Here is a 288,358-nt window from a genome sequence, read left to right on the forward strand (position 1 = left end):
CTTCGATTGTTCTATCGCACTATTTGCGCTAAAATCCTTTGACTTCAATATTCGAAGTCGAAGGATTTTAATTCCCAGTCGAATATCGAGGGTTAATTAACCCTCGATATTCGACCCTTTGTGAATCGGCCCCTTATTCTTCTGATTTGTGCTACTTGTCTTTTTCTACTTAAGCCTTTCTGAACTGTCACCCACTCTAGTGCTGAGGCCACTGACTGTTGCTAGGATGAGTGCGACCGTTGAAAAATGACCGTTGGCAAATGACCGTTGGCATTTACAGCCAAAAAATTGTCTAATGCTTCAAATGCCACAACAAGTAAACCAAACACCCAGTGCCTTAGAACTATACGTTTTTATGGTCTCACTCCCATAAGAGATGCCATATGGGGAGATTTTAGGCACTTTGACACCCACATGTGTTAGTTGATTGGAGGTCAGGGCTGCCATCAGAAACCCATTTTCAGGTGATACCCTGTATAAGTGTAATATCTAGGTATCTGTATCCAATTAATACTGAGTTTATTTGAATATATGTTCAGTGCCTCTCAACAGGCTGCAGTCCCCGTGTACAATTGCAGAAATTTCAGATGTTTAGAAATTAATACTCAGAGAGCACAATGTATCTTATACAATCATAGTGTATTTATTGCAGGAATGTAATGCCAAGTTGCCTTAAATTACCCCCCCCCATTCCTTCTTGTCACACAGATGCCATTTGGAACAGTTTCATGACAAGCAGCTCCCCAAGCAATTAGATTGGTAGGCAGTGGGGCAATTTTGGGAGCGATGGCCCCACTACCCAAGCTACTATAAATGATGAGTGACAAAACACCCGAAATTGCCCTTTGTATCATCTAAATATGCCCCCCTGTTCCCCGTGTATGGATCTGCTGCACTTACCTCTGAATCCAGAAATGAAATAACAGTCATCTGTCCCTGAGCCGTTAAGTCACCTTCCTTGGAGCTTTCAGCCAATCAGAGTTGAGCTGGGAGTGATGTCACCGAGATAAGGCATGATATCCCAGTAACTGACAGCCAATCGCATACATATCAAACTTGCACATTCTGAAACAACACTAATAAACTATAAACATAAGCAGCTTTAGAACCAGAGCCCCCATCAGATCTCCTGGGACCCCTGACTGGACCCCCCCTGTCCCCATTTAATGACGGCCCTGCTTAGATCTCTGTCTGTAACTGAACTACAGCTCAGCTACTAGTTATCACGGGGACAGCTGGGTAGCAATGGCTAGAGATATACAGAGATCTCTGAGGCAGTAACGGGGGCCCCCACTGAGGGGGTACAGGGGGTTCTGAATTTAGCGTAGGAAGTGTAACTTTAGTACCAAATGTCACATATAAAACAGAAAGTTTGATCCTGCTGTGGCACTTCCACATATTCCTGCACTAGCAGGGAGGATGCTGGTAGTTGTATGCTCCAGGATCTGAAATAACATGTTTTCTATCATATTCTTGCATACCAGCTTAGTTATTACCACATTTGACGTTACATGTCTTGCGGCAGGCTGTGCCCTTACATATGTTGTCAGGGTCGGGCTGGGGATCCGGGGCCCACTGGGATTACTGTCTCAGGGCCCTGTCCCTGCTGTACCCCCCCCCCAGTGTTAGCAGCTGTCAGTGAGCTTTTGAGAGACACATAGGTACAGAGGTTTTTCTGCTCACAGTGAAAGCTGCAGGGTTCAGCTCTGAAGCACTCGCTGAAGCACTTAGTTACCCATGTCCAGAGAGCGTCGCTGACTTAAGGTGGCCATACACTATTAGAGGTCGCCAAAAGAGTGAATCTTAACCCGATATGCCCACTAACGGCTGGGCGATATCAGGTTAATCTGAACATTCGGCCCTGGGGCCAAACGAGCAGATTACAATGCTGTGAACGGGCGCCGACGGGTCACAGGACTGCATCAACTAGCCGATGCGATCCTGGATTACGAAAAAAAATCAAACTTGCTCGATCTATATTTGCCCGATTTTTGACCTGATATCGATTGGGGGGACCCTTGGCAGTCCCCACACACGGACAAATAAGATGCCGAATCGGTCTAAGGGCTCTTACACATGGGCGTTCCGACCTGCGCTCCCCTGCGTTCCGTTTTTTGGCGTTCAGCCGCAGGGGAGCGCAGGAATAGACGCAAGTCATTATTTGAAATGGGGCTGTACTCACTCAGGCGCGTGTAGGCGCCGAACGCAGGTTCAGACGCAACATGCTGCATTTTTCCTGCGTTCGGCGCCTACACGCGCCTGAGTGAGTACAGCCCCATTTCAAATAATGACTTGCGTCTATTCCTGCGCTCCCCTGCGGCTGAACGCCAAAAAACGGAACGCAGGGGAGCGCAGGTCGGAACGCCCGTGTGTAAGAGCCCTTAAGGACCCATATCAGCAGCTTTAATCTGCCCATGTTTGGCCACCTTTACTCAGAGTTGGAGAGCTGAAAAGCAGGAAGTTGGGTTCTGTTCTATTCTGTTCGACATCCAATCACTCTAGCCTTTATACATTACATTTTTGGCTAACTATATTGAAAACATTTTTGAATTTTGCACAGTCTATCTATTTACCCAGTGTTTTAATTTTACACTGAACTGTTCCTTTAATATATATGCTCACAATATTACCCCCAAAGCTGTCTGAAGGAAAAGAAACAGACATTTGAACTGCAGATGCTTAAAAAAAAAAAGCTTATGAGCTTTAGGTGATCCGCGTGAAGCTGACTTTTGGTTCAGCACACAGAGGAATTCAAGCGGCCGTCACCTTTTCACATTCTGTTATGAAGCACTTTGGAAGTCAGATTGAAGCTCAAGATTTAAAAAGAAAACCAAAGGGGAGAGTAAGCCTGACTTATATAGAAGTTTGGGGGGAATTAAGTGTTAAGATAACTTGGTGTTACTGGTTTAGGCGCAATGATCCTCTCCTTAAATAGAAGTCCCTCTCATGACCGTTATCCCATGTTCTATTACTTGACTGGATGCTCCACATTTTCCATCAGCTCATGAAACACCAAGGCAACAGTTTCTATACAATGTATTGTTCCCAAGTTGTCCATTACATTATTCTCCATTAAGGGAGACTCTGATCCCTTCAATCCCTACATACATCCACACTGCCCCAAAACCTGAGGTAGAGGTTACAAGCTGTACTAAACCTACAATACAAGTTGGCAACCCTGGGAATTTAGTTGTAGGTCCTGTCAAGAGTCGGCAGCCACCCACTAGAACCCATTACCACTTTCCCATGTTTGAATTTGCTGCTCACGAATAGGTAAGCCGCAGTGGAGCGGTCACATGGTAGGATCACATGACCGTGACGTCAGGTCCTTTCCTAGGATAGGAACTAGCCGCTACTATATAAACTAACCCGATATATAATTTATATATGTAATATTCACTGTTCCAGATTTTGTTAGAAATTGTTTAAAAGACGGTAATTATATTAGAACACAGTAAATACAAGTCGCTGCTGCTGGATAACACCACACCTGCCTTATTTTGAGAACGAATTCTCTAATTATAGCTGTGTTAGGCTTCCGATGCCATAGAAACGGAAATTGGGGTGGGGCCGCGCTCGGCGCTTGCTACTGAAACAGAATTCATAGCGACGTGCGCGTGCCCGATGCTATCTGTTGCTCTGTAGAGCGAGCTGCGCGTAATCATTCTGCTTCTGTATTTGTGCCTCGGCCTTGAGTGGTACCTCTCTTGCCCTGTCATCCAGAGCCCGTTGCGGTCCTTGTTGCCTTCTGTCTTCGAATCCCGCAGTGCCTGGCCTGGTTGGTAATAAGGAGACATGGGTTGTTTCTTCTCCAAGAAAGCGAAGAAGAAGAGGAACAGCGAAGAGGCGAAAGCAGGGGAGCAGCCCCAGCAAGATGGGGAAGAGCCCAAGCAGTATAGTTGGGACAAGAGGGAGAAGGTAATAAGCCGTGTGTAGTCAGTGCTATAGACATACACTGCTCATTGACATGCACGTGCCCGCTATGGGCATTACTTTAGCTGAACACTGATAGTAGCACACAGGGCATGACGGGTGACATGTACTGTATATATGAACTCACCCACTCGCCTGTATTATTTCCCTGACCAGCGCATTCTACACTACTGCTCAGTAATTGGCTCGGATGCATGACGCAGGCTGCACTGGTTTCTAAGCCATCATTAATTAGCAACTGGTCAGCATTCAGCATGTTGTTTTTACATGTAGACTTTCTTTCTTTTTTTTAAATGAACGATCTATCATTTATATAGGTGTTGTGTGATATATGTTTGTGGGCAGCAAGAGAAAATCTACCTGCCTTGATAAATTCTATATTTTAATATAAAAGATGACTCTGGTATCCATGCTTCAGCCTCTCAACCATTGTTTCATTACAACTGCCAGGGAAAAGGAGTTGCTGGGCTTTGTATCCCTGGTGTATTGCAGTCCTGCCTGGCACTGACAGTGTGCACCTCCCCAGAGTTACACAAGCTAATATCCATATATGGTTTTCATTGCTCTCAGCTATAAGGAAATATCTTCTGAAATAACTGTTGTTTTTTTGTGTATGTCAGATGTCTGATGTATACGACACTTGCTACTTGTGTGTGTCTGAGACATAAAAACATTAACCTGGCATGGAAGGCATTCTGCACTCACCACATCCACATGCTAACTACTAAAGTTTCAGTGCTATGAACCTCCACAGTCAGTCAAATCAAACTTCAAATACTCACAAAACAGTGAACGCCAGTCCTCATTTATGGGTGTCTCCATTGTTTTTAAAGGGAGATGAAAGGCAAACTTTAACCAGGGGCCCTTGCCTTCGTTTTCCACCCTTTTTCCCAGCAATAGCATGAATGGCCCAGAACAGCCATGCAGAATGGAGAACAGCATCCACATGACTGACCAGAAGCATGGTATAAAGAAAAAAGGGCAGAGACCAGTCTTCCAGGCAGGCTTGTCAAATCATTCAGTAGTTTATTTCAGTACACAAGTATACAGCCTTACGCGTTTCATATCACTCCGAAACGTAATCATAGGCTGACTTGACTGACCAGAAGCATGCACACTCGTTTTTAGATTTGGTTGCCAGGGGCCCACCAGCAACTTTCTATGCTAACCTTTTTATTCTCCTAGTCTCTTTCCTATACACTTATTTTTCCATCTATGTGGTGTCTTTGTTCCCATACAGAAATAGGGAATGGCCATGAAACTGGAAGATTGGTTAGAAGCAGGAGGGCCCATCAGAGGACCCCCTTGTTAAAGCTTGCCCTTTCTTCTCCTTTAATATAAAATAACGGCATACAGTGAAACCTTCATTTTAAGTACCTTGATTTTAAGTTTTCCTGCATTTTACATTTTTTATTTATGGTCCCACCAATTTATAATGCATTTCAATGGGTGCATTTCCCTGATTTTAAGTAATGTTTTCCAGGATTTTACATCAAAATTTTGTCCTGATGTACACAAAAATTGCTTTTTTCCTATATGAATATTATTATTTGTGAAATAAAGAGGTTTAAAATACTAACAAAGTGTTTATTTTGCCATGATTCTGCCTGTAAATGTTAAATTCCAATTAGTGTGCCCCTTATACAGTCATGCACAATTACTTATTGCTTTAGGTTGTGTATGTGAGTGATAGCGAGGCCTTGCACATGCCCCCCATAGTGTAACATTAATGCTGCAATGTTTAACCCTTGTTATTAATGCAGTAAATATTGTATCTCAAAGTAAAACAGACTCCTGTGCTTATATCCTTTCAATACTTAAAGAAAAATCTACTTTAACACATTTCCCTGATTTTTACATTTTCCTGGATTTTATTTTCTCCTTGTCCCCTGAAAAACATAAAATTGGGGTTCTACTGTATTAAACAAACTGCATATTGTCCAAATAGTGCTGGTGTGTCGATTGTTTTGGTGGTGGGGGCACTGTCTTCCTTCGGGTTGTAAAGATGCATGGTGTGCAATCAACCACTATTTGCACAATATGCACTTTGTGTAGCATGTAATTATTTTATATTAAAAAAGTTGTATATTCCTGAATGTCTATTTAAGTGCCTGGGTTGTTTTGCAAGCATCTGAAGCATGGCCTTTGTGATGCTATTTTTACCTGTATAGAGAGACCTCACTGAATGACAGTTTACAGAGAATATTTGACAGTGGTAAATAATCTAATTGAGTTAAGGTTCTAAGGGGTATGCAAAAGGTTGTGTACTAAATGCATTTGACGTAATCTGTTTAGTGATGGACATACGTCTAAGATGTCTGTTTTTTAATAACACAAACCTAAGTAGAGCAATTAAATCAACGAAGGATGGATCATACTTGCAGATTGAGCTGTACAAAATGGTGATCTAATTATCTGACAGTGTTGTCCAACATTTGCTATGTAGTGAATTGGTTATTCTCAATCTTACATAAGTAAAACAAACAACTGCACTCAGAAATACTGATAATGGGGGAGTATGCTTCTAATTATTCCAACTCCCCAACCAAAACATTAACACTGATGAGCACTTTTGAATAAATGGGTAAACTACTCATGTTTACAAGTATTTGTGAATTCTATCAGGGGGATTAGCTGTGCAATCTTAATAACTACCTTATAATGAACAAACAGGGAGTAGTTTCAATGTCCCTGCTTAGTTTAAGAAATTACAAATAACATCACAAATAGATTTTTTGTGATTAAAACAAAAGTTATCTTCAGGACAAGGCCTATTCATTGCACTCTTGTTAAAAAGGTGGTATACTTATATGCCCTTTAACATTAAACAGTACAGTGACATTGACATGAGTCCAGGGGACCAATCAACGCTGCAATATTGTTCACAAAAAGAATTGTAGCTGTGAACTTTTTAAATTGCTGTTCATCTTTAAAGGGGAACTATCGCGAACATGATTAATTTAATATAAGCTTCCTCATACTGAAGTAAGAAACTTTGTAAATACAATCAATTAAAAATCACAAAGTGGTAGGCCGAGGGCCAAAAAATCCTTTAGAGGGCCACACTCACAAAATCTTATGTTGACGTTTGGTTAATAAAGTTAATACATTTTAAAAAGAGAAAAGTGTAGAAATAATTGTGGTCTAACTAGGGTCAACTTAAACTATTTGTACATGGTTAAGGAAATGGCTAAAATATTGTGTACATACTGTAGCTGTCAACTATACATTCTGAACTAGAATACTAAGTGGCATTCCAAAGTATTCTGTACTATGCCCTCTTTTATTTAGTTTAGTCATTAATGACTTGTAGGAAGCACTGAAAGCAGTGTATCTGTGTTTACCAAAAATACAAAACTATGCAGACCACTGCAGTCCACAGGTTGTGACATCCATGCAGGGGGATCTGGACAAACTGCAAATGTTGATGGCTAAGTTGCAGTTAAGATTCAGTTTTGATAAATGTATGGTTATGAACTTTGTTATCTTAATGGAATCAAATTAAGCAAAGAGTTGATGGAGAAGTATTTGGGAGAATTTAAAGGTCTGGCCACACGAGCAGATTCGTGGAGATTAGTCGCCCCAGCAACAAATCTCCTCCTCTTGTTCAGGGCGACAATCTCCCCGAACTGCCATCCCCCGCCCTCCTCCGGTTTAAATTCATTATTAATAATTATTTTTTGTTTTCTTGGTATTAGCAATTTTTAAAATGCTAATGTTAATGTGTAACACAAGTGTCTCCCGCTGTTCTGGCCAGGATGGAGGCTAGACATAAATCCCGAAGTTTACTGTAACTTACTGATGCAGTAAGCATCTTCTGACCTTTCTCTGTTCAGTTTTTTGTCCCTGTGTTACATTGAGAGATAGAACTAAATAGAGAAACACTGGATGATGAATCCTGAATATTGTCTGGCTGTTGTCTGAACAGAAAAACAGAGGGTGCTCCTGTTACACATTAATCACAAAAAACTGTGAATATCATGAACATGAAAAGCAAGCACTCTAAACTATTTTACATTATGTTATGTGGGTGGGTATATGTCTCCTTAAAGGAGAAGGAAAGCTACAAGACCGTTTATTGCCAACAGATTAGCCACAATAGTGCAAGCTAGAACGCTATATTTATTCTGCGGAATGCTTTATCATACCTGAGTAAACAGCTCTAGACACTGTCTCTGTTTGTTAAGGATAGAGGCTGCCATATAAGCTTGGTGTGACATTACTTCCTGCCTGAGTCTCTCCCAGCTCTGAGCTCAGATTTCAGCAGAGATGGGAGGAGGGAGGGGGAGAGGAGCAAAGTGAGCATGCTCAAGCCCTGCCCTGGAGGTTTATGCTGAAAACAGGAAGTCTGATATAGAAGCCCATGTGTACACAAAAAAGCAAAGAAATGCTGTGTTTCTTTTGACAGAGGACTCAGAGCAGCATCACTTTGAAGGTTTACTGGTGTATTTATATAGACCTTTCTGATAAAGCTTACTTAATTTTAGCCTTTCCTTCTCCTTTAATGACAAGATATCTTGTGAAATCCTTGTAGGATGTCTAAAAAAAAAAAATATGTACTTTCCTACACCCATTTTATTGCGAAAAACGAAGTATCAAAAAAGGAAATAAGTACTAGTTTCTGAACTAGTCACTTCTCTTGTAGAGACACACCTAACTGCAAAGAATATAGTTCTTGAATTCTGGCATAGAGAACAGAATAGAGTATACCGTCTTATCTTAAACTGTTACTGCACTGCACCATAGCAATTTACAATATATATTTACAATATATTAGCTCTTTTGGCGTAGGGCTTGTATGTAATTCAGCCAAATGCAATATTCACATATTGTGCCTGAGAATTAGTAAGCGTTCTGGCAGACAATTGGTTAGGCATAGTTTAAACTGAGACATAATAAGCAATGAATTGATTCATGTGTGGATGAAGAATGCGCATAAGTATGAATGAATAACTGTTTGACTTCCATGCCTCAGCTTCCTGTTCTGTCTACTAGGTTTGGGTTTCCCATAAGGGCAAAGGTTAAGCAATGACTAACTGGCGTTAATGTCACTTGGAGGAAAATAAGGCTGCCTACACACACAAGTCCTTTACATAGAGGGTGCTGCACATAAAAATTACAGCTCCCTTGTTCAGGCTGCAGACATTACATCTTATTTTAAATGGCTCTGTAGACCTTTGTTGCATTCATAATATGTCTTATGTGTGTGTGTTTAAGATAAGGAAGATGGTACAGAGTAGATTACTGTAAACAGTATGCCTTTTAATGTATTAAACACATCAGCAGACAATATGCCTCGTGTGCCACAGTTTCTTGCATAGAATAAGCGATCATTTCCCTTAGATGGATAGCATTACATTTTTTGCATAATGAATGAAAATGTCATTCTTAGCCACTTTCTCGTATAAATTATGTAAATATTTTCAATGGTTTAAAAAGGTATTTGTATATATAATTGCTATGGAAAGTAGTATCTATTACTATACTCTCTCAACGACTTGTTTTGACTACTCATGCCATTGAAACACTATACTATTATATTCTCCAGCTAAGACTCCAGTATGCTTTGTGTTCCTTGAGTTCGTTCTGAGAAGGAGGAGAATAACAGAAGAGGAAGGCATTGTCATAATTGGAGTCTTGACTGGTGGAAAGCTGACACAGTGCTTTTTCCTTAAAACTTTGTTGGCAAACAAATGTCGAAATGAGATATCCTGCACAGCTCCAGCATCCTGTTGTTGCAATTATCAGTAACCGGAAGCCCCACACTTTATTACAAAGAAGTGTTGACCTATACACATACATTTAAAGGAAAACTATACCTTCTGGGAAAAACATAACCAATAGATAATTTATATCCTAGTAAGTGACCTTTCAAATAATCTTATTAGATTACACTTTTCAATATAGGATTATCCAATGGCACATATTTTTAGAAAAATATAGTTTTCATGAAAAGGCTTTATATGAAACAGTTGTTAAAATATGGAATGTTGTATGTAATCAATTTTTATAATGAATTTAATAGTATAGTTTTCCCCTAAGAGCTCTCATAAGGCTTTTGTTGAATATGCATGGAGCATGTTTTATTTTTATTTTAACATTTTAATCCCCTCTCCCATACACAATAGAGGATTTTATAATGAACCCTATTGATTGTTTTTTTTGTTTTTTTTTAAATATTCTTATTAGGTTGACCCAAAGGATTATATGTTTACTGGACTAAAGGACCAAACTGTAGGCAAGCTGCCAGATAAAATTGCAGGACAACAATTTGTTATCCAGGAGTGTGAAAATTGCAACATCTACATCTTTGACCACTCTGCGACCATCACTATTGATGATTGTACAAACTGTCGCATATTCCTAGGGCCTGTAAAGGGCAGTGTGTTTTTCCGTGACTGTAAAGACTGCAAATGTGTGGTGGCCTGCCAACAATTCCGCACTAGGGACTGCAGGAGAATGGATGTGTTCCTTTGCTGCTCCACCCAGCCTATTATAGAGTCATCTACAAGCATGAAGTTTGGGTGCTTTCAGTACTATTACCCAGAGCTGGCATTGCAGTTCAAGGAAGCTGGATTGAGTATTTTCAACAATACATGGAGCAACATCCATGACTTTACACCTGTAGCTGGAGAAACAAACTGGTCCCTTCTTCCACCTGATGCTGTAATCCAAGATTTTATACCCCTGCCTGATTCAGAAGAACTGAAATGTGTTCGGGTTTCTGCAGATGTTCATAAGAGCATAATACCAGTGACTTGGGGCCAGCGACTGAAGAAAAGCGATGAATCCTGCTTAGTGGTTTTCTTTGCAGGAGATTACACCACAGCAAATGCTAGAAAAATGATTGATGAGGTAATAGAATTGACAGTGTTTTATTGCACATCACTAGGGTTTCTATATACGCACAATACATTATGGGGCAGATTTATTAAGGGTCGAATTTAAAATTCGATTTTTTTTTATGGTCTTAACTGTCAAATTTGACTAGTGAATTATCCAAACTCGATTCAAATTTTTTTAAAAAATTTGATTTACAAGATTTATCAAACTCTGGCCCTTTAAGAATTTGAATTTGACTATTTGCCACCTAAAACCTGCCGAATGGTCCAGTGACCATTTGAAGATATTTGTAGCCTTCCTGACATTCAAGTATTTTTGGAGAAAAAACTTGATTGAGTTTGGTTAAATTTTGGTTAAATTCGATTCCAGTTTTCCGGTTGGTAAAATTAGTCCGAGTTTAAGATATTCCATTTTTTTAATAAATAACCCCCAATCGAATTTTGAGTAAAACTAGCATGAATCAGAAATTCGACCCTTGATAAATCTGCGGTTTCTAGTGTAAAAGCTGAATTTCCAAGAATTGGGGGATGAGGCCCAGCATTGCTCTTAAACATCTTCATAGATGGAAAACCTTATAAATGAAGTTTTCCTACTGGGTTTTAGTTAGCTAGCGTTTCATGCTGATCAGTCTTCCAATTGCAGACCAGTTATGTCCTTTTTGGGGCACTTCAGTACATAGCATAGTTTTCCAATAAGCATATGTAGGGCTAGGAAAGTGGCTGAGGAGAGACTGTCCTCATTTGTATGTAAAGCACAAAGAATTTTGTGAATATGGGCAAATATCGCTCCCAGAAATTTGCATTCCTAGCTAAATTTCACCCACTGTGTTCCCACTTCAGACTGGTTTTGCCCTTGGGCTCATCAGTACAGTGCAGGGTTTTTGGAAACACGGCTAATACTTATTTTGTGACCTATATACCTAAACACAGGACAGAGCTTTCTATACATGTGTGTTATTAATAGATGCACCAAAAGTAGTAATTATAACAGAAATTATAATTCAGTGCCCTAGTCTTGGTGATTTACTATCAACATTTTGAGTAGATTTGTTGTCCTCTGTAGCGCAAATTTACTGTGTGTGGTTTTTTTGTTGTTTTTTTTTTTTGTTTGGTTCTAAATAAAGAGAAAATATATCAGATCCTGTATTTCCACCATGTTGTGGATAACCCTCATTTTCACTTTAATGCAGATGGTTGGCAAAGAGTTATCTCTTATCCAGACTAAAGAAGTTGCAATGAAAATAGAAGATGCAAAAAGAGTATTTCAGGACAATGTCACAGATTTAATCTCTCTGTTGGAGAACGGTATGACCTTTTTATATTTTTTATTTTGTACAGTATTTCATCACCTGTAACCCTGCACTTGTAATGCAGTCATAGGATACCAAAACAAAACTGTGCTGACTCATAATTGCTATATTATTATAATGAAGTATCAGAATTCGATTTACCTTGTAACTCATTTTAATACATATCTTGACCTTGAACTAAGGAATAGGCCACCTCTTACCATTAGATAACTGTGCAGATAAAAATCCACATATAGTTGATTTACTCAATATCACGGAGCAAATCATTATTATTGAACCATTTGGGCCTTAGACTGATAATCAGTACTTGCGTATGGGCCCATACAGTGTGGCTGGCTGCAGTTTAAATGGTTTTATATGATCCTTAACCATATTTTCAATCTGGCCCATTAATTATATGAACTGGCCCAGCCGATATCCACTCGGATAAGTGATCCTTACAGATATTGATTTTTTATGGCTGGTCTTTATAGCTTTAGATTTTTGTATTATTTAAAATGCTTTCAGGTACTTATTCTTTTATTTAGATACAGTTCCCTGTAACCATATGCACTGTGCAAATGGTGACTTCGAATTCAATACAATTCACACTGTAGCAAATATAACTCGTTTATAACTAATATTTCTGGGGTCTGGGCAGATTATCCATGCAATAACAATCAATATGGGAGCTCTTATAAATTTAAATATGAAAGGAAATCATACTTATTTAAAATGAAACAATCTATGCCATCTAATTTGTCTTAAGGTTCTGTAGTTGCCCTGGAATTTAATGGAGATGGAGCAGTAGACAGTTGTCAGTCTGTGATCAGCAACACCTTCAGTGGCACAAAGGTGAGTGGTTTTATATATCTGCTTGACCAAAGCAAAGACGTTTAGCAGACCACCAACAGCCCAACTATGGGTTTATCAGCCAACCTGAAAGCGTTTTGGGCAGCTTTTCGGTGTAATTATCGTTTAATTTTTAGCTCTACACAGTAGCGATCTTTATTTCTATGACCGGATTATAAAGGGGAAAGAGAAATTAAAAAATAATTATCGCTTTCAATGTGTGTGGTTGACAGTAGAAATAATCAGGGGAGCTAGGGAGGACAGATTGTAGAGTTGTGTGGGACTTCATCTTGCTGGGTACCATGTATTTGAGATGGCGATAGACCTGGAAAAAAAGTAATTGTTTACATATAGGTACAAAGCAGTTGAGGCTGAAAAAGACATTGATCAAATTCCGATTTTTTCCTAAAGAATTCCTACCTAACTACTACATGATCCGGAAAAAAACAAGTTGTTATAGCCAGGTAAACCAAGCTATAACTGCTAGGTTTGTCATGAAAATTCTGGTCACATTAACCTTGCTGTTTCATAGCCGTCCTATGGACTTTTTATTTTACCTCAGTAGTGGAAGCTGTGTGGCAGCATACTCTAGATTTTCTGTGCAGAATGACATTAATAGTGAACCAAACAAAACATTAATTTTCAAATTTCGGATGCTGAAGCTTACTTTATCGCTACTCTCTCCTTCCAGGTGTTTGTATCAGAGAGTAAGGAATCTGCTTCTCGTGATGTGGACAACTTCTACAACTTTGCCGACATGCAAATGGGAATGTAATATTATTGCGCGATCTCTTTCAGCCTTTGTTCCTTATGTTTACATGCAGCAGACCTCTAATTCCAAAACTGCTTCCTGTATGCCAATATCATTTCCCCTTCTAAAAAATCCTATAGAAACCCAAGTCATTTGTGTGAAAGAGAGGTGTAAACTTTTTGACAAAAGGGTATTTGCAGCTGTCTATTTGAAATAGCATTCCTGGTGCTGTATAAATAAATGATCATGATGGCATTGATTTCTAAGCACACATCTTTGTGCTTTGAATGTGAGCTAAATGCTTATTTACACACAGTCCTTATTTGACTTGGGGAAGGGAGGGGTTTTTTCTCTTCTAAACCCCTCCCCCCACATCATTGTTTATTCTGAGTAATCCAACTTTTCATACTCATAGTTTTGAATAAACCCTTTGCACCAGGTGTAAATGTAGAATGTTTGTTTACAGTTGTTTTGTAAATTAAATAATTGCTGCATAAACAACATTTTATTAGGAATGTACATTTGGTATAAAACTGGAATTTTACTGCATTTAAAAAAGTGTCAATTTTTACAATTGTGTAGGAATACAATTTAATATTATGGCATTCCAAAAATGCAGGGTACCTGAGGAAGATTGTAAGCAAATTAAAATATTTTTCAAGAATATTTATTTTACCATTTTATAGCTAATTGTCTGCATCTTACATTGTGATCATGTCCATTATGTTTATGAATTGCACTCTCAGATCAACTTTTTTATACTGTAAATGTGTGATTTTATTTTTCTGAGCTTATAATGCTTTTGTATTTTTGAGGATCGTTTCATAATGAAGACATTTACCTAATGTTCATTGTATCTGTGTAAAGTTTAAGGGTGAGTAAACTATCTAGATATTAGCTACATGCTCCTCTTGCCACAATTGCTCCTAAGAAGAGGAAAGTTGCACTGTAGAGCAGAATTGGCAAACAACATCTATGTTTCATTAAAACAATGGGCAAAAGGTATATTTATCACAAGTCATATGCATGTTGATCATTCTGCACTGTAGGTATAAAATAGTATATATTCCCATGTGATTTAGCTGTAGAAGCAAATAATCTTCTTTTTTTGATGTTTGCATTTATACATATCAGTGACACTTGCCGTATTGCTCTGCTCTGTTGAAGTAAAAAGGAAATCCTCCATAAACAATACAGATACTGTATCACAATACATTAATGATAAATTAGAATGCTGTTGCTATTATAGGGAAAGTAATCCGATAGAGCCAGGGTTTGTTACTTACTTATGTACTTATGTATATTTAAGTGTGGTCACTCTGCTGGGACCAAGAACCAATATGTGATTTATTTTCTGCTTATTTATCAGCTGTTTGCATTTGTACCCCCCACCCCCTCTTTTTAGTAGAACTTTTTGAATTGTGCTGGGTCATTGTTCTCTTTTATGCTATCAGATATAATTGTAGGGGTTAATATGGTAATGGCTGTGGTCCACTGGCCATTTAGATTACCTTTTTTAGCTCTGGCCTTCTTTGAGCACTTGGAACTAATGTAAACGGAGCATTTCAGACCATACATGGGCCTAAGCAAGAGATGTCTGACACAAATGGATTGCTAAATGCTAGGTTGGTGGAACAAATTACCCATCAACGACTGGGTGGCTTTTGGAATTTTTGGCTTGACTGCAAACATAGTACAATGCAGTATACGGTACCTGGTTATTAGTAGGCCTAATTTTCCATTATATCTAGTCAGATTTGGTGTAATCCCATGAGAGGTTGATCAGTCTCATCAGGCATTTTTAGAGGCACAGATAATCATGCATCTCAGTTGATATGTCATTGCAACGCAATGTACAAAACGGTACTGCATCACACAATAAATGTTGCTGGTACCCATAAATAAAATTTTTAGTTGTTTTTAGTTAGGGGGGAACCATTTATTGTATTTATTTTTTGGGACTAAAGGTGTCAAGGTGTAGCTGAATTTCTTGCCAAAGGATTGGCTGTTGATCATCAGGCATTTTTAAAGGCAAGCAGCTCAGTTGATATGTCATTAGTAATATAGCTGAAATTGTAACGCAATGTACAAAACGGTTATAAATACAGTAGAACCCCCATTTTACGTTTTCCAGGGGACCAGAAAAAAGGTGGAAAATGTAAAATCAGGGAAATTTATTATGTATAATATATAGGTGGGACCACAAAACAACAATGTAAATTGAGGGAAAACTTAAAATAAGGAGAAGTAAAATGGGGGTTCTACTGCACACACAATAAATGTTGCTAGTACCCATAAATTACATTTTTAGTTGTTTTTAGTCAGCGGGGGGAACCATTTATTGTATTTGTTTTTTGTGACTAAAGGTGTCAAAGTGTAGCTTTCTTGCTAAGGGATTGGCTGTTGCTGGAACATGTGACTATACTGTGAAACTCCTCCAAATGAATCAAATGTTATAAATTGAACTTGTTATCCTGCTTATACATGAACTTTGCTTACATAGGTATGCAATATGACCTCAAATGTATATCCACAAGAGCCTTGAATAATTTGCAAAATATATCCTTATTAACCGTGTTTAGTGATCTTGCTTGTGGTACACGACTCTCTAAAAGTCATTTAAAAAAACCAAAAAAAAACCTGTTGCAAAATATTTGTATATAAGAAGTCACATTGGAGTTCCTAGCCTGTATAATAGTACCTTGCCTGCAGCCCTTCTAAATGATTATGGAACTCCCCAGTAGCTTGTAATATACTTAGATTTTAAAACAGGGGGTATGTTGTTCCCTATATTAGTATACAAAACCAAAATTACCAGTATTACTGTGTGCTAAACCTATATAGTGGGCTATTATCAGAGTAACAAACACAAATATGGATGCTGTTGTCGTATGATATCATACAAGCTGTTGTACATATGTTGTGTTCTCATAAGGGATAGGGGACCATAAAAATATCTTTATCCTGTTCATGTTTGAGATCCCTAAAGAGGAGATGTTATTCAAATTCTATAATTGTGTAAGTCCTTCCTGCTGCATAAGATCATTTTGTATGAATTTTTAATGTTCACTTCAGCTATAGCCATCAGTCTTGCACTTTTCTACTTTTAATTGTGACATATTCAGTCATCATTAATGTAATCGTAAAAAAAACAATCCAAGGGGCTTTGGCTGTGCCCTTTATTATTGTTCATAACAATGTTGAATCTAACATCCCACTTCCTCTATCTGAAGCTATTGTTATCACAATGAAATTTATGTCTTGTGAAACTTGGATTTCATGTGCGGAATCCACCATCATAACTGTAGTTATATTTGTTAAGTTTAAAATACAACATGGGCAACATGTTATATGCTGATAAATTGTCTGTTTGATGTCTCATTTGCTTTTGTACAATTTTTATGCATTTTTGTATGTATTTCGAAATTATACGATCTGCTCTTTAATAAACATAGAAAATGCGGAATATGATGTTGACTTGGAGTGTTTTAAAAACAATTACCTTTAAAACGTGTCATAATGAGTGTAAAGTTTAAAAGTATACTAACCAATTACAGATATGACAAACCATACACATCTTAGTAAAGCAAAGGTACTCCCATGGTTGCTGATTTATCTCAGGTAAGCAGGTTTGAATGAGAAATTATAAACTGACCCATTTATAACATATGCATCAATAAGGTAATTTGCTGTTGGCCATCATAAATAAAAAAAAAATTCAAATGGTCTTCATATTTTATCTTTTCATTATTTCTCTTCCCTTCTGCCTCATATCAATTTCCACTTTAAAATGCTATCTGGTTGTTTCGGGGTCACCGAGTCACATAACCAAAAATAAACTATTGCTTTCTGAGGCTACAATTTTCTAGTTTTTGTTCATTTTCACGATATATCTGTTATAGTTTTGTTTCCGTTTGCCTTTCAAAAAAATACCTGGTTGACTCTAGCAACCAGGCAGATGCTAAAATTCCTAAACAATTCCAAACTGCTGAAAGACCAGCCCTAAATGTCTCTGTATAGGGGTAGTTGGTCTGCCCCTGTAGTTATAGTATATTTACTGCATTTCTGACCAGTAATACTGTTGTCCAGCATATACATTATTTAAAGCTATGATACGATGAGCAAGTGATTTATTTTCAACCTATATTCATCTATATTATCTAGAATGGTATCTGACCTAGAGCTACAGATATTAACTAACTGGTACTGATTACGATGACTGTTTAGTTCTGAATAATTGTTTTACGTGCCAAAGAAAAATGGGAAACCTACTGGTGGTATATTTGCTCTGTACTCTCTACACTATATAATAAGTAAATATTTTTTTATACTCTCTTTAAACTTACTGCAGACCCCATGCCATCCTCAAATGTGTTTATTGTACATACATAAACTGAACAGAAAATACATTTGTTCTTTGGAAACATCTGTAGGTTTGAATGCAGTGTAAAAATGAAGGGCAGAGTGAATGCCCTACACTCTGGTTAATAAATACCTGAATAATTGTGGTTATTCGAGTATGCTGTCTGCTTCGTTTTTTTCTTCAGTGCTTTAAGAGGAGTGCTAAATAAAACTGCATAGTCACGTTCAGTTCATGTGGCTTCCTGCTCACAAGATTTTCCTTCTTCAATCAAACAGAAGAACCAGAGGGGTTAAGGTGAGAAGGGATAAGAGGAAACGAAAAGCTTTTCTGTTGCACAATATATGTAGGGAACGTTTTTCGCTCTAACTTAGAGGAGCAGTAATACCTGGGCTTGCGATGAACACACTTTTTATTGTTTGCTAAACAAAAATCTATGCTTTTTATTATTTCTTGAGCTACACAGGAAAAAGAACTAGATTAAAGATACTCCATTTTTAATTCTTGCAAAGTTGATAATGTAATGTACATACTCCTATAATTTTACTCTTGCTAACAAAACAGTGACAAAAAGGGAGAAGAGATGGGGGTTGTATACTGGTCATCTACCTATCTACCTCGGATGGACCAAATGTGGAGTAGCTTCAGTTTTCCTGTTTAACAACAACACGATTAATTTTTTTTCCCTGGTGCCAATTATCATCCACAACTGATGACTGGTGATGTAGAGTTGAAATTCATAACCAAAACTCCAATGTCATCAGTGCAAGATACTGGAACATAGCTTGTGGTGGGTAGGACTTGGAAAGTAATCATAATAACCAAACAGAAGAAACAGGTTAGTATCAGGCGGACTACCTTTTATGTTTAAAGGTATACTATTAGAAATGTAATACCCTGTTATAAAAGGCTTTCACTGCACAATGGAAAAGATTTTTGGCTCTGTAGAGCCCTCCTCACTCTTTCTGGTTCTTCATTCAAAATCTTAGCTAGGTTCTGATATACTGTAGCTTGCTGTTTGCAAGGTCAAAACAGGATGCCTGGAAGCTTCTCTGAATCTTAACACTGGATCTGTGCTAGTAAACAAGCAGTTCTGGATGCATCTTTGGCCACAAGGACAAAAAGTAATAATTTCCATGTTTACAGAATTTGCTGAAAATTACTTAATTCAGTTAATTTCATTTACTTAGTCAAGATTGGAAAACGCTCATGAAATTTGGTCTTCATAATAGCAATTTTTTTATTGTAATTTCTATGAAATGTTAAGTATAATTATACAATGGCGAGACTAAACTATCTCAAATCTGATAAAGAATTAGTTATAATGTTATAACTAATGCCATTTTGGAGTCAGGAAAGAATCTTTTCCCCCTCTGAGGCAAATTTTGCCGTCCTTTGGATCAACTAGCAGTTAGGCAGGTTGAAATAGTTCAAGTAAAGAAGAATGCCAATACCTGTGCTTGCAGCAAACGGGGTGATCCCAAATTTATTCACTGGTGCTTCATGACACTTAAACGATCAAACGTTTCGGGACCGCATGGCCCTTCCTCAGTGAATGGAAGGAAGGGCCATGCGGTCCCGAAACGTTTGATCGTTTGTTAAGTGTCATGAAGCACCATTGAATAAATTTGGGATCACCCCGTATGCTGCAAGCACAGGTATTGGCATTCTACTTTACTTGGATTTACTACTGGCGAGTGGCTAGGCCAGTGCCATATATACCTGTATCCCCCGTATTGACTTTGAGGTTGAAATAGTTGAAAGGTTGAACTTAATGGACAAGTGTCTTTTTTTCAACCTAACTTACTATGTAGTACAGAATACGCAACTTATACTCCATCCTAGTAACCAATAGCATCCAAGTGGCAGTGTTTTTTACTGGCCTTCTGTTTTTAATCAGAGCTTCACTAAACCTGGAAAAATCTTTGGGACATTTATTTTGTAGCACAGTATGTAGGAAACAATGCTGCTTACCCCATAAAAAACAAAAGTAGCTTGAGTGGAAAATATCTGATGTAAGAACACACAGAATTAGCATGTTATAGGATAGTGTCCGTCCCTGCATTATCTTCTTCCTATGTATACCTTTTACATATGTTATTGGTGTCCAGTTTTGAAGGGATGTTCTGACACAAGTTATGTTAAACGTGAAATCTTATGACATTTAAAGTAACACCTACAGTATACAACGACTTATCTGGGAATTTTTTAGAAGTGCCTTCTGTAGGAAAGCACTTGTAAGGTGCCAAGATTTTGGAATACTGGCAAACATTACACGGTAGGTGCTAAAAAGCGTGATCTGACGCAATGCGACAAAAATAAGGTAAGTGAATGCAATGTTGGATGAAGTCGCAGCCTTGATCCGACACGACTGGCAGATGCTGCACGCTGCGTCTGCATCCGACCGTTGGATCAGTGCTGTGACTTCATCTGACAATGCATTCACTTACCTTATTTTTGTCGCATGCGTTTTGTCGGATCGCAACGAAAAAATCCATGTAGTCCTAACCTTACCCTAAATATAATTAAAAAAACACTAGCCTTCCAAAGGATCATAAGCCTGGTGCTCAAGGGATTGGCAACTATTGCAGGGAAGAAAACCTTGCATGTTTATTATGCCAAATCTGTGTGTTGCCGTGTATACTATTACCCCAAATGTAATTTAGAGTAAGGTTTTACCAGTTTAATTCATTTAATTAACAAAAGAATATTTGCATTTAATAAGGTGACTATACACACACAGAGTGATAAATGCTTGAGACTTTGCAGCATTTTGATCCAGAGATGAAGGATGCCAATGGCCTGCTAACTGGTATCTGACCAAAACCAAGCTGCCTGCCAAGCTGTTGATGTGCTCCCCTGCCATTATTTTTACATAGGCCAACTCAACCAGAGCAAAACAAGTTAGATCTTAATTCAATGAACCTTTTAATGCATATTTTTTAGAGCACAGTCTTTACTGTGCTCTTATTCCCACCAGAAAAAACTGCTGCTATTTCCATGAAGTAAAAGATAAGTTACCACTAATGATAAGGATTATTCTACTTCGCCTGAGGCTTACACAGTGAAGAGGCTTCTATTCCCCTGCAATGGATTTTTTTTTACCAGCCACTAGCAAAAGGGAATATTCCAGGAAGAATATTACACACAGTATGGTGTCCTGCAATACCATGCAGTGTTTGTTTCCTTTTATATGTCATTTATCTAATCAAACCAGTAGGGTTGTTTTAGGTGTTCTGGTTGGAAAGTGACTGTTCCTATTCACAGAGAAACTCCAGCAGATGTATAATATTGCCTTAATAGTGTAGGGGGTGAGTAGTTCAGTGTTATATCACAGATTTAACTAATGTTATGATAAATGGGATGCAATAATACATCCTATACCGTGAGGCTCATAATATTATAGGTCATCAGTTCACTATTGACTCACAGATTTAATCTTCACAAAGGGATCATCCCTTATTACATCCCAGATGTAATAATAATACCTGCTTTATTGTGGGCCTCACATAGGGTTGCCACCTGGCCGGTAAACGTTATGGTTGATCCCAATGTTACTAATAGGCAAAAAAGAGAAATATATAGGAAGGCCGGTATTTTTTTTCCAGAAAAGGTGGCAACCCTAGCCTCACAATATTATTGGTCACTGGTTTACTATTACCTCACAGATTTACCTATTTTGACAAAGGGATGAAATAATACTTTGTTGTGGGGCTCACAATTTGTTAGTCACTATTATATGCCAAGGTGATGCTTTGGTTTAATAAGGCGTCAGTAACACTTATGTCTGGATTTAGATTCAAAACAGACCAATAGATACAACTCCCAGAATCCAATAACTGGAACACGCTGGGAGTCGTATGCCCCTGACATCTCCACCACTGCCCTACTCAGAGGGGGAATCCATACGATACGACTATGAGAAAAAGCAAGTGGCTTTGAGTTGCTGACCCTCCGAACGCTCTGCAGCCAAGCGGGGAGGGCAAGGAGGAAAGGGAAGAGGAGGAGCGTGGGAAGGCAGCTAGCGGTGTCAATACAATAGGCTCGTTGTATGTGTGGATGTGCGCGCCTGCTGGGAGTCTGCAGACAGAGAGGAAAGGCACAGGCGCTGAACGGACACAGCGGCCTCCCTCTCTCCGCTAGGCTTCAACCCGGCCATGCTTGCTCTCTGAGCGGGGAAAGCCAGCGATCTGCAACGGAAAGGTAAGCGGTGCCTGATGGAGGCCAAGGATGTTACTGGTACAGAGTTGCACACAATGCCAGTGAACATAGAGATGGGCCTGTTATGTGGCTGCTCAGTACAGTGTGTGCGCGTGACTGACTCCCCCCTGGCTTTTGGTTGTGCGTGACCCTTTGCCGGCCTAGCAAGGGAGAATGACCTGAGCTGCACTTTCTATTGCATATCACAGGGGGTGTCTTTTTTTAGAAACAATGTGGAAACGTCTCTACTGTATCTGTGTCCAGCCCAGGGCTCCTCTCACGTCACTGCTTGTAAGGACAGCCCGCCAAGGAGGGAACTTTCAACCGGGGCGCCCCTTCGGCATCACCTTGGCATGCTGGGAAATACACTTTATTGCCAAAGCAGGGCTTGCTGGTAGGGGCACACAGTGGCGTGGCCTCACTTCATTTACTATTTGTGATAAATGAAAAGGAACAATATTGCTTGACTTTTTACCCATTCATTTTTAGAGAAGGAAAAAGCTACATGAGGAAACTGTAGTGTACATGTGTTTTGTTACTAGGGAAGCTAAAGAGTAAACGTGTGTGTGTGTGTATATATATATACATACATACATACATACACCCAGTTCCAAGCGCTTGCACTCAAAGCCAGTCTTTATTCATTCTCTGGGGTGCTAGGGTAAATGTGTATACATATTGTTCTTCAAGACCCGCACTCCGATTTCTTGAATACGGTATATATCAAATTTTATTCATACTTGTGTACCCAAATACACAAGTATGAATAAAATGTGATATATATTCAAGAAATCAGAGTGCGGGTCTTTTGAAGAACAATATATAGTGAATAAAGTACCCCCTTTTGTAAAATATAAGGATATTATAAGTTACCGAGGAGTTTCATGACCATATAAAAACACGAGGCCGAAGGCCGAGTGTTTTTATACAGGTCATGGAACTCCAAGGTAACGTCTAATATCCTCATATTTTGCAACTGGGGGTACTTTATTTATTATAATACACAAATTTCAGTGAGTCATGTGACAGAAATGACATCAGAACTCACCGTTTATAACTGATGACATCAGAACTCACCGTTTATAAGGATATAATTTACAAGATATTCATGGCTTTTGTGTATTATATATACATACACTCATTGACAGTAGAACCATTTCTTCTTTATCCTGCTACCCCTTCATACAGCCAGGTTAAATCCTTGCAGTCCAGTTGCAAGCATGTCCAAAGTCAGGCCCTGGGGCCAATTGCAGCCTGTTTTCAAACTGATACCAACCCACAGCTTCCTTCATGAAATGAATAATAATTCAGTCTGCCAGCACAGTGCAAGAGTGGTGCATCACTACGTGCCAGTACGTGTCTGTTACTAACACCTTCAGCACACAGTCAGCAGTATAGACCAAGCGGCTGATCATTTCACTAATTTGCCCAAATATTACTGCTACTGATACGCTGTTCCTTGTTTAAATGAGGTAAATGATGTTAATGGTTAAAAGAATGTCAGGCTGAATGGTTGGCCCTCACACATTTTCACGTCACCAAATCTGGCCCTCGTTGCAAAAAGTTTGGACACCCCTGAAACTCTCATAACAGCTTGAACTTGCCACCTTTGACCTTTGTTTAAAGCAGTTGCTGTATGAAGGGAGCACTAGACTTACATTTGCTTAGGAACCTGTGTGATTGGCAAAATATCTATGCGGTAAAACCAATGCCAACAAACCAAGCCACTAGTACACAAATTGTTAGTTGACATGTCTTTACTTATCACTCAACCTGTTTCCCAGTGTCTAAAACTTAGAGCCTTTCACTAGATATTTAGTCGCACCACCCTGATTTAAATGGGATTTTACAAGATGCTGACAGATCAAATAGACAATCTTGCTGGGGGATACACACTGACTCCATAATGGGGCTTACCATTACAAAAACGATAGAGGGATAATTCCCCTTAGGCTAGTGGCACACGTGAGCTGAAATCAGTCCTGTGTAGCACTAGCCTTAAATTTAATAATTGTATTACTTTTAAGGGATATTTCACATTTGTGAAATATACAATAATGTGACTGCTCTCTAACCTAAAGGAGCAGTAACACATAAAATTAAAGCACTGTAAAGTAATTAACAAATTATATACTATTATCATGCACTGGTAAAACTGGAGTTTTTGCTTCAGAAAGACTACTACAGTTTATATCAATAATCTGCTGTGTAGCCATGGGGGCAGCCATCCAAGCTGGAAAAAAAGGAGAAAAAGTTACATAGTACATAACAGATAAGCCCTGTGCAATAAAATGTTGTTTTTTTCTATTATCTGCTATGTAACCTTTGCCTTTCTCCCTTTTTCCAGCTTGAATGGCTGCCCCCATGGCTACACAGCAGCTTGTTTATATAAACTACAGTAGCCTTTCTGAAGCAAAGCACAACTTTTACCAGTACAGAGCAACAACAGTACATTATATTTTAATTACTTTGATACACTTTCAGTTTTTGGTGTTACTGTTCCTTTAAACCTTATACAGTAAGTCTGTTACAGAGCACTGTTCAATATTTTAGTTGCTAGTGATGTGTGGGTCCAGATTTTTAGGACCTGCGCCCAACCCTAACCCACCCTGACCCAACCCGTCCCCTGCCTGCAGGGCCGGAACTAGGGGTAGGCAGAAGAGGCACTTGCCTAGGGCACGTACCTCTTCTGACGCCTTCCCCTAGCTCTGACCGCTATGTTCAGAAGCTGTGGCTGAAGTTCTACGTAGAGTATGGTTTTCTGCGCAGGCGCACTCGCGCGGATTCTGCGCATGCGTACTCGCGCTTCCTTGCCGCTCGCACACTTCTGCGCATGCGTGAGCGAAGTACTTGGCCGGGTTGCCTAGGGCGCCTGACTGAGTAGGCCCGGCACTGCCTGCCTGACTCCTTTATTTAAAGGCCCACCCTGCAGTGATGTCACGAAAGGGGCTGGGCAGGCACAAATCTATAAATGAAGAAGCAGGAAACCGGCAGTGTTGGGTAGCGACCTGAAGATTTGATGCAGCAGCTGGCCCTAACACACCCTACCCACGGATTTCGGTCTGGGCGCACATCACTATTTGTTGCTGGCATTCCTAAACTGTGGCAACTATTGTGTACAACTGTAACAATTCTGATAAGATGTGCCTGGGCTTACAGAGCGGCTTGTGGGGTTCTATAATGATTTTAGAAACAGGAGATTGTGGAAACATGCATTTTTCTTGTAAATTTTAAAAACGCAAAGTTTTGTGAAGATAAACTCTCTCTTTAACCTGGTTAAGTAACTCTTCTGTGCAGTTTTAGTAAGAATATTTACCTGTACAGTCTATTTCATTAAACATATTGTGGGATAAGCTACACTGCTAACCAAATGTCACCATGGACAATTTCCCTTTATTAAAAGGATATGCAAACGCCCCTAAAAGATAGTACCTGTCAACCCTGCCGCACAATTCTCCATTAGCAGGTCAGGTAAAACTCAACTGGCACCCTACCCTAACTCGCAAAACCTTAACACTGCACTTTACCCTAATCCACAAAATGTTGCCATTGTAGGACCCGCAACCCAACTCGTCCCCACGTCTTCTCTATCTACTTTTGTGTGTGCATCTTTTTAAAAGACAGGGAATCTTCTGGAGTAGTGGAGGGGTGTACTTCCCCAGCCCAAAGAGGCCAACCAATGGTTAACCTGCAAGTCAAGCAGCACCTCACTAGAACACACAAAAGGGCAATTTTGACTGTAATGTGTTGATGGGGATTGGCTGATGGTTGAATTCTCTTTAAAATAGGTGTGTCTACCTTGAGGAGCATTCTATATAGTTTTATCCTAGGTGGGAGAGGGAATTGAATGAACAATAGGATCTGAGTTGTATTCTGAAACACAAAACCACCATTGGAAACAGTGTTTGTTGTTATCTGGCTTTTACTATATATGACTCCAAGTTTGGGACTCTTAAGGTGGCCATACACGAGCCGATAAAAGCTGCCAACAAACAGTCGCCAGCTTATTGGCCCATGTATGGTGTCACTTGTCACTGTTTTTTTATTCCTAATTTGTCTTAAAATATCTATATATTAATGTGATTTAAAATAATATTTTTACATTGTCATGGACTGCCGGCAGTTAGATCTGATCTTTCACTTTGGTGCCCTTCTACTTGTGGGAAATCACCCAATCTTCCCAAAAATGTAACCAAAGAGAAAGGGCAATATCAGATCTAATAGCCAGCAGTCTAGTAGAGATACTGTAGACAAAACCGAAGGGGAAAAAGTCAGAACATTTTCACAGATCATTGCAATCGCCTGGATGTCTGAACAGTGATTCCTTTTTATGTGCTTGTCTGTAAATCTAGCACATGTTGAATGGCTGCTGTTTGCTTTGCTCTGCAGTACCAGCTGCAGTAAAAAGTGGCAAAACAAATTCATCTCTTGATTCCTAAATAAACGAAATGAATCGTTTTGATATAGCAAGCTGCTCATCATTACATGGTATATTTTTTAACGAAAACTCCTCCCACACTAAGAAAACCAGGTTATATAGAGTTATTTTAGCTATCCAGTTAATGTCCATTTATTTTTCCTGTTATTTTCTATTGGGGTAGGTTTAAAAAACAAAACAAAATACCTCTCTCCAAAGTTATAGTAGATGATTTATATTAACACCCACACCCCAAGCAACAAGAAAATGGATTGTGAAGCTCGATTTTATTATAGTTTTTAATAAATAATCTTTTTGTTGGGAGCCAGCAACCAAGTTATATTTTGGATTCCACACTTGGGATGTGCAGAAGGTAAATACTGGTTTGAGCCACCTATTCTGCTGTGTGGATAGAAAGAAAGCATGCACTATTTCTGCTAATAGCTTAGGGAATCTGTGTTTTAGTGAGCTGTTAATGAGAAGAGGTTTACTAAGAACCAACTGTCTTATATTGACGTCGCCTTGCCTTAGTGTGCAGAGGTTAGCTTTTTCCATTCCAGCTAATAAAATGACTTTCTGTAGGCAATCCAGATGATCTTCATAGGTGATGTAAATGTGCTTTGGCAATGCTGGGGCTCAGGATTTATCTATAATATTTAATTTAGTTGGCTGATGGATTCATTTAAGATTTTTATAGTAAAGAGAAATAATTTTTAGTTCATTTGCAGCCAGATCCGCCTACAAGCATTTTTAATTTTAATCAAGGCAACTTGAGTGAGGCATGCGTGCTGATTTTTAACACAGATGTCCGTTTCTGATAAACACAGGAGCTAACTGCTCAAACCAGGAAACTGAGCTGGCAGATTAGTTGATCCTGCACAAGGGTGTCATCAGCCGACCCAGAAATGCACAGGCCTACAGGCAATCTGACTGGTAGGACCCATCTGACCTGTCGCATTTCACGCATCTAAAACTCGTTTCTCTAGTGCTGACTCTCTTTCATTCACTTTAAATCTGAAACAATTTAATGAGACTTTTCTAGAACGATGGTGCTTTTAGCAAACCCTGAACTGTGTTCACAGTGGTACATATTGATTTTGTAGTTCTTGGTCAAGCAAAAATTGTTGTAGTTTTTGTGTTACTGTTGTATTGGGGCGGTAATATATGTAAGTTGCCAGTGCAGGCAACACTACATTATAATTTAATTATCAATCATCTTCCAATCTAGGAGTTGCTACCTCGCTTCAATAAATGTGTTTTGATGGATCTACTGTAAGTTTCATCATTATAACCTGTATACGAGGATCATATATTATTGTATAGTACAAATGTGTTTTCTGTTATTTTACAGTTTCATATTTAAAAGTGGAGAAAAGGGAACCGCTTCAAAAACTAACGCTACAGTTTCAATTTAAGTTGCTCTGCTGTTTCAGTTTATTTTGAGCGTCTTGTTATTCGGTTGCATAGCTTCAGTTTTGAGTTATAGAGAATCATTTCTGAGTACAGTATTTTTTTTTTATAATCACCTGCTATATAAGCAAATTAATTAGTTATTTGTAAAGGGAATATAAAGTCAAAGTCTTTTAGTCTTTGGAAGAAGAATCCATTTTCCACTATATTGCAGCCCTATGTAGGAAATCTAAACCGCAGCTGCTGTCCTCACTGTTTTCTCAGCAAATCAGAAAAGAGTATGCATGGCACCTTAAAGTGACCGGGGCAATTTCTTAAATAGGAAAACTGGAACACATCTTTTTAAGAAAACTTGATTTATTTTAAGGGATTCTAATAAGATACCTTAGCTTTATGGGATGACTTTGCATCCTCTTTTTAAGACTATATTGTCCAAGTATTGGGTGATTTTTCTACTAGAGAAAGATACCCGCTCCGCTTATCATAAATTATTTGTAAAATAAATTGTGGAACTCGGCATGGCAGCAATAATAACACCATGGAGGGCGGCAATAAGCCTGCTGGGACCAAGTCAGCAGTTATGATGTCAGGAAAAACTGAACCTGCACCCCCGACCCTGACCCGCAAAACCTTATGCCACACCCGACCCTAACCTGCAAAATGTTTCCATTGTAGGACCATGCCCAACCTGTAACACGTCTTCGTCCTTGCTATTTCTGTGTTTGCCTCTGGTTAAAGACCAGGAATCTTCTGGAGTAGATGAGAAGCGTACCACCCTAGTTTGACCCACACCCAACCCTAACCCACAATTATTGGCCAATATTCAACCCAAAACCACCCAACTGGTGGTAGATCAGCAGGTTCCCAGTCATCCTACACATCACTACTGCAAAAAAAAAAAAAAAAAAAAGTACAAAACACATAAACTATAGGCAATATTGTCGCAACCTTGACAAATATTCTGGTATACACAGGAAGAAGAATGCAGGGAAAAATCGGAAATTGTGAGAAAAACCTTGAGGTTTGTGCATGAGCAAATAATAGTAAAAATTATAGTACGTGTTTAAAAATGTAATGTCTGGGGAAAAAAGGAGTCAATTGCTTGATATGACTTAAAAGGGTTGCACAACCCATTTATGTACCGTAAGGCACCAGTGCACCTGTGTAATACTCTGTAGCCTGTGTAGTGTTGGTGCATATGAACATGACTGATAAATCACTGGGGTGCTTGCTCATCTCAGAAGGGTGCTGCATCTTCTGAAAGCTGTAAGAGTAAAAACAAGGCAACACATTTTATTACAGTTCAGATTTTTACAGCTGTCCGCAGTTCCCCTCTGCTCCCCCAGCAACAGCACATAAACCATTCTGTGGAAGAGAGGGGAGTCCTAAGTGGACAGGGACATTGTTATCTCGGCAAGATGTTCTGACCTTGCACGGAAAACTGGAAACTTCACCTGCAAGTGCTGAGGAAGGTGTTTTATATGGTGTTCCATTTAAGCAGTCCCACCTGGTTTCTTCTCTTTCTCAAAATAAAAATATTGGATGGATAGTGTTACAAACACGTAGAAGGACAAATGAAAAATATCTGCTAATCCCTGGTGTGATAGGAATACTGTTTTACAGATGGTAATTCCTGGTTTGCTAAAAGCACATTTTTGTTAGTATTCTTGATCCTATTTTATAAAGCATATATATATTTTTTTTATGATTGGTAACTTTTGTTACTGGCGCAGCATCATAAATGTGCCTCATAGTAGTGTCTTTATAGCATATACAACTGATTTGTATGTCAATTGAACATCTTCCAAATATAGTTAATAGCTAAAGGTTCCAGATGGTGCTGCAGTGCTAGACTTTTGATTCAGAGCATTTTTCAAACACCAAATTTGAGTGGTCAAAAGTAAACCTATTTATTTAGCAATGAAAACTGCCAACAATCTGTTTTAAGGCATTTATGAATTTTTTTTTGTAACTTTTAAGTTGCAAACAGTTGTCCTTATATTTTGTATAAATCTATCTAGACTTTATAAAATGCACATTTCACTGAAATAATGAACACCTTTAAATTAACTTTTAATACGACGTGTAGCGACAATTTCCAGTTGGTTTTCAGTTGTTTGTGGTTTTTGAGTTATTTAGCTTTTTATTCAGCAGTTCTCCAGTATGCAATTTCAACAATAGGGTTGCTGGGGTCCAAATGTTCTTAGCAACTGTGCATTGATTTGAATACGAGACTAAAATATGAATAGGAAAGGGCCTGAACAAAAAGAGATTACTAAAAAGTGGCAGATAATACTAAATTTAGCCTTTAGGTGGGGTCAGTGACTCCTCCTTTTGAAAGCTGTAGTCAAAAGAAGAAGGTAAATACTTAAAAAGCTCTAGAAAAGAAAAAAATGGAGGCCATTTAAAAAGTTGCTTATAATTAGCCATTCTATAACGTAGTAAAAGCTGAACCACCCTTTTAAGAGCAAGATAAACACTTCAGTTTGCTCATAAGTACAATTGAAAACACTGTGCCTCCACTTTGTTTCTCACCCACTTATGACAGTTTGGGCACATTGTAGCCTTTTGCTATAAATACTATAAATTTGCTATTCGATGCACCTCTGCAGTGCCTCCTGTTGGCCATACTTCAATTAGAGGATTGAGGAATGTCCAAAAATTACAACTATCAATGCAGTTTCCTTATTTAAATCCAGTCTGCATTTCCTTACTTGAAAAGTCATTCAGATAAGCAAACATAGCATCTCATTCTAGTGTTAATGTGTTACTAGGTTGTATAACTACTCATATGAAATCTGTATGTATTACACTTTACTGTTTAAAAGAGGAACACCATCCCACCCACTACCAAGGTTCTTTATCATGGATTTCACTAGATTTCAAAAGACACACAACCATAACTAACTGTTGCATGCTGTTACGCCTTTCATCATATGAGGGAGTTTCCCCTAATACGTGTTTCTCTAACCTTTACGTTGGAATCTCAAGGGTGCTCTTTGCTTTTACTGGGTTGATGGCCTGTTGTCCGTTATTCTCCAGCCGTTTTTTTCTTATCTATTTATATTTTCTTTTCTTTATCATGGGAAGATATATATGTCATTTAAATAGTATGCAGAGTGTCTATAATATCAAAAAAAATACTTTTAATTAGTGATATATGAAAAATGTATTTTCAGGGGATCTCGGCCTGCAGTGCAGGCTCGGAATCTGCACCTACACTTCTTGATATGATACACCCCTGCAGGTTAGTTGTAGGAATGTCGGATGTAGTCGCAACGTGCATCCAACACGGCACGACTGTCGGATGCAAACGATGCATGCAGCGTCTGCATCTGACAGTCGTGTCGTGATGGATGCACGCTGTGACTTCATTAATCATTTCTATTTCTTATCTTATTTCTGGCGCATCAAACTTGACGCCAGTGTTTCGTGGTGTTGGATCAGACCTAAATCGCCCATGTAGTTCTACCCTAAGACAAGGCAGCTGATTAACAGACTTGTCTTTGCTGGAGAACTAAGACTTTTGCAACATTGTTTAAAAACTGACAAACAGGAGTTAAGCAAATGCAGCTTTCAAGAGCAATTGGTTTTACTAATTTTAATATTTTTTTTTTACATTTAATAAATGTATATTGGAAGTTTCTTAAAATTATCTATTAGCTGACACCTGCTGCATATGTTAGTAATACATACTAACTGCATGTTGTTAAGTATGAGCATGCTGCAGATGATATTTGGGCTCTGAAACATGTTTGCATTATAGATAGCAGGTGGATGTGTAGTGCTTTGGCTCCATCCATGCTGTATCTATTTACTGCTGCAAAAAGAGCAGCATGTAGCTAAACCATCTCTATGGTGTGCAGAGAAACCGCTTTTAATAAACATTCACACCATTTTATTACACTTCTGTGCCATCCATGTGTCCTGTAAAATCAGTAGATGAATTTAACCATGATATTACCTAGTTGTTTTGGTTACTAGTTCTTACAGCATTTTAGTATTGCAAGGATGTATCTTTTAAATTGCCTTTTGTAAACTTTTTTTTTTTTAAAGATAAGAATAGAAAGGCTGATGGGCTCTTCGTTTTACTTCAATCGCCATTAAACATGAAATGCTTCTTTTCTTTATAATGTCCAGGATGCGTCAGGATGAAACGCCTCAGGAACCTCAGCAGCAGCAGCAGCGACAGCTCAGACAATGAGAGTGAGTATAATGTTGGAATTTTTTGAAAACAAAAAATTCTATTTATTTTTAACCAATGTATTTTTTTCTCTGGAGGACCATTAGTCCCCAACAAAACAGAAGAGTTAAAAGGAATGGTCCTTTGTTAGTTCCTCCTCTTATTCATCATTTGTCTTTTTTCTTTTAAAGGCTAGAAATGTTGTACATAATATTTTGGGCTTATTTACCAGCCCAAGGCAACCACATCCCTTTAGCAGTAATATGTGCCTCCAAAGATGCCCCAGTAGCTCCCTAGCTTCTTTTCTGCTGATTCACTGCGCATACTTTGTTGTTATTTACTGAGCTTAGGGACAAACTCAAAATATACAGAACACATAGAATAGAAATGTCACAATATAAGGCTGATTAGTAATTAATACAGATAATTACTAATGGCAGCTCAGAAACCAGTGTATCTAGCATCAGTATGTAATGATCAGCCCTGTAGTATCATCTTATATTACAGGCCAACCTTATTTTTTGATGATCAGAGCCCACTGAGCATGTGAATGTCAGTTGTACTATGTGGTCAGCCTATGACTAAATGTCCCCTGGTGACACAAAATACGTTAGATCTTTTGTTTTAATTGTTATGGAAAATAAACTTGTACCCTTTTAAATGTTAATATTTTGACTCCTGGTTTTCAACTATATTTGGTCTGGTACGTGGCAGCTTGCATTGAGGTTTACCAGAGCTAAAAGGAAGTCTGATAAAGACCAATACAGATAAGTCTGATACAGATGCAGGTCATGTATGTTAGCATTAAACATAGATAATAGGTTAGCTGACCATATATGTTTTAAAACAATCTTTAGATCAATCCCCTTCTTTTGTCTTCAGGAAGGGTAAATCTCTAGCCTCCCGTTTGTCTCCTAGCTTATATAGATCAAAAGGAACTAACCCTGAACCTACTTGGTTGAGGTATAAAGGTACATATAAATGTGGCCTCACTAGATGTAAAGCCTGTGCGGTAACTTAATATTTCCACCATTTTTTCAAGTACACACACAGGGGAGACTTTTGTTATGAAACAATATTTTAATTGCTGTTCCAAGGGAATCATCTACTTGGCCGTATGTGGGCAAAACCACTCGTGCTGCAGGAGTCAGGTTCCTGGAACATCTATCGGCTGCCGAGAGAGGTGATAAAAAATCGGCTATTGCCAAACATATTGTAGAATAGCATGATGGTGATTCTAGAACAACTTTTCAGATAATTGATAAACTCAAATATAATGCGAGACAAGGAGACCAAGATAAAATCCTGTCCAGGATGGAGGTGTACTGGATGTATCAACTTAAAACAATAGACACTTATGGTGGACTCAATAGCGAATGTGAACTGACTGATGTTTTTATTAATCTTAACATCATATGAAGTTGCCAGCAGAGGTTATTACATGTACCAGTAAATCAAGTACATGAGTATGGAAACAAACAAATAAGGACTTTCTTTTGGGATATGATGGATGAATTTATTAGATATTTGAATTCCTTATGCCTAATTGTATTTAATTATTTAATTTAAATATTTTTCACTCGGTTCTTGCCCCTCTATTTTTCTTAATTTATTATTTTTCCCTTTATATATTATGTCCATGAACTTTACTAATTTATTATTTATCAATGAACTTATGGAGATTTCTACTGATATGACACCCGAATTAAATGGTAGTCTGAAGCATATATGATAGTGTAAAGCAGTGCTGTCCAACTTCTATGGTACCGAGGGCCGGAACCAGTGTTAGCCACTCCCTGTTTTTAGACCACACCAACGGTAAACCACACCCATGTTACCGCAAGACCATGTCCATATTAATAGCACACCAAAAAACCAAATGGTTCGTGCTCACTGCAGGGATCAGGGCCGGAACTAGGGGCAGGCAGAGTAGGCAGCTGTCTAAGGCGCCATTATTGAGCAGCGCACTTTTAAGGGGATTTATTTTAGTTTTTTAATGTTTTTGTTTTTTTCAAGCGTTTATTTAGTAATTTGTTTCAGTAATCATGGTCACCCAGTTGGGTGGAATCCATCTCCTTCACCTTCTCCCTCTTGCTGGCAAGTAATAGCTCCTTCTGTGTGGTGCAGCGCGATGTGCAAACACGCGTCAATGACGTCACTGATGTGATGACAGAGAGAGGCAGAGAGCTGGGGGGCTGCTTGGTGTGGCTCTCGCTGCTCTCAGCCTTGCACAGCTGCACTGAACTGAAGACATTCTTTCTATTACTGTAAAGTGTGAAGCTTCCTACTCGCACAGCCAGGTACACATTTGGGGACCATGTGTTTGCTGTTGCTGCTGGGCTGGGCACTGGCACAGGTACATAAATACTTGGGGGCAATATGATGTGATCAGATTTATTTTTGGCTGCTGCTGACACAGGAAAAGATTGGGGGCAATATGATGGCTGCAGAAGGGCTGTATGATGAATGGCTGCTGAGCTTGCTTGCACAGGTACGGGTGGGGTGTATTATGGATGGCTGCTGGGCTTACTGGAACAGGTATAGGGAGCAGTAATATAAATGAAAAAATGTTGTACATTTTCTCGCTCTCTTTATTTAAAAACCATCATGGTAAGGAGGGAAATGGTAATGCAGGACAGGGGGCACTGATTGAAGCTCTTGCCTGGGGTGCTGAACTACCTTGTGCCTGCCCTGGCAAAGATGTCACTCATATGTGAAAAAAGTCATACCCATAAATCCATATGCCTTCTCCTCCCCTGTGTATAATACAGTACCCCAGCATATGATTAAACACCTTAGGGGCCACTAACAATAATTTTCAAATGCTAACAAACCCCCAGAACAAATACCAAAGTATGACACACACAGGGAGCATAGGGAAGACGGAACAGAGCAGGAGACAGGAATCAGGAGAAGTCTAATATGTACTACATACAGTGCTGGTGCCCCATTAGCATTTTGTATAAGGTGTGAACAGGTGAACAATGTGGGCAGTTTTAGTCTGGATCTCAGGTGTGAACAGTACAGGCCTTTAGGATGTGAACAATAGAGGTGTCACAAGTGTGAACAATACAGGGGGATCATAGCTGTGAACAATACAGGGGATTACAGTGTGAATTTGAGGTTTTAACAATGTAGGGGCCAGTCAATCTCTGTAGTGATACCTTTTAAAATTTACATATGGTAAACAGACACTGCAGGCAGACTTTGATATGGAGGGCCATATAAAGGGGGGTCGCGGGCCTCATGCGGCCCGCAGGCAGCCAGTTGGACAGCCCTGGTGTAAAGGATAATATGAATAGTATGGTTAATATGACTAAGCCCCTTTTCTCTTGTCATAGTATGTATTCACAAGCTTCTATGTGTTCTAAGGATTAGCAATGTAGGGGTTAATGTTTTTAAGGGGGTGTGGTGTTACCGTTTTAAATGTTCACCTGGACAGTCTGAGCATAGCTTTTGAGAAAGTGGCTTATTCCACGAAACGCGTCAAGCGTCCTGCTTGTCTTTTTAATGAAGAATCAATAAAATATGTATTTTAATGACTGCTGGTGCTGCATGTTCAATATATCCACTTGATAGCTGACCATATATACCTGATACCTGATGTCGGGCAGATTCTTCCAAGGGCCCCATGCACAGACCAATGAGCTGCTGACTCAGTCTGGAAGGACTAAGTTTGCAGCTTTGATCAGCCGTGTATACCTTTACTGTTCCTATTATATTTTTTAACATTGTCATCATGTCTGAGGCTTACTTTATTTCGGATCAGACTGGGCAATGTAACACCTTGGACAGTTAAGGTGGACATACACTATAAGATGTCTCCAAACGAGCGGAACTAACGGCAGGGCTATAATGGGGGTAATCTGAACAATCGGCCCTATGGCCGAACGATCGGATTACGACGAACGCAATGGGCTCAGACGGGTCGGTCAGGAGAAAAAACAAACCTTCCTGATCAATATCATGTCCAGATATCGATCGGAAAACCCGTCGGAAGCCTCCATACACGGGCAAATTAGCTGTCAAATTGGAATAAAACGACCGATATCGGCAGCATGATCTGCCCATGTATGGCCAATTCTGCTGCACTACAGTAATTATACATCATTCATATAAGTCCCCATGGCATAAACACATACCGGGGTTAACTTCACGCAGTGCAGATTGGTTCGTACAGTGAATATATCTGCCCTGCACATGGTTATATTTATAAAGCTGAATAAGAGAAATTTTTTCACACTGCAAGTGTAAGAGCTTTTTAAATATGGCACAAAAAAAACTTTTGCGAATATTATGTGCACACTCTGCGTTTTAATTACTCCACAACTTTGGTGCCGGAGAAAATATTTGTAAAATAGTTTTGCAAATTGCGAATTTGTTACTGTCAACGCAATTTTCTTGCAAAACAACCTTACACAGTAGGCTCACTCACTCTCATTTGCGAGCCATTTGCGAAAATGTATTCTCAATGCTAATTCGCAAATACTGGAAAGGCGGGCACAGCAGTGCAATATTTTAGCGTTCAGGAAAAAACATGGGCAATACAACCATTTGTGAATAAATATGCGCAGCGCGAACTTTATAAATGACCCCCACTATGTTCAGTTTTATCAGGAGCCAGTGATCCTGTCTGTATATTTTATGAGTGTTTGAGGAAACGCATACACATACACATTTTACTGTATTAACCTATTCAAAATTCTCTTATGTTTTGAAGCATGAAGTGTTCATATTTCTTATCTAGTGAAAATCCCCTAGCTGGGGATCTTAACAGTTGCATGTATAAACAGCAATCATATTGAGAGGAGCTTTACATAGGTTTGTCTTTACTCATGCACTGTCACATAACACCGTTTATTGCAGAGATCTCCAGACCCAACTCTATAAACCACAGCCCAACCAGGCTTCAAAACAGTTACTGTAGATCTATTTTGGCCCCTTCTATGGACTCTGTTTAGGGAATGCCTGTGGCAGCCTCTGAATAATCCTAGGATCTGCTTTCAGAAGCAGAACTATGGCGGAGGTGGTAGCTGATGATATACTGTATATAATTATGGCATTTGATATGTTTGCCTTAATCCTTAATTCTACCTTTTTTGCCATATACTGAACCAGATGGCTTCTAATGTAGCAGTGTGTTCAGAATTGCTCCTTTTTATTGTGGTTAAATAAAAATTTAACAGCGCTTCCCAATTTTTTTGCAAGTGTGCAGCTAGAGCAGAGTAATTGAAGTGTGAGTCCTAATGTATAAAATAAACTTGCTGGCCAAGTCCATTTGAATTAGGGTTGCACCGAATCCACTATTTTGGATTCGGCCGAACCCCCGAATCCTTTGCGAAACATTCGGCCGAATACCGAACCGAATCTGAATCCTAATGTGCAAATTAGGGGTGGCAAGGGGAAACCAATACTTCCTTGTTTTGTGACAAAAAGCCACGTGATTTCAAATTTGGTTCGGCCAGGCAGAAGGATTTGGCCGAATCCAGATCCTGCTGAAAAAGGCCGAATCCTGGATTCGGTGCATCCCTAAATTGAATGCAAATAAAACCTATTAATGATTTACATTTTTGTATTGACCTTCGGTTGTCTTGTTGTCTGTCAATAGTATGCTATGGTGAGCAGTAAACTATATTCTTTCTGTTAATACAGTTTTTTTTCTTTCTTTAAATTAGGTCCTTCGACTTCATTTTCCTCCTGCTTTCAGCATAAGGGTAAAGGCAAATTTACAGCTGATGGAGGAAAGAAATCTGCCGAGGTATGTGAGACTTCTCACTGATGCTTCTCTGATCTCTGTAGACAGTCGGCTGTAAAATGTTAATTTATGGTTACCAGATCACTTGAAAATTCATGGATCAATTTTTTTTCTTATATTCGCAGTTTACACTGCTGATATCATACATTTGACACAGAAACGCAACCTGCTGTTTTGTTCAGCTGGCAACTTATTAAGTGGACTTTGTTGTATGTAGAATTAGTATTTCAAAAATCTATGTTGCTGTGGCAGAGAAAGGTCCACTTCCTTCAGGATGTAATTCCATGCCAAATGCATGGGACTAATTCATTGTTAGTTACTAACTCGGCGAGGTTTTGGCCACGAGTCGGGAGCAGCTGCTGGACTAAAGGGGCATCGCTGATAAAAAAGAAAACTGGTCTCATATTTAGTCTGCAATCTACTATGGCAAGAGCAGTTGGAAGTGAGAATTGTACTTTTTCTGCTAAGGAGATTCCTGCCGGGACAGATACATTTTTCAAGCAGGTTTTTGCGCATGGCTATAGACTTTTGTATAAGCATTGCAATCTTACAATTCCTTGAGTACTTTAAGGATTGCATTTCAGTTGCCGCCAGAGTAGTATATAATCTTTGGCCGGTTAGGTACATCCAAAAGAATATCTGGCAAATTAGTTGACGGTAGGGATTTAAATAATTTCAATGACAATTAGGTGGGTACAGAGGGGATATTTAGCCAAAGGAAGAGCAATTTCCATCGCTGTGTCCACCGTGCTGAAATTCAATGGAGTTTATTAAGAAGCCCCCCTTCTACCTTGCTATGTTGTCTTCTGTGTAATGAAGCACTTTAATAAAAACAGCAAGCCTTGCTGAGGTCTAGTATCCCATAGCAACATCAATCAGATGTTGACTAGTAAATGTTATTTGCTCCCATGCATTACTTTTTACGCAATAACTTTCGTTTGATAGCAGATACTTGCGCCCCTTGTAAGTACTCTTCTCTTGGACAGTGATCTCCAGGTTGTGATGGTCCCAATTTCTGTGCATGTAGTTTTTAGAAATGTTTGTTGTTTGTGTGTAAACATCTTGTTAAAAGCATATTGTTAAATGGTCTGGAAATGTTTCGCTTTATGGCAGAATCTTGTCACAGAATCCATATGATTATCTTAGGTATTCCGGAAAGATCTTATTAGTGCTATGAAGATCCCAGACTCCCAACATGTCAACCCAGAGGAGTATTACCATTTTGCAGACACCTGGAAGCAGGAATGGGAGAAGGGTGTACAGGTGCCAGCCAATCCTGATAACATCCTACAGCCTTCTCTAAGGTGAGGGACCTCTGTCCATATTGTGTCTTTCAAAAAAATTCATGCGGGGGGGGGGGGGTATTATAGAATGTAATGTGATATGTTAGGGCTAGGCTGAATGTAGGATATAGTTGAGAATTAACCCCTTTTCCTACATACATTTTTCTAAATATTTTAATTTTAAACTTACAAAAAAATGACAACATGTGTGTGTTACAGATGTCACTTACATATATGGTCTTATTGTTAAGTATGCTGTTATGCATATTAGTAGCCTATGGGTAAGAAAGGAGATGAGCTAGGGGAGAAAAAGGAAAGGGTAGGAGGCTCAATGTAAAAAAAGTTGACTGCTTTTATAGCTTTCCAATGCAAACTTTTAATTCAGCCAAAATGAAAACTTTATTCTTCTAGCCCTTACAAAAGAAGACCATACATTACATTATTGATAAAAGAAGCAAGAATTCAGGCTTGAGTATTTGGACAGATATTTTATGGGACATTTGATATTTGCCTGGAAATAGGGTCAGCTTTTTTTCTAAATGCTCAGTTATAGCAAATAAATTATTATTTTGCATGCAGAAAGTTGGTTCCTAAATTAATCAAGATTTATCTACACGGGTACAAATGTGTGCTATGCATGGATGCCTATTTACTGATGTACTTATTTTGCCTGTTGTCCTTGTTTTCAGGGTCATTACAGAAAAAGCAAAAGAGCTGCTATTTACACGCCCAAGAAAGTACATTCATTGCTCCAGCCAAGAGCCTGCAGAGCCTGGATACATCAACATCCTGGAATTGGCAGAGAGCATGTGCCGATATGACCTTGATGATCTGGACCTGTACTGGCTAGGGGAATGCAACCTCGAACTTGCAGACATGGGTAAGCAACAGAGCACAGAAGGAGGCAGCAGTTGTCATGTTGTCTTACTTTTGGTGGGGGGAGCATGCTTCTGGCATGTGCATGTTGAATGTCAGAATAACTCTTTTAAATCTCACTTAAATGAAAACTAAACCCTAAAAATGAATATGGCTAAAAAGGTCATATTTTATATAGTGAACTTATTGCACCAGCCTAAAATTTCAGCATCTCAATAGCAGCAATGATCCAGGACTTCAAACTTGTCACAGGGGGTCACCATCTTGGAAAGTGTATGTGACACTCGCATGCTCAGTGGGCTCTGAGCAGCTGTAGAGAAGCTAAGCTTAGGGGTTGCCGCAAATTATCAAGCAGAAAGTTAGGTTGGCCTGAAGTATAAGCTGATACTATAAGGCTAATTTATTTAATGCTAATGCTAGTTGCACTGGTTTCTATGCTACTATGTAGAAATTATCTGTATTAATTACTAATCAGTCTTATATTGTGCCATTTTTATTCTATTTGTTTCTGTATATTTTGAGTTAGCCCCTAACCTTAGTAAGTGACAGCAGCACAGGGCATGTACAGTAAATCAGTAGAAAAGAAGATGGGGAGCTACTGGGACATCTTTGGAGACACCGATCTTTACTGCTAAATGACTGTGGTTGCCTTGGGCTGGTACAGAAGCTCAAAACATAATGCGCCACATTTCTAGCTTTAATATCTGCTGTTATTTTCAGGATGTGCTCCTGTTGATGAAAGCACAATGGAGAAAACACTGGAGGTTTTGGAACGACAGTGCCATGAAAACATGAACCATGCCATAGAGACGGAGGAGGGCCTGGGGATAGAGTATGATGAGGATGTCATCTGTGATGTGTGCCGTTCCCCAGACAGTGAGGAGGGCAACGATATGGTATTCTGCGACAGGTGCAATATTTGTGTGCATCAGGTAGGTTCTATGTCACAATGCCAGTGTGGGACTGGGTTTTATACAGTCATCCACTTTCAAATGGTTAATGGTGGGCTCTATGTAAAGTGCTTAATAGCATTCACAGAGGGTGTTGAAAGAGACTAAAATATACCGCATTATCAGTGTATCAATATCTGCATTCTTTGGTTCATTCTGTGTAATGGGCAAATAATTTCAGTATATGGAAGATAGGTGTAACAGACCCTGTAGCTAATAGGACAATATTTTTTTAAAACTGTTCATCTTTGCTGAGAATTATTGGGCCATAAATACCAAAAAAGGGTTAGACAGTATATTAAAAACAAAAATCTCTAACACAACATCTCAAACGCCTTACACCAGGAGCACTTAGTCTTGACTAAATTTGATAGACAGGAAGTAGCTATTTATGAATATAGCATAAAATTCTACATGCAGCTATTTATATATACTTCTAGATTTCTTTTATGGTACTTTTATGATTTTTATGTACTTTTTTACATGTATTATTACATGAACTGATGTTTGTATATTCGACAAATATAAAAAAAAATGTAAGCACTGCACTGTTTATGTAAGGAACATTTATAAGATTAAAATACCTGTACACTGAAGCATTAATTTAGATTCCTCTCTCTGATTTGGCAGGCTTGTTATGGCATTTTAAAGGTCCCTGAAGGCAGTTGGCTCTGTCGAACTTGTGTTTTGGGGTTGCACCCACAATGCATCTTGTGCCCAAAGACAGGAGGAGCTATGAAAGCCACAAGGACTGGTACCAAGTGGGCACATGTGAGCTGTGCCCTCTGGATCCCAGAGGTAAATGTATCTGAGCTTATCAAGGGCTGTCTCGCTAGTACAGATAATTACATGTTTTTCATCAGCTATTGCTAGCTATCAGAAATGTATTTATTATTAGTTGTACAGGTATAGGATCTATTATCCAAAATACTTTGGACCTGGGATTTTCTAGATAAGGGATTTTTTTCCCAGTATTGAATCTCCATACCTTAAATCTGCTAACACAATTTAAACATTAAATAATCCTGATATGATTGTTTTGCCACCAATATGGATTCATGCAGCTTAGTTGGGATCAAGTACAAGGTTTTGTTTTATTATTACAGAGAAAAATGAATTTTTTTCTTCTTCTTGTAATTGGAGCTTTTTCGATAACGAGTTTTCTGATAAGGGATCCCATAAATGACCATTAAAACTGGTGCAGCATTCTGTGTGCACTAGCCTCCATATGTTGGGTTGTGGTGGTTTTAAGTATAGGTTTTGACAGTGCTATAATTGACACATCCCCCTTTCAAATTGTCAATCTTCCTCCTACATTAGTGTATTTTTTTCACTATATTATATATATATATATGTAAATATACGTTTCTCTTTAAAGGGACATCACCTCCCTCGCAAAACAGCAGTACACTTTGCGGCAGTGGATTAGTTTAACAGATTATTAAGACAAAAGTGGTCTAATGTTCTTTCTGAAAACCATTATATATAACCTGTTTACTGGAATTGTTTTACTGTGTATCTAATGTTTTAACATTTTGTATGTGTTCAGGTGAGCATTGCCTGCCCAGAGCGGATGGAGCCAATTACGAAAGTTTCACACATTCCTCCTAGCCGGTGGGCATTAGTTTGCAGTCTCTGCAAGCTGAAGACAGGTGCCTGTATACAGGTAAATTCACTATTTCTCCAGTATGGGAATTGCCTGCTCAGCTGTTGTCCTGCACAATATAGTTTTATAAACAGGGTACATAGATTTTTCGTGGGGATTTTCTACAGTGTATTTTTTTTTTTTTTTTTTTTTTGAGCAGTGGCACTCTTTTTCCGAGTTGTATAGCATGTTCTATAACAGAGTGTGTTTGAAAGCTTAGGTCTATGCAGGGCTATCTTAAAGGGATACTGTCATGGGAAAACATGTTTTTTTTTTTTTTTCAAAACGCATCAGTTAATAGTGGTATTTCAGCAGAATTCTGCACTGAAATCCGTTTCTCTTTACTGCTACACTGCAAGTTGAAGCGATATCACCCCTCTCCCTTCTACCCCCCCCCAGCAGCCAAACAAAAGAACAATGGCAAGTTAACCAGATAACAGCTCCCTAAAGCTGGCCATAGATTTTTTTTTTTTAAAAGATCCAATCATTACCGTAAGACCACGAATATTTCGAAACAATCATTTAAATGTACAATGTGTCCATCAACTAAAAAGACCATTTCAGCCGATATTGCCAGCAAAACTGAAGGGTAGCTGACTGCTTGGCAAATGGAAAGCAAATGGGCTGGCTCTAGTCCTGCTCACAATTAAATGAAAAAACTCAAGCACAAAACTGCTATATACATTTGTAGAACTATAGCTCACCCAAGGGGCAAAGTGACCTGGGTGTAAAGACCAGCTGCCTGCTTGGCCCTGAAAACAGACAGATTGCACTGGGGCCGATAAAGATTTTTAAACCTGGCAGATTAATTTTTAAACCTGGCCCGAAAATATCGTAACATGTATGATCGTTTGAATCCCACTAACCACACAATAATTTTGAAGGATTGGTCGGACTTCGCTAAAATCGGTTGTTCGGCAAGAAAAATCTTTGCGTCTACGGGGAGCTTTACACAAGATAACAGCTGCCTGGTAGATCTAAAAACAAGACTCAATAGTAAAAGGCAAGTCCCACTGAGACTGATTCAGTTACATTAAGTAGGACAAATAACATCCTGCCAGAAAGTAGTTCCATCCTAAAGTGCAGGCACAAGTCATATGACTGGGGCAGCTGGGAAACTGACAATATGTCTAGCCCCATGTCAGATTTCAGAATTGAATATAAAACAATCTGTTTGCTCTTTTTTGAGAATTGGATTTCAGTGCAGAATTCTGCTGGAGCAGCACTATTAACTGATGCGTTTTGAAAAAAAAAAACATGTTTTCCCATGACCATATCCCTTTAATTAAAAAAACAAAAACTTCTGGTCACAACTTAACCTCCCACAGAGTAAGGTTTATAGATTATGCCGAGTTGGTTGAGCTTCCGGTTTTATGTGTAAGAAGTGATAATTTGTGGAGAAACTTTTTTTCCCATTATACACGGTGAAGGAATATAGCCACTCCCACCTAAAAAAATCACTGCTTCTCTGTAAAGCAGATCTAATAATTAGAATGAGGCTGGCTAAATAGCTGGTATAAAGAGCATAATTCTGCTTGCTGCACCTGCCAACTCTACCTTTACTTGTGCTGCCTCTTTATCAATTGACCGAAGGCATATATGTCTTATTGCCATTTTTTTTGGAGATACTGCAAACCTCTGTTTCATTTGCATAAATGTTGCCATGTATGTGCAAGGCTGACCGTATTTTCTTCTGAGCCCTAAAAATGCCTTGATCAGTGCAGGTGTAGTGCTTTACTAATTAAGCTCATCATAAGAGAGCAAGAGTTCTTGCTGTACTGACAAATTTACTGTCTCTGTTGTAATCTGTGTTTCCTGTTGTTTTTGGCTTTGCTGTTTGATTCGCTTTCAATCAAGTGCTCAGTTAAAAGCTGTATCACTGCTTTTCACGTAACGTGCGCCTTTGAACACAGCCTGGAAATGAAGACTATACTGGATGAAGGGGATGAAGTCAAGTTCAAGTCGTACTGCTTAAAGCACAGCAAGAGCAAGCATGGGCTGATAACAGAACAGGAAGAGCCTCACAAAATACACAGCGACAACAGGCCAACAGAGAGCGAGAGAACAAGCTTGCGCGCCCAGAAGCTGAAAGAATTGGAGGAGGATTTTTACACATTGGTAAAAGTGGAGGATGTTGCGGCAGAACTTGGCCTGCCCATGCTAACTGTAGACTTCATTTATTCATTCTGGAAGTTGAAAAGGAAAAGCAATTTTAACAAACCTTTGTTGCCACCTAAAGAGGATGAGCAGAATGGTCTGGTCCAACCCAAGGAAGACAGCATTCATACTCGAATGAGGATGTTCATGCATCTCCGGCAAGACCTGGAACGAGTAAGTGCAGAGCTTAAACAACCAATAGGTATATGGTACTGATACGAGATTCATTGCCCAGAAATCTTTACTTTGAAGGCCACATCCCATAGAGTCCATTTTCAGTAAATGTTTTTTTTTTTTTTTTTTTAAAAAAGTGAAGACTGATGGATATCAATTGGCAGCTTTATGAAACCTGTTGGTTGAGGAGCACATTGGCATGTGGTTGCAGTCCTTGTCCAGCTGGTCTCTGTAGGCCCAATGGTACATATATTTTAAAGTAACAGGTGATTTTAGTTATAAATGTATGATCTTAAATTTAATAAGCCACCATCCCACATTGTCATGTCCATAAAGTGGTCCTAACTCTTTACATCTGGCCATGTTTTTCATTGGCTGCCACCATCTCTGAGGGTCGCATCTCCTGACCAATAGCATTGGTCGCACTATAACATTTGGTATATATACATATAGTCCCATCCACCTAGCATAGGCCTTATGAACAGTTATCAGCAGTCTAAGGTTATTGATATAAACGAGAGGTTTACATAACACAGTCACAAGTATTGGCATTTTGGAGTGATAATTTTCTCTGAAGGATTTCTACTCAGCTTAGATATTGCCGTTGGCACTGACCATGCATATTTTAATTTTATCTTTCAACAGGTGAGGAATCTGTGTTATATGGTAAACAGGAGAGAGAAGCTGAAATTGTCCCACAGCAAGATCCACGAGCAGATCTTTAATTTGCAAGTACAGCTTGTCAATCAGGAGGTGGCAGCAGGTAATATAATTTATTTTATATAATATACAATTTTTAAACTTTTTAATTAGTAAGGGACCAGTTATATAACTTTGCTGTGACGTGTTAGGAGAGAGGTTGGTGTGGTGAAGTTTTATTTTCAAAATATGGCATGCAATAAACTTACATCAAGCAACATTGCACCACATGTGCTATTTTTTTTCAAATTTTCCTAATACAGACAATATACAGACACTATATTAAAATTTAAAGTGTAAGGAGACAACATTGTTTCAGCCCATCCTTTGAATTTGAGCCTAGATTTTGACTCTGCATGCAGCTAATCTTAATTTTTTTATTTCCTATACTAAATAGTTAAATAAAATTAAATTTCCAATCCCATATAAACTATTCAAAGTTTATGTATTAAAAAATCGGATCCTAGCAACTAGATAGATTCTACAGTTCTAGCAACCAGATACATTCTACAATTTCACACTGGAGAGTTTAAGTAGATATTTTGAACGTTCTGTAAAATAGAAGAAATGCATTTTAAAAAGTTTTGCATAAGGAAAGCAATTTTCCTTATGTCTGTCTGTCCTTTGCAATTCTCTTTACTGTTGCTTCTGCCTACTACGTACCATCTAAACAATGATGTAATAGTCAAGCTACCTACTAGTTAAGACTCCCAATATGCACAGTGCTTTGCATGTTCTGTGATTATCAGACCTGTAAAAAAGGAGACTTCTTGGACAGCTGACCTTTATGTTGTTTAAGTGGTACATGTAGTCCGAACAGGTAGTACTACTTTAGTTGTACGTTGTAAATGCAGATACAAATAACTTAAAGCCCATTTAAATGTTACTAATTAATTTAGTTTGCATTTAATTGCTTTCGTTTAACCTTCTATGAAGATTTTCTTTCATCCTGGTCATGGTATATAGTATCTAGTAGAAATAAGTCTAAAGCAACCGGGCTTTTCTGAATTTCTCTTGAAAACCATTCACCACTCATCTGATCGGCTTCTTCAGTTCATTGAGCCACATTTAAAATTTTATCACTTTAAGGTATCTGCAAGGGTTAAATGGTATGTGCTATAAACTGCATTATAGATATTCCATCCCCCATAAGCTGAGGCCAGGTGGTCTCAAGGGTTGCAGCAGTAGCCGTGACTTGGCTTGAACACAGAGAGTTCTCTGTCACAGTGCTTGAAGTGTATGGAAACCAGTTGAAATTCCAACCACGGCTGCAACTGAGCATTCAGCTGTTCTCTATCAAAGAGAAGCTTTGGTTCATGAACTTGTTCTTACAGTTATATTTTGGTATACTTCATTTATATATATATATATATATATATATATATATATATATATATATATATATATATATATATATATATATATATATATATATATATATATATATATATATATATATATATATATATATATATATATATATTTTCTTCCCCCCAAACCATACACATAACAAACATTCATAAAAATGCCTCTGCTGCTACTCAACATTTTTGTTCATGGATTTTTTCAGGTTTTATTTCAGTGTAATTTTGCAAATTAAGATTTGGTGTTAGTCTAAATAAGGGGTCCCCAACATTTTTTTTTACTAGTGAGCCACATTCAAATTCGAAAAGAGTTGGAGAGCAACATAAGCATGAAACCCATTCCTGGAGGTGCCAGGTTTGTGATTGGCTATTGGTAGCCCCTATGTGGACTGGCAGCCTACAGGAGACTCCGTTTGACCGTACACCTGGTTTTTATACAACTAAAACTTGCCTCCAAGCCTAGAATTAAAAAAATAAGCAGCTGCTTTGCGGCCACTGGGAGCAACGTACAAGGGGTTGGTGAGCATCATGTTGCTCGCGAGCCACTGACTGGGGTCTAAATCCTTGGTGGAAATTTGGTATTTGTCTGAATAAAAAAAAAATAGGAATTTGATGCATCTATAGTTCTAAGTGCAGTTTGCCTGTAAAAAATATATTTCCATCCAAACACTGTAATACTCTTTCTTTTCTTTTTAGGGCAACCATTATCAAGCGCACTAGAAAATACACTGTTCTACCCTCCTCCCAGGATTACGTTGAAGCTCAAAATGCCAAAACCCAGAACTAGAGACTGCAGAATGAGTTCTGTGAAAGCAGGATCCATGTCAAGAACAGATAATCAAAACAGCAGCACTTACCTTGGGATGGGGAATGAAGTCCACAAAGAAACTTCTGAACATACCAAACTCTACTCAACTTATGCCTCTGAACAGAGAAACAACGGTTTGTTTGGAGGAATAACAAGGTTACACAAAGAATTTCAGAGTGCAGGCTGTCAACCGTCCTCTCGGTTTCGTTCATCAGGGAAACCTATGTTGCTACAAGCTGTCATCCATGGGCACTCTTCAAATGGCAGTGGGAAGGTACAGCGTGATCGTGTGCGTTTGGCAAGGGCTAATGGCGTACTTAGTTGCAGTGGGGACAGAACTCAGAGGGATAGCTCAAGCCAAACATCTCCTGGGCAGGACTCTGAGATTATATGTCATATTGCAGGTCAGAGCACCTTTAGGAAAACCAACATGGAACAATTCAGCAGGTCATTCAAAGAGGCGACCAATAATTTAGTTAGAACCACAGAAGACCTAAGAAGTTCTGAAAAGCCTCAGTGGCGTCCGTCTGTAAAAGAACGTTTGTGGAGCAAACAGCCAGCTGATACTCAAACCTCTAGTACCCCATACCAAGACAATGATGGCTACTGCCCTGACCTGGAGCTAAGTGACTCTGAAGCTGAAAGTGATGAGAACAAGGACCATGTGCTGTTACGGCGAAACAGTCGGGAAAGTCCAAAGAGGGAATCGAGTAGAAACAGTCGCATTAAAAGGAAAATAATTGCTCACAGTTCAGTGCAGAGGTGATAAACACCTTTCCCTCCTGAACATTTGTTTTTCTGCTAGAGGGTATTTAAATGCCAAAATTTGGGCAATGAACCTCCAAAACATAATACAGTCAATTGTTAGATTTGATTGAGTGCAGGAGTTTGCTGAGGATAGCAGGAGTCATTCAGATTTCTGTGTGAAATTGTAACAGAATGGGCAGCTCAGCCAGGCTAGTTCCTACACACAAGGAAATCTTTTAATTAATGAAAGGGGTTTTAATGTTTTCTGTGTCAGATAATATGGTGATCCTATGTGGATACATTTGTACGATAATCCAAGGCTATAGTTTTATTTTGTACATTATTAGAATCTGAAATTCTAAAACACCACAGCCTTCAGTTTGCAGGCTTATTTCTGACCGTTGCATGGTCAGACAAACATCTACACAAAATCCGTACCAAACTTGAAGCATATTAAGAATGGTTTGCGCAGGATATATTTTAAACTAGATAAATGGTGAATTAGGCCGCATGGAGTGTCCTCACCCAACTTAGAAAAGTAAATATAAATATTAGAAAAATGGGACTTCAACTCCAAATGACCAATTCACCATTACAATATTAATTTGGATATGGAATTACAAAATATTCTGAGAGTAAAAATAAAAGGCAATATTTATTTGTTTACCACCATGCCGTGAACTGGTTAAAAACATTTAAAAACCAAGGAAACAGCGCTGCATAAGGACTGAGGGATCCCTCTCCACTGACAAACATACAATGATAAATTAAAAGTTTGTAAAGTGGAACTGAGCCACTCAAAATAGGTAGCTGAGAAAAGCCATCCTGGGTGGCTTAATTGTTTGCAATCAATGAAATGGGTGCACCTGGAACAAGGTCCAATGCTGGATAGTATTGTATCAGTTGTTACAAAGTTGGGAAGAGTTTGCTGGAATAATTATTATTGAGCCATAACACTCCGATGAGGTGTGGGCTAATCAGCGCCCTAGCTGTGTAGCCAAGTCGGTATGGGGCTGTTGTGTTAGACTGCAGTCTGTGAGTCAGAATGACGCTGCATTGGCGTGTAGTAAAATGTATAATCCAAATGCTGGTTACAGTTTCAATAGTATAGTCACTCTGGCCACAATAAAAGTTGCTGTCCTATTGGACGTAATAACCCAAAGGGGGCCCCGGGTATCACCAATTCCAGCCCCAAACACAGTGAACTTTACCGACTGTAGCATTCTAACCGATCTGGCTCCAGACTCCTTCCTCCAATCCAATGCGATCAGTGCATGTACTTGCGCAGGGTGCATTCCAGGGTCCCACAGATAACAGTGGAGGACGGGACCTCAGCTCAACTTGAAGCATAACTCTATCTCTGCCATATGTGCTGCCATTTTATCTATGCTGGCTATAAATACACATCCTAATGTGATCTCCCTGCTTGTGGTCCAATACATACTTTTCCCAGTGAAGTACCAGCTGCCAACTTGTGAATCCTATTTACAGTAATGGTAGGACTAAATGCTATACAGATTTTTCAGCTATACTCTGCTTTCCGTGACTGAAGCACAGCAAACGAGCTGAAGGAAAATACTGTGCATTTCTATTGGTGACCATGATACTGTCAGCATTTTGCACTGTTGGAATATCCTACATCCTTACACACTAGGGATGCCCTGAATCCACTATTTTGGATTCGGCCAAACCCATGAATCCTTTCTGAAAGATTTGGCCGAATATCGAACCCGAATCCTAATTTGCATATGGAAATTAGTGGCGGGAAGGGGAAAACATTTTTTACTTCCTTGTTCTGTGACAAAAAGTGAATGCAAATTCGGATTTGGTTCGGCCGGGCAGAAGGATTCGGCCGAACCCAAATCCTGCTGAAAGTTCAGACTCCCGAATCAAATCCTAGTTTCGGTGCATCCCTTTTACACACTACAATAGGCATATCCATTTGCTTTGCGGAGGGTGACATGATTTTAGATTTTATAGCAGAGATGCTAATATGGTATTACTCTAATAAGAAGAGTAGAATCTGGGTAATTCCGTGGAAAGAGAGAATTTTCTCTTACCGGCACCTGACTGATTGGCCGTGCAAGACTCTTGTGTTGGTTCTTCTGACCTGGGTGTCATTACTACTACTAGTAACGGAGTATTTCTACTGGAATTTCATCAAGTTCCCAACAGTTTTGTATCTCTTAGCTAAGATCAAGTATATTCTATACCCAATTTGAATGCCTTTATATCCATCTCCAAATAACATTTTTCTTTAGATAAATATCAAACTGCCAGCCTTCTAGCTACAGTAAAAACTGCAAGTCTTTTGAAGTAAGGGGGAAGTTGAAATTGACAGCAGCTGGACCGCTACACAAATTACATCAAGGAGATGAACTGTTACACTATAATGGGGTTTATTAAAGGGATACTGGCATGGGAAAATGTTTTTTTTTCCCCTCAAAACGCATCAGTTAATAGTGCTGCTCCAGAAGAATTCTGCACTGAAATCTGTTTTTCAAAAGAGCAAAGAGATTTTTTTTATATTTAATTTTGAAATCTGAAATGGGGCTATAAATTCAGTTTCCCAGCTGCCTCCAGTCATGTGACTTGTGCTCTGATAAACTTCAGTCACTCTTTACTGCTACACTGCAAGTTGAAGTGATATCACCACAGCAGCCTAACAGAAAAATGGGAAGGTAACCAGATAACAACTCCCTAACACAAAATAACAGCTGCCTGGTAGATCTAAGAACAACACTCAATAGTAAAATCCAGGTCCCACTGCGACACATTCAGTTACATTGAGTAGGAGAACCAATAGCCTGTCAGAAAGCAGTTCCATCCTAAAGTGGTGGGTCTCTCTGAAAGCACATGACCAGGCAAAATGACCTGAGATGGCTGCTTACACACCAATATTACAACTACAAAATTACACTTATTGGTTCAGGAATTTAATTTTATATTATAAAGTGAATTATTTGCAGTGTTAACTGTAATTTAGAAATAAAAAGGACATAGTAAAAATCATGACGAATCCCTTTAAAGGGATACTGTCATGGAAAAACATGTTTTTTTCAAAATGAATCAGTTAATAGTGCTGCTCCAGCAGAATTCTGCACTGAAATCCATTTTTCAAAAGAGCAAACAGATTTTTTTTATATTCAATGTTGAAATCTGACATGGGGCTAGACATATTGTCAGTTTCCCAGCTGCCCCCCAGTCATGTGATGTGCTCTGATAAACTTTAGTCACTCTTTATTGCTGTACTGCAAGTTGGAGTGATATCGATATCGATAAAATTGAATATGAAAAATCTCTTTGCTCTTTTGAGAATTAGATTTCAGTGCAGAAGTCTGCTGGAGTAGCACTATTAACTGATGCGTTTTGAAAAAAACACGGTTTCCCATGACCGTATCCCTTTAAGCAAATATAATTTGGTTGGTAACCAAAGAGGCAGCCAGATCCTGGAAGCCATCTGAAGGCTGTTTAGGTCTAGAGATGTGCCTACATCATTACAGAGAGAAAAAATATGCCTTATTCATAATCATAATGAAATGGGCCATAAATATTACCAGAATAGGTGCCTGGGATATCCTCGATCTACATTGTTGCTTTAATTCAGATCAGAAGGAACCCCTTATTTCCTTATTTGAGGCACTCTCCATTGACCACACCTTATATGAACAATATTGTGATGTTTTCATTTCAGCATGGGGAGATGCTGTATCTTATAATGCACTATACACAGGCTACCTTTTAATATCCAGTCAATCCATCAGGAACAATCAGATATGCATGTTGACTGTTTGGGCCTTGTTTTTCCCTATAGATGTGCCACATCCTGGTTAACCTTGCTGTCTGGTTTGGCAAATCAGATCAGTTTGCTCAACCGAAACTGATCAGAAGTCTCAAAATTAGTGGGGCTTATTTATAAACACTGGGCAAATTTGCCCATGGGCAAGGACTCCAAGCAACCAATCAGTGCATAACCCCAAGCAACCAATTAGTGATTAGCTTTTTTTTCTGCAAGCTGCTGGTTTAACAATGAATTCAAGAGTCTGATTGGTTGCCACAGGTTACTGCACATGGGCACATTTGTGCCGTATTTATAAATAAACACCAGTGACTGCTAATTAGCAACTTAGTGAGGTTGTGAGTAACCAAACTGTGTGAAACATATGGTATGTAGAGAGCTTATCTGAACTCAGGCAAGCAATCTAGCAGCTCTTAGTAAGATTATGTATTAAGGAAGCCCCATACTTTTACAAATTCAGACTGCTGTAGTTCATTAATCGTTGTTTTTTTCCATACAATATTTGAGCTTTTATTTATGCATTCATTCATTCAGATATTTCAGTGAAATCCTTCACCTCCCCAGGGCTTTGAGTATATTAAAATATTCTACAATTAACCTGCACTTGTTAAAAAAAAAAATGGTGTTTGATTCAGAAGCTCTATTTTTGATTATATAAATAACATACTGTATAGGAAGAAAACTGTTCTCATACAGAATAAGAAGGTAGCTGCCAATAAATACTGTAGTTGCAGGTCTGATCTATATCTATGTATAATACAGGTATGGGACCTCTTATCCAGAATGCTTGGGACCTGGGGTTTTCCAGATAAGGGATGTTTCCATAATTTGCATCTCCATGATTTAAGAATGCTAATAATAATTTAAACATTAAATAAACCCAATAGAGTAAGTTTGCCTCCAATATGGATTCATGCAGCTTGCCATCAGATATTTATTGCAGATAAAATCTGAATTATGTACATAAAGGAACAATAATACCAAAAAATGAAAGTGCTTTAAAGTAATGAAAATATAATGTACTCTTGCCCTACACTTTTTTTTTTTTAAACACTACTGTAGTTAATATAAACAAGCTGCTGTGTAGCAATGAGGACAGCCATTCAAAGCACATGATACATAGCATCTGTAGAATCCCACTGTATTCTATTACATAGCATATCTGCTAAGTAACCTGTACCTTCCTATTTACATAAACATAACGTTTACCAGTGCATAGCAGCAGTACATTATATTTTAATTTTTTGATTTGGCCCCATTAGTTGAATATATTTATATATATCTATATATATATGTGTATGTATGTATTCCAGCAGTATTTGGCATTTGGTAACCAGTTCTACATAATCCTTAACCGACTCTAACATGGAACTATGCCATATAACCAACAATGAGAAGGTCACACCTCTTAAGCAAAAAATACATTGGATTCAGTTCAGTTTTCCTGTCGTATCATTGGAATTGTCTTGCTGCACTAATGAAGGAGCGCTACTAAATTTATAAAAAGTCCATCTAACTCCGTGGTGAATTTTATTTTAATGTATTGGCTTGCGAGATTCATTTTTGTGCTATTTTTTTATCTATATAAATATGTGTAAATATATACAGTATATATATATATATAATTTTCAAAAACAGACTGAGCCTTTTTTCCAATGTCTTTGTTTTACTAGTACTTTTTCATTAAATTATGTAACTGGCAATCTGATCTTTTTGAGTTTGGAATATTTATTCAAGTAATTTTGTGCCTATGCTACACGTACACAATAGCCTCTGATAGCTTTACTAGTTAAAGGGGATTTGTTCACCTTTAAATTTGCTTTTAGTATGATGTAGAGAGTGATATTCTGAGACAATGTGCAGTTGGTTTTCATTTTCTATTATTTGTACTCGAGTTATTTTGCTGTATCAGCAATCTGGTTGCTAGGGTCCAAATTATCTTAGCAACCATGCATTCAATTAATTAGGAGAGGGTCTAAATAGAAAGACGAGTAATCAAAAGTAGCAATAACAATACATTTGTAGCCTTACAGAACATTTGTTTTTAGATGGGGTCAGTGACCCCCATTTGAAAGAGGGAAAAGACCAAGGTAAGTAACTCAACAACAATAAAATCTAAATGATGAAGACCAATTGCAAACTTGCAAGGAAATGGACATTCTATAACTAAAAGTTACGTCAAAAGTGAACCACTCCTTTAAAGCCAATCTTTCTGAACACTGAGCCTCAATACATCTCTGTTTGACTGCACGCAATGACATCCGTGTATTCTTGTTCTAAAAACCTTAAAGAAGAAGGAAAGTCTGTTCGCACTTGGGGTACCAATTATTAGGCACCCCCAAGTGATTGTATTTACTTACCTGAAACCCTGGGTCGGTGCTCCTATCAGCAGAAAACTGCACCGGCCCAGGGTTCTTCTAGCGAGCAACACTGAGCGATCCTCTTCCGGCTTCTTCTTTCTTCAAATTTCCCCGGGGCGAACGCATGCGCAGTTCGCTTCTCGTTCTACTGTGCATGTGCAGTCGCATGAAGAAGGAGGAAGACGGAAGAAGATCACTCTGTGGTGGTCACTGGTATAACCCCGGGCCAGTGCAGTTTTCTGCTGATAGGAGCACCGGCCTTTGGTTTCAGGTAAGTCAATACAATCATTTGGGGGTGCCTAACATTTGGCACCCCCAATTGGTAAACGACTTTCCTTCTCCTTTAAAGGGGACCTGTTGCCCAGATATATGTATAATTAAAGTCCTTTTCAAATTCAACTTGAAACCCCAATTATTTTTATTGAAATATCCATACTAACTATATAAACTCATTTAAAAGTCTCAGCTGTCAATCCTATATTGCTTGCCCCACCTCTCTGCCTTAGGCAATTCCTTTCACTTTCCATTCTGCATTTCCTACATGTCACTGCATTGTGAATTACAAGACTTTAAAAAAAAAAAGATTTCATTATTTTTTAGTATAAGTGAAGTTGATTTGGAATAATTTCTTAAAGGAGAACTAAACCCTAAAGTTAAAAAAAACCCCTACCCTACATAGACTCCCCAGCCTAGCTGCCTAAGTCTTTACTACCCCTCTATACAGATTCTGTCCAGCAGAGTTCACAGGCTACTTCTTCAGCTGCTTCGGTAATCTTCGGAATGAGACCAGCGTAGGGGCGCATGCGCAGTTGGAGCAATTTTCTGTTTCGTGACATCTGCTCATGTGCCGAAACTCACAACAATTGTGGAAATGCTGCTCTCATTCTGAAGATTACCGAATCGGCTGAAGATGGCTCTGTGAACTCCGCTGAACAGAATCTGCACAGAGGGGTAAGTAAAGACTTAAGCTGGCCATAGATGTAAAGATTTTTTAAAAGATCCGATAGTCATCGTGAGACCACATTATCTCGAAACGATCGTACGAATTGTCCATCAACTAAAAAGACCATTTCAGGTGATATTGCCAGGAAAACAAAAGGTAGCTGCCTGCTTGGCCCTGCAAACATAGATAGATTGCACTGGGACTGATAAAGATTTTTTAACTTGGCCGATCAATTTTCTGACAGATGTCGGCCAAAAAATCGTCTGCACGATAATTTCGAAGGATTGGTCGGACTTTTGTAAAATTGGTCGTTCGGCGAGAAAAATCTTTGCGTCTATGGGGACCTTTAGGGGCATTTGCTCAGGTAGCAGCTAGGAAGGGGGGGGGGAGGAGGAACGGAGGAGTATGTAGTGTTTTTTTTTTTTTAACTTTAGGGTTTAGTTCTCCTTTAAGGCCACAGGTCCCCTTTAACCATAATAACCAACATGAAAACACAATGATAAAGGATAAAGATGTAGGAAGTCTGTGTGTGCTTTTGGCTGCACGCCAGGTTATAGTGTTTAAATGCTTTGGTTTGTAGTCATGGGTGGAATGGCAAATCCAGGCCACTTTCCCACATTTGGGGCCAAACAGCCTGAATGTCTGACACAGGATTCATTGGACTGGACAACCATATAAATTACATGTGTATGAGAACGTAGCAATGTAAATGAAGAAGTATTCTGCTATCCTGCTGCTGCAGCGCTGCAAGACAGATTTGGATACACTAGGGTTACATTCATTGTTGCCTACATTCCCATTGAGCTCACATGTTAATTCCATATATTATAATCTCACTGTTGGGAGAATATACAATTTCTGTGTCTGGTGCAGACATACTGTTTTATCAGTGCTAGCAGCGTGCTTGTATTGCTCTGCACAAACTACAGCACATCATGGTCCCTGGCTGCTCAGCACAGTTTAAACACAAATCTAGTAAATACCACTTCACTGTTGCTATGAGAAAAAGTAGTGTGCACTGTGTTCTCCTGCTCCTCCCGTAGGCATACCATTACACATTAGGGGGTTATTTATTAAACCTTGAACTTTTCTGGTAATGCTTTTTGGGGGGAAACCTGAATTTTTTGAGGAAAAAAAAAACCTTGATTTTTTCTAGATTTATTATACCCCAATGCTGCAACAAGCCAGAATCCAAAAATCCATCTCAATTTTTTTAACTGGTAAGGGGGCCCTGGCGCTAAGGTTTTTTTAAAAAAATATTCTTGGGCCCCAATTTTTTTAACTTGTAAGGGGGCCCTGGCGCCAAGGTTTTTTTAAAACAAATATTCTTTGGGCCCTGGCACCAATGTTTTTGTAAAAAAAAAACTTTTATGGGGGACCTGGTGCCAATGTTTTTTTTTTTAACTTGTAGGGGGGCCCTGGCCACCAATTTTTTTAAAAATAACTTTTATGGAGGGCCCTGGCACCACAGTTTTTTTTTTACTCATAAGGGGGCCCTGACCATCAATAGCTTTTTATAACTTGTGTGTGTGTGTGGGGGGGTTACCTATTTTAGCGCTGATGTCTGTGTGGTCTTTTAACTGTGGTGTGGAGTGGGTGGGATCTGGGGTGGGGCCTGGGTGGGCAGGCCCAGGGGGCCCCAAAAATTTTGTTGTACGGGGCCCTGTGATTTCTAATGGCGGCCCTGCACACAGATTATATATTCAGCCTTTACATTTCTAGTGCACCTCCACTTTCTGAACCGTAAATTTAAATTGTTCTACAAATTCTTGATGGAATAGAGGTGAGAGCTCTGACAGGGCCACTTTCGGACATTGATATTTTTGTTCTCTATCCATTCCAGTGTGGATTTGGCTGTCGCAACAAGTTTCCCTCAGTTCTAAAAGCCTGCTCTAAACAAATACACATTTGTGCCATTATTTCTCCTGTTGATTTAAACAGTGCCCCAAGTCATAGTAATAGCTTATATATAGAGAGAGAGAGAGCGTGATATATAATTACAAACCGACTATTGCATTAAAAAATGAAAATATCTATTCTGTGAAATGGCAATGGGGAATATTATTTCAGATTAACAATGGCAACAATGGCAAAGGACGGATCACCAATTCTGTAGAGTTCCATAAAAAACAGCAGTGCCAGCCTAATTGCACAAGCAGAAAGGTTAAACTCGTTCAGTTAAACATTGTTCTCTAGCTGGGCAAAGTGTAACCTCTGAACAGGAGCTTGTCCTTATATAAAGATAAAGGCACTGTGCTTATACAATTATGCGTACAACTAAGACAATGCATTTTAACATATCAACAGCCAGATGTGTCAGCTGCGGCACCTTTTTATTTAAACACACTGTGCCCTAATATTAATGGATCCCGACTACTTTCTCTGACTTTTGTTTCTGTTTTTAGAAAGTGCACTTTTCTTTGTTTTGGTAAGTTTATTGAACAAATACAAAAGCTCACAGTGCAAACATTGGACATGTCAGGCTATTATACACAAGCATTGTAGAAACAGCATATTCACACAATACATAATTGCCACTGTAGGGAATGCCTACTGGGAGTTCTCAGGACTTACTGACACCAGAAATTAAACTCTTTTTTATATCTATCATAATAATGCCTTTTAAAGCTACTTATAACTTTGCCATAAAGTATTTACAGATGATTTTACATTACCTGTCTTACCCCCATGCTCCTGTATGAGACTGCTGCCATATTTGTGCAGCAGGAGTCCGTTAGCATTAGAAACTTTAATTGACAGGCTGAGATGGGACAGTCAAGTTGGCAAAACCATCAGGTTTAAAAACTTCATTCCAATTTCTCGCTTGCACAGGCGCTGATCCAAGAGGGGAGACTCCAATAATATCAATAAGGCTTTATTGTAAGTACACACATGTTCAATTACAGCAGTGGGGTGCGCAGTTTTTGAGCACCCCACTGCTGTAATTGAACATGTGTGTACTTACAATAAAGCCTTATTGATATTATTGGAGTCTCCCCTCTTGGATCAGCGCCTGTGCAAGCGAGATATTGGAAGTGCAGTGCAAGCCGGCAAGGAGATACCGGGATCTCGCGCGAGCTGCGACCAGAGAGGAGCCGTCAACCAGGGTGAGCTCCGCCATGTAACACGCCAGTATTTGAGTTAGGTTTAGAAACTTCAACTAACAATTGCTTACAAAAACAAACCTCTTCACAAAAAAATGATCAACATGAGCTACAGGTAACATTTAATGTACATTCATATTTTAAAAATTAGTTTTTTTAGCATCAGTATCGCTTTAAGGGTTGCCGAAGAGGATATTTCCTAAGCCAAGGTCCCTATAGCCTTTGGAATTTGCTTTAGTAAAGCCCAAACATGTAGGCTTCTAACCCTCAATTGGAAGAACCACCTGACGTTGCCCATTGGGTTACAGAAAGTGCACTTTAGTTTAGTTGTCTTACTACACATAGTAACATAGTAAGTTAGGTTGAAAAAAGACACACGTCCATCAAGTTCAACCTTTTTACTTTTTTTAACCTGCCTAACTGCCAGTTGAGGAAGGCAAAAAAAATCTGAAGTCTCTCCAATTTGTCTCAGAGGGGGAAAGAAAATTCCTTCCTGACTCCAAAATGGACTAGTCCCTGGATCAACTTGTACTATGAGTTATCTCCCATAACCCTGTATTCCTTCACTTGCTAAAAAGCCATCCAACCCCTTCTTAAAGTTATCTAATGTATCAGCCTGTACAACTGATTCAGGGAGAGAATTCCACATCTTCACAGCTCTCACTGTAAATAAATCCTTCAGAATATTTAGGCAGAACCTCTTTTCTTCTAATCTAATCTTCACATTAAATAAAGATTTGTTGGCCAGTCATCTTAATGGTAACAAGGGAAAGCATCAATGGCGTGTATATTGCCAAAAGCCAATGGGGTACATTTATCAAAGAATGAAGTTAGAGATCACCATCTGCTAGAATGAAATTCCTCCACTCTCCAATCATTTCTATGAGATTTTTAAAAGAGTATTTATCAGTGGGTGCAAGTGAAAGTTCATCCTTTGATAAATATGCCTTTCAAAATCCCATAGAAATGAATGGAGAGTGGTGGAATTTCACTCTAGCAGATCTCTAACTTCACTCTTTGATAAATATACCCCAGTTGTGTTCTCTTGAAAAATGAATATGGTACATGTTATGCAGAATCCTTGTGACCAGGGGCTTTCAGCGTAAAGAATCTTTCTGTAATTTTAATGTCCATGCCTTAAAGCAGTGATCCCCAACCAGTGGATCGTAAGCAATATGTTGCTCTCCAACCCCTTGGATGTTGCTCCCAGTGGCCTCAAAGCAGGTGCTTATTTTTTAATTCTTGGCTTGCAGGCAAGTCTAGGTTACAAAAAAAAACAACAGATTTTCTGCCAAACAGACACTCCTGTAGGTTGCCAGTCCACATAGGGGCTACCAATAGCCAATCACAGCCCTCATTTGGCACCCTCAGGATTTTTTTTCACTGGTGTGTTTGATGCACATCAGTTAACGGATTCCATCATATATATATATATATATATATATATATATATATATATATATATATATATATATATATACAGGGCCGACATCAGGGGGGTACAAGTGTACCATGTCTGGGCATGAAGGGGGGCTGGCAGTGCTGAACTTTTCAAAAGAGCTGGGCCCCCCATGACGGCACCAAACCTGCGCTGCCTCCTTTCCGAAGTCCCGAAAAGCCGAAATGCGGAAGTGCCGAACAGCCAAAGTCCCGAAGCGACGAAAAAGACCCCGTGATTTCTAACGACGGCCATGTATCTATAATCCAACATTTCGTCCCACACAGTGAATTGGAGAGGCAGGAGGGAACAGAGGTTAAATGGATGGCATGTAGGGAGCAGAGGTGGAATAGAAGGGAGAATGTGTGGAAGAGAAAGAAGGAAAAGGCAGGGTTTGTTTAGATGCTGGAGCAAGAACACAGACAGTGGTGTAACTAAATGGATTTGGGCCTCACAGCAAATTCAATTTAGGGTCCCAAAATATAGGTAAATTAGCCTATTCTACCAAGATATATTGAAATTTCTCTTTAAAGGGATACTGTCATGGGAAAAAACATTTTTTTCAAAATGAATCAGTTAAAAGTGCTGATCCAGCAGAATTCTGCACTGAAATCCATTTCTCAAAAGAGCAAACAGATTTCAGTAATCTGACATGGGGCGAGACATATTGTCAGTTTCCCAGCTGCCCCCAGTCATGTGACTTGTGCTCTGATACTGATACTCTTTACTGCTGCACTGCAAGTTGGAGTGATATCACCCCCCCAGCGGCCTAACAACAGAACAGAACTTGTGCTCTGATATACTTCAATCACTCTTTACTGCTGTACTGCGAATTTGGACTGATATCACCCCCCTACCTTTTCCCCTCCAGCAGCGAAACAAAAGAACAATGGGAAGGTAACCAGATAACAGCTCCCTAACACAAGATAACAGCTGCCTGGTAGATCTAAGAACAATACTCAATAGTAAAAACCCATGTCCCACTGAGACTCCTTTAGTTACATTGAGAAGGAAAAACAGCAGCTTGCCAGAAAGCATTTCTCTCCTAAAGTGCAGGCACAAGTCACATGACCAGGGGCAGCTGGGAAATTGACAAAATGTCTAGCCCCATGTCAGATTTCAAAATTGAATATAAAAATCTGTTTGCTCTTTTGAGAAATGGATTTCAGTGCAGAATTCTGCTGGAGCAGCACTATTAACTGATGTGTTTTGAAAAAAACATGTTTTCCTATGACAGGATCCCTTTAAGAAGGTCCTCACTGGGTTCTGTTTCCTCTGTAACCATCCCCCTGTGCAGAGCTCCCTGAAGACAAACACTACACAACAGAACATTTAGCTGTAGATTGTAATGAATAATGTACCTCTTACTAAAACGTTTAAATCTTAGATGTCATCTTGGAGTAACGTGACCTGTATAAAGGCACAAGGCTGCATGGTGACTTCTAATATCTTTAGCATTAACAGTAGGGGTACATTTAAAACACAAAAGCTTTGAATGATCCTTATATAATAAGGGGTATATAATTTTGTAGTTAAAGGAGAACTAAACCCTAAAAATTAATGTGGTTAAAAATGGCATATTTTATTTACTTAACTTATTGCACCAGCCTAAAGTTTCAGCTTTTCAATAGCAGCAATGATCCAGGACTTCAAACTTGTCACAGGGGGTCACCATCTTGGAAAGTGTCTGCGACACTCACATGCTCAGATGCTAAGCTAACCTTAGGGGTCGTCATAAATTTATCAAACAGAAAATGAGGTTGGTCTGTAATATAAGCTGATGTTAAAGCGCTGATTATTAAATTCTGATGCTAGTTGCACTGGTTTCTGTGCTGCCATGTAGTAATTATCTATATTAATTACTAATCAGCTTTATATTGTGACATTTATATTCTATGTGTACTGTATATTGTGAGTCAGTCCCTAAGCTCAGTAAGTGACAGCAGCACAGAGAATGTGCAGTGAATCAGCAGAAAAGAAGATGGGGAGCTACTGGGGCATCTTTGGAGGCACAGATCTTAACTGCTAAAGGGCTGTGGTTGCCTTGGGCTGGAATAGAATCCTCAAACATAATGTATAACATTTCTAGACTACTTCTTTAGTTCTCTTTTAAATATTGTTGGACAATTTTTGCTGTGCTAGCCTAGTGACTGCATTACTTGTCCCTTTCTTGGCGCTTCATCAAAAATCGCTGAAGAATGGCTTTCAGTAGAGACAGATTTTTGTTCATTAGCCAAAATGTTTCAAAGCTGCATTAACCACTAGTTAAAAATTAATAGGTCTAATAAATATAAGCCTGGGTGCATCCAGTCCAGCTGACAAGCCAGCAGACAAGACCTGTAGAACACTTCAGTGGGTATTGTATTCTCTACACTGATGCTATAAATATATGTGTAATATAATGTATGTATATCTATGTAGCCCTTATGTTCCTAAACCTCCACCAACAAAGCAGGATTGTGCATAGCCTCACTGTAGCATTACTCAGCTGACCCGCTTGTGCTCCTGTAACAAAATCTAGAAAGAAGGCACAGCTGGTAGGAACTAAGGATAGGTTTACCATGAGTAGCACAGCCCAATATCAGATGCACTGCTTTATTATCCCTTTTCTAGGGGGGATTTAAGGTTTAACATTTTAAAGGGGCTGTTTGGGGAATGCAATGTAAATGTTGGGCCTGCTGTTCAGATTAAAATTGAAATGTGTTAACTTTTTTTATAGGACTTCATAGACATACACAGGCTTATAATTCTTTATGCAACTAGGACCAAATTATGCAAATCCTCATAGTGGTCACAAACCCCACCGTAACACCGAATCTGCTAGAAATGGCTCCTTCCTGCTCCTAATGTGCCCCACTTCAGCTGACCCCCTCCCCACTGTCCCATGTATTTATGCCAGTGCTCCCAACATGTTTCATATCACCACCAGAGATTTAGGGGGTTATTTACTAAAATCTGAATTTATCTCAAATTATTAATTAAAAAAACTTTTTTATTCATTAAAAACCGCGATAAAATAGAGCGAAAACCTGAATTGTCCGACCTTTTCCCCGAATCACTCGTTTATTTCTGGTGTTCTCCCAAAAACCCCAATTTTTCTGATTTTTGAGCTAAACCCAGCGCAAACCACAATACTTTAAATTGAGATTGGTGCCTCTCCCTTTGACTTATGCATGACCTCAACAGGTCTGAGATTGCGGATTTTTGGCTTTTTGTAGCATCAAGGTATAATAAATCTCAACAATTTTTTTTCTCCACAAAAATCGAGTTTTCGACAAAAAATAGTAAATAACCCCCTTAAAGGAAAACTATACCCCCAAAATGAACACTTAAGCAACAGATAGTTCATATCATATTAAGTGGCATATTAAAGAATCTTACCAAACTGGAATATATATTTAAGTAAATATTGCCCTTTTACATCTCTTGCCTTGAGCCACCATTTCGTGATGGTCTGTGCTGTCTCAGAGATCACCTGACCAGAAATACTACAACTCTAACTGTAACAGGAAGAAGTGTTGAAGCAAAAGACAGAACTCTGTCTGTTAATTGGCTCATGTGACCTAACATGTATGGTTTGTTGGTATGTTTGTGAGTACAGTGAATCCTAGGATCCCAGGGGGCGGCCTTTATATTTAAAATGGCAATTTTCTATTTATGATTACCCAATGGCACATACTACTAGAAAAGTATATTAATATGAAAATGGTTTATTAACATGAAGCAGGATTTTACATATGAGCTGTTTTATGCAATATCTTTTTATAGAGACCTACATTGTTTGGGGGGTATAGTTTTCCTTTAATCTGAGGTTCTCTGTTCACTCATCCCTCAACCTTGTGTGTATAACTGTGAATTAGTGACAACAGGAAAAAATAAATCCTTTCCACCCCTATGGCCCCAATGTACTCACATGTAGTTGTGCCCCCCATATATAACAAGGTACCCCAAAAGCTTTCTGGTCACTGTGTCACTGCACTGTGTAAAGCTCCACCCTTGCTCAAACACCCGTTGAGTACTAGGAAATATGGCCTAAAGCTAAAGACTTAGTGGGGAATTCACAAGTGTCAAAAACTGAAATTGAAGTAAGAAATATTATTGGAGAAAAAGTGAAGTTAAAAGTCAGATTCACAAAAGTCTTAATCCGTGAATTGAATACAGCAAATATTAAGTTTACTTGTCATCAGACAAAGTCACTTTAGTGAATACAGAGTACCAAATTTTACCAGCCACATTTTGGAGCACAAGTTGAAGTTAGAGTAAGTTTTATGGAGTTAGTAACTCAGAAAGATGGAGTTAAACTAACAGTTCATCTGTGGTTTAACGGGGGGGGGGGTGAGAGGACTGTAGAGGGTACTGGGATTTTTGGCTTTCATTTAATTTCTTTTTAAGGTGGCTATAGACGCAAAGATCCGCTAGTTTGGCGACATCGCCATATGACCGAACTATCCGACAACGATGCGCAATGGGCTTCGGCGGGATCGGTCGGGTCAAAATCAAACCTGTCCGATCGACCAAATGACCAATCTCCGCCGGACGAAAGATGTCATCATACGAATCCTCGATTCGTACGATAGGATCTGTGCATCTATGGCTAGCTTAAAATTGGCTATTTGAACCAATTAAAAAAATTACTTGTATAAGCAAATTTGATAAAGGGGATTCAGCTAAGCGTTTTGTTGTCTTATTTGCTGAATCAGATTGAGTGTGTGGGTTTTTTTTCAGTTCTTCCTGTACTGGAACACTAATCATTTGATTCTGCCATTCAGCAAAAGAACCTAAAGGACTTGGGGTAAAGTTCATGCAGGATCTGCCATGTAAAGCGTGTGTTGCATGTAGCTTTTAGGAATGTGACAAACAGGATTTCCACAAAACAAAAGGCTCCCTGTGCAAAGCCTAGCACTACAGCCCCGCTGCTCTTATCACAGGAGAAGCTATAGGCTCCATTACCAGAAAAAGTGGTGAGTATAAGGATATGAAGGAGTGTAGAGGGAGCAGTCAGAGGGCGGACAATATAATACAGAATAGGAACAGATCCTCATGTGCCAGCAGGTTGCACTATGGTGATTACAGGCTTCACTTCTTGCAACTCCCAACAACACAAACTACTGGATCCTTAGATAAGAATGCACACACTTATGGCTGCAACCTGTGGAGGCACCTGGCTGCAAAGTTTCCTGAATTCTCTAAATAAACAGGAGCTGATTTTACATAGTCGACATTCATATGTTAATCTTCCCAGCAAGCAGTGGAGCAGTTACTTCTTAAATACACAGTGTGTTGTTCCATGTTATTGTTACAAGCGAATGTAGCATTTGTTTAAAAACAGAGAAAAGTGCACACTTCTCTGGAGTTTCATCTCCTTTTGTAATTTGTTTTGTGTGTAATCAACTTTGACTTGGGTGGAGCTACATTCAGTCTGCAATAAATATAGGTGGTATACAGCCTGCTGCCAGTAAGAGCATTCATTATGAGAGAGCTAGAACAACCTGTAGACAGTTACAGCATATGATTTTCAGATTTGACGCTACAGGTATGGGAACTGTTATCCGGAATGATTGAGGCCTGGGGTTTTCTGGATAAGGTGTCTTTCCAAAATTTGGATCCCCATACCTTACAGGGATTCTGTCATTATTTCTAAATTACACTGTTTACACTGCATATTATAATTCACTCTACAATATAAAATGTCATTCCTGAACCAACAAGTGTATTTTTTTAGCTGCAGTTTCTCCTACTCAATGTAACTAAATGTGTCTCAGTGGTACTTGGCTTTTTACTATTGAGTGCTATTCTTATATCTACCAGGGAGCTTTTATCTTGTGTTAGGGAGCTGCTATCTGGTTACCTTCCCATTGTTCTGTTGTTAGGCTGCTGGGGGGGAGTGATATCACTCCAATTTGCAGTGTAGCACTAAAGAGCATCAGTATCAGAGCACAAGTCACATGACTGGGGGCAGCTGGGATACTTTGGTGGTTCCTGCTGAAATGGTACATGTATGATATTATCACATTGGGCTGGTGCAAGACAAAGTTGCTCTTTACCTATAGTGCTGAGATGATGCCAGGTTGTATGTTGGAGGGCAACAAATGTTTCGATATACAAATGCATTAGCACAAGAACAGTCACACCTAGGCAGGTCCAGACTGGCAATCTGTGGATTCTGGCAAATGCCAGAGGGGCTGCTATAAGGTGCCATAGAAAGTCAGTATTTAGTGGGCTGGTGATGATTGTTTGGGCCTCTGCGTGGGCTGATTGGGCCTCTGTGTACCTGAAATGCCAGGGCCTATTTTAATTCTCAGTCCGGACCTGCACCCAGGGGCACCCAGTGAAACAAATGGCAGTTGCTGAACAACAGCAAATCACTGCAGGTCAGACAGCTCCGTAACATATGCAAGGAATTTATGTACATTTTTCAAGTGACACTATCACCCCCCCCAAAAAAAAAAAAAAGATTTTGCTTGCAATTAAAAACAAACTGTAATAGTTAGTTAATGTTAAAAGTTGTGTTTTCTGTTGGTTTCTACAGAGATGCAAATTTTCATTTTTATTTTACATGCAGGATGTGAATGGGATCAGATGGACAGACAATTCATAAAAAAGAAAATGGCTACTTTATTGCAAAAAAAACCAGAGGGATTTCAGACTAGGATCTTAATTTAGGGATGTAACAGAGATTAAATCACATGACTGAAACAAAATGGACAGGCCCAGGTGTGCCAGGGATATGCAAGCAGAATAGTAGTGATAACTATTTTCAAATGCTACTGTTGTGCACTAAACCATGAAAATTGGTACAGAGGGGAGATAAAGGGGCAGAGGTGGAGATTAGGGATGGGCAGAATGACAGGTGATTGCAAATACATTGCCCGTAAAAAATAATAAAAAAATAATACAAGTCCTGGCCTTGGTTGGTATTTTTAAAGGCTATGCCAGTGAGACACAAGCCAGATGGCAACCCTATTTCTAATTTTATAACAAGACCAACTGAATCACTGTCCTGTCATCAGCCCTAAAATCTTATCCTGTTCCATTTATTTATCTGCAGGGGTGATTTTTTTAGATTCTGACTACTTTCCTCAGCTGTCGTCCTGTTAACAAAAAATAATGTGCTGATTTACAATGTCTCTCATACCAGGACATGTCTTCCATCAAGATAGAATGTGTAGTCAGTGAGACGTACAAGATTGGAGAGTCCCCAGTGTGGGAGGAGAAGGAAGGAACGCTACTGTTTGTGGATATTACAGGCCAAAAGGTTTGTCGGTGGGACCCCAGTACTAAGAAAGTGCAGAGTGTATCAGTAGGTAAGGAGGAACCAATGCCTGTTTACATAAGCCATTCAATTCTCAGAACAGCATTACAGGATAATAAATACAATTTAGCAATTGCCATTTCAAAGATCAAGGACTGGTAGGCTGGAAAATGATTTTGTGCACTTGCCAACTTTTTAAATAATCATCAGTTTGTCCTGCCCCACACAGGACCTGACCAGAGGAGTGCAGACCCAGCCAAACATTCTTTGTTCTTCACTGTAGCAAGACTGGCTTAATAAAGACACTATAACAGTTTTAAAGGGGCTGTTAACCTTTGAATTAACAGTTTTAAAGGGGCTGTTCACCTTTGAATTAACTTACTATGATGTAAAGAGTGATATTCTGCGAGAATTTTTAATTGGTTTTCATTTTTTTATTATTTGTGGTTGTATAGTTATTTAGCTTTTTATTCAGTAGCACTCAAGTATGCAATTTGGTTGCTAAGGTCCCAATTACCTTAGCAACCATGCAGGGGCGTAACAACAGAGGAAGCAAACCCTGTGACTGCAGGGGGGCCCAGGAGGTATAGGGGGCCCCATAAGGCCCAAATAATTAATGATTTCAACATTTATTGGTAAAACAGGACAATCTCTGGATCTGTTGGGGGCCCTAAAATTTATTTGCTGTTTGACCTGGTAACATCTAATTATTCCACTGCAACCATGCATTGATTTGAATAAGAGATAGGAATATGAATAGGAGAGGCCTGAATAGAAAGAGGAGTAATAAAAACTAGCAATAATGATAAAGTTGTAGCCTTATACAGCATTTGTTTCCAGATGGGGGTCAGTGAACCGCATTTGAAAGCTGGAAAAAGTCAGAAGAAGATGGAAAATAATTCAAAAACTATAAAAAAAATAATGAAGACCAAATGAAAAGTTGCTTAGAATTAATTATTCTATGACATACTAAAGGTTAACTTAAAGGTGAACCACCCCTTTCAGCTTTATTTGTTTTGGCTGTACATGCAGATACAGTGCCAGTGCCACCAGAGCAGGCTGTGCATTATCTGCATTGTTTGTGTTTTTATAAGCAATGGCTACCTGCTGGGCACCTGTTTGCCATTTTTGGTTACTTTATCCATCCATTCAATTATGGAAATCCCTACAGTGGCAATAAAGTGTCTTCTGTTAAGGCAGAATGACACATACACAATCCATAGGTTTATTTGTGAGAATATTTTTGTTTATCTGCTTAGTATAGAGAGTTGTATTAGAAGAATGCTGTCAGTGCTCCTGATTAAGATTCTCTGTAACGTTTGGACTCTTTTAGAAGCCCCAATAGGATCTGTGGCCCTTCGGAAATCAGGAGGTTATGTTTTGGCCATGGGCAACACTTTTTCAGCTCTGAACTGGGAGGACCAGTCTGTTACCACTCTTGCACGTGTAGATGAGGACAAGCCAAACAACAGGTTTAATGATGGCAAGGTTGATCCTGAAGGAAGATTTCTTGCAGGTATGATTTTAGTTATCTAGCAATACTTATTGTAAATGTGCTACCAATGGCCCTTCTGAAATGTGTTAGTTAATAAAATAAAGTAAACACCATATATGTGATTTTCAAAATCCATTACTGACCAGTATATTAACTGCACTACAATCAAATGATTTTGTTTTTATTGATGATGTTCCAAATAGGTACCATGTCGCAAGAAATTCGCCCTGCAGTAGTGGAGAGGAACCAGGGTTCTTTGTTCACCCTCTACCCTGACCATTCTGTCGTGAAACACTTTGACATGGTTGATATCTCTAATGGATTAGACTGGTCTCTGGATCACAAAACTCTCTATTACATAGACAGTCTGTCCTTTAAAGTTGATGCCTTAGACTATGATATGAAAACTGGCAAAAGCTGTAAGTACCATTATTTCTACCATTATATTTGAAAATATGGACTGCTTTTAATTTGTCTAACCTGAAAAGCAATTTTCAATTACATGCACTCATACACCATTGTGAAAATAGGGTACTTTGTATTTCTATACAGAAATGCATCAAGGTCAGAGCACTTGAGATTATCAATATTAGGATATTACAAGTCACCTTGGTGCTCAATGATAATATAAAAATACAAGACTGAAGACATTGTGCTTTTATACAGGTCTTAGAACTCCAACGTGATTTATAGTAACTTCATATTTTGTAAGTATACAGGCACAATTCTACTTTAAACAAAACAAATACAGCCCAAAGAAGAAATATAACTCACCACACTCCAGTAACAGCCCTCTTCCAAACAGAATCTCACTTGCAGGGTTGCCACTTGACTGGTAGAAATGAGGATAAAGGTCAATTATACTAATAGTGAAGAAAGCTAAACCTAAAGGAAGGCCAGTATTTATGTAAAAAATAGGTGTCAACACTATTCCTTTGGTAAATTCTGATATAAATTACAGTAGCCCCACACCGTATTCTCTGTATTAAAGGGGCAGTATATACCTTTTTTTCAACATAAACTCAATGAATTTAATAATCTTATTAAAAGACTGTTTATAGGGGAGAAACACAAAAACAGTTTCCATTAATATATGTCCTTAATATATAGAGACTCATGTACCTTATATTGTAAAATATAAGGATATTATTAGTCACTAAGGAGCTCCATGACCAAATAAAGGTATGAGGCTGAAGGCTTTTATCAAGGTCACGAAACTCCATTTCATGGCATCACTGAGCACTAATGATGACATCACTAAGCACTGTTTATAAAGATATAATTTACAGGATATTCAGTATATAGTTATATATTTCATATATATGCTTGTGTGTGTGTGTGTGTATATATATATATATATATATATATAAAGAAATGAAGAAGCTCGCACTCACAGGACTTATCAAGTCAAAAAAGGTGTTTATTTGGATCAAAAATCGACTAACGTTTCGGCTTGCACTCAAGCCTTTCTCTGTGAGAGTGCAAGCCGAAACGTTACTCGATTTTTGATCCAAATAAACACCTTTTTTGACTTGATAAGTCCTGTGAGTGTGAGCTTCTTCATTTCTTTACTTAATTTTTGGGCTTTTCGCACCCAGGCAACTTTTACCTGTAGACGTGAAGTGCCGGCTTCCAGACTACTACTAATGTATATATATATATATATATATATATATATATATATATATATATATATATATATATATATATATATATATATATGTTCTGAAAGTACCCGCACCCCTTCCTTCTCAATCAGAGATGGGTGCTTGGTCAATTATGGCATATAATCTTCAAAGCGGACCAGCACTCAAATCAAAAAAGATTTTTATTCAAACATTTTCAACGTTTCAGCCCACATTAGGGCCTTTATCGAGGATAAGTGCAAGTGGTTATGTGATTACTTAAATACTTAAAAAAAGTGGGCGTCGAGATGACGTCATTAACAACCAATCAACGCAAATGAGTGCAATTATGTATTCAAACAACCGCTACGTGTCAATTTAGAATTTTACCTCAAGGTGTCACTATTGTTACATTTGTTTATATATGATAATGTCTGTGATCTCCATCTTTGTGAGAAATTTTCTCAATCATGTGTAATCATCTGTGATTTAAAAAATGCAATGTGTATAAAAGAGTTTAAAAAACAATAATACATTTTTATGGGAGTGCTGATCCTGGAATAAATTATTCAAAAATCAAATATATATATAATATATACACTTAGTCCATGTGAGTTCAGCACACCATATGGTAGAAAATGACCCAGGTGCTACTCTCATTAGCAGTATACAAATAACAAAAAAGCGAGGTGCACACCAGGAACCTTTAGAAAGTTAAAAAAATCTCTTTCTTTATTTAGTACATCTTTAAAAACAGGTCAACGTTTCGGTCTTTGCCTAAGACCTTTCTCAAGACCATACATACAGCATATATATATATATATATATATATATATATATATATATATATATATATATATATATATATATATATATGCAATTTTTTTAATAAAAAAATTGTCCACTGACTATAGCAGAGGTTTCAGCTTTTGCACAGGGTAGGACTGGCCCTGACTTATTTTATACCAATTGTATGTCCTTTGCTCTAGCTCTTAGAAAGCCTTTAGAAAGCTACAATAATCTTAACAAATAAAAATTCTTCTGCAGTTTTGAATCATGCTTAGACAGGCCATTTTCACATCTGGTAATTACCTAGTAATAATTTAGTTCAAACCCTGCATTCCTGTTGGAATTAAATTATCAGTACACTTTAGATTACAGATTGTTACAAACAATGTTACATTGTTCCTAGTATGCATAGCTATTACCTTTGGCATTAGAACAGTGGTTTTGTATGTAAAGAATCCAGCACTGCAATACTTTAAGGGGAAATTACTCCCATTTTTAAAATGCACTTGTTATGTTCCGTTTTCTCAATAAGAGAACTGCTCGTATTTCAGTCAGTTATTAACCAGGCAGGCCCACCAGCTTGCCACATAATGGGCCCATAAACTGCAGACTTGGCACACAAAGAACTGAATACGTTTGCTTACATCAAGTATAAAGAACTGGCCTGTGGCAACTTACAGCAGCCCTCTGGCTTCATCTAGAATATCTATATAATACACAAAAGCCATGAATATCCTGTAAATTATATCCTTATAAACGGTGAGTTTATGGTCATAAAACTCCTCGGTAACTTATAATATCCTTATATTTTACAAGAGGGGGTACTTTATTCACTATATAATACACAAGAGCCATGAATATCCTGTAAATTATATCCTTATAAACGGTGAGTTCTGATGTCATCAGTTATAAACGGTGAGTTCTGATGTCATTTCTGTCACATGACTCCCTAAAACTTGTGTATTATAATAAATAAAGTACCCCCAGTTGCAAAATATGAGGATATTAGAAGTTACCTCGGAGTTCCATGACCTGTATAAAAACACTCGGCCTTCGGCCTCGTGTTTTTATATGGTCATGAAACTCCTCGGTAACTTATAATATCCTTATATTTTACAAAAGGGGGTACTTTATTCACTATATATATCAGGCCTTGGGCTCTGAGGCTCATGTCCCCTAAATAAAATGCACGACTGCAAAAAGAGTCCTGAGTTATGACTCCCCCACCCCCACCCTCACACACACACATGAGAGGTCCTCAGCTAAAATTTTTAGAAACTATCACAAGAAAAGAGTTTTTTGTTGAAGGCGGGGTGATTCTCTACCCCTGGATCCTACAATCCTGCCACCCTCACTCCCCGGCGCTTACCTTTTCTATGCAGGAGCAGGTCCAGGGGGGCTATAAGACTAGTGCAGAGAGTGGAATTGTGCTATCTGTATTAGAAGAGCAAAATTTCCTGTTTAATAACTAAATAATGTTATTGGGAGCAGCTTTTTTCTGCCCCATGTAACTTTTCCCGCCTTATGGCAGCAGCACCCCTAGATAAAGGGGTTGTTCATCTGCCAAACACTTTTTTTCAGTTCAGTTATTTTCAGATTGTTCAGCAGAAGAAAATACTTTTTTTCAGTTGCTTTCCTTTTTTTATTTTAGTTTTTCCAAAATTTAAGTTTATAGTTTAATGTTCCTGTCTCTGGTGTTTCGGTCTGTCAGCTCAGTAATGCAGTTACAGATTCTAAACTGTTACAATTAGCTATATTAGTTGATACATTTCTCAGCAGTATCTGTGGAGTATTAGCAACTATTGTATCAATTCTAACAGCTGCCTTTAATGAAACTCAGGGATTCTGCTCAGCAGGGCCAAAGATAAAAAATGTATCAACTAATGTATCCATTTAGAAGAGGTTACATAGTCGGATCTTGGTGACCCCCCCGGAGCTGCTTTAGAAAGACATAAGAAGATGAAAAATACAATTTTGAACTTCAATATAAGAAAAATACGGTCACAGATAGAATGCAATTGAAAAAGTCTTTATTTCTGGTGAACTATCTGAAACCAACTGAAAGTGTTGGGAGGTCAACAACCCCTTTAACTTTATGGCCACCATTTAGAATTGTGTAGAGTGTAAAGACTGGTTAAAATCTGAATGGCTACCTAATATGATGTGATGATGATATGAGTGCCCACCTCTCAAGTGAAGTCTTAACCCTGCTGGTGAGTGAATCACTTTTGATGCATTTTTTTGTGAAGCTGCTGAAGTAAAGAATTCATTTTAAAAAGGAACAGTTCTTTTTTCCAGCCTGAAATCAGGTAGCATATATTATTCATCATTGCCTGCATAATGAGTCGTGTTTGAGATTATTTTTTTGTATGAAGTATAAATGCATAAAATTGCCAGATGGGTATTTTCAGTTTCTTATTGTTCTTGTTAACAAACTTTTCTACTGCTCCTCTACGTCAGCAAATCGAAGGACTCTGTACAAATTACAGCAGGATGAAGGGATCCCAGATGGCATGTGCATAGATGCAGAAGGGAAACTCTGGGTGGCCTGTTATAATGGAGGAAGAGTGATCCGCATAGATCCTGAAACAGGTGAAATATTACTATTAAAGCCTTTTGCATTAAATGTATGGAATCTATTGCCTGGAACCTGAGGTTCTCCACATAAATATTTTTTATGTAATTTGGCTCACCATAGCTAAAGTCTACTAAAACACTTTAATAAACCCAGTAGGATTGTTTTGCCACCAATATGGATTTATGCAGCTTGGTTTCTATCAAGTACAATATATATATATATATATATATATATATATATATATATTACTTTATTACAGAGCAAAAAAAACATTAATTGATTAAAAATAGGAGATGATCAGAGCTCAGGTTTCCATAATCACACAATTTTTGATAGTATCCTATTCCATCACCTGTGGGAAGGTCTCTTTTCTGTCTGTATCTAATTATATGAGCAGTAGGGGTGGTTAGAAGGGTAACAATAAGGGGCCTATTTATTATGCTTTGTAAAACAAAATTTGCTGAAAAAACAGTGTAAAAAAACGGTGTAAAATAAATGGTGAATTTATCAAGCTGTGTTGTATTTTACGCCATGTGAACTCCAGATTTTACACCACTAATTTACACTGCCGCAGACCTTTAGAAGTTGCTCCAAGAAAAAGCTCGTAAAAAAATTACGCAGTTTTTACACAGCGATGCGTGGTGAATTATTCGGATGTTTTTTACACCGCATAATAAATATGCTCCTTAATGTACACAACTAAAAAAAAAGCAACATATGCTATTAGGTATGAAATCTGCCACTTTTTTTACATAATGCTTCTACTTGTATATTCTCTTTAGTTTTTCTTTCCATTATTGGCCTTTTTATTTATTGCGTAATACAAAGTACTTTTGCCAAATGACCTTCTCTGTGTGTGTGTTCGATTTGCAAAAAATAATGAAAAGTAAATTTCTTTGTCAATAATTCCATTCCATTACTTTTGTGGTTTATAAAACTCTACATGCTCACATAATCCATCATCCCAAATGAGGAGTTTCCCACCCTCAGGACAAACATGAAATGAAATCTTAAGTATGCACCGGATACTTTGACATCACTATTCTTTGTCATTAGCTTGCACATAATCAGTAGGGTGTTTGCCTGGAAGGTGCAAGTGTAACTGCAGAGGTCAGGTTCTAGTCTGCACCCTAAAACACAGGTGAACCTACTTAAGATAATTCAATGTGGGGAAGAAATTGTATGATTATTTAAATAGGCAACAGTGGTGGCCATTACATTACACAGTTGACCACAAAAAAAAACACCCTGGATAAACATGCAGAATACAGACTGAAATAAACAACTAGGTCCCTGTAAACCAACATTTTCCAAACTCTTCCTTGTTGTATTTGACTATTATTTGATTGTTTACTCTTCATTAATGCATCATGAATTATGAAATAGTGCACTCCAGTCCAAGTATATGAAGCCTTACACTTGTTCCTGGATCCACCAAATAGTAGACGGCAGATGGTATTCACTTTAGGGTCTTTAAGGCATCCCTGCTGTTTGTAGGGAGAGATTGGGTCCAGAAAAAGTATGATCCCACTGGATGCCAGAAGGGTGGATGTGGGATGGTCCACCCAAGTAAGTGTTTATCTAAGCCAGGGACAACCAACCTTTCTTACCCATGAGCCACATTCAAATGAAAAAAGTTCCTGGAGGTGCCAAATATCAGCTATGACTGGCTATTTGGTAGTCCCTATTTGGACTGGCAGCCCATAGGAAGCTCTGTTTGGCAGTACTCCTCGTTTTTATACAACCAAAACTTGCCTCCAAGCCTGGAATTCAAAAATAAGCACCTGCTTTGAGGCCACTGGTAGCAACATCCAAGGGGTTGGTGAGCAAAATGTTGCTCATGTGCTACAAGTTGGGGATAACTGATCTAAGCATTTAAATTTGCATGCAACATCCTAAGTATAAGTCATATTTCACTGGTGCTGCAAATACACTAGGCATGTGCTCCCTAGCTTTAGGATCAGTTCTAACAGTCCAATATCCAGATTTGGTAACTGATGACAGAGCAATAAAACCTAAGGTTCCTTACTATTCAATGTCTTTCAATCATAGGGAAGCAAATTCAGACTGTAAAGTTACCTATCGATAAGACAACTTCCTGCTGCTTTGGAGGCCCGGATTACTCAGAGATGTATGTGACTTCTGCTTGTGATGGGATGGACGAAGACTGGAAGAAACGCCAGCCTCAATCTGGAGGGATATACAAAGTAATTAATTTGTCTGATATACACACAGTATATACAAGGGCAATATTTTAATAACATAGACTTGCATTAAATACAGGACACAGTTTTAGTGATATATATGCATTTAAGTATGTATTTATGTTCTTAAGATGAAGCAAAAGTGGGAAGCAGACCTATGTACTATGCCACTGGATGTACTAAGTGTGCCCCTTAATTCTCATACAAATATAACTTGTGTCTAAGGTCTGGCTGTAATATGAACCTAATGTTGCATTAAAGAGGTTGTTCCACTTTAAGTTAACTTTTAGTATATTATACAATGGCCAATTCTAAACAGCTTTTCAATTGGCCTTCAATATTCATTTTTTTTTATAGTTTTTAATTATTATAGTATGTTAGTTATTTAATTTTCTTTCCAGCTTTCAAATGGGGGGGAGGGGGGAATCCATCTAAAAAACAAATACTCTGTAAAGCCACACATTTTTGTTATTACTACTTTTTGTTACTTATCTTTGTATTTAGGTCCTTTACTATTCTTAGGACAGTCTCTCATTCAGATTAATTCATGGTTGCTAGTAGGGATGCACTGAATCCAGGATCCTTCTGCCCAGCCAAACCGAATCCAAATCCTAATTTTCATATGCAAAATAGGGACAGGGAGGGAAATCGTGTGACTTTTTGTCACAAAACAAGGAAGTAAAAATGTTTTCCCCTTCCCACCCCTAATTTGCATATGCAAATGAGTATACGGCTCAGTATTCGGGCAAATCTTTCACAAAGGATTCTGGGGTTTGGCCAGATCTAAAATAGTGGATTCGGTGCATCCCTAGTTGCTAGGGTAATTTGGACCCTAGCAACCAGGTTGCGGAAATTCCAAACTGGAGATCTGCTGGATAAAAAGCTAAACCAATCTGGCATGTCTAAATGATGCTCAAGTTATGGGATGGGTAGAGGGCACATGTCTTTTGTCTTTCTTCTTATATACTATAACCCTGGTAACTATAATGACTTTGTTTTTTGCAGATTACTGGACTTGGAGTAAAAGGAATCGCACCAACTGCATTTGCTGGTTAATTAAGAGCTCTCAGTGTTCCAGGCAACATCGGAGAATGTAGAAATTCTATTAGCTTTATCTACAGACCTCCCATGTTAGTGCTGACTCTTCTGACCTCAAATATATAGCACATCTCTTACATCTCTTAATAAAACCATCTGGTTTTTTTTTACTTCTAATGTGTAAAGCATTTTTTTATTTCCCTGTTTCACCTTAGTGTGTCTGGGCTGTGTGTGTGCACCTTTGCCAGTATTTTTGTGCAGTTGCCAAATGCTTTACTCACTATACCAGAAATACTGCCTTAGCCACTTGTAATAAAAGTTTCTTACAAACCTACTCATTTCCCTGCAAACTGACACTGGCAATTTAAAGGAAGAATTCAGTGTGAAAATAAAAACTGGGTAAATAGATAGGCTGTGCAAAATAAAAAAATGTTTCTAATATAGTTAGTTAGGCAAAAATGTAATGTATAAAGGGTGGAGTGACTGGACGCCTAACATAATAGCCAGAACACTACTTCCTGCTTTTCAGCTCTCTAACTCTGAGTTAGTCAGTGACTTGAAGGGGGGCTACATGGTACATATCTGTTCAGTGAGTTTGTAATTGACCCTCAGCATTCAGCTCAGATTCAAAAGCAACAGATATGGCCCATGTGGCCTCCCCTCAAGTCTCTGATTGGTTACTTAACCAGGGTAACCAGTCAGTGTAAACCAAGAGAGCTGAAAAGCAGGAAGTAGTGTTCTGGCTATTAGGTTAGACATCCAGTCACTCCAGCCTTTATACATTACATTTTTGCCTAGCTAACTATATTGGAAACATTTTTTTATTTTGCACAGCCTATCCATTTACCCAGTTTTTATTTTTACACTGAACAATTCCTTTCACAAAGAACACCAATATTTATACAGGTATATCATCTGTTATCCAGTAATTATGTTTTAAAAACTCTCAATTTCAGAAAACCCCTAAATTATATGAAAGAAAGTTTCATTGCTTTTTATACATCTGTTCATCTGTACATCTGCCCATAGAAATTATTTTAGCAACAATCAAAGCATAAGTGTTCTTCAAGGAAATCCTGAAATGTAAATACTGTACAAAGCAAACGTTTGTACACTCCTGTCATTGCCAAATGACATCTTCAGTTGATTTTGTAAGATAAATAATGAACCACCTATTAGTGAGTTAAACAACAATTTGCAAATGTTAATGCACAGTTACACTGTGTTTCAAAACTCAGCAACAAAGAGTAGTAATTGTGACATACAAAAGTTTGAAGACCATAGTAAGTCAGCTAAGGGTTAATTCTTGTTGTAGAGATTTTTGCCTTTGAGGTCAAAGATAAGGGTTCTTACTGGTGACTATTCCATGCAGATCATGGTTGTGCAAGTAATGCTGTACCGTGCAACTACATTACTCTTTATCAGTGACGGGGCCCGGGTGCAGGACATGCAGCCAGGCCGCTAGTCCTGTCCCCCCTCCAGACACTCTTCACTTCACATTCACACGTGTAAGGCTCCAGAGGTGCCTGAGAAGGTGCAGGCCTGGGTGCATTCGTTCCCCATACAATTCCGCCACTCTTGTGTCAGCCAAGATATTCTCCAGGTCCTTTTTAGTCATATGCGGCTTTGCCTTTGCTTTACTTGCCAGCAGTTATTTTCTGAAAGCTTTCTTAGTCATCCAGATCTTGCCTTGACTTGCACAGTTTTTCCAGAAAAGGTGGCTCCATACATTGTATAAGTATAAAATCTATTCCTATTCCTATGCCCTACATGTATGTAAGTGCCAATTAATAAACATTTAAGTGAAAACAAAACAGACATGAGGTACCAGAACTGTATCTCTGTGCATATCAGTCTTTAGCTTATATGTATTATAGTCTTCCTGTAAGGACTTTTTTTTTCTTTTGTATATTCTAAAAACAATGTTTTAATTTAGGAGTCAGGCAACGGTGTGGTGACTGGGCATTATGGATCCAACATAGTTTAAAACTGTGGGGGTGTTAGGTCCTTAAAAGTGTATTATATTAATAGTTTCAATTATGTTATGGGTAACACATTTTCTACAGAAGACAGTATTTGCCTGTGAATGCAATTGTCAATTCTGACTCCTGAAAAATATAGCAAGGCACTTCAACAGTCCTGTGGTGAAAAAGCATGGAAGTCTCTGTGAACTAACAATGCAGGTAAGTACCCGCAACTTCCCCACAGGGAATGCAGAAAAATGCAGGGAATGCAGAAAAGTCACGTGACATATGAAGACGACGTCACGGTTTCAGGGAGCTGACCACTAGCAAGAGACCTCAGCCGGGCAGCCAATGAGCGCAGAATCTGACAGGCTGGCACTCGGACAGGGGACGTTGTGAAGCGCAGAGGATGGCATCCCAGGGGCAGCATATGAGCTCCTCTGTGGGCAGCCGCAATCCACCGGCACATGTACTGTGACACTGCGGGGAGGACAAGGCTGCCACTTTATGTAGGTGAGCGGGGGTGGGGAACGCAATGGAAAATAGTAATAATAGTATAGTAGTGAAGGCTACTGCAAGATAAAATAAGTAAGAGCAGCAATGATGGGGTCACACACACACACACTCTCTCTCTCTCTTAATAAATAATGTATCAGCACTTGCTTTCTCTGCCATTATTGAGCCTAGTAAGTATAATACAAGAGGGATCAGCATAAACACCCTGTGCCATACATATATATATATTGCAAGAGAGAGAATATACCCCTAACATATATATATATCTGAATGAAAGTGCACAGGTGTCACAGGGAATATCAGAATAGTATGTGGGAGCTGTACACACTATTTCTGGTAAAAATAATGCCACTATTATATTTGTTATCTGTCTTTTTGGCTTAAAATACAATTTTTACCAGCCATATGGAAACCTAACTTACAGCACTGATCACTCCTCTATTATTTATAAGTGGCTATAACGTGATGCTGCAATACGTAACTGTGCAACATCTAAAGGGATGCACTTTTACTGCACCTGCTGCGGGACAAACATGAATGCACACTATTCATAAACCCCTTGCAAAATTCTGCCACTGAGCAGAGTCAGATCACTTGATCAAACAGGGACAGTTCTAGTGCAAATTCCTGGACTGCAGTAAATACCAACAGCAATTATAGTACTGCCCTAGAACTGCAGATTTTACAACCATCTCCATGATCCTGTGTGAGTGGAGTTTGTCTGAGGTATTCCTGTTTGCTTCCACATTTTAAAAATCGTAAAGGCAAGTGTGGTGGATTGTGAGAAAATGGACGCTTGTGTGTATTTTATTTTGATTGTAAACTTCCTTGTTATGACCCAGTTGTACCACATTCCAGGGCTTTGTTAAAAAGTCAAATCCCAGCTATGAGTCTTCTCACATTGCAAGGCTTATACAGTATTATTGACTAGTCTCATAGGAAATCAGATCCAAAGACTGCAATGAGTTAATCAGTAACACTCACCCTTTGTTCGGTGCAGAATATGATTACTGAGAGATTTATAGAATTGAATTGGTGTAGTTAATAATTATGAGAGTGCAGTAGGCCTCACAGGGAAACATAGGGCACAAAATGTCAAATTTGACAAACCTTCACCAAAAATGAAAATTTGCCAAAACACTGGCAATTTACAAAAAGATTATAGTGTATTTACCTTGGTTGTTTTGCTAGGTGCAATAGCACTACTTGAAAATATGCCAAAATATCAACAATGTATTTTTTTCTGCAAAAGTCATTTTGGCAGGTCCAGGCTGCAAACTACCATTATAGAGATGCAGTGGCCACTTTAGTATCTCATTATCTGCTTCATATCTTTCAAATTAATAATAATCATACATCATTGCTTTATGGTGTTAATGCACTGGCATATTTTGCCCATCACTGTCTGATTGAGGGGGGGATACACTTGCATAGCTATTTAAAGTATTTATGCTCACAATGGCACAATTATGATTTTCAATGAATATGTGATGTCACCATGAAGAAACGTCTGACAAATTCATACAGACATTTTCATAGTTATAGAAGGAGAAAATCACACTTAACTACTGTATATACAGTATGCCCTATGGTCAGAAGTAAATGGGCTTCTAGCTCACCATAGATTGCATAGATTACACTTTCCATGCCAGAAATACTGAGAATTCTCAGCTGCTTCTTATTTTTAACCATTTATTACCTTATGGTGTTTAATTTGATACATTAACTCCCAACCATTAACTCCCCAACCAGTAGCTCGTGAGCAACATGTTGCTCTCCAACCCCTTGGATGTTGCTCCCAGTTGCCTCAAAATGTATTAGCTTCAGGTGCTTATTTATGAATTCCAGGCTTGGAGGCAAGTTTTGGTTGTATAAAACGAGGTGTACTGTCAAACAGAGTCTCAATGGAGGTGGACAATCCACATTGAGACTATCAAATGGCCAATCACAGCACTTATTTGGCAGCCCAAGAACATTTTTCATGTAAGTGTTGCTCCCCAACTCCTTTTACTTCTGAATGTTGCTCACGGGTTCAAAAGGTTGGGGATCCCTGCATTAACTGATACATTATTTATTAAATGTCTGTGATATAGTTGCATGTTTACTGCGCAATAAAATGAAGAGTCGACTATTTTGGGAGGAGCTTTTCACTGCATTTCAATGTAACATTTGTAGTGTGGTCTGACCTTTACATGTCAAAAAGTCTGCTCAGTTGTGTTCTATGGAAAGATATATTACCTGACTCCTTGATCCATTTCCATGGCTTTAACAGTGCCTCCTGGCAAAATCTGGCATGATAAAGCAAGTGAAACAACTTTAGAAAACAAAACCATTATAACAACATTTTACCTTATTTTTTCAGGCTTTCATGAAATAATTATTCATTAACCCTTTAAGTGCCACAGAACGTAGAATCTACGTTCTGTGGATCAAAGGACCAAAGTGCCACAGATCGTAGATTCTACGTTCTGCAGCACTTCCGGGTTTGCGAGCGGAGGAGCGGCTGTTAGAGCCGCTCGCTCCGTTCCTTCACGATCCCCTGCCCCTAGACAACGAGCAGAGCAGGGGATCGTGTGGCCCCTGGGGCGCGATCGCCCAGGGGCCCCAAAGCAGCAGCAGGGACGCGTTTCCTATGCGTCCTGCTGCTGCCTGCACTGCACTTCCGCCCAGCTCCGCCCCCCCATGGCTGCTGACCGTTGGAGCTGGAGATCTGCTGCGTGGGACCCTTTATCAACGATCTGAAGCATCTACCCCAGGTAAGTGTAACATTTACACACACAAAAACACACAAACACACCAACACACACTTATTACAGTAATATACACTTACATTCACACTTACACACACTCACACATAGATTTTTGGGGATTGGGGGGGTCACACACACTCACAGCACCCATGTACACTTGCACACGCGCACACGTGCAAATAACATGCAATTTACCCGTTGTGCACACGCATATGTACATATATGGCTTTGTGGCTTTTTTTTTTTCTTATCGCATCGTCTCTTTTTGGGCTAAAAAAAATGTTTTATTGCCGTTCCGAATAGCGTATTCGCTAACCGTACTGTGCAATAGCTTTTGTATGTTATTTTGGTGGTTATATTGCAATTTTGGGTATTTTGGTGCATTTTTAGCCATTTTATTGAATTTTTAGCCATTTTATTGCATTTTCAGCTGTGCATTTGTGTTGTTCACTTGTTTCTGTCCGTATAATCGATTTGGCCCAGCTAAAATATTCAAACGGTAATTCTGGTGGCCGATTACACTAGTGTGAAAAAAAAAAGCATTGATTTTTGTGGTTTTATTAGTTTTTGGTGATTTATTTGCATTTCACACTGTTCTGTGTTAGTTTGTTTTGCCTATGTAAATTTTATCTACTATATATCCATTTGTGGGTCTCTGTGCGCCACATAGTTTGGTATATCTATGCATATTGGGCATCAAAGTGTTCAGTAGACCCCTGTCGTTCATATTTAGGATGTTTTATGCTGATACGTTACAAAATGTGGGGCACATAATGGGGTAAAATTCAAGCTTTGTGACGATTTTCAGAAATTTGATAAAAACCGTTACGTTCAGCATTGCTTTGCAGTTTGACAGTTTGCAGTAGGAACACATATTTACCCATATTGGATTCGTCAGAATGTGTACTTTCTGAAAATATATGGTTTTCTGGGGTCTCTGTACTGTTAGGGGGGTCTAATGTCGCATAATACAAACACCAGGTGCTTATATTGCAGCAGCAGCCAGCGCGTCAGCTGTGAAAATGTCTATACATATTGACATTTGGGGGTCTCTGTGTGCCACATACTTTGGTATATCTATGCATATTGGGCATCAAAGTGTTTAGTAGACCCCTGGCGTTCATATTCAGGATGTTTTATGCTGATAAGTTACGAAATGTGGGGCATATAATGGGGTAAAATTCAAGCTTTGTGACGATTTTCAGAAATTTGATAAAAACCGTTATGTTCAGCATTGCTTTGCAGTTTGGCAGTTTGCAGTAGAAACACTTATTTACCCATATTGGATTCGTCAGAATGTGTACTTTCTGAAAATATATGGTTTTCTGGGGTCTCTGTACTGTTAGGTGGTCTAATGTCGCATAATACACACACCGGGTGGTTATATTGCTGCAGCCAGCGCGTCAGCCGTGAAAATGTCTATACATATTGTCGTTTGGGGGTCTCTGTGCGCCACATAGTTTGGTATATCTATGCATATTGGGCATCAAAGTGTTCAGTAGACCCCTGGCGCTCATATTTAGGATGTTTTTTGCTGATAAGTTACGAAATGTGGGGCATATAATGGGGTAAAATTCAAGCTTTGTGACGATTTTCAGAAATTTGATAAAAACCGTTACGTTCAGCATTGCTTTGCAGTTTGGCAGTTTGCAGTAGGAACACATATTTACCCATATTGGATTCGTCAGAATGTGTACTTTCTGAAAATATATGGTTTTCTGGGGTCTCTGTACTGTTAGGGGGGTCTAATGTCGCATATTACACACACCGGGTGCTTATATTGCAGCAGCCAGCGCGCGTCAGCCGTGAAAATGTATATACACTATTGTCATTTGGGGGTCTCTGTGCGCCACATAGTTTGGTATATCTATGCATATTGGGCATCAAAGTGTTTAGTAGACCCCTGGCGTTCATATTTAGGATGTTTTATGCTGATAAGTTATGAAATGTGGGGCATATAATGGGGTAAAATTCAAGCTTTGTGACGATTTTCAGAAATTTGATAAAAACCGTTACGTTCAGCATTGCTTTGCAGTTTGGCAGTTTGCAGTAGGAACACATATTTACCCATATTGGATTCATCAGAATGTGTACTTTCTGAAAATATATGGTTTTCTGGGGTCTCTGTACTGTTAGGTGGTCTAATGTCGCATAATACACACACCGGGTGGTTATATTGCAGCAGCCAGCGCGTCAGCCGTGAAAATGTCTATACATATTGTCATTTGGGGGTCTCTGTGCACCACATAGTTTGGTATATCTATGCACATTGGGCATCAAACTGTTTAGTAGACCCCTATGTTTATATTTAGGATGCTTTATGCTGGTAATGATACATGGACAATACGATGCTGGAAAGTTGAAGCTTTGAGGCAATTTTCAGAATATTTTACCAAAACCGCCAAATTTGGCAAAGCCTTGCGACTCAGTAGTTTGGGGCAGAAAGGCATGGGTACCCATTTTAGATTCTGTTTAATGTGTACTTTCCAAAAATATATGGGTTTGGGGGGTAAACATATATTTCTGTGATTTTACCCCACAAAAATGCAGTCAATGTGTTGATTTTTCATTAGCTGAAGTTACCCACAGGACTATTTGTATGCGCTAACTTCATTTTGGGGCCTCTAAATGCCATATACTTTGGTAAACCTATGCACAGTGGGCACCAAACTGTTTGGAGGACCCCTGGCAATCACAATTTGGGTGCTTTTTTGTGATACATAATGATACATGGGCGATATGATGCTGGAAAGTTGAAGCATTGAGGCAATTTTCAGATATTTCACAAAAACCATCAATTTTGGGAAAGCCTTGCGACTCAGTAGTTTGGAGCAATAAGGCATGGGTACCCATTTTAGATTCTGTAGAATGTGTACTTTCCAAAAATGTATGGGTTTGGGGGGTAAACATATATTTCTGTGTTTTTACCCCACAAAAATGCAGTCAATGTGTTGATCTTTCATTAGCTGAAGTTACCCACAGGACTATTTGTATGCGCTAACTTCATTTTGGGGCCTCTAACTGCCAGATACTTTGGTACACCTATGAACAATGGCCACCAAACTGTTCGGAGGAACCCTGGCAATCAGGGCTGGTCCTATCAAATGTGGGGCCCAATTGGGACCATGTTGGGGGGCCCCTAGACAAAGTTTTGCTTGCTCCCGACACACCAAGTATTTAGGAAAATAAGGGCATACAGGCACAAAATAGAAAGGAAAGGGGCAGACAAGGTAAGAGAGTGAGAGGAGTTGGGGGCAGGCCAGGCAGCATCATGTGCTGGGGAAAATATTACCTGTGCTGCCCTCTGGTGCGGGGCCCCCAGAGGCGCGGGGCCCAATTGGGCCCAATTGGTCCAATAGGCCTAAGGCCGGCCCTGCTGGCAATCATATTTAGGGTGCTTTTTTTTGGTGCGTAACGATACATGGGTGATATGGTGCTGAGAAGTTGAAGCTTTGAGGCAATTTTCAGATATTTCACCAAAACCGACAATTGTGGGAAAGCCTTGCGACTCAGTAGTTTGGAGCAGAAAGGCATGGGTACCCATTTTAGATTCGGTAGAATGTGTACTTTCCAAAAATATATGGGTTTGGGGGGTAAACATATATTTCTGTGTTTTTACCCCACAAAAATGCAGTCAATGTGTTGATTTTTCATTAGATGAAGTTACCCACAGGACTATTTGTATGCGCTAACTTCATTTTGAGGCCTCTAAATGCCAGATACTTTGGTAAACCTATGAACAATGGCCACCAAACTGTTTGGAGGAACCCTGGCAATCATATTTAGGGTGCTTTTTCTTGGTGCGTAACGATACATGGGTGATATGGTGCTGAGAAGTTGAAGCTTGGAGGCAATTTTCAGATATTTCACCAAAACCGACAATTGTGGGAAAGCCTTGCGACTCAGTAGTTTGGAGCAGAAAGGCATGGGTACCCATTTTAGATCCGGTAGAATGTGTACTTTCCAAAAATATATGGGTTTTGGGGGGTAAACATATATTTCTGTGTTTTTACCCCACAAAAATGCAGTCAATGTGTTGATTTTTCATTAGCTGAAGTTACCCACTGGACTGTTTGTATGTGCTAACTTCATTTTGGGGCCTCTAAATGCCAGATACTTTGGTAAACCTATGAACAATGGCCACCAAACTGTTCAGAGGAACCCTGGCAATCATATTTAGGGTGCTTTTTCTTGGTGCATAACGATACATGGGTGATATGGTGCTGAGAAGTTGAAGCTTTGAGGCAATTTTCAGATATTTCACCAAAACCGACAATTGTGGGAAAGCCTTGCGACTCAGTAGTTTGGAGCAGAAAAGCATGGGTACCCATTTTAGATTCTGTAGAATGTGTACTTTCCAAAAATATATGGGTTTTGGGGGGTAAACATATATTTCTGTGTTTTTACCCCACAAAAATGCAGTCAATGTGTTGATTTTTCATTAGATGAAGTTACCCACAGGACAATTTGTATGCGCTAACTTCATTTTGGGGCCTCTAAATGCCAGATACTTTGGTAAACCTATGCACAGTGGGCACCAAACTGTTTGGAGGACCCCTGGCAATCACAATTTGGGTGCTTTTTTGTGATACATAATGATACATGGGTGATATGGTGCTGGGAAGTTGAAGGTTTGAGGCAATTTTCAGATGTTTCACCAAAACCGACAATTTTGGGAAAGCCTTGCGACTCAGTAGTTTGGAGCAGAAAGGTATGGGTACCCATTTTAGATTCAGTAGAATGTGTACTTTCCAAAAATGTATGGGTTTGGGGGGTAAACATATATTTCTGTGTTTTTACCCCACAAAAATGCAGTCAATGTGTTGATTTCTCATTAGATGAAGTTACCCACAGGACTATTTGTATGCGCTAACTTCATTTTGAGGCCTCTAACTGCCAGATACTTTGGTAAACCTATGAACAATGGCCACCAAACTGTTTGGAGGAACCCTGGCAATCATATTTAGGGTGTTTTTTCTTGGTGCGTAACGATACATGGGTGATATGGTGCTGAGAAGTTGAAGCTTTGAGGCAATTTTCAGATATTTCACCAAAACCGACAATTGTGGGAAAGCCTTGCGACTCAGTAGTTTGGACCAGAAAGGCATGGGTACCCATTTTAGATTCGGTAGAATGTGTACTTTCCAAAAATATATGGGTTTTGGGGGGTAAACATATATTTCTGTGTTTTTACCCCACAAAAATGCAGTCAATGTGTTGATTTTTCATTAGCTGAAGTTACCCACGGGACTGTTTGTATGCGCTAACTTCATTTTGGGGCCTCTAAATGCCAGATACTTTGGTAAACTTATGAACAATGGCCACCAAAATGTTTAGAGGAACCCTGGCAATCATATTTAGGGTGCTTTTTCTTAGTACGTAATGATACATGGGTGATATGGTGCTGGGAAGTTGAAGGTTTGAGGAAATTTTCAGATATTTCACCAAAACCGACAATTTTGGGAAAGCCTTGCGACTCAGTAGTTTGGAGCAGAAAGGCATGGGTACCCATTTTAGATTCTGTAGAATGTGTACTTTCCAAAAATATATGGGTTTGGGGGGTAAATATATATTTCTGTGTTTTTACCCCACAAAAAATGCAGTCAATGTGTTGATTTCTCAGTAGCTGAAGTAAAGTCCTGAACAATTTGGATGTGCTAACTTCATATTGGTGTCTCTAAATGCCAGATACTTTGGTAAACCTATGCATAATGGGTATCAAACTGTTCAGTGGACCCCTGGCAATCATATTGCAGGTGCTTTTTCTTGGTACCTAATATAGTTTGGGATATGAGGAGCAGCAAAATAAAACCTTTGAAATGATTTTTCAAAATTTTGAATTTTATTTTGAAAAACCGCTATGTTCAGACAAGCTTTTCTGTTTGGTAGTTGGGAGTAGAGAGACATAGTTACCCATTTTGTAATCGGCAGAATGTGTACTTTTCAAAAATGTATGGTTTTCTGGGGTAAACCTATGGTTTCAGGATTTTTTGCCTTGGAAACTAAAGCATGCCGTTTTCTGCCTTAGTGCTTTCAAAATTCAGTAATATACTGCCGGGAGTTTTTGCTGTACAGAAGTCCTAAATCTCCATAAAACTATACATATCTGGTATTGGCACGTTTGAGAGACATAAGGCTTTCCAAATCAGTTGGATTTTCATCTGTAAAATGAAATATTTTTCTGGTATAAATTGATATACGATGAAAAATGGTAATTTTTCATTTTTTTTTGGTATTTAGCACTATAAATTTTTTTGCACAGGTGGAAATACATGAAAACTCAGGCAGATTTAGAAAGCTCAGTTTCTACCGAAAAAAACAATGTATAGTTTTCCTAGGTAAACTATAGGTTTCCCCTCAGAAAATGCCCCTAAAGTGAGAGAGCACAAAATGCTTAAAAACGGCTGGCATTTCGCGTAACCAAAATGTGAAATTCTGCTGGCACTTAAAGTGTTTAAGGGGAACTATCATGAAAATGAAAATTTATTATTAGCTTAAGCATACTGAAATAAGAAACTTTTTAAATACAATTAATGAAAAATTCTGTACCGTTTCTGAAATTATCAAGTTTATCTTCACTATTCCTCTCTCTTCATTCTGTCTTCATGCAGGCGTTTGGTGTCAGATATTCATTGACAGTTAGATCCAATATATCTTAAAGGGGTGCTCCTTTTGCCTAGAAGATGTATTAGAGCTCATTCTATTAAAATCACCAGACATCATGTCTCTCTTTGTGCAATTTGTGCAAAAGACAGTTATTTTGTTAGATTTTGTTTGTACTGGAATCAGTTATTTGAGTGAGCTCTAATTCATCTGATAGGAAAGGGAGCCCCCCTATAAGATCTAACTGTCAGTGGCTGACACCCAACTGCTGCATGAAGAGAGAACAAAGAGAAACAGATGCTGAGAGAGGAATAGTGACTATAAACTTGATTATTTCAGGAACAATGCAGAATTTTTAATTGATTGTATTTGGAAAGTATAAGGAAGCTTATATTAAATTTTAATTTTCATGATAGTTCCCCTTTAAGAAAAGGTTCACAGATCATGCCTGGGAATGGTAGGAGACGGGGGAAATACAGTATATAACCTTACATATTTACATTGGGTAGATTCATGTTAATATCAATAATATAATAGTCTTAGATATCCAAAGGATGAAGCCAGAGGTGCACGATCCAAAATAGGATAATATATGAACAGAAGATCAGCACTCTCTGTAGTTTGGTGAAACTGTGTTGATTTATTTTTCAGAATATCACATCTTATCCGACGTTTTGGTCCTTCCATGTGGGACTGGTCGGATAAGATGGGATGTTCTGAAAAATAAATCAACATAGTTTCACCAAATTACAGAGAGTGCTGATCTTCTGTTCATATATATATCTATCTATATATATATATATATATATATATATATATATATATATATATATATATATATATATATATATATATATATATATATATATAGTCCTCCAAGAAGCCAGCACTCTCGATACATAGTTTCAAACGCCTGGGTGCAGTATCAAAAATTCCAATCTGTAAATGCACAAAAAAGATCCGCACTCACAGGTCTTGTGAAAATTTTAGAACATTTATTACACGAGTCTAACGTTTCGGCCTCCTCCGAGGCCTTTTTCAAAGTAACAAATACATAAACAAAAATGCTTTAAATACCTAGATTGGCGGGAAAAATTTGGCCAATTGGAGATGACGTATCCACCTCATCATAAAAGCACGACTACTATAACAATCCCAGATAAAAAACTCGTTAACACATAAGAATAAAACTAGACATAACTAAAAATTACATATCACGTATATCTATACATTTACAAATACAGATTAAAAACATGTTAAAACCAAATCTATAGTAACATTGTAATTCATTTCTCAGTTTGTTTCCATAGTTATTAGTAGATTTGTTACATGTTACAAAAAATAAGCATTTGAATAAGGGTGGAAGGTCTGCAGAGGGGTGTTCTCTACATGTATATCTCTTTTCATGGTTACTATATAGAGGTTCTCTCTAAATGTATATCTTTTTATGGTTACTAACATAATCTCCGGAACTGTGTGACATCTCAATGGTTCTGTGGAAGGAGCATTCACTTGGCAATCAAACTGGCCCTCATTCTACTTTGTAATATCATTATATGTCCCCCCCCCCATCGATCTTTTACTTTGATATTTATTTATATTTATTTTTATTTTAGTAAATGTGCACATTATAGATATACTCATTATTGAAATACTCGTTACTAGCCGCTACAAGGTCCGCACAAGAACGGACAGTGAATGCACATTAATCCCCAATAAAAAATATCCATATAACCTGATAATCAGGTGTGTGTGGACTATACACGTGTGTTTTACCAAATCTCATACCAGATCATCCGTGCAAATGTACTCCAATTAAAAAACATAATGAAATTACAACACCCTCATAAGTGTTAATGTCCCGAATGGTGTAATGGCTATCAATCAAATACATTAAAAATGTGTCTAAGCATCAAGTGAAAATGAAAAGTAAAAGATAAAAAATAAATAAAGAGAAAATAGATAAATATACTTGAGGTTCCCCTCGTGTCAAGAAATCATAGTCCCAATTTCGATGTGTCAATCACTGTTCATTAACCCAATATAGGCCAGAAGAATGAATCAATGAGATCAAATCAGAGTCATTACTAATTCAAAAGCGGAATGTCCTCGGCTTGGCGTTGACCTCCAGCGGATGTGTAAGGCCTCTGTGGGTGTTCATTTCTATCAACCCGGCAAGTCCACACAGCACATCCACACGGCGGATCCACAAAGAGGGAAGAAGAAAGCCGCTCCTATCTCTGCAGGCTGAAGTCTCCAAGGAGACGCGGCAGCACGGCAGGATTACATGCAAGCTGAGGGCCATCACATTAGATCAGATCATCGCGAGTAAATCCCCAGCACTGGCCGCTGCCCGTCAACCGGAACGGATCGCTGGTAGATGCTCCTGCCTTTAAACAACTTTATTTTACAGGTCTGTCAGTCCGGAACGCCCCTTCAATTGCGAGTAGTAGGTATAGCAAACCATGGGGAAACTCACAGGCTGTTCCCAATAACGGATTCCACGCCACTTTCCAGACCATTAGAGACCTCTGGGGGAAATCTAGAAGAGTCAGCCCAAATTGTGTAAACCAAACAAATCCAAGTATTGGCATTTTGGTAAATTCATTGGTTTTCATATTTCAAAACTCACGGGTGCCAGGCTTAAAATCATCCAATACAGTCCTCCAAGAAGCCAGCACTCTCGATACATAGTTTCAAACGCCTGGGTGCAGTATCAAAAATTCCAATCTGTAAATGCACAAAAAAGATCCGCACTCACAGGTCTTATGAAAATTTTAGAACATTTATTACACGAGTCTAACGTTTCGGCCTCCTCCGAGGCCTTTTTCAAAGTAACAAATACATAAACAAAAATGCTTTAAATACCTAGATTGGCGGGAAAAATTTGGCCAATTGGAGATGACGTATCCACCTCATCATAAAAGCACGACTACTATAACAATCCCAGATAAAAAACTCGTTAACACATAAGAATAAAACTAGACATAACTAAAAATTACATATCACGTATATCTATACATTTACAAATACAGATTAAAAACATGTTAAAACCAAATCTATAGTAACATTGTAATTCATTTCTCAGTTTGTTTCCATAGTTATTAGCAGGGCAGCCATCAGGGGGGGACAGGGGGGAGAGTTGTAGGGGGCCCCGAGGGTAAGGGGGGCCCCGGCCATGCCACACTTACTTGATTAACCGGCCCCCCATCTTTCTGAGAGCTGCTGACTTTGGGAAGGCATGGACATTTAAGGGGCCCTGGCCACCAATTTTCTTATAATGTGAGGTGGGGTCTGGCCACCAATTTTTTTTTCTCATGTGGGGTCCTAGCCACCAATATTTTTTAATAGGGGGCCCTGGCCACAAATGTTTTTTTGTATGGGGGGCCCTGACGACCAATATCTTTTTATCTTTTATTAACATGTGGGAACCCTAGCCACCAATATTTTTTTTGTTTATTGACTGTGTGGTGGGCGGACCTGTGGGGTGGGGATGGTGGACCTGTAGGTGGGGCTTGTGGTGGGCGCAGCCCAGGGGGCCCAGGAAATGTTGTTGTATGGGGCCCTGTGATTTCTGATGGCGGTCCTGGTTATTAGTAGATTTGTTACATGTTACAAAAAATAAGCATTTGAATAAGGGTGGAAGGTTAATATTAGATTATGTTAGTAACCATAAAAAGATATACATTTAGAGAGAACCTCTATATAGTAACCATGAAAAGAGATATACATGTAGAGAACACCCCTCTGCAGACCTTCCACCCTTATTCAAATGCTTATTTTTTAACATGTAACAAATCTACTAATAACTATGGAAACAAACTGAGAAATGAATTACAATGTTACTATAGATTTGGTTTTAACATGTTTTTAATCTGTATTTGTAAATGTATAGATATACGTGATATGTAATTTTTAGTTATGTCTAGTTTTATTCTTATGTGTTAACGAGTTTTTTATCTGGGATTGTTAGAGTAGTCGTGCTTTTATGATGAGGTGGATACGTCATCTCCAATTGGCCAAATTTTTCCCGCCAATCTAGGTATTTAAAGCATTTTTGTTTATGTATTTGTTACTTTGAAAAAAGCCTCGGAGGAGGCCGAAACGTTAGACTCGTGTAATAAATGTTCTAAAATTTTCATAAGACCTGTGAGTGCGGATCTTTTTTGTGCATTTACAGATTGGAATTTTTGATACTGCACCCAGGCGTTTGAAACTATGTATCGAGAGTGCTGGCTTCTTGGAGGACTGTATTGGATGATTTTAAGCCTGGCACCCGTGAGTTTTGAAATATGAAAACCAATGAATTTACCAAAATGCCAATACTTGGATTTGTTTGGTTTACACAATTTGGGCTGACTCTTCGAGATTTCCCCCAGAGGTCTCTAATGGTCTGGAAAGTGGCGTGGAATCCGTTATTGGGAACAGCCTGTGAGTTTCCCCATGGTTTGCTATACCTACTACTCGCAATTGAAGGGGCGTTCCGGACTGACAGACCTGTAAAATAAAGTTGTTTAAAGGCAGGAGCATCTACCAGCGATCCGTTCCGGTTGACGGGCAGCGGCCAGTGCTGGGGATTTACTCGCGATGATCTGATCTAATGTGATGGCCCTCAGCTTGCATGTAATCCTGCCGTGCTGCCGCGTCTCCTTGGAGACTTCAGCCTGCAGAGATAGGAGCGGCTTTCTTCTTCCCTCTTTGTGGATCCGCCGTGTGGATGTGCTGTGTGGACTTGCCGGGTTGATAGAAATGAACACCCACAGAGGCCTTACACATCCGCTGGAGGTCAACGCCAAGCCGAGGACATTCCGCTTTTGAATTAGTAATGACTGATTTGATCTCATTGATTCATTCTTCTGGCCTATATTGGGTTAATGAACAGTGATTGACACATCGAAATTGGGACTATGATTTCTTGACACGAGGGGAACCTCAAGTATATTTATCTATTTTCTCTTTATTTATTTTTTATCTTTTACTTTTCATTTTCACTTGATGCTTAGACACATTTTTAATGTATTTGATTGATAGCCATTACACCATTCGGGACATTAACACTTATGAGGGTGTTGTAATTTCATTATGTTTTTTAATTGGAGTACATTTGCACGGATGATCTGGTATGAGATTTGGTAAAACACACGTGTATAGTCCACACACACCTGATTATCAGGTTATATGGATATTTTTTATTGGGGATTAATGTGCATTCACTGTCCGTTCTTGTGCGGACCTTGTAGCGGCTAGTAACGAGTATTTCAATAATGAGTATATCTATAATGTGCACATTTACTAAAATAAAAATAAATATAAATAAATATCAAAGTAAAAGATCGATGGGGGGGGGGACATATAATGATATTACAAAGTAGAATGAGGGCCAGTTTGATTGCCAAGTGAATGCTCCTTCCACAGAACCATTGAGATGTCACACAGTTCCGGAGATTATGTTAGTAACCATAAAAAGATATACATTTAGAGAGAACCTCTATATAGTAACCATGAAAAGAGATATACATGTAGAGAACACCCCTCTGCAGACCTTCCACCCTTATTCAAATGCTTATTTTTTGTAACATGTAACAAATCTACTAATAACTATGGAAACAAACTGAGAAATGAATTACAATGTTACTATAGATTTGGTTTTAACATGTTTTTAATCTGTATTTGTAAATGTATAGATATACGTGATATGTAATTTTTAGTTATGTCTAGTTTTATTCTTATGTGTTAACGAGTTTTTTATCTGGGATTGTTATAGTAGTCGTGCTTTTATGATGAGGTGGATACGTCATCTCCAATTGGCCAAATTTTTCCCGCCAATCTAGGTATTTAAAGCATTTTTGTTTATGTATTTGTTACTTTGAAAAAGGCCTCGGAGGAGGCCGAAACGTTAGACTCGTGTAATAAATGTTCTAAAATTTTCATAAGACCTGTGAGTGCGGATCTTTTTTGTGCATATATATATATATATATATATATATATATATATATTGTGTGTGTATATACATTTTTTTTTTCTCGGATGATAGTGATAACATAACAATACAATGTTAGTTCCTACTTATGCAATAATAATGGATAAGAGGCTGCAACTTAATTTTTCTTATGTTCCAGAGAACAAAGACACAAGGAAAAACCTTTAAATGGAACCGTTAAAAAATAAATCTAACAATCCACTGGATGAAAACAAGCAATGGATGTCACGACTGCCTGAAAACCTGTGGGACATTCCCCTGTACAACATTTCAATTCCAGGCAATACACCTTTATTTTTAGCAGGTCCTATTGTTACACCCTCTAGTGAATATAGTCACTAACATATGACTCTGAGGTGGTGCTCCTTCTCTCTAATGGAGTCTATGGGAAACGGCCTTCTGGTAATGCAGAGCTTTCTGAATAACGGGTTTCTATATAATGGATCCCATACCTGTACTATACATACCTTTGTAGTATAGGAGGGGTATAAGAATTAGGCAGCCATAAGGATATGCACTGAGTAGGTCCATGACTATAGTATATTTCATTATACTACTTATCACACCGACTCAAGGTCATACAAAATATAAAGTGGAAGCCACTTTTCATTCATAAGATACAATTGTTTACGTTTCCTCTGATATATTATTTCCTCACTACATCTAAAGGTGTAATGAGGATAGAGAAGAGAATTTTACCTGCAGTAATTATTCATAGATAAGTGTAATCTTAGTTTGCAAGCTATATTGAGCAGGGCCCTACCTTCTGAGTATGATAATGTATGTATACACATTAAACTCACACCTTGTTCCTACCCAGGAAGTCATGACTCTATGAGTTATTGTTTGGACAAAACATCTCCACTAGAACCCGAGTTACCCGTATTGCTCTCGGTCTTGGATAAGTTTGTGCCATGCTTTGCACGTGCCATTATTTTAAGATGGGCCAAGACACAGGTAATTTTATATTTAAAATACAAGGGCAAATACTGATAAGTGGTTTTGTGTCCATGGGCAAAGATGTATCCAGCACACAGCACCTATAGGAGTTCTATACTAAACTGAGCTAACCACAGCATTGACGTGTCAGACAGACAGTAGAAAATATCTAATAAACTAGACCTAAAACATGAAAGTATGGTCTTTATTATTTATTTTTTATACCTTTGTAATTATTTGCCTTTTTCTCTGACTCTTTCCAGCTTTCAAATTGGGGTCACTGAGCCCATCTAAAAACAAATGCTCCGTAAGGCTACAAATGTATTATTATTGTTACGTTTTAGTTCTCATCTCTCTATTCAGGCCCTCTCCTATTCATATTCCAAGATATGCTAGGATAATTGGGACCCTAGCAACCAGACTGCTGAAATTGCAAACTAGAGAATAACTGGAAATTACTCAAAAACCACAAATAATAAAAAATGAAAACCAATTGCACATTGTCTCAGAATAGCACTCTAAATCTACTTTATACTTAGGGGCAAATTCATCAAGGGTCGAATTTCTAGGGGTTAAATCCCTCGAAATTCGACTGGGGAATAGAATCGAATAGACAATTCAGGCGAATTTACGCGCTGGCGAATAGTCGAATTGGCGGATATTAGCCAGGCGAATAGGCGCTCGATCAAATATTCGCTCGAAGGATTTTCATTCGATCGAATGCCTTTTTATTCAATCAAAAACTTGGAAAACAAGCCTATGGGACTTTCCCATAGGCTTTTAAAGCAATTCGGTAGGTTTTAGGTGGTGAAGTAGGCAGTCGAAGTATTTTTAAAAGAGACAGTACTTCGACTATCGAATGGGCGAATAGTCGCAGCGTTTTTGCGCTCGATCCAGTACTCCGACTATTGAATGGCGAATAGTCGCAGCGTTTTTGCGCTCTATTCGAATCATTCTACTCAGGCGAATTTACGCCAATTCGATAGTCGAGGAGCACAAAAATTCGAAATTTTTTTACTTCGAATCCTTCACTCGAAGTTAGTGAATCGGCCCCTTAAAGTTAAATAGAAGGTGAACAACGCGTTTAAGCTTATGGATCTGTTTTACTATTCAGCAGTTAAGACTGCACTCGCATGTAGATCATAGACCCACAGATGGCATGTAAACGTTTAGGTCAGGGCTTACCTATATACAGTTACTGGCATGTTTTAGTTCTCGTTGATTATATATTTCTCCCAGTAGCATAGCAGTGTACTAAATGACTGAACAGAAGTTGTATCTCATACATTTAATTTTCCCCATTCATTTGCTAGGCTTTAAGTGTTACCCAGCAGCTGAATGCTGGAGTTAGGTACCTTGATCTCCGGATAGCTCATAGACCTGATGATCCATCTCCAGTTCTGTACTTTGCACATGGGCTCTTCACCCACATCACTGTAAAGGTAAGCTATTTTTTTCTGTTTATACTGAATAATACAGCAGAACACGGAATGCCCTTTTTGAAACAAATTCACCTGGACATTTTTATGTATTAGTTAAATTCCCAATAGCTAAGCTAGCAAAAAGGATGCTTATGCCATAATCACTGATTATTGTTATGGCTAATATGTTTGATACCGAACTTTTTTATTTTAATAGGAGGCATTTTTAGAAATCCTTGCTTGGTTACTCGCTAATCCTACAGAAGTAGTGATGCTAGCATGCAGAAGAGTGCAAGACTTCACTCCGGAACATCACCTGCATCTTATTTCCTCCTTACATTCTGTTTTTGGTCCTAAGCTGTGTCCCAAACATGTACGTATTGGCAAAGTACTCGTGTTGCTAATGTTTGATACTTTTTAAAGCATTTTCTTCATATACTTTAAAGGGGTCGTTTAGCTTTTTATTCAGCAGCTATCTTTTAAAAGTTCAATCTGGTTGCTAGGGTCCAAATTACCCTAGCAACCATGCGTTGATTTGTATAAGAGACTGGAACGTGAATAGGAGAGGGCCTGAATAGAAAGATGAATAATAAAAAGCAGCGATAACAATATATTTGTAGCTGGATCAGTGACCCCCCCCCCCCACTTGAAAGCTGGAAAGAGACAGAAGGCAGCAGCAAACAATAGAAAAACTATAATGAATCAGAAATAGAGGCTAAATTGAAAAGTTGTTTAGAATTATTCATTCTATAACATACTAAAAGTTAATGTAAAGGTGAACCACCCCTTTAAATTAATTCTGTTCAACACTGAAAGAGATTTCCCAGTACCATAGAAGAGCAGTGCCATTCTCCCTAAACTGTATAGAAACCAATTTTCCTTCCAGACCCATAGGTTACAGCCCCCTGCTCTACAGTCACCAACAGGGCCGCTATCAGGTGTGGAGTGTTGTACCGGGCCTGGCAGTGCTGCACTTACTTGATTAGCCGCCCCCCCTGCTTTCAGAGCTGCTGACTTTGGAAGGCAGAGCTGGAGCACAGGTAGTGACGCCAAAGTATAATTATAGCATGCCTTTCATTTATAGGGGTGACTGTAGTCAGAGCAGGCTCATGCCTTCTGTGGCAATGTATAATGGCAATGGCCACTCCCATTCAACTATATGAGGCTGCAAATATCTTTTTTAGGGAGGCCCCTTTATGAAATGTTCACTTTTCATATGGGTGGAAGGTATGGAGTAAAGCTTAAGAGACAAGTTTAGTACTCTTATGTAGTGTATGAGATTATTTGCATCTATGTTTGAAACAGTTGAATTTACTATACCCAACATTAATTATATTTATGTAGTTAACACCCCCCTTAGAGTAACAGCACATAGGCAATTTAGTTACCGGTACTCATGATAATTACAGCTCAGCAGGTGGGTGACAAAATGCTCGGCGTCCCCTGTCATTCATTTCAATGTCAACTTGTAGTCAGGCAGTGTCACATGTAAATGGCGAGTTCTGAATTTTAAAGCAATAGTCGTCTGACCAACAAGAGTTCCTATGAGTCCATGGGCAATTCAGAGTATTTTGTTGCCTGTGCAAATACCAAACACCCCAAATTTTTCTTGTGTAAGTACTTCAGGCCTCAAAGCAGAACTTTGTTTAATTAGACTTTTTGATGTTGATTAGGAAACGCCCACACTGCGGGTAATGTGGAAGATGGGTTATCAAGTGATCCTCTCATATGATGATGTAATAGCCCAATTTTATGACTTTCTCTGGCCTTCTGTTCCATACTGGTGGGCAAATACCACTAGTGTAAATAAACTAATCCATTATCTGGAAGAAAGAAAACAGGAAGGGCGTCCAGGTAATATCAAGCACTACTTCTGCTATTTTAGAACTAATGATGTATTCTCAAACGTTCATTCAGATTGCCTTTAGGACATAAACCCATTATATAAAAATGTTAAATTGTGCACTTCTGTTAAAAATTTATTTCAATATTTTGGCAGTTTTGGTACTGCTAATATCATGAATGTGTAATGGAGCTCCCTATGCTGTTCTGTCCAGGCAATGACCAGACAGGATGGAAGAACTTTGTTTAAATAACCGATGCAGATAGAGTTTCCTGACACTATTCTAGTCACAATGACTGAGCAGAGAATAATCAAATACTGCACATCATAAGTACATAGTTACATAGTACATAGTTAAATTGGGTTGAAAAAAGACAAAGTCCATCAAGTTCAACCCCTCCAAATGAAAACCCAGCATCCATACACATACCCCTCCCTACTTTTAATTAAATTCTATATACCCATATCTATACTAACTATAGAGTTTAGTATCACAATAGCCAGTGATATTATGTCTGTCCAAAAAATCATCCAAGCCATTCTTAAAGGCATTAACTGAATCAGCCATCACAACATCACCCGGCAGTGCATTCCACAATCTCACTGTCCTGACTGTGAAGAACCCCCTACGCTGCTTCAAATGAAAGTTCTTTTTTTCTAGTCTAAAGGGGTGGCCTCTGGTACGGTGATCCACTTTATGGGTAAAAAGGTCCCCTGCTATTTGTCTATATTGTCCTCTAATGTACTTGTAAAGTGTAATCATGTCCCCTCGCAAGCGCCTTTTTTCCAGAGAAAACAAGTAAGATAAGTTTTTGCTGTTCTGTCCAGGGGCGGGATGCAGAGGGTGCTCCTGTTACACAATAGTGAAATTAGTAGTGTAAAACAGCTGATACCACGAAAAAGATTATTTAAAAGGCAGAATTTGACACTATGTTATATGGGTTGGTATATGTTCCCTTGTGGTCAGGGCACACACTCAGACTGGGGGAGATTAGTCGCCCGGCGTTCCCTTGGGGTCAGGGCACACACTAGGAGCACTTCGATTTCCAAAGTCACCCGAAGTTTCCTCATGAGGAAAACGAAGCACTCCGAGTGCCATCCTGCCGGCGATTTACATTCTAGCCTGCAGGAGGTAGTTCTGAGAGAGATAAATCGGCCAAAGAAGAGGAGATTTGTCGCCAGGCGACTAATCTTCCCGAATCTGAGCATGTGCCCAACTATTTTGGATTCGGCCGAACCCCCGAATCCTTCGTGAAGTATTTGGTTGAATACCGAACCGAATCCTAATTTGCATATGCAAATTAAGGATAGGAAGGGGAAAATATTTTTTAGTTCCCTGTTTTGTGACAAAAAGTCAAGCAATTTCCCTCCCCACCCTAAATATGCATATGCAAAGTAGGATCCAGATTTGGTTCGACCAGGCAGAAAGATTCAGCCAAATCCTGCTGAAAAAGGTAGAATCCTGGCCAAATCCGAACCAAATCCTGGATTTGGTGCATCCCTAGCCCTGACCGTTAAACTTAAAAACATAAATAATTGCAGATTTATCAAAATGTGAGTTTAAAGCTTAATAAATATAAACTCATCCACATTCTTGGTGAGTTCTAACTTTCACCCATTGATAAATACAATTCTAAAATTCCCATTGGAATGATTAGAACGTGGGTGAGTTTTTCATTATTAAGCTCTAAACTCCCATTTTAATAAATCTGCCCCATAGCGTCACCATTAGCTAACTCACTCCAGTAGAAAGGAGAGGTTGTACTGTTGGTAAAACAACATTTTATGTTATACTTTAAAAAAAGTTTTGGGGGGGGGGCTACACTAAAGGAAAAGTCAGAACATATCTTTTTTGTTACTATAAAACTATAATTTTTTTGTTAGCAGGTGGTTTCTTTGTGGCTGGCCTGAACCTGACAGAGGACTTTTGGTATATTGTTACTCATCTGTTTGGATCAATGAAAAAAATGACAATCCCTAAACTTCCAGTCATGTACTTATGGGTTCAGACACAACACCCAGGAAAATCAGGGGATGCAACCAACATTATTGCAGAAGACTTAATTGGGTCAGATCGCTTTGTTTCTGCAGTCATTAATCTGAACAGCAAACTGATCTTGGAGAAAAACCCATCTCCACATTGACTGCTACACTCACTTGGGTCAGTTTATACTAGTATCTCCAAAATTTACCCTTGCAATCCTCATCGCTAATTCTGTTTTGAAATAACAGGAAAATCATATTACATTATAAAGATCCTCTTTCAGTTCATTTGAGAACTTCTCTCCCAGGAGTACAAGCTGAAATGAGCAGTGGGTGTGTCTGAAGCAGCTTTAGCAGGAAGCAGCCATCATTGGTGATTGACAAGTGATCTTTTGAAGGACATGTTTGACAATTTAGATGCATCATCATTTCTACTCATCTTTATGTTATGGATTTAAAACTGCCTTTCCACATTTTATTTTTCTTAAAGCGTGCACTTAATTTCTCCCCTGACTTCTCCTTATGTTACTTTTGTCCTTCTGCATCATTATTGTACTCCCTGTGCCTCAGCCTGAACCAGAAAATCAAGCACTTATGTCATTACTTTAAACAGTGGGAGCAATCATTAGAATTTGAGAACTATTAAGTATAATTATTGTATTAGTAATATAGTGTATTAATTTGGGATGCACCAAATCCACTATATCTGCTCTCCATGCAGGTGAAACAAGCCATCCTTAAACTGCAAAACCAGAAAAAAACCCATCCGAGAAATTGCTACAATATTAGGAGTGGCAAAATCTATAGTTTGGTACATCCTGAGAAAGAAAGAAAGCACTGGTGAACTCAGCAACGCAGAAATACCTGGAAGTCCAGTTTATCATCTCCATATAAACTTTATAATCGATTAGATTCTGGTCCAGATTACGCTAGCAACATTTAATTGATTTGAATAAGAGACTGGAATATGAATAGGAGAGGGCCTGAATAGGAAGATGAGTAATAAAAACAGCAATAACAATACATTTGTAGCTTTACAGAGTGTTTGTTTTGTAGTTGGGGTCAGTGACCCTCATTTAAAAGCTGGAAAGAGTCAGAAGAAGAAGGCAAATCATTGAAAAACGATAAAAAACGAAGACCAACTGAAAAGTTGCTTAGAATTGGCCATTCTATAACATACTAAGAGTTAACACAATAATGGTTCACATTTCAACTTCAGAAGCCATAAGCTGTAGAAAAAGGGTAAATAATATCTATCTCTTCTATATCAATAATTAAATCATACTGATTTTATAACTTCATACATTTTGTTCTTTAAAGACAGACTAATGCTAATACACAACCTTATTCAAAACAACCTACATCTGGGTACGGCATAAACTTGGAATATTGGGAATGTGCATTTTGTTGTAGTCTGTGGGACTCAATTTTCACTTGCCACTTCCTATTGTGCCTTACCACAGAATAGCCTGTTGTCTAAAATATATGAAATGGGCAGGAAAAATTGATAACTTAGCCTGGTCAAAAACAGTATATTTAATCACTATGTGAACTTCTGAATTAAAAAAAAAGATATTTAAAAAACTCTTTCCTATTTGACAGTATGTTTCTGGCTTGAAGAAGGAACACTAAATTACAGGCACACATTATAAATGTGAATATTACATTACAGTTTTGTATAATTTTTGTATTTAAGTCCATTACCGAATGGACCACATTCTCTAGAGTTGCAAAGAAGGACTCGATGAGATTGTGGGGATGCTGTGACAAAAATCCAATTGTGTCAACATAAATGACTGGCATGCGACAGGGGAGTAAACCTGCATGCGACCGAACATGAAGAGTGGCAAAGTGTTAGTCGCATGGAGATCTTCATCAAATCAAAGACTTAATCAAAGTTGTTTTGCCTAAAGATAAGACATTGTCATAAGGGGAAAACACCAACAGAGTAATGGAGACAGATTAGTGGGCATATTTAGCAAAATTTGTTTTTGTGTAATGTCAGTTGTTCTTTTCTACTTTGAATAAACACTAATTAAAAAAAAATTGAATGCTTGCTTAGTTATTCTAAAGTTTGGGAGAAAAATTGAAATAGGTCAGATTTTTACTCGCCATAAAATTGCCATAGACTGCTCCCATTGACTTCAACATGAGCTTGGCACCTTTTCAATGGCGAAGATGTACATTTCAGATTTACTTATTTTTTGCACTTACTGTACATACCATTTTTAGCACAATTTAACGCAAAAAAATTTACTCTGAAACAATTTAAATTCGACATTGATAAATTATCCCTTTGGTGTTCCTTTTTTTTTTTTTACTAAGAAGCATTGATATGATAAAAACTATTACAAAGGTTAAAACAACATTTGAAAGCTGTAAGACAAAAGCTTTTTTTGTGCAGTTGGTACAGCTGAAGTAGTTTATTGAGCACACACACAATCATGCAATTTATTACATATGATACATTTACATTGTGTGCAGCAGGACAGCTGTTTTACTACCACCAATGAATGTGGGGAAACTGTGGCTTGATACTGAGATTTTGTATGCCTAGACCCAGATGTTGTTAGGGAATAAGGCATTTGGACAATTCTGCAAAAACAGGCATTATGTTTTGGGCTTCTGTACCAGCCCAAGGCAACAACAGGCCTTTAGCAGGGAAGATCTGTACCTCCAAAGATGCTCCAGTAGCTCCCCATCTTCTTTGCTGCTGATTTACTGCACATGCTCTGTGCTGCTGTCACTTACTGAGCTTAGAGACCCACTCAAAATATACAGTACACATAGAATAGAAATGTCATACTATAAGGCTGATTAATAATTAATACAGAATGACAGCACAAAACCAGTGCAACTTACATAGTAACATAATAAGTTAGGCTGAAAAAAGACACACGTCCATCAAGTTCAACCTTTTTACTTTTTTTAACCTGCCTATCTGCCAGCTGATCCAGAGGAAGGCAAAAAAACCCATCTGAAACCTCTCCAATTTGCCTCAGAGGGGGAAAAATTCCTTCCTGACAAAATGGCAATCAGACTAATACCTGGATTAACTTGTACTATGAGCTATCTTACATAACCCTGTATTCCTTCACTTGCTAAAAAGCCATTCAACCCCTTCTTAAAGCTATCTAATACAACTGGTTCAGGGAGAGAATTCCACATCTTCACAGCTCTCACTGTAAAAAAAACCCTTCCGAATATTTAGGCGGAACCTCTTTTCTTCTAATCGGAATGGGTGACCTTGTGCAGCTGGAAAGACCCACTGGTAAATAAAGCATTACAGAGATTATTATATGATCCCCTTATATATTTATACATAGTTATCATATCTCCCCTTAAGCGCCTCTTCTCCAGCGTGAACATCCCCAATTTGGCCAGTCTTTCCTCATAGCTAAGATTTTCCATACTTTTTAACAGCTTAGTTGTCCTTCTCTGTACCCTCTCTAAAACAATAATGTCCTGTTTGAGTGATGGGGACCAAAACTGTACGGCATATTCTAGATGGGGCCTTGAAAGTGCTCTATAAAGTGGAAGAATGACCCCCTCCTACTTATTAATTTTAATACAGCTCAAGACCTTATTTGCCCTTGATGCTGCTGACTGGCATTGCTTGCTACAGCCAAATTTATCATCTACAAGGACTCCAAGGTCCTTTTCCATAATGGATTTGTCTAGTGCTTTCCCATTAAGGGTATAAGTGGCTTGGATATTTTTACATCCCAGGTGCATGACTTTATATTTATCAACATTGAATCTCATTTGCCACTTTGCTGCCCAGATTGCCAGTCAAGATCCTGTTGCAATGATGACACATCCTGGATGGAATTTATTGGGCTGAAGTCATTAATGAACAAGTTAAATAAAAGTGGACTCAATACCAAGCCCTGAGGGACCCCACTAAGAACCTTACTCCAAGCAGAGAATGTACCATTGACAACCACCCTCTGTACCCGATCTTGTAGCCAGTTTCCTATCCATGTGCAAATGGCTTCATTAAGCCCAACAGACCTTAGTTTAGAAAGCAGTCGTTTGTGGGGCACGGTATCAAACGCTTTGGCAAAATCCAAATAGATCACATCTACTGCCCTCCCACTGTCCAGCATCTTACTTACCTTGTCATAAAAAGCAAACAAATTTGTCTGACATGACCTATCCTTCATAAAGGTGGAAAGGTGGTAAAGAGAAACTTTTGGATTTCCTTAATTATCTTAATAGGGTGCATAGCACTATTAAATTTACTTAAGAATACCACTCCTCCAATATACATTTTCTTGATGTCGATATTCATCGTTCAGACACAGGGTTCTGAACATCAGTTTTTACAAAGTCCACAGACCATAATAATCTTTTAAGCCTCACATATTTCCATGCCCCAGGCCTGTTCAGTGGTTTACCAAAAAGCCAACTAATGAGAGTTAGGAGAATCACTTCTGATGATACCCTATACGCCCAAGAATCAGAAAAAATGGTTAATAAATTTGCAGTAAAGGGTTACGATAAAAACATGCTTTTAAAAATTCGTGACGAGGTGGGAAAGATTCTGCGAGCCAATCTTCTCACAAAAAAGAATGTTACAGCCAAACAGAAAAGGATCCCTTTTGTTTCAACTTATGACACGAATGCTAAGTACATAAGAAAAACAATTCTTAAACACTGGAAAGTTTTAAAATCTGATATTAAACATGGAAATCTTTTCACTTTGCCACCAATTTTTTCATATAAAAGAGGAAGGAATGTTGGAGATCTGGTTAAAAAGAGAATTGGTTCCGTTGTGAATACTAATAAAAAGAATAGTAGCAGGGTTGGCACTTTCCCTTGCCTCAACTGCGGCCACTGTACGGGCATTACCAAAGGCGATTATGTGATTCATCCACAAAAAGGCACAAAGCATTTTACAAAGGGCTTTCATACATGTGATTCTAAGGGCGTAATTTATTGCCTAAAATGTCCGTGTGGTTTAGCCTATATTGGGCAAACAAGTAGACCTGTTAAAATACGCCTAAATGAACATAAAGCGGCCATTCGAAACTACAAACCACCCCTAAAAGAAACAAACAAAGAAACTGACAAGAAAAAGAATAAACAAGAAACCTTTCTATACAAACATTTTTTTGATAAAGGCCATAGAACCTCCCTGTTAAGGTGGCAGATACTGGAAAAGGTAATAACTACTGATTATAATTTAAAATTAAAATTAAGCCAGCGGGAAAGTTACTGGATATGGTTGTTACAAACACAGACCCCAAGAGGGTTAAATGAGGAATTCAGTTTGACTAGCTACTTGTAACAGTATCCAAATTCCATGTGTCTAACTTGTTTCCTTATTCTTTACAGATTCTCCTAATTGTATCGATTAGAATCTAGTAGCAGGGGAAGGTATGGCTAAATTTACTTCCTTTTTTCAAATAAGGCCTTGACAGTCTAATGTATTTGCTGAACTATAAATCACTGCTTTGTAATTTGACCATTTTGAGTTACTATTTTTTTCAGTATTCAATGTTCATACCACACGGATTTTAAGCCTGGACTTTAAAAACAAACTTTTTGCATTTTTTGGACTTATGTTCTAATTATGTTACTAATTGTATATCTACATAATTGGAGGGGTGGTTACCTGCAATTAACGAATTTAAGGAAGGTGGTGGGTGGTTTTGAGCACCTGATGAAGGGGCACGCCCCCAAAACGTTGTATTGTTGGATTGACATTAAACACGGGAGCAATCCCTTGAGCATGTTACGTGTGCTGGAGTTACTTTCTATCCTTCATAAAGCCATGCTGATTGCTGCTCATAATGCCATTCACCAGGACAACATTTTGAATGTGATCCCTTAACAAGCATTCAAATAATTTGCCCACCACCGATGTCAAATTTACTGGCCTATAATTGCCAGGCTGAGATCGTAATCCCTTTTTAAATATTGGAATGACATCAGCTTTTCTCAAATCCACAGGTACCATACCAGATGAAAGCGAATCTGAGAAATAGGGGCTGGTCTAACACTGAACTAAACTCTCTTAGAACCTGGGGGTGTATGCCATCAGGCCCCGGAGCCTTATTTAGATTCATTTTTCTTAAAGCTTTATGGATCATATCCTGAGTCAGCCACTGACTAGATTGAGCTGAGCCACCTGTGCAGCTATGAAGTAAGCCTGTGAATTCAGACTCCTCTATTGTATACACTGAAGAAAAGAACTGATTTAGAACATTTGCCTTTTCTGTATCTGTTACAACCATACTGGTACCATATATTTTAATGCAACACTCTCTACCTTCATCTTTTTACTATTAATATATGTAAAAAACTTCTTGGGGTTAGTCTTAGCCAATTTGTCTTCCGGGTTGCTGATTTACAAAATGTATTATAGTGTTTATATTCATTAAATGCAGCTTCTGTCCCAACAGATTTGTAGTTTTTAAATGCCTTTCTCTTCTTCCCTATTAACTTCTTTACTTCTATATTAAGCCACATAGGGTGATTCTTAGAACTTCTACATTTACTCCTTAAGACAGGGGTCCCCAACCTTTTTCACACGTGAGCAACATTTAGATGTAAAAAAGATTTGGGGAGCAACACAAGCATGAAAAATGTTCCTAGGGGTGCCAATAAGGGTGACCCCCTGTGACAAGTTTGAAGTCCAGGATAATTGCTGCTATTGAGAAGCTGAAACGTTCCCTTGGTGCAATAAGTTCAGTCTACAAAATATGGCATTTTTAGCCATATTGATTTCTATGGTTTAATTCTCCTTTAAAAGTCATGCATAGCTCCCTGTGGACATCGGAAGGCAAATTTGTAAATTCTTGTGGTTGTGTAAGTTTGGGGTTTCTAGAAAACTTTACTTGAAGATATTTCAAACATGAAAATGCCCTCCTCCTTTTTGGTCTCCACCCAATAGCATTTTTTTTTTTGCATGATGAATGAAAATAAGATTCTAAGCAAGTTTCCAATATACATTAATTAGCATCTTTGGTTTAAGGTTAATTGTAAACGTAATTGCTATTGAAAACTGCTGTTTATATTCTCTGCACTATTAGTTCTGATTCTCCAAACAATGTAGTCGATGTATGGGGGTCATCATGAAAGAAAAACTAATAAGAAACTTTCCAATATGCACTGCCTAGACCCTTGTACAAGGGAATCTGTGTGAGGAGACAAGTCCAGATCATCGACTTCCTCATCTTCCTTTTCCACCCAATAATAATCACTGGCTGTCACATCCCCCCGTGCTTCTTTGCCTTTCAAAACGGTGAGCCACTAAAGAAACAGCGTAAACCGGACCATGGGGAATAGAGGCGCCCATTACTGGGAACTTTGTGGGGAGAGTAAGGATAATAGCGTGCAGGGAGGCGTAAAGCGAATTACGCCAGTAACCACGGCAACCGCGCACTGCTCTCAGCCCCCTGAGGGCCAACAAGAGCAACGTTTCCTGGTCGGGAGATCACATGACACGTAACGTGAGCACTAGCAATTGCGCATGCTCAGTCTTCTTGCAGGGAGGGGAAGGGTGCAGCGATGCCTGGTGTATTCACAGTGACAGCTCCTGCGTTGGCAATGACAGTGTTTTTAGGGAGGGGTGTGGGCCTTTTGTATTCTCCACTGTAAATGCCGGTACCAACTCCCTCCCTCACTAAACGTGTGGTTTAAAAACAGCCATAATAATGGTACAATTAAAGCGATAGTTCTGATACATTACCCCCTTGTTTGTATAAAAGATCACACGTTGGTTGGTGCAGGAAACGGTTCTATATGGATTACCAACCTATACATCTAATGTTGGACTGCAACCAGAATCTTTCTGGGGATTGTGGGATTTGTAGGCAAGCTGTGTCATGGTTCTGTCAGTGCTATTCACAGTCTCAGCATAGATGGTCGTCCTCCCACCTCCAGTCACTTTACAGCGTTAACTGCTGATAGGGAATGTCACATGTGTACTGCCATAGATCAGTTGTTATACATTTCCTTTGACAAATGGAAGAGACCAGAAAGGTCTAATACAGTGCCAGTAAAATGTACAGTATTAGTTCACTGTTCAGGGAATTCTATAGCCATAGCAGAGGGATCCCAGTTAAGGATCTAGGACTAGGAATCAATACTACAAGAATGAAATCATTGTAATATTACATAACAGCTATATAAGTTTCTCCCTCTTTAAGGCACCAGGGAAGGATTGCATAGAGCATGCCTTGTTCTGCGCATCCTTTTATGAAGTCAGCAGCTATTGGTTGGCTCTAGTTCTGCATCATGCTCACTTACTAGAGCATCCTCACAAGCAGAAATAAATCTGGTATCGTTCCTTCTGGGCTGCCTACATACCCTGGAGCTGATGGCAAAATATTCCTTGTCGTCGTAGTGTGTGTGGACGTCTAAGGATGGCAGCTGTAAGCCAATCCCAGCCTGTGCGCCAGCCCTGCATCTACCATTCATGCTATAAAGGTAGTGATCAGTGTCTGTTTATTGTATCTTACACAGTGTAGCTCATCCTCTTCTGTATGATTTGTGCGTGTATCACTTCATCAAAATGCAGTGTAGTGCATATGTATGCATAGCTCTATGAATGAAACAGATTGTTTGGTTTGGCTCTGCAATGATTCATTAGGTAGGAAGATAGGCAGCCAGGCAGTGTTCCTCCTTTTTGCCCATGTGTGCACTTTTATAACCGTGTTCACAGCTTCTCTGTGCATATATTATATTTACTTTTGCACTAAATTGATTGTGCGCACTACAATTTGTTGTGTGCACTGGCCTTAAAAATTTGTGTGTGTGCACAACAAGCACATGGCTCGGAGGCAACAGAAGACTGCAGTCAGAGGAATAAGCATGCATACAAACCGTGGCATAACTACACCTGCAGCAAAATCATTTTATGACCCCCATAAAGTTTGGAAATAATCTATTTTCATAAACAAATAAACACACAGTCAGTTCCCCATTTGGACAATTGCCTATTGGTCAATACTTGGTGAAAGAACGCAGGGAAATGTTTTGTGTTTTTTTTTTTTTGGTAAGAACATTTGATAAAGGTTGACAAATACTATTGATTTTGATAAATCTACCTTCTGGTTTCTCTTGTGTTTATGTTTTATTCCTGTTTTTTCAGTGGTTATCAACTTAAAGAAACCATTGCAACCAATCCAAATGAACAGCAAGCAGGTGGCACTGGAAATGTTTTCACTGTGTTCACAGCTAGATGTTCTCATCAAAGGAGAAGTAAAACAAGTAAGTGCATTTTTATAACATGTTGCAGTGTGTATGACTAGAACTGCTTAATTTTTATACTTAACTTACTGCATCACAAAACCATTGCTTTTAAAATTGTTTACATCATCTCTCCATTTTACATCCTATTAGGGCTTATTTTGAATGTCATTCATTTAGCATATGCTTACTGTACTCTGGTTTGTTAAAGGAAAACTATACCCTCTTTTTAATTTCTTTTTCATACTGTTCTGGAACTTCACATAACAGTTCACAGGATTGTCAAGATAGTAATGCAATTATTTGGATATCTTGAACCAAACAAATAGAACATAATAGAGAATAGTGACTTCATGAGAGAGGGAGGGGATGCATTACACTTTGAGCCTAAGGAGGGTGGGAAACTCCACACAGGCAGACAATAATAGTTTTTTTCAGGTAAGTCTGGGGAAAAAAAAAAATATGTATATATTTCTGACAGTTCAGATTATGATGTTTATACACCTTTTCTACAGCCCCATTAGAATGAGCTCATCAAAAAGTGGGATATTTTGTCAGTTGATGATGCTAGGGGTCATGAAAACTTTAAGCGAAAGTTAAGTTGAAGATACAGGGCTGACACAGAATGCACTGGTTTTGTCATGTGAATTTGCATTAATTACTAATTAGCTAGACCCTAAGATGAGGAAATTGATATCAGCGCATACTTCCAGATCATGTCTTGTGAATCAGCAAAGAACAAGAGAGCACCATCAGAAACACTGATCTTCACAGCTGTAGTGACTCTTGGCTCATACAGAAGCCCTAAACAGCATTCATATTGTAGGGAAAAGCTTCTATCCAAGGGGCTTGGCCTGCATGTGTTCCGGATAGCACACAGTTAGCAGAGCTCCGTACCAAATACCCTGTATTTTACCCTGTTGGTGAGCCTTTCTACGCTAATTCTTTTATCTGGGGATTATAATCCTAACCAGACATACCCAAAGGCGTGATGCGCAGAAACAAAGGCAATACAGTGCAGCCGAGGATGTCGGATCAAGAAAGCCCCGACTCCCAAGATGGCATCGACACAGGAGCCGCAATATTGAAGCAGAGCGGAAAGGGGCAGCCAGACAAACAGAAACCGGGACAGGCGACATAGGCTAAATTGAGTATGTTTGCTAGACAGGTGCACTCACCGGGCGCGGCCAAAATGTCCCCTCTGCACGGCACGGCATCACAAGAGCCGGTAACAGTACAGGCCCCTACGCCATCAGCCCACACAGCAGAGCCGATTCTATCTGAGATAGTTTACATGGTGTCCCAAAATCACGCTATTCTAGTGCAAAAACTAGAGGAACTGGGGGCTAGTTTTACTATCCAAAACAAGATATGCAAAACTTGAGGGAAAGCACTAACGAAACAGAACTGCATATCTCAGTCTTGGAGGACACGGTACACCCTCTCCCTAAGAGACTGGAGCAAGTGTACCGCCAGACCCATGCAATAGAAGCTCGGGCAGATAACTTAGAAAATCGCCTAAGGCAAAACAATATTCGGATAATCGGCATGCCAGAAAGAATAGATGGGACACAGATGGAAATGTTTATTGAAAAATGTCTGATCACAGAATATGGGCGCAAAACTTTCTCATCATCCTTTGTGGAAAGGGCACACCGCGTCCAGGGTCGAGCCCCACTCCCTGGAGCACCTCCCAGGCCCATAGTGGCAAGACTCTTAAACTACAGGGACAGAGATGCGTCACTGGCGGCTACCCGTAAAGCCGGAAAGATTATGCTGGAAAATCATTGTGTTTCCATATACCCGGATTTTTCACTGGAGGTGCGTAAACAGCAGCAAAAGAAGCACTTCGCAAAAAACGAATTACATATGCTGTGATTTTTCCGGCTAAATTACGGGTAGTCAAAGGCAACCAAGTTAACTTCTTTAACAAGCTGGAGGAAGTGCACGCATGTTTGGAAACTGCATCTACTTCATCTTCATTGCCCAAACAGCATGGTTCACCGCAAAGGCATGAGCCGCGTGACCATCCAGAAGAAGATACTTGAACTGTACATCAAGCGCTGACAGGCTCACCAAATGCAACATGCTCAGGAGCAAAAGCAGCTGGATTTATTACATATTGTATCAGGACTTTGAAGTAGTCCGAACCGTGACAGTACAATCTAGGGGACTTATACAGACTCTTGATCCTATGCTTCAGTTACAAATTCAGTTATTGTTTAAGGGATCATACCTGCCCACAATTGGGGTGGACAGGCGGGGAGGGGTAGGGGAGTATTTGAAGTTAATTTACAGATCACAGTTTGAACCGAGAGGATCAGCTAATGGTGAAATCTGCAACCCATTCTCTAGGAGCTTTCTTTGGTCAGTCTACAGCACACAGCCTTATTTCGATGTCACAAATAGATTTAGCTTTTGGTAATCCTGAATGGGTTAGCCAACTAGATACAGCCGAGATACTATCTTAGAACATGCCGCACTTACTTTACAAATAACGGTATTGACTACCCGAATACATAGACTCTGGAGGGTTAGTCAATTTTGGACAAAACAACTCAAAATAACTGAACCGATACATGAAGATCTTAAACTATTTATTGAAACTAATAATGGCACGTCCTCAGATAGTGTTGGACTCTCTTAAGACATATTCTAGAGGTCAATATATTTCTAGCATTAAGAAATATAACCTGGAAGCGCAAACTAAAATAGTAACACTACAGAGTCAAGTATCTGAGGCAGAAAAAATATTAATTCAAAACCCGACAGAAATATCAAAGCAGGAATTTCAGGCAGCAATGCATAACCTTACCCTTGCTCAAACTGCAAAAGTGGATAAGCGATTTTTGTATCACCGTGCTACAGGAGAAAAGAATAGTAAACTATTAGCAGTGCTAACGAAAATGGATAGGGCCAATGTTAATATTCCAGCAATTATGGATGAGAAGGGAGAAGTGTCTACTTCTCCAGAAGTTATTAATGGAATATTTGCATCTTATTATAACTGTATGCCTCCAAACTCACAGTTAGCAACCAAGAAATCTTAGAGTATGTACAAAGCATACCTTTATCACAATTAGAACCTCAGGAAAGGGAATTATTGAACCAAAGTATTACTGATCAGGAAATATTAGATGCCATAGCGGCTCTCCCGCCGGGGAAACTCCCGGGTTGGACGGCCTCCCGTCAGAATGGTACGGTGTGCATGGTTCAGTATTAATGCCTAGGCTAAAGGAATTGTATAATGCGATACTTCGGGGGGAGGCCCTGCCGAGTTCCATGGAAGAAACATTAATTACGCTACTCCTTAAAAGACCCACTACAATGCTCTTCGTTCAGACACATTTCCCTAATAAATGTGGATGCCAAGATCTTGGCAAAGATTTTATCCAAACGCCTTAATCAAGTGATACGTAAACTAATCTCCCCTGATCAAACTGGATTCATAAAGGGCTGCTCCACTGATATCAACTTCAGACGCCTCTATATTTACATCACGGCAAAGCACTCTAACTCGGGCACCCGTGTGGTGGCAGCTCTAGATAATGAAAAGGCGTTTGATTCAGTGGAGTGGAATATTTATGGGCAGTGATCAAGCAAATGGGCATTGGACAAAACTTTCTAAAATGGGTACAAGCCCTTTATTGCAACCCTTGGGCTAAAGTCAAAACAAATCAAAATGTGTCTTCATCTTTTAAAATAGTCTGGGGCACTCGGCAGGGCTGCCCCCTCTCATCACTGTTATTCACTCTAGCGATGGAGCCACTGGCAATACGGGTCAAAGAGAATTTTGATATAGTTGGGCTGCATGTTGGTCACCATGTGGAAAAAATTGCAATGTATGCGGACGATACTCTGCTGTTTCTGGAAAATCCGTATAAGGCCATAGACACAATAAATGAACACTGTCTTTTCAGGTCTTAAAATAAATTGGGCTAAGCCTAATATTTTCCTGATAGATCAATTCACCCCGGACCAATCCCGAATTCAGACCAATATCACCTGGGTTACTGAATTTAAGTATCTGGGCATTAAAATACATAGGGATTTGGATACATTTATAGAGCTAAATTTAACCTCTGTCCTCACCAATCTTGAAGCTAAAACCAAAGCTTTGTCTCAACTACAACTAACGGTCCTAAGGAAAATAAACTTATTTAAAATGTTGCTCCTGCCGAAATTTAATTATATATTTCGTCAATCACCAATTTCTATTCTGAACACTCTCTTTAAAAAGATAGATTCATTACTTACATCTCTCTATTGGACGAATACCCGACCCAGAGTTTCCCTAGATACCCTCCAATTGCCTGTGGACGCTGGGGGGCTGGCTGACCCTAGTATATATACAGTATATACAGATACTACTTATCAGCCAAATTGGTCACTATTTGGTGGTGGACCTACCCAACAGCTTCTAACTCAGCCACCATACTGGAATCTCACATAGTCGGATCTTCTGAGGCATTAAAAAATGTACTATATAGAGGAATAGGAGTCAACAAAAATCTTATGGAAATAATAAAAGCTACTGTGACTGATTGGAGGAAGGCCCAGAAATATGCAATCAGAGACCCAAACTACTGTTCTTCTTTTTCTCCTCTATGGTTTAACCCTAAACTCCCACATATTAAAACTATCCCTGATCCTCAGCTCTGGGCACACTATCACATAAAATATATCGGGGATGTGATTGATCAGGGCAAGATCCTGACATTCGAGGACATCAAGCTCAAATTTAGCCTCCCAAACAAAATTCTATTTCGCTACCTTCAACTACGGCATGCCATTACTGCCCAATTCCCATATGCTAGCATTGATATGAGTCCTACACGACTAGAAGAGTTTATCCACACCTTTGGTTTAGTGAAGCCCTTATCTCAGTTCTACAAACTAATTAGTCTACCTGCATCACCAATACTGCCCAAGTAATATGTCAAATGGGTTCAGGATATTCCAACTCTAACAATTCAAATATGGGAGGAGGTTTTAGAATCAATTTATGAGTCTCTAATTAACGTACGAGATAAAATGGTACAATTCAGGTACCTTCACAGGACATATCTTACCCTACATAGGCTACATGTAATAACACACACTATTCCAGATGTATGTCCTAAATGTAGTTATTCCCCGCTACCTTTATACACATGGGATGGTCCTGTCAGCATATACAAAACTTCTGGAAAGAGGTCCTAGAGGAATGCTCGGATGTATCCTCCACTCATATTCCAATGGAACCACTACCTATTCTTCTCAACCAGGTGGAAATGATATCTCCTCCTCGTAAAATCAGAAGTCTTATAACGGCTTTACTGATTTATGCAAGAAAAATTATAGCAATTAGCTGGAAATCGTCACTAGCACCAACAAAAGGACAGTGGGTTAATATGGTAAACAACAATGTTCCACTATACAGGCTGACATATTTACAAAGGGGATGCCCAAACAAATTTGACTCTATATGGGAAACATGGTTGGATACATTTTTACCATCCAGAAAGCAGGATGTAAGTACTTAAGGCAAAAGGATTAGCATAATAAGGTACACAAAGTGAACTAAGGTTAGCAGATAAAAGAAAGTATTCTTCAAATTAGAAGAACTCTCGGGTAATCACTTAGTTATTTAAGTTAGATCACTGGACAATTTTAAAGATGTGCATAACCAGGGCCGGACTGGGAGTAAAAAGCAGCCCTGGCAAAAAAAATCAAAGCAGCCCACAAATGCGTGCTAGTCTTTTACCTATACACACACACATATATATATATAATATCCTTATCATTTACAGTCGGGGGTACATTATCCCTTATAATACATGAGTAATACTCAGAGTTCCCTGTTTAACTCAGCCTGCAGCCTTGTGCCTTTATACGGTCACAGAACAACCCCTCAGTGACTTCTAATATCCTTATCATTTACAGTAGGGGGTACATTATCCCTTATAATACATGAGTGATACTCAGAATTCCCTGTATAACTCAGCCTGCAGCCTTGTGCCTTTATATGGTCACAGAACAACCCCTCAGTGACTTCTAATATCCTTATATATACCTCCCATCCCCCATATACACTCTGTGCTGCACTTACCTACACTATCCCCTGATATTTACCTCCCATATACACCCACATATACAGCAAGCAATAGGACAGTTTCCTGCCTCAATACCCTGTAATGTGACAGTTAATTTTAAAACAGCAGAATAGGGAACAATGCTATTGTCTTCTGTCTCTACTCCCCTGAAACAGTTAATTATAAACAGCAGCAAGCATAACCAACAATACCATCTGTCCTGTGTCCTTAAAGCCCCCCCCTTTCCAGCAGCCAGTATGCCTAGAGAATTTACGATCCTTCTTGTGACCCACGTTAACTTTAAACAGCAGCCTTCCAATAAGAGTGTGCACTTCTCCAGAGCAGCAGAGAACAGGCGCTCAGTGCAGGCCAATCCTCCCACATTCTTTTATTGAGAGACGTGCACACTCTTACCTGTCCCGTGCTGTTTAAAGTTAAATGGTACAGCAGACCAAAGCCACAAGACGGATCATAATGTATTGCTGATTAAAAGATTCATGCTATTAGAATGAAGTTTAGGTCAGCGCTGCTGCACTGCTCCTACATGAATATGTTTACCTTTGAAGAGTAGAGCGCTGCTCGCTCAAACACAAGCAGGTCATCAATCTGGTAGGAGGTGGGCTGGGCTAATTGCAAGGGCAGGCATCAGGAGAATGCACGCTCCTGCGTGCACTCTTAGCATATAATCAGAAGAGGCTGCCCACAGATCTTCTTCCAGTCTCCGCCCTCGTGGCTCAGCCCTCCCCCTGTCCTAAAATGCTTGCCGTAAACCTAAAGTAGACGGCAGGCATTTTTTCTAAAGTAAGCACCGCATCTAATAAGGAAGAGTGTGGCCCACTTCAACACAGAATAGAGCGGCCCCTCGGGCATTTGCCCGAATTGATACATTACCAGTCCGGGCCTGTGCATAACAGTAAGGGCTCTTAAATATCACAGGGACTAGCAACCTGGTTTAAATGTATACTTGTCTGACAATATGACGCTACTGTATAAAGGAATACAAAGGACAATGCTTAGATTGTTAAGACTTGATTATATACAACTGTATGCACATTTGAAATTCAATAAAAAACAATTGTTAAAAAAAAACAAAAAAAAAACTTCTATCCAAAAGGTCAAAGTTACAATTAGTAACTGAATTTACAAGGATGTTAGCCTTTGTCAAAAGCAATTATTTTCTAATTGAACTTCTTCAAAATGAGAGAAAATGCTGTTATACACGGACACATTAAGACTTATGCAGTCATACCACAAACCAGTATTTGGCAGCTGGTGTAATGGCTGTATCAAAGTTGTATGATTAAATCAAGATCTACCAGTCACACACAGATTTAATCGTCCACTGTAAGGTCATGAAATTCTGTGTATTGGCTCATGGCAAACTGCTCCTATATCAAAGGCCAAGCTATGACACACATCAGTAAATATGTTTCACAGTTGCAAACCATGAGCACTCTGGTATGGAGGTATGTAGCAGCTTTCCATTACTACTTCTTTCATCTAAAAGGATTGAGAAGGAACACTTTGCTACAACTTTGGCTACATACCACAACAAGAAAACTTGGGAAGCCCAGTGTCCAGGCCTAGTGCATTTGTTAAGGTTGCAAGTATGGTAGTTCCACTCGGATATACAGTAAATGTTGCAGATCGTGCGATATATAGAAGTACAGCAAAAAAGAGAGCTATTGTTCCATAACAATATCTATAGAAATAAGTGATGTTTGAAGCACAGCAATTGCAATGTTAGTATTCATTGTTTATATGGGTGAGGCCTGGGTGAGAATCATTGCTCAAGCTGTGTATGTACCATGTTGTAGTATAGTCTCCCAGATCAAATAAATTATAGTAAATGAGACTACGTACTTTTCCCAGCTAATTTTGACAGAATTGAACCTCCTTGAGGGGGTGACCTATGAATGACAGGGAAAGACACACATCTCACAGTGATTCCAAGTGTTGTCTGGACCTTGTTTTTATTTTAGAATTGATTATAATATAGTGTATAATTATAATATAGTGGTGCTGTCTTTTTACATGTTACTAAATTACTCAAAAACCACATATAATAAAAAATGGAGGATGGGGGAAATGGCACTTTATATCACTGTTCTACAGGAGCTGTTGTTGAAGTACAACTCCTTAGAAGTTGAGCAATAGCTGAAGGGCCATAGGCTTGACAGTTCCAAATTATATAAAGGGCATGGATTGTGTATCAGTGTGTCTGTGCATTTCTCTTTCAGCACTCTATACTTTATTTTTAGATACAGGAGCAGTTTGCAGATGACGTGAGTCATGACGTGAGCCTTGGGGAGTATGCTACATTGCACACACTGGGTGAGCTTTTTGTGTGTCACTCCTATTATTCTGGTTGTTACTTATCTGATCAACATCAGCCATGAAATATTTGCCCTGACTCCATATATTGCAATATATGTGTGTGTGTGTGGGGGGGGGGGCGGGGGGTTGGTCTGCCTATGGCCCTTCAGCATGTTGTTGAACTAGAAACCCCTGGCTCCCACTAAAAATAAAAACTGGCTTACAATGGAACCTGGCCTTCCTGCTTGGCTAGTGGATCCTCTGTACTTTTGGCCTTGGTATGAAGGCATTTGGACTTGAAAAGAAATGTCTTGAAAAGAAATGTCACCAATGATTGCTAGCACAACCAATGTAAATGTGTTAAATAATTTGTCAGTGTTTACATTTAAATGTAGCGATGTATAAAAAATTATTATTTGACATTGTGTATTCTTGCTGGTACTGGTACAACTCTAAAAAAAGTGTGATTATTTTCCTTGTAGGGACAGAGATTGTGGAAAGAATGAAAGAATGTTTAGCAAATTTACCAGAACCAATTCCATGCTTAGAGGTAAAAAAAAATATATACTTTTTTTTTTTTTTTTTTAAAAAATACTTGATTTCTGTTTGTCTTTTTAACATTTATCACTTAAAGGGGACCTATCACCCGAAAAACATATTCCAAATCCTATTTAATCAAGTAATAAAAGATACAGTTTTGGCTTTTGAACTGTTCAGATGCCTACAGATGATTACAAAATGTTGTAAATCCCCTGAGCAGGTACCTTGTATTGTAAAATACCTGTCAAAGGCACACATATGCTAAATTTCATTACATCTAACATTAATGTTAGTAAATTAATATTTTGAATATCAGCAATACCCTTCAATAAAAATGTGTTTTTGTATTTGATTTCTTTCATGTTATTAAAGACTGAATATCATTTCTATATGTATAAAATTTACAGGACTATCTTGATACTTCAGGCTTATCAATGCTTTTTCCAAGGGTTGAAATATACATCATACATGAAAGGCCAGTTGATATGTTGGAAAAACCTCCAATGGATGGTAAGAGGAAGACCACTTGGTATGTAAAAAAAATATGCTCAGGCAGAGAACGTTATATATCACTCTGCCCTGGAATAATAATTCAGAAGGTTTAAACTGAAAAGTTATAATTTAGAAGGTTTACAGTAAAATAATTTATAGAATAATGAATTATAATGCAGTTCTGTTTCTGTTCTTTTTTTACACTGTAGAGCTTTCATGGCTGAAATTTAGGAAAGCATAGCAGCTCTTGATGCATAGAGGGAAACTAAAAAATATATCTGCAGAGGAATTATAGACACAAGTATATTTTTTGTATAGTTGTGGAAAAAAGTTTGTAAAACCTGTAGAATTAACTATATTATCTATACCCTTTAAATGAGACATATAGGATAAATGAAAAAACCCTAATTTTGTAGGCAGTTGTGTATATGATATTTTGTTGGTTTTATATTGTGCTAAAAAGTAATATTATCTTTAAAAATGGCCCTTTATTTGAGCTCCCTATAAATGATCACTGGTCCCAGGTCCCAGTTTCAAATGAGGGATGGACAAGTCCTAACGGTCCCTGCCAGAAGCACAGTAGTTGGGGACAGCTAATCACAGCCCTGCAGTCACACAAGCAAAGACAGGCTTCAGTTCCCCATCAGGTTAGCCTAGCAAATAATTGGTTCCTATCCTACAGTGCACTATGGTGAGTGCCACCGGCTCCCCTGCACAGCCAGACAATTCAATGGACAGGAAGTGGAACAGATAGGACTAGTACGGTTTTTGCAGAAATTTATCAAAAAAGAAACCAGAAACACAACTTTTTAAAGCACATGCCTTCTATATCTAAAAGTGGAAAATGCACTGGTATATTCTTGTTTTTTACATAAAATGTCTAATTTAACTACTTAGTAAATAGGATATATGTTATTGGCAAAAATGTACAGAGGACCAACAATGTTTTTTCTACATTTATGGGTTCCATTCAGTTGAAAGGAAAAAAAAATCATTGCTGGTGCCTGACAGTAAAAGGTATAAGAAATTATTATTTATGTACCACCATCAACACCTGCAGCTCTTTACAGAGTAGGGAATACATACATAAGACTTAACATTTTATTTATAAGGACAAACATTTCACCAGAATATACACACAGTTGCAATTGCATATTGTTAGGTGACAATAGGGGAGGGCCCTGCTCGCAAGAGCATACAATGTAAGAGGGAGAGAATTTAAGACATACGGTGAGGGGAACCAGTGTGATTGTAAAGTTTTTTAGGTTAGGATTCTGGGATAAGAGAATTCTAGTAATATTAGGATTATGATATAATGATACTGGCAAAAGTACCAGTACCTCTAATATTGTGTTTCTTCCTAGAATACTACATTCACATAGGAAAACTGAATCAGCTTTTGGTCCTTAGCCAGCAATTGGAAGATGATGTGAAGCACTTAGGAAGCCATAAATATGTTGCTCATCAGTTGTCAGTTCTCTACGTAAGTGCATAATTGTTGTTCTATTGATTATTGCTATGTTAAGTTTCAGTTCCATTCTTAAATGCTTGCTTGGCAATAGTCTACATGTACCTTCCTTAATTTCTGTGAAGCACCTTAACCCTCATGTGCAGATAACAGACACATCCTAATTTTAACATGGATGGATAATTAAAGAATTTATTTTTACAAAAGATTACTTATTACAATTTGGTTCTGTTAGCAGTGCAAGTGAATTTAATTACTGTTGTAATGGTTCAACAGATACATACACATTTCCTATGTATAACTGATTTCCGGTGTACCCTTTCCCGACTGACCATTCCACACTTGCTGCTTAAACATAGGTGATTTTTATTCTGCCCGGTGTGAATGGGCCTTTTTTGTTTCATTTGGGGCCCTATTCTATAAAAAATAGAAAACTGAAAAATAATTTGGCATATGTTTCCAGTCCTCACATTTTAATATTTTGTATATTCACGTTTTATATAACTTGTTCAATAGGGAATGTAATATACAAACAAAATACCATAAAATTGCTATTCACAATGTAATATTCTTCATGTATATTTTAATGCACATTTTTAAGTCTTTCTTAAAGATGGTGGGGTTTTGGCACACATAACTTTTTAAGTAACTTTCTAAGGGGTTTTGGCTCATATAAGATAACTTATGTAAGAAGTATTATTAAATACACAGATCACTGTAGCAAACTACAACATTTAAATTTTTTATCACTGGAATCTATATACTGTATCTATCATCTATCTATGTGTAAACCACCTTATTGCATCAGCCTACGCGGCTACTGGATCCTTGCATCCACTCAGCATATAGGCACACAGCTGACAAAATGGCTTGAGGCATAAGCAGACATGTTCTGGATTTTTCAACTCTTTGTTAAGGTGGGGTGCACTTGGCTGGAGCCCTGAATGACAGCAGGAATGTATATTGCAAGGCCACCAGCCCACCTCTCCCATAGATCTTAATGCACTGGGATTTAACATAACAAAAACAGTGATTGTATAGTGGATACAAGAATTACATAAAACAAATGGATATAGCAGCAGCACTGCAAGGCCACCAACCCACCTACATTACAACAGGCAGTTACTACTATATATCGCCAGAAACATATTACAGAATTTTTATAGCCTAGAAGCATATGGTATAAGGTAAAATACATGAAACATCAATAAATAATAAAAATTCCTTTGCAGTGTGATGAGAAAATCCTGATCAGCTAACAGGGTGCTGTGGGTACAGTCAGACTGATTCCTTATACAGCAGCCATCTTGGGATGCAACATGTGCCCTGTATGACTTCATTATAAATATATAGATCCGGGAACGTACCAAACCCAGTCCTCGATTTGTGGCGAGGCCACAAAGGCACAGGCCTATGGTGGCAAAATATTAACACAGCTCACTAGCAGCTCCCCAGCGATCCAGTGCTGGTGCACATGTGCGCTCACGGGGATGGGAGTATTCGGGCGACCGTGTGGCCAGGCGCCAGGACCATTCGACCTCGGGGCGCCTGCCCACTAAATCCGGCGCTGGCAGTATTCACAAGGGGGTTTAGGAAAAGCCCATTACCAAGATACAGTCTGGTAAATATTCTTGACTGATTCAGTGTCTGATATTAAACAAAGAGGTTTAACTTCTGTCAAAAATAATTTATAACCTGGCATTGTCCTAATAAACAATAGAATAACACGTTTACATGTTGCAATACTTATTGTGTTACACATGTGTTTGGATTAGATGAAGAGAAAAAGAGCCTGCACTCTCTGAAGTCAAAGCAGTGATCCAATATTTTTATTGTAAAGAGGCTAGAGACTGAGAGAGCTGAAACTTTAGTCTTCACAATAATGAAGTTTTAATGAAGTTCTGAGTGTGCAGACTCCTTTTGCTATTCCACTTATGTACTGGATCCAAGACATAAGTTCCATAATGCAGATGAGTGATAGAATATTTGACTGTTTTGTTGTCTATATATGTGTATAAATCACCATACATACATACAGCAATTTCCTTGAACAGTAAAATATTTAAAACATTTCATATTTTATAAGTTCGGTTACATTTTCTTTCCATTATGTGTCCCCTGGTTTTTTGTTTTTTTAAATTAAAATAATGACCTTTATTGCAAAGGAATTGGTGCATACATTTGATGGCACATGAACCTTCAGATTACTCTAAAGATAGTATTTATTGTACCTGTATTTTTGCTGCTTTAGAAAGTTCTCAGTTATTTCAGTGGATACCCATCTTTGGATCTTCCGAAGCGAGATATTGAAGCCAATTTTAAATTCGTGAAATCTGCTCTAGCTACAATTGATGGATCAAGACAAGAGCCTGTTTTACCTGCACAGCTTTTGACATGGTAAGAATAGACATAACTTCCTGTAAATATTCAGTAAAACAAGTGTTCTGTTTCACAAAGGAATGTTGCCAGCATAGGCTAAGCTTTCCATATAAAAGTACATCAGGTGCTTGGTAATGGGGGGATCTTCACCCCCTGACTTTGTCAATCCTACAAAGTTGACACACAAAGCTGAATTGCAGGCAAAACCTGCAAACTTTTGGGGGCACATTCATTCCTCAAGCATACGGATCTGTGCTAAATGCACAAAATAAAAGGAACACATACATATTTGATAAAAACAAATGATAAAGTTGTGTTTAACTGTGTAAATAATAGACTTTCTTCATGACCATGACTTTTAAGATGTTTATACTGGAGTGGGACTGTCATTGTTTGAATTGTGAATTTTTGCTAAGAACCTCAGGGGTTATAGTATATTATTGTTTTTATTAAATATGTAAATGTGTTTTTTTTTTGGTGCACTTAGCATAATGTGCAAAGTTTAGTGGACAAACTCCTTCCTCCAGCATATAGTAATGAGCCTAGAGTCTACTACTGGTTTAAACTCATTTTACTGTATTTTTCCATTGCAGGCTCCTGGAATTGACACAAACAATTATTACTACAGTATCCTCACTCCCTGAAGAACTGACTGGGGAAATAATGCCAGTGCTGGCATATTCTTTATTGCAGTGATTTTTGTCAGACAACAAAAAGAAACAGTGCATATATACTGGCTCCAATACACTTAACGAGATACTTATGCCTTAGTACCGACTAGTAACAGTCGTCTCTCCACGAACACAACCCTGTGACAATAATATAAATGTATATATAACATATGTTGGCTCATTTTGTGAATGTTTATTGGGGTCATATGTTCTTTTGTCAGAAGACATATTCCTGTCTCTGAATAAGTGCCATGCTATTCCCATGGTAAAGAAGGAGAAGAATAGCTTTCTTATAAAGGTATTGGATCCATTATACGGAAACCCTTTATTCAAAAATCTCCGAATTACAGAAAGACTTTCTCCCAAAGACTCCATTTTATCCAATTAATCCAGATTTTTAAAAATTATTTCCTGTTTTAGTAATAAAACCGTACCTTGTACTTGATCAAAACTAAGATATAATTAATCCTTATTGGAAGCAAAACCAGCCTATTGGGTTTATTTAATGTTTATATAATTTTCTAGTATACTTATGGATTGAAGATCCAAATCACGGAAGCATTAGTTATCCAGAAAACTCCAGGTCCCAAGCATTCTGGATAACAGGTCCCATACCTGTAATTCCTTTAACAAGATATTATATTTCACAAGATATAATATTCCATCCGCAAGATATTATTATTATTAGACTTGTTAAACTAATTTAATTGTGCAAATTCTAAGCTATGGTTAAATGAGTTGACAAGCTTGTAAACACATAATGAAATTCATCACACTAAAGGGCAGATTTATGAAATGATTGCAGATACGAGTACTTTTCTTCAATTAATTGCACTGGCTTGCTGCTGAATGGGAATTTTTTGAAAACTGAGCATTTTTTTTCCATGAGCTGATTTTTTGAAAGTTAAACAGCTCAACTGGTTTTAGGTGGAAAGCTTTTTATTTTTGTCAAAAACACATTCAAAACAGCTTGTTTTTTTTAAGGGCAAGGGCAGGCTAGTGAATTTGGGTGATTTTGAACGCTTCTCTCTGCTTGTTGAATATTAATGAGGGTTGAGAGAATTGGATACGCTGAATTTAGCGGCTTCCATTTAAAATTACATTTTCCGCCTGTGTGCAGCTACACAGAGCCGAGCGGAGCAGAGGTCAGCCTGAAAAACTCTCATTAGTGTGAAGGTAGTCCACCCACTACCTTCACAAAGAGTAGATACTCACATTGTAGAGAAATAAGCTGTATAATGGGCAATGGGAAGTTGCCTAATGTGAAATTAACTTAAATTCAGGACTTTGAAAGGGATATTTTAAAAAGTAATGTTATCTTAAATCTTCCTTTATGTTAACTACACATATAGTTGGAATAATCTTGTACTGTGTGTCAAATAAAAAATGTTTTTGTACAGAACAGCTTATTTGTAAAGAATGCGTTCTTGCAATACAAAGTTATCTTATGATAGTATTGTGTGCCCATGTATTCATGTACCCTAAAAAGGTAAGTAATAGTATATGTAGACAAAACATTTCAGGGATGCTGTGAAATTAGCTGTGTACTCTAATTACTTTTACTTTTGCTTGCCCTCTGCAGATTTCAAGCAAAGCACATTGCACTTAACTGGAAATCTGCAAAAAGAATTAACTTCTGATACAGAGAGGTCTTACTGTAGGTATGCCACAGAGAGCTAAACTTTTTGCACCTGTCTGAGACATTATTCTAAATTTCCCATTTGGAGCAGTGCCTTGGCCATGGTTCTATTATGTCAAAACTCCGAACTTGCTCATTTCAAGGCTTGTGAATCACACTTTTGCATCTTGGGGCTCCCATCCTGTCATGGAGACCCTGACTGCAGTTTCCCCATACACTTCGGATGGTGGTCCTGGTTATAAAAATTCCTTAGTCTATAAAATTTAAAGAACCCAACAGTTCTATCACTTTGCACTACACTTAGTTGAGGGGGTGGATGTTCAGGGTATGAGAAATGAGTAAGGAGTAGCTCAGGTAGGTTGAATACATTAGTAGAAGCTGGAGAAATAGACTTCATGAATGAGGGCTTGTGGTTAGTGTCACTATAGTCACTTTGATATCATGCATTAGCAGTGTGTGATTGATACACTAGCTAGGAAGAGTTGTTGTACCCTTCAACGAGGAGTACCAGATGACTCTGTATGGACTCTGGTGGATAGTGAACATGGCAGTGATAAATCCATTGGAGGCAAACTGAGAGATCCTGGTATACTGGGGACTGGACACCTGGTAGTGTAATACCTAGCTGACACTGATGTGATGTCATAAGACTGTCCACTTTACCAAGTGAAGTACTCATTGTTTGACTATTTATGTCCCTCAATAAATGTGCTCTTCTTGTTATGAACAACCGGCACCCAAGAATTCTCTTAAAGGAATAGTTCAGTGTGAAAATAAAAACTGTGTAAATAGATAGGCTGTGCAAAATAAAAAATGTTTCTAATATTGTTAGTCAGCCAAAAATGTAATATATAAAGGCTGAAGTCAACAGATGTCTAATAAAACAGCTAGAATCCAACTTCCTGCTTTTCAGCTCTATAACTCTGAGCTAGTCAGTGACTTGAAGGGGGGCCACATGGTACATTTCTGTTCAGTGAGTTTGTAATTGATCCTCAGCATTCAGCTCCGATTCAAAAGCAACAGATATGACCCATGTGGCCCCCCCTCAAATCTCTGATTGGTTACTGCCTGGTAACCAGGGTAACCAGTCAGTGTAAACCAAGAGAGCTGAAAAAGCAGGAAGTAGTGTTCAGACTGACATGTTATACATCAAATCACTCCAGCCTTTATTCATTAAATTTTTGGCTTACTAACTATATTAGAAACATTTTTTATTTTGCACAGCCTATCTATTTACCCAGTTTTTATTTTTACACTGAACAATTCCTTTAAACGTGTTTGTGAGAGTTGTAGTTTACCATGGAAACCATTTACATCCATTTTCCTGCATGGGCCCAGAGTTAAACAGTCACACTTAGCAGTTTTGTACCTGTGTAGAGCATCAGGAGTTAAAATTCCTACAGTGTTACGCTGTGGTTCATGTGGTTGCCCCATAAGAAGAATTGAACTGAACTGCATGTAGTATATATACTGTGTGTATATATATATATATATATATATATATATATATAAGTCAGTCTTATATGGTGCACTAAAACACACAAAAATTATTTCAATGTTTCGGCACCATCACTTGGGCCGTTTTCCTGAAGTTTGGATGCAAGAGTGATATTTGAATAAAAGATTTTGATAAAAGTTTCTGGAGTGCTGGTCCATTCTGAAAGTTACATACTACATTTGAAATTCCCAGAACCCACCAGCACACCCTGGCCTCTCCAGCATAAGTTGGCCCGGTGCACAGTCAGAAGGGATCGGCAACCCCAATTGTAGTCAGCGTAATAAAAGAAAAACTGGCACTCAGAGCTCGATGCATGCGGGCAAAGCCCTGCGTGTTTATTACAATGTACATTGTAATAAACACGCAGGGCTTTGCCCGCATGCATCGAGCTCTGAGTGCCAGTTTTTCTTTTATTACATACTACATTTGACCATAGCACCCATCTTGGACTATGTTCAGTGTTGGGATGTGCAAAGCCTAAACGGCATCAAACTGATATCCCAATAGAACATCTGCAAACATGCTCCTAATACCCAAATGTTGTGCTCTCTTCCTAAATGACATAGGCATGCCTAAATGCTTGCTAATGGGAGTGACAAATGTTTTCCATGTCAGAGGAAAAAGTTGTATATTTTGAGCATGCCCTAATGGTCCCTGCCAGAAGCACAGTAGGAGGGTGACAGCCAATCACAGCCCTGCAGTCACACAAGCAAAGACAGGCTTCAGTTCCCTATCAGGTCCTGCTAGCTGCTGATTGGTTCCTGTCCTAAAGTGCAGTGAGCTGAGAACCACCAGCTCCAGCAGAAATATTCAATAAATCAGCCTGAAACACAATTCTTCTATATCTGAATTAATATAACGCACTGGTACATTCTTATTTTTTTACACAATATGTCTCCTGATGGAGCTGCAAGAGGGACCAAAACATTGCTGCTTCCACTAACATGAACTGCACTGGCATGAACTGAAGAGGAATAAAGAGAGCGGCTGCTGCTCTGCTAGACGTGGCCATGGGAAAGTTGTGCCTGTGTAGTAGGTTGTTCACTGCTGCGCCATTTTATCTCATCTGTATATGCCAGTTGATTTGGTGCTCTGATATCCACATAAATCTGAAGCCGTTCATGCTGTTGGCAAATCACTCTGCCTCGCCCCCCCCCCCTTTTATCACCCCGTGCTTCCCCCTTCAAACCCCGTTGCATCATGGTTTGTCAAATGTCTTTGTCAGTTGAACACAAAACTGCAGTGTGATGTATTACTGTTCTGGAACTGTAATGCATTCTCGGTTAAAAACCACCACCCCCTGCAAACTGTTCTGAGCACAATGGGCCGACTTGGGCTCGCCGCGTAACGTGACACCGTCACATTCAACTTCATTTCCACTGCCTCACTGAGGTACCGTAATGCATGAATGAAAGCGCCCCTCTGATTGGCTGTTGAGCTGTGCTGTTCAGCTGTGTGTAGGAAGAACAGAGAAGAAGGGGCGGCCTCCAGGGCATACAAATGATAATAACAAACTGCAGAGCACAGAAGGGGGTGTGTGCAGGTGTAGCCCTGACAACTACCACTAGCACAGGTAAGCGGCTGTGTGGGAAAGCAGTGTTATTGCAGCAGTGATTTGGGGCTGATATGGCAGGAAGATGATATGCAGGCCCTGCTGGTATAGTTACTACCAGCTTCTGAGTATACTGATGGATGGCATGGATTACATGGCTTGTATTGGCTGCCATAATGGACCAGTAAACATTGAAACTCTCTGCATGCTGTACAGTAATGCTAATAATTGTAATAATGCTAATAGTTGTAATAATGCTAATAATTGTAATAATGCTGTTAACTGTAATAATGCTAATAATTGTAGTTTCTCATGAGCAGGGGTGCCAGGGCTCCCAGCCTTTGAGGCAGTGTAGAAGACAATGTCAATGGAGTTGTGTGTATACTCTTTCTGCCTTCAATTGATCTGAGCATTTAGACTTTACCTTAAAGGGGGTCATACTGTATTGTCACATTTCTAAGTCTAATATCCTGTAGCAAAATCGAATTGCTATGGAATAATAGACCTGGTTCAGACTTTGACTGTATTACATTAAAATGAATAAAATGATATAGAACTGATCCTTCTATAGTACGATTACACTATCACTTGAAAATTCAGGGACACATCTAGAAGATCCAGTAAGGAGGGCTGCATTAATTGCAAATTAATTTGCATGCAACCAGTTTAGCCCTAAATCATACATTTAGTAGACATTTACCTGAAGTGAACTAGTAACCTTATTTTAAAGGTTTAATTAAATCACACTAAGGGGGTTATTTACTAATTCATCTCATAATTGAAATAAAAAAAAGTTCAAGCAAACTCCCATGCCCAAGTTTGCCTTATTTATTAATAAAAAAAATCGGATCAGGACAAAAAAACATTAAAATCGAGTGAAACCCTGAATCATAAGATTTGTTCTGATTATTTTCCTGAATCAGTTGATTTTTTTCAGGTTTATGCCCAAAAACCCCAACTTTATTGCATTATCAGGCTAAACCCAGCGCAAGCCACAATATTTTCAAATTGGGATAGGAGATCTCCCATTGACTTATACAAGATTTCTCGACAAGTCTGAGATTGAAATAAAAAAAGTTCAAGCAAACTCCCATGCCCAAGATTGCCTTATTTATTAATAAAAAAAAAAAATGGAAAAATCGAATCCAGAAAAAAAAGCGAGTGAAACCCTGAATCGTAACATTTATTCTGACATTTTTCCTGAATCGCTTGATTTTTTTTCGGGTTTATGCCCAAAAACCCCAAATTTATTGGATTATCAGGCTAAACTTCACAATATCTTCAAATTGGTATAGGGCATCTCCCATTGACTTATACAAGATCTCGACAGGTCTGAGATTTCGGATTCAGGTTTTTTGCAGTATCAAGATATAATAAATCTCGACAAGTTTGAGTTTTTTTCCCCATGAAAAAAAAAAATCGAGTTTTTGCCCCAAAAAGCCCTACCAGAGAAATTCAAGTTTTAGTAAATAACCCCCTTGGGGTCATCTAGTAAACCCCCTGCTAGAGCCACGCAAATTGCTCTTTAGTGCTTCAGCATAAGGTGAACAGCACAAGCAGCCCGTCTGCCATATGGTTATAAATGTGTGGCACCTCTTTCCTTTGTACAAGTTATGTTTATACAGCAGTTGTGTTTAATTAAGGGCCTCTCTCATGAGGCCCTGTACCTAATACTTTTTGCCCATAATGCACTGTGTTTTTAGTCAGGAGTTTTGGAATTGTCCCTCCCAGGCCATTTGCAGATCTTTGAATCACATTCCAGAGGCTTTTGACAGGCAAAAAAACACAGTTTTTTGTAAGGGGCAGCAGTAGCAAGTGACTGAGCATGTGGGCATCGCCTTGCATTCTACTTACTTGTGCTTCATCTAAAAAGTACATAAAAGGGCACCTATAGACACAAGGTGCATTATCTGTTTATAGGGTTTTAGCTGCATCCTTCATAACTTCTGTTATAGCTACAAACCCTGTTGGGATTCTTATCACATGCATGAATTATAACAATGTTTCTTAGTGATCTTCAGGTTTTTCTTGCATTTAATGCATTGACCCCCCACTGTTCTACCTGACCTTGTGGAAAGATTTTAAACTTATTTTATGTATGTATTATTTATACAGGTACATCGACTAAATTATTTTATTTTATTTTGCATTGGAGCAGGTTGAACCCAGGAAGGTATTCTCTTGGTCGTTCATTAAGAACACGATGTGAAAGATGTGATAGCAGCCTCTAATCAGTCTGCCAAAAGAAAGACATGACATGGAAACTGCCTCTATAGCATCTCACATAAAGAAATATATTAATTGCTAAATCAGACACTTATTATGTCATTAAAATAATGCAGAATAGTAAATGTATCCATATACTATCAAGCATTTTAGAATAATATGGGAACATTCTAGATTTGATAAAGCTGGCTTATTGAGTTCAGGGATCACACCCTTTAATATTATCACATTTTTTTTAAATTGCTATAGTATATCTATTTAACTTTTGTTCAATGCTTAATAAATTAGACCTCATCATCCATTTTCCTTTTTTGTACCTGGTAGCAAAGAAAAAAAGAAAAAGGGGTAATGTAAACAGACGTGTGGCAATAACATTTACCCCTGGGCTGTTTTATTCTCTGGAATATATTCACTGATTATAATTCTGCTAGTGCAATCCTGAGACTACAATAATGTTTAAACTGTGTTATAATGCAGAGAGAATAACCAAGGAGAAAATATACAAAAGGATGTGGACTGGGAAAGCCTTGTGATAATGGTAAGTTGTTTCTTTTTTGATTTTGGCTGCCAGTTTATTAAATATATTATTATATCTTAGCAAGTCAATCACCATGATTTTAAGCAGTAGCAGCTCTGAGCTCTAACACTCCAAAACTTCTGCAATTTGCTAATTCATTCAAATTTACCCCACAAAGCTGAAAAGCACAGGTGGGTAGGTGCCAACTTTATCATCTCTTGAAAGTAAGCACCAAACCAGAGCATACACACTTAAAGCCATTTAACACTTGAAGCCATTAACACCTAAGAGCATATTTAATGGTGCTTTGAACCAGGTAGGGCAAACTGAGCTGTGGGCAAACTGAGTTCTGAGGAAATGCAATGGTGCAGCTCAGGAGGGGTTTGGAGGCCACTCCATGTGTTGAACTAAATCACACATGTTTGGTTTAACTTTAAGGAGTTGTTCACCTTAGAATCAACTTTAAGGGGTTATTTATTAAGGTTCGAGTTGTGTTTTCCACGAAAATTCAAATTGATTCTTTGGTCAAGTTTTTACATTTTTCGAGATTTATTATACCCCGACCCTGAAAATAGCTTGAATCAGAAAATATACTATATTAAATCTGTCAAGGTCATGTAGGAGTCAGTAGCAGAGGTCTCTTGAACCATTTGAAGATGTTAATAGTCTCCTTGATGTTTGAGTTTTTTTCAGAGCCAGTGACCCCTAACAACCAGGTAGCATTTTTATGTAAGAAACATACAAACACAGTACAAATTCCACTAAGAATAGGTCCAATAGGATATTATTAGGATCCTGTATATTATTAACACCTATTTATAAAGTGCCAACATTCTCTGCAGTGCTGTACAATAAATGGATGTATACACTGAACATACTGATTACATACAAAAAACAGCTAATAACCTATACAAAACAGCTTGTAAATAGGGATGGGCGATTTTTTTCGGCTTGTTTCGCCGCCAAAATGACGCCCAAAGACTTGTATGGCGTTGTGCGTCAAAAAAAAAAGACAAAGGTGAATTTTTGACGAAACGGGTCAAATTCGCCCATCCCAACTGTACTAAATTGATACATTAGTTGATACATTTCTTATCTTTGTCCTTGCTGAGCAGAATCCCTGAGGTTCATTAAAGGCAGCGGTTAGAATTGATACAATAGTTGTTAATACTCCAGAGATGCTGCTGAGAAATGTATCAACCAAATGTTGCAAAATTGTAACAGTTTAGAGTCTGTGCCTGAATTACTGAGCCGCCAGACTCAAACACCAGAGACAGGGATATTAAACTTAGATTTTGTAAAAACAGTAAAAAATAAATAATGGAAGGTAATTGAAAACAACTGAACTGAAAAAAGTGTTTGGAAGGTGAACAACCCCTTTAAAGGGGTTAATTAGCTTCTTGCCCCTAGCAGTATTCTCTTCTGTTTCATGTCCAGAAACCTTGTGTCAGCCCCGCGCGAACACGTTTGGTGGATTTTGACAAAGAAAGGCATGATTATGTATTTCACACCCTAGCCTATGTAAAGATGTATTTGAAAGCATTATTAGTTCATACTATTTTCTCACAGAAGGCCAAGAAAATCCGAAGACAGTCTGAAAACCAATCTCGCAAAAGTTCTGGGAGAAGAAGCAGGGACAGTGGAATCATCAATGGAGATAGAGCTGAAGCTGTAACACTTTTTGAAGTCATTTGCATTGGGAAAGGGGCAATTCAGGTAACAATGAGAAGTATAAATATAAATGAGAACTTATGTGCATGCTTCATACCCAACAAAAACACTGTTGCTATGTAAATGTAAACGTAAGCTAGAGATACTCGAAAAGTGTATGTTAAGACATTATCATTACGTTATATTAGGGTATATGCATAAATTCTAAGGTCACCATAAAGCAGTAATGTGCAGTAGGAAGTCTTATCCCTTGCCTGCAAATAATCTGTCACTGGGGTTTGATTTGTCCTTTAACTAGTTCACAAACACTGTAATTTCAGAGTATAATGTGATGTTCTACATTTGTTTGCAGTCTGTGGTGAGTGACTGGGTTGAAGTCTATCAAGAAGACAGAGATGCAGCATTACTTGACCTTCTAAATTTTTACATTCAGTGCTCAGGATGTCAAGGTAATGTGTGTTCTATTAGTAGGTAGAGTAGAGTAAGAACTATGGTTATAAGTGCCACGCTTTTTATATTTATTTCTTTATAAACCCACTTGGGGAAAAAAGAAACGATTGTCAGGAAGCCAAGGTATTCAAATGAAGAAACCACATAAAGGTTTCGGAACTCTTGCGTAGTTTTAGTAGACAAAGGCTTAAACCAGAACACATGAGCATTCTTAAAGCAGCCCCTAATAATATTGTAGTGATGCACTAAATGCACCATTATTGGATTTTTCCCTCAGTCTGCAATAAATTGCTCTGGCTTTTCAAAGTATTGGATTAAAAAAAAAAACTATGGTTCAGATTCGATTCTGCTATCCAAATCCCAAACAATTCCTGGATTTACTGTATCCCTAATTAGTAGTGGGGTATCCAAAGTTACTGGCACAGATAATTAGTAAAAATAATTCAAGTTTCATATTGGCTGCATAATATGTCTGCTGCATATAAAAAAAATGAATTGAAAGATGTTCATTGTTTCAATCTTATCAATTGTATCAATCTTTGTTTCTAGGGGTGGTTACTGCAGAAATGTTTCAGAATCAAGGGGACCAGGACATAGTGCAGAGGCTTACAGAGGAGTTTGATGAAGTAATTATTTACATGTTTCTTCTTATTTGAAACAGTAACTATTCCTGAAGTTTCATGTTCTGTAGCCCTCCAGTTTGGCATTAAAATTGTTTTACTAAGCTCATTGATCCCAACAGCCAGGCATTTGTTTGAATATAAAAATGAAGGATAACTAGTGGAGTGCTTGAATAGAAACATAATCATAAAGACATTGATACGAATTGTAGGCATGCCCCAAGTGCATTATTTTTGGATTTCCCTGAATACAGAATCCTCAAAAGTGGTATGACAATTGCATCTGCCAGTGCTCCTTATTGGTCAATGCATGGTGCATCGACAGATGAGTAATAAGAGGAGCTGCAGTTCCTGTTCACTTTCTGCAGCTGTGATCATTCAGACACAGTTTTCCTGTATGGCATAGGTGAAAATGTACTCAGAATGCCTGTAGCTATGAAAGGTGCTGCACATTTTGAATATAGTAGTTTTGACAGCGCTTTCCATACTTTCTATTCTGTTCCATTCATGAAGCTCTTATTACAGTGAATACAGGGAGTTACCCAGTCTCGGGACTGTGAGGTCCGAGGCCCACCTGGCTGCCTACTCAGTGCCCCCCGGGAAGGTTCTATTTTGTCTGAAATACCCTGTGTTTTTATATGCACACTGAGACATGTTTGTAAAGTGTTAGAAGTGTAACATAAAGAGAAACTTATTTATATAATGCTGAAATTGATTCTCATCCTTCTAGGAAACAGGTTTACAGTTCAAGAAATTTATGGCTTTTCCTTGGATTCTCACAATTACATGGCCAAATAACATGGTAAATTGAAGCAGTTTGTTCAAGTATTTATGATAATGCAGTACCGCTATATAAATACAAATATACATAAATGTTAGGAAGTGAGTGTTTTAAAGTTTACCATATCCTTGTTCTCCCAACATCTGGAGCTCAAAGGATTGTAGGATAGTGAACAGTAACAAGTCTAATGTAAAGTGTTTCATTGAAGAATTAAAGTTATTTCTGCAAAAGTCTGTTGATCAAACACTATTTCTAATGCCTTTAAAATGCTGGTGTAAGTGTAATAAAAATATGTTGGCATATATAATCCTTATTGGCAGTTTTTATTGGCAAAGCCAGGTTGTATCCTTTTTTTTCTGGTGTGAAATTTGTATTCTACTGAACACAGGAAAATGGAGACTATCCACTGTCCAAAGCAGGAACGTTCTGGAAAAAATTCAGGGCAAATATCTGTGAACTAACATCTGTACTTGTGCAGAAGTGTCAGTACAATGCTATTTATGATGGATATCTTCTGGACACAGTTATCTCACTTTTGCTTGGCTTATCAGACTCATGCATCAGGGCATTCAGACATACAAGCACTTTATCAGGTAGGTCTCCACTAAAGTAACAGCAAGTTAGCCTAATTTTCATGAGAGGCAGAGTGCTTTTTTAATAAAATCTTGAACAAAAGAACAGGGATATCTTGAAGGTGCATCACCAGTAAAAATGCCTTAAAGTGGACCTGTCACCCAGACACAAAAAGATGTATAATAAAAGTCCTTTTCAAATTAAACATGAAATACAATTTCTATTTTTTATTAAAGCATTCATAGCTGTTGTAAGCTCATTTAAAAATCTCAGCTGTCAATCAAATATTGTCTGCCCCTCCTCTATGCCTTAGGGCAGCATAGAGGTGGGGCAGACAATTGCTTTCACGTTCCATTCAGCACTTCCTAGATGTCGCTGCTCTCCACAGATTCCCCCGTTCTCTTCACCATTTAATTTTGTAGCCAGGGCATGGGAATGGACATAAGGTCCCCTATTCTGGTGCACAAACAAGATTCTGAGATGATGCAAGGCTTGCCTTAATTACAGTGTCCACAAAATGGCTCCTGCCTGCTTGCTATAATTATACATTCCCAGACTGAAGGAAACAAGATTCAAATAATTTATACAGTGTAATTAAAGTTCATTTTGCTTGACTAATGTGATAAAATAGGGTTTTGAATATTTTTTTGGGGCGACTGGTCCGCCTTTAATGGGTCCATTTGAGCATACATTCGTTTTTACACCTCTATACTTGAAATTCAGGAAAGCTATAAAGACAGAAAATCATATCCATACTTGGTTGAATTGAGATTCATTAAAATATCTATTCCCACTTAGAGAAACTAATACTAATCTACATAGGTACAAGTAAGAAAAAAATGCCCTATGTTATTTGCAAAGTCTGGTCAATTTTAGCAATGACTTGAGTAGATACCATTTACTAGTCACTTGTTTGAAAGCAAACTAGAACTGGGCCAACTTTGTGGCTTTTGTTACCCAGTTGATATATTGCCCCAAGTTGTTAGAGACTAGAATAAAAACATTGATATGAATATTCAAATATGAACTGCTTTTAATGGAGTATTGCCCTGAATAGTGTAATACCGTTGAGTTAAATGGCAACATATGTTCAGTGGTATAGAACTTAAATCTAAAAAATAATACAGATAGTAATGCTGTATGTTATATACTGAACTTACTGTACCAGTATTCAGCCTTATAACAGTAATAATAAAAAGGCCTCATTTACATTGCACCTATTAACACAGAGGAACCCTGTGCAGTGCCCCCTTGCAAGCACAACAGTGCTGGAATTCTGAAAAAGTTCTGCACTATGGGAAATAACTATGGCAATTCTGCTCAAAATTGCTTTTTGCTCATTGCACTTGTAAACTAAAATCAGCCCTACATGCCTTCAAATGTATCTACTGCATATCAGTGGCACTGCACATGCTCAGTATCCTTAGGCTGCAGGAGACACTGAGGCTACAGGGCTGATTATAAATCAGTTCTGATTCAGAAAGCATTAGTTCCTATGCTGACATTTTATCTTAATCTTAATTTATTTATAAGCCTTGTATCAAGAATTTTATACTGTGTATATGCTGTATATGACAGGCCCAGCAGATATGTTTTATGGGGGCATCTTTAGAGGCAAATATCTTAACAGCTAAAGGGGAGTGGTTACCTTGGTACACAACCCGAAAACATAAGGTGTAGCATGTCTGTCATAATTGTTGAGTTTTAGTTCACCTTTAATTGCAAATCATAGCACCAGTCTGGAAAGATGTCGGGGTACCAGAAAATAATTTCCAAGATCAAATGACAGTTTATAACCTAATTAAGGTGCAGGCATTGGATCTGAAAGCTCAGAATTATGGGAAGGCCATCTGCCATAGAGTCAATTTTAATTAAATAATTCAGATTTTTAAAAATGATTTTCTTTTTCTCTGTAATGTTAAAATAGTATCTTATACTCCAAACTAAGATATAATTAATCCTTAATGGAGGGAGCATAATCCTATTTGGTTTATTTAATGTTTTAATAATTTTAGCAGACTTAATGTATGAAGATCTAAATTACAGAAAAATTCCTTATCTGGAAACCCCCAGGTCCTGAGCACTCTGGATAACAGGTCCCATACTTGTATTGTGAATCAGGTAGATCTATCTTAAAAATAAAATGCTTTTCTTTGCTGTTGTGCTCCGTTCTGTAACTGTTTGTTTCTCTTTCTGCATTAAAGCTTTGAAGCTGCACACTGCCCTAGTGAGGATTATTCTTAATCTTGAAACCAGTATACATAATTTACAAAGACTGTACAATGTGGAGCAAAAGCGCTTCACTTTGAAAAAGGCTAGCTACAGAATGGAGCAAATTGAGAAAAAAAGGAACGAGGTTTGTTGAACCGTTAAAATATGTGTACCGCTTAGCATGAGAAATAACAAAAACACAGGGGTTGATTTACCAACTAACTTTTTATGAGCAGTACCAATTTGTACCTCTTGTAAAAAAAGAATTGTTAATTCCTGCATGTTCTATGTATCTGGGGGTTGATAAAGATAAGCATTCTTGTTTTTCTGTACAGTAAGTAACAATTTTACTGCCCGCTAAAAATGGCCAATTTTTAAATACTAATTTTTTTCTTATTTACCGGTACAGATTGAGCAGAAACACGTTGAAATTACAAATATGATAGATGCTATATTTAAAGGGACCATTGTGCAACGTTACAGGTAAGATTTGTGCTGAATATAAATCTAAGGCACCATACATGAGACTAGACTTTAATGTTGAGTTTTTGATGGAGGGAAGACAAGTTAGTGTTTAAACTACATATGTCAATAGAATAATATCACAACTGCTGGTTCATTATGATCCCAGCAATCAGTTCTCTAAGGAAAGGGAAGCAGTCTTACTGCATTTACTGGTACTGGGTATTGTAGTGACCTCTCAGCCCCCCTCAGTCTGCACTCGGTCTGCAAAAGTCAGGGAACACTGTAGGGAATGGCTGCAATATATCCAGACTGGTCTTCTTTAAAGATTAAAGGAACAGTTCAGTGTGAAAATAAAAACGGGGTAAATAGAAAGCCTGTGCAACAAAAATTCTAATATAGCTAGTTAGCCAAAAATGTAATGTATAAAGGCTGGAGTGACTGGATATCTAATAGAACAGAACACTACTTACTGCTTTTCAGATCTCTAACTCTGAGTTAGTCAGTGACTTTAAGGGGACATAACTGTTCAGTGAGTTTACAATTGATCCTCAGCACGCAGCTCAGATTCAAAAGCAAACAGTTTTGACTCCTGTGTCCCTCCCTCAAGTCACTCATTGGTTACTGCCTGGTAATCAATCTATGGAAACCATGTGGCTGAAAAGCAGGAAGTAGTGTTCTGGCTATTATGTTACACATCCAGCCTTTATAAATTACATTTTTGGCTAACTAACTTTATCAGAAATGTTTTTTATTTTGCACAGCCCATCTATTTACCCAGTTTTTATTTTTACACTGAACTATTCCTTTAAGCTTTTTTATTTGGTTAAGTAATGATTTATAATAGAACAATACATGTTAAATTAGCTAACAATAATGTTTATACTACAGAGTCTACATTTAGGGGCCCATTTAGTAAACCTTGTTTTTTTGTGGTCGGGGTTTTTAGGGAGAAAACAATACATTTTTGTGGAAAAATACGCCATCTCAAACCTGTGGAGGTCATGTAGAAGTCAATGTCAGATATCCCTGCAGTTGTTTCTTGATATTGTGATCTGCGCTGGATAATCCGAAAAAGTTGGGGTTATCGTCTGATAATTCAAAAAAGCAGAGTTTTCACATCGAAAATTCGAAAAAATTGAGTTTACAGTGCGTCCATCGCATTATACGAATTAATTGCACCATAGGAATTGATGCTCAAGACGTTTTGTTGCTCCGATTTTTTTCAAGAAAAATTATTGATGGGTTCAATTCATTCAAGGGAGTTAGGTTGACTTTGTTTTTTTTAGATAAATTGGAGTTTTAGTAAATCAGCCCCCTATTGTTGGTATGTCAAGAACAGGCATGACAAGTGGCTTACTGCAACAAAATGAAGTCAAAATATGATAGGTTGCTATGGGTTACTGCACAGGGCAAATTTTCCTAATGTTAGTAAATGAGCCCCACAATTGATTTACTGTATGAACATATATTCACTATAGTCCAAAATGAAGATAGGATGAAGATAGGATCTGTTTTATTTTTTAGTGCTTTAGAGAACTTTAGTGAAGGATTTGTAGTTAATACATACAAATGTGGTCATGTGTGCTCCCTTTACCAGAGAATTTAGGTGTAATAAAGAAGTATTACTTTAAGTACTGCACAGTATATTTTGGGGTTCTATACCAGCTCAAGGCAACCACAACCAGAGGCACAGTGAAGATACTCTGTGCCTCTGAATATGCCTCCAGTAGCTCTTCATCTTCTTTTCTAATGATTCCCATCACATTCTATGCTACTGTCTGAGCTCAGGAACCAACTCACAATATACTGTGTATAAATATATATAGAGAGAGAGTATAAAAGCCACAATACAAGACTGATAGTAATTAATTTAGATCCTCATTACATGGTGTCTCAGAAACCAGTGCAATTTTGCATCAGAATTTAATAATCAACTCTGTAGCATCAGTTTCTAGGACAGATGATCTGCTTGATGATTGTGATCACACCTAAACTTAGCTTCTCATCAGCTGCCCAGAGAAAAATAATGAGTATTTAGATTAGGGGTTAGTTCTCCTTTTACATTTACAGAACATCTTTCTCTATCCTTTTAGAGATGTGGTCCCTGATATAAGAGCACTGTGTATTGAAGAACTGGGGATATGGATGAAAATGTACCCTCAAGTCTATTTGAATGATAGCTGCTTGAAATACATTGGATGGATGCTGTACGATAAGGTACTATTTTCTAAGGAAGTGAATTGCTAGGATTCAGAATGATGTCACCTTACTGTGCTATTGCTTTATAGTACTATGAGATTGTTCTGATTATTAAATGTCCACTTGTTTGTAGAATTAACTTTTCAGTCCAAAACAGCCATTGATTGCAGGGGTGGATACTAAGTTGCTTAACAAGTCCTGTACATACTCAGGTTTCAGCAGTGGCAGGGGCAAATTTACAAAGGGCGAAGTGACTAACGCGGTCGAAAATTCGCCAGCGTGACATTTCGGTACTTACGCTCGCCGGTGTAACTTCACTAGCAAAGGAGATAGACTCTAGCGGTAATTCGCTCCCTGACGCCTGGCGAATTTGCGCTCTGGCGATTGGACGTAACTACGCAAATTCACTAAGATGCGGATTTTACTGAACGTTACCTCTTGCGCTAGACTTGCCTTCGCCACCTCAGACCAGCGAAGTGCAATAGGGTAGATAGGAGTTCCTCAAAAAATAGTTGAAAATTTTTCAAGATTTAGAAGGAAAGAACATTTCTACCCCCCCCACACTAAGCACTAAAGATATTAAACTCCTAAATAGCCCCTTTTTTAGGAAAATATTATTAGTTAAAAATGATTATGAAGCCTCCAAGTAGGTTTGTTTTAAAAGCCAACATGAAAAGGATTCTTATTGGTATTTTGTGTCTAATATAGTGTGTTCTGTTTTCTAGTAGACTAGGTATGAAGATCCAAATTATGGAAAGACCCAGAAAACCCCAGGTCCCGAGCATTATGGATAACATGTCCCATACATGTAGTTATAGAGTTTTTGATAAAGTTTTCCAGAGGTAAATGCATATAAGGAAACTGAACACCGTTTCCCATTTAAAAATACTCCTACAACCAAATAGAACATCTGATACTCAATTTCATGATGTATCTCTTGAAAAAAGCATCAGTAATTACTTTCTATTCAAACACTACATAAATTAACATATCATTTGTTTGTATTACATTTTATAGCCCGGTGCCAGCCTCATAGGGTGTAACTCACAACCCTTAAAAGAAAGAATTAATGAATATTAAAGGAATGTTAATGACTTTTCACAAATGTTTACACTTAAGGCATAAAGAACTTTAGTGAGCAAACCCCAAGTGGATAGCTATACTACTGGAATTTTCCTGATAGAAATAAGAACATCCATATCTCACTAGTATCCTTTTGTCCAGAATGCATGCACTTTAATCAGCATGGTCTGGTTACATTTATTGGACCACAGATTTTATGAACTACTTCATATTTCCTGTCCATATAGAATGAATAACACATTATGAACAATGGCTTTTCACTATCTCTTGTAGGTGCCTGATGTTCGCATGAAAAGTCTACTTTCTCTACAAGGGCTTTATGAGAGGAAGGATTTTGTTGCCAAAATGGATTTATTCAATACCAGGTTTAAGGTAATGCAGTGCAATGAACATGAAAATGTTTCCTTTATTTTGTAAGAATACAGTAATGGGATCTATTATCTAGAATGCTTAGGACATGGGGTTTTCTACTTGTTCATATTTACTACTTACCTTAATATACGTTAGATCTTGCAACCAATCCGACAAAATTATGACCATAGTGTTCTCCCATATCGTTAATCATTGTTAAAATGATTGATTAGCAGATAAAATTGTTCTCAGTATGGAGATCTGAAGATGTATTTCAACTATAAATACAGTAGTTAAAAGACAACCCTCCTATTGTACAATTAAACAAGATTAAAGAACAAGCATTCTGTATATTCAGTTAATAAATCAAGGGTATTAAAAAAGCATATACATTTTCAGTAAAGTGACTGCTTCTAAAAAAGTGCAGCAAAGTGCAGTTTTATTCAAGATAATACACATATTTTATTTTGAAAACCCTTGATAAGTGATTAGAATAGCAAAACTGAAAAATAAATTGAATTAATGCCTGTGCCTAGAGATATTACCAGATGAGAGAGGGCTATTGTTGCCAAAGTTGCCTACCCTGAAACGGCCTTAGTAAAAAGCTAATAACCTAAATCCCAAAGTTCCTTAGGAAAAAAATGATGATAGCATTGAAAGAGTTAGGGAGTCACATGAAACGAATCATTAAAAAGTATGGCCAACCAACCACACACCTACGTCAAACAATTCAGTGTCTGTGAAATGTATTTAAAAAAAAGAGTTAAAAACAATAAAAGTTACTTTCACCTTTGCTATTTCTGTGTATATGGAACTGCCATAGTCCGTGCTCTGCTGAAGTAATATAACAGCAGACTCCAATAAAACAGCTTACTTGGCATTAGCAACAGTATCTGACAATGGTACATACGGGAATAATGGATCACCAGATGAGGTCACTGTGGGCCTACAAATATTTTTTGGCATTGAGGGTATAATTGTGGAAATTGTTACCTAATAGACTAATATCAAGAAAGGTTTATAGCAGGAATGTATAAATTATTATTCATACAAATTTTCTAGAAATGTGCTCAGGACTAGGAGTAGGGCTTTGCCACTTAGGGGTAATCATAATGCACGCTATACATTGCACGCACCAATGATATATGAAAAGAAAGCACCTCAAATCTTTTGTAAAGATTTCGGGTGCTTCCAAGTAATGCAACCATTGACAAGCTGAGCTATTATTGGTGATGAGAATGAACTTTTAACATGATTAGGCAAACAAGAATGGCTACAGGTGGTGCTCTGATATATGGGGCAAAGATTGATGGCATGTGGCATTAATATCAATTGCTCAACAAAACAGATGACTTTTGCCTATGGCTGACTGCTTACCATGTGCTTTCGCTTTCCCAGGATCGTATTATATCAATGACGCTAGACCGAGACCATGATGTGTCTCTACAAGCAATGAAACTCCTTATGTTTATGTCACAGTAAGTATCATAAGGCTTTTTATTTACTTTACTATTTTTATTTTCAGATAATATATAACTAATAGTTTAACTGTCAACAGAAAAACAATTGTAATGGTGTGTGTACATTTTGTATGTGTTTGCAAGGGCAAACAATGTGTTTGCAAGGTAGCTCAATAATAGCACTAATATCTGCATGTGTTTCTCCTGTTTGCACTTCTTTTACATATTTACTAAAGGTCAAATTTTCTCCTTGTTCAGCTACACCAAAGTTCACATGAATACATCAGCTAGGACTGGCAGCTAGGAGAGTTGTATTCACTAGTAAAAGGGAAGGAGAGGGATTTAGATGTAGGTGCAAGCAGCAGCAGCAGTAAGGATGGATTGCACTGGGTAGAGAAGGGAATATAGGTAGAGATGTCGCGAACTGTTCGCCGGCGAACTTGTTCGCGCGAACATCGGGTGTTCGCGCTCGCCGGAAGTTCGCGAACGTCGCGCGACGTTCGCCATTTTGGGTTCGCCATTGTTGGCGCTTTTTTTTGCCCTCTCACCCCAGACCAGCAGGTACATGGCAGCCAATCAGGAAGCTCTCCCCTGGACCACTCCCCTTCCCTATAAAAACCGAAGCCCTGCATAGTTTTTTCACTCTGCCTGTGTGTGCTGAAGAGATAGTGTAGGGAGAGAGCTGCTGCCTGTTAGTGATTTCAGGGACAGTTGAAAGTTTGCTGGCTAGTAATCGTTTTGATACTGCTCTGTTATTGGAGGGACAGAAGTCTGCAGGGGTTTGAGGGACATTTAAGCTTAGGTAGCTTTGCTGGCTAGTAATCTACCTTCTACTGCAGTGCTCTGTATGTAGCTGCAGTGGGCAGCTGTCCTGCTTCTGATCTCATCTGCTGACTGCTGCAATAACAGTAGTCCTTGTAAGGACTGCTTTTATTTATTTTTTGTTGTTTTACTACTACTACTACTACTACTACTATAAGAGCCCAGTGCTATTAGTCTAGCAGTGTTGGGGAGTGGGACTGGTGTGCTAATCTGCTGCTCCTAGTAGTTCAGCAGCACCAACTTTAATTTTTTTTTTTTAATATTCATTTTTTTTTTATTTTACTTTTTTTTATTTTACTACCGCTGTAGTAGTGTATAAGTTGACCTTTTAGGCATTATTTGCCCTGTAGGCATTATTTGCACACTGTTTTCTTCAACCCGCCATCGAGCTGTGTGACCTTGTTCCCATTCTGTCTAAATATCCATAATATTACCGTCTCCAGAAAAAACACCGGAGTCACTTTTTTCAAGCAGCCATAATATATTTTACGTAATCCGTATCCACCGCTGTAGTAGTGTATACGTTGGCCTTGTAGGCATTATTTGCACACTGTTTTCTTCAACCCGCCATCGAGCTGTGTGACCTTGTTCCCATTCTGTCTAAATATCCATAATATTACCGTCTCCAGAAAAAACACCGGAGTCACTTTTTTCAAGCAGCCATAATATATTTTACGTAATCCGTATCCACCGCTGTAGTAGTGTATACGTTGGCCTTGTAGGCATTATTTGCACACTGTTTTCTTCAACCCGCCATCGAGCTGTGTGACCTTGTTCCCATTCTGTCTAAATATCCATAATATTACCGTCTCCAGAAAAAACACCGGAGTCACTTTTTTCAAGCAGCATTCATATATTTTACGTAATCCGTATCCACCGCTGTAGTAGTGTATACGTTGGCCTTGTAGGCATTATTTGCACACTGTTTTCTTCAACCCGCCATCGAGCTGTGTGACCTTGTTCCCATTCTGTCTAAATATCCATAATATTACCGTCTCCAGAAAAAACACCGGAGTCACTTTTTTCAAGCAGCATTCATATATTTTACGTAATCCGTATCCACCGCTGTAGTAGTGTATACGTTGGCCTTGTAGGCATTATTTGCACACTGTTTTCTTCAACCCGCCATCGAGCTGTGTGAGCTTGTTCACATTTTGTCTAAATATTGATAATATTATCGTCTCTAGAAAAACCACTTGAGTTACTTTTTTTCAAGCAGCATTCATATATTTTACGTAATCCGTATCCACCGCTGTAGTAGTGTATACGTTGACCTTGTAGGCATTATTTGCACACTGTTTTCTTCAACCCGCCATCGAGCTGTGTGACCTTGTTCCCATTCTGTCTAAATATCCATAATATTACCGTCTCCAGAAAAAACACCGGAGTCACTTTTTTCAAGCAGCATTCATATATTTTACGTAATCCGTATCCACCGCTGTAGTAGTGTATACGTTGGCCTTGTAGGCATTATTTGCACACTGTTTTCTTCAACCCGCCATCGAGCTGTGTGACCTTGTTCCCATTCTGTCTAAATATCCATAATATTACCGTCTCCAGAAAAAACACCGGAGTCACTTTTTTCAAGCAGCATTCATATATTTTACGTAATCCGTATCCACCGCTGTAGTAGTGTATACGTTGGCCTTGTAGGCATTATTTGCACAGTGTTTTCTTCAACCCGCCATCGAGCTGTGTGAGCTTGTTCACATTTTGTCTAAATATTGATAATATTATCGTCTCTAGAAAAACCACTTGAGTTACTTTTTTTCAAGCAGCATTCATATATTTTACGTAATCCGTATCCACCGCTGTAGTAGTGTATACGTTGACCTTGTAGGCATTATTTGCACACTGTTTTCTTCAACCCGCCATCGAGCTGTGTGACCTTGTTCCCATTCTGTCTAAATATCCATAATATTACCGTCTCCAGAAAAAACACCGGAGTCACTTTTTTCAAGCAGCATTCATATATTTTACGTAATCCGTATCCACCGCTGTAGTAGTGTATACGTTGGCCTTGTAGGCATTATTTGCACACTGTTTTCTTCAACCCGCCATCGAGCTGTGTGACCTTGTTCCCATTCTGTCTAAATATCCATAATATTACCGTCTCCAGAAAAAACACCGGAGTCACTTTTTTCAAGCAGCATTCATATATTTTACGTAATCCGTATCCACCGCTGTAGTAGTGTATACGTTGGCCTTGTAGGCATTATTTGCACACTGTTTTCTTCAACCCGCCATCGAGCTGTGTGACCTTGTTCCCATTCTGTCTAAATATCCATAATATTACCGTCTCCAGAAAAAACACCGGAGTCACTTTTTTCAAGCAGCATTCATATATTTTACGTAATCCGTATCCACCGCTGTAGTAGTGTATACGTTGACCTTGTAGGCATTATTTGCACACTGTTTTCTTCAACCCGCCATCGAGCTGTGTGAGCTTGTTCACATTTTGTCTAAATATTGATAATATTATCGTCTCTAGAAAAACCACTTGAGTTACTTTTTTTCAAGCAGCATTCAGATATTTTACGTAATCCGTATCCACCGCTGTAGTAGTGTATACGTTGACCTTGTAGGCATTATTTGCACACTGTTTTCTTCAACCCGCCATCGAGCTGTGTGACCTTGTTCACATTTTGTCTAAATATTGATAATATTATCGTCTCTAGAAAAACCACTTGAGTTACTTTTTTTCAAGCAGCATTCATATATTTTACGTAATCCGTATCCACCGCTGTAGTAGTGTATACGTTGACTTTGTAGGCATTATTTGCACAGTGTTTTCTTCAACCCGCCATCTAGCTGTGTGTATTATCGTTTCCAGAAAAACCAACTGAGTTTTTGTTGTTGTTGTTGTTTTTTTAAAAATAATGCCAGGCAAAGGCAGGCCGCCACGCAGAGGCCGTGCTAGGGGCCGTGCTGCTATGCAATCCTGTGGCCCTAGCAAATTGCCCAGTTTTAAAAAGCCAATGACCCTGAACTCCCAAAATGCTGAAGAGGTAGTTGACTGGCTTACACAGCACACCCCATCCTCTACCGTTTCTAACTTTACCACAACATCCTCCTCATCCTCCACTGCTATGGCCACCCCACGTAACACTTCCTCCACCACCGGTGCCCCTTCTTCACTGGGGTCAGAGGAGTTATTTTCCAATGAGTTTCTTGAACTGAGTAATGCGCAACCATTATTGCCAGAAGAAGATGAAGGAGATGAGGACCTTACACCAGATTTAATTCTGGCAGAGAACACGATAGAGATGGACATAATGAGTGATGAGGAGGAGGTCCCCGCTGCTGCTTCCTTCTGTGATGTGTCAGAAGAAATTGATGCATCTGAGGAGAATGATGATGAGGAGATTGATGTTTTGTGGGTGCCTAGTAGAAGAGAGCAAGAGGAGGGTAGTTCAGATGGAGAGACGGAGAGTCAGAGAGGCAGTAGGAGAATAAGACTTAGAAGAAGCAGGGAGGACAGCCCGCAGGGATCAGCAGGGCAACAACATGTATCGGCACCTGTGTTCAGCCGGCCAACGCACCCGCCATTGCCGCCAATACCGCCAACTCCGCCAACTTCTACTGTTACCGCCAGATCGCACACTTCCAAAAAGTCAGCAGTGTGGGATTTTTTTAATGTGTGTGCCTCTGACAAAAGCATTGTAATTTGCAATGAGTGCAGTCAGAAACTGAGCCTTGGTAAGCCCAACAGCCACATAGGTACAACTTCTATGCGAAGGCACATGAGCGGCAAGCACAAAGCACTTTGGGAGCAACACCTCAAAGGCAACAGGCAAACTAAAAGCCACACTCCTTCTGGTCCAGCATCTTACTGCTCTACCTCTGCTCTCCTTGACCCGTCTGAACCACCCTCCACTCCGCCTTCCACCTTGACCACCTGTTCCCATTCCCAGTCATCTGCCACCAGCCAAGTTTCTGTGAAGGCCATGTTTGAGCGTAAGAAGCCAATGTCTGACTGTCACCCCCTTGCCCGGCGTCTGACAGCTGGCTTGTCTGCACTCTTAGCCCGCCAGCTTTTACCATACCAGCTGGTGGACTCTGAGGCCTTCCGCAAATTTGTAGCAATTGGGACACCGCAGTGGAAGGTACCCAGCCGCAATTTTTTTTCTAAAAAGGGAATACCACACCTGTACCAACATGTGCAGAGCCAAGTTACCGCATCTCTGTCACTTAGTGTTGGGCCAAAGGTCCATATGACTACTGACGCATGGTCCTCCAAGCATGGTCAGGGCAGGTATGTCACCTACACTGCCCACTGGGTGAACTTGGTAATGGCTGGGAAGCAGGGAATGGGTAGCTCAACAACAACAGTGGAGTTGGTGTCACCGCCACGGATTGCACGCGGTTCTGCCACCACCTCTACTCCTCCATCGCTCTCTACCTCGTCTTCTTCTTCTTCTTACTCTGCTGCTGGGTCCTCCTTCTCCTCCTCCACACCTGTGCACCCCCAGCTCCCCCTAGGCTATTCGACGTGCCAGGTACGCCGTTGTCACGCTGTCTTGGGGATGACGTGCCTGGAAAGCAAAAACCATACCGGATCTGTACTCCTGTCATCTCTGCAGTCACAGGCCGATCGGTGGCTGACCCCACACCAACTGCAGATCGGAAAAGTGGTGTGTGACAATGGAAGCAATCTGTTGGCAGCGTTGAGACTAGGCAATTTAACACATGTGCCCTGCATGGCACATGTGTTAAATTTAATAGTCCAACGTTTTGTCTCCAAGTACCCAGGATTCCAGGACGTTCTCACCCAGTCCAGAAAGGTGTCGGCCCATTTCAGACGTTCCTACACAGCCATGGCACGCCTTGCTGACATTCAGCAGCGCTACAACATGCCAGTCAGGCGTTTGATTTCTGACAGCCAGACTCGCTGGAATTCAACGCTCCTTATGTTGGAACGTCTGCTGCAACAACAAAGGGCCGTCAACGAGTACCTTTTTGAACTGGGTGGTAGGACTGGATCTGCACAGCTGGGGATTTTTTTCCCCCGTTACTGGGTGCTTATGCGCGATGCCTGCAGGCTCATGCGACCTTTTGAAGAGGTGACAAATATGGTCAGTCGCACCGAAGGCACCATCAGCGACCTAATACCCTTCGCTTTCTTCCTGGAGCGTGCCGTGCGACGAGTGACAGATGAGGCTGTAGACCAGCGTGACGAGGAGCTGGAAGCGCACGATTTCTGGTCGGAATCACCAGAACGAACCCAGGCACCTGCTGCAACGCAGGGAGAGGTGCCAGAAGTGGAGTCAGAGGAGGAAGGTGGCTTTGTGGAGGAGGAGGAGGAGGACCAACAGGAGCAGGCTTCCCAGGGGGCTAGTGGTGACCTTTTGGGGACCCCTGGTCTTGTACGTGGCTGGGGGGAGGAGACCGTGGATGATGCAGTCCTTGATAATGAGGAAGCGGAGATGGATAGCTCTGCATCCAACCTTGTGAGAATGGGGTCTTTCATGCTGTCATGCCTGTTGAAGGACCCCCGTATCAAGAGGCTTAAGGAGAAGGACCTGTACTGGGTCGCAACGCTACTAGACCCTCGGTACAAGCATAAAGTGTCAGAAATGTTACCAACATACCACAAGTCCGAAAAGATGCGGCATTTACAAACCAGCCTGCAAAACATGTTGTACAATGCTTTTAAGGGTGATGTCACTTCAGGAACTCATCAACATTCCAGGGGCAGAGGTGCCAGTAATCCTGCCACGAGCACACCTGCAAGGACAAAGCCCTTTGGCCAGTCTGTAACGTCAGACATGCAAATGTTTTTCTGTCCAAGGCAGCGCCACAACCCTTCTGGATCCACCCTCAAAGAACGCCTCGACCGGCAGGTAGCGGACTACCTGGCATTAACTGCAGATATCGACACTCTGAGGAGCGATGAACCCCTGGACTACTGGGTGCGCAGGCTTGATCTGTGGCCAGAGCTGTCACAATTTGCCATGAACCTCTTGTCTTGCCCAGCCTCAAGTGTGCTCTCAGAAAGGACCTTCAGTGCAGCAGGAGGGATTGTAACTGAGAAGAGAACTCGCCTAGGTCACAAAAGTGTCGATTACCTGACCTTTATTAAAATGAATGAGGGGTGGATCTCGGAGGGTTACTGCACGCCGGAAGACTTGTTCTGACTTCTATGCAGCTGTCCTTCTCTTCAAGCCTCATGACTCCACACACAGCTGTCCTTTAGCGTCCTCCTCCTCCCTCCGCCACCGTTACAAACTAGGGTGCAAACCCTACTGGTTTAATTTTTTCTGGCCTCTGTGCTTCAGTGGCTGCAACCAAAAAAACTGGGCAAACAATGTCTACAAGGTCAACGTATGGCAAAAAATGACTATTTTCAGCATTTATATGGCATATTTTTTCTGGCAACTGTGCTTCAGTGGCTGCATCCAAAAAAATGCATATTTTCTGCATTTATATGGCATAATTTTTCTGGCCTCTGTGCTTCAGTGGCTGCAACCAAAAAAATGCATATTTTCTGCATTTATATGGCATAATTTTTCTGGCCTCTGTGCTTCAGTGGCTGCAACCAAAAAAATTTATGTTTTCAGCATTTATATGGCATAATTTTTCTGGCAACTGTGCTTCAGTGGCTGCGACCAAAAAAATGACTATTTTCAGCATTTATATGGCATATTTTTTCTGGCCTCTGTGCTTCAGTGGCTGCGGCCAAAAAAACTGGGCAAACAATGCCTACAAGGTCAACGACGTTGACCTTGTAGGCATTGTTTGCCCAGTTTTTTTGGCCGCAGCCACTGAAGCACAGAGGCCAGAAAAAATATGCCATATAAATGCTGAAAATAGTCATTTTTTGCCATACGTTGACTCAACGTATATGGCAAAAAATGACTATTTTCAGCATTTATATGGCATATTTTTTCTGGCAACTGTGCTTCAGTGGCTGCGACCAAAAAAATGCATATTTTCTGCATTTATATGGCATAATTTTTCTGGCCTCTGTGCTTCAGTGGCTGCAACCAAAAAAATTTATATTTTCAGCATTTATATGGCATAATTTTTCTGTCAACTGTGCTTCAGTGGCTGCGACCAAAAAAATGCATGTTTTCTGCATTTATATGGCATAATTTTTCTGGCCTCTGTGCTTCAGTGGCTGCAACCAAAAAAGTTTATATTTTCAGCATTTATATGGCATAATTTTTCTGTCAACTGTGCTTCAGTGGCTGCGACCAAAAAAATGCATATTTTCTGCATTTATATGGCATAATTTTTCTGGCCTCTGTGCTTCAGTGGCTGCAACCAAAAAAATTTATATTTTCAGCATTTATATGGCATAATTTTTCTGGCAACTGTGCTTCAGTGGCTGCGTCCAAAAAAACTGGGCAAACAATGTCTACAAGGTCAACGTATGGCGAAAAATGACTATTTTCAGCATTTATATGGCATATTTTTTCTGGCAACTGTGCTTCAGTGGCTGCGTCCAAAAAAACTGGGCAAACAATGCCTACAAGGTCAACGTATGGCAGTTGTTTAAAGAGAACAGTAGATTACTAGCCAGCAAAGCTACCTAAGCTAAAATGTCCCTCAAATCCCTGCAGACTTCTGTCCCTCCAATACAGAGCAGTATCAAGCAGATTACTAGCCAGCAAACTTACTATCATCTGTCCCTGAAATCACTAACAGCTCTCCCCCTACACTATCTCTTCCAAGCACACACAGGCAGATTTTTCAGATACATTTTTGCCCTTGATCCCCCTCTGGCATGCCACTGTCCAGGTCGTTGCACCCTTTAAACAACTTTAAAATCATTTTTCTGGCCAGAAATGTCTTTTCTAGATGTTAAAGTTCGCCTTCCCATTGAAGTCTATGGGGTTCGCGAACCGTTCGCGAACCGCTCGCGTTTTTGCGCAAGTTCGCGAATATGTTCGCGAACTTTTTTTCCGACTTTCGCTACATCCCTAAATATAGGAGACTTGGTAGTAATGGGTTGCAGTCTATCCTGACTAATATAAGGACATGAGTCAATGTTTTTACAGTAGATGAGGAAAGGAAGAGACATTACATAAAATATGAATATCAGTGCCAAAACATTTTTTTAAAAAAAAATCTGCAAACTTTTTTGCAAATGTTCTTTAGGCAAGGGCATTGCCACAAAGTGTTTTTTTCTTTTTTATTCATTGGTAAGTGTAAGCCCATATATTACCACAGGAGAGCAGCATTTTCCAAGTTCTTTTTACTTTTCTCCATTAACCAGAGTAGAAAATTTGATTCGGACCTTTGGGTGAAATCTTTAAAAAGGGCATAACATGTACCAGATCATAGTGGTGTTTATTTAGAGAGAAATTGTGTTATACAGGAAATAAATGTGTGTGCAATATTTCTACTCAAGACCTGCCACTCATTTTCTTTCCTTTCAACACTGCTTTATATTAAACTCCTCGAGGATTAATGGCACAAGTGTTTAAACCTGTTTAGCAATACTATCCATATAAACCAATATGTAGAACAAGTTAGTGCAGCTGACATGTTGTAGCTTACAGGGAAGTTATTAGTCATGCTGTGGCGACAGGGTAGGGCTGGATTCAAACTGCCAACTTAGCTGGTGCAACAGGTTTCATTTTTATTTAAGTGGTCATTAACATTGGCACATTAGATCTATTCAGTGACTTCTAATGTACAGATCTTAAGTCAAACTAAACTCATCCTAAAGGCATCAGTGTATCAATATATAATAGTGGTAGCACACAAAAAAGCAAATGGTTGGTGTTCACTGCAGGGATATCACTCATATGTGAAACATTTAAGTCATATTACAACATACCCTTAAATACATATATCTCCTCCCCTGTGGATAACACAGCACTCCGAGCACATGATTATACACCTTAGGGGCCCCTAACAATAATTTCCAAATTCCAACAAACTCTACCAGGCTCACGTCCCACAGGTAGCATAGGGCAGGCAGAGTATGGCACACACATGCAGAGTATGGTACACACAGGGAACATAGGGCAGGTAGAGTATGGCACTCACAGGGAGCATGGGGCAGACAGGGTATGGCACACACATAAGCAGAGTAGGGCAGGCAGAGTATGGCACACACAAGGAGCATAGGGCAGGCAGAGTATGGCACAGCACACACAGAGCATAGGGCAGGCATAGAATGGCACACACAGGGAACATAGGGCAGGCAGAGTATGGCACACACAGGGAACATAGGGCAGGCAGGGTATGGCACACACAGGCAGAGTAGAGTAGGCAGAGTATGGTACATACAGGGAGCAAAGGGCAGCCATAGTATGGCACACACAGGGAGCATAGGGCAGGCAGGGTTTGGCACACACAAGCAGAGTAGGACAGGCAGAGTTTGGCAAATACAAGAAGCATAGGGCAGACAGATTATGGCACACACAGGGAGCATAGAGCAGGCAGAGTATGGTACACATAGTGAGTATAGGACAGGCAGAGTATGGCACACACAGGGAACATAGGGAAGGCAGAGTATGGTGTACACACAGGGATCATAGGGCAGGCAGAATATGGAGCATGTGGAAGGAATAGAGTAAGAGACAGGGAAACTTGTCAGGACCACTCTAGATGAACAGTTCATACTATGCTATATTCAGTGACACAATTCTCGTGCCCCTTTGAATGAGATGCAAACAGGTGAACAATGTGGGCAATTTCATTTTGGGTCTGAGGTGTGAACAGTACAGGGCTTTAATGGAGAAGGACAGGCTTGCAGCACTTGGGGGTGCCAAATGTTAGGCACCCCAAGTGATTGTAGTTACTTACCTGAAACCCAGGGCTCCTATCAGCGTAAAACTGCACCGGCATGGGGTTATACCAGTGAGCACCACAGAGCGATCTTCTTCCGTCTTCCTCTTTCTTTACGTGGCTGCGCATGCGCAGTAGAGCGTAAAGCCGAATTTTAACTAAAAAGTCGGCTTGTGACTATGAAGATTTTCATTCATCCAGGTCATGGTATATCTAATATAGGTAATCATTGATTACTCAGCAAGTCCAGTTGTTTTTAGATTTACTTATACTAGATAAAAAGTTGGCTATTTCATTCAACTGCGCATGCGTTTACCCCGGAAAATTTGAAGACAGAAGAAGACGGACGTGGATCGCTCCATGTTGCTCATTGGTAAGTTACTACAGCTATGGGATCCGTTATCCGGAAACCCGTTATCCAGAAAGTTCCGAATTACGGGATGGCTGTCTTCCATAGACTTCATTATAATGAAATAATTTTAAATTTAAAAATTGATTTCCTTTTTCTCTGTAATAATAAAACAAAATATTGTTCTTGATCCAAGCTAAGATATAATTAATCCTTATTGAATGCAAAACCAGCCTATTAGGTTTATTTAATGTTTAAATGATTTTTATCAGATTTAAGACCCAGAGATCTAAATTACGGAAAGATCCCTTATCCGGAAAACCCCAGGTCCCGAGCATTCTGGATAATGGGTCCCATACCTGTACAATCACTTGGGGGTGCCTAACATTTGGCACCCCCAAGTGCTGCAAGCCTTTCCTTTTACTTTATGGGTGTGAACAATAGAGGTGTTACAAGAGTGAACAAGAATGCAGGGGGGATTTCATATTTGAACAATGCAAGAGCCGACTATGGAAAGCTGAAGCAATCCGAGTGGCATCCAGCTGGCGATTCATATTCTAGCCGGCGGGAAGGCATTTTGGGGAGATTAGTCGTCCAAAGAAGAGGCGATTTGTCGCAGGTAGCAGCGTGTGCCACCACCCTAAACAGTGCAGGGGTCAGTTAATCTCAGTATCGATATATTATACATTTTACACATGGTATGCAGTCAGAGCAGGCAGACTTCCATCATCATCATTTATTTATATAGCGCTGTCAAGATACGCAGTGGGGGCCACACAAGGGGAGGGGTCGCGGGCCGTCAGTTGGACAGCACTGATGTAGACAATTCATTGGTTACAACTTGTGTATCATAGAGTATGATTTAAAACTATGGCCATTAACCCCAACTCCACAGACAACCCAAAATTCACAAGCAGTGTATACCATTTATGCTTTCCTCAAGCTGTGAAGTATCCTATATAATAAAGTTGAAGTGTCTCTGCATCCAGTCCCTGTGTCCGTGGGATTGCGCTACTGCGCATGTGCCCCACGGACCGTCTCTGGCGAATTTACGCTAGCGAAGTAGAGCCCGTTAATTTAACGGGCTTAATGTTTAGTAGTACATAAAGCCTCATACTGTATATCATGCAAATTTGCCCAGGTGCAGTAACCCTTAACAACCAATAAGATTAATGCTTTTAAACAGGTGACAGTAAGGGGCACATTTACTAAGTTCGAGTGAAGGATTAGAATAAAAAAAACTTCGAAGTTTTTTTTGGCTACTTCGACCATCGAATTGACTACTTCGACCTTCGACTTCGACTTCAAATCGAACGATTCGAACTAAAAATTGTTCGACCATTCGATAGTCGAAGTACTGTCTCTTTAAAAAAAACTTCGACCACCTACTTCGCTACCTAAAACCTACCGAGCATCAATGTTAGCCTATGGGGAAAGTCCCCATAGGCTTTCTAGCAAATTTCTGATAGAACGAATTTCATTTGATCGATGGATTAAAATCCTTTGAATCGATCAATCGAATGAATGTCGCTAAATCCTTCGACTTCGACATTCGAAGTCGAAGGATTTAACTTCGATAGTCGAATATATTGAGGGTTAATTAACCCTCAATATTCGACCAATAGTAAATGTGCCCCTAAATGTTACCTGCTGATTGGTTGTTGTGGGCTATTGCTCCTTGGCAAACTTATTACATAAACCCCTAAAAATGTTGGTTTATGCAGAAGTAATCCTTTGACATAGAGATTTATTACATATTAAGATTGCCTCTCATTTTATAGAGTGAAACCTTGAAGCATAAGTTTATTATAATGAATTTGGCACAGAATTAATGAAGAGGTCCTCTGCACCATCCGTAGCCTTCTTTGGCTGGCACTGCCTGTGTCTCAGGCCATGAGGCCTTTTCTTACCCTGAAGAACCCCTTTGATTGTTTGAATGTGCAGTGACTATACTTCCAGCTTGCCTTGAATTAATTTGACCTCACATTGCCTCATAATAAGTGATGTGTCTTCGTGCAGGAATTGTGAAGATCTGTTAACAAAAGAGGACTGTGATTATGTGTACCAGTGTGTATACACAGCTTACAGACCCCTGGCTACAGCAGCTGGGGAATTTCTATATAAAAGGTAACTACAGGATAAATAATGATTGTTGTTTGCTGTAACAAAGAACTATACAAACAAAATCTAGAGATTCTTTTATTTGGGACGTCTTATGAGGGAGACATACAGTGCAGTTAAAAGGCATAAAAAGCACAAAAGCTTTCAGATTTCAGATTAGTGTCACTAAACTCACAGCATGGGTGCCCAAATTTTCCTCTAGAGACTTGCAAATTATTTAAAGTTAATTAAAACCCTATAAAGCATAGTTCATAGTGTCCGCACTTATTTATGAAAGGTTAGATGGCTGGCTACTTATGACCCACACACATGTTTTAAGAGCTCTACATATGCTACTATAGCAGTATTTTTTGTCTTATCATTTGTGCAAGTCATGTACCCTTTTCCTTTGGGTGGACTGTGGACTTACTGTGTAATTGTAATAAACATAATTGACAAACAAAGTGATTCCCTAATATTGGTCCATGTAATAAGACATTTCCCACGTGTGGATTTATTATTTTAGGGGGTTGGAAGAGATGGGCCTTGGCTGGGACCCGTTATGCAGGTTATGTTGGAAAGTGAATCTAGCGAGTGTCTGTGTAGGAACCAACATAGTTTGTAGTTAAATTGCATGAAAAAACAGGGTGTAAAAATCAGCACACACAAATTGTATTTATGTCCTGTTTTTTTTACACATTTTTAAAATGATGATGCAAAGTCTAAAGGGGTCATTTACTGACAGTGGGGCAGGGTTTAAATTGCAAAAACAGGCACAGGTCACCATGTTATTCAGACTTTTCTATCTGCCTGCCGAAAGCTCCTCTAGTCACAAGCCTGCATATAGCAGTACTGCATTCTTGATGGTTGGCAGAGGCATGTAGGTGACCTCCCCTCAGCTCCCTTACTTGTGTTTTATTTTGGAAGACTGGTGGTAGACTGTCTTGCATCTGCCACCAGTGTGCCGATTTTTAAAGCTCAGCAATATATTAGTGGCTATTGCCCTAGTGAACTTTATATTCTTATTTTTTGATTGATGAAATGCTTTTCTGCATTATTTTCAGTGTATTGATGTTATATTTTTACTCTGCATTTATATATCTAATTTAAATTGTTAATATTAGAGTACCTATTCTCTTTGTAGGCATCTAAATCAAAAAGAAGGAGAGGAAAGCAGAGGGACTATACACAATGCCCAAGCCCAACAATTAAAGATTCTCTTAACTTTCTTCTCTGAAAATAAGGTGAGCTAGAAACACGCATAGCATCAACATTTTAGTATATTGTTTCAAAAAATTAAAAACCATCAGTGGTGACACGTTTGTGAATGTCTATTTATACTTTTTTTTTTTGTTAGGGGCGAGTTGTGTTCCAGGGTTCCATTCCATCAGTTTAGTTGGATTTTGTATTTATCTCTCTCGCAAAGGCTTAGATGAAACCAAAGAAATTTTTAGCAAGGTCAAATTGCAACTGCTGTGATTTGCTTGAATTTCTGGTAAGACAAGGGCCACTAGTTCTAAAGATTGTTTAGGAAAGTTTTACTTCAAATGTATGTAATCATGTATCCATTCTTTTTTGATATACAATGCTCACAATGTACAATGCTCACACTAAGCTGAAAGGGGACTATTCCACTGCAAGCCTGTTTGTCAAGTGTTTCTTACAAGGTACTTCTTGTTCTTCACTTCAGCTGCACGAGCATCTGACTTACCTTGTTGACAGCCTCTGGGACTGCAATTCTAGACTTCTTAAAGACTGGCAATGCATGTCATCAGTTCTGCTTCAAGCCACTCAAGACAGGGAAGATGGTAAGTCAGATAAGGAAATCAGGTCTCTTATTCAAATCAATGCATGGTTGCTAGGGTAATTTGGACACCAGCAATGAGATTGCTAGTTAGCATATTGCTTACTCAAAACCCACAAATGACAAAAAAGAAAAGCAATTACAAAGTGTCTCAGAACATCACTCTCTACATCATACTAAAAGTTAAAGGGGTTGTTCACCTTTGAGATAACTTTTAGTAGGATGTAGAGAGTGATATTCTGAGACATTGAATGTTTTTGAGTTATTTAGCTTTTTATTCAGCAGCTTTTCAATTTGCATCTTAACCAATCTGGCAACTAGGTTCCAAATTACCCTAGCAACCATGCATTGATTTGAATAAGAGACTGGAATATGAATAGGAGAGGGCCTGAATAAAAGGATCAGTAATAAAAAGTAACAATAACAATACATTTGTAGCCCTACAGAGCATTTGTTTTTTAGAAGGGAGTCAGAGACGCCCATTTGAAAGCTGCAAAGAGTCAGAGGAAAAATGCAAATAACTATAAAAAATAAATAATGATAACCAATTGAAAGTAGCATAGAATTGGCTGTTCTAAAACATAATGAAAGTTACCTTAAAGGCGAACCACCCCTTTAACTCAAAGGTGAACAACCCCTTTAAATAGAGCAGTTATAAAACTAAGATTGCTATATTGCTTTTTAGCCTCAAAACACTTACCAAGAAAATAGTTTTCATGCTTGAAAATACTGCATTCTTTCTGCACCAAGTAAAGGTATACTGCAGCTCAGTCATATATAGGGGCCTTCTAAGTGTAAAAATTATTTCAATATAAATATGGAAATAACAGTAATGGAGCTTAGGGTTCTCCAATCATAATGCAGCTTAGTGTTCTCATATTGCACTCATATTTCTATTACTTTCTGTTTAAAGGGACAGAATACCCTTGTTTATCATGGGTGCAATGAATAGGTCTTGTGCTGAACATACTTTTTGTCTCAGGTTTTAATCGCATAAAATATATGGTTTTTGTTAATCCTTAACATAAACAGGACAAACTGGAAATTAACCGATAATATCATATGAAACAAATTTTCATCGATATTTGGTGGGAGAGAAGGCAACCAATATTGGCAGAAGACTTAGATGAAATATTTCATTTGGTGCCTTTAAAGATACCCGAACATCAGTCATTCAGCTCTACACGTGTGTATTGAAACAAACAATCTTTCTTGGAAAGATTGTAATTATAACGTCTATGGCCACTTTTACGCTAGCAGGAGAGGAGGAGATTCTAATTATCTACCTCATAAAGAACTAAATGTGGGGTAGCTTAATTCTCCTTATTTATTCTATTTAGCTCATGTAATAACTAAAAAGCATGAATTTATCATGATAAAATCAATAAGCAAAAAGTATGTTCAAGCCGTATTCTACAGATAATCTTCCACTTATATTTGACTTAGCCTTGGAGTGCTCTAATAACCCCATTTGGTTATTCTTCAGAAAGCATGCTGAACTTTCATGTTGCTGCAGTACCCTCACAACTGTCTACTGATTGGTGGTCTAATGCCTTTAAAATGTAGGTGTTGGCCTTAGTGACTACCAATATTAAGCCTGTGAGACCAATACTTTGGTTATGGCAATCTCTCTCCTATAAAAGCTAATGGAGGGGAAGAGTACAGGCCGAAAGAGCCTTGGTCAGGAATTTCCTAATATAACAGGGGACAGGGGAATGCTCATTGATCAATCCCCCTCTTTTGTATGTTGTAGTTAATTTGGCCTGATCAGTCACACTTCCATTGTACTCACTTAGCCTTGGAGTGCTCTCCCAATCCCTTTTTTTGAGAACCAAGTTACTTCTCGGTAACATTGTTAAATTTTGCAATTGATTTTAGCTTTGAATGCCATTCAACAAAGGCTACTGATTGAACTTCTCTTGGCAAGTGTGAGACAAGCAGTTGAAGTGCACCCTCCTGTGGGAAGAGGGACAGTACGAAAGGTTTGTAAAACTGCAGATTAAATTGGTTGTCTTGGTTTTAACTCTGAACTTGGTACTATTCTGATACGAATCAGCCTGGACAAATACAGTACACATAACGGGATCACTTTCCACAGGCTGCCTACCTCCACTGCAAAAACCAGAATTGACTGACATTCTAGCCACAGCCCTAGAAATGGCCAGTAAATTAGATGTGTCCCCTATCTTTGTTCCATCTTCACCACCTTTTCTTTGGAACTTGTTTTTTTCAGTTATATCCCTTTTTATTGTTAGCAAATACAAAGTTCTCTAAAGCTGATTTCATTAGCATTTACAGCACCTCAAATTCCTGATTTTCTAAAACACACTCAGTTCTGCAACTGATCAACTCGTTTCTACTTCAGCAGCTACAGCCATAAAATAAACCTTGAATTATTGTATTCACATGCATGTAAATGTAATTAACACATGATTAAAATCCATACTCATAGCAGCAGCCATGCACTATTCTTCTGTAACTGTGTATCTGAACCTACTTAACTACTCTGTAGCAAACATGTCTTCTTTACCAATATTTTGCAAACTTCTCTATACCTCTCATATATGTATGTGTTCTCTTTATCCAGCAATAGCCACTTTAATAAATGGGTAAAAGGGGTATTTTCCCAGGCCCATCAGGAGAGGAAGGCCACCATGGACCATTTTCCATCAATAACCTTTGAACAAAGCATTCCTCATAAATTAAAACTTCATTTTAATCAATTGGAAATTGTACTGATTGCTTATACATTACTATAATTTGCTCTTCCCATCTCTAAACCCATACATATACATTGTACACATTGCCACTAACAGTATTTTTTATCATTTGTTCTTATTTACCTTATACCCCTGAAAGTATGTTGTTCTGTGACCTTCATAAACAACTTCATAAATACTTTTGTAAGCACTTATACTCTTTAAATCTAAATCAACCATCACTATACTGTTATTCATCATGAAATTCAAACTTCAAGCAATAAAGCATTCCTTACTGTCCCATGCCTTGTTTTGTGTTTCTCTTGGTTTTCTTCTGCTTCTACATTGTATGCTTTTGTGAACAATTTCACCATCACTTTTTGTAACAGTGGGTTATCAATAGAGGAGACATTGCTAGACCAACAACGGCAACAGGCAGCTTCAAGGTAAATTAATAAACGTATTGCAGATAGTGTACAACTGCAGCATCCAATACTGTTTTACCAGATGAATGAAATCTCTTCTCGTTGAATCTGCACATCTGAATACTGAGATTAAAAAGGGCACCTGTGTATCTTGCACAGTTGTAAAATATATGTTGCCATTTTATAATTAATTATTTCAGTAGGGAGTAGAGCAAAGCACTGTAAGGAATTTCATTTGCCCATTTTTATGCTGCCCTACAGTCATAATTACTGTAAATGTTGTTTATGGATAATAAAAAAGGTGTTGATTTACACTAGATGCTCTCAGCCAAGGAGAAGAAAGTGCAGCTGGAAGATCATATAAAGATTACTGAGCATTTTGCTCAAACCCTCCCTTTGCTTCTAGCTAAGGTAAGTCAAGGTTCTAAACTTTGGTTCTATAACAGCAAAAAAACAAACCATCACTTTGGCGAAACAAAGTTTCTTGGAGAACTCTAGGTTCCGGTACTAAATACAGTAAAAACCTATTAGACTTACCAAATGGGCAGAAAAGACAAACAGTTTTATGGTATACCAAGGTATGATCAAATCTGGCCACATACAATATGACATGGCATCAGAGTGGGTAGCTCAGCAATATCTGCATCAGAGTGGGTAGCTCAGCAATTGTCTCATTAGAATGTATTAAAAGGAACATAAAGCCTGAATGATTATGTTATATAGGAATAGATAATCTGGGAATACAAATGTAGGTGTAGAGCAGAAATAGTTTGAACTCTAACTAAACTACAAGCATAATTAAATGAGATTTAAATGAGGCAGTAGTTGGATAGTAGTTCTTTAAAGGATTAGTCCTGTTAAGCCAGCTAGCCTGGCATATAAAGCAGATCTGCTCATTTGTCAACATAATTGTGGTGATCAGGTCACTTGTTCCCCGAGCCAACGGTCAGACAGCATGGGGAGCTTTTGCACAACCCAATGGGATTTTCTTGCCATCCCGAATGATATTTATCACTGAGCCTTAATCACATATATTCTAGAAAGGCTATTGCTTTGGCCCCATAACCAGACAACAAAGCTGCCAGCTTAGTAGAGAGTGGCTGAGCCAGTAGGCAGTGATGGGCTATGTTACGTAAATGAACAGTTCTATGCTCTTAAATGCTCTGCAAAATGCACCCATTAAGTTTATTTTTTAATGTAATGTTTTTTTAAAATGGGAAGGGCGGGGGTTGGAATTTTGAATTACCCATACACAATAAATAATTTAACTTGTTAATACTTTCTCATTCCCATAGGTAACTGACCTTGTTTTTTCTCTCCACAGTATTTAACTGACCAAAGAAATGTGGCAAACCTTTTACAGATCCTGCAGTATTTTAAATTTGAGGTTTATTCCACTAAGGGTTTGGATAAGGTAAAAAATGAAAATGTTCTGAGAGCTATATTGTCTGAGATACACAAAACAAGCACACTTTAGAATAGTACCTTACAGTATGTCACAACTGTCTTTATATACAATAGGTGCACAATCCTATTCCTTACAGATGAAAAGGCATTAACAAAACATGTCAGATTATGCAGGACAATGCTAAAATAGCTGAGAAGATGCACTTTGAAAGGGATATTACTACATGCACATAGGGTCATGTTTTGTTTAGCATTTGGACAGCTGAATACAAGATCTGCAAAGAAAGTACAAAGATTCTTCTCAGACACTCTATATTGAGAGTATCATTGTCAATAAATTATCTACTACAGATCATATCGCTCATTTGAGGCTTGTATGAACAAAAGGCAGCAAACTGTGGCTTTATGGCTCAGGGACAAGGTTACCTAATAATCAGAAAAACACTGATCCGTCGCCATGTTCCTCTGTGAGCAAAAAAGAGAATGTGCCAGTAGCAGTGTATTATGTACTTCTTAATAACAAATAAATACAAAAGTAAGACGATCCTAGCCAACTACGTACAAGATCTCATGTTTCACTTGAAAAGCATTAGGGCTACTCTGCCTCCCAAAGACTGCAATAGCCACTAGTGAAAATGAGTATGTTCTGTACATGATATTTAAGAACACCCTTTGTGCTAATGACATTTTCACTCCTATCCTACAAAGGTAGAAGTGGTGGTTCAGGTGTTTCTTTAGTACATTGTCATTGACAACTGCAGCTATCATCGGGTCTTAGTAGGGTGTGGCCCAGCCAAGTATTGCTTACTATTCTGGGTTCTTTTGGGGTGACCGCCCAAACCATAGCAGAAAGTCAAAAGGAGCGACAGAATTACAACTTCACTTTGCTTTTACCTAATAGATGGGAATTTTCTGTCCAGACCAATGATACTTGATCCACTAGGATCACAGCATTGTCCATTTAAATGGCCCACCAACGGGCCATAAACTCTCAAATGGTCGTGGAGTATGGTTGAAATCAGCCAAACCACCTGACCAAATCTGGTATGTACAGCAAGATTAAATGTGAAGCTTAAATTAGATTGGTTATTGTGCCCCTTGCATTTGTACCACAAACTAAATAAAGAAGCATGCAGAGTTGCAGGCCCACAGGCTCAATTCAACATAACCAGAGCATGATTGTATGGCCTTCAGCTTCTTCACTGGCTTCACACACTTTGGGGCAAATTCACTAAGCGCCGAACGCTAGCGTCAATTCGCTAGCGTTGGGCATTTTCTTTACTTCGCAAATTCACTAACGAACGCTGGCGTAGATTCGCTAGTGTTACTTCGCACCCTTACGCCTGGCGAATTTTCGCTACGGACGTAACTACGCAAATTCACTAACGCGTGCAGTGTACTGAACGCTACCTTTTACGCTAGACTTCCTTCGCCACCTCAGACCAGGCGAAGCGCAATAGAGTAGATAGGGATTGCTTCAAAAAAAGTCAAAATTTTTTCTAAGTCCCAAAAAACGCTGGCGTGTTTTCTACATGATAGGCTGAAAAAGATCGAAAACATTTTTGGGGCTCCCCTCCTTCCCCCCTACATTTCCTGACTCATGGCAACTTACCTATACAGTGGGCACATGTGTAGGGCAAAATAAAATTTTTATATGATGTTTTGAAGGTTTTCTAGTCATTTGTAGTGCTGATACGTATTCCTCCATTGAAATTTGAATTTGGCGCCGTATGCAAATGAACCATCGCTAGCGAACCTTCGCTTCGCTTGGCGACTCAACGCTAGCGCAACTTTGCAAACTTACGCCACCCCTGTGTGCAACGTCGGATTTTAGTAAATTTGCGGAGCGCTGGCGAAACTACGCCTGGCGAAGTGCGGCGAAGTTGCGCCTAGCGCAACTTCAAATCTTAGTGAATTTGCCCCTTTGTGTTGATGATTTTATTTGAGGGCTGTTACTCACAGACACTTTAAATTGTGTTCTTAGGCAGCAGCTCATTTATGCATTCTGTAATGAAAATGCAAAACTGACTTCAGTCTTCTGTACAGGGACTGTAGTGGCTGGCACCACAGCACAGCATTGGACCTGCAAAATGATTTCTGAATTCAAAGTTTCCATTTCTGAAAAACAGTGCATGTAGAGTAAACCGGGGTTAGTAAAATCATGCGTTGCTGGATACATAAAACAGGCAAAGCATTGGACCTTACAAACAAACCTATGGCCGGGTGTTCACCTGCTCTTTTTTTTGCGTTCCACCACAAGGGATTGTATGGTTATAAACACTGTGTAACTTGTCGGCGTTATATAAATAAATAATGATGATGGTTAATGTGGCCCATGCGGGAACACATACTTGTCCTTTATCTGCCCATAAAAAGGGTGTTATAACTTACTGGCTACAAGAAAAATGGTTAGCGCTCCTAGTTTAGCTATACTAATGTGTTTGCTACAGTTCACTCTTCACGAGACAGATCTGTGCCTATAGCAGAAACATTCTGTGTGATGTATATGCCTCTATATTAGGGGACTCTATGAATCTTTTGTAAATCTGTACTGTGGGAAAATTCTGACTACAGAATTGGGTAGGGGAATTTACAAAAGTTAAAACAGATTGGTGTTAAATAGGAGTAGAAGAACAAATTCACAATTGTCTGTATGACAACTTTTTTTCATCCAAAAGGTGAAGTAAAGCAGTTTTGCCAATTTAACGCCATCTTTCTGAATCTGACATTATTAACTGCAGCAAAATGGTGTTAGCAACTTGTCTTGCCGTGGGTTGAGTGAGTGAGTTATATGAAGAAATTTGGTACTCCAGATTCACTAGTGGCTTTCTGGAAATAGAATTTAACACCAGTGTGTACAAAACCATTGTATTCAAGAAACAGATTAATATGAATCTGATGTTCTCATAGCTCCAGTTTAACAGTAGTAATGGGCCAAAGAGAAACTTAAGGTATATCACATGAAAACTCTGTTGAAGTCTATGGCAAAATTTGAAATTGAATTAGGAGATAAGTCATTCGCATTGTATTGAATATTGCCCAATATTTCTTATTCTGATTTCAGTTTACTTTTATACATTTATGAGATTAGTACTGGACCCTATGTAAAGAGAAAGAGGTTGTCTTTCCCTCTTCTGCGGTATACAGTATCTAACATCAGAGTGTTTTGCAGGAGTTGGAGGCCTTGCTAAATGAGTTGAAACATGTAGCATTGACCCACTCAGATCCTGAGGTGCTAGAGGCTTGTTCTAAAGCTTACATCAGCCTGGGCAAAGAGGACCTGGAGCATCATGTCAGTGTCGGCCTTGCTAAGAGAGAGATGATAGAGCAACTTGTGGACACGTTCAGCCAGATGCTGCATGATCTGTTACAAGAGGTGAGTGCTTTCCTCAGAAGTGAATGTTCACATGTTATTCCTGATGTCATACACTTCAACAGTCACTGCAGTCGCTGCTTGGAGAATGTGTCACTACACAGAGAGCAAGAGCACCGTGTAATGCCTGTGTCATTTGGGAAGATTTATTCATTATGAAAGATATGTCTTTAGATTTCCAAATTTAGCCACAAGATACAGCTTGATAATGGAAGGAATGTGCAGCCTGCATAGCTTCCCCATGTTTTATTTCAATCGGTCGCCATGTGCACAGTGTTGCACCAAGCTGGCATCCAGAATTCCTGATTTGGGAGAGGAGTGACTGGAGGCTGATTTTGCTATTAGTGTTGCTTTGTTTCTTTGCACGTGGTTGTGCACATCTGTGAGCTCTGTGTTGTCTATAAGTAACTCGTTTTTTCATAATCAGGAAGAAGAGCCTCTGAGTTCAGAAGGTGTGCACCAGATGTCCTGCGTTTTACGAAAGCTGGCAGCTTTTCACAAGTGAGCCAACACATCCCTGACCAGCTTGTGCTTTTAGTCCTGATACACAGTGTTCATATGGTGACAGGCAGATAAAATTCACTGAAGATTTTGCTTTGTAGTAATAAATGAAAGGAATACGCAGACACTCTTCTATTTGAAGTTGCTGAATATCTGAAGTTCTTCTTCAGGTCATACATTGTACCCTGCCGACATATATCAGCAGGTGGTACTTTGAAGCCTCTTTAATACATAAACTGTTTCCAATTTTCATGCATATAGGATGGCTATCTTATAATATATAATTAGTTTTTCCAGATTAAAACTATTGAATGATTGTTACTGAGGAGTTGCGGGAAAAAATTAAAGAATTTCTATGTGTTGACATATTGGTACCATGCATAAGTAAAATGTGGTTCAATTACAGATGCCTACTGATGGCAGCCCTATGCAAGACTATCAGCAAATAGGTGCAACTGCATTGCAGATGAAATTGTACTTGTTTTGCTGCTTTTCTAATGTCATTTGATGACTCGGATGTAGCCACAAACCCAATAGCAATTCCATTTACAAGTAATCTACGTAATTTTTTTTAATGTGTAAATGACATCAGCTTCTTTCCAATCCATAGGCACCATACCAGATGAAAGTGAATCTGAGAAAATGAGAAATAGGGGCTGGTCTAAAACTAAACTAAGCTCTCTTTTTACTATTAATATATTAAATGTTAATATATTTAAAAAACGTTTTGGGGTTAGTCTTAGCCTCCGCCGCAATGCACTCTTCATTTCCTTTCATTTCCGGTTTGCTGATTTACATTATAGTATTTATATTCATTAAATGCAGATTCTGCCCCAACAGACTTGTAGTTTTTAAATGCCTTTCTCTTTTTTCCTATTAACTTCTTTACTGCTATATTAAGCCACATAGGGTGATTCTTAGAGCTTCTACATTTACTCCTTAAGGGAATAGATTGACAACAGTAATGATTTAATATAATTTTAAATGAAAACCATTTCTGTTCTGTGTTTTTAGCTGAAAACGTAATGCTGCAATCAATGCTCTGAAGGGCAGCACTCAAGGAACTAAAATTAGCTTTTCTGAAATTCATGGTTTTTGTGGTCCCAGTATATATTTGTTTTTTGCACCAGACATTAAATGATATAACATTATGGTCACTATTACCCAGGGGTTCAATGACTTGCACATTTGCTATAAGTTCTGGGTCATTAGAGATCACTAGATCTAGAATAGCATTTTTTCTGGTTGGCTCCTCAACAACTTGTGCCATAAAATTGTCATGCAACAAGTTTATAAATGTTTTCCCATTAACTGGTTATCATTACTTTACCCAAACTAGCAGCTTTTTCTATTTGAATCAGGAGCGTCGCCTCCTCCTCCTCACTTACATGTGGGTCTATAGCATACCCCTACAATTAATTTGCTGGACTCTTAACAATTGGTAAAGGACTCTACCCATAAGACTTCTGCCCCCTCATTTCCTAACATAACCTCCCCCTTCTTGCATTTGCAAACATACATTTAATACTGGTACGATATTGAACAAATGACATGTGGTCATAGTAACAGAGTAACATAGTAAGTAAGGTTGAAAAAAGACACACGTCCATCAAGTTCAACCTTTTAGTTTTTTTTTTTTAATCTGCCTGCTAGTTGATCCAGAGGAAGGCAAAAAAAAAATCTGAAGCCTCTCCAATTTGCCTCAGGGGAAAAAAAAATCCTTCCTGACTCCAAAATGGCTAGTCCCTGCATCAACTTGTACTATGAGCTATCTTCCATAACCCTGTATTCCCTCACTTGCTAAAAAGCTATCCAACCCCTTCTTAAAGGAGAAGGAAACCCCCTGGGCGCAAAACCCCTCTCCCCCTCCCTGTGTTGCCCCCCCCTCCCTCCTCCCCCCTGGCCTACCTGTCCCCCTGGGCAAATGCCCCTAACTTGTTACTCACCCCTCTGCGCAGGTCCTGTCCACGGAGTTCACAGTCGCCATCTTCTCCAACGCGCGTCTTCTTCTTGCTTTGACCGGCGTCTTCTGGCGCATGCGCAGTAGGAACAGTTACCGGTACGGATCTACTACGCATGCGCCAAATGTCACGAAATCGGAATCGGAAAACGCTGGTCAAAGCAGGAAGAAGACGCGCATGGGAGAAGATGGCGACTGTGAACTCCGTGGACAGTACCTGCGCAGAGGGGTGAGTAAGGGGCATTTGCCCAGGGGGACAGGTAGGCCAGGGGGGAGGAGGGAGGGGGGGCAACTCAGGGGGGAGGGGTTTTGCGCTCAGGGGGTTTCCTTCTCCTTTAAAGCTATCTAATGTATCAGCCTGTACGACTGATTCAGAGAGAGAATTCCACATCTTCACAGCTCTCACTGTAAAAAAACCCTTCCGAATATTTAGACGGAACCTCTTTTCTTCTAATCAGAATGGGTGACCTCGTGTCAGCTGAAAAGACCTATTGGTAAATAAAGCATTAGAGAGATTATTATATGATCCTCATATATATTTATACATAGTTATCATATCACCCCTTAAACGCCTCTTCTCCAGTGTGAACATCCCCAATTTGGCCAGTCTTTCCTCATAGCTAAGATTTTCAATACCTTTTACCAGCTTAGTTGCCCCTCTCTAATACAATAATGTCCTGTTTGAGTGATGGAGACCAAAACTGTATGGCATATTCTAGATGGGGCCTTACAATTGCTCTATAAAGTGGAAGAATGACCCCCTCCTCCCGTGACTCGATGCCCCTTTTAATACAGCTCAAGACCTTATTTGCCCTTGATGCTGCTGACTGGCATTGCTTGCTACAGCCAAGTTTATCATCTACAAGGACTCCAATGTCCTTTTCCATAATGGATTTGCCTAGTGCAGTCCCATTAAGGGTACAAGTGGCTTGCATATTCTTACATTCCAGGTGCATGACTTTACATTTATCAACATTGAATCTCATTTGCCACTTAGCTGCCCAGATTGCCAGTTTGTCAAGATCGTGTTGCAAGGATGCCACATCCTGGATGGAAGTAATTGGGCTGGATAGTTTTGTGTCATCTGCAAATACTGATACATTACTTACAACCCCCTCCCCTAAGTCATTAAGTTAAATAAAAGTGGACCCAATACCGATCCCTGAGGGACCCCACAAAGAACCTTACTCCAAGTAGAGAATGTACCATTAACAACCAAATCAAATTTGTCTGACATGACCTATCCTTCATAAAGCCATGCTGATTGCTGCTCATAATGCCATTCACTAGGATAAAATTTTGAATGTGATCCTCCCTATCCTTAACAGTACCCCCAACCAAATCTCCTCCCCCATTTTCCCTTCCTTTGCCACTATCTCATCTAACCTTCCACTGAATCTTTTACTGACCCCCCACACACCTAGTTTAAAATCTCCTCCAAGTGTCTTGCCATCTTCTCCCCCAAAACAGCTGCATCATTGAGGTGCAGCCCATCCCTAGCAAAGAGCCTGTAGCAAATCAGCCCAGTTCTACAAAAACCCAAAACCCTCCTCCCTACACCAATCTCTCAGCCACGCATTAATCTCCCTAAGCTCCTGCTGTCTTCTTAGCATTGCTCGTGGCACATTAATGTGTATTATACATATAGTCCAATGTTGAGTCACTGGTCCTGTTGCTATATGGCAAACTAGAGATTGCAGAAGATAGGATTTGTGCACTTACCTTTTGATGAAGCTAGGTAGGAAATTTGTACAAATGACTGATCTTGATAGAAGTTGGTCTATTTTTAAGATTGGCTTTTTATGTTTACTATGCAGTAATAAAGTGCTAAGCAATGATGTGCTGTTATTGGTGGTATTCATATTCTGTTACTTGTACCTAAACCATAGTGCACATGACCCCACGGAGTGGAATCTGTATGAGAAAACCTCACAGCTGCTGCAGTATGATGTAGAAAACTGCTGTTTTTCTGTTCAGGTAAGGTGACTTAATTCTTTATATATATGTTTCTTTGTAGTGGGTTGTAATGGATTTTTCTTCGACTATTCACAATACTACACTAGTTTTTATCTTGCTACACTCTTCGCACTGAAGCTCATAGCTATGATTCTTATATGTACATTGAAATGCATTGTCTCTTTTAACTCCCTGCCCTCACTCTGAATTCATGAACAGCTGCTAGTGCCGGCTTTCCAGTGCATGTATTATGCCCTTCTCTGGAATGTGGTGGCTGTAATGGAAGATATACTTTCCAAGGTATGTTACCTGCTTTGTGTCATGTTTGTTGTAGCTGTCTGAGTTGGCAGAAATTGTATTTTTCGCAGGTTGCAAAACTACAAGTCCATGTGGTGGTGGAGTTACTGTTAGGAGAGTGCTGGAATGTGAAGGCTGCATTACTCTGACCTGTAATGATACAGTATATTAGCTAGCTACCTACCACACATATGGGCATTCTTATGTCTGCTGAGCTGTGGCATCATGTATAAAACCTAACTAGCTTAAGGGTCGGGCACAAAGGCAGATTCGGGGAGATTAGTCGCCCAGTGACAAATCTCCTCTTCTTTGGGGCGACTAATCTCCCCGAACTGCACTCGGAGCGTTCTTTTTCCAAAGTCGCCCGAAGTTTCCTTGTGAGGCAACTTCAGCCAACTTTGGAAAACAAATCGCTCCGAGTACCTTCCTGTCGGCGATTTCCATTATAGCCGGTGGAAGGCAGTTCGGGGAGATTAGTCACCCCGCAGAAGAGGAGATTTGTCACTGGGTGACTAATCTCCCCGAATCTGCCAGTGTGTCTCTGCCTTAAATATAAGATAGAAACTTCTCTAACTTACTTAGAGCAAGAGAATGGTGATCCTGATTTTAATCCGAAGAACACTTGCAGCTGCCTGAAACCAGAGACAGCACAAACATACAACATGCCATACACAATGGGGGAAATGTAATACAAGTTGCAAAGCTGGCTACAGGACTAGTAATGCACAGCAACAAATCAACAAGGGACATTTACTGACCAGTTGCTTGAAATAAAGCATGCGATTGGTTATTTTGTGTTACTAGACCTGGGCAAAGCTTTACATTTTATAACTTTCTATCACATTCCAATAAATCATTTATGTTCCACATTTAAAAATGTGTGCAAATTATGATGTTTTTTCAGACACTTCTGTATAGTGCTGTATAGTATCAATGACCTTATTTTAATTTTCTTCTCTATAGGAGGACCCTGTTCTTTTTAGGGAACACGTGGCAACTTTTTGGCAGCTATGTAAACATTATCTTAATCACATAGATGGATCTGTACAGGAGCAGGTGAGCGTTTAGTATCTTATGAATGAATGTGCTGCCTTGTTATTTTGAACTATCAAGTATAAGCACAAGTTTACTATGGAAGAAAGAACCACTGGTTCATATATAAACTGGTTGCAGCAGCTCCCACAAAAGAACGTCCTTGGTGATACACATTACAAATAAAATAATTTGTCTGAGTAAGCACACATAGTGCAGTGTGTACCTGCAGAAGGAGACCAACAGTGACAAAGCATCACAAGTGACATGAAAATCAACACCATGCTATGGTACAGGAAAAAACACCCTGTGTGGATGAGTCAGGCCAAATAGAACTCGCACACAAGGCAAGCACTACTTGGCCCACCACTCTCCCTGCTGCCCTCAAGCTTCTCGCTCACCAACTCCACCCTCCACTGCCACCACCATATTTCCTTTTGTAGCCAATTTGTACACAAACAAACATAGTTTTCCTTGACAAGGTGTTGATTTACCTATCACTTCTGATGCTCTGTCCCTGTTGTTATCCCTCTTCAAATATAGGTGGCAATATGTTCAGTTATTTATGCACTTCCTGTTTGACTCATTACATTTCATAAGCAGAAGCATTTTAGTTGATTTCATTTGTACAACTGTCGTTGTTTCACTGGTTTCCAGTGTCAGTGTCCAGTTACAGGGTATTCTCAGAGGAGCACTGGTGAATCTGAGAGATATAGATATCAGTTTATTGAACCACCTGTGCTTTTTTTTGTTTAAATGTTCTGTACTGGTTATAACCCAAGGTTTGTCTTGTACAAAATAAATTGGGAGTAAAAAAAAAAGATTTAAAGGCAAGTGTCATCACTTTGAAAATCATCCTTGGCTGCATGGTTGCTCTCTTGAAATTTTACTCTCTTAAATGATCAGACTGTAGAGGGGAAGGGATACTTGTTGCAGTGCTTGCTTTAGTGTTTCATTTACTAAATCTACCATGTTGTATTAGAAAGTGATGTGGTACCTGCTCTATGTTTCTTTGCAGGCATTCATGTCAATGTGTGACATACTTCTCTTGCTAAGTCAGCATAGAAACGGAATATACTGCTGCATGGATTCTGCACTGCAGTCAGAGCTGTTTTCATTTGTCCAGCATCATGTGTTTCAAAGTGATGACGTAAAACACAAAGGTATTACTTTATTTGTGATATGGTGTCATATACATGGGTGTGCAGGAATGTTAAATTGTTCTATATACTCATTTATTTCCTATGCTTTAATTCACAGTGGCACGTTTGTCTAAAAGAGAAACACAAAAACCTTCTGGTTAGTTTTTTTATTTTTGTGATGAGATAATTGTCCGGTAATCATATAAGTTGCTGCATCCTACTGAATATGACATTCCTATCATTCTAATGTTATGTCTAAATAAACATTCTAATGATAATGACAATAATGGAAGAAAATCTACTTCCCATTAAGTAAATGCTCTTGTTTAAGGGCTTTTACAGACGAGCGTTTTTACCTGCGCTCCCCTGCGTTCCGTTTTTCTGCGTTCAGCCGCAGGGGAGCGCAGGGATAGACGCATTACATTTTTTCCAATGGGGCTATACTCACACAGGCGCGTGTAGGCGCCGAACGCAGGAAAAATGCAGCATGTTGCGTCTCAACCTGCGTTCAGCACCTACACGCGCCTGTGTGAGTACAGCCCCATTGGAAAAAATGTAATGCGTCTATCCCTGCGCTCCCCTGCGGCTGAACGCAGAAAAACGGAGCGCAGGTAAAAACGCTCGTCTTTAAGAGCCCTAAAGGTGAGGGAATTAGTCTTGCTCTAGTGCTAAATATGGGCATATATCAATGATTCACCAGTGTGGCAGTATTGTTGTTTTTTTTTTTTTTTTTTTTTTACAACAGTGTAAACTTCTGCCACACTGAAAACTTTTTGCTGCAATGTTTACAAACCTTTTTACAGAAAAGAAAATAATTAACATTTATTTACAACGTGGGACCTTTGTCATCCTATTCCGTGGATATATGATAGATTCTCAAACCACAGATACAAAAACTCTACATACATTAAAGAGAAAGGGAATGATAAACTCAAAAAATGTTGTATTTCATATGAATATCCTATGCTTAAGCCACAGAATAGAATAATGACCACCCATATTGCCATGTAAGATATGTAGAGGATATATGAGCCTGGGCAAAGGCATCTATGAGTTACAAAGTTGTTATGTGTACTGTGGCATGTGTGAAGATGCGCATATGTGAAAGCACTTATATGAGGCCTGGAAAATGCCTATGTGATTGCAGGTTTGTATATATTCACACAGGTATGCCTAAATGCATGTTTGTATACTAGGCTGCCTGCTAGTCTTTATTTTTAAAAGTTTAAATGCAAAAGACTGTGAATGAAAGCTTCTCAATGACAATGCTTAAAACAGCCGTCTGTAAATACAGGTACCGGTAACCTGATGGCGTATGAAGTTCTGTTTGTATCAATTTGTATCAATTTAGTACTTCCCGACATCTGTCATTAAACTGCTGTCATTAGGCTGAGTAATTTAGCTTGTGTTATACAATAAAGCTGCCCATAGAAACAGTCTGGGTTTGACACATTTAACTCTTTATATTTTTGTGCTTTAGGTGTAAATGGAAAAGAAAAAGACAAAACAGTGAACTCGGAAGGTTTGCACAAGAGGCGGAATCTACTGGCTGCATACTGTAAACTTATAGCTAACAATATTGTGGAAATGGCTGCAGCTTCAGAGATTTACAAGCAGTATATGAAGGTACAGGCCACAACAGGTCTCACATAATGTATATGGGGTAAGCAGATACACATCTCTTTGGAGAACCTCTAGTTCAGAGTTACTACAGCTTCTCACACCTGAGAATATTTATAAATTGAGTATATGCATCCTGTGGCTATAGTGGGCTCCTGTGTGCTGTTGTAAAAGACATCTGAAGAAACATAGAATTGGGATCCCCAGGCATGAAGAGTTTTGCAAAGTAGCTTTGTATGTATGGCTCCTCACCTAGTCAAAAGTGATGATCTGAAACTGCAGCAGTACACACACATAAAGTATGGCACTCAAGCTGTTGATGAAACACCAGGAAACCTCCTCTAGCTCCTGGGATTGTTGACAGGTACAATGCATTACATGTCTTTGTTCATTGGCTATTGTAGACCTATAATGACTTTGGAGACATAATTAAGGAAACCTTAAGTCGGACAAGACAGACTGACAAAATAGAGAGCACAAGAACTCTGATCCTTTGTTTGGAACAGGTAAGAAACAAATTTTAGTAATAAAATCAAAAAATGTTTTGTAAATTGTGTATATTGTATTGTTCCATTATATGGGATGCATTTTTCCGCAGTTAAGCCAGAACACCACAAGTGTGGTGCTATGAAAGGTTTTTTAGGATATTTATTCCCAGCAGTAGCAAAGATTCAAATCTACGCATGTGCGATCACCCTAAAAATAAGTGGACCAAATAAAGGTATCCAGCAGCCTTTTGCATGTCATGGAGTTAAAAGTCCCAGAACTCAATTTATCCTTGGCCCTCTAGTACTACAACATGATTAATTGAATTATTATGGCTTCCCTTTCTGTACACCGGACTATCATTTCAGATTAGATTTTTCTTCGTTATATAACTTTACTACATTAGTGGAACATTAACATACCAATACCCTTATTAGTATAAAAATTTCAGAGCTCCATAGCATGTTTATTTTAGGTGCAGTTGGAGAGTTGGAAGTGTAGCCCATTATGTGGATAACAATTCATAGTATACCATAGTACCGGTATGGGATCCGTTATCAGCCAAAGGCCGGCTCCTATAAACTCCATTATAATTCAATAATCCAATTTTGTTAAAATTATTTCCTTTTTCTGTGTACTAATAAAACAGTACCATGTACTTGATTCAAACTAAGATATTATTAATCCTTATTGGAGGCAAAACCAGTCTATTGGGTTTATTTGATGTTTACATGACTTTCTGGTAGACTTAAGGTATGAAGTCTACCAGAAAGATCCCTTATCCCGAAAACCCCAGGTTCCAAGCATTCTGGATAACAGGTCCCATACCTGTACAAAACATCTGAAAATAAAGGTCAAAATAAAAATGGCTCCTTGCAAACCATAAGACTTATTTGCAAACATGGTGCAAAGTGCAAAAATATTGAGATGCAAATGGCCACATTTTTTACCAACAATGCAGCTTTTTCCCTCAAAAGCCCTGCCATGCGCTAAGCTGCTTCTGTTGCAAGTTGAGGTTGCAGTGCATTAATGCATGTGGTGTTTGCAGTAATTGCAGGGGCCCCTTGCAGGCTGGGTAAGTGCTTTGGCACACCCCAAAAGCACTGGGGGGGGGGGCAAGTAGCTTTTATGAATGGATCATCGTGCTCTAAATTTTAAGGCCATTTTACAGCTTTGTACTTGTTCTTGTGGATGTAGAAGAACATTTGTATATTTAACATGGCTTTCTGGCAGTGTAGCAATGTTCATAGATGTTTTCCCTTTACGATGCAAAGACTTTCACATTCACTTTTCTAAAAAACAGAATTTTCACATTTGTACTCTTCTGACTGATAAGTTTGGGATGCACTTCATAGAATAGTCAGCATTTTATTCTTTGACCCACTTAGATGTCAATAAAGTCTCAAGAACGCTCAAACCTCTCCTGCACTTAAGGGGTCAAGTGTAATCTGTAAAAAATAATCAAAAGCTATTCCACTAATAGAGCCTGAACTGTCTGGAATTGCCTGTTTCCTCATTGACCCACCCATATAATTGATAACATGAGTCCGGACAAGCTGCGTTCTTCAGTGTGGAGGAAGGAGTAGAGTTTCTAGCACATCACTTATGCTAATAGCACCCCTGTAAAAACAAGGAGGGAGGATCATTTACACAGACAGCTGGAGAGGAAAGGAAACTGAATGCCCTTGTTCATTAGAAAGTCACGGCCAATTACAGCTTTTGCTTTCTTTCTTTTGATTTTCTGATGCATTTGCAGCTGTTCCAGAAGCACAGAGAAGCATTTGGCAGTGCCACCCTGACCTCCCCTTCATTCTTTAACATAAAGGAGATGGCCAGACGCTTTTCTCTAACCTTCGGCATGGACCAAGCGAAATGCAGAGAATCTGTTGTTATGATACACAAGTATGTGGTCTGGCTTTCTTCTTCCTAACGTAGATGTGCCAGCACAAACAGTGCAACATTTCACATTAATTTCCTGCTTAAGCCACAACAGCTTGTATTAATTAGAAGATTTTAAGAAATTTTAAGAAATATACACTTAATAATATTACACTGTGTAATAACTGTTGGATTTGCCTTGCTATTCATGGAAGTTTAACCTGTTGCCCTATAACTGAATAGTTAAACTGCTATAATATCTCTCTTACAGTAAGGCATCCTTGATTTACACAATAATGATGTGCAGGCTGAGAAAAACTGGACCTGCACCCGACCCCCAAGAACTAAGGATGCACCGAATCCACTATTTTGGATTCGGCTGAACCCCTGAATCCTTTACGAAAGATTTAGCCGAATACCGAACCGAATCCTAATTTGCATATGCAAATTAGGGGTGGGAAGGGGAAACCATTTTTTACCTTGTTTTGTGACAAAAAGTCCCTCCCCACCCCTAATTTGCATACACAAATTAGGAATCAGATTCGGTTCAGCCACGCAGAATATGAAACCTGCTGAAAAAGGCCGAATCCAGAACCAAATCCTGGATTCAGTGCATCCCTACCAATAACCTACACCCGATCCTAACCCGCTTCCATTTATGTACTCACACTCGCCCCTCACCACAGTGTCATTATGGAAGAGGGAGGGGCATGCCGGAGCGCGAGGATATAAAAAGGAGCACGTCTGGCAGAAGTAGTGTACTAGGAGGTTGTCACAACCCTTCTTCGGCCCGCAAACTTTGTGCGGAACTCGACCGAAACCCATCCAACCCATGGGTCCGTCGGGCTTCAGGTTGGCCCGCATCACTATTGCACAAATACAGTATGTTTGTAGCAATGTGGAAACAGCCATCTTGCCTGCTATAGCCCTTGTCACATCTTACCCAGAGAGTCAGTATAGCAGATCTAAACGCAGCCAGATGTGGGCTGACCAGGAACAATATCTGGCCAATTGGAGTGCAGGCTGAATGTAGAGAACACACATTGCATGGCCATCTGTCTAATGTTCCAATGTTGCAAAGTTACAGCAATTTCAGGCTCAGCAGGGCACCATACACCTGACAATAATGATCCAACACTTTGTTTCATACAGTTGTATGGCCAGTTTAAGCCATTTGCAAATTCCGTATGACTCTCCTTGAGTCTATATTCACAGGTTAAATGCTCTCATTATCTCTCCAAATTTAATTAGTTAAAAACATGATTATAAGTAATTATATAGAAACATATTATTAGCAATTATATATTCTGAAACATCATTATGGTATGAATAAATATGTAATTGAAATAACAGAAAATGACTATATAGAGGGAGGATATACAGATATGAATGAAGAGGGTAAAGGGCAAAGATTTCTTAAAGGTGTATCCCTTCCTGCAGTCATAGTTCAGGTTGAAAAAAGACAAAGTACATCAAGTTCAACCTGTCCAAATGAAACCCAGCATCCATACACACACCCCTCCATACCTACACATAAATTATATATACCCATATCATAGTGCCCTCTGGTGCATAGTGTGACAAGAAGGCAGGGGCGTAACTACAGAGGAAGCAGACCCTGCGGCTGCAGGGGGGCCAGGAGGTACAGGGGGCCCCATGAGGCTCTCATTGATGAGCAATTTCAACATATATTGTTAAAACAGGACAAACACTGGATATGTTGGGGGCCCTAGAATTAATTTGCTGTGTGGCCCAGCAACATCTAGTTACGCCACTGCAAGAAGGGTGGCAACAGAACAGTGAAGGCCTAGAGAAGTGAAATATAATGTTATTGTAACTCTTTACTTCAGAGACTTTTAAACATTGCCAATTTCAATTTCAATTGCAATTGCAATTTAACCAGTGGTGCTTGTTGATAGTATTCCAATATATGTCACAGTGGCCCCAGTATTATATATGGTGTGACACAGAGACCCCAGTATTATTCCTTATAGCATTAGCATTATATGACACATATGTATGTCCATATTATAGGACACAGTGACTTGTTATGATCTAGTGGCATCAGCAATATTAAATAACACAGTTCCCCAGCAATGTATGACACAATGGTCCCATCATTTTATGACACTGTGACCCCAGCAATATATGTAACAGTGGCTCCAGCAATATATGTGGCCCAGAACAGTGGTAATTCTCTTTCATGACACAGTGGTCCAAGAAGCTCTTTGGGGCTTTTCCCCTTTTCTGTGCTTGTAATTGCCACACTTTTGTTCCATGTTTCTACTGGCTCAGCATAAAGCCTTCTGCTGTGCTGTACAATAAATAGATGTATACAATAAACATACAGATTCCATACAGAAGGAACAACCAATGACATTTACAAGAGCTAAAGCCCAGGGCTCTGCTATATTTGGGCAATTCTGTGGAGAGAAATGTGATGTTTTTTTCCTGGGCATATGACTTATACCTTCTGTTACTATTTTATTAATGATATTGGGCTACACATGAACACAGTGCTGTCCAGTACAACAATACAAAATAGTTATATAAAAGATTGTGCTACGTGTAAAAGAGATAAGGGTAAGGAGGTCCCTGCCCATAGAGCTTACATAGAGTCAGATGCCATGCGTGTGCTGTAAGACTTCATTTTTGAGTTTATTTCTGAAAAGACTGAGGAAAGTTTAAGGGCTCTTACACATGAGCGTTCCGACCTGCGCTCCCCTGCGTTCCGTTTTTTGGCGTTCAGCCGCAGGGGAGCGCAGGAATAGACGCAAGTCATTATTTGAAATGGGGCTGTACTCACTCAGGCGCGTGTAGGCGCCGAACGCAGGTTCAGACGCAACATGCTGCATTTTTCCTGCGTTCGGCGCCTACACGCGCCTGAGTGAGTACAGCCCCATTTCAAATAATGACTTGCGTCTATTCCTGCGCTCCCCTGCGGCTGAACGCCAAAAAACGGAACGCTGGGGAGCGCAGGTCGGAACGCTCATGTGTAAGAGCCGTAAGGCTGGAAACCGTAGTAGAAGTGGGTGGTGTGACCAGGTGGTGGCAGCGCCGATTCGTACCTTAGTGCCGCCTGAGGCGGCTCCTGCAATGCCGCCCCCCCTCGCCGACTTACCTGTCGGGAGGGGAGGCAGGAACACTAATGCGGAGAGCGCAATTGCGCTCTCTCGCATTCGTAAAGCCGAATTTCGGCTCTTAAAGGTGCAGGAGCGGCTTTTTGCCGCCCCTGGAAACCTCTCCGGCGTTGCCGCCTGAGGCGAGCGTCTCAGCTCGCCTCATTGGCGGCGCGCCCCTGGGTGGTGGCTCTGAGAGGAGCAGAGGTGTTGGCAGGAACATATAGAGACAAGAGAAGGGATGCAGTGAGGAGCAGAAGATTGAAGGACAAGAGAAGCAGTTTATAAGTTATAATATATATAATAATGATTTCAGTATTGGAAGGTCCCGTTTTTGCTGAGAGGAGTAGGATTCTAGAAGCAGCAGAAGTTAAGACTAGTTACTAGAGGCCAGTTAGCAGCAAGTTGCAGTAGTCTTGCTGGGACAGTGAGGACATGGATTAATGCAACAGAAGCTGCCAGGAGTATTTCAGTACAGGTATAGGATCTGTTATCTGGTAACCCGTTATCCAGAAAGCTCCAAATTATGGAAAGGCTGTCTCCCATAGACTCCTATATAATCAGATAATTCAAATTTTTGGATGCAAAAAATCCTATTATGTTTAATTATTGTTTAAATTATGTCTTATTAGACTTAAGGCCTGGAGATCCAGACTCCAGAATGATCCCTTATCTGGAAAACCCCAGGTCCCAAGCATTCTGGATAACAGGTCCCATAACTGTACCTTGTCATGGGTGTTTAAATATGGCCTTAATTTAATAGGTAGGGCACCATATCATTTGAGGCATTTATAAAGAAGATACTGTTAGCAGGCTACACTAATGCCATTAGTTTGCAGTCAGTATGGCTACACTGTAATTCTATTTACACTTTTAATGTTTTGTGATGATAAGCTTCTTTTAACAAGAACAACAATGCTAAAGTCAATTCTATCTGCAGAAAACAAATATAAATAAATTATGAACTTGCTTGTTTGCTTGTTCTCCTTCCTCACCAGACAAGGAATTGAGTTTGTTTTCCGGGAGCCAGCCTTAGAAGATAATCTCCCACCACCAAATCTTCCATTCCTGATCCCGATTAGTGAATTTTCTGGCAAACTTCTGAAAGCCGACAAGAGACTTGTGTAAGGTGCCTTTGGTTTTACTTATAAGTGAACTCAGGACTTAGTGATTTTGTGTAATAAAACGTAATTGAAAAGCTATGAATGAATCAATGTAAAGAGTGTTGATTTTGTAAATTTTTGTTGGGGTTTGGGATGAGGTATTAAAGGTACAGTTTAGTGTAAAAATAAAAACTTGGGTATTTAATTTGCATATCAGTATTCCAAGTATAGAGAAAAGGAATAACAAGGTTATTTGCAAATCGGGCCAATCAATTAAACCCACTGTCTCACTGATTTAGCTGATTCTGAGCAATGCAAATGAGTCAAAAGCAGGAGTGTATCTACAGTATATATAGGCACAGGAGGGCCTGTGACTAGGACGGCAACTTTTGGGGGCTGCTCTTTGTTGCCTAAATAACTGCCAACTTAGGCAAAGGACCTAAAAACATCCTTGGTCAAAAGGCAAGTAAAGCTTTATTCCACAGTCTCTTCCCAAGTGATGTAGCTAATACCTTGAGCTTGTGTACTCCTCTGCTGTTACACCAACTCATTGAAAAATGTGACTTTTCTTTTAGTAGCACTGACACCAGCCTTTATAAATGCTGTAGCATAATACATTTCTGAGTACTTGTACAGTGTGTTTATCACAAAGTTTCCTTGGTTGATAGAAAACAATTGTCATACCGAAGCACCTTGGCCATATGGTATACACCCACCAATGCTTGTATTTGTATGTGGATCCAATCTGGCTCTTTCAAATCCCAAACATTGGTTTGTTTAAAATTAGGGAGAAAAGAATATCTAAACCTAATATTCATAATAGGCATAAGAATTTCTGACAATAAATAGAGATAGAGAGTATGAGGGATAGATCTGAAAAGCTTTTTAATAAACCAAGGGTTTGCAATGAAGGATGTGAAAGGGCAATAATATAATAATAATAAATAGTGAGAAAAGTACCCCCTATTGCAAAATACAAGGATATTATAAATTACTGAGGAGTTTCAAGACCATATAAAATCACATGGCCGAGTGTTTTTATTAAGGATGCACCAAATCCAGGATTCGGTTCGAGATTCAGCCAGGATTCGTCCTTTTTCCGAAGGATTGGCCGAATTCTTCTGCCCGGCCGAATCTAATTCTGATTTGCATATGCAAGTGACTTTTTGTCACAAAAGAAGAAAGTAAAAAGGGTTTCCCCTTCCCACCCCTAATTTGCATATGCAAATTCAGATTTGTTTCGGTATTCAGACAAATCTTGTCATTACCATATAAAAACACGAGGCCGAAGGTCATGGAACTCCGAGGTAACTTCTAATATCCTCATATTTTGCAACTGGGGGTACTTTATTTATTATAATACACACGTTTCAGTGAGTCATGTGACAGAAATGACATCAGAACTCACCGTTTATAACTGATGACATCAGAGCTCACCGTTTATAACGATATAATTTACAAGATATTCGTGGCTTTTGTGTATTATAATGATATAATCTTGATCAACTGAACAACTAAATAGGAATCTTGTTAAGCTTCATCATGGGTATTTAAACCATTTAATAGCTATTTTAGATTGGGGTTCCCCACCAATGTGATGTCCCAAAACTATTCATAGATACATTCTACTTCCTATTGCACAGCAGTGGTTTGTTCCAGTGGAATAATACATTGACAAAAGAGTAAAGTTTGTAAGGAGTGCTTCTTGCTTCTTGCTAAAGGCAAATGTTGTTCTTTGTTTAATATACTTAAATCTCACCCCAGTTGAAGCATGACAAGGAATGCAGATTCAGCCAGCCCAGGTCCTGAATACTTTTTCAAACTGTAGGTTCAAAGTCATCACTCAGCCCACAGTGAGTCTGCTGCTGCTGCTGGTTATACTAATGTCAAGGTGCTAGAAAGTCAATGCTTGGCTGTGGTAGATTGGGCATGTCACAACAGGATGAGGCTCAGAGCTTGCATACTTGTGTTCCTACTTAAAGAGCTGCCATGTCTAACCTGCAGCCATGCTGGTAGGATACCACAACTTCTACCATTCTCTGACAGCTGAGGAATGCTGGGAGTGTAGTTTAACAATTGCTATTAGTGAGCAGATTAGCTGCAAGCCTCACTTCATTTATTTTTTTCTTAGTGATTGTTTTCATGTGGAATTTATAGCATTTTGTTTTTTTCAGTTTTTTTTTTTATAACGTGCATAGTCTTATAACAAGAAGAATGGAACTGACCAATGCAGCTTATACTGAGTCTTACTGCAGCCTTTGTTTCTTTATAGGTATGGCTATCTGCAGAGGTTTGCTAATGAGCGAATGCTTCTATGTGAAGGAACAGAATGGAACCCACTGGTTGTCTATAGCCACTCTCTGTTAGATAATGTCGATGAGGAGAGCTCTTTCACCAGCAGCAACTATTCCCGAGACTTGAAAACGTCAAGTCCTACAAAGAGGAAGCCAATTGCTGGTACATTTCACTAAAAATAATAAGTTTAGGATTGAATTCTCCTTTAATCCTTATTAGTGTAAATAATCCTGTTGGGTTCAATTCATGTTTAAATGATTTTTAGCAGACTTAAAGGGGTTGGTTCAACTTCCAACAATTTTTTCAATTCAGTTAGTTTCAGATTGTTCACCAGAAATAAAGACTTTTTCCAATTACTTTCTATTTGCTATGTGTGACTGTTTTTCTAATATTGAAGTATTAGTAATATTTCACATTTGTAAAGCAGCTCTGGGGGGGGGGTCGTTGACCCTGTAAACTGTTGTAAATTGATCCATTTAGTTGATAGTCTTTATTTCTGGAGACCAATCTGAAAACAACTCAACTGAAAAAGTATCTGGAAGGTGAAAAACCCCTTTAAGGTTTGAAGTTCCAAATTATGGGAAGAGCCCTCATCCGGAAAACCTCAGCCCGAAAATTTTGGATAACAGGTCCCATGCCCGTGTATAAGTGGTTTAAATATTCTTTACTCGGCATAAATTCAGTATTTAAGTCCAACTGTAAGTAAAACCAACCCAAACATGATGAGAATTGATATAAAATCTACCTAAATCAGGTGCTATAGAGCAGCACGTGGAAAGTTATACAACTTGATACAAATCTTGTGCCCCCAGCCTACTTACTGCAGTTCCATCATATATGAGCCATGTTGTGCACTTGTATTGAGGGAAGTATGTGCTGGCAGTGCTGTAACTCTTGTTGCACCCAGTTGAAAAATGTCAACTTTACAAGAGTTTTTAGTCAAAAATGCTGCTCTGCTTAGTTATTCCTTTGCTGTTTCTGCTCGGCACGGAGCTTATGTTCTGGTATCTGTTAGAATTTGCAAAGCAGAAGCCAGACCCTGGCACAGATAATAAGCCCATTTAAGGCGATAAAGAGAAAAGACAAAACAAAGCAAATATATACACAGTGACAGAGAGCATTTAGATGGGATCTGGCATTCCTGGGAGTGTGCAGAGTCTCACTGAAGGAGCCAAATACAATGTCCTTATTGAGAGGGGCAGGAGGAAAGCGGTTAGTAAACACGGACTCACACTCGCTTACACTGCCAAGAAGAAACTGTTCAGTTCAATGAGAACAGGCCTAGAAAGCGTTCCCCTCTTGCTAATATCAGACACTGCCTGATTGTTTCATTGTGCACCCGCCCCCCCTTGCTATGATTTAAATTTCATGACAGCACTGAACCCCCGGGTCATAAAAACTAGGACAAAATATTTATTTTTCCAGGAATTGTTTGTAGCCCTTTGCATTTGCATGTACTTTTATATCACTGCATCATACTAAAAAGGTGAACAATCCCTTTAACTGGATCCGTGGCACCTGTATATAATAAGCAGGGTGCAGGGCAGAGCAACTCTACAGCAAAAAGGAATGGAGACTCTTATGGTAGCAGAGCTAAATGCCAAGATGCCTATTTGCAGCATAGATCACAGAAATAAACACAACTATGTTCCGAGACCCTGTTTAGGAATAACTTTGGCAGTGGTGGGACTGTTGGGTGGTGCCGGAATATTTACTGCTGCTAACTTATTCCAGTACGGAGAGTAATTCCGGAAGAACCGAAGATGTATTATCCCGTGCAGAGGAGGAAAAGACACTTGCTGCATGGAGAAAATGTAGATGATGAAATATCATTGTGCAGGTACATGGAACAATAGCCAACATACGCTGTATTGTCTGTACATGCACGGGTACATATTAACACAAACTATCTTCTACATTTATAGCATCATTCATATTTGTAACAAATCCACTTAATAAGCACATCATAAACAATAAAAGCCACATATCTAAAGGGATACTGACTTTCCTTTAAAGGGGAAGGAAAAGTTAAAACAAAGTAAGCCTTATCAGAAAGGTCTACTTAAATATACCAGTAAACCCTCAAAGTAGTGCTGGTCTGATCCTGTAAAAAAAACCACCACATTTCTTTCCTTCTATTGTGTACACATGGGCTTCTGTATCAGACTTCCTGCCTTCAGCTTAAACCTCTTTGCCCCGGGCGTGAGCATGCTCAGTTTGCTTCTCTCTGTAATCCCTCCCTTCTCTACTATAATCTGAGCCCAGAGCTATAAGCAAGCAGAGAGAGACTCAGGCAGGAAGTGATGTCACACCAAGCTAATACTGCAGCTGCTATCCTAAACAAACATAGAGCTTCTAGAGCATTTTACTCAGGTATGGTAAAACATTGTACAGAATAAGTATATTGTGCACTATTGCAGCTAATCTATTGCCAATAAAATGCCTCCGTAGCTTTCCATCTCCTTTAATAACAAGTTGTAGTGGTGTTAATAGTTTTCTTTAAAACGCTCTATATACATTCACTGCAGACATCCAGGAGAATGTTCCCTCCCATGGGAACTGCAACTGTGATTGGATCAACATCTTCACTGTATATTGATATCATGTGACCTGAGTGGATAGTCACACAACATTGACTTTTTGTCCTGCTATAAACATATTCAGTAGTCAGGTTGCACCTTCAGGTTTTGTGTTATATTGTGTGTTTTTCTAATACAGTGAAACCTAGATTTTACATACACTGATTTTAAGTTTCCCCCTCATTTTACACAGCTTTTTTTTTTTTGAGCCCAACAATATACAATGTATTATACATTTCCTCAAATTTACATTTTCCCCTTTTTTTCTGAACCCTTGAAAAACATAAAATGGAGGTTCTACTGTATTGGTATTGTAGTTGAAAAATCCTAAATATACAGTATATATATTGTCACGTTCAACTCACATCATTTCCTTTATCAACGAGGAAGGAGGGAAGCAAAAGGCTTAAGGTATAGATGTCATATTTATATAATGAATATGTATCTAGTATTAGTGTGTATTAAACCACATTTCACAGCTCTCTTTCCCATAGCCTTCAGCGTTCAGTGAAACGATTGTCCAGTCATGGAGATGCAGATGAAGGAAAGGAAGATGTTGAAGTAGATGAGGTTTTAGTAAGCAAGGTAAAGATGACATGAATTAACTAAGCAAGACTAAACCAGAGCAGGCCTGTGGGAAATGTATTTATCTATATTTAATGGAACAGCTTAAAAATAACCCATCTAACAAAACAGTCACAACAAAGGGGGAGGGGAGGTTGTTTATACTGGTATTTATGCTATGTGGGGTTGAGGTTTGCGCAGACACCAAATTGTTTTTGTTAGAGCTGCACCACTGGTTTTTGTGGATCCACCTGTCCACTATGTTCAAATGTGAATATTTTAGGGTAGAGTGCGCTAGTTAATGCTGAAGAGGTAATTCCCAGGAACCTAGATAGAGAGACAGATATATAGAGTAGTACGCCTGGAATAGATATCTTAAAACACTTTCTATGGAACTACTCACATATTTGATGTTTTAAATGCGTGTATATCGTCTCCGATTTAATCCTGAAATACAGAGGCTTCAAATGGTGTTATATCGTCAGAGACGCAGATGTCGGCCCTGCGAGATGTTTTGCACTTACCAGATGGTAGTGAAGAGAGAGCTTGGGATTTAGCGTGTGCTCCTCGAGGTTCCGTGTCATCAGATGTTGCGCTCCCTTGTCGGCGGACAAGAAGCAGTGTCACCTCTTCGGAGCGGCTGCTGGATCAGATGATTGCGGCGTCTCTGCACATATGTTGGCGTTCGTATCGATCTCGTGGCTCGTCTCTCTCTGCTTTATCAACTCAACGGTCCGGTATATTGGGGAACAAACTTTTCAGCAAAAGATCGATACGAACGCCAACATATGTGCAGAGACGCCGCAATCATCTGATCCAGCAGCCGCTCCGAATAGGTGACACTGCTTCTTGTCCGCCGACACGGAACCTCGAGGAGCACACGCTAAATCCCAAGCTCTCTCTTCACTACCATCTGGTAAGTGCAAAACATCTCGCAGGGCCGACATCTGCGTCTCTGACGATATAACACCATTTGAAGCCTCTGTATTTCAGGATTACATCGGAGACGATATACACGCATTTAAAACATCAAATATGTGAGTAGTTCCATAGAAAGTGTTTTAAGCTATCTATTCCAGGCGTACTACTCTATATATCTGTCTCTCTATCTAGGTTCCTGGGAATTACCTCTTCAGCATTAACTAGCGCACTCTACCCTAAAATATTCATGTTTATACTGGTAGTCCCAGAGTAGACCTGGCACAGCATCAGGCTTCCTGTTAACTCAAGAAATAACAAAAACCATAGGTGTTTCCAGGTTAAAACAATAGACAAAGAAGTGTCTTTGGTACAAGCAGTTAATTGATCTCTGCCAGTTCTCCCTGTGGTTCTGACAAGACTGTTTATATGGAAACAAATGAGCTAGACGGGTAGAGGGAGCAATAGTTCGTGATATTGGAGGAGATATGTAAACAACATTTACATTTGCTTTCGTTGAATATTTAGAGGGACATTTCTTTTCCTTCCTAGGAGATTATTCTACATACCGAGAGCGAGAGTCAAGATTCCACTGGATAGAAATTCTGGTTGATCTCGGGCACTCAGTCCTTCTGATAACCTCACCCTCCACAAAAATAGCCCTGATCTAAATACAGAATGTAGCCCAATTGCATTCCTTGTCCATACGAGCAACAAAGTGACCTTTAGTTCATTCCATTGGATTAAAAAAAAAAGAAAATCCTTTCATCTGGGGCATTTCTGTATAAGACTAAGTTATGGAATTCTGATAAAAGAATAGTTATGGAGCAGTCTCTTCTTGGGCTGCATTGCTCTGTTTCCTTGTATCCAACTAATTGTCATGGAAACAATATCAGTTGAAAGACCCGACTTCAATTCTGTTCCTTCAACACCTTTGTCTTTGCTGCACTGTCTTGTTGGCCCAGTATTTGCAAAGTGTGAAGTCATGAAAGCTGTATCAGTAGATAGACTTTGTTTGTGGGCAGCACTGCCCTATTTGCACAACATCTGACTGTGTCATACAAGTTGTATCATTTCCAACTGTATTTTAACAATGTAAACTTCACCGCACCATTTTATAAGCTGATGTTGACTCAATGTCCTCTTTTTGAGGTTTACTGTGCTATAAGACTTCAAATGTGTATTTTATATTTTAGCGCAACAAGGTTTCTTACAAAACAAAAGAAAATAAACGCAACTTTTGGAGTTTACTTGGTAGTAATTCTAGGAAATAATAGGAGACATAACACAAACACTTGATTATCCCCGTTGCTGCTGGAGGCTGGCGTTACTTTTGCTTCCAAACTTCTTCCTGTTACTGTCAGAGCTGGAGTATTTCGGGTCAGGTGATCAAATATCCTCATATTTTACAACAGGGGGTACTTTATTAAAATACACAAGTTTCAGTGAATTATGTGACAGGAATTGCATCACTAAGCTTAGAGTAGAACGGACGACACCACCATATTTAAGGATCTAATTTACAGGATACACATGGCTTGTTTATTACATAGTGAATACAGTACCAACTGTTTTAAAATACAAGGATATTACAGAGGAGTTCCATGACCCTAAACACAAAAAGTAAAAAAGTAGATCGCATACTGTGTACCTAATAAAAAGTTTTATTTAAACAAAAGGTTACAATAATAACTGCATCTGCCCAACGCTTTTCGAAGCTAGGCGGTCTTCATCAGGGACATTGAAAATGAAGAAAAAAGGCAGAATGAGTGTTTTACAATATGCATTTTGATACCCAAGTGTAAAGACATGTGCACTTTGCATGTATCGCATACATCGTGGAACGCATTGTGTTCCAGCCCATGTCCCAGTGCGCACCTGCTGACTTTACGGTCTTCGAGGAAGAGAAGTCACACACCACAAAACTTTGCGCCTTGTAGAGAATCAGACACTCGGGTATAAAATGCATATTGTAAACCACTTGTATTGTCTTTTTTCTTGATTTTCATTTTGCATGCCCCTGATGAAGACCACCTAGCAGTGGAAACGCATTGGGCATATGCATTTGTTTTTGTAACCTTTTGTTTAAATAAAACTTTTTGTTTGGTAGAGTGTGCAATCTACTTTTTTTTTTTACTTTTTGTTCACATATTTTGGAGACTTGGCTGGGCAGCCTCCTGTTGGATCAGCACCTCAAGTTCACATACAAGTGGGCGCCTTCCAGCACCTTGCCTCTACATATACAAACACAAGGCTGACTGTTTTTGTACAGGTCATGGAACTCTGAGGCGAATTCTAATATCCTCATATTTTACAACAGGGGGTACTTTATTCATTATAATACACAAGTTCGAGTGAGTCATGCGACGAATCACTTACCACCAATTATAACAGATGATATCACTAAGCACCATTTATAAGGATATAATTTCCAGAAAATTCATGCTTCTTTTGTATTAGTCTTGTGCAACTGACATACTTGGGAATTATCCACTCTGACCCAGGTCGGTAAATGTTCCTCAGTCTAGATCCTCTCTCTCTTAATGACCCCATCTTACAGGGTGAGGCTTCTTGTAAACAAAGCAACTCAAATCCCTGTGAGTGTGGCAGTGGCTTGTAGGTGTAGGCTTGTACAGTTGTGTATCTTTCAGTGACTTTGCAATATTGGGGTTTTAACCTATTACTATTTGCCAGTTTTCTCTCTATAAATTATCTGTCGGACATTTGTGCAAAAAAATATTTTATTTTCAAATACAATATAGAATTCTTTAAATTTCCTTTTTTTGTACACAGCAAACATTTACAATATTACCCCCCCCCCCAATGAAAGTTTCATTGTTATAAAATGCTGAAAATCACAATTTACATTATGTACATTTAAGAAAAACAAGAAAGTAGTTTGGACATGTCATTTCCTGGTGGAGAAGGCAATATTTAAGGCTTACCGTTGGCATTATTTGCGCGTAATGGAATGTGACAACTAAACCTGAAGATTCAATTCTATGAATAAAACAGTTACATGGACACATCAGTTCATTGCCATCATGACTGCTCAGCTCCTTTGGGCAATGGTGCGTTGCAGCCCACTCTTAATCTCCTCCAGCGTGGACGACAAAATATTATAAAGAAACTTCGCATTGGTGTTTACCCAGAGGAACCAAGTGAATCACATAAGTGACCCTTCCATGATTCCAATTGTTCAGCACTGCTGCTGACACCAATGTTACATTATTTTTGGGGAAAATGTATCATGTTCTATTGGCCTATAATTACCAAGTGAAATGTATTTCATTCACTTCTGTAACAGGCTGCCTTGTTATTGGCTGCAGCATATAATAAAGGACTGCGCTACTTCCCCAGAGAATTAATTATGATGAATTAAACATATCATGAAAGAGCAACACTGCACGGAAACATCTACAAGCCTTGGAAATATGACATGAAACAGTAGGAACACAAGTAGAGCCATATCATGGCAGCACATTACTGGAAATCACACAGCAAAACAATAATAAATATTTTGGCAATAAATTAAAAATATACAAAAACATGACGCCTTGCTGCTGCAGTCGACTTGTAACTTGTTCTTCATCCCATAGTTTCCAAAAGAGAACATGGCAGTCCTGCTGCAGGGAAACCTTACGCCAAGCGCAGTTATTCAAAGTCATCTTCATACTCGTATTCTTCCAAGTCGACTTCTGATGAATGGGACGGCAACTCAAAGAAAGGCCTTTTATCATCCGCATTTGCCACTGGAACATCCAGAAGATTCAGCTCGGCGTCATACCTAAAACAATAAGTGTTTTTAGAGAAGGAGCAGCCACTAGATCCTGTTCTTCTGTTGAATCGACCTGAATCGCAAAGCAGCTTATAGCTTTAGAATTGTGTTATTTTTCATTACATACATGATATAGCATTCATTTAGCATCTTTAGGACTAACACAGGGATGGTAGATAAAAGAGGGGTTAGAGTTAGTGACAGGCATGGCTTGGGGAAGAGAGGAAAAGCGGCGGAATGAGAAAGCAATAGGTAGACATGTTACATAGCAGCTCATTCTATTCACAAGGCAGTACTGGGAACTAGACCAAAGGCATGGAAAGTAATCTTCAGCTACGCAATTACTATGGTGCCCAGTTCATTTGATAATTTTTGCCTTTTTGTTCTGTGGTACACATCATACTTTACTATCAGCTGATTTGTTATAGTGGTATTTATAACTTGGGAGGTGTCTGGATATTTGCTTCCTGTTCCAAGCTGAAAAACATGGGGCTGGAAAGGCAGTCAATGGGAAAGGAGTCTAAAGGCTAGGAAGTGGAAATAAAGCTGCACCAGATTTCTAAATATCGTCAAAACTATACAAAACAATGATGAGTACCATAAAAGAGAAGAGGTGAGTCTATAGTGGCACAGGAATCCAAACTCAGATAAAGGAACTGATGGGAGAGAGACAGAAGCAGCCTGCATGGCTGCAATCCATGTTGGATTTTTATTTATTATTTGTTCTACCACAGCAAAGCTTTTATATTTAAACACTCATCAGTCAGAAAACAAAGTCTCCAGGTAGCAGCGCAGTAAATGTAAAGGCCTTGTGTCTTGTGACATTGCGCGAATGCTGAGTTTATGGAAGAGAAATCTGCCTGACAAGAACTAGAAACCAGGAATTCTCCCTCATGCAAGTTCAGAAGGTTGTGGCAGAAACCATACATTGTTGTTTGTCTACTTAAGAGAACACACACATCTACATACAGAGACATTCTATAGTCATTACACCCGTGCGCATATATTGCTATTTTCTTTCGACTTTCTTTTGCAGCAACCAAGGTGCAGGGTAGCAGTTACTGGTCTGCTGTTTAGAACCATTGATTGGTTGCTAAGAGTTACAGACTAAGCAAATGTTGTGTCCATTATGCTAACCCCAGAGGGTGGAAACGCTTGCCAGCACAGCATACCCATCATTCCACTGTTCATTTGCGGCTTCCTCTGCTACCAAGACGGCATATTCTTCAGCTGCATACTTCTCCCAGTCAGACAGCTCCTGCCCTTCATTTTCTCCAACCTACAAGAAATACAGATGGTGATGAAGATGACTGTGTCAAGGTCCAAGCAAGCAAGACATGAATAAACACTGTTCCCACCTACCCTCAATACAGAGAAGGGGTCTTTCTGCTCGTGGTCAAGGTATTTTTCCAGGTTAAGGAAGGTGTCAAGGAAAATATTTGCTTGCTTGCATTTCTTCAAGTCATGGAGAGTGATTTTGCCTGTGGAATGGAGCATAAGAGGATGGATGCTATTATATGTACAGTTATAGATATATTATCTATAACTGTCCATCTGACATTTCATGCCCACATTAGGGCCTTTTTCAAGGTCCTTAAAAAAGGCCCTAATGTGGACTGAACTATATGACATATTTGACCCTACACCCGCAGTACAAAGCATTGATCTGCTATAACTAGAACCAGAAGTCCTAGTACAAAACCATGAAAAACACAGGCCTAGACCATTACTCTTCCACTGATCTGTACAGTCAGCAATATGAATTTAGAGGTAGGTAGAATTCAACAAATCCACGCTGGCCCATAAGACTGCATATGTGTGAGCACTCTGTGGCCATTTATGTTAGTCTGAGTGGCCTTCCACTTGATAACTGAACAGCTTTTTTCAGCAGCTTCTCCACTTATACATCAGCCCTTGCAGCCCACTATAGAATCTGCATGCATTAATACCCTTACCTTATCCAGTACGATGACAAGGTGCATCTCAGATACTGGCAGATACACGCTGGCTTATACCATTACATGGATCCTTACCTTCTCTATCTATAGTGCTCAATAAAAAACAAATACAGGCAATACACTAGGTGTACCACATACACATTTCCTTTTCAAATAAGTGGTAATATGCTGCTAGTGTCGGGTGGGGGGGAAAGCATTTTATCACATTTCTCCCTGAAAGTGTAGTGATAGGCCGTATTTGCCCTAGAGGGTTCAGTTCAATCAGAATAGGCACCTTCAGTTTGTGGCTTGACCAAATCCAACATCTGACAAAGGCAATCCTCAAAAGGCAAGGGCTCAATGGCCATGCTTTCCATCTTCTGACACTGCTCTTCATAGAAGTACTCCAGCTCATACATAGACAATACGCCATCACCATCCAAATCCATGCAGCGAAACCAGTATTCTATGCTGTGTGCAGATGAGAAGCAATGACGGAAAGGTTAAGACTTTTTCCCAACAAAAAATAGTAACTTGGCAATAAAAGACGAAACAATATGAAGAACATTTATGCCACTGGCCGTTAGATTCACATAGATCTCATAAAAGCACCACAGAGATCCATCTTGCAGCTTTTAGTGCTGCCACTGGTACTTTGGAAGTGAAGAAATTGAATGGAGATATTTCATATGTATTGTTTGAAGATTTAAAGTTTTAGCTGGTATAATTGCTATTACAGCCACAATGCTAATAAATGAATTGATGTTACAGTGTAACTATGGATACAATTGGAGAACAAAGGGGTTATACACAATAAAAGTAATTTGAATATATTTCCTACTACAAACCAATCAGTTAAAACAGATCCACGATTTAGGTGGGACTGCCCCTTTGTGTTTTGCTTGATTTTTGTTCCCATACATAAACATCTCTCCCTTTCTTTCCCACAGTCCAATTCACCCCTCCGACACCACCTCAATCCATCATCTCCTTTCTACCCCACCAATAAATTAAATCTTGGACCAAAACACTCTAATTTATAAACAACCATCCCCATACATAAACATCTCCACTTGCTTGCCCTACTCCAATCAATAACCATCTCAGCTATCTCTTCTACTCTCCAAACCATAAAATTCCCTTTCCTGCACACCTTAATCCACCAGCATCTCCCATCTGTTCTTCATGCTCCAAATCCATCACCTACCCACTAGCCAATACACCACCCTCCATTAACATTAAACAACCTACCCCACCAGTTCTCTGCTCCTTGCCACACATGCTTGTTTGTCTTCAATTTCAGCACACTGCTAGTGACATGCCACTGCTAGTGACATGCCACCATTGTGTCGCTGCTCTGCAACATATAGGCCCAATCCTTCTCCCTCCCACAGCCCTGCATTGTGCCACCAACTCTTTCCCTTTATGCTCAGTGACAAACCCACCAGCTTCTTTCACTCAGTGAAATGCCCTCACTACATCGTCTTACCTTGCTCTTTGCCGTGCCTGCCTACTCCTTCTGCTAAGTAACACGTTCCCCTGCCTGATGCCCTTGAACATCCTGTCTGTTCACTTGCCCCTCACTTATTGACATTTCATGGCTACTTATACGCCCCCCCCCCATCATAGCATGGCAGTCCACCCATTTTTCTTCCTGTTAAGTAGCATGGTAGAGCATTTCTTCCCCTATCATGTTCTATGTCAGCCTTCTCTTTCCCCCCCATTCCCACTCCATGACATTCCACACTTCCCCAGTAACACGACTCCTTCCTTAGCGCCTTCCAGCTGAGTGACAATTCCACCCACTGATTCCCACAGTTTTGCTTCTGCCGAGATTGGATTACTGCATAGCGTGGGATGAACCAACACAAAAATAGCAGTATATTTTTGCCATAAATACAAAGGGTATTAGAGATATTACCTTGTCTGTGTCTTCTTGTCCTCTTCAGATAACAGAAACCAAACAAAATCAGCATAACTAATCTTGCCTTCTTTATGAACTTTTCGGTTTCTAGAAAATAAAAATTGTATGCAAATATTTAGGCTCCTTTCTGCTACAATTGCTGGATGACCAACTTTCAGCTGAAAGTGGATCAAAAACAACAACAAAAAAAATAAACCATCTATGCATCAGAGGAACAAGGCATTAAAATCTCTCCATGCAGGCACCTATCTGTATTCAAAGCAAAACAGAGCATGCAAAATGAAAAAGTCATGTATCTAAGCCAACAATAGATCTCTAGCCAGGATGTGCTGCTTTTTTCTCATAAATACATCGATTCCTCTGTCTCGCTCTACTGCCAACATTGATCCAGGAGAGACTGCAACATACTACTAGCTGGTCTCGCCAGAATCTCATCTTTACCCACTGCAATCCATTCTCACTGCTGTTGCACGCCGTCATCTGCAACACTAAATAGCTGAAAGAGTAATATATAATAACGGAACTACGATCAAATAAATCTCTAAAAATACATGCCAGTGTTGACAATTTTATTTACGTGACAAACATTTCATCTTAATCTAAATAATCTTAAACTTAAGTCAAAATACCTTACCGTGTTACTGCGCCTGAGAATATTCTTTGAATAACATGACTTGATATTGCTGTGAATAGAAATATGGACATAAGTATAAATGATACAGGATGGTTCCTGTCATAATCTAACAAAAGTTAAAGTGATACTAACAGATTCCCATCAGAACATGGCAGTGTTAATAAACAGAATGAAATATTTTTGTTTTACAAGTGGTAAAACCCCAGTGCTGGTGTATTTTTCCCATTTGCAGTGCAGCCTACAGAAGGGTCGTCCTGCCCCAGCCCAGCAACACACAAGGAAGCAGGAAGGTTTGGCAGCTCTCTAATCCCAAAATTACTGCAAGTACCACTGGGCTGGGGAGTTTCTGAGTCTACTATAAACTATAGTATGTTCAGCCATCTTTTAACTCTCTTAAGGGTCTATGTGATGGATAACTATGACTAGAAACTGACTAAAATAGAAGAATAATTCCAGTTTACTTCCTGGCATATGTGGTTTGGTGTGGCATGTGTCCTCATATTCTAAATCACTGAACCTGCCCTTGAATGAAATCCATGGAAATTCTGATGTTATTTTTGTAGGCTACTGCTTATCCTATTAGGCAGTGATCCCCAACCAGTGGATCGTGAACAACATGTTGCTCACCAACCCCTTGGATGTTGCTCCCGGTGGCCTCAAAGCACATGCTTATTTTTGAATTCTTGGCTTGGAGGCAAGTTTTGGTTACAAAAAAACAAACAAACCGATTTTATGCCAAACAGAGACTCCTGTAGGTTGCCAGTCCACATAGGGGCTACCAATAGCCAATCACAGCCCTCATTTGGAACCCTCAGGATTTTTTTTCACCGATGTGTTGCTCCCCAACACTTTTTACAATTGAATGTGGCTCACAGGTAAAAAAAAGTTGGGGATCCCTGCTATTAGGGATGAACATGTACCCCTTCATTAGTAAATGCTGAAGAAAAGACTGCAAACAGAGACCTCTTTAATTATATGACTGGAAATACAGTTGTACAGTTTAGGATTAAGTGCCTAAAGGGATGAAAGATATTAGGCTATTGCCTGGATAAGCAGATATTACACTGGTCTGTCTATGGTTTTTTCTTTTATGATGAGCTGAGGTCGGAGGCTGGGAATCCATGGGTTTTCTGGGCAAAGCATGTGCTTTATATATTTATTCTATTTTATGATTTTTTTTGCTTGTTCTTCTCGTTTGTAAAAACTCGATGCTCATCATAATCTTGTCACAAAAATCTATATTCAATATATATGCATTGAATTACTAGTAAAACTTTGGTGCAGGGGATGTGCATTCAACAACGCCCTTTTTGTGTGTGTCTACAACCAATGTATAATGTTTGGCAGATCATTTTTAATGTAAAAGTAGCTGCTCCCATACCATGATCATTGTGCTTGGCAAGATCGCTTTCATCAATGTACAAGTCATGGTCTGAGTCAAGCTCCCAAAATTTGCAGTATATAACATAAAAGTGCTCATAGGAAAAGTAATCTGCCGATTGGTTTATATCTTCCTCCTCCAGTAATGCAACATGCTGTTAAAAAAAAAACAAAAACATTACATGAATGAAACACACAAAATGAACAAATAGTGATTAATAGCAAGAAATGTTTGAAATCTAAACATTCCAGAGAGGTATCCCTTGATATGTACCTGCAAGAAATTACTTTTCCTGAGCTCTGAACATGTGATACGTCCAGACCACGACCTATTCACCTGATAGAAAATTCTTTGAACTACCTGCAAAGAAGACAACATAAAATGTAATAAAATGAAATCCACATAATGGTTAACAATTTTAACAATTTGCTTACAGGCAAGTTGGTTGGTCATTTTTCCAATTCTCTCACAGGCAGCGACTGGGGAAATGCAATGTAATCTGACTGATCAGTGGCATTCATCATGCAGTCCAAGCATGTGTATAAAAGCTGGATCATACTATTCCCTGATTATGCTGCATATTATTGTAGATGTGCACTACAATACACTGTACAATTAAATCATGTAGGATGAATTAAGGAACAGGTAGGCTAAGCATATACTATAGGGTCATTTGTGAGGGTCCTGGCTACATCTCCACTAACTTTGAACTGAAATCACCTGAAATTATTCACTGCCATTTAATGCAGGTGATAATTGCTTGAAAACAATGCAGTGTATCCTATTTCCATTAGGTCCTATTTCCCTTTTGTCTCTCTAAGCTCAGTCAGATGAAACCATGAACAGTTTGTACAAGTGTTCATTTGAATCTCCCATTTTGTCTGCTTGCGTTACCATACAGTTGTGCAATGCAGAACCAGTAGCCCAAAAATGGTGCCATTGATCTGGTGATCACAATGACAAGCAATACTTTATACAAGATTTATTTTTGTACAGAGGCATACTTTGTGTATTGTTTGTCCTATTAACTGCAAAAAGCTAAAATGACTGAAATATACACTTCAGGTTTTAGCAATGAAATCATTTCCAAAAAGTGCAGCTCAGAGGAGACCAGGTGGGTGCACCCATCACACAAGAAACCCAATTCATTCATACATAGAGGCAAGGATTAACAATATGGGACTTCTGGCAGAAGCTACAAAGAGATGTGTCCCTGTTAACTCTGCATGAAATGTCTAGCTAATGAATAAACAAGATGAAAGATTAGGTTTCATACACAACTGGTCCAGAAATGAAAATGAAAGCCTACCCAGAATCCGTGGGTGGATTACTCCTGTGCAATTATTTAGAAAGCAACTGGTTCTAAATTCCCACTGCCACTTAGGAAAGGTAAGAACTGCCATTTGAATGTAAAAATGGTCACAGAAGGCAGAGGATAAAGCAGATAAAATGAAAGCAGAAGGCATGCTGACAATGCACAAGATTTGCAGGGTATTTTTCAAGTCGAGAACAACTCCATTTTGACAAAAATGCATTCATTTGGGCTTGTAGAACAGGTGCATAAACTTTCAGAAATAATTTATTTCTTTTCATTTGCAAACCGGATTCCACAGATTGAAAGGAAACTAGGTAAATCATATGAACCATTTCTTAAACCGTCCAAGGGTAAGGTCACACTAGGAGATTCAGTCGCCTGGCAACTAATTGCCTCTTCTTTGGAGCGACTAATCTCCCCAAACTGCTTTCCCCTGCATTCCGCCTGCTGGAATGAAAAAATCGCCTGGGCAACTTCGGAAAATGAGGCGCCGCGAGTGTCATGACCCTGGCGATTTTTTATTCTAGCAGGCGGAAGGCAGGGGAAAGCAGTTCGGGTAGATTAGTCGCCCCAAAGAAAAGGCGATTAGGCGCCGGGCAACTAAATCTCACCGAATCTCCCAGTGTGACCGTACCCTTATGCTTACAATGCAATGCAACCCTTCCTCGCCTTGTTCCATTGGAAAGTGATGCATTCTGGGACTTGAAGTCCCTCTCCTTCCCAGAATGTATACACTTGCCAGTTAAATTATTAATTACTCCCTTCTATAAAAGTACAATTAAATGGATTTTCCTTTTAAGTGGGTTCTCAACAGACCTAATCATGTACATTCCCTGACCCATATTTTATCAGCAATTTATTCTGTGCAAGTTTATATATTTGCAATGGGGTTTCTAGTAACCCGTGTGTCCTATATGCTGGTCCTGTTTATCTCCACTCATATCTTTCATCAGATCTCCCTGCTTGGGAAAAGTATCCCCTGGCTCACAAGCTGATGCCCCTCCACACTGTAGATTTTTATTGGGGAGGGGTCTCCAATATTTTAAATGGCATCTAACACCACTAACCAGGTGTGGGTGTACAAAATCAAATGCAAGCTTGTCCAAGGCTAATTAATGTAAATATATATATATATATATATATATATATATATATATATATATATATATATATATATATATATATATATATATAATGAAATTGCTTTAAACAAACAAAATAAAGGGCATTGATCAATGCATATTCCTTGGCCTCATGTAGGATTGATATTATCTGTGTCCCAAAGCTTTCAGTTTTACTGACAAAAGGGCTTCATAGCAGCAACTAGACATTTATCAGGAAAAAGTAGAGGAAATGTTCTAAAAGTTGTACCTACTGTGGTAATGTAACGGGAATGAAATTCTGAAGCTTCACTCAAAAATGTCAAATGTGGATGAGTGTTCACTACATCCTGTAGGAAAAGAATAACATGAATGAATGTAACAATTTCACCAGACTCTTAACATGCTAGAAATTTGTAGAGGATTCCGTAGATTGCATTTATCAGGGCACAAACTGATCAAATAAAAGTGAACGGGGAATGAAAGTCTACATGCAAAAACTCACTATATCTGTATATGATACTACCTGCATAATGTAATGGTCCAGTGCTCTCAAAGACAACAACCCTACTACTGTGTCTATACCATGTTGGAAAATAATATTTACAGGATATTTATATTTACAGGCACAAGGCTATTTGTTTTCATTACAGAACAAAGAAAATCTAAAGCTTACTTGTAAAAATGGAATGAAGTCTTCCTGTTCCAAATAATTACATCCGGGTTTTGCAAGTAGCTGCATGAATTTTGCAGAATCATCATGGCAAGTCTGCAAGATCCTATGATGCAGATGATAATTACAAAGAATTTATAAATCATGGTAATTTAATTAATTGGATTATGATTTAATAAATTCATGTCATTAATTTTAATTACCATGGTGGTAATTAAGGCACTTGTGAATGAAACGTCTCGATTTATACACACACATAAATACAACCCTAAGATCCAGTTACCTTCAAGGACAGAGGATGTGAGCGCATCCTTGGATTTTAATTTTAATAAGTCTGTATATCAGTCCTGATGGTTGCAGTGCTATCTTGATATAGCAGAAATGACAGGAACTCTTCTAGAAGAGTCTGCGTCTGGTTTTCAACTATACGCATTATATATTTGGATGTATGTAAATATTTTTAAATAATATATTGTGTGTGCATGCAAGACATTCGACATATATTGAAAGTCTGTTTATTGGTTCCAGTCCTGCCCATTTAAAAGTTGCAGTGACAGATGGGGGGAAAAAATAAATAAAAAAGCAACCGCATTGCTGCAATGTACTCTTTATTTATGAAGTGTGAGTTATCCAGTTGAGAACTTACTTTCGCCAGACTGCTATGAACTTATGAACAGAAACGTATCCGGTCCTTTCTCCACCAGCTGCATAAAACAATGGTGCTTTCCAATACATTGGGCATTCACAAGCCTTAAAGATAAACAGATAATTTGAAGTTACAAACATGTAAGAGGTGCTATAGAAAGAACTCCCACCCTACCCCCTTTGGATTATAAACTGTAATGAACGCAGTCCCCTCTTTACCTCCGGTATTAGTTGGTATTTGAATGTAAAGTGTGCCTGATTTATATTAAAGTGCTGCAGAATACATACATGATCAATGCACTCGGGTTTAAGAAACCCTTCAGAAAACTCCTTTATAACTGTGGCAGCTGTCATACAGAAAAATGAACTCATTACTCATAGCTAAAGAGATTTAAGCTTTCAATAACATGTCTTCAGTTTTTAATATAATATGCTGGTCCATGGCACGAGAGATGAGTGAGCATCAGACTCACCGCAAGCTCTAATACAGGAGTCATCATTCCAAACCACTGATGATTACAAAGCAGGAAGGGTAGATGTGAGTAAAAGTGCAATGTTAATGAACCATTGGCAAGACAACAGGAATGCATGTTGTACAACAGGATTTATGGCTTTAGCTGTATCCTAATGAGCAATACAAGATGTGGAGACTGAATTACCTCTTATAAGAGGAGTTGGTCATAAATGAGAGATCAAAAGGATGCACAGACAAGGTACTGTCTAGCGGGTACTAGTGATCCACAATTGAAAGCAAGAACAGGCAAATAATCAAAACAACTTTAAATAATTACTAAGAGTTAACTAAAAGGAGAACCATCCTAAATTCCACCAATCACTAATGATGTGACTGACTTATTAGCACATTATTATAATTATATATATGAGCAATTTCTATACCATTTTCTAATTACAATAATTATGGAGTAATAGCAACTGTTTACATTCGGATCTACTTAATTAAATGAGCCGTCTACTACACAAACTTTTCAGTAGTGGAATAAATAGTTATTGGGCCCCAGAAACTTTGGGTACAAGAAATTTTCCACTAATATACATTGTAGCTGTTATAAGTCCCACTGCCCCCCTCCCCCAAAGTAGCTAGCCCCTCTAGGAGTTGCAGGGTTGGTCTCCTTTATATAGTATACACACTCCTGCTTTTCAGTAAAATTTGTATATATCCATTAAGTTTAAGCTTTTGTCATGGATAATTGATCTTTTCTGTAGAGCAAACAAGGGGCACAATCAAATATTTGGGTATTATGAGCTTGTGTTCATGTAGGGGGGCAGCGGACAAATAACTTACACAGGGGCCCTACATTGCTGATAGCGGCACTGGTTGTACTTACTACCACTATGCAAATGTCAGATACAGGAAAGGCATGGATGCAACTGGCACAGGGTCAATTAAATTTGATGTATAGTGAACTCTCTAGTGACACTGCACAGAGCTTTGAATTGTCCTTTAATTCTCTGTGCCTGTAAAGGCTTCACTGTCTCTTTAGAGGACATCCAGAGCAATTTTACGTTAATAGACTGAACATCCCGAATCAAGCCATAGAAATGAAAGATAAGTGGATGCTACCCGCTGATGGGTTGCTATGGTTTACTAGACTTACTGCAGAGGTATGACCTTAATTGCATTACCCCAAATAGCTTTTATATAGCGGTTGCATTTCCTGAACTCTGTAGGTTTTGCTTTAGAAGGTAGTTGGACAATTGGACTCCCTGCCCACTATAGAAGTATTCTTAGGACAGTGATTAGCAGTACTGTGCTACACTTTCAAATATCTAAAGTACTGTGTTTGGCATAATGAAGAAATGTTTTAAACATTCTAAGAGGCGCATCTTGCTTAAAATGCTGCTAAACAGAGTCTCAGCTCACTTGACAGCAGAGGGTTGAGATTGGATTGCAGTGACCTCCAGCTCTCCTGCTTCCCCCAACTGTCACCAAATCCAGCTCAAGCTGTCCCACCAATCTGTCCATTGTCCAAATTCCCTGCCCCTGACACGGTCCATTTTGTACCACCTCTATGCCTTTCACCCGCTTCTGGCTTCCAGCCATTCTTCTACAGAGAAGGGTCAGGCTGCAGGGCTTTTCTCTTTAGATGCAAGAGAAAATAATGAAACGTCATGGGAAATCTATTTTATTTAACCAGGGGAATCTACTGATGTTTAACTATGGCGGACATCCCACTTAAGTTCCCACCCATTTTTAAAAATTTGGATTATTTGGATAAAATGAAGTCTATGGGAGACGGCCTTTCCGGATAACTGATCCCATACCCGTACAACAAAGAAAATGTCAAAACTGCAAAAAGCCCTAAGGAACGGAGAGGATTTAGCTTCTTTGCAGTGAAAATCCTAAACAGCACCTGTTGCCTATATAAGGGCTTCTGTACACATTCAGCCAGGGCCGAGCAAGTAACTATCCATTAGCAGAATCTCCATCTGTCTTATTTAGTATTCTGGGAATACGTCCCAGCAGAGAATCCTGCCAAAAGAATCTCACATTTAAACAGTGTACACAAAGACAATCAAAGCATGTTCTTTGCTTTACTTTGCAGAACAAAAAAAAAAAACAAATAAAAAAACCCCCCAATACTTCTACATACCAATGAGTAACAGTCATTAATATTTCCTTGTACAGTATTTATATACTTAAGAGCATCTTTGCAAGAATCAGTCTTTAAATAACCATTAATAATGTACAGTTTAAAGCAGAGAGCCAGGAGTAGTAGAAGTGTGGGGGATTGAGACTGAAGCCCAGTTTTGTGTAAGATTTTGGGAGAGATTTTGGGAGAATGACTATTTGCTCTCCTAGATATATCAGAATGCCAGTTTGGAGGTCAATTAGGCCAATAACTGGATAAAAAATCATTTACTCTTCTAGATATTCTAGGGTAGAATGACTGATACAGGAATGGTTTCCTATATCTTGGCCCCCACCAAGGGGACTTGACCTTAAAAAATAATGTATATGTAATAAAAATTGCAACACTTGATAAAGGTATATTTGCCTAAAGCAATCCGCATGTAGCATTTCATGGGCACCTGTTTAAAAGCACATGTCCTCTAGGTTGCAACGGCTTACTGTACCTGGGCACACTGTTCCTTTTATTACATATACAGGAATGTGACAAAGGGTAATGTCACACAATCCTGTTGCTGTTAAAGGAAAACTATACCCCCAAAATGAATACTTAAGCAACAGATAGTTTATATCAAATTGAATGACATATTAAAGAATCTTACCAAACTGGAATATATATTTACATAAATATTGCCCTTTTACATCTCTTGCCTTGAACCACCATTTCGTGACTCTATCTGTGCTGCCTCAGAGATCACCTGACCAGAAATACTACAACACTAACTGTAACAGGAAGAAGTGAGGAAGCAAAAGGCAGAACTCTGTCTGTTAATTGGCTCATGTGACCTTACATGTGGTTTGTATGTGTACACAGTGAATCTTACGATCTCAGGGGGCGGCCCTTATTTTTTAAAATGGCAATTTTCTATTTATGATTACCCAGTGGCACATACTACTAAAAAAGTATATTATTATGATAATGGTTCATTTACATGAAGCAGGGTTTTACACATGAGCTGTTTTACTCAGTATCTTTTAATAGAGACCTACATTGTTTGGGGGGTATAGTTTTCCTTTAAGTGAAAAGCTCTTTCCTACTAAAAGTAAATGCAGGGGAGAGTTAGCATTTTGACCCCTTCCAAAACCACTTGACGTCACCTTGTATGCCAATATTCTAATACAGTGTAGGTCTGGAACGCTTATTTACTTTACTTCTTGCAACTGCACATAGAAGACTACAGAGATACTTTACCTTGAGATAGCAATAATGGCAATATAACAGCAGTCCTACATTGCAGGACTACTTCACATGAAAAATTGCTGTAAAATCCAGGAAAATGCATTAAGCATTATATATTGGTGTGACCACCAAAAAAAAACAATGTAAAATAATGGGAAACAAAATCAGGATATGTAAAAACATACAGGTATGGGATCCGTTATCCGGAAACCTGTTATCCAAAAGGAAAGGCCATCTACCATAGACTCCATTTTATCCAAATTGTAAAAAATTTCTTTTTCTCTCTAATATTAAAACAGTACCTTGTACTTGATCCAAACTAAGATATAATTAATCCTTTTTGGAAGCAGAACCAGTCTATTGGGGTTTGTTTACATGATTTTCTAGTAGATGTAAGGTATGAAGATCCAAATTACGGCAAGATCCATTATCTGGAAAGCCCCAGGTCCCGAGCATTCTGAATAACGGGTCCCATACCTGTACAGCACATGCAACACTTGAAAAATATAAACATAAAAATAACAGTAAATTACCTTGGCTACTTTCCCCATGTCTTCCAGAGTCGCTCTTTCAAGAGGAAAGTCCGAAAAGGTCTTCTCTATCTTTGAAATGATGCCATCAATATTAAAATTAGTTTTTGGGCATCCCTTAGGAAAGTAAAATTTTGGAATGTTTTGGCTCAAGGCAGGTGTCAATGGCTCTTCCTTTTTTGGATGGACCTAAAACAAAAAAAACATATTTAAAGAAAATATACTATACCAGTTATTAAAGTTTGATCATGCTCGGTTGCTTTTAGATGACTCAAATGCACTAGGCTAAAATAACTGAAGCCATACAGTCTTTATGGCATACATAATCTGGCTATCATTGCTATAGGCTAACAATCTCTCTCTATAGTAAGTTTACACTCATTAGCCGCACTTTTAGTATAGCCAGACTATGTGTTTCCCTGGAAGCTCCGTCCCTGGCCTCCTCTTGTAAATCACGGTTTGGGAATCACACGCTGTAGGCAGAATAACTGCATTTAGGATTTATTAAGTATCCACACAGCATGTTTCGGGCACCAAGGCCCTTTCTCATGTTGTATAGGCTAACAATCGTTATTAGTATAGGCCTGTTAGTAGAAAAGCACAGAATGCTACGGATTAAAGAATATTATCCTGGACATAATATTTCTTGGACACAGAACTGGCTGAAGGATAAATTACAAAGAGTGGTGGTAAGTAACATTTTCTAACTGGACCAGGGGGTATCACAGGGGTCTGTCCTTCTCCCTTTGCTTTTTAACTTGTTTATGAATGGCCTATAATGACATTTTAGTTACTATCTCTATTTATGCTGATGATCCCAAATAGCAAACAGAGCACACACACACACACACACAAACAATACCAAAAAACCTGAACATAAGCACACAGAACTTCTACTAAATAAAAAAACAAAAAAGGTAAGGGTGGTAGAAACAAGGGGCAAAACAGCTATCCATGGCATATCACTAGAGAACAAAGTAGGCAACCTATATATTAAATCAAAAACAAAAATAGAGAATGACCTACTGTTTAGTGAAAAAGTAGCCAAAATATTTATTAGGATATACATTAGCTTAACACTTTTCATGCCAAGGTGGTCACTTACTCACAATCCACGCATAGGTCACAGTCTAATTGCCCACCTTGGCACGAAACGAGTTAGGCTAATGTATGTCCTAATAAAGATATTTTATTTTTTAAAAGATATTTGGGCTACTTTTTCACTAAACATTAGGTCATTGTGGATTTTTGTTTTTGATTTGCTTCGCCAATGATGTATGGCCCTTGGACTGGGGGTTTTCTGGGAAGTGACCACTGTATATAATTTTGGACTTAACTGACGAAGTGTTTTTTCTTTTAGTAACTTAATTGGATTCATGACAATTGCTTTAAGGCAGAACTACACACCACGGGGAAATGTAACCTATATAGTAAACTAGCCATACAACAGGACTCACACAGAACTATGTTTCGCAGAGACCTGGCTTGCCCCACTGATTAAAGAGAAAGCAGCATTCATAACACGCCACTCAGTTTTCAGGCAAGATAGGGACACAGAATTAAGTGGTACTGCAATATACATTGAGAGAATACTGCTGTACAGATGCAAACACTTGCTAAGCACGGCAAGCCTTATCTGGAACTAACACAGATACGGACCATTCTATCTTTATAAAGAAAAGAAATACAAGGCATCGTCCTCACAGCTTGTTCAATGCTACATTAACTCAAAACAGCCAACTCCAGCCAAATGTAGGCAAGTGTGATTGCACAACCGTGTTTCTATGGACTGCATATTGTAGACTCTCAAAATCTGCTCTACAAAGAAGGATCTCAATTCAGAACATGACCTAGAGCAATGCCACAGATGTTTTGAAACAGACTGGCGTGTATTCAAGACTGCCACTAGCAATATCCATGAGTACACAGTCAACAGCTACATCAGCTGGTGTTCCGAAATTTGTATTTCCTAAACAGACAATAAAAAGTATACTCTATCTAGAAACTATGGGTCAACAAGAAGTACTGCTTTCTTGTATAAAATCAATTCGCTAGCTAGATAGGAATGGCAAAAAAATGTGTCTGACCATTTAGGCAATAACAAACCACAAAAGTATCAAATGCACAATAAATAACCATGACTCTTCACTTCAAGATGAACATAAACATTTCTATGTATGAGTTGATGTATCTTAAATTAGCATTGGACATGACTGTCAAAACTCTGAAGATGATGCTCTAAGGGTCTTCTTAATAGTAAATCACTGGAAAGTAATGGAATCAGATAACATCTCTGTAAAGATCTTCAAATCATAATGAGTCACTAGCCAAAGCAATAATACTGAACTTCTACAAAAGCTCCACAATTATTCTAGTACAGTACAAAGGAAAAGCAAAACCACTAGCCTAAATCACTACAGACCAGTCACACTACCAACAGTTATTGAAAAGCTTTGGGGGGGTTGTTCATTAACCAAGCAATTCAAGACACCGCTAACCACTATAGTTTGCCTACAAACCAAAGAGATCAACTTTAGAATGATTGAAATGGCACTGCATTAACATTGTTCAACACCCAGAAAAACCCAACTCAAGCACACAAGCGGTTTCTAGACTAAGGGCACACGGAACATTGGCTCTGCTGTTATCAGCTTGAGTTTTGTCTGCAGACAGAGAGGAGCCGATCCACTTTACTCCACATCTTCACTGACAAGCACTCTCTTTTGCCTACATGTGCCCTTGCCCTAAGCGCTGCATTCAAAACGATCAAACCTGGAACATTATTTGTCCAAAAACCGAATAACCCGAGTCTGTCAAGCTTACTAGGCAATTGTGTCTCAAGGTAACCACCTGTGTACTGGTCCCTCCAACAGGCCTACTCGACGGATATCTGGCTGAAAAATAGCCAAATGTCAATCAGCCGGGTTTGCAAATCACAACGGGGTGATGACCTCAAGGTGGGCATATAAGGCAAGATCTGCTCATTTGGCAACCTCACCAAATGACAAAATCATTTGGTGTATCTTTCGGTTTCTGATCAATATCTGCTACAATATCGGAGTTCAAGGACATCACAAAGCTGCTACCTCAAGTCCCAAACAGTTAGCCCTTTACACACGACTGTGTATCTACATACAACTGTGAAATCTACATATTTGCAGATGACTCCACATCAGTGTATCTCATACAAGATGAGAGACCCCATCATTTTAATCTTGGTTTCCCAATCTTGCCTCAGTTGGACTTAGACATGCCTAGAACAGTATATAAAACAGGAACATTAAATAAATTAATCTTAATGAAAGTTTGCCATGGAGTAAGAGGGTTCAGTCATCTGCAATAAAAATCTCCAGTATGGGAGTGCTTTAATAGTTTTCTATGCCTATTTATTGACTTGGTTTTAAAAGGATTTTGTACATTTTATATGATGTCGAGAGTGTTATGCCAAGACAATCTGCAATTTTTTTATTATTTGGCTTTTAATTCAGCATCTCTCCAGTTTGCAATATCAGCAATCTGGTTGCTGTGGTCAAATGTATGCTAGCAACCATGAATGATTTGAATAAGAGATTGGCATATAAATAGGAGAGGATCTGAATAGAAAGAGGAGTGAAAAGGTAGCAATAACTAACTTTGTAGCCTTACAGAGCATTTGTTTTTAGATGGGGGTCAGCGACCCCCACTTGAAAGCTGTAAAGAGTCACAAGAATAGGCAAATAATGAAAACTATGAAAAAAATAATTAATGCAGACCAATTGAAAAGTTGCTTAGAATTTGGCTATTCTACACAATACTAGAAGTTAACGTAAAGTTTAAGCAGTCAAATAGCTTTGTTCATAGGGACATACTTTTTTCCCCAAAGGATTGCACTAACAGGGCTGGGAGATTACTCTTTACAAGAACATTGAAGAGCATTTTAGACAGATAGCAGGACATCTTTTTTCCTATAAAGAGGATTACCGCACCAGAGGCCACCCCTTAAACTAGAGGAAAATAGCTTTCATTTGAAACAGTGTAGGTGGTTCTTCATGGTGCACTGAGGTTGCGGAATGCCCTGCGGAATGCCCTGCCAGATGATGATGTGATGGCTGATTCTACTAATGCTTTATTAATAGAAGTATCTATACTACAATTAGTGTATATATATATATATGTGTGGGTGTGTATATGTATGCACACTGGAGATCATTTTGAGGGACTGAATTTTGATGGACTTCAGCTTTTTTCAACCCAACTTCAGGTGGCCATACACGGGCCAATAAAAGCTGCCGACAGACCGAGTCGATCTCGATCGGATGGGACGGAAAATCCCGTCGGATCACAGCCGCATCTATTTGTTGATGCGGTACCGCGATCCGACTGCCCATTACTATTCTTTACGATCCGATCGTTGGGGCCTAGGGCCCACAATCGAATCAGCCCGATATTGCCCACCTCAAGGTGGGCATATCGGGGAGAGATCCGCTCGTTTGGCGACATCGCCAAACGAGCGGATCTCTCCGCGTATGGCCACCTTTAACTATGTAACTATGTATATCTCAATCTATTGCTCCAAGGATGCAAGAAGTCAAAGTCAAAGTAAACTTTGTCATCTCAGCAGTATACGAATATACAGTGAGACGAGACTACGTGGCTCCAGCTAGTACAGATCACAAAAAGGCACTTAAAAATACACAAATATGTAAACATGAAATGTGCAATATATAGGCAGAAATTGGATATATACAAGAAATGTATCCAATCGAATATAAGAGCTGGTATATTAAATTCCAGAGTGACAATTTTATAGCATACGTTAAAGAACTACAAATCGTGCTTCATTTACTTTCCAGAGCCTTCCAGTGTCCTTCAGGAATTTTCTGGGGAAAAGCCAATATGCTTTCAGCACTGTAACATATGTAATAAATACATTGGCACTTTGGAATTTTCAGCTAATCCTGAGAAGTTATGATTGGAATAGATACGGTTTTTATTCAGCTGTAAGGATAAAGCACAATCCCTGGTTTGTAGCACATGCCACAGAACAAACACTTACTTTCCAACACACAAGAAGGTGACACAGGGTAGTTGGGTCATGCTTCATCATGACTATATTCCATAGCTGGTTTTCACATGTATACATTGTAGAAATAATACAGATAATGACAATTGTTATTACTATATGCAGTTGCTATTGGAAACCATTACCAGTCTGTCCATTTGGACTGGACTGGTTCTGCCTCTTTAAACAGTGTAGCAGAAGTTAGTTTTGCATGCTTTGTTGCATCTTGCATGGTTTTTTGCATATTAAACAACTGCATTCTGCTATACAAATCTGCAGATTTGGATTTATTAAAGGGGTTGTTCACATTTCAGTTAACTTTTAGTATGCTGTAGAGTGATATTCTGAAACAATTTGCAAATGGTTTTCATTTTTTATTATTTGCGTTTTTTGAGTTATTCAGCAGCTCTCCAATTTGCAGTTTCAGCAATCTGGTGGCTAGGGTCCAAATGACCCTAGCAACCATGCATTGATTTGAATAAGAGACTGGAATATGACTAGGAGAGATCTTAATAGAAAGAGGAGTAATACAAGTTGCAAAAACAATAAATTTCTAGCCTTACAAAGCATTTGTTTTTTTTTTCTATAACATACGAAAAGTTAATTTAAAGGTAAACCACCCCTTTAACACCTGGGACCTTGATGCACTAACTAAAATCTTTTAAAAGACAAGACTTCAGTGAACAAGGCCCCTAGAGACCAATATTATTATTAATGATATACCGTATATACTCGCGTATAAGCCGAGTTTTTCAGCACCCAAAATGTGCTGAAAAACTCAACCTCGGCTTATACGCGGGTCATACCGTAGATACGCTCCTTCCGCGGCCCCAGCAGGACTGTCTGTGACTGACTGTCACGATCGCCGCCCGGAGCAGGTCCAGGAGCTCCGGGCGGCGCGTCCTTCCCTGCCGGCGTTCGCTCCCAAAATGGCGGCGCCCATGGCCGCCACGTGGGTAGAAAAAGGAGTAACAAAAACTATGGAACAGAAAACTATGGAATCAGAGGCTGCACACTACCTCCCCACCACCCGCACGGGGCCCCCAGCCACAAATTCCCCTCTGTCCCCCCTTCTCCCCCAGTGCTTACCTTCTTCATGTGTATTACAGCTGCTATTGAGTGGGGGAGGTCAGGAAGGAGTGAAGGCCCATGGCCGCCACGTGGGTAGCGGCGCCGGCTGCTACCCACGTGGCGGCCATGGGCGCCGCCATTTTGGGAGCGAACGCCGGCAGGGAAGGACGCGCCGCCCGGAGCTCCTGGACCTGCTCCGGGCGGCGATCGTGACAGTCAGTCACAGACAGTCCTGCTGGGGCCGCGGAAGGAGCATATAGCCAAGAAGGAATAAGAGGGAACATTAGGTGGGCCCCCAGGGCCTCGTCAGCCCAGATCCACTCCTGCGGCTGGCAGAGCTGCTTCTTGCCTTCACTCCTTCCTGACCTCCCCCACTCAATAGCAGCTGTAATACACATGAAGAAGGTAAGCACTGGGGGAGAAGGGGGGACAGAGGGGAATTTGTGGCTGGGGGCCCCGTGCGGGTGGTGGGGAGGTAGTGTGCAGCCTCTGATTCCATAGTTTTCTGTTCCATAGTTTTTGTTACTCCTTTTTCTCAAAATTGTCTACAAACTTCTCAATATGATTTTATCTGTTAAATCATTTCTTTTAAATGTAAAAATGAGCTGACTTTTATGTCTCGATATTCACATTTTGAAATCTGACATGGGGCCCCTAGGCTTATACACGAGTCAATACATTTTTCCAGTTTTCTTAGGTAAATTAGGTACCTCGGCTTATACACGGGTCGGCTTATACACGAGTATATACGGTAATGTATAATCCTTTCTTGATCACACATTGCTCAATACAATTATTTGGCTTTTCAACGTTAAAACGGCATCACGTATACTTTTTGAGCTCATTTCGAACGAAAATATTGACATGAATAACGTCTCAACGACTGCAAACAAGGTTATGCGTATAAAATGATGTTGTCACCAAAACGGTTATCAGTGTATCAGAAGAATTAACAGAGGAAAATGTGGTAGGTAATCCATCCCTTGAAGGAAAGGCTGTCAAGATAACAAAAATAAAATATGTGCAGCTGTCTACACTAAAACATGTCATTCAGTTCAGGAAGATAAACTTTCAGTAATGCCCGTGCTGAAACTACTGGTTTGAAAGTCAACATTTTTGTTCACATTGGTATAAGAATATTTGTAAAAGAGAAATAAACCGCTTAGCCATCTTGATTCTGTGGGTGAGAAATGTGTCATACGAGAGTTTGACCAGACCACCCTGATCAGCACCACACAGACACTGGATTTACAACACTCTTGTACAATATATTTAACTTTGTACATACACATACAGAGAAAGAATCTACACAACACTATGAAAACTTTGTTTATCAAATGAGATTTCGCTGAAGTGAACAGACTCCATTATCTCTAACAAGCATTGTGTGACAGACACTGCAAGAGACTTTCAGAAAAAGTAACCACTACAAATGCACAACTCCAACCAGAATAAACAGCAGACACACACCATGCTACATTTTCTCCATATACAGTATATATCCTAAAATATTTAGGAGAATTTATATTAAACAATTACTACACGTGGGTTCAAAATATAATGGTGTTACATATTCTATTGTCAATATTAACATAACAATACAAAGTTAACAAGCTCATTAAAGAAAAGAACAATAAAACTAGTTATTATGAAGAACTGCCATTAGAATTAACAAGGTAGCTAACCTGGATTTGCTGAAAAGCCTTAAGCCTTTTTTTAAATCTTGACGGCAAGACAAAATCACATCCACGGGCCAATAATGCCAATTCCTTTCTCAGGTCCGGGTCTTGCCTTAAGGAGATCTCTTTCAGCCTCATGCTTCCAGATTTCATTAAAAAAAAAAAAATGATCTAGACTGTTGAAAACTCCCACCGTCTAGAAATACTCTCCACGGAGGAAATAGGTTTCCGTTCCCCAAAAAGATATAAAATCGACCGCTTGTGAGGCTCTGTATTAATGCTGCAATTCACCAAGAGCCGGAACAGCTTGAATCTCATGTTCCATGAACACTGGCTTGCAGTGACTGTACTTACAAAGTCAAAAAGGGTGCTGCCCTTTCAGAGAGATGTCCCAGAAGCTCTGCACAGTACTCATTAACCAACAGGTTGAGCCTCTTTAATGCTGCACAGACACTATATATAAAACAAAGCTTCTAAAGTTCTGGGAGGGGGAAAAAAAGTTGAGAAACACAGAAGCTTGATGGCAGGGCTGTAGTTTCCAGCTGTCTTTTCAGTATGTCAGACACCAACAGGAGGCAATGAATGTGCTGCGAGTCAAGTGGTCAGTGCAGGCTGCAGTCACACTACTGCATTTACATTCCACTCCCCTTGTATGTGGCCTCTATCAACTTAACAAATATGCAGCAGCCACTGATAAAGCCAAGGAGGAACAGGAGAGCTACTAAGTCAGCATATGTAGGTTACCAGCACAAGCTCAGGGTATTTTCTAATGGAATCAGACACTCAAATGAGAACAGGAAGAGCAGAATTCCACACTCTCCTATTTCTTTTTACAACGCAAAAACAGCAAGGATTAACAGGGAGGTTTTAGTACAACAAAATAAACAGATTGTTTAAAATATAGGTTTTACAGGGGGGTGTTTTCCAATCGTCCATGAGGAATAAAGGCTATTTTTTCAATTTCCTTTTATGTTTCATTGTTTTTGTCTAACATTCCATAAAAGCTACCAAGAAATGTATCAACTAATTTTGTAACTGTTCAGAATCTGTATCTGGATTACTGAGCTGCCAGACTGAAAGAGGAACATTATGTTTAAACCTTAAATTTTAGTACAAATTATTACTGGTAAGTGACCGGTTATCAAAAATGCTTGGGACCAGGGTTTTTTTTGGGAGAAAGAATAACTTTCTATAATTTGGATCCTCATACCTTAAGTCTACTAGAAAAATAAACGAAATAGACTGGTTTTGCTTCCAGTAAGGATTAATTATATATCTTAGTTTGGATCAAGTACTAGGTACTGCTTTATTATTAGAGATTATTTGGATAAAATGGAGTTCACTTTTGGCCATTGCATAATTCGGAGCTTTCTGGATAACCGGTTTCCATACAACGGATCCCATACCTGTACTTCTTAATGCACATTCAATTGCCCCTGTTTTAACTCTTTGTAAATGCACATTGTAACTGTTTTCAGTTACAAGTTGCCAACCAAAATTAGGAACAAGAAGTATTACGAGTCTCTACCTATAAGTTACAAAACCAGAAATTGCCCGCCTGTTCATGTGAAATCCACTGCACAATATAATTGCAGCAACACTATTCTAGGAGTAGCTTGCTATGAGATCTTTCTAAAAAAACTCATCACTAGGATACTGCAAACAAGAGATTACCTAACAAGTCCTAAAGAAAGAAGATTTCACCATCAGTATACAACTGTTTTCTTTGAGAATAACTTGTAGCAGAAGTTTTGTTTTTTTAAAGTTATGCATTTAATAAACCGCAAAACCCTCTAATTTAATACAAGGCTAGAACTATTCTTGTGTTAAGTAAACAAAATGTACTTGGGTATCTGCTTACTCTTGAAATTAGTCATCAGAAACAATATCACAAAGAAAAAACAACTACACAATAACACATCAGTAGGTATCCACCTGTAAAAATGTGTTACTAACAGTGATATAAAATGACTATGCGTGGGTAAATGTTGGGGAATTTTCCTTTTAAATTATTACATTTTAAAGATCGGGATGTGCTGAATCGATAATGAAGCTGAATATAAAATACTCCACAAAAGATTTGTCAGAATGCCAAACATAATCGTAATCACATATTCATATGCAATAAGAATGCAGAAATTGCATCAAATGTAAACAAACAATTGTCATTTTTACCTGTCCAGAGCCATGGCTACAAGACTTCAAGGGGTCATATTAAAGCAGAACATAGAATACAAGCATCTTGTGAAAATAATAAACTCTCGCTATACTGGTAAGACCTTTTATCCAGAATGTTCAGAACCGGAGGTTTACCGGATAATGGGTCTTTCCATAATTTGGATCTCCACAGCTTCTGCTAAAAATCAATTGGATATTAGATAAGTCTAATAGGACTGTTTTCCCAACAATAAGTATAATTACTTCAGAACTGTAGAAAATCTGAAGAGAGCTTCATATTCAAGAAAATGCAATTTCCAGGTATGTAAAAGCAGTGTTCTACCGTGATTTTTAATTATTTTATAAAAATGTCGTCTATGGGAGACGACCATGTAATTTAAAGCACACACATATACACATACAAGGTCATGTAGTGCTATACGTTTTCTGTACAGAGGGAAACAAGTAGATTTCACAAATTTAGCCTTAAATCGAAGAGAACACAGAAGGAACCAATTTAGCAAAAAAAAAAAAAACATGGTCGGGTAAATCTGACAGTTACGCAAGAGTTGGTGGGACAGAAAATGGGGAAATATAGGTGAAATTTAAAATTTCTAATTTACAATTGGAAGGCATCTTAGATCCATGGGAGCAAACAAGGATTTTTCTTCCAGCAGTTTTTACTCTATGCTTCTAGTCAGCCATTGCCATCAGCAGAAGCATTAAGAGTGAAATCAAATCGGGTCCCAAATCCAGCTACACATGCTCTTGGTCCACCATTCTGCTCACTGCCTAGTGGTAGGGGAACTTGTATGCCACACATTGCAAAAGGAGGCTTATGTCAATTTGGCTATACTTGTTCACATTTGTTTGGCTGATTTTGACCATATGAGCTGGACATGCAAGCCCATCAGTTTCTGTCAATAGCATGGGCAATTAAAAGCCCTAAATCAATACATGTCCTACTGCCTTAATCTTCATTTTTGCACCAGTCATTTCTACAAAGCAGCATACGGTAGAGCACAATACATTTTCTTTACAACGTTACTCCAGCAAAAATGAATGGCAGCTATATTTAGTGCCTGGTGCCAGTGTTACACCAGCTGTCAAAAGCAGAGGCAGATGGATGACGTGAAATGAATTTGTAACTAATCCTTCAAGGAATGCATTTGTATTCTGGAATTTTCACTAGCTTTCCTAAAATAGAAAGTTACTATGCAAGGGGACAGCTAAAACAAACTAAAGGAACAAAAAATAAATAAATAAAAAAAAGCACAGGCAAACAGTTTAGATAGAGAATGTTATTTAATTACATATCATCCATAAATGTAATTTTGTTCCTTATTGCACAATTTGAATTTTCTTTCAAAACTATTCAAAACCAAAGTGTGGGCGCATTTTTTAATCTGGAGAGGGGAGATATTTGATCTCTTCTATCAAGAGTCTTATCTTTGCATTTAACCCACACCTAAGGAAACAATTTACAGAAAATGCAGCTAAACAACAATTGCATTATGCACCACCAGAACAATCAATATATATCTATATCTACACATATACATACTGGTTGCAACCAGTGTTGTTATATAGCAAAGGAATTTCTGCTCATGCTTCTGACAGGTAAAAAGTAATAAAAAGGTCCTCTGCAACAAAGTATGTGCTACATATTCTGACTTGGCCATGTGGTCTCTCCTACTTAGGGGAGAACCCACAAAGGTCAGTTACATATTTATATTATTCTTTGGAGTTTTGTTAATCATTGGCTGAGCTTTCAAAGTAGGAACTTCCTTTTAATATAGAAAATGCCTTATGGAAACAGTAGTGTTTCAGCAGTGACAAAGTTTATTGGATTAACAGAAAATATGCATCATAACAAAATCAGACCGGTGCATAAATCTGGGCACCCCAACAGAGATATTACATCAATACTTGATCAATCAAGCTACTTTCAGCTACCATCTTGAAAATGCTATCATTAAATACCCCTACACTGGAACCAAAAAAGAGCTAACAAAGGTCAGTGATGAATCAGTGTTCTCAAGTAACCCATGCATCATCACAGACCATAGAGAATGTCAGGGAGCTGCGTATGCCTCTCAAGCCAAGGACTAAAGAGAGGGGGCTGATGTCATGGATGGAAGGAAAGGTAAAGCTGTAATTTAAGTTTATACTTCTGATAATCATTACATAGGATCAACTCATAGAATGCATTTGTGAACAGCCACTCATTTATTGGGTTTACTTCTCTCAATAAGGCACCATAGGTTTTTGCACAACCTCATGAGGTTAATGTGTTTTAACTTCTCAGCACATGAAATGAGCTCAATCATGCTAGTCTTTAAGATACCCACTTCATTTTCAGAAAAATATATACAATGTTGTAACCTAGTAGGAACTGATGAATTGTGGAAACAGTAGTGAAAAGGAGTAGTGCTCTGACTATCACAACCATGTTTGCTATTGGGAGTGTTTCCCATGTATCTTTATGGAATGCAGCAACATGCAGACAGATATTGACTCCTGCAACCCAAGCAGAAAAGCAGTCAAAAGACCCTGGGAGTTATTAGCCTTAGGCAAGTATAAACTTAATTCTGTACTACAGCTGAATAAAATGTAGTACAGGGAGTAGTAGGAATTTGATGGTGACAAAATACATTTTATGAATGCAGTTCCTAATGTTAGATTATAGTCTGACTAAATTCAGTGGCGTGGTAGTGGCTTTAGCTAAATAAATACAAATGCAGCTTCTGAATAGATACTTAAATACTCTATAAAGTTGCTATACTACATTATACAAATACAATTATTTGGACAAGGTGTGTCCATCATTACATTACAAAACAAATGTTTTGATGTATGTATGACCTGTAAACAACTTCTGCCAGTGCTTGAAGTTGTGGATGGCAATGATGAAAAGACTGTCGGCACTTGTAATTTTATAGCTTCCAAATATGTGTGCTCCAGCTGAGGACATGGTATTTTAGAAGGGCACATAACCTGCCTGACATTATGATGCCTCTAAGCTGTAAGCAAATAGAGTAACTAAATGGATAGAATGTTAGCTGCATATAATTATATGTATTTTTATTATTCTATCCACCCTATAAAGTTAGAAGGTGTATGCTGCCTATTTTGTACTAATCTTAATTATAACAAACTAAAATAAAGAGCAAGCTGCCTTTAGCAACAGTTGGTAGTAGCACCAAAGGGCCCAGTTTGCTGGAGGTTAAGTCACAAGCACACAAGTTGATTATGTTGCAAGTCTGGGTGTGCAGAGAAGTAACTTCCAGCCCACTTCCAGAACCACAACTGCTCCTGTACCAATCAGATCTTAACATCATTTAAACACAGAACAAAATGGATCCCTGTATTATGGTCTTGTAACTAACCAGTCGATTGATGCTGATGCGATACATAAGATAGTTTAGGCAGAATGCATACGTAATTTTTTGGGCCCACTTGTGCACAATGTCTTGGGCGGGCTGAACTTTAGCCTACATCCACCCAGCCCGCATCCTTCTACTGCCCCACTTCCACGCATGCTCTTTTATATACTTCCGCCGGACGTGCCCTGCCCCCTTTCGTGAAGTCATAGAGGGACGGGAGCGGGTATATAAATGAAGGAGCACACCGGGTTAGGATCGGATGCAGGTGCAGTTTTAGTTGACCGCACATCACTAGTATAAAAAAATACCTTTATAAAATACTGGTGACAATTACATCACAAATTAAAGGTGAATTAAACATATAATCACCGGGGGTGCCAAAATGTTGGGCACCCCACCGGTGGTTATAATTGCTTACCTGATACCCAAGGCTGGTGCTTCTATTTGGTAAGACTGCACTGGCCTAGGGTATTTCTGTAGAAAATCATTATGTCACCCATCTTCTTAGACTGCTTCCATCCCCTCTTTGTTTCGGTCTGGGAAGGAGCATGCGCAATAGAGTGAAAAACTTAATTTAGATGCAAAAGGCTCGGTTTTGCGGTCTACTATGCATGCACTTGCCCACACCTGAAGAAAAACAAGAAAGAAGTGAAAGACGATTGTGACAAATGAGCTCTTACAGAAATACCCAGGCCAGTTTTAAGACAAGAGAGGCACCCAGCTGAGCGCTAAGTTAAACAATTATAATCACTGCAGGGTGCCTTAAATTTGGCATCACCCAGTGATAATACATTTCCTTCTCCTTTAATGCTTTTTTTCTTACATTGTGCCAGAGTCTGCTATTTCAAAAGAGAAACCAAAACATTTACAAATGACATTTCTTTGGGCTGAAGAGCACAATCCTTTGTCAGGTACAAGGCTGATACACTTAAAAAATGTTGCAGATAATCAAATTCAGTGAATTTACGTGCAGTGAATTATTTTAATTTGTAGTATTTACTTTTATATTTGCAGAAACTCTATTAAATGTGAAGGAGTCCAATTAAAATGACAAGGGGGGGGGGATTACAAATATATTCAATACAGCCCCAGTAAAAGCTAGCTTTTTTCTCTGAACAGGAGCTCCTTTTAGACACTGGCCTAAAAAAAAAAAAAATAGCATTGCCATCTTTACTTTTTCCAGGCATCCCTCTTCAGACTTTTAATATAACTATACTACGCATACAGGCATGCCTATGTTAGGAACACCTGTAAAAGGTGATCAAAATGGGGACATGGCCCTTCTTATTTCCTTCGTCAGTGCACTTTTTGCTAAATCTATCATAGGAGTACAACTATTGAATTGGGGTTCTTTCAAATCTGTATTTCCCATCTCCTACAAATGAGCTAATTTATGGCAAAAACATATACAATTTTATACTACTCTACTTCTATAGATCATGTAAACAACTCTACATATACAAACTTGATAGCAAACACAAACTGTTCAATAGAGCTCTGGGTCTCCAGTAATCAGAAATCATAGAATTTTTAACTATATTTAATACAATTGTATTGCTGTGTCTTACACTTAAGTCTGCTTAAGTGCTTAAGTCTAGAACAGACTAATTAATAAAGAACACATTATTTGAACACTTACCACCCCTACGCTACTAGATCGACGTTTTCTAGGAGTAAGTCCACTCCTTGGACTTCCATAAGAACCAGGTGGGAGAGCGGACTGGGGAGACAGTGACAAGTTATCTAGTGCTTTATGAACCGAATGCAAAGTACTTTTGCTAGATATTTCCTTTGTCCCGTAGTCATCAGTTTCCGGCAGAATTTTCTCCCCATTTTTTATTCGTCTTAAGTAATCATTGAGGAGCAACTGTGTTGGGGTCTCACTAAGCCAACGTAAGAATAATTCATCCACTTTCATTTTTAAAACAGGCTTTAAAACGGTTGTGGTCGGCATGACTGAGGAGTTTCTGAAAGTATTGGAACCTAAAACATAAACGTGAAAATGTTAGTGAAACTGCAAGATTTGATGACTTCAATAGTCAATCTGTGTTTTACTTGACTGAACTACTGAATGCATTTGTAAACATCTATTTTGAACATTATCATATAGTTAAAAGATTAGGTTTCTTAATAACAAAGTGATATTGTGACTTCTCTCACACTTAAAGGAGAATTCAACCCCAACCCTACATAGACCCCCCTCCACAGCCTAAGTGGTACCCTGGGCAAATGCCCCTAACGTTTTACTTACCCCTCAGTGCAGATTCAAGCATCGGAGTTCACGGCAGCCATCGTCTTCTCTTTGGAAATTTTCGGAATGAGACCAGCATAGCGGCGCATGCACAGTTAGAGCAATTTTCTGAAACTCATGAAAATTGCAGAAGCGCCAGTCTCATTCCGAAGATGACGCCCATGAACTCTGATGCCTGAATCTGCACCAAGGGGTAAGTAAAACGTTAGGGGCATTTGCCCAGGGGAACACTTAGGCTGGGGAGACGGGTCTATGTAGGGTAGGAGTTTTTTAACATTAGGGTTGAATTCTCCTTTAAGCATTGCACCCAGGGTTATAAAATGTCACCTGCAGTTTATACCAACATTTTGCCTCTATATATGTTGGAGAGAGACATGATTTGGAGGAGAGGTCAACGCTGCTGCTCTAAATGGAAGATAAAAACTGGGAACCGCCATTTACTTTTCCCCACAGTTTTCAAAGTTCACCTTACTTAAAGTGGACCAGGTTAGGAATTATTATATTGTCAATTAAAGGCCAATAGACAATATTGTCAGCTTTCCTTCAATAGAAATTTAAACAAACCCAACTCTGGAATTTACACACGAAGCAACATTTCTAATGACAATAAAGGGAACCTACAATCATACGTTTTGAATATATTTTATAGTAAAAAAAAAAAACAACCCACAAATTTCACTTTTTGTTTCAGCATTAAAAAAAAAGAGAGCAAAGCCTATTCTAGAAATTGATCATACCACACAAATTCTGCTCTTCGCGGTAAAGGCCCCTATATTCTTAACACAGCCCACAGTTCCAAATGCTGCTTAAACGTCCCGCGACACAGTCAACAACATACAATCCTTTGACTCCTGCCGGAAAGGAAATCCCGACGTCATCTCGCGAGATTGCGTCACTCTGCACGTATATAAGCGCAGTGACGCGGCACTTTGCCTCCTTTGAGACGTAACATAATATTTTATTTGTACTCGGTTATAAATAAAAATAACACTAGTAGGACATGGCAGGCTACGGCCGTCAGCTTATAATGTTTTTTAATCTTTTCTTGTTGTTTTTTTATTCCCACTGACACCAACGTCTCGGCTCTCGATATTTAAAGGGCACGTTAACCCAAAAATTAAAAAAAATCCATAATAATAGAAAACATGATTCTGAGCAATTTTGCCATATATATTCATTACAAATTCTCTATGGTTCTCAAGACTTTTTCCAATTACTTTCTATTTTGTAATTGAGACCATTTTTCTAATATAGAAGTACAAAGCGTAATTTTCATCATCTAAAGCAGCTCTGGGAGAGGGGGGGGGGTCGCCGACTCTCTAAACTGGTCTAAACTGATACATTTAGTTGATACAATTCTAGAAATAGATTTTGGAAAAAGAGAAAAAAAAATAAATAATGGAAAGTAATTGAAAAAAAAAGTATTTATTACTTGGGAACAAGGTGAAAACAAATTAACTGAAAAAAGTGTTTGGAAGGTGAACAACCATACCTCCCAACATTTTGGAAGTAAACAGAGGAACAAAAAATGTTTTCCCGCACGTAGCGCAGCAATTTTTGACCACACCCCTTTCTGTGACCACACCCCCTAATTACCATGTTTGTTTTACAAAATTTGGCAGGTTATGAAAGTTTGAAAATATTTCTCCTTATCTAAACTGTGTTTTTGTGTCTCAAATGTGTTACAAAGTATCTTATTTGCACCTGTTAGCTGTTCTGGGCTCTATGCTAAAAGCCAATTAAGTGAGAAACTTTGTTTCTTTTTCTGGCTGTTCAGTGCAGAGAAAAGAGGGACTTTCCAGTACAAATGAGGGACTGTGGGTTGAGCTGTCAAAAGAGGGTCTGTCCCTCCGAAAAAGGGACAGTTGGGAGGTATGGAACAACCCCATTAAAGTTGAATGTCCCTGTCTCTGGTGTTTCAGTCTGACAACTCAGTAATTCAGGTGCAGACTCTAAACTGTTTTTCATGCAATTTTGCAACATTTAGTTGATACATTTCTCAGCAGCATCTCTGGAGTATTAACAACTATGGTATCACAATTCTAACAGCTGCCTGTAATGAAACCCAGAGATTCTGCTCAGCAGGGACAAATTAGAAATATATCAACTAAATGAATCATTTTAGAACAGTTTACAGGGTCTGCCACCCTCCCCCTTTACACTTCAGTATTAGAAAAACAGTGACGCATAGAAAATAGAAAGTAATTGGAAAAAGTCGTTATTTCTGGTGATTTATCTGAAAACAACTAGTTGTTTGAAGGTGAACAACCCCTTTAAAGGCAGAGACAGAAATACTAAACAGAGAGACAGTGAGACAGAGACACTAAACAAAGATTTTGGAAAAATGGTAAAAATAAAAAAATGGAAAGCAGTTGAAAAAAGTCTTTATTTCTGGGGAACAATCTGAAACCATATGAGCTTGAAAAAAGTGTTTGGAAGGTTAACAACCCCTTTAACAGACCTGTCTTTTCTGGGTAACTTTGGCAACATTGTTTTAAAAGTATCAGCCAGGTGTTAACCAAATGCTGCTTTAAATATCAAATGGTTTTATAAATACCTTTAAAAGCACTGACACATTTTAATAAATGTATATTGAAAATTTGTATAGAATTATGTTTTCTTTTATTAGGAAAATTTTTATTTTGGGGTTGACTATTGACCAAATGTAATCTTGGGGTTTAAACTCTTTTTCATGGTTGCATCAGAAGGTCCAATATTTTGTACAAAATAGCCCGATTTTTAAGTTAATTTTACAATCCAACTCCCCTCTGCAAGTTAAAAAAAACCATTGGTGGTCAGGGCCACGTAGCGCAGCAATTTTTTGACCACACCACTTTCTGTGGCCACACCCCCTAATTACCATGTTTGTTTTACAAAATTTGGCAGGTTATGAAAGTTTGAAAATATTTCTCCTTATCTGAAACTGTTTTTGTGTCTCAAAATTGTTACAAAGTATCTTATTTGCACCTGTTGGCTGTTCTGGGCTCTCTGCTAAAAGCCAATTAAGTGAGAAACTTTGTTTCTTTTTCTGGCTGTTCAGTGCATAGAAAAGAGGGACTTTCCAGTACAAATGAGGGACTGCGGGTTGAGCTGTCAAAAGAGGGACTGTCCCTCCGAGAAAGGGACAGTTGGGAGGTATGGTGGTCAGGGCCCCCAAGCAGGCCCGGATTTGAGGAAAGGCCACCTTGGCCCGGGCCTAGGGCGGCAGGATTTTAGGTAGGCGGCATGCTGCCCAACCACACCCACATTGGTTCAAAATCACTGGGTATACAAAAACTTTTAAATTTCCCGTGCGCCAATCCGAATTGCTCCTGTCCCCCTGGAGGGGACAGGGGTGCCAAACGGTAGTGAGCCTAAGGGCGCCCACTATGTAAATCCGGCCCTGGTCAGGTTCCCAAGTTAAAAAAATCATTGGGGGCAAGCCCTGATGATGGTTTGATGGTTTAAATCATGTTAGGCATCAAATGGCAGTGTTTTTGGCCACACCCTGGCCCCTGTGTCAAGCCTGTGGTAACTATTACAAAACAGTGTTATAGCAAAGGGGAGGGAATGGCAGAATGTATCATGGACAAGAATGAAATATTATAATGAAATTAAATCTATAAAATGTGTTATTCTGGAATCACTGCACTTACTAATTTTTTTATGAGGTTTAATCTCATAAGTAAGCAGGGAAAAGGAATAGCCCTTTGCTTGCCCAATCTTGGTGTGGTGTCACCAAAGGTGTTTTGGTTGTGGCTGGAGTTAAACATGTAGCCATTAGACAATATTTGTTGATGAATTATTTTTAGGTAGGCATGGTGCAAATCCTTAATAGATTATTTTAATTTTAGAGCTTTGTGAGGTTTTTTTTATACCTCGAATGAACGCACAACTCAATTTTTTGATTTAAGAAAAAACTAGAATGGATAAACTTAAATCGGTGAAGTTGAGGTGAAAAACCCGAAAACTCAAATGAATCGAGTTTTCTGCGGGAAAAAAAACTTGAATTGCTTGAATTGATCAAGTTTTCATCTGAAACCCACTGAAAAAAACTCAACATTGTGAAGGCTATTAATATCTTCAAATGATTCAAGGGACCTCTGCCATTGACTCCTACATGACTTTGACAGGTTTTACAGTATATGATGTATTTCCGCATTCAAGCTGTTTCCAGCTTCTCAGTATAAAAAATTTGAGGTTTTTTTAACCCCAAAAATTTTATTTTTGACTGAAAGATACCCTTGAAAACTCAAATTTTTGGGTTAAATACAACTCGACCTTTAACAAATCTGCCCTTTAAAGTCCAACCTAAGGCATCTTCCATCGTCCACCCACCCACTCTCTTACTGCACCACCTGTTACTGTCAAAAGTGTCCCAATCTTCATACCTGCTATAAAAATGCAAAGTTGTGCCCTTCTTCTGTCAGAGTTGGCCAGCTGGGGCATGAGCAGTTGAAGCTAGATCAGCTAGATTAGCTTTAACTTTGCATGCTTCTGCTTTGTCAGCGATCTGACAGAAGGGCTTCTGAAGCAGCATGACATTGCACCTGGAACCCTGCTGCACAAGTCTGCATTTTTATAGCAGGCATAAAAAAACAAAAACACGATTGACAGTAACATGTGGTGCCGGTTGGAGGTTGGATAGTGAAGGACTGAAGTTAGGGGAGGGTTTCATTTCATTCATCCAGGGCCAGAACTAGGGGTAGGCATGTGACTAGAGTGCAATGCTTGGGGGGCAACAGGCACGTACCTTTCCTGTTAACTTCCCCTAGTTTGGCTGAGCGAGTTCTGCAGATGTGCACTTGTTCATGCATGTTTGCCTGCATGTGCATTCTCCTCTCCGTGCTATGTTGGTCACAAAGTAACTACTGTGGCCCAGTGCTTAGGATGGTAGGTCCAGCCCCAACCTTGCAGCAACATCTGGTAACATATATGGGAGAGAAATGTGTGCCTTGATAAGGGGCATTAGGATATGTGCCTTGCTCTGGGGCCTTTATAATTTTCCAGTTTCATATAAAGGTATTTTAGTAATTTTTAAGAATACACAATTTCATATAAGACTAATGAAAAGGGTAATTATCATATAAAGATTAATATGAATTCCCTTTTTTGCTCTTGCTCTTTAATATGATCATTTAGTCTTCATACCTCTGTATTAGATTAGTATTAAACAACAGGTCTAGTAATTTAAAGTGAAATGTTCTATTAATTAAGATCAGCTATTGTGAAATATCTAAATAAGAATCCTTTTGAGACCTCAAGGAAAGCAAAGAAACAAAAAGTTATGTTTGATTCATTGGTCTATCCTTCCACCTAGTGGCCATTTATATGAGTTCCAATCCAGCAGATTTTCTGTAAAAAGAAAATCTTGAAATGCTGAGATAATAACTATAGCAGCTGCATCTAAGCTTGAACTTTAGCTTGAATTTAAAGGCTGCAAAGAGGAGTTGGGTTTGTCTGGTGGACATCATTTGTCAATTTTCTTTTTTAAATATTTTATTTAATGTATAATAATATTTTTTAACTGACAATTTACATGCAGTATATTTAATACCAAAACATATATTTACAAAATCAAGAAGAGGCTAAAATTCTGTATAAAAAAGAAAAACAAAAGACAAATAGGCCATTTAATCCCAGTTACATAATAAAAAAGCAACAGAGACACCAGGGCTACAACGTGACATGAATCTTCTAATGTTTTAAAGTGATTTCGTTTTTCTCTGTAATAAAACAGTACCTTATACTAGAGGATAATTAAGCTGCATAATTCTATATTGGCTGCAAAACAATCCTATTGGGTTAAATATTTGCTAGCATTTAAAGCCTAAATTACTGAATGATCCCTTACTTGGAAAAATCACAAGCATTCCAGCTAATAGATTCTATACATATACATGGTTTCAGTTTTGACGCCCCTTTTAATACTCTCTTCAATGATGCTCATGCAGTTTGCATACTAGTGGAGTGGCCTTCTCCATTTGCCAGAATTTTAGTCTCACATGTTTTAAATCCCTTCTTTATTTGCACATGTGCAAGCCTGGACTTGCCATATTTGTCAGAAGTCAAATGCAGCTGTGCAGAAACAGGTTCAGACTGGGCAACTAGGGGACCATCAGGTTCCAGACTTCGAGACCCCCATGCATGCGCACACGCCAACTCGCAAAGAACATTATTGTTTGGTTTTGGGGGCCGGCAGATCAGGGGGAGTATGGGCTTTTTCCTGGTGTCCCGTCAGCCCAGTCCGACCCTGTGCAGAAACCATCCTTTCAATATGCATATATCATGCCAAACTACTTTTGCTTACACTTGCAAGGGTTAAACGAGAAATACTCTTCAATAAACATTTCAGCCACTCTCAAATTTCAGTATTTAACAGGCCTCTTTTCACTAAGATCTGAAATCAGCCATGTAGAAAGGGGCCACAGCCTGTGATGCCCTTCTACAAGCCCTTGCTGATAACAGTTATTGCAGGTGGGGGAGTGAAAGCCCATGGAGGGGGGCCTTAGAGTTCATATTAAGGCCCCTCATAGGTGATGTGGAGGTCACACTATAATATATGCTCAAACATATTTATCATGCCAGAATCCATATCTGTTGAACAAACAGTATAAAAAACTAGTTCAATTTAATATTAGCTTTCAAAGGAGTCCAAACATGACTAGGTGTTTAATAACCGATTAATATAATTTCTCCACCCTGTCCCTGTTAGGAGCTATGGTTATTATATTCTTGGTACAGTCCCTTCTGACAGGTAACAGGTTAAATTTATGTAAAGGAGGAAGTAGTGTTTTAGCTATTATATTAGATATCCATTCACTCCAGCCTTATTAGATTACATTTTCAGCTAACTACAGTGGAATCTCAATTTTTACATCCCCTGATTTAAAATTTTCCCTCATTTTACGTTATTGTTTTGTGGTCCCACCTAAATATTATGCATAATATATTTCCCTGATTGATTTTACATTTTCCTTGATTTTACACCATTTTTTTCTGGTCCCTTGAAAAATTTAAAATGGGGGTTCTAGCTCTACTACCTTAAGACCAGATATTTATCCAAAATATAGAAATGGAGGACTATGCTGCTATTTTATGCTTGCTCTTTTCATAATAAAAGCACAGCACAAACAAATCGGGCATGGAAAGGTAGCTTTGGCATTCCCAAGAATATTTCTTTTTTTCTCGAGGGAGTTTAGTGGGGCATAGCATTTTTCTATTAAAAAAAAAAAGGGGTTTCCCCAAAAAGTTGATAATTTTTGCAGCACTGTGGAATGTAATCTACAACAATTGGGAACCATTTGGTAATGTTCATTGAAATTGGACTCTTACTGCACATTATGGGGCAGATTTATCAAAGGTCGAATTTTCAAATGAAAAAATTCGAATTTCGAGCTATTTTTTGTGTACTTCATCAAGGGAATAGTCCAAATTCGATTAGAAAAATTAGAAAATTCAAATTCTATCAAAATTTATCATGTAGGGGCAGATTTATCAAAGGTCAAAGTGAATTTTCAAATTAAAAAACTTTTCGAAGTAATTTTTGGGTACTTCGACCATCGAATAGGCCAAATTTGACTTCCACTTCGAATAGAATTGAAAATACTTTCAATATTCGACCATTCGAAAATCGAAGTACTGTCTCTTTAAAAAACTTAAACTTCGACACTTCGCCACCTTAATCCTGCTGAATTGCTATGTTAGCCTATGGGGACCTCCTAGAACCTATAGCCAACATTTGGCTAAGTTTTTAGAAGTCAAAGTTTTTAGAAGTCAAAGTTTTTTTTTTGAAAATCGTTAGATTGATTGAACGATTGTAATTCGATCGAAAACAGCTACATTTAAACAAAAAAAAATGTTGACTATTGAATTTTTCAATTCGATGGTCGAATTTTGAAGTTTTAGCACTTCGAAATTCAACCTTTGATAAATCTGCTCCGTACTGTCTCTTTAAAAATTTGACTTCGACCATTCACCATCTAAAACCTGCCAAATTGCTGTTTTAGCCTATGGGGGACCCCCTAGAACCTATTTGGAACCTATTTGGAGTCAATTGGTGAACTTTGAAAAATCTACGTTTTTTTGGGGAAAAACTTAGAATCGAATTCGGTCGAATGCGCTATTCCTTCGGACCTATTCAAGCGAAAACGGACCTATTCGACCAAAAAACAACATTGACTTAATTTCGGTTGGTCTTTTTGAATTTCTAAAATTTTTTCAATTCGAAATTCGACCCTTGATAAATATGCCCCTATGTGACTTGACTGATGAGAGGGAGGAGGAGCTCTGTGTGCAAATGCGTTTAAAAGTGATACGCTATGTAATTGTTATTCACATGTGAGAAAGGATCAGTTTATTCCATACAACTGTATGAAAGGGGTTGTTCACCTTCAAACAAGTGTAAAGAGGGGGGTGGCAGACCCTCTAAACTGTTCTAAATTGATATATTTAGTTGATACATTTCTTATCTTTGTCCCTGCTGAGCAGAATCTCTCAGGCAGCTGTTAGAATTGATACAATAGTTGTTAATATTCCAGAGATGCTGTTGAGAAATGTATCAACTAAATGTTGCAAAATTGTAAAAGTTTAGAATCTGTACCTGAATTACTGAGCTGCCAGACTCAAACACCAGAGACAGGAACATTCAACTTTAAACTTAGATTTTCAAAAAACAGCAAAAAATAAATAATGGAAAGTAATTGAAAGAAGACCTTTATTTCTGAGTAACAATCTGGGAAAACAACTGAAGTGAAAAAAGTGTTTGGAAGGTGAACAACCCCTTCAAGGGCATCTCTGAAAAAATAAAGATTATGGGGCTTATTTACTGATTGTCGAGGTCGAGCAATAAAAAAACAAAAAACAAAATAAATAAAAAAAACGAGCTTAAAAAAATGCAACTTTTTTCTCCATGCTACCTTATTTAAGAAAACACGTGAATATTCCAGCACTCATTTTTTCACACACACACACAAAAAATTTCAATGCGCAAAAAAACTTGTTTATGTTTTAATGATCTGGGAAAATAAACAAAGTTGTTAAAGACTATTCCCACTGTCTTCTATTGAACCTTGCCAGCTTTTATTTGACGAGTGTTGCTGGTGACTTTTTGCAAGTTTTTTCTTTTATTAATACAGACTGTTCGAGATTCTAAAGAATATCTTCGAGTATATTCATGGTTTTTGCTTCATTCTTCCTCATATTGTGAAAAAAATGCAAAATTTTGATAAATCAGCCCTTAGTAATCCATGTATTTGTGAAACATATTTCTTAAACATTTAGATTAAAGATCAGAACATTTAAAAAAAATCAAAACAGTCCGCTCGTACCCCAGCTCTTCTGCCTTCTGGATAATACATTACATATCCAGAAGTCTCTCAGCATCCTTAGTTAGCCTTAGCTTAATCTTCCTGCTGCATGACATTGAAATATTCTCCTAAACTATCACAGAAATCAATGAGTAAAGAAGCTCGGTCATTATACAGCGCCTCCAAATTCAAAACCTAACTTGACGTTACAGAACATCTTCTAAGATAGAATATAGATGGAAAGCATTTAACCACAAATAGTTCTTCATAATTGTTCTAAGGAAAATCACTAAGGAGTTAAACCCTCTATGTTACCTGCCATACACTTTTTTCAATTATCATGTATTTATTCACTAATCTCTAATGGGATTGTTGGAAAAGTGCCCTGCCTGTGACAGATAAATAGACATTAAGCAGAAAGATGTAATTAATGTTAAAAGCAATTAGTATCCCTTGCAGTTATACTTACCCAGTTTACATTGTTCAAATAATAGTATTGTTTGTGCCAATAGTGAAAAAAGAGTATGATATAACAGATATAATTAAGTGCTGGTGGGGCAGAGCTGATTCTTACCCTTTGCACTTTTTGCTGCACCATCAAATTTTCTAGCATTTATCCTAGGCCCTTAACCTCAGACTGCAATTTGAAGAATGAAACTGATATTGCATTTATGATGTGTTAATCAATTTTCTAGAGTAAAGCCAACAATACAGTAGTGCAGTACATCTACATCAAGGAAATCCACTTAGCTTGTATGTGAGTGTATCCATAGTAACCAAGGAGAAGGAAAGTCTCAAATCACTGATGGGTGCCAAATCACCCCCCAATTTGCTAGACATAAAATGAAATGTTACACTCACAAATGAAAGGTAAAAAGTAGGCATTTATTAACACTGATTTGATCATCCAGAAGATTTATGCATTTATATACTGTGGCCTAACTTCCTTTTTCTTGTGATCAGGCTTGGTGAACACCTGAGCTCTAGGAGATACTGCTTTGATGTTCCTTTGCCTTTTTCTCCCCTTCAGAGGAATTGCAACATTTTCTAAAACTAGTCATGAAGGTAAGGCTGGTTATGTAATATAATATTTTTTAAAAAAAATCTTAAATCTGCAGATACTGGTGGTGGTTTGGGTTGGACTTATCTCCCTTTCTTCATCCAAAAAAAATACTCAAAGGGATACTGTCATGGAAAAACATGTTTTTTTCCAAAACACGCCAGTTAATAGTGCTGCTCCAGCAGAATTCTGCACTGAAATCCATTTCTCAAAAGAGCAAACCCCAGTCATGTGACTTGTGTCTGCACTTTAGGATGGAATTACTTTCTGGCAGGCTGTTATTTCTCCTACTTAATGTAACGGAATGTGTCTCAGTGGGACTTGGCTTTAACTATTTAGTGCTGTTCTTAGATCTTCCAGGGACCTGTTATCTTGTGTTAGGGAGCTGCTATCTCGTTACCTTCCCATTTATCTGTTGTTAGACTGCTGGGGGGGGGGGGGAAAGGGAGGGGGGTGATATCACTCCAACTTGCAGTACAGCAGTAAAGAATGATTGAAGTTTATCAGAGCACAAGTCACATGACTGGAGGCAGCTGGGAAATTGACAATATGTCTAGCCCCATGTCAGATTTCAAAATTGAATATAACAAAATCTGTTTGCTCTTTTGAGAAATGGATTTCAGTGCAAAATTCTGCTGGAGCAGCACTATTAACTGATGCATTTTCAAAAAAACATGTTTTCCCATGACAGTATCCCTTCAAGATTCCTTTGATACCTGGGGAGATAAGTATATTCTGGATATCTATCAGCACAACTTGTACTGGTGATTGGACAGATGCAATCATTATAATAAGTGGAAAAAATGGTGTCTTTGTGGCAATAAGCACAACAATGGAATATACTGCTTGCAGATTTAATACAATGTTTTAGTTTGTATTTGCTGACTGTAATAGTCAAAAAAGAGTTATGCAGTAGAGGCAAAATATGCAAATGCGTTGCTCCATTTTTCTACCTATTGTTTGATTTTTGTACTATGGCCATTCAGTACAGTACCCCAAAGTATGTTTGAGTGTAAGCTATGATTTCGATTCATAGGGGCAAATTTCCTACCCGGCTTTGCAGCCATCGCAACACTTCACCAGGTGTAAATTCGCTAGGACAAAGCTAATTCACTCAAGTGCAAAGTTGTGTCCAGGGCGCCGAACACTGGCGAATTTTCACTAGGGTTACTTTGGCAATCATAGCGAAGTTGCGCTAGCGTTGCCTAATTTGCATATGGTGGGAAATGATAAAGTTACATGGACGTATATGTTGCAGAAAATACATTACATTACACAAGTCCAGGGAACCTTAATAAATAAAATAGAGTTGTTATAATGCCCTACACATGAGCCCAGTGTATAGTTCATGTTCCATATGTTAGAAAATGTATGGGGGAAACTGGTTACCCAAAAAATTTTTTACGGACCTTTGCAGGCAATCACTCTGAAAAGAGGAAAAGATGCTAGCGTTTTTTTGGGACTTTTTGCACTAAAAATTGAGGAAGTCCTCTGCACTCCAATGCACTTCGCCCGGCCTGAGCTGGCGAAAGCAAGTGTGGAGAATGAGGTAATGTTCAGTAAAATCCGCATCTTAGTGAATTTGCGGAGTTACGTCCATTCACCTGGCGTTAGAGTGCAAAGCAACGCTAGGTTCTATTTCATTCCGAAATGATGTCACACTGACGAAATTTCGCTAGTGTTAGTCACTTCGCCCTTTAGGGAATCTGCACCCATAGTCTTTTCTATACCTTGTATTACCTGACATGTTTTTTATTTTGAGCCTGCCCTGCATCTGTGTTAAAAGCAAGACAGGATTATGGAACCAGGATGCAATAATAAATGAACGACTGCATTTTGTCTCTTGTTTTATTGGACAATCGGGGGTTAGAGTATTTATGGGGAGGCCCAATTCGAAGTTCATCTGAATTGTTTTTTAAATTCGAATATACTCACAATTCGACTGTGAGGTTATTTAAGAAAAAATTTGAATGTCTAATATTCCATCCAATGGTTCTGACCCAAAAATTCAAATCGTATTAAATTCTTATTCAATTCGTATGAATCAGGTTATTCTCCCAAAAAAAAATCGGACGTCAGGAAGGCTATTAACATCTCCAAATGGCTAAACGGACCTTTGCCATTGACATGAACTCGGCAGGTGGTGAATATTCAAATTAGGACTGTTTCCATGGTAGATAAATCTCAAATTTACATTCTAATAGGGGAATTAAAATCTTAATTTTGTGGATTAAAATGTTAAAATATGTGAATTTTAAAACTCGAAAATTCCAATTTGAATTCAAATTTACTATTCTACCCTTGATAAATCCTAAAACTTAATTTTTTGTCATATTTTTATTAAACCAAGCTTGACCAAACTTCAATACATGATTTTATTTTATCAATAAAATAAAGTTGGGTTGGGAAAAAACGCAATAAAATAGAGCGAAATCTCAAATTGTACGCTCTATTTTTTTGGGTTATCTCTAGAAAACCCTGATTTTTTTTCGAATTATCGGACGAAACTCAGTGCTGATCACAATATCTTCAAAGAGACATCTGCCATTGACTTCTACATCACCTAGTTAGGTTTGAAATGGCGGATTTTTGGATTCAGACTTTTTGCAGCTTCGGGGTATAATAAATCTCGAAAAATTTGAGTTTTTTTTTATTTCCTCTAAAAATTCTAGCTTTTGCCCAAAAAAAGTGACCAGAAAAAAATCGAGGTTTAGTAAATAAACCCCTCATTGTTAAATACCAAAATTATTAACATTTCAATGCTACTAAGGTGCTGGGAATCATCAGAGAATAAAAAAAGAAACTGATTAAAATAGGTTTCATTTTTCTTTTGTCTATTCAGAATACAATGATTGCAAGGCAAAATGTATTTCCCTTGCATTTTGCACAGTGAGCATTAATGATCTCTGTATGGGACCTAATTTACTTGTAATTGAATCTGCATTTTTTTTCCAGAGAAAACAAAATGATGCACTCTGACACATGTAAGCTGTAGATCAGAGGTGTTTAGCTCACTTTGAAAGCTCTGGCACCCGCGATGATCTAGCGAAGAACAGACAAGTCCCCAAAGGGGGAGGACGGTTGACAGGACAACATCAGCAGAAAATGTTTGATTTGTTTTGAATTGTAAATGTAATTGTTTCCCATCAAAACATCTATTCTTAAAATGAATCAGGGAAAATGTATTCTTTGATTTGAAAGCAAATCATCCATTTACAGAACTCATTTAAAAATGCATGACATTTTTGTAACCAGGTAGTATCATAGAATAAAATTGAGAACCTGTGATAAGTTCATTAGAATGTGCATGTGGCTGTTGCATAAGGTATCTAACAAAAATAATTAAAATAATTGGTGGGATAAAAGAATAACATTTATTCTAGCATTGACACTTTGCGTACAAGTAACTGAATATTTATATAAACAGGTATGGGATCTGTTATCTGAAAACCCATTAGAAAGCCAATTAGAAACCCATTATAATTTGCTATTTATCGCTGTAATAATAATGTCCTTAATAAAAATAAGTAAGAATAAATACAAGTTGATGGCAAAATAATCCTATTGGGGTTTTTTTTTATGTATAAATATCTTTAATAGCCTTAAACATCAAACACGTATTTACATAGATGGTTGCAAAACTACACCTAGGGGCAAATTTATTAAGGGGCAGAGTTATCAAAGGTCGAGGTGAATTTTAGAATGAAAAAAAAAAAATCGGATTTTGAGGTATTTTAGGGGGCAGATTTATCAAGGATCTAATTTCGAGGGGTTAAAACCCTCGAAATTCGACCATCGAATTGAAATCCTTCTAATTTGAATATCGAATTCAAAGGATTTAGTGATAAAATAGCATTCGATCGATCGAATAAAAATCATTTGATCGACTGATTAAATAATTTGAATCGAAAGATTTTTAGCGATTGAACAAAGGATTTTTATTCGATGCCAAAAACTTTAAAAAATGCACTGGAAGGTCCTCCTAGGCCATATAGCAATTCGGTAGCTTTAATTTGGCGAAGTATTGAAATCAAAGGATTTTTAAAGAGACAGTACTTTGACTATTGAATGGTCGAATATTCAAACGATTTTTACTTCAAATCAAAGTCTAAGTAAATTCGAAGTCGTAGTATCCTATTCGATGGTCGAAGTATCCAAAAAATTACTTCGAAATTCAAACTTTTTGGACTTCGAAAATTCACTCTTGCTTAGTAAATCTGCCCCTTTGTGTACTTCGACTAGTGAATAGTCTCAATTCGATTTGAATTTGAAAAAAATTAAAAAATTAGATTATCGAAATTTATCATGTACTGTCTCTTTAAAAAATTGACTTTGACCATTCGCCATCTAAAACCTGCCGAATTGCTGTTTTTGCCCATGGGGGACCTCCCATGAAGTCAATTGGTGGACTATGTCTTTTTTGGGAAAACCTCCGAATCGAATTCGATCAAATGCGATATTCCTTCGAATTGAACGATTCGAATTTGGCCGAATACGGACCTATTCGATCAAAAACTGACCTATTTGACCCAAAAAAACTTCAACTCAATTTCGGTTGGTCTTTTTGAATTCGAATTTCTACGTTTTTTCAATTCGAAATTCGACCCTTGATATATATGCCCCTAATGGAAGAATTTTGAGTGAGCTCTCATGAACTTTAATTAAATAAAAAATAAATTTTTATGTACTCAGGTGAATAGGATCGTCCCAAAAACTCAAATCGAATATGAATCAAATTTGATCCTAGTTTTTTCTCAGAAAAAATGTTTTCAGTAAGGCAGCAAACAACTCCAAATTTAAGGTGGCAAATAGTTGAATTTGAGTTCTTAAAGGGCCACTGTGTGATGAATTTCGAAAATGGAATTCAAATTCGAAAATTAGAATTTTCACCGCGACCCTTGATAAATCTGTGGCCCTAGAATGTTCTTAGGTACAAGTACAATGTAAAATTTTTCTGTGAACCTATTCTTGGTTAGAAATCATAAAATTATGACATTATTCATTGACATTACAGTTTACCATATGAAAAGTGCCAAATGTAACATGGAACATTGGTATATAGATATGTATTTTAGCTTAAAATTAGACTTATTTTTACAGTACACTTTGGGTTCTATTTATCATGCAGAGTAAAAAGTCGAGTAAAGCTTTACTGGTGATGTTGCTCATTGCAACCAATTCGATCTTTGCTTTTGTTTTCTAACTGTTGATATCAAATTGCTGATTGGTTGTTCTGGTTGCTCACCGGTAATTCATTACTTTTTACACAGCATGATAAATAGGCCCCTTACAGTAATGTTTAGAAGAACTTTACATTGCTCAGATGTATACATGCAATCACCTCTGGGTGGAACCCTGACTCTGGCATTTAATCAGAGCTGGATTTTGCATTTAAAAGATGAGTAGTTCCCAACCAGAGGAGACAATAGTGAAGAAGACAGGTAATCAGTATATGTTTGTCACTGAAGGCAACAAACTGCTTTAATGAGAAGTAAAAGTGAGCAGCTGCATTGCGGCAAATCTTCATGCTGGAACATAAAAAACACAATAAGCATTTGTGGAATAGGTCAAGATCGTTGAGGACCATTTATCAAGAGAAGTTTTTTAGGCAAAAATCCTGAATTTTTATTCAAGCTTCTGTAACCTTTTAGTATATATGTAAATAACAAATGATTATCTTTTCATGGTAAGTATTGATACCTTAATTTGAGTATTGCATTGTAAATTAAATTAACACCACAGATATCATTTTCTTTTTTTTTGTACTGCATTACAATTATTTTTTTTTCTCCAAGACTGAGGCATATTTATCAAGTGTGAAATTAGACCTTATAAATCGGTGAAATCTGCCCCTAAGTATGGTGCGCAAATATTGCATCTATTTGAAAATATATGGTTTAGTTTTATTTCTAAATTACACTGTATTCATTGCAAATAATTCACTGTACCATTTAAAATGTTCTTCTTGAACCAACAATTTTGGTGTGTAGGCAGCCATCTTAGTGCATTGTGTCTGATTCTGAGCATTCAGCAAGCACTACACAATAGACCTGCTTTGAGATAATGTGTTGTTTTTCCTATTCAATTTACTGTCAATACGACACAAGTCGTATAATAGCAAATTAGGGTTTCTCCTGCTTGGGTGCTATTCTCATGTCTAACACTAGGTGGGGCATGGTAGAATGTTAAAGGAACAGTAACACCAAAAAATGTAAGTGTTTTAAAGTAATGAAAATATCATGTAGTGTTGCCCTGCTGTCACGGCCGGCACCCAATACCCCTTGGGGTACAAGGCGAGGAGTTCTGGCTGGCAAAGGGGCACTACCGGATAGCAATAGTCTTTGGGCAGAAGGTCAAGGACAAGGCGTCTGGTGGAAACGGAACAGACCGGATCAGGATAGGCAGATAACAGACAGACTGGATAAGACAGAAGGATGGTCAGAGCGTTAAGCAGGAATCGTTGTCGTAGGCAGGCAAGGGTCAGGATACAGAATGCAGAGTAGTCAGGAACAGGCAGGGTCAAACACGGATAAACAGTCAGGATAGCAAATTCAGGAACAGGTAGCAAAAAGCTCAGGAAACCTCAGGATATGATCCTATAACGGGCACTGGCTACAGGTCTGAAAGGGATCCAATTGGCGCCAAAACGTGTGCAATTTCGCGCCAGCGTCCCTGCGCCTTTAAGAGACGCGCAGGCGCGCCGCGCGCGCCGCGCGCGCCCTAGGGATCCAAAAATGGTGCCGGCAAGGAAAGGATCGGCGCAGCGGGCGTCCACGCCAGGGACGCGGCGTGGACCCCACTGCCCACTAGACCACCAGGGTAAGTTTCTTACACCTGCACTGGTAAAACTGATCTGTTTGCTTCAGAAACACTACTATAGTTCATGTATACAAGCTGCTGTGGAGCAATGGCTGAAATTGAAAAACGGCTATATAGCACAGGTTAACTAATGTTTAACAGATAACACCATTAGACAGACAGAGCTTATTTGCTATCTGCTGTGTAACCTAAGCCTTTTCAATTCCTTTTAATGGCTGCCCCCATAGCTACACAGCAGCTTATTTATATGAACAATAGTAGTGTTTCTTAAGCAAACACAGACGTTTTACCAGTGATGGGCAACACTGCATTCTATTTTCATTACTTTAAAACACTTTTATTTTTTGACGTTACTGTTCCTTTAAGCAATGCAAATGATTTCTGATTTCATTTTGATCTCTTCAATGCTGGAATCTTGTTGAGCCCTCAGGAAACCTGCTATTTGAAGGGTAAGGGGGTTTGGGGTCATTGCATCTCATTGTATTTAATGTATTTGGGGCTAAAGTTTCCACTGCCTCTCACTGTATTTAATGTACTGTATTTGGGGCTAAAGTTCCTACTGCTTCTAATTATATTTAATGTATTTTGGGTGTCTTTCTTTTCCCCGTCATTGTATAATGTATTTATGATCAGGAGTTATTGTAAACAGAAGCCAGTTTGTCACTAATTAAGTCCCAAAAACGCTGGCGTTTTTTCTATATTATAGGTGATAGGCTGAAAAAGATCGAAAAATTTTGTGGGGCTCCCCTCCTTCCCCCCTACATTTCCTAACTCATGGCAACTTAACTATACAGTGGGCACATGTGTAGGGCAAAATAAAAATTTTATTTGATGTTTTCAAGGTTTCCCAGCCATTTGTAGTGCTGCTACATATTCCTCCATTGAAATTTGAATTTGGCGCTTTATGCAAATTAACCATCGCTAGCGTAACTTCACTTAGCGAATCAACGCTAGCGCAACTTCGCAACCTTACACTATCCCTGAGCGCAACTTTGGATTTTAGTGAATTTGCGGAGCGCTGGTGAAACTACGCCTGGCGAAGTGCGGCGAAGTTACGCCTGGCGCAACTACAAATCTTAGTGAATGTCCCACAAGGTGGAAAAAATTATCCACAAATACCCCAGTCCCAAGCATTCCAAATAATAGATATTATACCTGTACTATATATAGCATTATTGTATCATTAGGTTTTACAGGCTTAGAAAGAATGCATGGGTTTTCTGCTATGTAAATGCATAACTTGCTATATATATAATATAATAGGTTGTGCGGATTGATGTCATTAGTAAAACCATTCATTTTCTGTGATTTAATTGGTTATGTTCAGTAATATTTTAGGCTGCATGCAATTAGCCATTATTTGTTAAGACTGCTTACTACTTCAGCTTCCTAGTTTCTGGAGTATTATGTATGTCTTTATGTTTAATCATGAATTAATGTAATCTGGCCAAGGATATTTGCAAAAAATAATGTATTGTCCATTTTAAATATCTGAAAATGAACAATGAATAAACTATGAATAAGAAGACTATAAGCTATAAACACCATAATCTCCTTTTCTAGAAAAAAAAAATTTAATAATTTTTAACATCTTGTGTGATATTCACCCTCATGAAATCTTAATTTTGACTACAGAATTTTTGTAATGGAGATGTTATTGGGTCTGTAATAGGTAGCATCTTGAGCTCTGCTGTTAAATGTGTACAGTGGAGCCTTTTCAGAAGATTGAATAGACTTCATTATTTCTCCTGTGCAAGCCTAAATTCTACCATTTTATTACCTGAACCAAAGTGTTTCCGTATCACATCCATCACCTTGTCCAGCATAAAATGTTGAATATTTAGATTAAATAGAAACTTTTTTCTATGAATAAGGAATTCGATTCAATCGTATAATATGTGGCGTCTCGAGGGAAAGGAAATTGAGCTGAAGGTCGCTTAAGGCAAGTGAGGAAATTGTATTATCCAAATACGAAATTCTATTTCTCATCATCAAAACCTGAAATACAGCTATAGGGAATCAGAGGGTCACTGGAGAATTCAATTAGAGATGAAAATGGAAAAGGTGCATATTTCAACTCAACTTTCATTCTCCCAAACAAGTGGTAACCATGAGCCATGAGTATTGAGGAACATTTGCAAATTCTCGCTTAAGAGGGCTAAGAAAATATTTCATTATCCAAGATAAAGTTGGTAAAGTATCACCTCCCTTTACCTCTGTTTCCTCCGGGGCACAGATTTAAATAGTACTATTGATTTTTAGTTTTCAATAGAATGTACGTGTTAAGATAACTTAATTCTAGGAAAAGTAACAGACAATGTTTAATGCCCGCTATGTAAGAACATTTATTATTTTTATAATTTTCCTTAATGAATGGTAAATTTACATTTCTCTGTTTTAAAAAAAAACAAAGTGTCGGTTAGTTTAATAATATTGGCACTTGCTTGAGACACTTTTTTTCTTTAGGCAGAAACCTACATATCTAGCTCAACTCGCCACAACACTGTGAAATAACACAGGTGAAAACATGATCCCAGTCCATAAAAAGACATTTGCTTTTTAACACTTCTCCATTTCTCCAATCAAATGTTTTGCTGATAACTTGCTATTAGTTAGAGGACCCAGGCAAATTGTGATCATATTTTTATATGTCACCATATGCATGATCTGTTTCCTTTGTTCCTTTTACTGTAGAAGAGCATTTTTATTATCGGTCTGGTGCTGGTTTAATCTGGAAACTTGATAGAGTTCTATATTTATCAAAGTTTGAATAGATTTTCCAGAGGGCAATTCATTACGATTTCACACCTTTATATCATCATTATTTTTCATTCTCATTTTTCTTATTGCCTATGTATCAGTTGGTTGTAATGATTAAAATTATGGTAACAACATTAAACATTCTATTTTACTGGCTGCAAATGCTCCAAATCTATTAAAATTTTATTAACTCTTGATAAATCTGCCTTAAGCCTCCTGCTCTAAATGTATTGTAGGAATTCCGTTATGCAGACAAAAATAATCAATATTGTACATTATGGTGTTGAAAAAAGCTGTCTAGCTGTCTTGTTTAGGTTCAATTAAAGGCTTCTTCACCCTGCTGTAACTCTAGAGGTGCATGGGGTGTGGCAAACATTACCATTGCTGTTAAGTTTATTTAACATTACATGGCATACAGTGGTATCTTGCTGTGCAAAAATGTGCATAGAATCCAGTATAACCAGAACATAAAAAATACTTTATACATGCATGAGTATTGTTTTCTGTAAAATGTGTCCTGTTGATTTCAGTACACAACCAAATCCATAGTGGTGTAATAGGGCACTTTATGTTGACTATGCAGTTTGAAATGATAGTATACGTAATTTACATGCAATAGCAACTCTCACTGTGCTTTATAAACACCTCTTCTTCTCGTCTTTATAAATATGCAATCAGTTTTTCAAAGATCTATATATTTTTTCCCTAGAGTAAAGTAATCCTCGGTTTTTTCTTTAACGTGCATCCCCACATTCCTCTACATTCAAAAAGAGAAAATGCATACGTACATTATATACATATGATAATAATGAAAGTGGTCAAGCCACCCCAAAACTAGGTGAAAATAACATCTAATGCCATATTCTAGCCAAAAGCAAGAATTATTTAAATAGATGAAATGGATGCATATAAATAATTTGCCATTTAACAGATACTTCAAAGAAAGGAACAACAAAAAGAATAAAGTGCACAAATGCAAAATCTTTATGTGTTTCATTTGTATACAACTTTAAACCTCACATTTATATTAATCCTACATTAAAAAAAATCATTGTCAGCAACTATTTACTGGTTCCATGTAAAATATTGCAACCTAATGTATGCAGAATAGATGCTTATTCAACAAAGCTTGTGAATATCTTTATAATGAGAGCTAAGAATCATGATATGGGGAAAACATAAACAGCATTCTGTATATAAAAAGTATGTAGTTTTGGTATTATGTATATGGTTTTCAGGTATTGTATTCTATTGTGCTTTTGCAAATAAAGCAGACTCATTTGAAATGTGACTTTCAAGATTAAAAGCCTGTGTAGACTAGGCTGTTTTTTACTATTCTGTTTTTTTTTTTCATATTTATTAAAAAAAATAGACCTTGTGAAATATCTTGGAAAAGAAGCATTGTTAAATTTGAAGAAGACCTTCATATAAATGGCAGAAATATTGCTACGGGTGGAAAATTGCTGGCACACTCTGTTTTTCACACATATCTTGATATTGTATTCACTCAAGTGGCGCTCTATGTACTCCTTTACTCCCATGCACACAACTGTTTGTCACTCATATATTGGCATTCTACATAGTGAGGAACTACACTTGCATCTGTATATTGCAGGGCACCTGTATCAGAAACCTTTGCAATAAGGATACATTTTTTGTCCACATGCAGTACTAGTTCTCCCATCCTGTCTCTAAATAAATTGCAGCAGAGACCACTGAGGAGAGAGCACATGCAAATTAACATTTTTTTTTTTAATTTAAATTTTTCTTAGTTTCGGGCATCTTTCTTGAGATAAAAAAAAATAGTAACATGGTAAACAGTTTAAAATCAGATGGATGGATGGATGTGTCAGAAATTAGGGAATATTAAATCCTACTTTGCAACATAAATTTAGGCTTTGACTTATCTAGGCATTGGTGAGCATTGAAGACTGAAGAGCAGGATACTGTTCCTAAGAGAAAAACGGTAATCTAAGGCTTCGGTTTCTGACATTGCTTTGAGTCTTTAGTTGCGTGAGAAAATACTTTTTTAGTTCAGTGTTAATTGCCTTCTGGCTTGAAACATGACCTTGGCCAGGATTTGAGCCCATGTGCAAAAGTACCTCTGACCAGTTGTAGAGTGCGCCCTTTTTGGCAGTTAAAGCAAATAGAAGAAATGGTAGAATTAAATTTGTGTGTGCAGTAGGACATTAATGTTTACCTATTCTTTACAGTGTGTATGTGTGTGTGTCTGAAAGGCAATGGAAGGAGAGGGCTTCCAATCGAAACCATGCTTAGGGCCCCCTTTGGTCTAAATTTGCCTCTGTCTGAGGCTACCAATGCTAAACTCTGATTATATTTAAGGTATGTTTTCAAAAGTATACTTATGATTATACACTTTAAGGGCATTATAGGCCCCTTAAAGAATTATTCTCGGAATAAGAACATATTTTTTCTCACCCATTTAGGCATGAAAACAAGCATTAACCAGTATAACCAGAACAGGGGAAAGCAAGACCCCCTTACAAGCATTCATCATTAATGGTTGATGCTCTGGTCTTCTATTCTATGCACTTGTCATCACTTTCCTGGTAAACACAGTGGCTGTAGTTTCCCTTGACAGACATCAGTTCCAAACTGCTTGCAGTAGTATTTGAAGCTCAGGAATCACTGAAAAGCCTTCAGGCCAAAGGGAATGGCTGTCACTCAACACTGGTGGCATTTCTTTTGCCATTTAAATAGTATTCTCTGGATATCTCTGTAACAACCACTTCATCATCATCTTCAGGCACAGAAGAACAATACCATTCTTATACATTTAATTTGTCTATTAAAATGTATATCATAGTTACCTTGTTGATATATTTGCAAAAGAAATGAATACTTTTTTAAGTAACTTTTAAAATAGTAATCATTCTGAAAGAAATGTATTATTGTTTATGAACAGTTCAAGCAAGTCATTTCTGTCCCTAAAGGGGTTATTGCAGAGTCATAGCTAAGTCATAAAATGGAGGGAAAGTAAAGAAAGAAAACATGACATGGTGAATGAGGTAAGGCAATAATATAAGGAAAACCTAATGCTTTATTTATATATTTTCCTGCTGTGCATAGGCATGCATGTATGCAAAGAAGGTTCGCTATGTCAGGTTTTCCTTGCGTACTGCATCAGCTAGTCCTGGGTCTAGGTGCTGGGTTTATAAGTATGTATAATGTTATTTATTTTACAAGTCACTATTAAGAACAGGAATACGCGCTTACAGATCTTAAGAAACCTTGATGAAATTTAGTAAGGGACATTTATGATTCAACTACAACCCTTTTTCAAAGTGCAAAAATAACCACAGAGCAAGGTATAAGAACAGCTAGTGAGCAAAGAGCTGGTTCCAAAGAAAGTGATGTATCATTACTTTATAAGAATTGCATTATTGTTTGTGATGTATTTTGTATCCATTTAGTTTGAAAAAGTTATTTGACCAGAGGGCACAATCTTTTTGTGATTGGCTATTTAAATGTAAGGATTATGGGATAGCCTAGACAATGGGCACTTCTGGTGAGACTGAGAAGTCTATTATCAAGAAGTTGGCAAGAGGTTAAAATGCAGGCAGTTTCTATAAAAATTTATTTTGGGGTGCTGCAATCAATATTATGCACCTGTTCTGTTCTATAAATAGATAAATAAATATCTAGGGCCAACATATTACTCAGCACTGTACAGTAGATAGGTTTATGGGAAATTGAATATTTATTATTATTTTACACTTTACATATGCCACTTTGATTATAGTGCCCCCTTGATATAAGACCCCTAAGACCCTCATAACTCACCTTTAAAAGTGAACTCTCAAAAAGGTAAATTTACAATACTAGTGACTTTGGAAGCCATGGTTTGGGAGAGTGACTTATGCAAAGCAGATAGCTCCCCCATTGCCCCCTGTGTCCTATGTAGATTACTGCCCACAATGAAGGTTACATTGCTGGTGCACTGAATAAATGAATGGCAATAGAACCAGTTTTGTGGTTGTAGTACACTGTCAAATAATCTCTTGTGGGAGGGGTAAAAATAGACCCTGAAAATATTAAGATTTAAAATTCTTTTTTATGTGAATTAGAAAATTTGTATTCATTAGATAACTTCCTGGGGGTGGGAGTGATATGCACATGAGACCAGAAGCAATTAATTAATTATTTAGCTCTTCAAGTACTTCAAGCAAGGAAGTATGCTTTCAATACACATAGTAAATCCATTTGAGAAAGTAAATTATTATTGATTAACTGACAAACAGAATGCAATTAAGTGAAGGGTTAATTGACTTGATTAAACTAAAGAAAATCCAAAGTATGTGCAATTTCTATGTAATCAATTAAAAAAATATCATAAATGAAACATTACAGAATCTTGATGGCTAGAATTATTTAAAGATGTATTTCATAAATAAGAAACAATGCCTGATGGGAATTGCTTATGTACAATGCTATTGGAATTTCAATTAGAGTCCATTTTATAGCATATATTGGAATGTATTTTTTCTTTAGCTGAATAATTCCCTTTGCACGATTTTTACCATTAAGCATGGTACAGTATGTGTATCCGAAGCTCCCAAACAATCCTTGTAAAAAATAAATACCCTAACGCACTCACTGGATCAGCAGAAAGACAGGCAAACCAATCCTTGAAATTGTTTTATTTGAACTCAGGTACATTGAATGAGATCAGAATTGTGCAAGAGGGCCTTAATCAATTTCGAATGGGAGCATGCTTTCAATAGCATACATGTATTGGGCTCAAAAGCCCTAATATTTGCTGTTGGAACTCTTCTTAAAAGGGTTGTTCACCTTCCAACACTTTGGTTGGTTGGTTACAGACAGTTCACCAGACATAAAGACTTTTTACAATTACTATCAATTTCTATGTGTGACCGTTTTTCTAACAGAGAAGTGTAAAGTGACATTTTTCACCTTCTAAAGCAGCTCTGGGAGGAGGGGGGGTCGCCGACCCTGTTAACTGTTCTTTATTGATATATTTAGTTGAAACATTTGTATCAACTAAATGTTGCAAAATTGTAACAGTTCAGAATCTGCACCTGAATTACTGAGCTGCCAGACTCAAACACCAGAGACAGGAACCTTGAGCTTTAAACTTAGATTTTGGAAAAATTGTAAAAAAATAAAAAATGGAAAGTAATTGAAAAAAAGTATTTATTTCTGCTGAACAATCTGAAAACAATTTAACTGAAAAAAGTGTTTGGAAGGTGAACAACCCCTTTACTTTTAAAGCACTTAATCCAGCTTCACATGAGAAACAGCAAGTTTTTCTGAATTGAATTGCATCTCACTTTTCACTTGATAAACCTTTATCTCACTGAATTGAATCTGGCCCTTCTATGTCATCCCTAGTCTGGACAGTCCTACACTCATTTGCATATGATTCTATAATGTTATTGCTTCATTATACATTTTATATAGGGACTAATTCTACCTGCAACTTGCTTTCAAGGTTAAAACTCCCAAAAGGTTGCCCTTTTTAATGATGACTATTGGGATTACCTGAATGTAGCTGGCAATGATGGGAGCCTCAATACGGAGCTGGTATATATATATGTGTGTATATATATATATATATAAAATCCAAAAAAAGTGAGGTGCACACTGGGAACTATTGTTTATATTAAAAGGTTCATTTTATTAAATATAGGTTAAAAATAGGTCCTTAAAAATAGGACCTATTTTTAACCTGTATTTAATAAAATGAACCTTTTAAACTAAACAATAGTTCCCAGTGTGCACCTCACTTTTTTTGGATTTTGTATGCAGCATCAGATGGTAGCACCTGGGTCATTCATTTGGAGTAGTGGAGTGCTGAACTATTTGGACTATATATATATATATATATATTGATTCATTTATTTTTTTGACTTGTTTTATGCAATCTTAGGGGCCCAATGTTATGGGATTTTTTGATAATATAAAAACAGATTTGGTCTTCCATGTTTCTAATTGTTTGTTTATATTGTTTAATACAGGAAAATAGAATTTGGAGGCTGTAGGACAATAACTTCATCTGGAATTGTCTTACTTAGGTGGACTAAATAAACCTATTATTGATTGGTGGTTCTGCTTTATAAGACATAAACTTTGATTTGTCTGTATTTATGTGAGTCACTATTAGGTAATTTAATATTCCTGGCATTCTCTTCATATTGTTTTTGTTTTATTACTCCATATTACATTTTCTCCTCCGAAATCAGATCATATAATTGGCTTTGTTGAAGTGGAATGTACTTTGTCCTTTAATAGACAATAAGTTCTCAAATATAACACACTGTAGTTATTAAAACATTATTAGAAAAACGAACCTGCAAACTTTCCATCTTGTGTTAGCTCATGTGTTAGCAATTCATGAGTGGAGGTGGAAGGAACATTAGGAAAATAAAGCTAAGATATCCGTTGCAAAGCATTATGGACATTAACATAATGATTACTGCATCTGTGTCCTCCAACACCACTGGCTTTTAATTTATTATGATTTATTTTATTCATATAGATTTGCAGACTGCCTCTCTATCCAGCTGCTTTTCACACAAATAAGTTACATTTTGTTAGCATTGTGATGAATGATAAAGATAGGCATTTTCTTAAAATAACTACATAAATAAATAAATAAATAAATAAATGTATAAACCAGTGCTGATTTTGCTCTTTATTAAGAAATAATGACTACAGTCCTACTGTGCTATAGTTTCTGGCATTTGCTATCGTGTCTTCCCACTGTGTATAACAATTAGTTATGCAACAACTACATAGCATTTATATTATGACAAATACTAAATCCTTCATGAATTATTATAGATTCATAAGTCATGCAGATGTTTGCAGTGAGCCAAAAACAAATTTAATATATATATATATATATATATATATATATATATATATATAATATATATATATATATATGCTTAGCAATCTAGTCACATTGCCATACAGAAAGAAGAGGATTGTTAGGTATCATGATTTAACATATTAACATATTTCTACCAGACAGTTAATATAAAATTTAAAAATCAATGTACCACTAAAGCTGTTTTGCCTTACTTTGATGTTATATGATGAGTCCGAAAATGCTTTTAGTACTTTTTTTTCTATAGGTCTCATCATAGATCTATCAATCTTAGGACACCATCGCTTGACTCCCTTTACACTGCTTTATCTTTGACTGGATGTAGTCTCAAATTTGTGCTCACACCTCCTACTGTCATGTTTCACAAAGAAGTATATCCCTTAGTGACAGTGAGACAGTGAGAGCTCCCTACTCTTTTTGGTTTGTGACAACATAGTAAAATTCTAAGGGGCTGATTTATGAATGCTTGACCTTGGCTACTAAAACCATATGCAAGTTCCAACTATTGAATACCTTGGCTTCCTGACAATTATTATTTTTACCCCAAGTTGGTTTTTTTAAAATAATAAAAAGCTCAGCGTCTAAAACCTTCAGAGCTTTTTATTTTTTTGTCAGGGAGAAAAAAAAAACATTGTCAGGAAGCCGAGGTATTGGAATGCCGAAACCACACAAAAGTTTAGGAACTCTTCGGTGGTTTTATTTGCCAAAAGCTTGAGTATTCATAAATCGGCTGTGAGTTTAACATTTAAGAATAGGTATTTAAGCATTTATACAATTACAGAGAGGGTCCATTTCTATTAAATCTTTTTTAAAATAAAAAATTAACATTAACAATTCAAAGCACTGGACCCCTGACACTGCCTAGAGGTGTGCTAACAACTTTATGTTATTCTTATTCTTTCTTCAGAGGTTTCCACACAGAACTTTAAACAGCTACTCTTCCCTTTTTCATGTTTTTTGTTCCCTTTGAAAGCAGTGCTGTTTCTTTAAAGCTAAGGAGAAATTGGGCCTGCTGGAAACTAGGCCTATGACATGGATGTGTTGAATTATCTGTTCCCTGGCTGACAATGGCATTCTCTCCTTTTGGCAATGTTCTGTGTGTGAGCAGCTGATTTCCCTACTATCTGTGTGCTACTCTGTTTTCATGGATGACCATAAGAGGTGGCAGATTGTTTGTGGCACATATCAGTAACTAGCATGTGTGTCAATTTAGTCATCCATCTGTTGTTCATCTATTTTCTGGAATACTTGGGACCTGGTTTCTTAATAGGGGTTGTTATAATTTGGAGCACAATTTCATAAAAGGCTACTGAAACATTTCAACATGAAAAAACCAATAAAATGGTTTGCCATATGTAACATATATATATATATATATATAATATATATATATATATATATATATATATATATATATATATATATATATATATATATCTATATATATATATATATATATATATATATATATATATATATATATATATATATATACATTATTGACACAAATAAAACATCATTCTTAATGCAAAATATTGGGTCTTTGTTTCTGGATATTAGATCCCATACCTGAATAAGTCACTAGTTTTGAATGGGCTAAGTGGAAGTAGTTCTTAAGGGGTCAGCCATAAGCAGCATGACTGAACAAGTACGGTGAGCAAACTCTGGTTTTGCAGTCAACATCCCTTTCTTACATATTCCCTCTCTTACATAAACCATGCCAAGCTCAAGTCACAGCCAGAGACCCAAAAAACAACCCCCATATAAGAAAGAGGTCCATATGCGGTCTGACTTAAGAAACTGAAACTAAAAGGGAGTTTTTTTTCAGTCCTGTCTGTTTACTGTCATCCAATAAGGTTACACAATATTTTAAACCTTTCAGCCAAGGGCCCCATAAACTAACCATCCTGCCCTTCCTCATTTCCCAGGGACAAGCTTATTTTTAGGACCTTAGACCTTAGTCTCCTGGGGAAGGGCAATTACCTCCTTCCTTATCATTCTGCATAGAAAGTCCTTTAAAAAAATCTTGCATTCAGAATAATATTTCAGTTTTGTGGAAAGATGCAAATAGGGTTCTTTTATATTTTAAATTAAGCTTTTTTAGGTTACAAAAAGATACATTTTCTGGCAAATCGTAATAGTGCATCTTTTATTATTTGTCATTCATTACCTAAGTATTTATTGTCAAGTACAGTTCATTGTGATCTATGTGTCTTAATTCATAAGAGAGGCTACTGAAAATGTACTTTTCTATGGCTGGCCTGTAAGAATTTGGATACAGATGAAGATTTTTGCGCAATGGTACTGTACATTTGTAAAAGAACTCGATGTACCAAGGTTATTTTAAAACAGGGGTGCCCAAAAGGTAGCTTGGAATCTACCAGCAGACCTTTATTCAGTAGATATAAAGACACTGTCAACAAACAACTTGTCTAAATCATGCTTTTCATTCAGATATTTATTATGTTAAGGTCACATAGAAATAGTTGTCTATAGCAATATATATAGCAATATAAATTCTCTCAAATCAATATAATATTTAATATTTTCCATTGAACAGAATACTAACAATGCTTTTATGGATGTAGATCATAATGGGACAACATCACTAAAAGTAGACCTTGCATTAGTAAAGTATGAGCACTCTGTTTTAAAACATACTTTTTTAAATACTGCCTCACTTTTTTATATCTTTTAAAACAATGTAGAACCAACAGCAGACTGACATTTTGGCCATATCTAAAAAAGTGACCCATGTTTTCAGTTGCAGTGCTAAATGCCATTTTACTTTTTTCCAGTGAACTTGTAAAAATGAAAGAGAAATGCCTTACATAAATTTTAGAGCACACGTATTTAAACAGGTAATGTATATTAGAAGACACGAGAACGTGTCTGGTTTTCTGGAGGGTGAAGTGTAAAGGGTTAAAAAAGATTGAATTTATTTTTATAATGTAAATAGTTAAGCTATGCTGTAGTGCAGCCAGCAGGTGGCTCCACCTGAGAGTCTATATAAGACAGTGCCTTGCTGGAGCACTTCCTCAGACCGAAGTGGCTAGACCCTTGGGGGGAGGTTGGTACTGGTAAGGCTAGCTAGTGAAGAGTAGTGGCAAGTGAGTTCACTTTAGGAGTGAAAGGTAGAGAGGGCTAGCGAGCACGGACAGGCTGTTGCCCCAACAAGGAGTATTATTTTGGGCTCAAGCCCTGAGGTGACTGTGCACCAGAGTTAGGGATTTGAACGTTCAGGAGTATGTTAGTGGAGAGCCTACAGAGTAAGCATGGGTATTGTATATGAGGTCACAGCAGAGAATCGGGGGTAAGAGTTTCTTAGCAGAAAAAGGACTCTGTACAGCTTACAACACTCCTGCCAGTGCATCCTACAGGACAAGGGTGCAGGAGACTTCAGATGGGAGAACTCTTTGGTGTGTGAGTAATGAGTATTGCACAACAAATACTCATGTGGGCAACCAAGTTTGACCTGCATGCTGTGTCCTGCAAGAGGCTGTACAACAATAAAGTGTTTGAGTTAATGGCATTTGTTATGGCAGTGAATTCTTTGGGCGACAAAGGCCTTATACAGGAACATCTAGTTACAAGTTCACACTAAAGCAGAACAAGGAGAGATCGGCACACAGGTACAATTGCAACATGGGGTAAACCCCTAAGTGTTTATTGTGTCATAGTTTGCACAACGTTTCGGGGGCACGCCCCTTCGTCAGGTCACCTGACGAAGGGGCGTGCCCCCGAAACGTTGTGCAAACTATGACACAATAAACACTTAGGGGTTTACCCCATGTTGCAATTGTACCTGTGTGCCGATCTCTCCTTGTTCTGCTTTACATTGGAAATCGTGGGAGTGCCGTCTCCCCAGAGGATTGTGCACCAGGCCACTGAAAAGGGAAGGCGAGGTTGTGCGCTCACACCGTGTTCTACAAGTTCACACTAGCCACAAGTGGCCCTGTTACACAAATGTCTGCAAGTGCAGTCAGCAAAGTGCAATTTTTCACATTTTTACCAAGAACTCTGGGTATTTGCAAAGGGGCAATGCTCTTGAGTTGAGCTGTCTTTACTACAATTACATCCGATTCCTCAAAACTAACGCAACTGCATGTGCACTTTGTCTCAAATTGGACAGAGTTGATCCAAATATTTATGAAGTCTGCCTGGCTCCCTTTTTTGGTGTTTGTTGGTGTCATTTCTGGTGATTGTGCAGACTATTCTTTTGGCACAACTGAACTTTTGTGATTGATGCAGGGCTCTGAGGAATCCCTGAAGCTTCTGCCTAGTCCAGAGGTGATGATAGTTCGAGGGTTTTCATGATTTTTTATCATAATTAAGATTTTTTCCTGAATGTCAGCATTGTGGTTGCAAAAGAGGAACTAATCCATAGGTGCAATTGTGCTCACTTCAGAACATAAGGCGGGATGGACTGAGTGGTGCCACGTGCAAATATACGGAAGTGCAAACAGTATAGTTTGCCACAATACCTTTTATGAAAGTTGTGTTACATTAAACTGACTGCAGAGAAAGTGCAAGGAAAGGCCTACTCGGTTTATTTAACATGTACATGATTTTATATGAAAAAGGGAAAATCCCTTATCTGGAAACCCCCAGGTCGCATGTATTCTGGATAACAGGCACCATATCTGTATCTGGGTAGTTTATTGAACAACTCTGTCCTTTTTGAATTTTATTTCTTATACAAATACATACAAACATCATACATAAGAGCTCCACTGGTATAACCCCGGGCCAGTGTTTTCTGCTGATAAGAGCACACAATTTTATTTTCAAAATATTTATCTACATTAAAAGTTACCTATAGGTCATGTTGACCATTTTTCACTCATAGTTCTGCTTTTGTAAGTAATTGTCACTTGAAGGTCCTAAACCGGACTTTTGCCTGACTGTCCCTTCTTAACCTGCCAGTTAGAGTTTCTAATACTAACGGACTCCTGCTGCAAAAATATGGCAGCCCTTTCATAGAGGAACAGTGTAGTTAGAAAGGTAATGTTAAAGCATCAGGCAAATATTTTTATGGCAAAATTATAAATAGTATTCAAAGTCAATGTTATGATAGATAATAAAAAAGGTTATTTTCTGATGTCAGTATCTCTTTAACCACCTGGTGGCAGTATAATCTGTACAATCTCTTGCTTCCTGAATAAACGAGTCTGCTGTTAACTGAAAGAACATTCTATATATTGTTTTGATTGTGATAAGGGAAAATTATATTGTCATTCTAATAATTGAAACACTTTTTAGTACAATCTGCCATGTTATGACGTAGGCAGCATCATGCTGATATTATATTGAAACCTAAGATTTAATACCTATACGCAAGAAAGTTTTATTGTGTCTTAACATATATATATATATATATATATATATATATATATATATATATATATACAACGTATTGTGATGCACCAGTCTCTGAGTAACAAGAATAGTTAGGGTGCAAACTCAAAATAGCGGTGAGTTAGTCCATATCATAACGCAGCATTGTGGCACTCACGCGACGTTTCGGGAATACTCCTTTCCCTTTCTCAAGCGTATCACACGTGCACTAGCGTTTCAAGACTCCATGTTGCAGCTCGCTTCTTCGTAGGGCGGAAGTGGCGTGTCAGATCAGCGCGATGATGCGCCTCAAAAATAATCCGCTTCCTATTTTTGAGGCGCATCATCGTGTTATGATATGGACTCATACAGATAAGTTGCTTATTCAGTGAACTGTACGATTTTTTCATGATCTCTTTGAATCTTTTAAGGAGCTAATAAATGCTACGTTTTAAAACTGAGGCTTACTTTTTGAAGGTGTGCAACGCAGTTGGATTTTATATATATATATATATATATATATATATATATATATATATATATATATATATATATATATATATACTGTATATATACAGGTATGGGACTTGCTATCCAGAAAGCTCGGAACCTAGGGTTTTCTGGATAAGGGATCTTTCTGTAATTTGGCTCACCATGTCTTACATAGTTACATAGTTACATAGTTACATAGTTAAATTGGGTTGAAAAAAGACAAAGTCCATCAAGTTCAACCCCTCCAAATGAAAACCCAGCATACATACACACACCCCTCCCTACTTTTAATTAAAATTCTATATACCCATACCTATACTAACTATAGAGTTTAGTATTACAATAGCCTTTGATATTATGTCTGTCCAAAAAATCATCCAAGCCATTCTTAAAGGCATTAACTGAATCAGCCATCACAACATCACCCGGCAGTGCATTCCACAACCTCACTGTCCTGACTGTGAAGAACCCTCTACGTTGCTTCAAATGAAAGTTCTTTTCTTCTAGTCTAAAGGGATGGCCTCTGGTACGGTGATCCACTTTATGGGTAAAAAGGTCCCCTGCCATTTGTCTATAATGTCCTCTAATCTACTTGTAAAGTGTAATCATGTCCCCTCACAAGCGCCTTTTTTCCAGAGAAAACAACCCCAACCTTGACAGTCTACCCTCATAATTTAAGTCTTCCGTCCCTCTAACCAATTTAGTTGCACGTCTCTGCAACTAAATTGGTTAAGTCTACTAAAAATCATTTAAGCATTAAATAAACCCAATAGGACTACTTCTGAATCCAATAAGGATACATTTTCATTTGTTGGGATCATGTACAAGGTACTGTATTTTTATCACAGAAAAAAAATAGTTTTTTATTTGATTAAAATAGAGTCTATGAATAATTCTGTATAATGGGTTTCTGGATAACGGATCCCATATCTGTATATATATATATATATATATATATATATATATATATATATATATATATATATATATATATATATATATATATATATATATATATATATATATATATATATATATCCTGGAATTGGGCTTATAGGATTGAAGCTTTGTTAAAGTTTACATTAAAGGAGACATATTATATAAAAAGCAAGAATGTGCCGGTGCATTAGGCTGTTTTATCTATATAGAAGGAATGTGCTTCAAAAAGTTGTATTGAAATTTTGGCAAAAAACCCTACTAGTCCCATGCATCTGTTCCACATCCTACTGTCTTCTTTCCCAGGCTGTACAGGGGAGCCAGCGACAGTCAGCACCGTGCACTATAGGATAGGAACCAATCAGCAGACCAAAGAGACATGCAAGGATTACATCCATATCTACAACATAGATGAGTTCAAGGTAAATTAGTCCCCACACTGCAAACCTATGTGTGAGGTATATGCAGCCATGCAAGTGTCCATCATTCTGAGCACAAGGAACACTTACATGCTGTTATAGATAGACTACAATATTTTTTTCAATAAGCAAACAATATTTTGAATAATAAAATCCCTTAAGGTATAGAAAAATTTCCAGTCATCTCTTAAAAGTAACATACTTATGGGGTGTGACTTGAACGCTGAACAAAATGGCAGCATAACCTGGGAGCTTCACTCCCCCTCAGCCCCAAAAGCAAGAATGTCAGCAATAATCAGCAGCAAACATACCAAATCCGGAGTCACCATAGTGAAAGGGAAGAGGTGCTGGCAGTGGAAAGCAGAGCCTAACAACACCACACTCGTTTGCAGGCCCAGACACCGCGATCACCTCCAGTTGATTGCAACCAGAACAGCACTCCCTCATACTGAGGGGACTGGACCGTCAGGTGAAAGCAACCAACGTACTGGCACCAACACTCCATAGAACAGGAAGTCTCCTTGTTGCACTGACCCAGACACACACTACAACGTGGAAGGCCTTACTGCTGAACAAACACTCTCCCACCACATAACTTAAAAGCAGAGATGATCACGGCTCAAGGTAGGGCAGAAGTGGGCGACGGTAAACAGAAACGTGGCACCAGTACTCCCCAAGACAGGAAACCTACCCTGCAGCACTGATACACCATATAAGCCTAACAACTAAATAAATACTCCCCACCACACAACTCATAAGGTCCCACCAGGAACTATATATTCAGTGTGTGAGCAGAAGGGAGGAGAGGGGTTAAACGACCAGGAAACATTGGCACCTTGCAACACATGAAACCTTCCCTGCTGCCAATAAAAACACAGGGGGCCATACTGCTATCCACAAACCACTTTACTGCAGAAGTTAAGGAGGGCATAGTGGGAGCTATTCAACCAGCACACAGCAGGAAAGGGAAGCAGACTGATAATCAGCATATGGATAGACCAACACCCCATTACATTCAGCAATGACTGGGGGCAAGAATAGAGCAAGCTCTGCTGAGCAAAGTGCAGACTTCTTTAAAAGCAAAATCACAAATAAAAAACAGCCCACATGATCCCAAAATGCAGACTCATCAGATCAAGAATCATCCAACACATCTTGCATAAAGAAGGACATTCAAGAACTAAAACAGTTTGGATTCAAGGAGGACATTCAGTGAGAACTCAGGAACTCACTGGCAGAGATTACCAAACACTCTTCCATGGATCAAAGACTCCAGACAGTTTCCCAGGACCACGGAGATATCCAAGAGAGACTAACTAATTCAGAAGCACAGATTCAAGATCTGCAATTACAATTAAACGAGCTCCAAGAATCACAAGAAGACTTAGAGAACCGCTCCAGACGGAACAATATACGCATCAGAAGCATCCCTGAAATGGTTCAACTAGAGTCTGTCCTAAAAAGATACTTTTAACAATTACTACCGAATCTACAAGGGACTGACCTATTGGATATAGCTCAAAGAGCACTCAGAGCGAGACCATCGAACAATGCACCCCCTTGGGACATTATTGTGCACTTCCACTACTTCTGCGCAAAAGAAAAAATACTTAACGCGGCAAGGGAAAACCCGATAGAACTAGATGGAATCAAACCTCAACTCTACACAGACCTTGCACCATCCACTCTACAAAAGAGAAGAGAGCTGGTGGTGCTATTGTAACAAAATTCATTCATATTAACAGTCCATGTATCCTTTAATATCTTGGAATTAAAAAAGATAAATAATGAATGTACATTGCAAAAGTGCTTAGTATAGCACATTCATCAATTTTACCTTCCCCTTTTTTTAAGGTTTACTTATTCTTTAAGGGCATCCCTTACAAGTGGGGCTTCCCCTATCTAGAAATGAGACCTAGACATCAGGCAACATCTCCTAAACCCAGATGGCAGACCTTCATGTTTTTCAATAAGAATGTGTGCGTTAGTTAAACTTTTTAATTTTTTTCTGACTATATTAAATGATGCATAATGGTATGATTATGTACTGTATATATCTGCATACAACCGGGGCCGGGCATACCCAATAGACAATCTACTAGCCTCACCCCTACATTGGGTAACCCCTGTGGATTCAAACTAATCTGTACACCGATATCGGGCCCCGTGATACCCTAAGATACTGTAATACTCAGGCCCCCATACTACTATAAATTGAAACTTCCCCAGTTATACCCTCATCCCCACACAAGATGAAGAGGAGCCAACCGAGAGCCGAACCCAGGACCATAAACAGACTCACCCATTCCATTTGAAAGTGATATCACACAATGTTAGGGGGTTCAACTGCCCAAATAAAAGAAAATGGTGCTTACTAACTATGCCAAAATGAGAGCAGACGTGATCCTAGTACAAGAGACTCACTTCTCACACACTTCATAGCCGAAGTACATGAGTAAAGGATACCCCAATTGTTATCTCTCTAATGGCAACACAAAATCAAAAGAGGTAGCCATCCTGATCCACAGACATGTAAAATTCCAACTGCAAAGAAAATTTCGGGACCAGGAGGGCAGTTATGTGATAGTTGCAGGACTATTACAAAGCCAAATGGTCACTAAGGCCTCAGCCTATGCACCAAACACAAAAAAGACAAAGTTTTTCCTGACCTTCTTTGAGAAGTTGGCAGAGGTGAGAGAAGGCAGGTTGATAGTGAGGGGGAGATTTAAATACAATTTTACATAACTTCGATAGAACCAGAGATATCCTTGCAGGAACTCTCATCCGATACCAAAGGTCTAACAAAACATCTGAGAAATATGGCGCTGGTGGATATATGGAGGGAAAAATATCCCTTAGACAGGGATTATGCATACTTCTCTTCAATGCACAGCTCATACTCATGCATTGACTTCCTATTCGCCAACTCAAATCAGATAGCCATAGCGGGGACAGCCAAAATACATGACATAACATGGTCAGATCATGGGATGGTAGGGGCTTTTTTTGACTACTGGGATGCAATATGGGGCAGAGGCAACTGGAAACTAAATGACTCACTTCTCATAGACGACATGTGCAACAGTGCGGAAGACCCTGACAGATTACTTTAAAGACAATAATCCCAAGGACACCCCTTAGCTATCAGATGGGACGCCCATAAGTAGTGTTGAGGGGGGTATTGATAAACATAGCATCAAGAGCTAAAAATCAGGAAGGACTCTTCAATAACAGAAGAGTTACACACGCTGACAAATCCAACACATACAAAACCCCACTCCAGCAAACTTGACACAACTTATGGCAGATAAGGCATAATTTGCCTTAAACAGAAGTAAACAGAAATATTTTGAGTTCATGCTAATAAACCCCACACTATGTTAGCATGCAAACTATGAGATTACAAAGCAGTGCATGCCATACAGGCCATGCAAAATTTAAAGGGACACATCACAAGATATATGTTCAACTAGCAGAGATGTTGCACAAATTTTACATCGAGCTTTATTCAGACGATAAAGTCCCCTTGGCAAAACAAACCAGACAGTCCCACTTCTTAACAGACTGGACTAAGCCCCCCCCCCCCGCTCACCAGCGCAACCAGAGCAGCAAGAGGCCCTTATCGCACAAGAGGAGATCCTGGAAGAGTGCACTATAGTAATGGGAATGCCCTATAAAATGATATTTAGATGGTACTGTACCCCCTCAAAGCTGGCTCACCTATCGAGAAACACCCTTTCCCCGCAATCTTTTGGGCAATGTAGAGAGCAGGCACATTTTATCACATGTGATGGACCAGTGAGATAGTCAAAGCGTTCTGGAGAATGGTAGCCCACACATGTCAGCTATTTTCAAACATCCCATAGAGCCAAATCCCTTATCATTCCTACTGGGTCTGTCTCTCAAAACACTGAAAGCCCCAGAATCAAACAAACTAGTGACACATATACTTACGGCAGCAAAAACACTACCAGCTGCCAAGTGGAAGAGCACTTCTCTACCGAATCAACAGGCCCTCATCACTAAACTGAAATGGATAAAAACAATGGAGACCATTAGAGCATATCTACAGGGCAAAGTTTTATGAAAATTAACTGTCCCTTGGGTGGAATTCCAGACAGCCCAAACAGAATCAAACTGACTCATAGATCCGGCTCCTCTGCATTTGTCCCTTGACCCTCCCTACCTACTGTTCCCTTTTTGCTAGTTTATCTTTTCTTTTCCCCCTCAGTTTTTAGAAAAGCATCATTAACAGATTGGGCAACATTTACCCTGTAACACATCGGGAGCAAACAAAGGTAGTGACAATAAAGAAAGCAACGTGTTTATACATTAAGTATGAAAGTACATATTTTGGAAAGAGATATTTGTCTATAAAATGCTTACAAATTTGATATGCCAATCTGTAGTTTTGTGACTGAAATTACAAATTGAATAATCATACATGTGTACAATTTGCCTGTAAGAGTTCGAAAGAGAAATTACAAAAAAAAGTAACATACTTACTAATTATATGCAGGGAATTTCCTCATTGTATTGATGTTTCAGGAATATAACTCAGCAGAGGTTCTGGTCATTAAATGAATTAAACTCCAAACCTCTCACTTTATGCAAAGGACTTTAATGGTTCTGTTTTCCTTTTATGTTTATCTATTTCAGGTATTACAATGTTAATTTATAATTATTTCCCTTTTGTTGTATTTTCCCTAGTGCCTATGTCTTACTCTGCATGCTGTTCAATTCTTGCATAATCATGACTCATCAGCAGTATGCCCCAGTATCAGTATAACCCCCTTAAAAATCCTGCTAGGGACAATCCTTAGCTGCTAAGAGAGAGTTGTAGGACATGGCTCAGAGAATAACAGCCTTACACAGGGATAGCTAAATCAGCAAACATAGCTCACAGCATGTACAGAATGATTTTAGTTACAGGACAATAGTTATGCTTTATACCCACAAACTTTTATATATATATATATATATATATATATATATATATATATATATATATATATATATATATATATATATATGTCATAAACCCTAATTTTACACATAATAAAATTCATCTTAGAGTCTAAACAAATACATGCATTGATAATGAAATTGCATTTTTATGCTCTTAAAGGACCAAAAAAGTAAGGGTTTATATGCATTTAAATATAATGTACTATAAAAATTGTACTGGTAAAAATGGTATGTTTGTTTCATATAAATAAGCTGCTCTGTAGCCTTGAGTGCAGTCATTCAAGTTGAACAGGGACAGGTATATAGAATTTATAGTTTATATATATATATATATGTATTAATATATAGTTTATAGAAAAGCTGTATAGAATACATTGGGTTTAGTTCTTACACAGGATGATAAACAGGGATCAAATGCAATTCATGGTTCTCTACTGTACATTATAATAAAAACCTCTCTGTTATAAAATAGGACAATTGTTGCCAACAAATAGTTTATTTTTAGATGCCAAATAGACTGATACTAACTTTAGGGGGGGCCATTTAATCACGCTTGAAATCTAATTTTTGCCATGATTCAAATTTTTCTGAAATAAAATTCCTGAATTTGAATTATGCTTTCAAAAACTTGAATGTACAATATTTATTAAGTGACAAAAACGTGTAAAAGGTGATTGTTGAAGCTGCCAAGTTTATGTAGAGGTCAATGGGAGCCATCTGTGTTTTTTTTTCAAATTAGAATTTTTGACCCATTGAAAATTTTAAATAGAGTACAAAATTGAGGTATTCCAGTTTTTTCATGAGATGTTTTTCGCTAATTTAAACAACTGAGTTGACAGAAGTCACTTTAAACAAAATGTGTTACATGCATAGTTTACTCATATTTACACATTATGATGTGTATGTATATATAGGAGCACGGGGTTGGTAAATTACATCGATTTATCCACCCATTTAAACTATTAAAAATAATTTAACCCCAGGAGCATAAATCAATATACATTAAAGAATTAGAATCCAGAAGCAGTATTAGTATATACACAAGGAATGAATCAAGTCATCCCTATAATTAAATTCACTGCAATCAACTGTGTATAATTCATGAATGCAAAAGTATTCCCACTGTAATATTCCACAGTCTAGTTATTTACATTTTCTAATTAGTAAGATGTTCCAAGGCTTTAGAGATGCAGTGTTAAACTGTGTATTATTGTACTTGGAGATCAGCATCATATTTTCCAATTTCAATTTAACGTTTTTGAGGAAATATATATATATATATATATATATATATATATATATATATATATATATATATATATATATATATATATATATATATATATATATATATTGGCGAAGACAGTCTTCGTCCACAATAAAAATTTTCTGACACAATATAAGACCTGTGAGTGAGGTTTCTACAGCTTTCTTCTACTTCATTTTTTGGAGAACTGCGCCTAGGCAACATCGATTTGTTTTTTCGTGAGCATTTATTCTGTTCCTTGAGTTTGTGAGTGAATCATTGACAAGTTCTGTTTGAAATGAATTTCTTTCATACAAAAAAAAATAGCTCTACACAACAGGTTGAATACAAGAAAAGTTTTAATGTGAAAAAATGATTGGCCCAATGACTAGCTGTATTTTTGTGCTCCTATTGGTGTGCCTATTGGTGTGCCTTGGTGTGCATTTATTCCAATGATACCTCATGTCATATTCAGCATATTTAAAGAAAAGGAAGTCTTAGGAAAACTATACCCCCCAGAATTAATACTTAACCAACAGATGATATATAAATTCTAACCTCAAATTCTGGTCCAGCTCTCCTCTTCCCTGTAAAAAACACCGGCTTGTGGTATTATGCTAGTGAACGCCACTCCATTATTTCAGTCTTCTTTAGTGATCTGGCTTTTGTAGTGTAGCAACAAGGGATACCTCTCTCTCTCTCTCTCTCTCTCTCTCTCTCTCTCTATATATATATATCCCTATAGTGCATATAATCATACTTTACATGTAGAGTAAACATCTGGCTATGTATTGTTCTCAATCTCATAGGGTCCCATCAGCACTGTGAGACCCAACTGAATGAATAAAATGCCTCTCAAAGAACTCTGCACTAGCACAGCTCACATACTCTGGTAATAATTCTGGTAGTGGATATACAACAGTTCATATTTAGTAAAACTTTAAAGCTCCAGTAAACCCTCATTGAAATTCTCTCTCTCACGGTAGCCTTTAACAAGGATATACTGTATATGCTATTTGACATTGGAACCCAGATATAGAGCAGTTGGCATTTAGTTTCTGGGTGTCTAGGCATCTCTGCCACATTCTACTTCCCTGGGTTCATCTCTTGCAAGTATGCACACTTCTGAAGTTCACTTCTGGTCTGCTTGACTGAAAATGACCACCACTGAAGTCACTTTTGCAAATACAGATATACTGGGCAAGTAACATTTTCACTTAACTCGAATCCCGTATTGAGAAGAAATAATAGAACTTGCCTTACCACACAGGTTCTAATATCAAATGGGTTACTAGTAAGGTTATATTAATAAAGTTATTCTGATCATACAAACATTATGGGTCACATGTGGTCATGTACTGAAGCTTTGTGTTTTTTTTAATTAACTGCCCTCTCTATTAGGTATCTAACAGTGTTGATGCCCTTATGCCCTTATCCACCTCTTCATCTATTCTGTGCTATTCTACTTCATGTGTTTGCAGTTTCTACATGGCATTTTGCATATTCTGTATAAAAGAGTAATGTAAACGTTTAATAACAGATACCTCCAGAAATACAGTATTTAGTTCATAAGCAACGTTATATTAAAAATGCTGAAAATAAAATTTAGCAGCAAACATGAACTGGAATTTTTAACTGCCCTCCTATATGACTCTTTAATTAGTATGATATTTATTATTCATTACTTGAGCCGCTCATTTTAGTCTTCGGGGAGAGGAATACATGTCTGAATTGCTGGTGTATGATTTTAACTTTATGCTTTGTAGAGGACAAGGCTGACATTTCTATTGATTAAATTCTTTATAGCAGGGATGCGTTGTGTATAAATGGAAGGGGAAGAGAGATGCTGTGCTGAATAAAAGGTTGTATAGAAGGTTAAAGAAAACTTCAATACCATACGGGAAGATGAATGAAACCAGTACAAATGAAGTATCACATAATATAGCAAAATTCTTGAATACAAAAAACATTACCTGCACTCGTACCAGCCCTGTGCTCATTATATCAGTCATACTGCCCTCTTTTTTATGATACGTGATGATGTCTTCCCTGGCGCTCATGGTTTTCTTTAAGTTGATTTATTGTGACTTTTCAGTACATCTAGGATATAATTTTTTACATTAGGGTCCTTAAACATTGGTTTGTTTTAATAAATGTGCAAAAGCGGCATTTGGCAAGCACCCACCTGGAGAGGGGGCTCTCTAGCAGATTTTTTTAACTTTTGAGTTAACTTTTTGAGAGAGGCATCCTGCAAAGATGGCAGACCCCTCAACTGGATAAAGATGATTCAAAAACACTTCCCTGTAGCATCGTTTAAAAATGTGGAAGAGTGGGATTGTCACAAAGTATTAAAGTATTTTACCTTCCAATAAATCCAGAGGATCAAGTATATTGTCACCTGTGAGAGAGAGAGAGGCGTTTTCCCCACAGGGAAAAGGACCCTGTCAATAATTGCCCTTAAAGGGGAAGGGAAGGGGAAATCACTGGGGTGGAAGTGGGGTGTGTGCCAAAAGTTAGAACCCCCCAATAATTGTATTACCTTTACTTACTTTTTTCTCAGCAATCACCATGGAGTGATCTTGCTTCTCCTTTCTTCTCATGCTCAGTAGAGAGAAATGCCTAACTTAAACAAAGAAGCTGGTCTCTCCATTCTACTGTGAATGTGTCAGCCCTGGGGTAGCAAAGAAAGAAGAAGCAACAGAAGAGGATCACTCTTTTGGCACACCACTATTTTAACCTTTCCATCTCCTTTAAAATAGTCCCAATGTCATAAAAGGCTGGTGGCTTTATTTGGTTATTTTACTGGACAGCAACTTTTGTTATGATTGCAAGGGTAAACCCAGTGTAAGTATTTCGATATTAATATTTCTAATTTTCTGAATGTTTTACAATTTTTCCTTTCTATCCTGTTTTGATTTATACAGTTTACAAAATCCTCCTCAGTTTCATCCTCTGACTTCAGACTCCTTATTTTATTGTGACATCAAACCTTTTTTTTCCCTTTTCAATTCTTTCCTATGGGGGGGGGGTAACTTTAACAACTTTGTGAAAACTTGCTCTCTTATCCTTCTTCTCAATAGGGGTAAACAATCTGCTCTGAACTTCTTCTATGGGAGATGAACTTCCCATAATTTGGAGCTTTCTGGTAGCTGTTTTTTGGATAAGGCATCCAGGGGTGTAACTACAGAGGAAGCAGACCCTACGTCTGCGGGGGGTATACCTTTAGTGAAATGTGGTTTCTGAATGCAATATATGTTGTTTTGCAATTGCATGCACTACATTTTATTAAATTGTTACAGATCTATTTAATTTGTAAAGGGGTTATAATGGATAAGATTATGCATGTGTATTATGAAAGTGCAAGTCCAGTCAAGTTAAAATGGACGCAAACTTTGCACACATTGATACCATTCACACTAGTCCAAACACACTATTTCTGAATAGTGGTGCTAATCATCAGTCTGCTCTGATTAATTGTACAGAAGTGCACCTATTCACAGGTGCCAGGATTTAAGGGGGCAGCATGAAGCCCAACCACACCCACATTGGTTCAGAAACTCTGGGGTTTATCAAGAGATACAATACTTTTTTAAATTTCCCATGCACCAAACCCCAGTTCTCCCGACCTGATGCATGTGCACAAATAAAGGGAAGGGGACAGGGCTGATGATAGCGGCCTTGGGCAATCGCTATGTTAACCCAGCCCAGCCTATTCACATTTGGACACCACAGCAAGTTTCATCAATAGGCAAAACAGGCTCACCCAATTTTATCTCTGAAATGGTAGCAACAACTTTTACTTGATTTGCAAAAATGTAACCATGCAATTTCAGCTGATGCAAATTAGCACTCACTAGCAAAGATGCTGAATTTATCGGGAAATGCTACATTGATACATTTTGGTGGAAAAAGCATGGCACTAAGTGCCTATTTGTCTGTTCATAGTTCTGTTGGTAACATGAGGGTAACTGTAAGGGTTAAATGTGTTCATATTTGTAAGGAGAAGGAATAGTAACAGTATGCAATAATAATAGTAATAGAAGTGTGTATGAATATGTATGGCTATCATCATGAATCTAAAAGCTATTATTTTAATATGGTCTTAATTAAGTTTTAACTTTATAAATTTCATGTCCACATGATGAAGAACTTCCATTTGACAGCAATATAGGTTACTGTATTTATCTGTATGTCATACAGAGTAGGAATGCTGTTACATGGCACTGACTATTGGCATTCACATTTTGACATGTGCACTAAATTAACACTATAGTGTATTATCTCAGGATACGGCTGAATAAACTATTATTGCATATTACACAGAAAGGCAGATTTGGGAAAATAATCTTTTCTATTTGCACATCAGCTCTTTGCAACAGTTTGAGTGACATACAGGCCAGTACACCTGAGAGTGTATTTTCCCCTGGATTTTGAGATTAGGGATTTCTAGTGCCTGATTAAGAAAAGTCATTACATATGTGGTACATTGGCGTGAATAACATGCTTGCATATTGATTTTATGATCTTCCGTTCCACAGAAATATATTTTCATACTGCAGGCATAGCTTTTCTTTCATTTATTATCCTATATTGTATAATAAGTAATGCAAAATGGGCCCAGTGAGCCTTTGAAATATGCAGGCTTGTATGCAAATGAGCTTTACCTATGGTTCTCGGACTAGAGCGTTTCCTTTGATGTACATTTCTGACATTCTGAGATTATAAAGAAGAAAAGAACTTTAATTTTATTAAGAAATCTTAATTGAAGTTAACATAAAAGAAGTTGCACAGTGTTAATTGGTCTTTTTCAGGCATAATTTGGGCCTTAGAGACCCATGTCCCTTACCCCCTGCCAAAGTGTCAAAACTCACATCTTTAATTCAACAATCTTTGTAATAATTACCTCAGGATAAGGTAAGCTTTGATTAGGAGTCCTTTTTAGTAAAAGTGCAGTACACGGCTCCTTAAGAAAAAATAAAGTAAGGCTGACTAGAAAGACAAACTTGTATGACAGTGATTACAGGAGAACATAGAAGAGCAATGCATCAGATGAAAGAAGGCCTTGTCATCTGTGGGTGAATGATGTCCTTTTTATTTCTCTTGCCTAGCAGTGTTTGTAACAGGAAAAGTTTATTAACGTTTGATAATGAAGTTGATTAAAAAGGCTTAGGGCATTTGCATTTGGATGACTGGAAAAAAGGTACCAACTGACTTGGTTGGCTTTTCTCTCAGCCCTTAATACATGTGTGCCGGTGTCCTGGTGGCACCCAGTGGGCTTAATCATACTGTGTGGATCCTCTGCCATGATGCCCACGTACCAACTCTTTGTACAAGGACACTTTCTTATGTCGAGCTTTGCCTTTAGGGCACTCTTGTCAAAAATGAAAAGCCTTTTGTCTCATTACATGTGCTTAAGTCCAAATGCTCCGGTAATTAGCAGTCATTCAGCACCACACTTAAAAGGCTGCAATAAGCTTTGAATTCACAATCCTTTCAGTGCAAAAAAAGTGAAAGTAACTCGACACGGCATGTCTGAGTGTTCTTTCTACACCAGCATTACTAGTGGAAATTAGTTTCAGGCATCTTTAATATGACTCCATACAGTATTCATAACATCTATTTTCCAAGATGGAAAGTTAGCTCATATCTTCCTCTGTGCCTTACACAATATACCAGAATCTGTCTACCCCCTACTGTTACTAACGAACCCTAAAACCATCCCCTGGCAGATCATGGCTATGTCTACTGTTAATACACCTGCACACTTCTGCCACATTGGACATCCATCTTTACATAATAATTCATTCAGGTTTTCCCAAGCTAGGGCTACATTCACTTAAGTACTTATAATTACAAACTTGCTTATTCATATTTGCTCCTGTGCATTGACTCATAGCAACCAATTAGCAGTTAGCCATCATCCAGTCAGACTGGTGATAAGTTACTAAGTAACGTTACATTAACTTACAGTTTCTATTGTATTTTTATATGTGATTGTCTGTGTTACACGTCATGCTTCTGTTAGACCAGGGATCCCCTTTTCCCTTTTTACTGGAGCAGTATGAAACACAAACAACTTTTTCAAGCATCAGAACACTTTTTGAAGGGGTCATATTTTCTATTAGAATTTCTCCATGACAGATTTTCTGTCTTTTGTTCTAACACCACTTTTTTTCAAGATTTTTTCAGGAACCTGTTGAATACTGCAAATTCTGGATTTTGGGTTTCTGGCCACCCGCAGGGACATTGCTTATTCTCTAACAGGCGCAGGCACCAATTCAGTAGCGAACGGGACTGTTGCTAGCGTTCATTTGCACTCTTATCACCAGGCCACTGTTTGCTCTGCGAACGATCGTTATTCTTTCGCCAGAGTTGACTTCGCCACCTCAGACCAGGCGAAGTGCTAAAAAGAAGCTAGATCTTCCTCAATCTTCTGACACTTACATCATATCCTGTCCTGAAAATGCATTAAAGTTCAAAAAACGCTGCCGACTTTTCCTTTTTTTCAGCGAGATTGGCTGCAAAAGAGCTAATTTAGACTTTTTTTGGGAACCTGGTTTTCTCCACACATTTTATAACATATGGAACATTAATTTTACAGTGGGCTCGTGTGTAGGACATATATTAACTCTCTTGTCTTTATTAAGGTTCCCTGGGCACGTGTAATAAAAAGTGGTAACCAAGCATTTGCACTAACATTTATAATAAACACCTCCATACCACTTACATTTTCCCAGCCTATGATTAAGTGTTTGGAACATGAAACACGTCAGGCTGTTTGACACAATAAACTCTTCACTTTTGAACATTTGCCTGGTGGAAGTTTTGCCTTTTTGAGGGCCTGCTCCATATTGGTTTGTTGGTTTGTCCGCCCCCTGTGCTGAGGGCTCTGGGCTATGCACCTGGGCCACTTCCTTGATGTGGTGAGTAACCATTATACAAACAAGAGACCCTAACATCACAGAAGCTTTTTTCATTTCCCCCCCTATGCAAATTGACCTAAGCGCAATATCACTAGCGAATTTTCGGTAGGCACAAATGAACACTAGTGCATTTTCGCTATGAAATGCTCACCCAGCCGAAATAACGCTAGCAAAAAGTCGCCAGTGTTCGAAGTCCGTTATGAAACTTTGTAATTTTAGTGAATTAGCTTATTCATAGCGCATTTGTGCCTGGCGAAGTGGTGCGAGGGGTGTGAAGCTGACGTTGGCGAAAATTTGCCCGTTAGTGAATCTGCCCCAATATGTTAAATAGCTGGCCAGTCTTTTTTTTATGGTATCATTATTGTTCGTTCATGAACATTCTATGCACAAACAGGATTTTGCCTGGGGGCGTTCACCTGTGGTTTATTAGTCAAAACTGGAAATACAAAGTTTGGGGGTGTTGTCAGGGTTGAGACTGGGCAGGAAACAAGGATTTGTGCGTCATAAATGTGATAGGAAGCTGAAGCTTATGAGGGAGAAATACAAAGAGAAAAGAGAAGAGGCCCTGTGACTGACCAACAGGTAGAGAGGACCTGTTAGAAATTGAAGGTACATATAGATAGAAGATGATATAGCATAAAGATATGATAAAACAGAACCACAATGCTGCAGAGAGATCAAGGAGTATGAGGATGGAATGATGTTGGAATTCTGGAAAAAAAACGTATTGTGGGTAAACAACATGGACTATTGCACTAATCACTATCTCTATCAATAAAACTGTCTTTTATAGCTGAACATTTAGGGGGCCTATTTATGAAGCCTCATTTTTTTCTGGTCCAGTTTTTTAGGGGGAAAACTCAAATTTTTATGGGAAAAAAACCCCAGAATTTTTAGAAATTTATTATACCTCAAAGTTGCTAAAAATCCAAATTTGAAAATACTCCAGCTAAAACCTGCCGAGGTCATGCAAAAGTCAATGGCAGATGTCCCTTTCACAATTTGAAGATGTTTCTTGACATTGTGATCTGAGCTGGTTTAAATACAATAACCCGAAAAAGTCAAGGTTTTCGGGTGACAACTCAAACAAATGGTACAATTCAGGCATTTAAATTAAAAAAATTAGTATGATTCAAATTTCCACATGTTTTGTGGTGGCTTTTTCCATGCTGACTTTTTTAAACTGACTTTTTGATAAATTAGTTAAATTCGTGGATGGGCGTTAGGTCGACTTTTAGGTTTAGTTAGTTAGTTAGGTTTTAATAAAAAAATTGGATACATTTGAGTTTTCTTAAATACCCCCCTTAAAGCTGCTTATTTCTAGGTTAGAAACCATTTTCTGAGTGTTTGTGTTAAACATCTGTGTGTCATCCTATGCTGAGACTGGACTGGTTACCCAATATAGTGTTAAAATCTGCTACTGTATTTTAGGATGTTGGCAGAGTTGAGGACATTTGCTTTTTAAAGAAGTCCTTTTGAAAGCCATTCCACATGTTTTAGTAAAATTTAGCTGGCTTTTTGTTTTAAGTGACAGCAATGCTAAAAATATCACTGACACCCGTATGAATAATACAGAAATCTCTGCTAAACAAAACTTAATGTAACGGAAAGTAGCCATCATTTCTAATAGAAAACTGGGTTTATGAAATATACATTTAATAATGATAAAGCACCCATTTGTTTTCCTCCTTTCTGCCAATATGTGTTTATTTCACTTACTGTTGTCTGGTATAAATACTTTGAAAAAGCTGCTATTATCTAAATAAAAGTATTTTCCATTTTTTTCTGACTAAAGTGTAGCTTTGTAGCTTCTATGTTCTTTATCTCCATATCAATGTGTTATAGAAAGCACATTAAAGGGGTTATGTGGCCTTTTTCATAAAAAAATGATATGTTATAGAGCGCTTACAGCTGATTAGAACAAGAGCCATTTCTGGGAAACGTTTGTTCAAAAGTTATACCATTTCAAACATCATTCTCTTATCTGTAACATAAATCAGTTTTTGGCGTGTTTCTATAACAACCCCCTTGTTTAATCAGTTGAAAGAGCCCTAAACCATGTTCATTTTGGGAAACAAATTTTGTTTTTTGATAACTCACCATACAAGTCATTTAACAAGCAGAGGTCTGTTGTTAGAGAACTACAGAATATGCGATCGAATACAACACAATACTACAGGGGTTCCATAATTTATTGCAAGTACAATCTTGCACATTTATAGAAAAACAGTAAAAATAGACATGACATTGTTTAAGAATCAATTTAAACCAATATTTAAAATAACACACAGTTTTCCTTAAAGTGTCTCATAATATACTTTTCCCTGAAATCAGCTGGATATGAAGAACAATTAACTATCTGAACACTGTTTTAATATTGGGCGATGCCATTTGTTAAGTTTCTTTTTTTTTTGTTAATCGAAGAATTTTGGGTTTTCAACTGTTAACACTTGGAATTCAGAAATAACAATAGTGTCCACTGAGCCATAACTAAGACTGCTGAAAGCAAGGCAGTGTAACTTTGGCCTTCCAGCTGTTATTGAACTGTAAGCTCAGCATCCTCCCAGCAGTTAATAGCTTGGGATGCTGGGAATCACAGTAGCTGGAGGGCCACATGTTGGCCAACTATGGTTTAAAGGTAACATGAATATACATCCACTATGGTTTTCCTTTTTGTCCTATTTATCCAATGTATCTTTTTTGAGTATTCATTTATAAACAGTTTTACAAGGAATATATATATATATATATATATATATATATATATATATATATATATATATATATATATATATATATATATATATATATATATATATATAATAAAATGTAATTACAAAACCAAAAAGAAAAGGACTTAATGCAATAAATGTTTGTTAATTTTTTAGATTTGTTCATTTTTCACTCATCTAATTATTGCAGTATTCTAACCGAATAAATCATTCAAAAATATCTTATAGTAATCTTCATATAATGTTAAAGAATTTTTTTAAAGAACTGTTTATAAATGAAATTGGCAATGCTCACTTTGAAGCAGATGTATTCATTTTTTAAATATTTTTTTCCTAAAAAAACATATTTCATTAGAAATACTTTTAGAGCTTTTGGGGAGACCTCCATTTAAGTCTTCATTGATTTACTAAAACTCGAATTAATCAGATTTTTTTCTGAAAACAAAGTTGACTGAACTACCTTCCACGAATTGAACTCATTTACCAATATTTTTTCTCAGTAAAAATTTACAACAAAATCGAGGGTCAATTTGAATCCTACTATTGATGCTCTGAAAACTCGGATGAAAGCCCCTCCTATTTTTGGATTATTTAGCGCAGATCATGGTGTCAAGAAACAACTTCAGGGACATCTGCCACTGACTTCTACATGACCTCGACAAGTTTAAGACTAATATTGGATTCTGATTTTTAGCAGCTTTAGGTGTGATAAATTTGTAAAAAGTCTCTAAAAATTCGAGTTTTCCCCGTAAAAACCTTGACCGAAAAAACTGAGGTTTAATAAATGGGCCTCTTAGAAGAGTTTGTACTTAAGGTACTTTAAGGTTGTTATTTACTAAACTCCGAATGCAAAAATCACAAAAAATTCTCTTTTTTTTTTTTTTTATAAAATCTGACTTTTAAAAAATCACAAATTTTTCAGAATTTATTAAAAAGTCAGAATCTGAAAATCTGGCATCTCAGACCTGTTGAGGTTGCATACAAGTCAATGGTAGAAGTCCCATTGATTGGTTTGTGCAATACTCCAAAGTTTTCAGAATTTTTGGGCACAAATCTGAGGTTTTGGGTGAACAGCCCGAAAAAATTGTGAAAATCGGATTTTTTCCCGCAATGAAAATTTTTGGGAAAAATGAATAATATGTAAGTGTAAAAAAAACAGAGTGTATTTTATCGGAGTTTGTAGCAGAAAATATTGAGATAAATTTGGATTTTGATAAATAACCCCCGAAGAGTTTTCTCCTCAATATTTATTGCCATTCAATCTGCCAAAACAATTGAATACAAACCATCAAGGTTTTGATGAGAAGGGTTAAGAGAAGGGTTAAGGAGGCAAAAAGCCCTTTATCTTGCAAAATTTTCAATAAAAAGACTTCTGAAAATAGTGTTCCCATGCCTCATACTACACACATAGAACTGCCTTAAAACCTAAATGAAAGGCACTAACCGTAATATCCATCAGCCATGGTGTAAAGTGGTGTCATATAATAACAAATAAGTACAGGCAAAATAAATATATATAATAAAATAATATTTCTAAATATAACAAAAAAAATCCTCTTTGTAATACAATATTTATGTGACCATGATGCAAGGTATTAATTCTCACTTGTTGTTTTATAAAAATATAGCCCTTGATGTTTTCACGCTGGTTATTACAATTCTGGTGGCACAGAAGGGAAAAGAAGTACAGTATCTGTCCTGATGATATACAGTAAATATGATATCTAACATACTTTGTGGTAAACAAGCCCAAATATCAGTGTTCAGTGTACACCTTAATGCATATTAACAGCTTCATAAAATATGTACTTTTTGTTCAGAACTTTGATTCCCACTGTGATATTTTGTAAAAGAAAAACATAGCCTTGTGAAACTTTGCATTTCTTTCCTGGAGTTAACATGTAACACCTTTAGAAAAATGAATAAATATACAGCTTGCTTATATGTAATACTTGTCTGTCAGATCATTTGTTCTCTGCTTGAGTTTGTTTGAGATGCCTTCTAAAAACAAATATGGAAAATATAATCTGTAGTACCTGTATATATAATTGGGAAATATATTTGCAAAATAAAAACAAAAATGAGCAATTATGTAGAACAATGTTTTCCTATAGAGGGGCAAGCTTATTTATTAAAGTTCGAATTTTAGTGGTGTTAGAGCTTTATGAAACCAAAATAAAATCCGAAAACCTCTAAAAATTCGAGTTTCTTGGACAATTTCTAGCAAAAAACCCCAGAAAACATCTAAAAGTCTAAACAGCTAAAAAAAGCTCCAATTGGATCAGCACAGCTCCCATTGACTTCTATAGGACCTTGACTGCTTTTACCTAGCAAAGTTTTGTATTAGTATTAAAATATGATTTATAAATAAAATAGAAATGTTACAAAATCTGCCCATAACTATATTGCAACTTTTGCATTTGGTGAGTTTCTTTAAAACCAGCTTGAAGGTGCCTTATTATTATTATTTGTTTTCTTTTGTGGTGCAAAACATTTCCAATCATTTTATTTACTGTGTACTACTATAGAAAAAGTACAATATTTTTCTGATTGATAGATTGCACATACTGTATTTTGTTCCGTTATTAATTAAATTACAATTGCCCTATAGAAATATAAAAACAGATACGTTTTAAAAAATATGACAAGGCTCTCTTATAAGGAATCTTTTCAAGCTTGAGCAAGCAACAATATTCTGTTCCCATATTGGTTGTTCATGCTTCTTGCTTAGGCATCTGATATTACAGATGAGGGAGTTTTTTCCCCAGAATTAGAATTAGCATTGGTAAGGTCCGTGACCCCCTGTAATTGATTTGATTGCTTAATTGGCTCTTGACAAGAGACAGGAAAACCGCTTGAAGTGCAGTTCAAAAAAGAGGATTGAGCACCTGCTTCTGTAAATACAGCTTTATAATGCTAATTCCTAACGCTCATATAATTAAATAATTATGTCATTCATAGAATTTATTTCCCTCTTTTACCTTCACTAACAGGCTTACAAATGATGAATGTACCACATTTTGCTAAATTATCTTTCCAGTGCTTTTTGGAAAATTTGCATACCAAGTAGAAGGAAGGCATATTTTTAACCTTGCATTTAAAATATATGACAATTATTTATAGTTCTTACAGTAAACAATAGTTTCATTGTTAGAAGTAAACAAATTAGGGGTAATTTACCTAACCTCTGGATGCAAGAACAAGTGTGTGCCCCTTAGCACTCATATACGAAACTAGTGCCCAGAGGTCTGCTGCTCTCTCTCTGGTGCTCTGTGCAGAGATAAGCATCAGGAGACACAGCTCAGCCTTTTCTTTACTATATAAGGCCCTGATGCGGACTGTGTTTCCTACTGTTCTATATGCCCTCCTGCCTCCCCCGGTCCAGCCCTCACTAACACAGTGGTATTGCAGCTCTATTGCACACCAAGGGGCAGATTTACTAAAATTCCGATTTTCAGACTGTTGGAAGAAGAATTCCTTCCTTGCAATTGCAATCAAAATTTCAACCATGAAGAACTTAATATATACATTTATAAGTAAGTGAAGTATGCTAAATTTATTCCAATGATACCGTACGTGATACCGTAAATGCATTTGCCAGTTCTTTACCCCTAAATGTTCTACTTCCATTTTACTGTCAAGATAGACTTATATGTATTTAAGTTTTGTGTCTGCCTTTTCATATACATTCTGTTGTACGTTTTTTCAGTTAGACAAAAAGCCGAATAGGGAAGAAGAGTAGCTATCAATAATATTTCATTTTCTGACAGATCTCATAGCTGAGAATGGATTGCCTCGTGTAGAACACAGATTTGGCATGTGTCAGTCTTGAGCTATGCCAGATATAGTGACTTGTGCTGAGACACTAATTCTTAATAATTATTGAGAACAGTCTGTGATGTGTTTCCACCCATTTTACTGGCTCATTTCAATAAACTCTGTTTGAAATATGTCACCTAAGCTAAAACAAGAGTTGCTCTTCTCTCAAAGGCAGCATTTCATTAGGATCCCTGGGCCAGATAATTGAGATGGTAAAATAATTTTGCAATGCATCATTTTAATTTACATTTTGTTATATAGATTATTTTTTGCCCAGCCTGCCTGAATTTTTCTGACCATCCCCTGGAAAATGAAATTTTGTAAGTCCTACATTCCTGTTATAGATTCTTTAGCAAACTTTTGTACCCAGTACCTAGAAAACCATAATTTATGAATTGCAGATCAACAATAATTGAAGGGCCACTGGATAGACATAATTTGCAAAGAAAGGAAAGTGCTCAAAGTGTTACAGACTGTTCTCCATAATTAATAATTGGTGTCAAAGCACATGTTCAAGTATCTATCACATAAAAATATATAAGTTTTGTCTTCAGTGCACCTTGCCATAACACAAGTTGTACCTCTCACTCAAAGCTATAACTATATGTGCTCCTTGAATGTGGTGAAGGATATATGTCCATCTGGCAGAACTGCACAGAAAAGGTTCTTTGCACTAGAGCCCTGTATTAAGGACTATTTCATACAGATGTTTCATGCTATGTGAGTGCTGTGACCCACATTTTTTACATGGTATTTAATTCAGTGCAAGGTACAGATCACAGTCTATATGTGCTGTGGGTTTTACTTGGTTGGAGATTTACATTTTGTGGGCATGCAAATATTCAAATAAACATTTCATACAACTTTTGAGTTCCCTTAAGACCTCCCAAGGGCCTTCAGTATTTGGGTCCTAAAAAAAAAGCAATAGTGCACTTAAACAATCACAATATTTAGCTTTTTTCATTTTCATTTTTTTTTTTGCATTGTAGACATTTCTCTACAGATTTACAATGAAGGGCATAGAATTCTGCTGCAAATCTGCTGCACGTTACACTTCGTTGCACATTATGTACAGTGTGGGGCAGATTTATCAAGGGTCGAATTTCGAAGTGGAAAATATTTCGAAATTCGACCATCGAATAGAATCCTCCGACATTCAAATTCGAAGGATTTTATTCATCGTACGATCGTATTCCGATCGTAGTACGATCGTACTCCGATCGTACTTTTTATCGTACAATTGTACGATTTTCCTTCGAAACCCAAAAACATAGAAATATGCTCTGGCAGGTCCCCATAGTCTAACATAGCACTTCGGCAGGTTTAAGTTGGTGAAATATTGAAGTTGAAGTTTTTTTAAAGAGACAGTACTTCGAATGGTCGAATAGTCGAACTATTTTTACTTCGAATCAAAGATAATTAAGTCGAAGTAAATTCGAAGTCGTAGTATCCTATTTGATGGTCAAAGTATCCAAAAAATTACTTTGAATTTCAAATTTTTTTACTATAAAAATTCCCTCAAATTCACTTTGACCCTTGATAAATCTGCCCCTATATGTCACATGTTGCTGCAGAGTGCAGAAATGCTGAACTTTGATTCTTTCTGCACCTGCGGAAGTTAATTCCACCATAAAATGCGCAATGACGTTTCTCTAAAAGGAACTTAATTTAAACATTTTCTCAGAATTATTAATGCTGCACTTGCTCTTTTTTCTTTCCCTTTCTGTTCCATATTTTATGTAAGCAGTGCAGAGGATTTAAAAACTCTATTCACAAGTATAGTATAGTAGCATGTAAATCGGTAGCAGCTGATCAGCCAGATGTCCAAAATCTATTCCTCTGTGAAGAAACCTCTCGCATTAGTTAGCCATGGGCTTTGCTATCAGAGTATGATGGAATGTACCATTATTAGTTTGTGATTAATAAGGGCTTTATTAATTACTTTTAATAAACATTAAAAATACAAGGTGGCAGTTGGTAGATTTTGGAAATATCTGCGCTAATCATCTTTCTGTGCTTTGCAGAATGTAGTATTCCAGAACGTTGAGTTCAATGTGTCCAAATGCTGGATTCATGTAGTCAGAGGCTTGCTGTGTAAAGCCCATTAGCATATGTCTCTGCAGTGGGGTTTCAATGGCAGAATTCCAGTAATTACTCTTCATTAGTATTCATTAGTAACTGGCCTTGCCTGGTATAGAGTTCATGTTGAATCATTTCTTCTATAACATTTTTGAAATGGGCTGGATGCAGAGGTCAGTGAGCAGACATTAATTAGGCATGATAGTCAAGAAGAATTTTATTTTGGTGAAGTTCTCCAAATGGGCTCTGTTTTCAACAATTTCTTTTTAATACTGTACTTCCTTTTTTAAAGAGTGCTTAAATGAAATAGACACATCAGCATCAAACACACTGCCGCATACAGGATTCCGGTATTAGTTTAGCTGAACAGATTTTTTAATAACGTATATTTCCGCAATGTGTTATTCCTACCAAGCTTCCAGTAATATAGATAATGAATGAAACACTGATATAAAACCATAAAATGGTAACATTTATATTAAATGGAGGCCAGTCAGATCAATAAAAGGAAGCAGCCTAAGGCAGTGATGAGGATACCATTCTCTGAAACATATGTTTATACAAAAATTTGAAGGCTCGACTAAATTTAGAAGCATTTGAAAGCAACAAAAGTCCACCTTTATATTAATTGTTAGTATGTTATAAAGCAACCCATACTGAGCAACATTAAGTAGCCTACCCATTTCAGCATTACCAAAACAAAAAATAGGAGTTTTTTTCAAAAACAAAAAACCAAAAAAATGGTTAAAAGTTCAAATCCATTTATTAGGACAATACAGATGAAGGTGTAACACATTTCATGCCTATTGGGGCACTTACACATAGGCTTACCCATTTCAGCATGCAACAAAAAATTGTTTCCAGTTGCTGAGTTCACTGGCCCCCAACAGCAAAAAAAAACCCCTAAATTATCATTCTTATTTTTTATTGGTTACCTTTCTTTTCACGCTATTTCATTTTCATTTTCCATTCTGACTGAAACTGCTGCCTGGTAGCTGGGGTAAATACTTAAGCCATGAATTAGCAGAACATAAATAGTAAATCATATATAAGTAAAAATATGAGACCAATAGGAAATATTGATGTCTACATTATGCTAAAGTTCCATTTTAATGTGAACTACAATTTTTAACTCCTGAAGTGAGACAGGGTTAATGCTACTACAATAGTTACTATTTCGGTAAGGGAAATATAATAGAATAAAAAACAACCCTTCCAAAATTTTCTTCTTCTTGCTGTTCCTTGATCTCAGTCACACCTGTGTTTTATCCAATCCAAACTGTTCGTAAATGGTGTAGTCACTAGTGGGTGGGGGTAAGTACTGGAAATATAAGACCATGTAATAGATTCCTGCATTCTTTCTTTTACACCTTTGGCCATATTTTTGGAATATTTGCAAAACTATAAGCTATTTATTATTTAGCTGGTGGAAAAAAGTGATGTTTCATATAGTGAAAAAGCTTTCTGAAGCAGATTCCATTAGTGCCATTAATGTAGTATTGTATTAATGCCAATATTATTTTAACTATACCAACAAATGATGATAGCATAAGCAGAAAGACAGTACATCAGGGCAGTTTCATTGGGCATTTCACTCCTCTTAAGATATGGCTGGAATGATGACAGCAAATGCAATAGCTTCCTAAAATACCAGCTAAGCTCTGCAGTAGGATATACTGGGATAATTGCACAGGCCATAATCCTCCCTCTAGAGGGAGATAGTAAATCGGTTGATATGTTAGTGCTAACCCCAACTTTATAAAGATGAGAATTTGTAAAACATTGGACCAACAAACAATGGAACATCACTGATAATCCAACTGAACTAAATATTTTCTGGTAGCAAATAGTGTCTTCATATAAAGCCAATAAATGGCAACATTCTACATTCTGACAACACTTTAAAATTTCTACCTGTGACTACCAGATATGTTGGACCATGTCACACAGGACATGCCTTACATATATCTTGGCCCTACTGTGCCCTGTGATTGACTTCCCAGTTTAAGTTTCCATCCTACTGTATCTCAATCTATTTACTTGTTTATAGAGAAAAAACACATGAAAACAAATGTATTTGACTTGTTTCTGGTGCAGTGGTATAGTAGTTAATGTTGAGTAGAATAAAGCTGTCTATACATAGGCAAATATTGTTTGCCAACTCAACAAGCCTCTGGCTCATTTGTTGACCTGGAATGATGACCTTGATTTCTGAACTAGACTTGGTCAGTTACTTATTGGGTCAGGAGTAAAATTCCATTAGCTACAAACAATAGTCATGGCCCAATTACAAGTTACAAAAAGACCCAACATTTGTTGACCCTACTTAAGGTTGTAAAAACATGTATTTACTTAATTTTCCAAAAATAAAAAACAAACAAACAGCCAGCTAGAAGAAAATGCAAGCTATGGTATTCACAAAAACATCCTCTAAACTATCTTCACTTTCTCTATTTACCAAATCATGTACAATGAAGTATAATGTGTGATTTTCATAATGTAATAAAATTATTTTATGGAAAAAGTGTTCATATTACAAGCAAAAATGTTCATACATCCAACTCTTATTTAGTGAACTTTTCTTCTGATCTTAATATGCCTGATTCATTTGCATATGATCTTGTAAAAGCCCCAAGACTTAATTACCAACATCATTTTGTATTGCTCATAAATAATGTTTATTGTTAGTGTTGAAAATGTAACTCATTTTCTAAACATCTGCTAACATATTAACTCCTTTAAAACGCATTTATTATTATTGTTATGTATAGATAATCATTATTAATGCCACTTAAGCATTGTAAATTAAATAATTCAATCATATGGAAGTATTAATCATTCTGCTGCATTTCCTAATGCTGCACTGATAAAATGCATAGAACACTGCATTATAGGTGTCACACAGGTGGAGAAGCAAGTGTGCTCTTTTCACATATTCCACTTATAGATGGTTTTGTTGGAGCTAAAAAAATGTGACAATGCACCCTGGACTTAAAACCTGCTCAATGGCAAGTGCCAGTTGGTGCTGTGCCTTGAGCCCTAGCGCCAGTTAATAAGAGTACAGGCAATATTGTCACAACAAGCTATTGTGATATGGCGCAAGCACTTTCTGCATGATATACTTATTGGTGTAATTTAAAAAAAAATCTATCTAACATTGCATCCACTTATAGAACATGAGGTTCCTAGTTTCAAAAGTCTTTTAGACTTTTGCAAATAACAAACTGACAGTTTTAATTTAAAGAAACCTGATGATGTGCATATGTAGCAGTTATGAGCAAGGTGTTGAGTGGCAGATAATAATTTGTGTGTAAGGAGGGATACCTACAACCAACATATTGGTACAAGGCTCTAGACAATTTTGGGGTTGCACCTGCAATCACAAATTGGGCCCAAAAGCTCTATCACTGAGAAGATCCCACAATGAACAAGATGTCCAGTCCAGTAGCTGAAAAAAAATATAGATCACCCAGGGTGCTGCTTTTGAGGTTGGCGCTGAGGTACCTTGGCAAGAATCCAGTAGCCTTTGATGCACATTATCGCCATATTGTATACTATTGCATATTACCAAATATACTGAATGCAAATTCTTATCCTGGTCTGAACCTTTAAATTCTGCTTCTAAGAATTTCTCTTAACAATATTCACTAATTAATGAATGGAGACGAAACAGGCATATCTAAATTGTTTAGAAGCCAGAAACCGTTTTATGTATGAAGTCCACTTATTATGAGCTTAGTATACAGTAACATCTGAAAAAGTACAAATTGGACAACCCTGATTTACATAGTTTTATTTTCTAATATTTGGACTCAAACCCACCTTCACTGAACAGGTTCCCCACTTCCTTCTCTAATGCTGAATCTGATTGAGGTTTTCCCTTTCCAAAACAAATTGGGCACTCCTGGATTTTCCCCAGCAGAGTAGACCTTAGTGTTTACCTGACAGTTGATCTAATTATATGCTAAGATAAAAATTCTGTTAGCCGAATAAAGCTTTTCATATTTTCCACTTTGAAATAGTGACTTAATCTCTATAGTATTAAAGGGTTTTGAAGTAAAAATGAAATCCATCAAGTTCACATCAAGTGCACAATCACAGGAAAAGAGAGGGCTCAAAACATCATATTATCAAACTGAAAATATTCAAAAAGAAATGCAGAGGAGCAGGAAATAATACATATTTATGTTACTAGTGTCCCTGTGTCCCAGCTGAGAAAAAATAAATATGCCCATTATGATCCTTATTCCATATGTTCACATTGTGAATATTGAATTCATTACCAATATTAAATAAATATGGTTCACCCTAGGTTCTTATTGACTTTTTCAAATCTAATTATTGTTTAAATGACATTGATTTTATTCATGAGTTCCAAAGTGTGCATTAATAAGGCCATTTGTAAACATAAACTACAGCTTACCTCTTCCTTGCTTTGAATGGTTATTACTACTCTTTGACCTAAGGAGGCCACAACAAAATGTGTGCTCACATTAACTACATTTTAAAGCACCAAGTGTACTATGCTTTCTATAAAATGCCACTTCAATAAACAAATTGATATATGTACTAAAAGCATTGCCATCATCTTTCTATATATTGCTAAAAATCATTATGAACAATACTGTATACAGAGCATTGATGCCTTCCCTCTAGAGTTTATTACAGTCAGATTTAAACACAGAAGGGACTTGCCCAAGGTCACATTGACCTGGCATGGGGCTTAAAGGAGAGACAAACCTTTAATAAAAAAACCCTACCCCCCTACCCTACATAGACCCCCCCCAGCCTAGCTGCCCCCCAGAGTTCACAGGCGCCATCTTCAGGCGCTTTAGTAATCTTTGGAACGAGACAGATGCTTTCGGCAATTTTCATTGTTTTGGCGAATACGCAGTTCTCGCAAGGCAGAAAATTGCTCCAACTGTGCATACGCCGATTTGCCGGTCTCATTCCGAATATTCCCTAAGAGAAGAAGATGGCACCTGTGAACTCAGCTGGACAGAATCTGCACGAAGGGGTAAGTAAAGAGTTAGGGGCATTTGCTGGGGCAGCTAGGCTGGGGGGGAGGAGGTCTATGTAGGGTAGGGTTTTTTTTTTATAAAGAGTTTGTTTCTCCTTTAAGCATAGATTTTTGAATCAGTCCATAGTTTGCCACAGTGACTCAGAATCTAAGGGGCAGATTTATCAAGGGTCGAATTTCGAAGTGAAAAAAACGTCGAAATTCGACCATCGAATAGGCTAGTTCGACATTTGAAGTCGAATTAGAAGGATTTTTAAGATCATGCGATCGTACTTCGATCGATTGGAACGATTTAATCCTACGATCGTACGATTTTACAAAAAAATCCTTCGACCTCTCAAAACTTAGCCAAATACATAGCATATAACATAACATAGCAATTTGGCAGGTTTAAGGTGACGAAGTCGAAGTTTTTTTAAAGAGACAGTACTTCAATTATCGAATGGTCGAATATTCGAAGCATTTTCACTTCGAATCGAAGTTGAAGTTGAATTTGGCCTATTCGATGGTCAAAGTACCCAAAAATGACTTTGAAATTCGAAGTTTTTGAATTCGAATATTCACTTTGAATTCACTTTGACCCTTCGTAAATGTGCCCTTAAAGGAAAACTATACCCCCAAAATGAATACTTAAGCAACAGATAGTTTATATCAAATTGAATGACATATTAAAGAATCTTAACAAACTGGAATATATATTTACATAAATATTGCCCTTTTACATCTCTTGCCTTGAACCACCATTTCGTGACTCTATCTGTGCTGCCTCAGAGATCACCTGACCAGAAATACTACAACTCTAACTGTAACAGGAAGAAGTGAGGAAGCAAAAGGCAGAACTCTGTCTGTTAATTGGCTCATGTGACCTTACATGTGGTTTGTATGTGTGCACAGTGAATCGTACGATCCCAGGGGGCGGCCCTTATTTTTTAAAATGGCAATTTTCTATTTATGATTACCCAATGGCACATACTACTAAAAAAGTATATTATTATGATAATGGTTTATTTACATGAAGCAGGGTTTTACATATGAGCTGTTTTACTAGTATCTTTTAATAGAGACCTACATTGTTTGGGGGGTATAGTTTTCCTTTAATTGTTGATTTGTTGCGATGGGTTCTTGGATTGGGTCAATCCTACACATATTGCTGTGCTACTCCCTTTCTTCTTTAAACCTATATCCTATCAGTCTACTGTGGGACATTACTAGGGATGAACAAAATATGTGCACAAATTTTGGACCATGAAATCCTGTGGTTCATCGTCGACAAGAAGGACATTCAGCTGAAACAGTTTAGAGATTTTTCTGAACTGATGCTTGAAAGATGCCAAAACCAAAATGTAGGTATATACTGCACTAAGAATATACTTCTACTAAGAAATAATAATACTATTTTTAGGGGGTTAATTACTAAGCTACAATTTTTCTGTTCTGGGCAAAAACTCGAATCTTTGGAGGAAAAAAAAATAAATTTTTTTGAGATTTATTATACCCCGAAACTGCAAAAAGTAAGAATCCGAAAACCCGCCATCTCAAACCTGCCGAGGTCATATAGAAATCAATGGCAGATGACCCTTTACAATTTGAAGGTATCGTGAGCTGCACTGGGCTTCGTCCAATAATCCGAAAAATTCTGGATTTTCGGACGATAACCTGAAAAAAGACATTCTGGCATCAAATCCAAAAACTTTGTACCCAACTTTTTCAAGTTATTTTATTGACAAATAACATAAAATCATGAATGGGAGTTTGTTCGATCTTGGTTTAATAAAAATATGAGATTAATATAAGTTTTAGTAAATAACCCCCTTAGTCTGTGTGATCTGCTATAAACATAGTAGTGAGTGACAGGGTTCTTCTATCTGCTTCTTTGTTTTACCTATAGAAAAAATAAAAGGAGACACTCCCTGATACAAGATAACAGCTCCCTGGTAGATCTAAGAAAAACACTCAATAGTAAAAAGCCAAGTCCCACTGAGACACATTCAGTTACATTGAGTTGGAGAAACAACAGCCTGTCAGAAAGCAGTTCCATCCTGGCTCTTTCTGAAAGCACATGACCAGTCAAATTGACCTGAGATGGCTGCCTACACACCAATGTTATAAATTAAAAAAAATACACTTGCTGGTTCAGGAATGAAACTTTACATGGTAGAGTAAATTATTTGCAGTGTAAACAATGTAATTTAGAAATAGAAACTACACCCTAAAAGTCATGACCGAATCCCTTTAAACACATAAGCTCAAAATAAACCAGCTTGCCCTAGCAACCTAACAACAGGTCTGGGGTATAAAACTTGCATGCATGATTACTGGGCAGGAATTAAATTAATATACACCCATGGTTATTATAGAGAATCTGAATAGATATTATCATGTGCAGTTGTACAGTACAGTACATACTGTATGCATATTTTACCTCTTGTGCCGGTGTCAGTATTTCATTTTCATTATTCTTCTCTCATTCACATCTTCTGTAACACGCCATTGCCTTGGCACAGTCTTATTTTACCGTAAAACCATCACAAAGACAAAATAACAAACCTGTCATTTTGTTTTTAACATTGCACTCGTTTTTCAGATTTACACAAATGCAGTTTCATACGATGAACTGAATTGTTTATTTCCATTATGCTATATTTTAAAAAAAAATAAAAAGAGTTAAAATGAGCTTTCATAAACATGTTTATGGATGCTGCAAATCAATAAGTAAAAATAGAACGTTTTATTTTTGCTGCAAATAAAAATTGAATGAATGCTTAATTACTGAATCTGTGGTTTGTTACCATTGATTGTCTGTAAAATTAAGTATTTATTAAGAGATCATGTTGTGAACTATTTAACATACCGCTTCCATCTGCTGATGGCACAGCCTGACAGCCCTTCCGGAACTAGGGGAAGGCACGTGTCTAAGCTAAAAAACTTGGGGGCACTAGGCATGCACCTTCTCTGTTGCCTTGCTTACCCCTAGTCTGGCCAGTGTCCCCTTACTGAGCTGTTCCACTCCCCCAAGTGATCATATGCACACTTTATTGCTCACTCAGGGCTGCGTGTGACAGGATGGTAGCGATGCGGCAGCCCAGGTTGCCCTGAGTGCCCGGCGGCCTGGCCCGGTGCTGACCTGACTTTTACTGGCAATGTCTCTTGTTTGTGTGTTTATAATATTAAATTCATGTATATGCAGTGCAATATTTATTATCCATCTGTTCTTTTGATTTGAAGCCTTGAACGAGTCTTCTACAATGCAAGTGCTGTCAAAATGTGTGTATGTGTTTACCTTAATCCACTATTCTGGTAATTGGTAAAACTCTCTTGGTAGTATTCACTGCCTAGAACGCACTTTTTCTGACTCCCAAACTAAAACCTTAGTTATATAATTTTCAACACTCTAGGCTCTTGCAAACAGGTGCCAGTGGTTCTTTAACATTCCATATTTTTTGAAAATGCAGGCAAAATAAAACTTCAAAAATATTCATTTGGAATGTTTAAATGGGAATAATCACAAATATGAACTTAAATCTTGCATCTCTGCTCTGCTGATATTTTACTAGGGTGATGCCCCCAATAACACTGACTAGTGAAACTGCAGGCTTCTTATTCACACTCTATGATCTGATTCTAAAAAGCCTCACTTAAGAATTTAGCCAGTGGCGTAACTAAAAAATTTTCTGGGTTACTACGGTTTTGCATGTTATGTGGGTCTTGTGTAATGTTGGGTCATCCATGAACCTCCACCTTCTGGGTCCCCTGTTTACAGGAAGTTGTCCTGGCTCCCTGTGGTCTACTTCCTCAATAGTTACATCTAGCCTTCAATTTCCATTTCTACTACTCTGGAGCCCCACTAGCCCAAGCTCTCTCCTTACTGAGAGGAATTCAGATTCTCTTCATTTTTGTGGTGTTTGTACTGGCAGCATCAGAAAATATTTGTATTCACATTATTGTAATTAGTAAGCCATTTTTTTACAGTACCCAAAATATTTGCATTCATTTGGCTTTTATTATGTTACAGCAGACACTACCCTGCAGACTTCTAGCTATTGCTGAACTGCAGTTTCCAAGCTGGAAGTTGTAGATTTGTAATAACTGCAGCACTTAGGCTGAACATCCCTGAATCCACTATATGTTATATAGAGCATTGATTTCTTTGTTCAGTAAATATATTCCTAGGGATAACTCCTATTATAATAGCTTTCCTATTAAATAATCTAATAATCTAGAGCCATTCCCAAAATAAAATCCTTTTTTTTACTCAAAGAAGCATTAACATATATTTTTATTTGTAATTGCTATTTCCTTTTTGCCTGTTCATACTGTGTGAGTACCCATTGAGTATTCTTGTGATATGGCACTTTTCCTATATAAATACTGTATCTCAGTATCTCAGGAGAAATAAAAAAAAAACAATGTGTATTTTCTTTCCTAAACAGGCCTAGAGACCCTAATACAAATCATTGTTGACAAATGCTTGTCAAAAAGAACTAGTAAAATCAATACCCAGTACTGGCATTAAAACATATTGTTTATTTACGGATACAGTAAGTTTCTACAGCAGTTTTTCTGTTAGTATTCTGAAGACAGCTGCCCCTTGACTAATACAAAATAAACCTGCAAGGTGTCTTACAAGTATTCAGATGAACAAAAAAAAAAGTTTACAATCACCCCCTTTTCAACATCCTTTGTGGTTGTTAAGGAGAAAAACATTCCTCTCAGCCTTCCTTATTCTTCCGACACCCTTTTAGTTTAGAAGATCTCAAACTACAAGTGAATACATGACATTCGCATTGTCTCTAGTGTACACATTTTACGTTTGATTTATGACATTACTATATAGGTGCTCTTGACAGCTTTCAGATTGAAGCAGAGACAAGAGAGCTTTAAAGTGAGATGGGTTATCTGGGTAAATCTATCAAGGGTTCGTCCTGGGAGAACAAGGAGAGAGGCTTTGTAGAGCCCTGCTGTGTAGCAAGAATCCATGCTGTGCGCATCCCAAACTCCCTGACAGTTATGCTCAGCCTTCACTGTAATAACGAATAAAAGGAAACTCCCTGTAGATTACAGATCTTCCGTGTTTTGACATTGACCTTAATACATAATTTAAGCACAAAGCCTGAGACGTGTGGAACAAGATAAGAAAAGACCAGAACACTGGCAAATAAAGCGATGTTCAATCAGAAATCAGATTTGTTCCTGATCGAGGAGATGTGGGCCTTAAAAGAGTAGACACTGGCGTATAGGGAGACGAGCAGGTAAAATAAAGGGGGAGGGGGTTGGTGAGAGACTCCTGCATAAGGAGCAGTAACTCAAATTTTATGGATAAGGGGCTGTCAAAAAACTATACAATAAAAGTCAATATGCCCCAATGAACATATCCTCAAACAGGTCTGTTACTTGGAAGTGTCAGTTCTGTATATATTGACATGCCTGAAAACAATAACCTTACATGCAAGTGTGAACTCAATAGATAAAACTTATCTGGATTCTAGATTTTATCAGGCATGCATCAATAACATTTAAAACAATGGCATATGATTGTTTTCCAAAATTCTTGAAGGACAAGCAAGGGTAATACATTGGCGGGTGCCAATATTTAAGTCACACCCAGTGTATAAAATCAACTATATAATGGAGTGGTTGCACTACTGACCTTGGTTTGTGTGTGAGCACAGTGCCTCATATGAGCCAAAGGTTCAGACTTCAGTAACTACAATAGCAGTGTTTCATTCTATTATTGGCACATACTGCTAGGTAAAAGTATTTATTATGAAAAGGTTTTTATTTATTTGAAACATATGACCTAGCTTCACTTTCAGTTTGTTAAGTTAATGCTGGCTACAAATAGGTAGGTTGGGCTGTGATGCATTGCCAAATGTTGAATCTGTGGCTAACCTGGTGCACATGTGATTTGCTAAATGGTCTTTACATGCACTGATCCAGTCTTTTGGGCAGAAAGATCAGATCATTAAGAGACGTGGAAGTCAATTCCAATGATAAATGTTATCAGGATGGGATGAATTGAAAACAATAATAACAATTTTGAAAAAGCTCTTAAATGAGCACTGCCTTTGTTACATTACAACAACGAAAAGGGTACCACAGGCTTTTTACTACCCCAGGCAGAAATCTGATTTTGGAAGGGTTAGTTTACAATAATGTGCTTTATTTGCTCTGAAACCTTTGTACAGCTACACTCATCATCAATTCCTACTTGCTTAAAATCACAATATTTTATCTTATTTAGATGTCATTATCAGTGACAATTATGAAAAGGGACCTAAAAGTAACATTTTGAAATGATTGGAATTAGGCACGGAATAAGGAAAAG

General features: G+C 38.3%; 7 protein-coding genes across 15 annotated transcripts; 6 read left to right on the forward strand and 1 right to left on the reverse strand.

The window, feature by feature from the left end:
- Positions 1–3,577: 3,577 nt before the first annotated feature.
- On the forward strand, positions 3,578–17,133 carry rp2.L (RP2, ARL3 GTPase activating protein L homeolog). Its single transcript, XM_018247142.2, has 5 exons — positions 3,578–3,918; positions 10,123–10,788; positions 11,966–12,080; positions 12,834–12,919; positions 13,608–17,133. Exons 1-5 carry the CDS (start codon positions 3,796–3,798, stop codon positions 13,689–13,691), a joined length of 1,074 nt encoding a protein of 357 aa, XP_018102631.1. The 5' UTR covers positions 3,578–3,795; the 3' UTR covers positions 13,692–17,133.
- A 4,820-nt stretch (positions 17,134–21,953) lies between these two features.
- Positions 21,954–51,112, forward strand: jade3.L (jade family PHD finger 3 L homeolog). 2 transcript variants are annotated; one of them, XM_018247144.2, is made up of 12 exons: positions 21,954–22,230; positions 31,234–31,301; positions 32,195–32,260; positions 37,913–37,995; positions 39,139–39,296; positions 39,965–40,155; positions 40,872–41,083; positions 41,732–41,899; positions 42,651–42,767; positions 44,604–45,077; positions 45,723–45,840; positions 47,837–51,112. In XM_018247144.2, exons 3-12 carry the CDS (start codon positions 32,206–32,208, stop codon positions 48,712–48,714), a joined length of 2,454 nt encoding a protein of 817 aa, XP_018102633.1. In that variant the 5' UTR covers positions 21,954–22,230; positions 31,234–31,301; positions 32,195–32,205; the 3' UTR covers positions 48,715–51,112. The 2 variants fall into 2 exon arrangements, with proteins under 2 accessions (XP_018102633.1, XP_018102632.1); XM_018247143.2 differs by lacking the exon at positions 31,234–31,301.
- An 11,543-nt stretch (positions 51,113–62,655) lies between these two features.
- Positions 62,656–77,494, forward strand: rgn.L (regucalcin L homeolog). 3 transcript variants are annotated; one of them, NM_001085655.1, is made up of 7 exons: positions 62,656–62,691; positions 67,478–67,643; positions 68,925–69,107; positions 69,290–69,505; positions 73,961–74,092; positions 76,131–76,285; positions 77,288–77,494. In NM_001085655.1, the coding sequence occupies exons 2-7, from the start codon at positions 67,481–67,483 to the stop codon at positions 77,336–77,338; spliced, it is 900 nt and encodes a 299-aa protein (NP_001079124.1). In that variant the 5' UTR covers positions 62,656–62,691; positions 67,478–67,480; the 3' UTR covers positions 77,339–77,494. The 3 variants fall into 3 exon arrangements, with proteins under 3 accessions (NP_001079124.1, XP_041436756.1, XP_041436757.1); XM_041580822.1 differs by having other exon boundaries at positions 62,661–62,695; positions 77,288–77,490; XM_041580823.1 differs by lacking the exon at positions 62,656–62,691 and adding an exon at positions 65,121–65,300 and having other exon boundaries at positions 77,288–77,490.
- A 1,836-nt stretch (positions 77,495–79,330) lies between these two features.
- Positions 79,331–101,930, forward strand: plcxd1.L (phosphatidylinositol-specific phospholipase C, X domain containing 1 L homeolog). Of its 3 annotated transcripts, none has more exons than XM_018247146.2 (7): positions 79,331–79,793; positions 95,274–95,414; positions 95,955–96,091; positions 97,387–97,515; positions 97,712–97,867; positions 99,168–99,348; positions 101,222–101,930. In XM_018247146.2, exons 2-7 carry the CDS (start codon positions 95,303–95,305, stop codon positions 101,479–101,481), a joined length of 975 nt encoding a protein of 324 aa, XP_018102635.1. In that variant the 5' UTR covers positions 79,331–79,793; positions 95,274–95,302; the 3' UTR covers positions 101,482–101,930. The 3 variants fall into 3 exon arrangements, with proteins under 3 accessions (XP_018102635.1, XP_018102634.1, XP_018102636.1); XM_018247145.2 differs by having other exon boundaries at positions 79,333–79,797; XM_018247147.2 differs by having other exon boundaries at positions 79,334–79,797; positions 101,225–101,930.
- Positions 101,931–109,412: 7,482 nt separating this feature from the next.
- On the forward strand, positions 109,413–124,832 carry LOC108708443. The gene is made up of 8 exons (XM_018247148.2): positions 109,413–109,759; positions 110,424–110,542; positions 118,857–118,929; positions 119,394–119,461; positions 119,859–119,961; positions 121,308–121,426; positions 123,663–123,808; positions 124,384–124,832. Exons 1-8 carry the CDS (start codon positions 109,696–109,698, stop codon positions 124,484–124,486), a joined length of 795 nt encoding a protein of 264 aa, XP_018102637.1. The 5' UTR covers positions 109,413–109,695; the 3' UTR covers positions 124,487–124,832.
- Positions 124,833–128,849: 4,017 nt separating this feature from the next.
- LOC108708444 (cohesin subunit SA-2) lies at positions 128,850–189,175 on the forward strand. 3 transcript variants are annotated; one of them, XM_018247150.2, is made up of 33 exons: positions 128,850–129,171; positions 131,854–131,914; positions 133,463–133,609; positions 133,917–134,013; positions 134,564–134,640; positions 135,365–135,436; positions 135,804–136,008; positions 138,193–138,344; positions 138,609–138,682; positions 140,758–140,881; positions 142,220–142,318; positions 143,696–143,775; positions 156,692–156,799; positions 157,917–158,016; positions 158,463–158,580; positions 160,455–160,558; positions 161,665–161,721; positions 162,019–162,111; positions 163,025–163,114; positions 166,280–166,483; positions 166,908–166,981; positions 170,831–170,918; positions 171,117–171,197; positions 172,158–172,250; positions 173,245–173,389; positions 174,849–174,994; positions 175,393–175,494; positions 177,231–177,376; positions 181,470–181,595; positions 183,847–184,031; positions 185,604–185,709; positions 186,928–187,033; positions 188,483–189,175. In XM_018247150.2, exons 2-33 carry the CDS (start codon positions 131,912–131,914, stop codon positions 188,528–188,530), a joined length of 3,450 nt encoding a protein of 1,149 aa, XP_018102639.1. In that variant the 5' UTR covers positions 128,850–129,171; positions 131,854–131,911; the 3' UTR covers positions 188,531–189,175. The 3 variants fall into 3 exon arrangements, with proteins under 3 accessions (XP_018102639.1, XP_018102641.1, XP_018102642.1); XM_018247152.2 differs by having other exon boundaries at positions 128,851–129,171; positions 186,943–187,033; XM_018247153.2 differs by lacking the exon at positions 161,665–161,721 and having other exon boundaries at positions 128,851–129,171.
- Positions 189,176–190,677: 1,502 nt separating this feature from the next.
- On the reverse strand, positions 190,678–222,143 carry ppp2r3b.L (protein phosphatase 2 regulatory subunit B', beta L homeolog). 2 transcript variants are annotated; one of them, NM_001089156.1, is given in 18 exon segments: positions 190,678–191,717; positions 192,881–192,987; positions 193,071–193,189; positions 193,941–193,960; positions 193,962–193,974; positions 193,976–193,988; positions 193,991–194,003; positions 194,006–194,116; positions 195,567–195,656; positions 196,204–196,252; positions 197,585–197,738; positions 197,858–197,944; positions 200,275–200,349; positions 200,676–200,778; positions 201,319–201,422; positions 205,681–205,866; positions 220,651–220,994; positions 222,000–222,143. In NM_001089156.1, coding segments are annotated over 17 exon segments (1,692 nt in total). In that variant the 5' UTR covers positions 220,966–220,994; positions 222,000–222,143; the 3' UTR covers positions 190,678–191,584.
- Between the last annotated feature and the right edge of the window lie 66,215 nt (positions 222,144–288,358).

This window comes from Xenopus laevis, chromosome 2L (assembly GCF_017654675.1).
Source record: "Xenopus laevis strain J_2021 chromosome 2L, Xenopus_laevis_v10.1, whole genome shotgun sequence".
Classification (NCBI taxonomy): domain Eukaryota; kingdom Metazoa; phylum Chordata; class Amphibia; order Anura; family Pipidae; genus Xenopus; species Xenopus laevis.

Bases quoted from the DNA above. Each gene is read 5' to 3' on its own strand.
- LOC108708443 (XM_018247148.2), top strand. From the start codon at position 109,696: ATGGCAGCTGTAAGCCAATCCCAGCCTGTGCGCCAGCCCTGCATCTAC. The intron at 109,760-110,423 runs GTAGTGATCAGT...CTGTTTTTTCAG, and splicing joins CTACCATTCATGCTATAAAG to TGGTTATCAACTTAAAGAAA. The intron at 118,930-119,393 runs GTGAGCTTTTTG...TTTTCCTTGTAG, and splicing joins TGCTACATTGCACACACTGG to GGACAGAGATTGTGGAAAGA.
- rgn.L (NM_001085655.1), top strand. From the start codon at position 67,481: ATGTCTTCCATCAAGATAGAATGTGTAGTCAGTGAGACGTACAAGATT. The intron at 69,108-69,289 runs GTATGATTTTAG...TGTTCCAAATAG, and splicing joins TGAAGGAAGATTTCTTGCAG to GTACCATGTCGCAAGAAATT. The intron at 76,286-77,287 runs GTAATTAATTTG...TGTTTTTTGCAG, and splicing joins AATCTGGAGGGATATACAAA to ATTACTGGACTTGGAGTAAA.
- jade3.L (XM_018247144.2), top strand. From the start codon at position 32,206: ATGAAACGCCTCAGGAACCTCAGCAGCAGCAGCAGCGACAGCTCAGAC. The intron at 39,297-39,964 runs GTGAGGGACCTC...CCTTGTTTTCAG, and splicing joins ATCCTACAGCCTTCTCTAAG to GGTCATTACAGAAAAAGCAA. The intron at 41,084-41,731 runs GTAGGTTCTATG...CTGATTTGGCAG, and splicing joins GCAATATTTGTGTGCATCAG to GCTTGTTATGGCATTTTAAA.
- rp2.L (XM_018247142.2), top strand. From the start codon at position 3,796: ATGGGTTGTTTCTTCTCCAAGAAAGCGAAGAAGAAGAGGAACAGCGAA. The intron at 3,919-10,122 runs GTAATAAGCCGT...TATTCTTATTAG, and splicing joins GTTGGGACAAGAGGGAGAAG to GTTGACCCAAAGGATTATAT. The intron at 10,789-11,965 runs GTAATAGAATTG...ACTTTAATGCAG, and splicing joins CTAGAAAAATGATTGATGAG to ATGGTTGGCAAAGAGTTATC.
- ppp2r3b.L (XM_018244891.2), bottom strand. From the start codon at position 213,621: ATGAAATCTGGAAGCATGAGGCTGAAAGAGATCTCCTTAAGGCAAGAC. The intron at 197,739-197,857 runs GTACATATCAAG...TTTTTTTAACAG, and splicing joins GGAAAAGTAATTTCTTGCAG to CATGTTGCATTACTGGAGGA. The intron at 193,190-193,940 runs GTGCCTATTCTG...TCCATTCCACAG, and splicing joins GGTCAAGCCACAAACTGAAG to GCAAAATCACTCTCCATGAC.
- plcxd1.L (XM_018247146.2), top strand. From the start codon at position 95,303: ATGGAACCGTTAAAAAATAAATCTAACAATCCACTGGATGAAAACAAG. The intron at 95,415-95,954 runs GCAATACACCTT...GTTCCTACCCAG, and splicing joins GTACAACATTTCAATTCCAG to GAAGTCATGACTCTATGAGT. The intron at 99,349-101,221 runs GTAATATCAAGC...TTTTTTTGTTAG, and splicing joins AAAACAGGAAGGGCGTCCAG to CAGGTGGTTTCTTTGTGGCT.
- LOC108708444 (XM_018247150.2), top strand. The intron at 161,722-162,018 runs GTAAATTAATAA...GATTTACACTAG, and splicing joins CGGCAACAGGCAGCTTCAAG to ATGCTCTCAGCCAAGGAGAA. The intron at 187,034-188,482 runs GTAAAGATGACA...TTTCCTTCCTAG, and splicing joins ATGAGGTTTTAGTAAGCAAG to GAGATTATTCTACATACCGA.